Raw genomic sequence first — 255907 nt, forward strand, 5'->3', positions numbered from 1 at the left:
TGTACCAAGGACATTCCGTTACCTCCCTATGGTTTCACTCTCACTAGGGCATGATTCTTTCCTTACCTCCTGCAGGGCTATGGTGACTTCTGGCAGGAGGAGGACTGTGAGAATGGAAACACAAACACTCTGTGAACAAGGCTCCATCTACACTGAGAATCTTTAGCAGTTCTCCTACCATTGCTCTAGCACTGGCATTAACAATGGAAGCACCACCCAAGACCAGATGTGAGTGACTGCCACCAAGCTGTCTAGACCTGCTCTGAGCAGCATCAACCAAAACAGTGGTGAAGGTGAGTGCCCCCAGACGACACTAGCACTTCGTTGCCAGCGCAGTGATGGGGAGAAGTGGTGAATATTCTGAGTGCAGAGCACCTCTAATACAGCTGCATTTTCCAGCTTGTGAAGAGTGTGAATTATACCCAGATGACTAATTAGTTAAAGGCTGCAAAAAATCTTGAGGGCCATATTGTTCCAGCTTCCTGTGCTCTCAGGGGAATAATGTGTATGCATAGCACAGGGCAGGTTAAAAATCTTAGTAGCTGGTTGCTAAGCTCTAGAGTTACCTTGAGCTGGAGAGGTCAGACCTGTGCAAGAAACTTCATCTTAAACTCCTTCCTGTCAAGAAAATGAACTCCAGCCTGGCCCAGAACCCTGGCCCTGAACTCTGCTGAATGCTTTATTTCTTACTCTGTGCACACAAGCCAGTGCTCCTCCCCGATGAAAGTCCAAAGCTTCCATTGCCCTGTGAGTCTAATGAGAGCAGGATTCTATGGCCATCACTTTTTCTTAGCTCCAGCTTTTCCCTTTTTCCCTTTGTCCTTGCCCTTTGTCTTGTCCTCTTTAGGTTTCTTGGCCTTATAGAGGCTGATGTTGTGGCGAACCATTGTGCCTCTCCACCAGGCCTGTAGCTGGAAGCAGGAAAGAGGGAGAGTTAGTTTTCCAAAGCAAGTTAGACACTTCCCTGGTCTTGAGGAAGTCAGCTGCCATCGCGACATGCTGCCCCGTCGGCTCAGTGCTGTGGGAAAAGGGACGGGCTTTTTGGTTGTCTAATATGTTTATGTAAGAACATTACAAGAAAATCCGAATGGTGAACTTGAGAGTGCCAGAGAATACTGCTCTGCGAGACGTTCTGATCTCCAGCCTACTCCAGAGGCACCCCCTAGTACCTGAGCCTGGATCCCACCCCAAGTCTGCTGTCTGCCAGCTTCTCCTAGGCCAGCAGCCTGGTGTCGGCTGCCAGTGTTGTCCTCAGCACAAAGCTATTGGAGTGGGCTCCATATGCACCAACCCTTTGCCTTGGAAACATTCCAAACATAAGTGCTTAGCTATTAAGGTGATGGGTGCTACAGAAAACCCCTCGATAGAGTTCCATGCAGTCTGGATTATAGACTAGCTGCTTTGTACGCTAGCTTACGGGCTGCACCCTGTTCAATTGCTAGCTCAGTGTTTTATTCAAGTAAACGCCTAGAACGGAGGAGACTCCAGTGTGTCCTTCCAGCAAAAGCAGAAAAGGCAAGACTCAGTGTTCCTGATTTTTTCTGCCTTGTATTAGAAATGCTTAAAACCCAAATTGTCCTAAAGAAGCAAACAATCGGTCCAACTCCACTTGCCTTCCTTTTGCAGGTCATCTTTAACTATTCTTCTCTCATTAGCTCTTGGGGCCACATTTTCAAAAAGTCCAATGTGCACATGCAGTTGCCCACCAGTGCTGTGACTGCACATGTAATTGGGACTCCCATCCGCCCCCGCTTCTGACATGCCATACTTGTTCTCAGCAAGTACTTCAATGCTACTTTTCTTAACCACATTAAAAAACCCAGTACCAGTGGCCCTGCAACAAACCCTGTGAAAGGCCAGTGTGGGGCAGCTTGAAAGCAAGAAGGCCGCCAGATACAGTGTAGACTGTGGCACCTGCTGTACAGGGACCAATGTCCTAAGCTATAGCAGGTTGGGCTCCTCCCTTGCACTTCCTGGCCTGTGTAGTCACTAGGTTATGGGATAGTCTGTGTGCTGAGCACATAGAGAGCATTTGTGGGGTGAAGTTCTTGCACTGAGGGCAGGGATTACATTGCAACCCTCCCTCTGTGGCATCATCCTTGCTGCACAGATGGTGTGATGGACAAAAGGCCCTCAAATCTTCACTCTAGGAGCCAAGACTTTTCCCCTTTATTTCCTTCCTCATTCGGTCGGTGGCTATTAACTTTGTGGCTGTTCTACCCAGGGAGGGACTAGAAGGGTGGGGAGAACAAACAGCAGCTTGGACATGCAGCAGACACCTCTCTTTTCCTCACCCAATGGAAGTGCTTGCTAATCCCCGGCCATGCTGGCCAAACCCATTATTACGTGTTGCTGACTGAAAGGAGCCACTTCACATACAGATCATTAATGAGCCATGTCACTGGTAGCACTTTCCCTTTTACCTTCTTGACGCTCTTTAATTCCAATGCATCCTGTTCTACCTTTCTTCTTGCTGCCTCCTTTTCCACCCGATCCTCAATCATGACTTGTTCAAATAACCGGCACTGCAGAAATGCACAGAGACGCTCTAGAACATGCTTCGCTTAGAAATGGACTGAGGGCATCATGATGTCTTTGAATTCTGGAGCTCCCTGTACAAGGCTTGTCCCTCATAGCTACTCCATGGGGGCTGATGTGCAAGCCACGGGCCTTTCTCCCTCGGTTCCTTTCCCTGTGGGCTGTCCCAGCTCTGCAGTGCAAATGGTATGTATAACTGTGTTCCCCATCGTAAAGCAGTAAGTTGCCCCATTAATTGAAACCTATCATTGCCTGAACTTATTGAACCCCCTGATGTTATGCTGCAGAAAGTGTGTCTTGTGCGGCTTCTAGTGGATCAGGTATTGGTAGGAAGTCACCCCAAGCTCATGGGGATGTGGTAGAATGGTTGGAACATAGGGATGACAACTGACCTAAGTTTTACATGCAGAATGGAAGATGAGTTGCTCGATGGGGCAAGGAGTTGAGTGTCCTCTAACTCCACAAGCGGGCGTTTAGAACTCAGTAAACTTAAGCTATGTGCACACTGCCCCGCAGTCCTGACTACCGGGGGGACAAATAGTTTGCACTAGTGTAATCCTCTTCAACAGGACTATGTTAATGTGAACTAGGAACCTTTTTTTTAAACTACTTATTTAGGAAGTTTTTACATGTTTACAAATCCTTGCCATGTAAATATCGGAAACGGAACAATCATTTCAACAGTGAGCTTTTGTTGAGAGAGATTCTCCAGGAATATTGTCATCAGCGCTTTCTGTTTAACAGGGTGTTACCATGCTTCAGAGTGAGCATCATTACAACACCTACAATATGTCATTTCTAGTGATTTGATTAGAACTAGGAACCTTTTAGTTAACGGCCACAGGAGGGAATTACGTGCAGCCCTTCGGTGCCACTGCTATTCATGCCCCCATAATCCAAACTGTAAGGCAGCCAACAATCTCTCAGAGATAGCCCTTAGTCTGCAGCAGCCAGCAGTCGCTGGCAATGAAAGCAAGCATGTTAAAAATCCACAAAGCCCCTCTCCCCTGGACTAGCAATAGCTTGTGTGACCCAAGGTGAGGCACACATTGGGAAGGGAGTTTGTCTTCCCTTGCCCCTCACAATAGCCATTCAATTACTTGCCACTCTCTTACATCCAAAACGGCCCTAGGAAAAACAACAAACAATGGCATTTCGTGACCAAAATCACATGTAGAGAACAGAGGACTTATGCCCCCTGTGGCTCTCTCCTGACACCACTTGCTGTGTTGTTCCTGCCCATTCTATTGAACAGTTCCATGGTTACTCAATCTTTTCTTCCCCATAGTCTTCTTCCCTTGTTCTGGGTGAATGAAAAGAGTGAGGGTGGGAAAGTGCCCAGGGCCCAGCTTTTGGGATGCCGCCTGGACAATGAAATGCTGGTTCACTGAATCCTTTAGTCCACTGCTGATCTCCTACCTGCTTGGCAAGTTCCTGCAGTGCTGCTAAATCATTTGCCTTGGATGCTTTTAGAGTGTTCAGTTCTTGCTGTTTAGATTCCGTGTCCTTTTCATACTTCTCCATCCAGTATTCTAGCTTCTCTTCCAACTTCTGTTTGGGAGACAGACTGACATTTAGCACAGCAGACAGAATGCACCAGGAAGGATTAGTAATGCTACTGAAAACTTTCTATCGTCTGCTCAGTCTGCCGTCTTTCTGTAAGAGTAACATTGATGTTACACAGCACAGCAATTCCTCAGCATACCCCAACCCTTCAAAGAGCCAAAATCCTGGAGCTAGTGATGAGCCATTAGTGGTCTGCAGCATAGGCGCCAATTTCTCCCGGCACTGGTGGGTGCTCCACCCACCCCCTGCCCTGCCCCGCCTCCATTCCAACCCCTTCCCCAGAGTCCCTGCCCCTATTGGACTCCTTCCCCAAATCCCCACCCGTGCCCCATCTCTTCCCTGTGCGCGCCACGTTCCCTCTCTTACCCCTCTCTCCCAGCACTTGCCACCACAAAACAGCTGTTTCTCGGCAGCAAGCACTGGGAGCTAGGGGGAGAAGCGGAGACGCTGCGTGCTTGGGGAGGAGGCAGAGCGGAGGTGAGCTGGGGTGGGGATGGGATGGGGAGCTACCAGTGGCTGCAGCACCCACCAATTTTTCCCCATGGGTGCTCCAGCCCCAGGGGATATTTTGGGGGAAGACGTCTCCAAGTGGTCTCTTTCCCTGTTCTTGGTTTAAAAAGCTTGGTGGTGGCAGCATACTGTTCAAGGAAAAGGCAAAGTTTGTACCTTGGGGAAGTTTTTAACCTAAGCTGGTAAGAATAAGCTTAGGGGGTCTTTCATGTGGGTCCCCATATCTGTTCCCTAGAATTCAGAGTGGGGAAGGAACCCTGACATGGTGGTAGTAGTGGGATCATTTTGAACCAGAGATGATGATCAGCTAAAACCTGAGCATGTGGGCAAGACTCACCAGCCAGACACCCAGGAAAGAATGCTCTGTAGTAACTCAGATCTCACCCTATCTAACATCCCATCACAGGACATTGGGCATATTTACCGCTAATAGTCAAAGATCAATTAATTGCCAAAATTAAGCTATCCCATCATACCATCCCCTCCATAAACTTATGAAGCTTACTCCTGAAGCCAGAGAAGTCTTTTGCCTCTTCTTCTCCCCTTTGAAGGCTAGTCCAGAACTTCACTCCTCTGATGGATAGAAACCTTCGTCTAATTTCAAGTCTAAACTTCCTGATGGCCAGTTTATATCCATTTGTTATTGTGTCCACATTGGTACTGAGCTTAAATACTTCCTCCCCTCACTGGTATTTATCCCTCTGATATATTTATAGAGAGCAATCATATCTCCCCTCAACCTTCTTTTGGTTAGGCTAAACAAACCAAGCTCTTTGAGTCTCCTTTCATAAAGATAAGTTTTCCATTCCTCGGATCATCCTAATAACCCTTCTCTGTACCTTTTCCAGTTTGAATTCATCCTTCTTAAACATGGGAGACCAGAACTGCCCACAATATTCCATACGAGGTCTCACCAGAGCCTTGTATAACTGTACTAACACCTCCTTATCTCTACTGGAAATAAGTCTTCTAAAGACTCTCTACAGCTTAAGGGAAGGGAACAAGGGATGTTAAAATTAAAACCTTACTTAATACCTTATATTTCAAATGCTTTAACTGCTTTTCCTCCTTTTTCTGTATTTTTAATAAAGGTTATAAAGGATTTGAATGGCTTGTTTGCCAATGGTACTAAGCAAGCTGAAGTCTCCATAGAGCAAACCCTGAACCTTATCCAATGCTGTTTAATGTTAAAAAGTTTCAGGGTCGTGTTAACACCTTTGATTCTTTGGGTCCTTTCTTCCATATAAAGTAATACAACAGACATTATGGATTGTGGGCAACCTGAAATAATATAATAGACATTATGGATTGTGTGCTACCTGAGTCTATCAAAAGAGCTGTGAATTGACATTTATCCTACCCAGGCTAGGATAAAGCAAAAACAGATGGATTATTTCTATAATGTCTTTCCTTGTCCCCTGTGTCCTACTTTACACGTGCAATACCAGGGCCTGTGAAGCTGTAGTTATACTGCATGTATTAATGCCAGCGCATGATTCTGCTGGACGTCTGACCTATTTGCAATGAACGTACTTCAACTTAAAGCCCAATCATCTGAACATCTTGTGGTGTGGGGAGAACCCACAGTATTTGGATGAACAAATCTGTCCTCAGTTTTGATTTAAAATAATCCAAAATTCAGGTAACTAGTGTTATGTTTTTTAGGGCAAATGGTAATTCCAACAACAGTCTTGAAGCTAGTTGAGGAATAGATGGACATTAGCTGTTTTCCTTAAGACACTAATTGCTACCATAGGAATAAGCTGATGTGATTTTTTGTAAGTTGCTGCCTTAAGTGTTAATTGAAAACATTTGAGTCACCCACCATCTGTTGCTGCCTGAGGAAATTTTCAATCTCCATGTGGACTCTAATCTCTTCATCAGTTTTGATCCTCAGCTTCTGTGATCAATAAAGACAGAACAGGTCAGAGGCTATCTTGGCAGGCATGTATGCATACCTTGCGATGAGGTGCACCGGTGAGTGACTGCTTGTAATGCTGAATGGACAGCACTTCTGAAAGTGACAGGCTTTTGTGCTGCAGTGTCAATAAAAAGCCAGTTCTATGTAAGAGAGTGAACTCTAGGAACGAATGGGTCGGGGAGCTGCATTAGCAGCATCAAAATGGTGATATGGTATTGGCTGTTGAGGGAAGTGACATGGCGTGGAGATAGGAGCATTGGCCCAGGGCTTCCCCAGCCCTAGAAGTGCACAGATACCTGCACTAAGGCATGTCCAGCATCATGGAAAAGGGGCGCACCTGTACTGTGCGTACATCACAATCAGCCCCCTCTCCTCGGAGCCAGCCCTGGGCTTGTATTGATGCCCTAGGGAAAACACATTTACTAGCCTCCTACACCTGTGATCAACAAGTCAAGTCCTTTTCCCATTGGCTGGTGCAGCCCATCATATTCTTCCCTCACCCTCTACCTTCCATACTGCTCCCCATCCTCCAGCACCTATCGCAGCATCAGTGCTGGGTTCACTAGACTCTCCTTTTCCTAGGAGCTGTGGCCCTGGGGTGGAATTCCCGAATGCCAAATCCCACCGGTGGCATGGGCGGAGCCCAGCACTGCCGGGGCCCAGTAGCACAGCTCACAAGACTCAGCAGCTATAGTGCTGCCAGCTCTGAGGATCTAAGGCTTTGTCTACACTACAGAGCTGACAGCGGCACAGCTATACCACTGCAGCCGTGACGCTGTAAGGTCTCCCATGTAGCCACTCTCTCCCGCCAGCATAATTAAACTACTCCTAATGAGCAGCAGTAGCTATGTTGGCAGGAGGGCATCTCCTGCTGACATAGCGCTGCCCACACCGGCACTTCTGTCAGTCGGGGGGGTGTCTTTTTTCCCCCCCCAACGCTGACCAAAAGAATGTTTTACCAATAAAAGTGCTAGTGTAGACAAAACCTTAGCCACTTGCATCCCTTGATTAGAGACTACCACTGGGAGCCCAGAACTAAGGCTTTGTCTACACTAGCACTTTTGTCAGTCAGCGGTGTGAAAAAACCACCCCTGGACTGACAAACGCCCCAGTGTGAACAGTGTTATGTCAGCGGGAGACTCTCTCCTGCCAACATAGCTACTGCTACTCGTTGGGGGTTGTTTAATTATGCCGGCGGGAGAGCTCTATCCTACCACCATAGAGACCTCCCAGCGGTACAGATATGCCGCTGTAAGGTCTGTAGTGTAGATGTAGCCTGAGTCGGCGCTTCTCCCCATGCACTCTGCGCTGCTGTCTCCTTTGTATTTCGTTGTGGGTGCAGAAAGCCAAAAGCTGAGGGGAGGGAGATGAGGCACCGAGGGGTAAAAATATATATGTATATCGCACTTGACTTGAAGATTTATTATACTGTTAGCTCTCACACCTGAACTGAAGGGGCTGGGTTGCTGTCTCTTCAAGATTCATCCTGAGTGTTCATTAGGCACTGAAGATACTGTTTTTTGTTAACACCTGTTTATCTAAAAAAAGGAGGACTTGTGGCACCTTAGAGACTAAAATTTATTTGAGAATAAGCTTTCGTGAGCTACAGCTCACTTCATCGAATGCACTGAAGGAGCTGTAGCTCACGAAAGCTTATGCTCAAATAAATTTATTAGTCTCTAAGGTGCCACAAGTACTCCTTTTCCTTTTGCGAATACAGACTAACACGGCTGCTACTCGGAAACCAGTCTATCTAAAAACTCCTTCCCTTCTCAAATGCTCAACTTTCATGCTTGCTTTTTGTCGTGTCATCATTTCACTAGTTGTACAGGCACTGTAGAACCTTCCAGCCTAGACAGGACCTGAACATCTCATGTAAAAAAGAATGGAGAAGAAACCCCTTTTATATTTAAAAACCACCCAGACCTCTTATCCATCAGGAGGCAGACAAAGCCAGGAGGCCATTTTTTTTTCCAGTTGCAAGCCACCTGTAATGGAGGAGTGTGTATGGGCATGCCACACGCTGTGTATACATGTGCATATAGGCCCTGCCTGAGGACTCATCCAGAAATCATTAAATCCTTGCAGCAATTCTACTCTGGGTGATCTCTGCAACCTGCAGCCTTGGGATGGGTTCCTGGAATGGGGGATCCTTCCAACCAGACACTTCTTCCTGTGGTAGAGTTCTCCTGTCGGGGGCACACATAGCAGCCACCTACTGGTTATATAACCACCTAATGGTTATAGCCATCCCATCAACCCCATTATTTGCAGTGAGCTTGGTTAAATAATGAGCAGTCTCTGGCCTGTCCCCTCCCTACACAGCTGAAGAGAAGTGACTGGTTGAGGTCATCAACAGTGGAAACCTGCAGCTGACCAGCCTTGTCCTTGTCCTGTAATTGCAGAGACCACCACATGGTTTTAGAGAATAGGAGGAAAACATGACCTAACAATGAGGTAGTACAATCATGACATTGGCAGAGCCATGAGAGTGTGAGGCTGCACTCGGCAGCTCTGCACTGCCCACCGAGTCCCAGTTCTGTCTTATTGTTAACTTCAGGAGTCAAGGTGGTGGGTGAGACGGAGGCGCTTGTGCCACTTGTATGTAAAACACAAACCTCTCTTTGCATGATGAGTTACATGTTGGCTGTTTGATGGCAATGCTATCTGCAGTCAGCCAGCTCTCGCCTTGCTAGCTGGAGATGCTTTATAAACAGGCCTAAAGACGGTGCTTACCTCAATTTCATTGAACAGGTCACTCTCTGCATTGCTGCACTTTTTCTGGGTCTGGTAGACCTGGAGCTCTGTGTCTTTCTTCACATAGCGGCTCTCCATGTCTGTCTTGGCCTTCATCTCTTGAAGCTGATCTTTGAGGTATGCAATCATCTCGTTCCGGTTCTGAGGAATAGGCAGGAGGGAGGGACATATGGGGGGGGGCATAAAAGCAAGCTTCAAAATGCAAATCACCTCCCCATTTCTTGTGCCCACTACTCCAGGCAAACTCACCGGTGTCCCCCCTCACATGTTTCAAAATCATAGGGCTGAAGGCTTCACTCTCCCCCAGAGTGTTGTCCAAGTTCAACATGAGCTTCAAAGAGAAACCTAATTTTTAACCAACCGTATAGAAGGCAGCAAACAAAGAGGGAAGGGTGATTATCTATCTAGAGGTTGCAGTGACAGACAGGTCACCAGGACACCTGGTCTCTAGAGCCCTGATTCAGGAAAATATTAAGCACTTGCATAACTTTCAGTAGTTCCATTGATTTCAATGGTTTAACATGAGGCATATGCTTAAGTAGTTTCCTGAACTGGGGTCTATAGCTGGCTCTGCCACAGACCCACTGCGTGAGCTTGGACAAGTCACAACCTCTGTACCTCAGTTTCCCATCTATTAAAAAAAATGACATCTCGGTTGTGTGGGTGCTACAGTTTAATTCCTTAGTTGCACAGCATATTGGGCTCCTTGCATGGAAGTTTTCGTGTAACCTGAAAAACTAAACAATTGCAAAGCAAATTTAAGAACAGGTGAAAATTGACTCTTGTTCTGTTCATATGTGCCACTACTACTTTGAAAGCTGATCAGGGCGGACAGTATAAATTTTGTTGCAAAGGCACATGCTCTGGGTGAGTAAGGAGTGCTGAGGAAAAGTAGCAGGCTATGTGCTATCATCCCTTCCCTGCGCACTCTCACTACAATGGAGAGCTGAGATTTCCAGCTGCAAGTTGTGTCTGAGCACGTCCCCTGGCAGAAGGGACTCTGGAGTTGAAAGGTACTGAGCTGACGTCTGTGGCTGAGTGCGTTTCAAGATGTTTGAACACACTGGGGAATTGAAGAATGATTCAGTTTAGGATTGGGCTTTTTAGTTTTACTTGGTTTCTCGGAGTAACATATGAAGATTAGAAATGCAGGATCGTAACTAAAGGAGAATTCTCTTTAATATGAAAAGCACAAGACATGCTAAGAATCAAAAGGTCATAACAGACTAGTTTGCAGTTACGTAAGACTGAGCTTAATGCAGGTCTGGTTCTACTTCTTGTGCCATGTGCCTTTGATTACTCAATCATTCATCAGGTGAAGCTGAAACACCGAAGTGCTGGTATTATTTAAGTGATCTGAAGCCCACAGAAAGGCTCCCGTCTTGTCTCTCAAGCACCATCACATTCCTTAACTGTGTAAACAGGGGAAGATCCCCCAGAAAAAAGCCTGCTCCACAGCACTGTGTTTAAAGGCCAGTGCCGCATGAGTCATTTGAAAAGAGTTCCTTTTCAGAAGAGTTTGGAACACTCAAAGGGAAAGTGTGCACACACACATACACTCACACACTCCCATCAGATATAGTGAGGGAAAGCAAACTGTGATACAAGGCTCAGGACAATTAGGGCCCTTGGCTGAGGTTTGTGTGTGTGTTAAAGTCATGCATCCATAATTGTTTTAAGGTTTCTCAGCCTGAAGATCATTTTACAGCCCAGATGCTGTCATATAACTTGAGACAAATGACTTTATAACAAGCAGAGACAGGACCTATTTATGCTCCATAATATACCAAGGTTATCTGGTAATGGCTTGCATTTTCTTCCCTATGAAACAATGCAGCGGGTGGGGGCATTGTTCTGCTTCCAGCAGACAGAAGGGGGAGCTTGTCACATAGCTGCATTATCAGTGGCTTTCAAGCTTTTTTCCTTTTGCGGACCCCTAAAACATTTGGAATGGAGGTCCAGCTCAAACCCTTCCACTGATAGCAACTGAAACAGGATCACACAGAGAGTGGGGTTCATTATGGTAAGCAGGCCCCAAACCATTTTAAGGCCTTATGAATTAAAACCGACACGTTGAATTGAAACATATACTTGCCCCACTGTAATTATATACACATTCTAACTACTCTTTTATAGAACAGGACTATACCAAAAAGGGCTGAAGTTTGAAACATGCCATGGATCAGGCTTTCCTTGCAGATTAGCGTCATGCTATGACTTGAAAGAAACTTGTTTTGATTTACCGAAGAGGCAGCCCTGCGAAAATGGCCAACGCAGCCCAACAAGTCAATAATAGCCTGTCCTTTGACTTAGATGAGCTCTGGACTGGGCCCATGTTGAGCAGGCACAGTGGGAACTTCCCTTAACTCTATGCCGGCATATACTTAGATAGAGGAATACCGTGCTTGTGTGCGTCACTATTTAAATGCACACTTGTTTTAAGGAAATTGCAAACTCCAAAAACGAAGTCAGCAGAGCTTGTGAAGTCTGTAAGACATGTCAGTCTGGATCGTTTCTTTTCCTTTTTAAAAAAGCATTAGGAAATTAAATCCAAGAAATGGTTAAGGTAACATTAAGTCTATAACCACAAGGAATGAGGAGTTGCAGACCAGGAGACAGAGCTTTCTCTGGGTCCAGACCAAGATTGTGGCATGAACTCCCATAGGAATTAAGGACCATCACAAACCTCACCGCCTTCCACTCCAAGTTCGAGGCAAGTTACTGTGACCTGGCTACTCTATAGTAAACACATGGGGATGGGGGTTGTAAAAATTTCTAAAACACAATACTACACTGCACACATTTCTCTTCCCTGCAAGAGGATGAGAGAACAAACATGACAAATGTTGGTCATGCTACTTTGAGCACTTTCTAGTACTGCATTAATATTAAGGTGCTGAGCATGGTATAAGAACCTGTACAGAAAAGAATGAATAAAAGTTAAGTACCCAATCAAAATGTTAACCTACTCTCCTGCACACAAAATATATTATTATTATTTTTCTGCTAAAGGTATGTAGTCTACTATATTACTGATAGTTGCAAAATGTATACCGTAAAATCTACAGGATGTGTAAATAATGCTGCTGGAACTTAAAAGTTTTCATTGCCTGACTTTTTGATACTGATTGTGCAACCTTAAGGTTACATTAGCACAGTTTTTGGCATTAAATAATTAATCATCATAATCTGTATAGAATATCACCACTACATCAATGAAAAATTAAAAAAAAAGCTACAAAATATAAGTGACCACTGCATCAGGTATAGCTAAATGAATAAATCTTATTCCTAGAGCTGAACTAAAGTTATTAATGATGGTGGTGCACAAAGAAAAGGGAAAGAACAAAAAGATCCTTGTTAATTTCAGCTCTATTAGAAATACAGGTGAATGAGGAATCAATGTTTGCCAAAAGGACAAAATCAGTAGGGAAGAATATTTGAGACTCATTACAGAGAATTAGGAGAGAAAAACAGCAAAATAGCCCTGTGAGTTATTAATTAGCGTCTTGTTAAGAGCTAACACAGCTCAAAAGAAGAACATACAAGGAACACACTCAGAACAATGAATTTTGTTTTCTAAATCCATGGTTGTACCCTGCTTGCTTTTGTTTTCTCTTTCACGTTCAGTCTAAAGACTGGAGACTGCCAGGGGGGCTTTAGGCCCTACCTCCATCTATTGTCACTGCTCAAAATGTTCCATAATCAACATGCTTTTTTTGGGGGGGGGGGGGTTAATTGGCAATGTGCCAAATCATTGAAGTCTCAGTAAAGCTGCCTATCAGAAATTCCTTGCTGAAATGAATTGAAATCATTCTCCCAGGAGACCTAATCAGAGCAGGTCATTTTTTTTTTAGCAATGGGAGGAAAGCAGGATTTGAAAGTAGCTTCAGCTTGATTTATCAAGGATCAAGCTATAAGGAAACCCAGGAAGAGGACTTTAAGCTGGAAAGAAAATGACTGCAGGCCACGCTTCGTGAGGCTGATCGCAAAGACGGAAGCGATGTACTCAAAGATCAGAAGGTAAAGACTGAAAAACAGAGGATCATCACCTACAGCCAACGAAAAAAAGTTTAACAAAGCTGAGGCCAAAGAAAGCTCCAGCGGGTGATGCGCTTTTCTTAGTGCTGGAAAGAGCTGTGGAAACTACATTAAAACAGAACAGCATGCGTAAGTTGGGCTTCTAGAGCACTGACTTTGGCACCAGCTCTGCTCCTTATGTTGGTAGAGTGCATGGAGAGCATTACCCGATGGGAGTACTGAATTGGAATGGGAGGAGACGTGCTAAGAAATGGACAAAATATAATCCTTAACTAACTGCCACACTGCCTGAGGCCAAATGAAACAACTAATTTATTTCTTCTAACTGCCAAACAGAGGTCAACAAACTTTTAAGCTGTTCCGTTTTCCCCCTTAGGGCCTGGATATAGGCTTGGGTCCCAGTTTCAGCAGCAGAAAAGAAATATCTATTAAGTCACATATCTCCCTTTTGCAGACTAGTCTCTGACCTCAGATTCCTTTAGACGTAGTGCCAAACTCAAGACACTGAAATCCTCTAGAAAAGTAATCCTCACTCTCTATTTCTCCTGGAAAACCTTTGACCTCCTGTGTCTGTCCTTCCTTGGTTCACTACCTACCTTGTAACCATTTGTTCCTTCAATATTGCCTTCAGTGGTTCCTCCTTTCTACAAGGTTCACCTGGGTTCTTTTTGTCTCCTTCTTTTCTTTCTCCTACACTTACCCCAATTTATTTCATCTGCCCCCATTTGTCTCTTCTAGCATCTCTATGTTGATGACTCTCAAATCTACTTTCCACTTCAACATTTCTTCCTGTCTCATTGATATCACATTTGAAGATTCTGCTGTTTCCTCAAACTGTACACAGTTATATCTGAGCTCCTCGTCTTTCCTCCCAAACCTTCTCTTCTCCAATACCAATACCATCCTTGTCAGACTTGCAACCATGGGGGCATTTTTCAGTGGCTCTTGCTCTTCCATGCGCATCTAGGCTCTCACCAAGTCCTGCTGCTTCTTCCTCTTCAATTTTTATAAAAAGTAGCCCTTCCTCAATGCGCCTTCAACTTTAAATGTTTTTCCACACCCAAGTAATCTCCTGGATCAACTACTGCTAAATCCTCCCCAGTCTGAACTCCCTGTTTTCCATCTCGCTCACCTCTAGTCCATCAAGAATACTGAAGATAAAATGACCCTCATTTGCCACTCAACCAGATCACTCCTTTATACAGATTCTCCGCTGCCTTCTCCTCCTCAGTGTCAGATTCTTGTCCTTGCCTTCAAGGCCCTGCATGGCTCTGCCTCTATCCCTGCTGGTTTCTTTTCGCACACCCCTCACTCCATCAGTGTGCAGCAGCATCACTCCCTTCATTCTCTTCGTGCTTTCTCCCTTATGCCTGGATCAGCCCTTTCTCACTGAATATTATGTCCCCATCATCTTCATTCTTCAGGTATGTTGGCAACAAGAAGAAAGCCAAGGAAAGTGTGGGCCCCTTACTGAATGAGGGAGGCAAGCTAGTGACAGAGGATGTGGAAAAAGCTAATGTACTCAATGCTTTTTTTGCCTCTGTTTTCACTAACAAGGTCAGCTCCCAGACTGCTGTGCTGGGCATCACAAAATGGGGAAGAGATGGCCAGCCCTCTGTAGAGATAGAGGTGGTTAGGGACTATTTAGAAAAGCTGGACGTGCACAAGTCCATGGGGCCGGACGAATTGCATCCGAGAGTGCTGAGGGAATTGGCGGCTGTGATTGCAGAGCCCTTGGCCATTATCTTTGAAAACTCGTGGCGAACGGGGGAAGTCCCGGATGACTGGAAAAAGGCTAATGTAGTGCCCATCTTTAAAAAAGGGAAGAAGGAGGATCCTGGGAACTACAGGCCGGTCAGCCTCACCTCAGTCCCTGGAAAAATCATGGAGCAGGTCCTCAAAGAATCAATCCTGAAGCACTTAGAGGAGAGGAAAGTGATCAGGAACAGTCAGCATGGATTCACCAAGGGAAGGTCATGCCTGACTAATCTAATCGCCTTTTATGATGAGATTACTGGTTCTGTGGATGAAGGGAAAGCAGTGGATGTATTGTTTCTTGACTTTAGCAAAGCTTTTGACACGGTCTCCCACAGCATTCTTGTCAGCAAGTTAAGGAAGTATGGGCTGGATGAATGCACTATAAGGTGGGTAGAAAGCTGGCTAGATTGTCGGGCTCAACGGGTAGTGATCAATGGCTCCATGTCTAGTTGGCAGCCGGTGTCAAGTGGAGTGCCCCAGGGGTCGGTCCTGGGGCCCGTTTTGTTCAATATCTTCATAAATGATCTGGAGGATGGTGTGGATTGCACTCTCAGCAAATTTGCGGATGATACTAAACTGGGAGGAGTGGTAGATACGCTGGAGGGGAGGGATAGGATACAGAAGGACCTAGACAAATTGGAAGATTGGGCCAAAAGAAATCTAATGAGGTTCAATAAGGATAAGTGCAGGGTCCTGCACTTAGGATGGAAGAATCCAATGCACCGCTACAGACTAGGGACCGAATGGCTCGGCAGCAGTTCTGCGGAAAAGGACCTAGGGGTGACAGTGGACGAGAAGCTGGATATGAGTCAGCAGTGTGCCCTTGTTGCCAAGAAGGCCAATGGCATTTTGGGATGTATAAGTAGGGGCATAGCGAGCAGATCGAGGGACGTGATCGTTCCCCTCTATTCGACACTGGTGAGGCCTCATCTGGAGTACTGTGTCCAGTTTTGGGCCCCACACTACAAGAAGGATGTGGATAAATTGGAAAGAGTACAGCGAAGGGCAACAAAAATGATTAGGGGTCTAGAGCACATGACTTATGAGGAGAGGCTGAGGGAGCTGGGATTGCTTAGTCTGCAGAAGAGAAGAATGAGGGGGGATTTGATAGCTGCTTTCAACTACCTGAAAGGGGGTTTCAAAGAGGATGGCTCTAGACTGTTCTCAATGGTAGCAGATGACAGAACGAGGAGTAATGGTCTCAAGTTGCAATGGGGGAGGTTTAGATTGGATATTAGGAAAAACTTTTTCACTAAGAGGGTGGTGAAACACTGGAATGCGTTACCTAGGGAGGTGGTAGAATCTCCTTCCTTAGAGGTTTTTAAGGTCAGGCTTGACAAAGCCCTGGCTAGGATGATTTAACTGGGACTTGGTCCTGCTTTGAGCAGGGGGTTGGACTAATGACCTTCTGGGGTCCCTTCCAACCCTGATATTCTATGATTCTATGATTCTATTAACTCCTTCCTTACAACCTACTTATTCTACTAGGCCTTCAAATACTAATCCCTATGATTATTATGCCATCCCAATTAACACCATCCTCTGGGTTTCCCACTGCATTCAGATCTGATCTGTGTCTCTTTTAGATTGTAAACTCCCTGAGGAAGAGACTATTATAGCTGTACAGCACTGATTGGTGCTTTAACAGTATTTAACTATCATTCAACACCCAGAACACTGGTGATGTAGCTATACTCACTCTTGTTTTGTTTATATTTTTCCCTGCCTGCCCTAAAATGAGAGAATGTTATATGTGTGCTCACACCCTTTCATCAGAGATTGTGAACCTCCCTAGGAAGAAGAGGTCCCAGTCTGGGCGTGCTCAGTAACACATTTCCTCTTTAGCATGCTGCCCATCTCAAATAGTCTCACCTGAAGTTCTAAATCCTTTTCTTTCTTGACATCTTGTAGCTGTTTCTGGAGGGACTTTATCTCCTTCCTTCCTTCCTCCTCCCTGGAGGAAAAAGCAAGAGGGAAAACCTACATTCCTTGAATATAGCACAAGAAAGTAGGGTTAGCTTTCCCCAGGAAGGGAACTTCCTCCCTTCTGATGTAGTGTTGCACCTTACAAAACACAGCCCTGCTCCTTCTGCTTGCCCTGAGAGCTTGTGGTTGGAAAGCTCCCCAGGACTTTGCCTATTTGCCAACCAGCCAAAGAAAGATGGCTCCCCCTATGGTACTGCAATTTTCTGTCCATTTTAAGCTTCAGGGAGGCTATGTATCTGAAAGTCATAAACTGGGATGTGATTGTAGAGCTGATGACGTGGTAAATAAATCCACAGTGCAGTGATGCATGCATAGCTCATGTATCACTGCTGAGCCAGACAGGTGGGACTGATTGGGAGAATGAAGCAAAAAAAATGTAGAATTCTTCCAACAGAAGCCTGTACAGATACCACAAAGACTTGATTTATTTGGTTGAGAGGATGGAGGAAAGAATCTTACTATTTGGGGACAGCTTCTATATTAAAACGCCCACATTTCAATGTAGGATCATGTCCCTAATTACTGCCCATTTCCAGATTATACAGGCTTTAGTTTTTGTATAAGACTATTTTTGTTAAGGGTGAACTGAAAAGTATATATTTAACAAACCAACCTGTTCAAATTCTCAGATCAGTAAGGGGAGATGTATGGACACCAAAATTGACAAATTGTTTACATTTTCAAACAAAATTATGGTAGTCTTTGGTGCAGACATACTTTGTTATTGATGGGCAATTTGAATTTTTTTTATTTGCACAAGCTTTCCACTTTACCTTTACAAAAAAAAGAAAAAAAATAGAATCTGTACCTTAAAATGTATAGCCGGTCGCTTTCCAACTTGTGTTACCATGGCCCATGTCACTACGATTTTTTTCTAAGGTTTTATGCTTATAATCTAATATCCATACAGGACCATGGGTGCATATGGCACTTCATTCATTAAGCAATTTGACAGGTCCATGCCCTGAAGAGCTTACACTCCAACATACATTCCATGAGACTACTTTTAGACTCACACGTTGACAGTTAAAAATCAAACTCTTATTTCTCTCTAGATGTCCAAAAATGAGGGAGGGGGGATTTCAGGGCTTTTGTATATACTGTAATAAATAATCTCTTTGTAATGTTCCCTAGTCCGCTTTAATATAGTACTGTTTCAAACAGCACTACCTTAAAGTGCACTAAAGAACCTTTAGTGTCTACACAGACCAATTAATCCACAACATATTGGTGCACTTTAGAAATCACACCTTTAGTCCACATTATTAAGGGTTTAGACAAACCCATAGATACATGTAACCATTTCTGCGGTTTATTGGTGTTGGGATGTTTTTATCGATTGGACAAAACCAAAAACCAGAAGCCATGTTCTACTGGAAGACATATAGGGATCACTCCAAAAAAGCTCAAAGGAAGGTGAACCCTTAGCACTGATTAGACACATCTGATGGGTGGAAAATAAACTGAGATGCCATTTTCAGGTGGAGTAATTTGTCCATTTTCTGCTTGAAATATCTGATGGTTATTCCACAGACAATCACCACTCATTTTTCTTCTGCCCACTGCATGGGGAAGTAGAACAGATCCCTCTAGTTTTAGATAGTGGGACAACTGTTGTATGCAGCAAGTATCCATTTGAGGAAATTAGACACTTCACACGTAGGCCTCTTCTGCACTGGGGATTTGCCTTGATCACAGCTGTTGGTGGACACCACTGTAGCTGCTTAAAACCACGGTGTGCACTACTGGTGTTTACATTTGCTTGAAATCAAGGTAAGCTTCACCCATGCAAAGTGCAGCATTGCCTCCTGTTTGCTACACAGAGCAAAGTGGCCTTAAAACAGTGGAAAATGCTGGTGGTGAATTCCCATCATGTGAGAGCTGCCATCTTGGCTGATACACCTGGGATTGAACTGAGGACCTCCAGAGCCAAAAAGCACGACCTACAGCTTGAGCTAAAGCTCTGTCACTTGAGGCTGTAATAGACTCCTATTTGCTGCAGATCACTACAGAGGGAACCTGTAACACTCACCAGTGGATTACACTTATTCATAGATACCAAGATCAGAAGGGACCATTATGATCATCTAGTCTGACCTCCTGCACAACGCAGGCCACAGACCCCACCCACCCACCAACTCCTGCGAAAAACCTCTCACCTATGTCTGAGCTATTGAAGTCCTCAAATTGTGGTTTAAAGAATTCAAGGAGCAGAGTATCCTCCAGCAAGTGACTTGTGCCCCATGTTACAGAAGAAGGCGAAAAACCTCCAGGGCCTCTTCCAATCTGCCCTGGAGGAAAATTCTTTCCTGACCCCAAATATGGTGATCAGCTAAACCCTAAGTATGTGGGCAAGATTCACCAGCCAGATACCCAGGAAAGAATTTTCAGTAGTAACTCAGTAACTTCAGTAGTGGTGGCAATGTCCCACCCCATCTAACATCCCAGCGGGCCTATTTGCCATGAATATTTAAAGATCAATTAATTACCAAAATCATGTTATCCCATCATACCATCTCCTCCATAAACTTATCGAGTTTAATCTTAAAGTTAGATAGGTCTTTTGCCCCCACTCCTTTGAAGGCTATTCCAGAACTTCACTCCTCTGATGGTTAGAAACCTTCGTCTGATTTCAAGTCTAAACTTCCCAATGACCAGTTTATATCCATTTGTTCTTGTGTCCACATTGGTACTGAGCTTAAATAATTCCTCTCCCTCTCCGGTATTTATCCCTCTGATATATTTATAGAAAGCAATCATATCTCCCCTCAACCTTCTTTTAGTTAGGCTAAACAAGCCAAGCTCCTTGAGTCTCCTTTCATAAGACAAAAAGAAAAGTAGTACTTGTGGCACCTTAGAGACTAACAAATTTATTAGAGCATAAGCTTTCGTGAGCTATAGCTCACTTCATCGGATGCATTCGGTGGAAAATACAGTGGGGAGATTGATATACACACACAGAGAACATGAAACAATGGGTTTATCATACACACTGTAAGGAGAGTGATCACTTAAGATGAGCTATTACCAGCAGGAAGGGGAGGGGGGGAAGGAGGAAAACCTTTTTATGGTGATAATCAAGGTGGGCCATTTCCAGCAGTTAACAAGAATATCTGAGGAACAGTGGGGGGTGGGGTGGGGGGGAGAAATAACATGGGGAAATAGTTTTACTTCATGCAAGTAAAACTATTTCCCCATGTTATTTCTCCCCCCCCCCTCCCCCCACTGTTCCTCAGATATTCTTGTTAACTGCTGGAAATGGCCCACCTTGCTTGTCACCATGAAAGGTTTTCCTCCTTTCCCCCCCTGCTGCTGGTGATGGCTCATCTTAAGTGATCACTCTCCTTACAGTGTGTATGATAAACCCATTGTTTCATGTTCTCTGTGTGTGTATATCAATCTCCCCACTGTATTTTCCACCGAATGCATCCGATGAAGTGAGCTGTAGCTCACGAAAGCTTATGCTCTAATAAATTTGTTAGTCTCTAAGGTGCCACAAGTACTCCTTTTCTTTTTGTAATCTCCCTGTTAACCAATTCCTTATCCACCTTTCAATTTTCATATTGATCCCCATCTTTTCCAATTTAACTAATAATTTTCCATGTGGCACAGTATCAAACACCTTACTGAAATCTAGGTAAATTAGATCCACTGCGTTTCCTTTGTCTAAAAAAATCTGTTACTTTCTCAAAGAAGGAGATCAGGTTGGTCTGGCACGATATACCTTTTGTGAAACCATGTTGTATTTTGTCTCATTTACCATTGACTTTAATGTCCTTAACTACTTTCTCCTTCAAAATTTTTTCCAACACCTTGCATACTACAGATGTAACTACAGGCCTGTTAGTTTGACCTGGATCACTTTTTTTCCTTTCTTAAAAATAGGAATTATGTGAGCAATTCTCCAATCATACGGTACAACCCCTGAGTTTACAGATTTATTAAAAATTCTTGCTAATGGGCTTGCAATTTCGTGTGCCAATTCCTTGTCTAAGGTAACTCTCTGATCATAGAATCATAGAATATCAGGGTTGGAAGGGACCCCAGAAGGTCATCTAGTCCAACCCCCTGCTCAAAGCAGGACCAAGTCCCAGTTAAATCATCCCAGCTAGGGCTTTGTCAAGCCTGACCTTAAAAACCTCTAAGGAAGGAGATTCTACCACCTCCCTAGGTAACGCATTCCAGTGTTTCACCACCCTCTTAGTGAAAAAGTTTTTCCTAATATCCAATCTAAACCTCCCCCATTGCAACTTGAGACCATTACTCCTCGTTCTGTCATCTGCTACCATTGAGAACAGTCTAGAGCCATCCTCTTTGAAACCCCCTTTCAGGTAGTTGAAAGCAGCTATCAAATCCCCCCTCATTCTTCTCTTCTGCAGACTAAACAATCCCAGCTCCCTCAGCCTCTCCTCATAAGTCATGTGCTCTAGACCCCTAATCATTTTCGTTGCCCTTCGTTGTACTCTTTCCAATTTATCCACATCCTTCCTGTAGTGTGGGGCCCAAAACTGGACACAGTACTCCAGATGAGGCCTCACCAGTGTCGAATAGAGGGGAACGATCACGTCCCTCGATCTGCTCGCTATGCCCCTACTTATACAACCCAAAATGCCATTGGCCTTCTTGGCAACAAGGGCACACTGCTGACTCATATCCAGCTTCTCGTCCACTGTCACCCCTAGGTCCTTTTCCGCAGAACTGCTGCCGAGCCATTCGGTCCCTAGTCTGTAGCGGTGCATTGGATTCTTCCATCCTAAGTGCAGGACCCTGCATTTATCCTTATTGAACCTCATTAGATTTCTTTTGGCCCAATCCTCCAATTTGTCTAGGTCCTTCTGTATCCTATCCCTCCCCTCCAGCGTATCTACCACTCCTCCCAGTTTAGTATCATCCGCAAATTTGCTGAGAGTGCAATCCACACCATCCTCCAGATCATTTATGAAGATATTGAACAAAACGGGCCCCAGGACCGACCCCTGGGGCACTCCACTTGACACCGGCTGCCAACTAGACATGGAGCCATTGATCACTACCCGTTGAGCCCGACAATCTAGCCAGCTTTCTACCCACCTTATAGTGCATTCATCCAGCCCATACTTCCTTAACTTGCTGACAAGAATGCTGTGGGAGACCGTGTCAAAAGCTTTGGTAAAGTCAAGAAACAATACATCCACTGCTTTCCCTTCATCCACAGAACCAGTAATCTCATCATAAAAGGCGATTAGATTAGTCAGGCATGACCTTCCCTTGGTGAATCCATGCTGACTGTTCCTGATCACTTTCCTCTCCTCTAAGTGCTTCAGGATTGATTCTTTGAGGACCTGCTCCATGATTTTTCCAGGGACTGAGGTGAGGCTGACCGGCCTGTAGTTCCCAGGATCCTCCTTCTTCCCTTTTTTAAAGATGGGCACTACATTAGCCTTTTTCCAGTCATCCGGGACTTCCCCCGTTCGCCACGAGTTTTCAAAGATAATGGCCAAGGGCTCTGCAATCACAGCCGCCAATTCCTTCAGCACTCTCGGATGCAATTCGTCCGGCCCCATGGACTTGTGCACGTCCAGCTTTTCTAAATAGTCCCTAACCACCTCTATCTCTACAGAGGGCTGGCCATCTCTTCCCCATTTTGTGTTGCCCAGCACAGCAGTCTGGGAGCTGACCTTGTTAGTGAAAACAGAGGCAAAAAAAGCATTGAGTACATTAGCTTTTTCCACATCCTCTGTCACTAGCTTGCCTCCCTCATTCAGTAAGGGGCCCACACTTTCCTTGGCTTTCTTCTTGTTGCCAACATACCTGAAGAAACCCTTCTTGTTACTCTTGACATCTCTTGCTAGCTGCAGCTCCAGGTGCGATTTGGCCCTCCTGATATCTTTCCTACATGCCCGAGCAATATTTTTATACTCTTCCCTGGTCATATGTCCAAGCTTCCACTTCTTGTAAGCTTCTTTTTTATGTTTAAGATCCGCTAGGATTTCACCATTAAGCCAAGCTGGTCGCCTGCCATATTTACTATTCTTTCGACTCATCGGGATGGTTTGTCCCTGTAACCTCAACAGGGATTCCTTGAAATACAGCCAGCTCTCCTGGACTCCCTTCCCTTTCATGTTAGTCCCCCAGGGGATCCTGGCCATCTGTTCCCTGAGGGAGTCAAAGTCTGCTTTCCTGAAGTCCAGGGTCCGTATCCTGCTGCTTACCTTTCTTCCCTGCGTCAGGATCCTGAACTCAACCAACTCATGGTCACTGCCTCCCAGATTCCCATCCACTTTTGCTTCCCCCACTAATTCTACCCGGTTTGTGAGCAGCAGGTCAAGAAAAGCGCTCCCCCTAGTTGGCTCCCCTAGCACTTGCACCAGGAAATTGTCCCCTACGCTTTCCAAAAACTTCCTGGATTGTCTATGCACCGCTGTATTGCTCTCCCAGCAGATATCAGGAAAATTAAAGTCACCCATGAGAATCAGGGCATGCGATCTAGTAGCTTCCGTGAGTTGCCGGAAGAAAGCCTCATCCACCTCATCCCCCTGGTCCGGTGGTCTATAGCAGACTCCCACCATGACATCACTCTTGTTGCACACACTTCTAAACTTAATCCAGAGACACTCAGGTTTTTCCACAGTTTCGTACCGGAGCTCTGAGCAGTCATACTGCTCCCTTACATACAGTGCTACTCCCCCACCTTTTCTGCCCTGCCTGTCCTTCCTGAACAGTTTATAACCATCCATGACTGTACTCCAGTCATGTGAGTTATCCCACCAAGTCTCTGTTATTCCAATCACGTCATAATTCCTTGACATCACCACGACCTCCAGTTCTCCCTGCTTGTTTCCAAGGCTTTGTGCATTTGTATATAAGCACTTGAGATAACCTGTTGATCGCCCCTCATTCCCAGTATGAGGCAGGAGCCCTCCCCTCACAGACCTTCCTGCCTGTGCTTCCTCCCGGTATCCCGCTTTCCCACTTACCTCAGGGCTTTGGTCTCCTTCCCCCGGTGAACCTAGTTTAAAGCCCTCCTCACTAGGTTAGCCAGCCTGCTGGCAAAGATGTTCTTCCCTCTCTTCGTAAGATGGAGCCCGTCTCTGCCCATCTGATGATGGAGGCAGATGACGTCCGTCTGATGATGGAGGCAGCTCTGCCATCCCTGTGCTCCCAGTTCCCAGCAGCATAAGGGGAGGCAGGAGGCATGTCAGTAGCATTCTGGTGGCAGGACATGGGCAGGAGGGGGCATTCCCACTGTAGACAGGTCAGTAGGCCCAGAAGTGACTTTTCTCCCTAATTATAATGTAGTAAATGTTTACAAAGTACACAGCAATGCTCAGATGGAAGAAGCTGTGTTCTCTTGTATACTGTAAGTGAGAACATTTACTTGGGAGCAGTGGTGACTGAAGCTGGGAAAATGCCTAACACAACCCTAACCTGATGATGGTGGTGTAGAAGTTAGACTTCTTCTCCTGTTCTCTCTGCACAGCTTGCAACAGGCTCTGAAACGTTCCTGAAGTCTGCATTTCCTGCAAAGTGTCTGCAATCACATCGCTCACATACTGCCTGCCGACAAGAACAAGGAGGAATACAACAGCAGCTTAGACAAAGATGTTATTTTCTGGCAATTCAATGCCTGGCTCAAACATACAGGCCCTGTTATTGTTCACTGCTAAAAAAGTTACACTAACAATGTCCTGCTTCTTTTCTGTTCAGGTTCTTACACCAAATCCAAGGCTTTTCGTCGACACTACAAAGTTTTGCTGGCATAGCTATAATAGCTAGGAGTGCGAAAAAAATCATTCCCCTTACCCAAGCCAGCAAAACCTTTGGTGTAGACAGAGTTAGGTTTCCCACTATAACTCCCACTTGTGCATCTGGAGTATTGTGTAGTAGGGTGGAGGAGTTACGTTTATGCCTTAAGAACATACAGTGTGGTTGGGTTATCATTTAACATTTATATTACAGTAGCACCAAGAGGCCCCACTCAAGATGGAAACTCATGGTGCTAGGTGCTGTACAGACATTTACACATTTGGTGCCTGCCCTGAAGAGCTTACAATTTTCCAGCATGTAGAATTTCCTGATGAATATGTGATTACATTCTCAGTGGCAATTTTGCATTCGTTTGGGAATTTTTTTTGCACTGAATTTCCTTGAACTCCTTCATTTGACTTTGCTGCTTAATTATACAGGCCAAGATTTTCTAATATATGCGCCTACTGTTAGACTCCTTAAATCAATGAGCTGCTATGTGCTCAGCACTCTTTAAATTCAAGCCATCTAAGTAGGAGCCTAAAATATAGGCTAACATCACTTTCCCTTTTTTAAGAAAATCTTGGGCTTGGTGTTCATTAGCTGTTCTGTAAAGCAGGATGGAGTGCACAGCAGTAACAGTGCTACAGTGACATCATATGAGACATTAATTGACTGAGTTCAAGAAACAATGCTCAGCCTGTTAAACTAATTTCACTAATAAACTAATATTTGCTAGAGAAACCTTGATCCCAAACATTCAAACACCAGTACTGGGTACTGGATGGCTCCAGGGATGAATTATTGAAAGGTCATCACTTTGGATTCTATTAAACTGACCAAAAGTCATTAACACTAGGCCATACTTTGCAAACCTTTGAGAAATTAGTTGGTAGTGTCAGTCCATTCCCTAATGGATAGGTATCCTCGTTCCCAAACCACAGTAAATGGCCTCCTTGCTGTCAATCTAAGCAGAAGCCAGGGTCTTGAATGGGTCTTGAAGACTAAACTCCCTATTCCCTCCAGGATAGGGTTGAAATACGTTAGAAAGGAGAAGGGAAGCGTATGCTGCTGCTATCTGTTCTGGAGAGAAATGAAGGACTTCACAGTCTTCAGATCTGTCATCTGGCACCTCTCATTAAAAGCCACAGTCCTCTGTGATCACTCACCTATCAGCTTGAACTTTTCTGAGGTTATCCGAGGACACAGCACTCTGTTTTGCAGCCCTACTAAAAAGATGATTGGCCCTTTTTAGTTCTCCACTTGTCTCCTGCAGCTGCTGCCCCAGTTCTGTGAACGTCAGTGACTCGGAGGGAACTGTTGGTCTGTTCTCTGACTTTGCTGACATGAGCTGTTCAAACTTAACCCCCAACTCCTTCTGGCTCTTGGTGATTTCACTAATTTCTTGGGCATCGATCTACAAGGGAACAAAAGAGATTTATGTGCATAAGGGACAGAAGAGAAATGAAAAACTCTGCAATGTCATGTAACAGAAGAGGAAAAAGTTGATTAAACAGTAAACTAGATTAGAATCATGCCCACAGCCATTGATATAGTGTATTCAATTACACATCAAAGCGACGGGAGTCTGATATCCAAAATAATGCAGTCTTTACTTAGTTATAATGTATGCTTGATTTTGCAAAGACCTTTATCCCTCCTTAACTTTAAACACGGGGGCATAGGCCCATTGAGGTCAATGGGATTATTCAAAGTGTGTAAAATTAAGCATGTGCAAAGGCTGGTGCAGGACAAGGACCAAGGTGAAGACTGAGGAGAGAGGAAGGGTCACCCTATCGTCTATTTCTCATTTAATTGCCACCAGCATCACCTAGAGCTTGCCTGCCTGATTATTTCTATAGCAATCACTGTGTGTTGTGCTGCCTTCTCAACAGAAGTGTAAGTGCTGGGTGAACGTGTTTGTTCAGCTGTTTTGTGTGGTGGAGTAAATACAACAAGAATCAGGAGGGGAAATTCAAAATATTGGCCGCTACCTTCGTAACAAGCTATATGGAAACATTTTGGATATTTTAGGGCAGTCTAAGGTGTGAGTTGTAAAACAAACAGAGATCCTCTGCTGATGTAAATTATCATAGCTCCATTGAGTTAGGACAGTTAACCAGCTGAGGATCTGCCCCAGATGTACTGTGTGTATGTGTGTTTGTGTGAATAGGTATATAAATTGTATACACTAAATGTATACAGACAGGTGCAAATAATAAAAAATTACTTTAACGATATTAAAATAGCTTGAATCTCAATCTCCTAAGTGACTGAACTCCCGAAAAACCTGAGCGTGGTAAAGAAACTGCTTTAATGTAATGTAGTATCTACAGGCACTTTGATAGGTACCTTAAAATCCCTAGGATAGTTCAATTACCAAAGGATGGAGTTTGTAAAGTGCATGAGGTGCCTTTTGTTCAGTCAGCTAGCAGTTTATTTTTGTGGCACAGTGTAGGAGGCAACTGCACTAAATTCAGCAAATGGAAACACACTATTCTTCTGGGGGGGGGGGGGGGCACATGAAATGGAGCAGTGCGCCCTAGTCATTGATTGAGAAAGTTAATGAATCATCAGGTGACACTGTGATTAGTGTTATATAAAATGTCATAACTATGATTGACTTCTACACCTGCAACAGTATGCCTAAGTGCTAGGCAGAAGATAGGGTCCCTTGAAATGAAACTGACAATTTACAATTGAAAAATAGAGGATGGGATACAGTGGCAAAATCACAGAGCAATGGAATTAGCACATAGCTGTTCTCTATATTGGGCATGACTTTCATTGTCATTATCACAAACTGAACATGTGTGTCAGGAGGAGAACACCCCCTAAAATCCTTCGGAATGTGTTTTCTCTGTGGGCATTCACTGCTAACACATCAGAAGCTTTCCACACGCTATTCAGTGAATGAGAGTTCATATCTGGGAGCAGGTGGGTCTAGTCCACAGATCTCTTTTCAGGGAAGGAGTGCCCTCTACTGTATGGCTTAAGCATTAGTGAGGCTCTGAATCTAGTACACACTTCAGATTCTGAGTATTCTCTAAAAAGAAAAGGAGTACTTGTGGCACCTTGGAGACGAACAAATTTATTTGAGCATAAGCTTTCTTGAGCTACAGCTCCTTCAATGCATCCAATGAAGTGAGCTGTAGCTCACGAAAGCTTATGCTCAAATAAATTTGTTCGTCTCTAAGGTGCCACAAGTCCTCCTTTTCTTTTTGCGGATACAGACTAACACGGCTGCTACTCTGAAACCTGAATATTCTCTGTCACCGTATAATAGACTTCTTGTTCTTGAAAACAGATAAGAGACAAAGGACTGCCATACAAAATTAAATTTTACTTTACTCTTCCTCTTTCTTTCTCTGCTGATACTTTAGACATGGTGAGTGGAATAAAATGAAGCAGCATTAGACCAGATAAGCCAAGTTCCAGTAGTTTATGCCACCTCAGTCATGATGCTTCAATTATTTCCAGTTCCTTACTCATAAGGAAAAGTTTCATAACTGCTCAGCCTGGAAATTGGCTGCCGCCTTCAGTAAATGTTCAGATTCTTGAGGTGATAGCAGAGATCAAAACTATTTGCCTCTCAAGACGGTTAGGCCCACTCTTGTGTCCTACCACCTCATTCGCCACTCTACCATCCCCTGCAACTGCCTCCTTCTCCAAAAACATCTCAGCACTTCCACTAGGCTGCCTCTAATGCATGGAACACCCCTCTGAGCTGCCCTCTCTTTCAAATCTCCCCTCAAGACCCACTTATGCTCTGATGCCTAATATGAAATCAGCCAGTTAATGACTCTAGACTGAGGGGCAGTTGGTTAGTTACAGATTTAGGGTGGAATTTTCAAAAATGTTCAGTGTTGGCCCAACTCTGTTCCCCCTGAAGTCAATGGGAGTTTCGTAAGTGACTTCTATGGAAGCAGAATTACATCAGTACTGAGTGTTTTTGAAAATCCTGTTCTTATTTGCTTTTTAAAAAGAGAATGCATAAATGTATACACAACTTAGCTGTGTTTGATCGTTTTCCTTTCCCTACTCCTTTGCATCTTGACTTTTATCTTAGATTGTAAGTTCTTTGGCATAGGAATCATGTCTGTTTATGCTCGTGCAGTGCCTAGCTGAATGGGACCCCAATCCTTATTAAGGCCTCTGGGTGCTACTGCAATACAAAGCATTACAATCAGTCTCCAGCTGAACAACAAGAAGATGCATTTATAATAACAGCCATACTGGGTCAGACCAAAGGTCCATCTAGCCCAGTATCCTGTCTTCCAACAGTGGCCAGTGTCAGGTGCCCAGAGGCAATTAACAGAACAGGCAGTCATCAAGTGATTCATTCCCTGTCGTCCTTTCCCAGCTTCTGGCAAAGAGAATGTTCCTTCTCTCATGTGCTGTGGGACACTTTACAATGAAAATATATCAACATTTATTTTTAAGAGGAGTCAAAAGAAGGTAAGAAGTTGTAGCATAAAGACAGGAAGGAAAATCAGAGAATTTAAAAAAATAGAGGCACCTACATTGCTGATGTCTGTCCTGCCCTCATAGGAAACTGGCATAATATATCCAAGAATAGCAAGCTGATCAAGACAGTCCTCCAGCACAGCACAGATTTGCACAGCTTCCAGAGGGGAGAATATTTCCATCTTTTTATTTGCCATGTTCTTGCTAAAAGGAACAAGCACAGCATGTGACAATGAGAGACAGCGTGGAGTTAGTAACAGCAGTTTAAGTAATACTAGATACTGAAATAGCCTTAAATCTGCAGCCTTTCATCTCTTTTCTAACTTTTTGTATAGCCTGTCTGCACTCATTACCCCAGAAATCATGCTCTCCTAAGGGCTACATTTGAACATAGTGGGAGCCTTAACTCACATTAACAAAATAGTTTCACAGCCACCCTCATCTTAGATATGTTTGGGCAGCCTGAATCCTACAGTGCAATGCTCCAAATTGAGTCAAGTGGCCTGGCTCCCCCAGCTCAGATTGGAGCATTTAGTGCTGAGATTTGTAGACTCCCCATCCATATTCAAAATGAAGGTGCCTGCTAGCTATGTTGAACTCCATAGGCTGCACTTTTGCCAACTTATGCTTTAAACTGTTCCTCATCATTACCTTGAATATTTTTGGATCATCCCATTGACCTCAATACGAGCTGTTGGGAGCTCAGCACTTTTTGAAAATCAGGGCAAGAGCCTACGTATGGACTGAGGAAATTAACTTTCACCTCCTGTTTTTGAAATCTTCAACAAGTTTATTCCAATTCACATGGAAAAAGTATGTTCATATACAAATAAGCATTCCCATGCCACGTTTGCAAATCAAACAACACAGCATTAGACCACACTGAAGCTAAATGGAAATTGACCAGTCTATTTTCTTTGTCCAAGCTGAGCAAAATACATAAGTAAACATCACCATAAACCATGAGAAAGTTAGTAGCTTGAAAAGTAGAGATTTCAGTTTTGACTTTGTCATCTAAACTGTAACATCGGTAAAGACATTTTTATTGTACATACACAGGATTTTTAATCACGTTATCTCTTTTAACAATAAAACAGGAGGAATATATCTTAGATTTAGCTTTTTGCAGCCAGTGGGTTCTTTAAAAGGCAAAATAAACATGATTGTGCTGAGATTCTCATACAATTTAAACTATTAATTTGTGCAGGTTATTTTAAAGAAAAAGGAACAAATGCCAGTCAAGATCTTACACAAACTTTATTTTTGCTTAGTAAGTTTCCAGAATTATTATTTGGTATTTGAATAGAAGCTTCTGGTCCATGTTATAACCCTCTTTCCCATCCCCACAAACAAACCAACAAACCCCCCACCATGTATGCGCACACACACACAAAAGAGATTGTGTTTGTACAGCAACCTAGCACAATAGGACCATGATTCTGATTGGGCCTTCTGGGTATTACAGTAAAGTCTAATAATAGAAGTCCCCACTAGTCCTTCTCTGTCTGCTGTTGGACTTGGGCCATGTTTAAAATCTCTTGAACAAACACTCAAGGTCTGCAGAACATTACAGTCCCAGTCTGCAAGCACACTCTGGAAATGGGTCAGACCTGTGATTAACAGGGTTGAGGCACTGTTATGCTCTATGTATTCTAAAGCGGTTTAGATTCAGCCATACTCTGTATCTGCACTGGAGTTAGAGTGAGTTACTTTCTTCAGCAACTTCCTGACTTGAAGAAACTGTAATAATTTAATATTAGAATGTGAAATTAGTTTCAAATAGGCAGAAGATGAATATAATTTGTTAGCTCAGGCCTACCAGATTTTCAGCATCACAAGAGATGGGGTGCAGTAAAAGGACCCTCTATTTTTAATTTGTCTGTTTCTTGACATTCTGTTTCATGGAGTATGTTCCTTGAAGATATTAATCCTTTCCAGGAGGTTTAACTAGCCCCTGATGGCATCTTCAGTTTGACTCTACAGAATCATAGAACTGCAGGGATAGAAGGGACCTCAAGAGGTCATTTAGTCCATCTCCCTGTATTGATGCAGGACCAACTATATCTACACCAATGGTTCTCAAACTAGGGGCGCCGCTTGTTCAGGGAAAGCCCCTGCCGGGCCACACCGGTTTGTTTACCTGCTGAGTCCGCAGGTTCAGCTGATCGTGGCTCCCACTGGCCGCGTTCGCCATTCCAGGCCAATGGGGGCTGCAGAAGGCGGCTGGCCTGGACATGCTGGCTGCCCTTCCCGCAGGTAAACAAACCGGCGTGGCCCGCCACGGGCTTTCCTTGAACATGTTTCCCTAGTTTGAGAACCACTGATCTAGACCATCCTTGACAGGTGATTGTCCAACATGTTCTTAAAAACCTCCAGTGATGGGTATTCCACGACCTTGCTTGGAAGCCTATTCAGGAGCTTAACTTCCCTTAGAGTTAGAGAGTTGTTCCTAATATCTAACCTAAATATCCCTTGCTGCTCATTAAGCAGATTACTTCTTATCCTACTTTCAGTGGACTTGGAGAACAATTGATCAGAGTTCTCTTTATAACAACTCCTAATGTAGTTGAAGACTTATCAGGTCCCCCTTTGGTCATCTTTTCTCAAGGCTAAACATCCAGTTTTTTTAACCTTTCTGCATAGGTCAGGTTTTCTAAACCTTTAAGCATTTTTGTTACTCTCCTCTTGACTCTCTCTAGTTTTTCAACATCTTTCCTAAATTGTGGTGCCCAGAACTGGACACGCTACTCTAGCTGAAGCCTTACCAATGCCGAGAAGAGTGAAACAATTCTCTCTCATGTCTTATCACACTCCTATTTATACACTTGTAGTAGGCTATACCTTTCTAGCACCCCCTTGGGGAGAGGCTGGGCACTGCCCCTGTCTCTCAGTCCAGGGCACAGGCCTCCAGCTGTGCTGTTCAAGGCACATTGCAGAGGAAAGGGGAGCTAAAGGAATCCAAACAAAAAGTCAGTTTGCTTCCACAGCCCACGGCCTTTGGGAAGTCAAAGGAAAGTACCAGCTCTTCTCCTTTCTGAGAGGACCTGGGAAGCCAACCCATTTCCCCAGTCAGTAACCCCTGCTGCTAGGAAGCTCTGAGTTGTAGTCCTGCTCCTACAGAGTACCACCCTGCACTTTGTCTTTAGTGTTTTGACACAGCAGCCTCCTCATATGCAGCTCTGACCACCACCTTCTTCATTCATTTTTAGCCAAGTTTTGGTTTTTTTAAATATCCTTCTACAGCAAGGCTTTTTTGCACTATTGCATTTCCCTGACATTCTCACTAGTCCCTGTAGGGAAAAATCTTTGATTCTGGGCTGACTCAATTTTTCATCAAGAAACTTTCTTTCTATAGAATATTTTCCACAATGCCATACAACAGTAGTCACCATCCCGTAGATTGCAATCGACTGGTCAATTCTGGAGCCTCTGCCAGTCGATCATGATCTCCGGCCACTAAAAGTTTGGCAGCGTAGCGGGGCTAAGGCAGGCTCCCTGCCTGTCCTGGCCATGTGCTGCTCCCGGAAGAGGTCAGCATGCTCCTGAGGTCCCGAAGGGGTGGGGCAGAGGTCTCCGTGCACTGCTCCTGCCTGCAAGCATTGCCCCCCACAGCTCCCATTGGCTGGGAACGGGGAACTGCAGTTAATGGGAGCTGCAGGGATGGTGTTTGCAGGCAGGAGCAGCACACAGAGCTTCAGGGGCATACATGCTGGTCACTTCTGAGAGTGGCATGGAGCCAGGGCAGGCAGGGAGCCTGCCTTAGCCCCGCTGTGGCGCCGACTGGGAGCTGCCTGAAATAAGTGCTGCCTGGTGGAGCCTGCACCCCAGCCCTAAGCCCCGTCCCAGAGCCAGCACCCCATACCCCCTCCTGTACCCCAATCCCCTGCCCCAGGCTGAACCCAGAGCCCCCTCTCAGACTCTGAACCCCTCGGCCCCAGCCCAGAGCCTGCACCCTCTCCTGAACCTCAACTCCCTGCCACAGCCCCTGAAAGTGAGTGAGTGATGGGGGGGATGGAGTGAGCAGGCCAGGGCTTCGGGGAAGGAATGGGGTAGATCCTGGGTTGCACTTAAATTCAAAAAGCAATCTTGTGCATAAAAAGATTGGAGACCACTGCCATAGAACATCGTCAACAGGTTCTTTGGCTTTGCACACATTACACAGCCCATCTTTATTTCTTTTTAATATGTTTAACTTATTATTCAAGGCACGATGACCTGTTAGCCCTTTAAAAAGGACTATGTCATTTTTCCTAACATGACTGTGAAGCATGGTATTATCTTCACTTTTTATCATACATTCTAAAACCTTAAGTCCTTTTTTTCCTCCTTAGTCCATAGTTCTTGCCATTCCTTCGCAAGCTCCTTTGTTACCACACTTTTGAATTCTTGTCTATTTAAAGGTATCTTAATATCTACCTCCTCATTTTTTCAGAGCTTGTTTTGCTGCTTTGTCAGCCCTCTCATGTCCAGCTATTCCGATGTATACCAGAATCCATGCTATTGTTACACAGATACCTGCTTGCATTATTTCTGTAGTTAGGAACATTATTTCACTTACGTCATTTCTGCTTTCCACATTCTGATTGTCATAATGCCTGACAGGTTCAAGTGCAGGTCAGTCGCACATCTTTTACCCAGGTTAGTGCCAACATTATCCTTATTAGTTCAGCCATCAGTATGGTCACAATTCAACAGTCTTTTAGATTTCTGGATTCCAAAATTAGGAACACAGAAGGCTGTTCCCACTCTACTCATACTGTCATCTTCTGATCCATCTGTATAAACTTTGCAAAGCTGGTCCCATTTTTCATAAATAAATTCAGAAATGTTATTGGTCATAATAAGTGTTTTTTCCTTCCCTTGTTTTTTCATGCAGTTCCAAATCCACAAATGGGGGAATAGCTGTTCAGCTGTGCTGCTGTAGTGCTTCAGGGTAGCCACTTGCTATAGAGACAGGAGAGGTTTTCCCATCACTGTAATAGTTAATCCACCTCCCTGAGACGCTGTAGCTAGGTCGACAGAAGTAGTCTTCCGTCGACCTAGCGCTGTCTACACCAAGGATTAGGTTGAGGGTTAACTACTTTGTGGATTTTTCACACCGCTGAGCAATGTAGCTGGGTCAACTTAACTTTTTAGTGTAGATCTGGCCTAAGAGTTGTTTTTGGGACCGAACCGAAAGCTTGGCATCCAGAGTCTAAAACTTATTTGATCAGTGCTCTGTACAGCATCATCAATACCTTCTTTATCTGCACCCCATTTGTTTCCAGCTACGCTTTTGAGTAAGTTCATCCTACTTTTACACTTTTGTATGATATTGTCTGTGACCTGTACAAGTTAATTTATTATCAAACACTACTCCTAGGACCATAACCTTTTGATCTATCCGAGTTTTTTCACCATAAAGAAGTAAGTTCCAAACTTCCCTAATTTTCTTTCTGGTTAAAGGCATTCCCTTAATTTTTGCAAGTAAGAATTTAAATCCCCGATCATTTCCCCACTTAGAAATTCTCTGGAGTACCTCATTTGTCTTTTCCCATATAATTTAAGTGTATTATGCTTAGTCTATATAGCACAGACATCTGCACGCTTTCTGGGAAGTCATTTATCATAAGGGAAAACAAAACAAGGCTGTAAATACTCTTTGGTGGAGTTCCATTTTTAAGCTTGTAGGTTTTTGATAAAGCTGTTCCCATTTTAACTAAAAAAGTCCCTTATCCATCAAACCATTTCCCCTTTTATTTCAATTTTGGCTAGTGTATATAAGACGTCTTCCCTCTAGTGTGCCATGTGCTTATTCAATGTCCAGGAAGACTGTTATCACAAAGTTCTTAATCCTTATGCTTTTTTAAGCAGTTTCTAGTCTCACGATATGGTCAACTCTGCATCTTCCTTTTCTGAAGACACTTTGTACCTCAGTTAGACAGTAATATCATTTTTCTCCAAGTATTCCACTAGTCTTACATTTATACTTCTCCCCATGTTTTTACCCCACATGGGACGTGCGAACAATAGGTCTATAAGCATCAGGTCTTGTATGTACCTTGCCTGGTTTCTTAACTGGCATCACCAATGCTTGTTCTACTAGCAGCAGTCCTTTTCCCCATATATTATTATCCACCCTACAGTGACCTGGCATCTTCCTTTTTAAAGAACCCGCCCATATCTAGGCTTTGCAAGCCTCACAGATGTACTTGGTTGAAGCTGATTGTGCCCTGAGAAGCTCTTTAATTATTTCCTGATGGGGGTGAGGATCTGTCTCACCACAACATCCCAGAATTATATTAACCTTTTTTATAAGTGCAGCACATTGTTGGCTCATATTCAACTAGTGATTCACTAAAACCCCCAGATTATTTACTGCCTAGCTAGTAATTTCCCATTTTGTATCTGTGCATTTGATATTTCCTTCCAAAGTAAAGTACTTTGCACTTGTCTTTATTGAATTTCAGCTTCTTGGATTCAAACCAATTCACCAGTTTGTCAAGGTAGTTTTAAATTCTAATCCTGTTCTCCAAAGTACTTGCAACCCCTCACAGTTTGGTGTCATCTGCAAATTATATATGCACACTCTCCACTCCATTATCCAAGTCATTAATGAAAACATTGATTAGTAAGAGACCCAGGGCTGACCCCTTTAGGACTCCACTAGATACGCCCTCCCAGTTTGACAGTGTACCATTGATTACTCTTTGATCACAGCCTTTGAACCAGTTGTGCACTCACCTTATAGTAATTTCCTCTAGACCAGTGGTTCTCAAAGCCAGTCTGCCACTTTTTCAGGGAAAGCTCCTGGCAGGCCGGGCTGGTTTTTTCCTTCCTGCCGCATCCACGGGTTTGGCCGATTGTGGCTCCCACTGGCCGCGGTTCGCCGCTCCAGGCCAATGGGGGCTGCAGAAAGCAGTGCGGGCCAAGGGACGTGCTGACTGCCCTTCCAGCAGACCCCATTGGCCTGGAGCGGCGAACCGCGGCCAGTGGGAGCCGCGATCAGCCGAACCTGCGAACACGGCAGGTAAACAAACCGGCCAGCCCGCCAGAGGCTTTCCCTGAACAAGCGGCAGACCGGCTTTGAGAACTACTGCTCTAGACCAGTGGTTCCCAAACTGGGGTTTGTGAAATGTTACAGGGGGTTCTTGGGGAAAAAATTCCCTAATGGGAGACAGCGCTGTCCCTAGGAACCCTGGGCAGTACGGGGCCAGCAGCCTGGAGCCCCTGGACCTCCAAGAGCTAAGCAGATCAAAGCAAGCATATCTATCACACTGAGGAGATTTAAACTTCAAGACTCCTTATAAGAAATAGAAAGGGAGGTGGATATGTTTTGTTGTTTTTAAAATTAAATAGGCAGCTAGTGTTGTTTTTAAAATTATGATGAAGAACAAGTTTAAGCTTTGTTGTAATGTGCGTTGTTTGCCTGGACTGCTCAAGACCTGAACGCTTGTGTAGGAGAAACTCTGAGTTGGCTTCTTAAATACCTTCATGCTGTTTCACATCTGATACTCCTTGATGAAACATAGGAGCCTTGTCTTATAACAGACTTATTCAAAGCGATACAAGCTATGAAAGTGAGATCTTGGAAGAATATTGCCGTTTTCATAATGTAATAAAAATACTGTAATGATAAACAATAATAAATAGTGTATAATAAGGATGTCATAAAAACAAATTTTATATTTCCAAGATCAATGCTTTTGTAATTTATATTCAGGTAAATGAGAAAATCCCTGGAGCTATTCGTTTTTAGGAGGGGATTTGTGAGACTTGACATTTTAGTGAAAGGGGTTCACAGGTTTTTAAAGTTTGGAAACCACTGCTCTAGACCATATTCCTCTAGTATGCTTATGAGAATATCATGTGGGATGTGTCAACAGCCTTACTAAAATCAAGGTATGTCATGTCTACTGTTTACCCCCATCCACTAGGCCAGTAACCCTATCCAAGAATGAAATTAGGTTGGTTTGGCATTTGGCTATTATTTATTATCCTATTATTCTCTAGGTGCTTACAAACAGATTGTTTAATAATTTGTTCCAGCATCTTTCCAAGTATCAAAGTTAGGCTAACTACTATATAATTCCCCAGGTCCTCTTTGTTCCCCTCTCTAAAGACCGGCACTGTGTTTGCCCTTCTCCAATCCTCTGTACCTCATCCATCCTCCAGGAGATCTCAAAGATAATCACTAACGGTTCCAAAATTGTTTCAGCTATGTCTCTTAAATGAACACTGTCAAAAGAAATCACATTTTAAAAAATGCCTTTACAACTGTTACTGATATGACCTAGATTGTTAAAACAAAAAATGTCAAAATACCTCCTACTTGTCATCATTAATGATGTTTGCTTATTCTTTTCACTTAACTCTGACAGTGAAATTAGTCTAGTAAATCAAGTTAGTAAAAAAAAACCACTTAATTTTTTCTTATACTCAGAAACTAGTAATCCAAGGAAGAAGTGGAAAATACAAGTCCCTCCAACTGAATTTTGCTTGTTATAAATGCCTTAGATAGTTTCCCTTTGGGTTAACGTGCACTAGTACAATGTTGTGGTAGAGATATGTTTTAAATTAAAAATGAGTTTTATTCATATTGACATTTTTTAAACAACCGAAATTTTGGGTCTAAACTATATGAGACGAGTCCCTTTGCATCTGGTTTATATAAAGTGTGCAGCCACAAAGATGACAATATGGTTCAAAAGATACTCTGTGAAAGAGCTGTGACAGATTATTATGCCAGCACTTTTAAAAGAAGAATAAAATAGTTGAAGGTTCTTGTAGGAAAAACTGACTTCTTTTGATACAGAGGCAGAATTTAATAGCTTCACCTCCTCCCCATCATTAACTTCTATCCAGGAGATAATTAATTCAAGATATTAATGCCTTTTAAGAAAACTTAAATCTGGAAAGTAATGTTTCTCTAAAGCCTAATGTTGTCTTAGTTCCTCCTGTATATTTCCTCTTATATCCATATACTCAGCAGATGTTGGTGCCAAACCCGTAAGCTCTGCTAGGGTTTATGTTCTATTATAGATGTAGAGGAAACCACTGTCTGGTGTTCTGAGAAATATTACAAATAAGGAGCTCCTCTAGTTGAAGTCTACTTTTAAAGCTATACACACAGAAAAGACAATCCTGATTCAGTCACTGGCATCAACACTAATTATTGTACTCAACCCAACTCCTTGATCAAATCTTAATTACAAGAAAAGACAAGGTATGTGAAGAGACTCAGAGCTTCCCCCAAGATTTTGGGGTGATGAGCAAACTATCATATGCTCTCCCTTCTGTCCTAAAGGGAGGGGAAGTTTGGAAATAACTTTAAAAAACAGTAAAAATGGTTTGGCCCGGTACCCCTTTGGGTATTACAGCCCACACTCTGCTAGGTGAGAGCCTTGTAGTCATGTCTTTCTCCATCCTGCCGCCTGGTGGATTGAAACAGCTGCAGGGGTGGGAAACTCAGGAAACACCTTGCATCACTCTGAAATGCTCCTTTCAGCCAATTAAGAAGTGATGATAATCATGGGTACCAGTGAGGAAATTCAAAGCAGAGGCTGCCACTTGACCCCTTATTCACTGTGTTTTGCCAGCATATTGGCAGAGACAGACTGGTGAGTTCACATAGCAGCTAAGGCTTAAATAAGAAAAGCCCTTGCTTTTATTGGACAATGGCTGTACAGAACCCTGACTAGCAGTACAAATGTCAGAAAGCAAATTGCTGATTTTAAAAAATAAATATTGATACATGGCTGGAGGGGATGAGAACCTAGTGGAATTGAGTGGGGGGAGCATGGAAGAGCCCCCTTTGCAGAAGCTCCTACATAGAGTTTAGCCTGCATAGCATGGGTGAAGACAGGACTTTGGGGACATCCACTCTCTGTGGCACCAACCCCCTTGGAAACCTGTGGGATTTTTCAGGTAAGTTAAGTTTGTCAAGGCAGGGATCACATCCTTTGGCTGTACAGAGAGGAATCTAGCATGCTTTTTGGTGCTGTTAAAATAAGAATAATTAATAAAAATTCCTTCAGCATTAACTTCCTTGCTCCATTTCCAATGTAGAACCCTGTGAGGGGAATCCAGGATCAGCAGCTGACCTGGAGTTCAGTGGCTGTGAACTCTTGCAGGAATCATATTATCAGGGCATGCTAGCACACAGGCAAGCATTTTCAGCATAGTGGACCTCACCACACTGGATCCTCTCCAAGATCCAGTGGTTCTAGGGCTCAACCCACTGATGCTGACAAAATAAGTAGGATTTGGCAAAGGGAACATCACTGATTTTCATGTTCCCTATGTGGGAGCAGCTGTGAACACAGTCAAAGCTGGCAAATGTGCTCTACAATACATCACATTATCAGATGCCTGAAACAGTTCCTCCAGAGCTTTTTTTAAAAATGTCATTAATAGTGCTAGATCTTGCAAGGTGCTGAGTGTGTTTAAGTACTTTACTGCATCAGTGCCAGAGGGCTCAGCACCTTCACAGATTGAACCCTCAGCCTCCAGGAGTGAGGGCTCTATCAGAGTTGGTTAACATTTTCAAAGCATGTGAGCTACTTGCGAGCCTAAATCAAATTTTCAGAAGTGACTTAGTCACTTAGGAGCCTAACTTTCAGCAAAAGTCACTTCTGAAAATGGAGTTTAGGCTGCTAAATCACTTTTGGCACTTTTCAAAATTTTACACTAATTCATAATTTTACACTAATACAATAGCATTAGCTGCTGGGGAAAATGATAGACAGCAGAGACAAGGCCCTGATTCAAGAAAACAGCTAAGCACATGCTTAAGTCCATTCCTATTCAGGAAACCACTTAAGAATGTGCTTTTGTTCCAATGAATCCCAAATCCTCAATCCAGATCTAAATGAAGGATTAAAAGTAAATTTTAAAGTTACTTACTATTACAGTAGCATTGAAGAAGCACCAGGGGCTGTCCTGGTGCATAGGAAGACACAGTCTCTTCTCCAAAGCGCTCACCGCCTAAAAAAAAAGACCAAACACAGAGGAAGGGCTGTGGGTACAACACACAAGCAGAGTGATTAGTGTGATGGCTCATGCACATCTTATTGCACTTGTTTGTATTACACCCCCCAGCTGCCCCTCAACCCAGCCATTGTTAGTTGCTTCTCTTTGCTGGGTTAAAGGCCCCTTTTTAGAAACCGCTAGTTGGGGTTTAATCCTCCGCGGTTGCCCGTTTGTCCATCGTAACCGTGGCCTGCCCGCGGCTGGGACTGCCTCGGCTCGGCTGCACTTTGCCCCTTTCTAGTTCATTCCATTACTGGTGCCTGGTTTATTTACGTTTTTAACCCAGCCCCGAGTTTCCAGGCTGTGTTTAACGGCGGGGGGTGGGGGGTGGGAGTTGCACCCCCCATGGCCTTGGCATGGGCAGCCCCTGGGCAGGGGAGAAACGACTGCCCGCGTGGGCCCTCAACAGGAGGGGTCGGCTTGGCTGTTCTGAGCATGAGGTCTACAGGCCTTTGTGCTCCCTGGGGCCAGGGGCAGCATGGGGGACCCCATGGGGCAACCCCCGCAAGGGGCTTCGACGTGCTCCCGGTGGGCTGCCTGCTCCCTAGCTCCAGGGGCCCCACTGCCCTCCACCCGGGGGGCCCTGCACGGGGGTCATCTCTCTCCCCTCCCCCCACTGGGGGTCTATGATCAGCGACAATCAGGAGAGACTCACACAGAGGCCTCAGGCTGGACAGAGCTGGTCTCCATAGCAACCACCAAACTCCGGGGGCCTATCCTCCAGATTGGTTTTCAGCACGTGCCTGTCAGACATAGCCACTCAACCACGCCCTCGCAGGGTTTTTGCCTATGGAGAAAGGGGCAAAGAGGGATGGAGGGGCCGTCGCTGGATTTTATTCACCCTTCCACGGGGCGTTTTCTAGTCAGGCAGTAATTGGGGTCGCCTAAAGGGTCCTTGCGGTTTCATATCCCGGCGTGCTTTGCGGCCGCTCTCCCTTTCGCCGCCATCTTGGGTCGGAGGCGCGGGGGTGAGTCCGGGAGCGGAGGTCCCGCGGCTGGTTAAGCGGGTTTCTCCCTCCTCCGTGGGGCGGGGGCAGGTGCGGCGGGGGCCGGGCTGTGGGGCGGGGGGCGCGTGGAGCGGGCGGGCGGCGGGATGAAGCCGATGCGGGGCGGATGGTGCTAGGCCCTGGGCTGAGCCGGCTCCGAGCCCGGCGCCTCCCGGTTCTGGCTCGCCCGAGAGGGGCCCGGCCCGGCCCGGGCGGGGCTTGACTGGACATCGCGGGGCTGCTGCCCTGATACGGCCCGCGGGGTGGGGGCCTGGCCTGGCTAACGTAGCCGGCCGGTGCAGAGCTGGGTTCCCCCCTCAACTAGCTGGGGGCCCCTGGTGCTGCTCCCTCTCCAGCCGCCTAGAGTGTGTGTGTGGGGGGGGGTCGCCTGGGATCCCCTGGGACGTGCCGGCCGCCGCGGGGGGGTGGGGGTGTCATACAGCCACTTGGTGCTAAATTCCCGAGAGTGGCGGCTAAAGTCTTTTTGTGCTTCTCAGGCCTGCTGGGAGCAGGACTTCAGGACGACGCCATGTCTGGGAGGTGAGCGATGGCCTCTGAAAACTCCCTTTATCCTTTACTGTCGCTGGACATGTGTCACTGGCTGGGGGGGCTTCATACATCACACACGCATTTCCGCTCCGTGGCACCATCTCGGCTGTAGAACGCGTTGTGTTAAACATAACTAAGCTCACACCCTCCGTTGTGATGCGGTTGTCATGACCGACACTATTCTTCCCGTCCCAAACATCTGTCGGCTAGAAAATCTTGCCCTGCCTGTTACACTGCACAGTTGTGTCTGGATCAGCACGTTCTTGGACATCTAGACTCCTATCCCATGCTGCTGCACTTCGCAGAGTGCTCTGCACAGACAAAGGAAGTAGGACTGGATAATTAGGTCCCACAGACATAGTAACTGGTCCTGTCCATGCCTCAAGAGTTGTTAGAATCTGATTGCAACTTACTGGTTTGTGTTACAGTTGGAAACTACTTGTCTTGTTCATGGATGCAAACTGCATATGCAATTTCCTATGTTACAGTTTGGTTATGGAGTTAAGTGTAGCCTGGAGAGATCTCTACTGTAAAAGTTACTATGTTAAGAAACTCCTTTATAGTATAATTGCTTAAACATGTTTTTTCAACATAAAACCGACCATACTGGATCAGACCAATGGTCTGTCTAGCCCAGTATTCTGTCTTTTGACAGTGGCTGATACCAAGGGCTTCAGAAGGAATGAACAGAACAGGTAATCATCAAGTGATCCATCCTGTGTCTCCCATTCCCAGCTTATGGCAAACAGACTGGACACTTCAGAGCATGGTTTTGCATCCTTGCCCATCTTGGCTAATAGCCATTGATGGACCTATTCTCCATCAACTTAGGTAGTTCTTTTTTGCGAGCCTGTTATAAATCTTGGCCTTTACAACATTCTCTGGCAAAGAGTTCCACAGGTTGGGTAAAGAAACACTTCCTTTTCTTTGTTTTAAACTTGCTACCTATTAATTTCATTTGGTGACCCCTAGCTCTTGTGTTAGGAGGAGGAGTAAATAACACTTCCTTATTTACTTTTTCCACACCAATCACAATTTTATAGACTTGTATAATATCCCCCTTAGTCATCTCTTTTCCAAGCTGAAAAATCCTGTTTTGTTAATCTCTCCTCATATGGAAGCTGTTCCATTCCCCAATCATTTTTGTTGCCTTTTTCTGTACATTTTCCAATTCCAATATATGTATCTTTTGAGATGGGGTGACCAGATCTGCAGTGTTCAAGATGTGGGCTTATCATGGTTTTATATAGAGGAAATGTGATATTTTCTTTCTTACTATCTGTCCCTTTCCTAATGATTCCCAACATTTTGTTAGCTTTTTTTGACTGCTGCTGCACATTGAGTGGATATTTTCAGAAAACTATCCACAATGACTCCAAGATCTATTCCTTGAGTGGGAACAGCAAATTTTGACCCCATCTTATATGTATAGTTGGACTTATGTTTTCCAATGTGTATTATTGCATTTATCAACATTGAAAACCTTAAACGTATTTTAAGTGTCCTGAATTGTGCTAAAGACTTGGACTGGTTACAGCGGACATGATTATGTTCTCTCCCACCCATTGACACTGGGATGCAGTTATGATTTAACAATGTTGAGAGAGAACATTTTAACTAGGTTGTTTGACATGGTGTCTTTTATGGGATAGCAGGCCCCAAGTTCTTAATCTATTTCACCATGTATGGAATATACTGTCTATCCCTTTGGGATGTTGCAACAAGTGTTTGTGTGTTTAAAAAAATGAAAATAACATTTTTTTAGAAATGGTTCTATTACAAAAATGGAAGAGAAGGCGGCGGCTAGTGCAAGATTTTTATAATTGATGTCTTGTGCTAAAGAAGCTGCACTTTGTGAATGTGGGGGTATTTGCTCAACTGTTCCTTTTTCCCCTGTATGCTTTCTACTAGCATGTTATCTAATTATTTCAGAAAGTTTTGTTCAGAAAACTTATTCACGTGCAATACGCTTTAGTGGTTGGCGATTCATTAATATGCTCAATATTTCCTAGACTGTGGTCCAAAGCCATTTTTGCTGGCTATAAGCGTGGCCTCCGAAACCAGAGGGAGCACACTGCCCTTCTGAAAATTGATGGAGTTTATGCCCGTGATGAGACTGAATTCTACTTGGGCAAGAGATGCGCATATGTATACAAAGCTAAAAAGTAAGTAGTACCTTGTTGTTATGCTAAATAGGCCTAATAAATTTGTCGTAAAAATTGATCAGGCCACAATAAATGTATTTGCATACCTATTGCCATGATGATGGTGAAACAAACAAAATGGCCAAGTAGAATTGTGCAAGACTGGGTTCAATTTTGGGATTTAGTTTTCACTTTCACAGTTCTAGGTACCAAATTAATTAAGTTATTAAATGATAATGTGTTAAACATCAGTATGATTGCTCTTGTAGAAATGCTGGATTAGAAAACTAATGGTTCTGGTAAGAGTGATGGGTTGGACATGAGTCTTCTCGCCTCCACGATACTGATGTGAACTGAAGTCAAGTCAGTAATGGACTGGACTGAAGTGTCCTTCACTGTTGTACTTCAGTGCTTTAAGTGACAGAATTAATATCATCCCCTTCAGTGAGGGTTTGCTTTGTAACCTGAAGGGATTTAATAAATCCTCATCAGCTTCTGGGAGTGCATATAACTGATCGCCATCGCTGCTGCTATTACTATGCTGATGTATGCCCCAGAAGTACTGTAGGTTTGATACATTTGGGGTTATTCCCTTCTCTACTTGCATAGCAAGTTGAATTTTTCTATTGATGTGGACCTTGGTGCAGATACCTGTGCCTTTGTTACCTCCTGATTAGATTACTTTAAGGCAGTGATTTTCAGCCTGTGCTCGGACCCCTGAGGGTCCACAGACTACGTTTGAGGGGTCCGCAAAAAGGTGTTACCATAGAACTGTGGTTTTCAATCTGTGGTCCCACAGACCCCTGGGAGTCCAAAGGGGTCTGCATCTCCATTTGCAATTATTTAGGGGGGTCCACAAATGAAAAAAGGTTGAAACCACTGGTTTAGGGTACAGCTAGTGCAGAATGTGGTTTCCCATTTAGAATGTTTCATACAGCGAGTGCTTTTTCCCTGTGCTCCAGAGACCATTCTGGTTTTTATTATGTTTCTGGTACGCAATTCAAGGTTCTGATTTGGACCTGGACATCTAAAGTCACAGGAGTCACTCAAATGGATAACTTCTAGATTAATGCATCTAAAAGGGTTGAGGGAATCAGGACATGCTTAGTGGGAAGCCCTCTTCTCCCCTTTGATAATTTGCCAGACACAGAGAGCAAAGTGTCTCTTCTTGTGTTTTAACAGAAGTGGGTTGGACTGTGTGAGGGTTTTGATTTGTCTTGCAGGTTTGTCTAAAAACCTTTAGAGGGGGGAAAAAACCTTTTGTAGTGATAATCAAGAATTCTAATGTGTAATGTTTGCGTGAATATATAGTATAGTTATTTGCAAATCATCCGGTAAATCACTAGGCAGAATGCTTTCCCCAGTTAGTACCAGTACTGGAAATAGATACAGTGTTTGGAATGCATCAGAGGGGAGTGATTGAAGCCTGCAAATCCCAGACATAGCAGTTCTGAAAGGTAAATCTAAGATAGGAGGCTAATCTACACACAAAATTTGCACTGGTGTAACTAATTGATTTAGTTTAAACTGGTGCAAATCTCTGTGTGGACACAACTCAACAAGTTTGCCAACTGGCTTATATCTATTTAGTTTGATTTAATTCTGTAAATTACTGAATTAATATAAACCAGGTAGAATACTGTTGCTTGAAGGATGTTTTGTAAAGGGACATTGTTGGGTCCACCCACAACTTGATGGGGCAAATGTACAGACATGTTTTCGTGCTTTTATATTTGGGTTTAAACCCATTGCCCTACTGTATTTGCAATCCAAACATCACAACCTCATGCTAATGAGATCACCAAAAAAATCTCTTCACAATATGCATTTCTCCCAGCTTGGATGAAAGCAAATCTGCATTATGAGTGACCAAATAAATGTTTCTAAACTTTGTTTGACTATTCCAAGGGAGCCATGACAATAGAGGGAATGAAACTTTTTTTTAAAAGATGATGTTTTTAACCTGTCACTGTTGCTTTAAGTAGACAGTCACTTGGTTAGGAGTGGAATGCCCAGGAGTTAACAGTCTTCTGTTTGTTAGCAACACCGTAACTCCTGGTGGGAAGCCCAACAGAACACGAGTGATCTGGGGGAAAGTAACGCGTGCCCATGGAAACAGTGGCATGGTTCGTGCTAAGTTCCGGTCCAACCTTCCTGCCAAGGCCATTGGGCACAGAATCAGAGTGGTGAGTACAGTGCTCTAGTACTGAGTTGTTTTTCCTAACAGCTTAGAACCTATAGTGATGATTTTATTTTAACCAAATTATACCTTTTGGGATATAAGATTTTCAAAGAACACTGAGAAAATGTTACATTGGTGGAGGGGAAATGTACAAAAATTCCCTTTCCCCTGTTTCCAGTGTGCATCTTCCACAGGGCCTGTCATAGGTGCATGTTGGGACCTGTACTCTGGCAATGGGAAAGGTTTAACTTCACTGTAGTCACCCCTCAAAGATATTTACTCTTGCTTTATTTTCCCTTTCCCTCAAACTTTGTACATCTAATTCTTTCTTTTCCTCTCTCCCCGAGTCTCCGGGTCTGGTCTCCCTTTTATTTGGGTCAGGGTATTCTGGGATCTTTATTTTTCTTTCCCCTATCTTCCCCCAATGCCCTGACCGTATCAGCCCTGCTTCTGGCTGAGGACTAAATTAATCTCTCCCAAGTCCAGTCATGGACCCAAAACTCGTGTGTGCTTTACCCATGCACCTCCAGGATCACCTTCTCCTTGGCTGGCTGGCTGTCACCACTCAAACTGTTGCTCCTGTACACACTGTCATCCTAGTGATATTGTCAAGAACAGTATCAGAGTGAGAGGTGACCCTGCTCAGCTTTTGTTATCCTGTAGAAAAACCACTGTAGGAGGAGCACAAGTACTATCCTTCATTGCAGCTGGGCAAAAGAGAGCAGTTATCCTCTCATTCCCCTAGCTAGGTTCAAAGATGGTGCACGGGCTACCCCTGCAAAGAGCACTTCCCAAAGACTGAGCCATATTCTGTGCTCTTCGATTCTTCCATGTAGAACAGGAGTGGGAAAACTACAGCCCGCGGGCCAGATCCGGCCCGCCAGCCATTTTAATTCAGCTCCCACTGGGCAGCAGGGTCTGGGGCTTGCCCCGCTCCGGCACTCCAGCCAGGGAGCAGGGTCAGAGGCCGCTCCACACGGCTCCCGGAAGCAGCAGCATGGCCTACCTCCGGCCCCTACCCTTAGAGACAGTAGGGGCCTGCACGCTGCCCCCACCACAAGCACCGCCCCTGCAGTTCCCATTGTCCAGGAACCGCAGCCAATGGGAGCTGCAGGGGTGGTGCCTGCGGATGGGGCAGCACGCAGAGCTGCCTGGTTGCGCTTCCACCTAGAAGTCAGAGAAGGGACATGCCGCCGCTTCCTGGAATGGCTTGAGATAAGCACTGCTCGGAGTCTGCGCCCCTGAGCCACTCCCCAGCCTTGATCCCCCTCCGGAGCACCCTCCTGCACCCAAAACCCCTCATCCCCAGCCCACCGCTCTGGAGCTTGCACCCCCAGCTGGAGCCTGCACCCCACTCCGCCTCCCCAGCTCAGAGCACCCTCCTACACCCTGAACTCCTCATTTCTGGCCCCACCCCAGAGCCCGCACCCCCAACCAGAGCCCTCACCCCAGCCCCAATTTCGTGAGCAATCATGGCCCGCCATAAAATTTTTATTCCCAGATGTTGCCCTCGGGCCAAAACGTTTGCCCACCCCGATCTAGAATCATCACTACTTCAGGAAATGAAGGGCTGGAAGGAATCTTGAGAGGTCATCTAGTCCAGCCCTCTGCTCTGGCAGAACCAAGAGAATCTAGACGGTTGCTAAAAGGTGTTTGGCTAACCTGTTCTTAAAAACCTCCAATGGTGCGGCTTCCATATCCTGCCTTGTAAGACTATTCCGGAGCTTATTTACCATTATAGTTAGAAATTGGAGTCACCTGCAAATTATATAAGCATATTTATTTGGGTAGTCTATTGTCCAAATCATTAATGAAAATATTGACTAGTACCAGGCCCCTGCGTGACCCCACCCCCAAATACCACCTCCCTGTTTGATAATGAACCATTGGTAACTACTTTCTGGGAACGGTCTTTCAGCCAGTTGTGCACCTAGCTTAAAGTAGTTTTGTATAGACCGCATTTTCCTCGTTTGCTAAAGAGAATGTCAGGTGGCACCGTATCAAAAGCCTTACTAAAATCAAGATATATCACCTACCGCTTCCCTCCATCCACTAGACCAGTAATAAGAAAAGGAGTACTTGTGGCACCTTAGAGACTAACAAATTTATTAGAGCATAAGCTTTCGTGAGCTACAGCTCACTTCATCGGATGCATTTGGTGGAAAAAACAGAGGAGAGATTTATATACACACACACAGAGAACATGAAACAATGGGTTTATCATACACACTGTAAGGAGAGTGATCACTTAAGATAAGCCATCACCAACAGCAGGGGGGGGAAAGGAGGAAAACCTTTCATGGTGACAAGCAAGGTAGGCTAATTCCAGCAGTTAACAAGAATATCAGAGGAACAGTGGGGGATGGGGTGGGGGGGAGAAATACCATGGGGAAATAGTTTTACTTTGTGTAATGACTCATCCATTCCCAGTCTCTATTCAAGCCTAAGTTAATTGTATCCAGTTTGCAAATTAATTCCAATTCAGCAGTCTCTCGTTGGAGTCTGTTTTTGAAGCTTTTTTGTTGAAGGATAGCCACTCTTAGGTCTGTGATCGAGTGACCAGAGAGATTGAAGTGTTCTCCAACTGGTTATTGAAAGTTATAATTCTTGACGTCTGATTTGTGTCCATTCATTCTTTTACGTAGAGACTGTCCAGTTTGGCCAATGTACATGGCAGAGGGGCATTGCTGGCACATGATGGCATATATCACATTGGTAGATGCGCAGGTGAACGAGCCTCTGATAGTGTGGCTGATGTGATTAGGCCCTATGATGGTATCCCCTGAATAGATATGTGGACAGAGTTGGCAACGGGCTTTGTTGCAAGGATAGGTTCCTGGGTTAGTGGTTCTGTTGTGTGGTGTGTGGTTGCTGGTGAGTATTTGCTTCAGATTGGGGGGCTGTCTGTAAGCAAGGACTGGTCTGTCTCCCAAGATCTGAGAGAGCGATGGCTCGTCCTTCAGGATAGGTTGTAGATCCTTGATGATGCGTTGGAGAGGTTTTAGTTGGGGGCTGAAGGTGATGGCTAGTGGCGTTCTGTTGTTTTCTTTGTTAGGCCTGTCCTGTAGTAGGTGACTTCTGGGTACTCTTCTGGCTCTGTCAATCTGGTTCTTCACTTCAGCAGGTGGGTATTGTAGTTGTAGGAATGCATGATAGAGATCTTGTAGGTGTTTGTCTCTGTCTGAGGGGTTGGAGCAAATGCGGTTATATCGTAGCGCTTGGCTGTAGACAATGGATCGAGTGGTATGATCTGGATGAAAGCTAGAGGCATGTAGGTAGGAATAGCGGTCAGTAGGTTTCCGATATAGGGTGGTGTTTATGTGACCGTCGCTTATTAGCACCGTAGTGTCCAGGAAGTGGATCTCTTTTGTGTGGACTGGTCCAGGCTGAGGTTGATGGTGGGATGGAAATTATTGAAATCATGGTGGAATTCCTCAAGAGCTTCTTTTCCATGGGTCCAGATGATGAAGATAAATTTGTTAGTCTCTAAGGTGCCACAAGTACTCCTTTTCTTTTTGCAAATACAGACTAACACGGCTGCTACTCTGAAACCTGTGATTAGACCAGTAATCTGTCAAAGAATGCTCTGTGCAAACTCCTAGCTATCTGCATGGGTATTCAGAGAATGATTAATTAAAAATGTGTGTTAACATTTTAGTTTAGTAACAAGATCTAACCTGATTTTTGTTTTTGTTTTACAGATGCTGTATCCATCTAGGATCTAAATTTTTACTAAAAATAAAATTCAGAAATTGTTCCTTTTTGTATATTTTGTTTTTAATGATTTCTTATGACCTTCATTTGGTGTGGGGGATAACTAGTTCACTTTCAGTTGTTTCTACAAGTGTTACATAATCCACAAAACCAGACAATGATCTAGTAATAGTAGATGATAAAGGGAAGAATTGGATTTGTCACTGACCAAAGCATCAAAAGAGAAAATTACTTCTTAAATGAAAATAAATCACAATGAATGGTTGTTACCTATTTGTGGCTTTTTTCCTGTCACTCCCATCATGGTATCTAAGTGCTCTTCAATAAAAGTTTAATATCTCAAAATTGTGCATGTAAACTGAAAACAAATGCAACTTGCATACAGTATTTGAAAAACATTTTGCCTGCTTACTAAAATGAAAGCTCAAAGCTTTTTCTCTTGCAATAGTTGATTCTTCTGACAAATCGATGTAGATCATACAGTTCTGTACAGTTTGTCATTTCAGGTGTAATACAGAACTCAATTTATTTGCCAAGATGCAGATTGGTTCAACTCACATTTAAAGATGTAGTGGCTTCTTGAGATACTCACGAAGAACGGGACTTTAGAACCCCTGAACAATCCTCTTTGGTTCTCACCTACCTCTTAACTCACTTCCACTTTATGTAGTTTAGTTACACACCTGCCACCTGTTTGACATCCCTTCATTCTCCATCACCACAATGTACGTTTCCTCTGCACAAGTCTTGACTTGGTGTTTTCCAGGATTGTTAGATATTGGTTATCTGCTAGACTTTTAACAAGAAAAAAATTCTTTCTTACTTACTGGGTCAGACCAAAGGTCCATCTAGCTCAGTATCCTGTTTTCCGACAGTGGCCAATGCCAGATACTTCAGAGGGAATGAACAGAACAGGTAATCAAGTGATTCATCCCCCCCTTTCGCCCATTCCCAGCTTCTGGCAAAAGCAAGGCTAGGGACACCATCCCTGCCCATCCTGGCGAATAGCCATTGATGGATCTATCCATGAATTTATCTGGTTCTGTTTTTTAACCCTGTTGTTGTCTTGGCCTTCACAACATCCTTTGGCAAGGAGTTCCACAGGTAGACTGTGTTGTGTGAAGAAATACTTTTTGTTTGTTTGTTAAACTTGCTGCCTATTAATTTCATTTGTTGACTGTTAGTTCTTGTGTTAGGAGAAGGAGTAAATAACACTTCCTTATTTACCTTCTCCACACCAGTCATGATTTTGTAGACCTCTGTCATATCCCCCCCTTAGTCGTCTCTTTTCCAAACAGAAAAGTCCCCGTCTTTTTAATCTCCCCTCATCTGAAAGCTGTTCCATCCCCCTAATCATTTTTGTTGCCCTTTTCTGTACATTTTCCAATTCCACTATTGAGATGGGGCGACCACATCTGCACACAGTATTTAAGGTATGGGTATACTATGGATTTTTCTGTTTTATTATCCATCCCTTTCTTGATGATTCCCAACATCATTGGCGTTTTTGACTGCCACTGCACATTAAAAAGGAGGACTTGTAGCACCTTAGAGACTAACATTTATTTGAGCATAAGCTTTTGTGAGCTACAGCTTACTTCATCAGAGGCATGCAGTGGAAAATACAGTGGGGAGATTTTATATACACAGAGAACATGAAACAGTGGGTGTTACCATACACACCATAATGTGTATCCACAATGACTCCAAGATCTTTCTTGAGTGGTAACAGATAATTTAGACCCCATCATTTTATATGTATAGTTGAGATGTTTTCTGGTGTGTATTACTTTGCATTTATCAACATTGAATTTAGTCTGCTATCTTGTTGCCCAGTCACCCTGTTCCGTGAGATCCCTTCGTAGCTCTTTGCAGTCTGCATTGGACTTAACTATCTTGAGTAGTTTTGTATCATCTGCAAATTTTGCCACCTCACTGTTTACCCCTTTTTCCAGATCGTTTATGAATATGTTGAATAGGACTTGTCTCAGTACAGACCCCTGGGAGACACCACTATTTACCTCTCTCCCTTCCTAAAACTGGCTTAAAATCAATATACTGCATTTTCTTTTCTTCATGTACGTTTTGGACTGGGTTTGTTAAACATGCAGGGAAGAAAACCAATTATAAGTTCTTTGGGGCAGAAGCTGTCACTGTAAAGTGCCTAGCACAATAGGGCCCCGAGTCAGGACCACTAGGCATTAACCATAATACAGATGTTAAATAATTTAAGTTTGATTTCAAGACTAACAGGTCAATTTGGGAAAGGGTGGGATTGTGACATCAGAGATAATCTGGCCAATCCACATAACAGTTGAGCAGCGAATTTGCCTACTGCAAACAGTTTGATTGCAAGACTATTAGAAAAAGCTTTCCTCTCTGAAACCTCTCTAGATGGTATCAGGTAAATTACCTTAGAACTGGCCTTCGGTAACAGGTACGTTAATCCTGATTAAGATGTTGAAAATTGATACTCAGTCACATTGTGTTAGTGAAATGTAGCCCTCTGTTCATGCTTATGGAATCAGGAACTTTTTAATCTGACAGTTGAATTGTTGCTAATCTATTAAATATCGATTATATGTCCTTTTCCTGGTGAGTGACACAATGTGTATAATTCACCTTCTGGTCTATTTCTGGTGTGAGAAGTATGAGTTTGTGTCTCCCAACCTCCCTTGTTAGGGGAAAGTCTTTCATATTATCTCCCCTCCTTTGCCAGTGGAGGCAGGGTAGCACAGTGTATACAATAGCCAGTTTTCACCTTGTCTGAGGCCCTGAAGCAAGAACTTCTGGGCTCTTCATTGCGTCTCACACTATTTAAATGTAATCTCTCTTTTAAAAGATACAGCAGAAATTAAAGCTGGTCAGAGGTGACAAATCATGTTTAGATGTGTGGCCTGTGAGGGGAGAGTGAGAAGTTTAAGATCTTTATAGAGGCAACAAAGAGGAGGAGGGGACGTAGACATGCAGAGAAGGTAAAATCTGCTCTCCCTGGTGGGCCTCTCTTACTCTGAGAACATGGGGACGCTTAAGCTGAAAGGCAACAATTTTAAAACTGATTGTGTTTTGCTTAAAAGAAAAACTACCTGTGCAATTCTCTCCCACAAGATATCAGAGTCCAAGAGCTCACCAGGATTTGATATATGGATGACATGAGCAAGCTCCATTAGATGGGGGCGGGGATGGGAAAGAGGTATTGTTATGCTTCTAGCCATAAGCCATCCTCCACCTGAAGAAGTTGGTAAGAAACTTCCCAGTGGTTGAGTTATTCCATATTTTCATATCATCTGGATTCTAGCCCATTCTGCTCCAGCATTTGTTCCTGGACGCTGTTGGTGATCACATACTGTGCTGGATGAACTGTCTGAATTGGACTGGCAATTCCTCTTTCTTCTGCCTCCCAGGGAGGGTGTGTATACAGTAGAAAATCCATGCATCGCACTTCCAATGGCCTGGGTCGCTTACAGCAAAAATGGCCAATGATACCGATTTTGGATCTTCCTGTAGTGAAAGGTCCCATTTGTTCTTATTTTTCCTCTTCGCTTTGCAAGAATTCTGATCCCTTGTCGAATAAACCCACAATATCTAATCTGCTTCTTTGTGAGCAGTTCATGTCTACACTGCAGCTGAGAGCAAGTCTCCCAGCCCACGTAAAGAGACTCAGGCTACTTCAAGCAGAGCTAGCATGCTAAAAATCACTCTAGATGTTGTGGCTTGGGCTAACTGGGCAGGCTTGGACTAGGGCAGCTAGCCCATGCTGTAATGTTCACACTGCTGTTTTTATGTGCTCACTCTGCTTGAATTAGGGTGGGCTAGGACCCACAGAGCCTAAGCTGTTCTCTGCACACACTTTCCACTCCCACAGAAACATTGGCATAGGCTTCCCTTAGACTCCCTGTAACAAGCCACTTGCCATTCTAGTGACGCTGTAGTCTAGGAGGAAGATATGGAGTCGGAGCTGCTAGGGGAGATGCCTGTGTGCTCCCCAGCTGAGCCAGTGCACTGGCAGTTCCTTACTCTGCTGGACACTGTGGGCAGGCGGAATGGACAGGTGCTAGTGATGGAGATGGACGATGTACATGAGGCAGCCCCGCTTGTGCAGATGGACTTTGCCCAGGAGCTCTTCAGAGGGATCGACCTAAAGGCCAAACTCCACCGGAAGGAGGAAATCAAGGAGGAAGAGCAGGAGATGCAACCACAGCTGGTCTTCATGCTCTGGCAATCAGCCACGCTGAGGCAGCTCATGCAGTGGGAACACCTGGATGAAACACTCTGGAACTTAAGGAATCTCTTTCCCTGCATGCCAGCTGCTCTGGTACTGGTGATGATCCAGCCAGACCTGCAGCACCAGCAGGTGGAACCAGAACGGGCAGCAGGGGCGCTAAGGAGAATGCAGTGCTTGCTAGATGGTGGCTTCCAGGAACTGGTGGTTGAAGCAGCTGTTTATAGCCCAAGCCAGCCAGATGGGACCCTGGAGGTCAAGAGAGCTGCCTGCAGAGCCCTGAGAGAAGTTCTGAAGGGCCAAGAAGGTACTGGAGGGGTCAGAGGTCACACAGGGCTAGGCATCATGTGAAGGGGGACTTAAGAGCAGGTCTTGCTGGAGAGGGGGGACGAAGAGCTAGGTGGGTGAAAGGAAATGTAGAAGCATGAGCTGGGTGCAAAGGGGAAGCGGAGTTAGGAGTGAGGCACACACCAGAGACATGAAAATCAGGGATGTGGGGATCCAGGGTGGAGCTGAGCAAGGGAGTATTTGGGAGGCTGGGATAGGCATGGGGAGCACAAGCTGGAAATTAGAATGGGGAAAGGGGAACAGCCGTATCCCTTTCAGCAAGCCATGGTGCTTCAGGCCCTGAGGAGGGCCTTCAAGAAAGTGCATCAGGAGCTGCTCTTTCAAGCTGTGTGGCTCAGAGCCCTGTAGATTTGCTGCTCCTTGTTGCTAACTGATAGGAGGAAGCAGCTCTGGGAAGCTGAGCTCATGTGCTAGACGGAGCTTGAGTAGGAGATGGGAGAGGAGGCATCTTGCATATGTGTGAGAGCTCTGAGGAGAAAGTCTTGGTTCAGGGGCCATCCAGTAGGTGTCCGTGGGTCTTTGGGGAGCTATGTGGTGGTGTCAATAAATGTCTGGGCCTTTTACCATAGGGGCAACCTACCCCAGTCACCTCAGTCCACCAACCCTACTTGGTGTGAGGGCAGAGGGCATGTTAAATCAGTGCCGAGGAGGATTGTAGGTTGGGCTCTGTTTGGGTAGGGTTTGGGGGGATGTTCAGTCATTGCCCAGCAGGTCGGAGAGAGCTGGGTGCTGTCATAAACTGGGACGTAGGCGGTCAGAGCTGGCAATCGTGAGCCAGAAAGCGGAGGTCAGAGACGGGGACAGAATGGGGAGTCAAGCCAAGGGTCAGAGCTAGAGTCAGGAATCAAGCTAGGGGTGGGGGTGGGGGTGTCGCAGCAGGGATCAGGAACGAGGCTAGAGGACAGGAGCGAGGCAGGGCTCCGAAGTTAGTGGAGAAGGCAGGGTCCTGTTGCATGCCAGGGATTCACCTAGTTGCTTGGACAACTTTCTGTGCTGCCTCCTGCCTTAAATAGTGAGTCTGAGCCAAGCTCAGAGGCTGAATGTCTCATACCGTTGGGAGATTTGTGGGTGGGGCCTATAGTGAGCGAGGGTCCACCAGCCTAAACTCTGGGACCAGCAAGCTGCTGGGTGCAGGTCGCCGTCTGCGGATTGCCTGGGGACCTGGGTTTGAGACCTGAGAGTCCTCACATAGGTGCCGGCGAGTCCCTTCTGATCCCTTAGCCTGGCTGGATCCCCTCTGTAGTCCACTTGAGAAGCTGGGATTGCTAGCACTGGGAGGAAGAACAGGTGGGAGGGGCTGCACTGTGGTGTGGCTCTTCTGCAAAGGAGTGTCGCAGGCTCCTCTGCTCAGTGGTTCATGCTCAGCACCTTGCGGCTGATGCTCCCCCAAGTCAGCTGCATTTACACTGTGTTCCTCCCCTTCAGAAATGACTCCCCAGGATCCAGTTACCATCCGACTCAGCTTGGGGGTGTGCAACACAGGATATGAAAGACGGTATGAAGACAGGTTCCCTTAGGCCGCATTGCAATGTGCCTGGAAGGTGGGTGCATCTCAGCCCGTCCCTTCATAGCAACATCCACCTGCTGCTACTGCACGAGCAAACCCGTTTTGCCAGCTGCTCCTAGCATACTTGTTGGAGGAGTGCTCCCAGGCAGGCCAACTCCTGCAGATACTTTTGCCTGAGATGCCTTCCCCACTCCCACAACTCTCCCCTGGCAGGAGTTTGGAAATTCCCTTTCCTCCCAGCCTGGGACTGCAAGCAGGCAGTGCTGGGCTGGGGGAAGGAGGATGGGGAGAGCAGTGGGGGCGGGGGGGCTTAGATACTGTGGTAATGATGCTATAGAAAACCCTAGGCCAGACAGATCTTTATAGGACACCCCCTTTCTCCCCAGGCCACGTGCACAGTCCTGCAATGCTGCGCAAATCCCTGGGGTGCCATACATGATCCTTTCGATGAGATAACAGGACTCATGCTAGCAGCTAGATTCTGAGCATGCATAAACCATCTGTCATCAGCAGGGAGAGCTGCTGCTACAGTAACCCAGCGACAGTCCCTTTCTTCCCTTTAGTTCACCTTACAGTATTTCTGTTGCCGTTAACCCTTGGCAGGGTGGCATTTACCAGGCTGTCCTCCACAACAATGCTCAGGGCCACTGGTAGACGACAACAAGCCTAGCCCTGTTTGCTACACTGCATGCTAGGGGCCTGATCCGACCCCCTCTGAAATCAATGGCAAGTCCTCTGGGGACTTTAGAGGACTTTGCATCAGCTTCCTAGGCCCCCTCCATCCCTGTGCATTGGCAGAATTTTGATTTGCATGGTGCAGCTGCTGTGAGAAGTCAGGTGGGAGGTAGAGCTCTGAAAAGCTGTGGCAAAGTAGCAGCATAAACGGTTAGGTTCCTACTAAATTCACCACCATGAAAAACACATTACGGACTGTGAAATCTGATCGCCCCCAGGAAGTCTGACTATTGTAGAGGAGACTAGATTTCACAGAGCTGGTCAGCCGAAGAGCAGTGGCTGCTGGCCAGGAGGGAGCCCACCTCTGAGGGCAGCATCACTGCCAGCAGCAGCGCGGAAGTGAGGGTGGCATGGTATGGGGGGGTTGTCAACTTGGGGGGCAGGGAGGGAGGGCCAGCCTTACGGGGGGCAAGTGGGCAGCGGCCCAGGACCCCATGGTCACAGCTAGCCCAAGGCCCCTTTAACACCCACATGTAGCCAGTCAGCCAGGGGCACTTTTAACTCCTGAGCACTGGGCCTGGAGTCGGGGAGAAGCAGAGCTGGGGGCTGCGACTGTGCACTGAGCTCCATCTGCTAGTCCTGGACAGGCGGGGGAGGGACAGGACTCTCTCTTCCACTGCACAGGTCACTCCCAGGTCCCAGTCAGACCCACCTCAGGGATCCTCCCCTGGCTTCAGGAAGCTCCATGGATGTTGGCCAGGCGCCCAGCTCTGAAGGGAGCAGCAGAAGGGTAGGGGTGGCAAGACTGCAACGCTCCTACGATAGCCTTGTGACACACACCCCCCCACGGTTGGGACCCCATGGTTACAACACTGTGAAATTTCAGATTTAAATATCCGAAACCATGAAATTTACGATTTTAAAAATCCCATGACCAAAATGGACCTGAGTTTGGTACGGCTCTATATATGGTGATTGGGTGTCCTAGCTGGTCTAGAGAGATCTTGATATGTGGCTTTGTTCGAATCAGTTTTGCGAGGTTCCTATGTAACATGGAGTACCTACAGTGCAGGTTTATGAACTCCCTGTTCCAAGTAAAATGGACTGTGTTTAGTACATTCAAGTATACACTACCTCCTCTGTGGAGTTTATCTCCATAGAAATAAACTGATTTCACCATGTGAACAATGATCATGTTAAATAGACACTAGGAGTGATGCAACCTGCCTACGGTTTGGTACAATCTGATGGAGAATGTCCCTGGGAGGTATTTAGATTTTTTTTTTTTTTGCAGGGGGAGGGAAGAGGCACTGTGGGAGGTAGATGATTTGAATCTAATACCAAATAACCCCATTGAATAGTTGCATCCTCACTGGTGTATTATAGAGGTTATGATTAATGCTGGCTGGGAAACTTTTCCTTTCCCCATAAAATGTTGAGATTCCAGAAATTTTCCTATTCTGCACGGGGACAAAACTGAGACCTTTTGAAAGTTTTCACACACAAAAAGAGGGAGGGGGAAAAACCTACACAAACACCCATCCCCACCCCAAAATAGCCAGTAGTAGTTTGAGGTTTGGGGCACTCACTGGGGTGGGGAACTCATGTTCCAGTCTTTGCTCTGAATTAGATAGAACAGGGACCTGTATCTGGGTTCCCCAGTTTCAGCTGAGTGCCCCAACCCCAGCCTACTGGCTGTTCTGGGATCTCAGGGTGGGGTTTTTTTGTGAAAACTTTCAAAAAAAAAATTAATTGAAAAATTCCCAACCAGCTCTAATTATGATTAATTGATTAACTTGACAATAGTTGGACTGCTGGTGGACTGACACCACCGCCTATCATGCTGACTAATAGTATCTCACTGTTTCCTTGTCTCCCCTTTCTGTCTGTGTCCATCTGTCCTCTCTGTTTTATACTTATCCCTTTGGGGGCAGGGAGAGTCTGATTGTTCATTGTTTGTACATCACCTAGCTCAATGGGATCCAGGCCCATCCCTGGGTTCCTAGGTGCTGCAGTTATACAAATGTTGTTACAAATTATGCATTTTTGCATTAGAGACTTAATGTTTGTGTGTGTGTCTCTCTCTCTCTCTCCTTTTTTTTTTTTTTTTTACAGCTCCTGTATCCAGCTAAGATCTGAAGTGCCACCAAAATAAAAAACAAAAAAACTACACACATTAAAATTTGGAGTTTATTCTCTGTTTGCATGCCTGTGTGTTTGTATAAACTTCAAACCATTTATCACTTACAGCAGGGCAGACAAAATGCCCTGGGACAGTTTTCATGTGAGGAATTATGTAATGACAGTGGACTCTTCTTTAAAATAAATATTTAAGCAGCTGTAAATATAAACCCTTAACATCAAACATTAAATATTTTTTGAAATATTTCACAGCCAAAAAACGTGATTTCTTGTTTAGTTGTATCATTCTCTGGGTTTATTTTAAACTCATGAACTCTTCAGTCTGGAATCTATGTCTACACAGCAAAAACAAACCAATGGGAGCGAGTCTGAGAGCCTGGATCAGCTGACTCGGGCTTGAACTACGGAGCTAAAAATAGCAGTGTAGACATTTCTGTTCGGGCTGAAGCCCAGGCTCTGAGACCCTCCCCACTTTCCAAGTTGCAAAGCCCAGCTCAGGCGGAGTGTCCACACAGCTGTATTTAGCTCCAGAGCACAAGCCGGAGTCAGCTGATCTAGGCTCTAAGACTTGCTGCTGTGGGGTGGTTTTTTTTTTGTTTTTTTTTCCCCAATGTAGACGTACCCCTGCGTATTTTGTAATGCACTTAGCACAGTTCTGGGAGTCGCACAAAAGCAGCCCTGATTATTCTGAAGGAAACTCTCTGGTCTGAAGTGGCGTATCTTGTAATTTGTTTCCCAGGTTTCATAGATTCATAGATACTAAGGTCAGAAGGGACCATTCTGATCATCTAGTCCGACCTCCTGCACAGCGCAGGCCACAGAATCTCACCCACCCACTCCTACGAAAAACCTCACCTATGTCTGAGCTATTGAAGTCCTCAAATCGTGGTTTAAAGGCTTCAAGGAGCTGAGAAGCCTCCCTCAAGTGACCCGTGCCCCGTGCTACAGAGGAAGGTGAAAAACCTCCAGGGCCTCTCCAATCTGCCCTGGAGGAAAATTCCTTCCCAACCCCAAATATGGCGATCAGCTAAACCCTGAGCATATGGGCAAGATTCATTTCTTATGGTTGGTTTGAATTTTAAAGGAATTGAATCAGCATCTTTAGGTATGGGAGGGTGTTGAGTGCCAGCTAATATCACCAGCTCTAAGCATTCATAACTCACAAGTCAAGCTCCAAACAATCATGAGATTTTAAAAAACAGGAACTGCTGTCCAAGGTCACCCTTCAGGCCAGTGACAGAGAAAGGTCACCCTTCACCTTGTCCTGGGCTTCATGGTATGAGTTCAGCTCAGTTCCTTGAGTAGCACCGCAGAAGTGGGTTTGAAAGAGGGTTTTAAATCCAGAGAGGAGGAGGTCACAGAGGCTGGACTACGCGCAGGGGGCAGTGTGGAAGAAGGCACAGAGATGTTTGAGAGAAACTGACACGTGTGGGCGGATGATGGTGGCGTTGCTGCCAGAGCAGAGGTGGCAATGGTGATGGGCCAGGTAAGCAGGGTGGGGCAGAGTTCTGCCGAGCTTTGCAGGCGGTGAGGAGAAGCTTGAATATGATGTGGTAGCAGAGGGGGAGCCAGGGGAGGGGTTCAAACAGTAGCAGCATTTTGTGTGAACCAGTGGGGGGCATGTGCGTGTCTGGGAGGCCGGAGAGAAGGGGGGTGCAGCTGGTGATGGACTAGAGGAGAGCTAATAGGGCTCTTCCTTCTAACTTTTAGGACTTCTTCAAAGCACAATTTCCTGAACGCTGGGATCAGGCTGCTCCGCCCTCTCAATGCACCCTGGCAAAGGCTGCACTGTCCCAAGGGAACAGGAGGGCTCGCTGCTCCGTTCAGGCACAATCACAGGCTGGGAGACTGCCCGAGGGCTAAAGCCTTCCTGCTAGGTTTCGCTGCCCTGTTAACCTCCAAACGTGGATCAAAAAGGGGCCTGTGCCCAGGACTCTAAGCAGCCCCAGCTTTATCTGCCTCCAAACAAAACCTTGCCAAATCCCTCTCCCCATCGATCCAGCACTGTGTACTGAAACGACGGGGCAAGGTCCAGTCACCCCCTAGCCTTTTCATATAGTGCCCCAGACAGGAATGTTTCCAGGGAGTTCTCTCAGCCTTGTTCCTATTGACGGTGCCAGTGCTGGGCTGCTCCCACATCCTGTATGGCTAAGGAGTCTGCGTTCTTTAAGGTGAACAGCTTCCTGTTCTGACAGCCTGGAGTTCTGGCTTTCTCCACAGGCCAGAGGCAATGCAAGTACAAGTGGGACAGGGGCACTATTTGGTCACAGCCAAATGGTCAAACTCCATCACAGCTTATCTCATTCACCAGGGATGGGTTCAGTGGGAGTCAGTGATGGAGACTGCAGACCAATCAGATTCTCCAGGAAGACAGCAGCAGGCTCCTTGTAGGTGCTTGGGGATGGGAGTAGTTGCATTTAGCACTGATGTAACACATCCGCCGGTTTAAAGCCTCTGTTGGAGGAGGCAGAGAGACACTAGTCTCCTCCATCAAATACCCAGATAAGCTATGGGGAAGTTCCCTGAACTGGGGAGGCCATAGCCATGAGTTCAGATCTCACCTCTGCTGACTGGTTTGTGTTCCCTTCTACCCTTATTAATCAAGGCCAGGCATCCAAGTATGAGCTACAGTTCCATTTCACAGTTAACAGAATGATTACACGGCAAGCGCCGTTGGGAATAAGAACCCAGGCTCATGGTAACATAAGAGATCCAATTCTTAGCTGCGCCATCACACTGCCTTTCAGGTAGGATAACAAAAGCATGTTCTGCCTCTAACCAATAAGCTACCCTCTTCTCCCCAAACCAAGGCTATGTGTGGGGTTGTATTTTCTCCCCAAACCAGGATTCCTGATGTCCGTGGTGATCCTGACATCTAGCACAGTTGTATCACCCTCTGAGCAGTGTGTTGAGTCCTCCTTTAGTTGCTGAACTCAGGAGGCCTAAGCTAGGGGTCTGATAGGCCAGGCTTCAAATCTTGCTGTCAAGGATATTGGTTTAAGTCTCTTATTCACAGTACCATGAATCTCACCATAAAGTTGCAAGTGTTGACAACTCTGTCAACACCCATGAGGTGAAAGGCCTACATTTAAGTGAAGGGAGCCAATACTCTGAAACCCCTGCATGACCCTAATAAAAGTAAGGCTTTGCCCTGTGAGGACACCTGAGTTTATTACTCAACTGTTCAGCTGTAAAATTAATTCCCCTCACATGTCGGGTTATGGCCTGCTTCTCAGGGCATTAGCAGCAGTACCATGATTCTGGGGTAAGACATGGTCATGGGTGAAGAATCATGGCCACACACAGAACAAAAGAGAAGCCATTGTACAGCATGTTGCTGTGTTACAAATAAAACACCCAAGGGGAGAGAGAGCTCTATGCTGTGGGGTTTGGCTGCTGTGCAGAAATGACCAGCCCTTTTGGAAGCAGCCTGGCTGGTCCAGAACCTCTGATATGGACTAAGACTATGAGTTTAGCATGATTTTTCCAGGGCCTTGTATCGCTCTAACTGAAATGGATTTCTTACATTGAATGTGATTGCGTCCAGTGAGCGCAGATGGTGTGGGCTACGTGGCTGGTATCTAGTGGGAAGGAGAGGAGCTCATTAGGGGCTAAAGTCATTGGTGCCTGGTGACTTTCAGAATATCCACTAGTTTTTGATAGCTAACCCCTGGCAACCCGTAATCTGTCTAGATCCCATCTGTGGCCCCTGAAGGACATTCTGAGCTGGGTAGGTATAACATGATCTTGGAGTACAGACTGGTATGAAGGACGCTATAAAAGTTAGTCCTTCAGTAAGGGGGGAGAGAACATCTGAAGCCTTTCTGCTGTGTTTGCACTAAATTACATACAAGGTGCACAGTCTAAGCTAGTGACAGTGGGTTGGTTTCCATTTCGGTAGCAGGGTGATGGGCCCTTGCTACCACCAGCTGATGAGGGCATTGTGTGGTGTTGTGTTTTTAGATTTTTACAGCAGGCACCTCTGCAGTATAAAATAAAATCTCTCCTTGCAGAATTCCATCCCTGGAGTAAAATTGACATCAAAGTCCTTTTCACAATGCTCTGCCTAGCATATGGATTCTTCTATGTGGGCTTCTTCTTCTGGATCTGATCCCCGTGTGCCTCCCTCAATCCCACATGGGTTTCTCTCTTTCTGTTTCATGTTTTGATGTTACATTTTCTCATTCATGCTCAGCATGCCTGCAACAGCTGCATGCATATCCTGTGTTCTCCAAGGGAACAAACTGTTTCCACAACTCATTGAGTTTTTGCAGCCTATGAGACTGCAGGATTTAGGGGATTTTGTGCTGTGGGTAGTGATATACAAAGTGGGTTTGGGCACAATAAACAGCTGTGGAATCCAACAACACATAGCACTAGGATCTGATTAATCACAGGATCCTTTTTATTTTAAGAATTCAATTTGTTCCATTTTTGTGACTACGTGGTCCCCTCTTTCTCTCTGCTTGCGGACATAGGGCATAGTCCCAGCTCATTCCTCTTGATCGGATTTTCACCTTGATAAAGACTTTACTCTTCTTCAGTAGCAAAACAAAGGTGACAAGGAATATCAGACTTTCAATCGGCTCCACATGGAATGTCAGGGCTCTGTTCAGCTTTCGGAATCCTATTGTACAAATGGAGAGTCACGCAGTCGCTGTGATTTTCTTAGAACCTGTGTATTAGCTTGTTTGAAGAAGGAATAATAGCAGAGTCATTAGGACCAGATTCTGTGTCCAGCGACAGTCATGGAAAGACTGTCCATTGAGATCAATGGGACTGAATCAAGTCCACAGCCAGATATGCCAAGACCATGCCTTTGTTAATTGTTAGTCTAACTGCTGAAAAGTAGGTAAAGGTTTATGAATTGTTACAATGACCTTTGATATAAAGGTTTAAAAAAGATAGGAGAAGGAGATAGACCGATTGAATTAATTTAAACAGAAATGGTCTTCTGATCCCATGGAAGGATTGTGTTAAGGTCATGACTGGTGAACAAGAGGAGCAGAGAATTGGAAATCAACGAACCAAAATCGGTGTGATGGAAATTAGGCCTGCTTGGTGGACAAAATAATGAATGGATGGATTATTCCACCCATTGCCTCTTTGGGGGCCCTTAAAGGGACTTTAGAGGAGAGAATAAACCTTACTGACATCACCGCAGCTGCAGTGGAAGGATTGTTGCCTGATACCACACACTGATACTCCAGTAGGGACAGTTGACCATCAGTGCTGCAAAAGTGAGGACCTCAAACTGGTACATGTGAGATCCTGCTCTGTCTTCCCCTCCCTTGTGTACTCCTGTTTGCCCCCCTATCTTCCTCCTGTGTTATCTCTCTCAGCTTTTCACCTGATCCTGAAATCAACTGTACTGCCCGGCACCAGGTTGGTGAGACGAGACAGCCCATCCAGCACTGCCCAGCCTGAGAAGGACCAGTGAATGAGAGGGACTGAGCAGCCCAACCAGATGATGTCCCTGTCCCAGGAGGTGAGCCAGGGTCCAGAGCAACAGCTGTCATGGCCAACCTGCCAGCATCCATCTGTGCCTGACCAGCCACTCTGTATCCCAAGAACATCAATGAAAGCTGAATTTCCCCCAGCTTTACTCTCCTATGTCTTCTCTCCCTGTCTGTGTCCCCGATTTCTCTAAAACAGGAAAGTAATGATTATTCCCTATTCAGAATTGAACAACAGCACTAACCCTTTTTTCTCACCAAGAAGCACTGTTTGACTGACTGAATAAGAGACTTTAACCAATATCTACTGTCTCCAAAAAGGGTCTTTACTAGGTTTTGATTGTTTGTTTTGCATAAACTATCAATTTCAATGGCAGTGCTCTTTACCTCCTTTGGATTATTTTCCTTTTGTGTGTTTCAATCAATAAACTTCTGCCCTTTGGCATGAATTGAATTATGTATTTGCCATGGCACTTAGCAGGCTGAGTTCTCTGCATACCAAACAGTGGACCTTGTTTAACACTGTTTAAATATTGGACAGTGATTGGGTGTTAACACCTTTAGTCCATATATTCCATCTAATTTAATACAGCAGGACCTAGGAGGAGAACTAACAAATCTACTTTCATATGGTCCATAAACCTGAACTGGAACCAAGGACTTCTTGGTCAGATTACCTTTCCCTGTTCAGGAGAGATCCAGGATGGGAATAACAGTGCAGATCATATCTCTTTAGTTCAGAGTCTAGCTTTAGTCAGGACCTCACTTCCAATTGCTAACAAGTTGGGAAAAGACCAGTGTTGTCTACAACTTCCTGGCTTCAGAAGCACCCTTGATATGGTTGCTTGGGTCCTACCACTGAAAAGATTTAGTTTGAGCTACATGGAAGTCACTTGCAATGTACCACTAAATCGGTACCTGTTTTAAACTCTGTTTGTTAGGAGCTAGTTCTGTCTCTTTAAAAACAATGAGTAGGAAGAGAAAACTGCATTGGCAATTAGAGCTTACCTTTGTTAATGAATAAAGAAATGTAAACACAGTTGTTTGGATAGGGTGGATTATGTTTACATTTCCTATGAACATAGTGACAATGGAACATTTAAACAAAATAAATTGTGGAATTACAGCGGAGCATAAAAAAAGAACTGGATCTTTACAGACACTTTCATTTTGAAAAGTGGTTGGTTTTTTATTCAGAAAAACCGGGTATCTGTTGCCAAGCAAAAATAATCAGTGATGCTCATCCAATTTAAGTATGGATTCTTTTGCCTTTTATGTCTAGGATGTACCTACATTAACCATAGAGCTTCCAACTGGAGGAGTTATTGTCCAAGAACAGGTCAGGGTTTGGATGCTACTCATTGAAAAGCTGCATAGGAGCTAGGTATTATTGTTCATACTCCAGATAAGGATTATTCTTTTAGCTTCATGTGATAGGACTCGAAAGGCACAGGAAACTATTTTGCATACTCAAGAACAATTTAAACACCTTTGTGTGGTGAGGGGTTTTGTCATCAATAAACATAAATAATGTCCTGCCCCTTTAAGGCCCAAACATCAATAGAGAAGGGCTTTATCAGTCAAAGTCCAAAGCAAAATAGTAAAGCATGGCTCACTCCTGCCAGGACTGGGGAGCAAAGAAGAAGACCCTACCTCTGGTTCTCTTCTCAGCAACAGGGCTCTTTCTAGAGATCTTTCCTTCCTGACTCACTGCTGGAATAAGTTCCCAGCTTCCCACAGCACCTCCCTTGGTGCTATGGAGTGGGGGAGTGGAGGGAAAGAATACATTTCCCCCAGCTTCATCCCTAAATAGAGTCGATCTCCTTCCCGCCCCATTATCTGCTTCAGCCAAAGGAAAACTATAATAAATTAGGTATTGGGTATGGAGTTCCTAGAATCTAGCAATAAGAAGTGAAATCCAGGGGGCACCAGCTATGTGGCTGTTCCCTATGATCGGTCCCTTTTGTTTTAAAAGTCTATAGTATTAGATACAGAATGTACTGTATCTACACCAGATTAGATAAAGGGTGATTGGCAAGACTTGAAATAAATGAAAACAAATCCTTACACAAACTCTAACTAAAGGCCATTCCTGTCTATTAGATTGTATCTGATTTTATAGCTTTAGTACATGGCCCATTCTTTTTAGAAGTGGGTTACCCTGCTGTCAATGAAGTAGGTCAACATATGGTCTTATGACAGCAGAATGTGATCCCTAGTTAAGATTCTCCCCTCTTTATCAGTGCTTGTCAATTATTAAGTTACTTTCACCAGTCACTTGCCTATGACTCACCTGGGCTAAGCCAGCTCTTTCTGGTCTAACTCAGGGGTCAAGCCCCTGTGGAAGAAAGTATGCGTGGAGCTGGGTTGTGATGGTGCAAAGTACTCATTTGATGTTGCACCCCATAATGCTTTATAGAAATATGCTTATGAGTGTAAATAGGACATAACTGGAATATGTTTTATGCTAGATATGCCATTTAACATATCTCTGCAAAGGTTATGTTTTTCTGCATGTATTCATCCTATTCGTATGCATGTATGATTTTTATATCTGAAGTTATGAGCATTGGCTCTATGCTTGTATTTAAAGTGTTTCCTGTAGAAAACACCTAAGGCAGAGGTGGTCAACATTGTGTGAAGGGGTTATTCAAGTAATTGGGAGTACTTGGTTAACAATGGACTTTGATAGGTACCAATCCACATCTGAGCTTTCCTGGGAACATCCTGCAGAAAATGGAGTCATGCATGGACATGTGACTTGCCCAAGTGACTCCAAAACTCCATTTTGTAGCTGGATTCTACACCGGGGAGAGAGGGGTTTCTACCCACAAGAGAGAAACTATATAAGCTCCTGGGAAAACCCTCCATTTTGTCTTCAGCTGGCTCAAGAGGTAGCCTCTCCATCCCCAAAGGATATGTAAAAGAAACTGGAACAAGGACAGTAACTCCAGGGCTGTGAGTGATTTCTGGACCCAGACTAGAAGGAGGCTAATTTGTAAAAGAAGCTTATTGGAACATCTCTGAGGGTGAGATTTCATCTGTAATCACTGTCTTACTGTATTGGGCTTAGACTTGTGTGTTTTATTTTATTTTGCTTGGTAATTTACTTGTTCTGTCTGTTATTATTTGGAACCACTTAAATCCTACTTTTTGTATTTAATAAAATCACTTTTTACTAAATAACCCAGAGTATGTATTAATACTGGGGGTGGGGCAAACAGCTGTGTATCTCTATCAGCGTTCTAGAGGGTGAACAATTTATGAGTTTACCCTGTATAAGCTTTATACAGGGTAAAATGAATTTGTTTGGGATTTGGACCCCACTGGGAGTTGGGTATCTGAGTGCTAGAGACAGGAACACTTCTTAAGCTGTCTTCAGTTAAGTCTGCAGTTTGTGGGGGACATGGTTCAGACTTGGGTCTGTGTTTGTAGCAGGCAAGCATATCTGGCTTAAACCAGACAAGGAACTGAAGTCCCAAGCTGGCATGGAAAACAGGCTTAGAGGTAGTCTAGGCACATCAGGTGGTAGTTTCCAAGGGGGTTTCTGTGATCCAACCTGTCACAGCTCACAACCCTTGTTTTAGCAGGGACACTACAGTCAGCATGCTTGCAAACTGACATAGTGCTGGTCAGGGTGCACAAGCAGCCATAAATGTTACAGCCCTTCTTTTGTTGTAAATGTCATGGAACTCCATTGGAGGAAGGAAGGGGTGATGTCATTGCCAGATCCCTAAACTGGTGATTCCTGTGACCTGAGAGCTTTCATGCCTAATGTTTAAACCACTGATTCTTTCACATCTTGGACAGGCCTTTGACGTGGAACAGTACCTTATAAAGTTTGGGACTTTGCCAGCCTGGTGTTAGGAATGTATGTATTTTTTTTATTATTCTCAGAGTGCAAAGCACCATAAAGTCACATCACAGTGAACATAACCCAGGGGAGTCATTGGCCAGCGATCTTTCTCCGTGTTTTGCTGTCTTCACGCAGCCTAGAGAAGGGTGACACCACATCCCGTCCAGTTAGCCACATCATGAAACCACACTCGCTGTGGGCTTCCTGGCACTAGTCATTGATAGGGAGAGAATGTAACCTAGTCCCCTAACTGAATGGTTCTCAACCTCTTCCCTAGCATGACTTCCTTGTCTATACTGGGACATCCTCCGCCCCATTTTCCCATTTAGCAACAGGGAACGGCAGGGTGGTTGGGACCTTCATCCCCAGCTTGAGCACTCCTGTCCTGACTCATCCTCTTAGTTTGTCTGTGTCTGGCTGGACTATCACTGTGGAGTGAAAGTAAATGCTCCACCCTCCCATTATTTCCTGTCCCTTTAATGTTAAAGAGGACTGCACACAGCCACTGGTGGCTAAATAGATTCCAAATTCTTTGCAAATCAGATGTGGCTCATTAAACATACAGTGCTGGGTGTCACAATAACTCCCATTAGCTGGAAGCCCTGTAAATGATTCGCACTGCACCTTCTGCCGGGGCTCGGGGCTGTCTTTGGACTGTGAGTGGCCCTGTTTATCAAGGAAAAGCAGCATGAGAATCCCATCAGCTGTGATGCTGATCCATGCAACTTCTCAGCCTAGCTGACACACATTTGTCCATTTTGCAAACTTCAGGGTATGTTCTACCCTGGCTGTGTGTCACTTGATGCCCATTCATGTGAATAGGGCTTCTTTGTATGCTTAGTGATTAGAGTGAGCATGTCCCTGCAACCATCACAGCCAAATTCCATTACAGTTCTTTCACTGTTCACAACTGGGGCTTTATATTTGGTAACACAAAACCTTCACTTAAATGTGGTGCTTCTCCCTCTTCCCCCCCCCCCATGCTTAGTGTGTGCACCTGAGTTAGTACTGAACATTTGCTAATGCTGCTGACCCTGAGTAAGGGTTTGCATTCTGCAGAAGGGGGATTAATGTGTTGTGTGTTTATGGTACTGTTGGAAATGCCTTGTGAGGAGGCTACATAGTCTGTCAGTGTTTGTGGACCTAAGCTGTGTGGGTGGTACAGGACAGTTAGGTCTCCTGTAACTTGGCAAGTCATTGCTTTTAAGGCTTTTGGCTAGGAGAACGTCCCCCTCACCCAATCTTAATTCCTTTCAAACAAAGGTTGTGGTACGGACTATATATGTGTACTATATATTACAGTACCAACTGGATGAACTAATGCACTTCGCCTTTCTTCTGTCAGGATGTACCTCTTTGCCCTCCAGTCCCATCACACCCACACCCAGGAGTCTTTCTCCTGCACCTTGTCAGGTTGTATCAGTCGCACACCACCTTCAAATCCCTCAGAACTCCCCTTTGCTGTGAGGCCAGGAGGCCTACAAAAATTTTTTGACAGCAGTTAGGCTGCTGGTGTGTTGTGACCACTGCCTATCTCCTTCTGTTGCCCCATTTGCCTGAATCCATCCTTTATACTTGATTGCAGGCTCCTTGGGGCAGGGACTATCTTTGCTTTCTGAGTTGGTACAGCGCCTGGTACAATGGGGTCCTGATCTGTGACTGAAGCTTCTAGCAGCTTTACTATAATAATACTAACAAACCCTGGGGGTCGCTCGGTTATCAGGGCAGGATTCACAGCAGGAAGAGGGTTGATATACTGTGTGCCGTTAGTTGTGCTGTTCATTTCTCATTCTCTCTCCCTCCTTCCAGTGTCTGAGGGACTCACGATTCCAGAGCAAGAGAACTTTTCTCTATTGTCAGCTGGCTTCTGATTCCCAAAGCAGAATTTTTCTTCCACTCTTTTTCACGCTGTGCACAATTAACCTATGGAACTCCTCGCCAGGGGATGGTGTGATTGCCAAAAGTACAACTGGGTTAAAAACAGAATGAGATAAATTAATTGAGGAGTGGAAGGTTAGCCAAGGGAGTGACCATGCTCAGAGTGACCCTCCTAAACCTCTGCCGGGAGGAGGAGGGGGGGGGAATTCCGCTAACTACCCAGTTCTGCACACTCCCCCTGAAGCTCTGGTACTGGCCATTACTGGAGACAGCAGAGGGGGCTAGATGGACTATAACTCAGCCCCCCCAGCGGCATCTCTTATTCTCTGGATTTTTCTTTTACCCTGGTGTGGCTGTTGCTGCAATGGGAAGACTACAACCAGGGCAGGCCTGACCCCCGGCAGCGCCCCTTGGTTCCAGCTTATCCTAGAAGCCTTGGGCTGGCGCGGGGGGGGGGGAATCTTTTGCCCCCACAAGCGGGGGGGGGGTCATGGACGTTCTAGGCCCCTGTGTCCCCGCCCCCCACGTGGCGCTAGGAGCAGGAGCCGAGGGGGAAGAAGCCTGAAGCGGCGAGGGGCGGGCTGTGCCGGGATCCCGGGGCGGGGCAGGGAAGGCGCTGAACCCCGGCCCCGCGGCGGCGCTGCAGAGGGAGACGGGGAGCGCCCGGAGGGCCATGGAGGGGGAGCCCCCGGGCCGCGGGGAGCAGGCGCTGCAGGAGCTCCAGGCCCTGGTGGAGCTGATCGGGGGGAAGCGAGAGGTGCTGCTGGTCGGGGAGGTGCAGGAAGGGGGGGAGACCCGGGCGCTGCTGGGGGCTTTTGCCCAGGAGCTCTTCGGGGAGCAGCCCGGGCCCGCGGCGGGCAGCGGGGAGCCGCCCCGGGGGAAGCCGGCTCCCCAGGTCCGGGTGTGCCTCGGCCCTGGCGGCGCGGCCGGCCGGGAGATCCGCTCCCCGCTCATCTTCCTGCTGTGCTGGGCCGGCTCCCTGCAGCCGCGGCGGGCCCGGGCCCGGCTGCGGGAGATCGCGCGGGACCTGCGGAGCCGCCTGCCCCGGGGCCCGCCCGCCGCCCTGGTGGGGGTGATCGTGCCGCCCGGCCCCGGCCAGGAGGCGGCGCAGCAGCTGCTGGAGACGCTGCTCCGCGAGGTCTTCCAGGGAGGGCGGCGGCGCGGGGCCGGGCTGCAGGACACGGTGCAAGCGGCCGCCTACAGCCCCGGCCGCCTGGGCGGGACGCTGGAGGTCCGGAGAGCCGCCTGCCGAGCCCTGCGAGCGGCCCTGCAGCACCGAGCAGGTACGGGGAGGGGTGCGCGGGGGCCGGGGCCTGGCGGGAGCGGGGAGAGATCGGGCCGGGGGCGTCGGTTTCTTTCTTGCTTCCGATGAAGGGCTCACGAAAGCTGATGCTCAGATAAATTTCAGAGGAGCAGCCGTGCTAGTCTGTATTCGCAAAAAGGAAAGGAGGACTTGTGGCACCTTAGAGACTAACAAATTTATTAGAGCATAAGCTTTCGTGAGCTACAGCTCACTTCATCGGATGCATTTGGTGGAAAAAACAGAGGAGAGATTTATCACACACAAGGTTAGTCTCTAAGGCGCCCCAGGTCCTCCTGTTCTTGCTTCTGGTTGCCATTGCACCTCCTGGCTAGCTGAGCTGCTGCCCCTGTCTGTGTCAGCGCCGGCTGGCATCCAGGAGCTCTGACCCTGCCTGTCCCCGCCAGCTCTCAGCCCAGAGGCTCTTACAAATGACTCAAGGGGGCAGGCAGCTGGGGCTGGAAGGCGCTGGCTCTGGCTGGACACTCAGCCGTGCCTGGGTGGGGTAGTGGAATCAAAAGGCCCTGGGATTTGCAAGGGGAACGTGGTTCCCTGAGTTGGGATGGGCAAGCGCTCCAGAGCCAACCCCCCTCCCCCACGCTCCTTCAGTGAAGGCCCTGGGAATGGCAATGATCCCACACCAGTAGCACAGATTTCCTTGCTGGGGCATGGGTTCAGAAGAAACAGTGCCACCTGCATAGTCCCAGGTGCCCCTGTGGGTTTCCCAGCCCGGGACTGACCCATCCTGACTGCTCAGTTCATTAGGTCTGATGGGATCACGGCACAAGACTGGACGGCAGGTATAAATGTATTATAATAATTCATAGCTGTAAGGAACACCACTGGTTACAGCTGATTGGTGCCATGGTCTTGAACCCATTTCTGTCTCAGCAACACTATCTTGGGGCTTGGCACAAGTTGTACTGGGTTTACTATACCGGTATAATTAAAGAGGTACAAGTGTGTATGCAGGTCATGTCTACAATGGGAGCCTTACCAGTATAGGTGTATTGCTATGTTATACCAGCAGGGCGCTTTTATTGTAGATGCGGTTTATACTGGTGTGTAACGATGCTGCTTTTGGTGGGACACAACTGAGAGTATCAGTTCAGGACAAATTGCTTAGAGCAGTGCAGTTACTGCCCAAAGCTGGGTGTCCTTTATTATTAAGGCACGCCAAAACCACCAAACAGAGAAGACTTTGGTTTTACCCCACTGGCTAATCATAAGTCTCAACAAGCAATTTCCTTAGATGCTCCAGTTTCCCAGTATTGCCACTAGCACCACTCCTTATGGGCATGACTCAGTATGAAAACTGATACCCCAGTAAAAGAATAAAAGTTCTCCTGATGCCAAAGGACCAAGCCCCAGACCCAGATCAAATGAAAACTTAGATCTTACCCAAAATATGCGCTTATAGCAAATTCTTATTAACTGAACTAAAATTTATTAAAAAAGAAAAGAGAGAGAGAGAGTTGGTTGAAAGATCAATATACATACAGACTTGAGTTCAGTTTCTTGAGGTCCAGATGCATAGCAGAGATGGTGAGTATTTAGTTGCCAAAAGTTCTTTTAGAAATAGTCCATAGGTTATAGTCCAATGTCCATATTCAGGGTGACTCCAGTCAATGACTGGGGATCTCAATTCTTATGGCTTAGGGTTTCCCCTTCTTGAAACCCAAAGCAGATCCGAGCTGAAGAAGGATTGTGTCCCAGGGTTTTTATATATTTCCAGCAACCTCTTGGCCTGAGAAAACAACAGGCTTAACTTTGTCTCCCAAACATCATGGCAATTAGCATAGAGTAATTTATCCATTAAACAGTTCAGATACAGATTACCCCAAACTTCAAAGAGACATATAGACAATAACACTATTTCACACAAGTGTTTTCCTAAATGTTAATATACTTTTTTGATCTTTGAATCAAAGCCATAATAATAGACAAGATTTGTTTGCTTACCTCACAAGACCTGAGCAAACACCTACCCTTCTATCTCTAACAATGCAGCCTAACCCCTCCCCGCTCCCTCCTGCTGGTAATAACTCACCTTAAGTGAAAAGAAAAGGAGTACTTGTGGCACCTTAGAGACTAACAAATTTATTTGAGCATAAGCTTTCGTGAGCTACAGCTCACTTCATCGGATGATGCCACAAGTACTCCTTTTTTTTTTTTTTTTTTTTTTTGCGAATATAGACTAACATGGCTGCTACTCTGAAACCTGTCACCTTAAGTGATCACTCTGGTTACACTGTATATGGTAATATCCATTGTTTCATGTTCTCTGTGTATATAAATCTCCCCACTGTATTTTCCATTGAATGCATCTGATGAAGTGAGCTGTGGCTCACGAAAGCTTATGCTCAAATAAATTTGTTAGTCTCTAAGGTGCCACAAGTCCTCCTTTTCTTTTTGCGAATACAGACTAACAGGGCTGCTACTCTGAAACCTGTCAATGCAGGCTTGCATTTCAAAGCTCTGTTTATTTACATATCTTCCTAACAAGACTTTAAAGTTCGGGCCATGGGTTATGTCAGTCTGCGAGTTAATTAACTCTCTCTGCCCCTGTGTCTCACATGGCGTAACTGTGCTTTTCCTGGTACAGCGTATTCCAGCTGCTCACACTCTGGTTCTCCTGGAGCAGAACAAGCAGCATGCTCAGAAGCATGGTGTTGCCAATATAACTGCATCTACTCTAGGGGCTTTTGCCTGCACAGCTGCATCGGTCACAAATGATGTCTTATCACACCCTTGACCAATGTAGCTATGCTGGCCGAAGTCTGTAGTGTACATGTAGCCACGTTTACATGAGTATAAAGATACCGGTATAGTTTATGCCTGTGAGGAGAATAAGCTTTACACCTATAACTACGTCCCTATTAGGGGCGATACTGGTATAAACACTTTGTTAGATTATCATACCCCTAACCGGTGTAGGTATACTAGTAGCTCATCTGCATATTTATGTGCAAACAAATGGCGGTTCAACCCTGCCTCCGCACCCCTGCAGCTCATGTCCCTTTTTGAAAGTAGTTGTCTCAGTCTGTCCTGTTTTCTCTCTTTTCCCCCCTCACTTTCACGGCTTTCCCCACATGCTTGGATCCCATCCAAAGGCTCCTCCCTGCCCCTCTTGCCCTAAGGGGTCCCTCCAGCCATAGGTGCTGTAACTAGGAGTGCTGTTGGACCCCCCAGCTTGAAGTGGCTTCCATCATATCCAGGGTTTACAGTTTGGTTCAATGGCTCTCAGCACCCCCGCTATACTAACTGTTCCAGCGTCTCTGCCTGCAGCTGTCCTCAAATGCATTTTCCTCAGACCCTCTCTAGATCCATAGGCTCTCAGCCAGGATTCATAGGCTCCCCAGAGGCGGCAGCCCCAGTAGTCCCCTCTCAGAGGACACCCCTCTTCACCCTCCCCTTGCCCTTAGTGCTTTTATTTTTCCCTTTGGCCCAGTTGGCTCCTTCCCATGGAGAAACCTGTAGAGGTGGGGCAGAGGGGCAGAAAAGCTCCCTTGCTGAGTTTCAGGACAAGGCCTCTCATCTTCCCTGGGTCAGGAGCCAGCTGCATGGCTAGTGCCATGGGGCAAGGGAGACATTTGCAGGGTTTGGGGTTGGGTTGTGTGGTGTTTGCCTTTCACCCCCCTGTCCCCCACTTCAGTGCATACAGGAGGAGACACTGACTCAGTGACATCCCTGTTCCTGGGTGTTTCCTGCCCACACCTCAGATCTCTGCTCCATGATGTTATTTCTTGCCTTCTCCTCATTTTCCTGTTGTTTGCCCTCCTGGTCTTGTCTTCAGTTTTTCTCCCGCTGGTGGAGCCGCCGGGCCTTCCCCCCCCGTGCTGGCTCTTTCATTAGCTATAGGCACAACAGCTCAGACCCAGCTCGCTGACACGGGACCTCTGCCCCCGTAAGCCTTGGGACAACTGGCCTGTCTGCTCCCCTTCTGCGCGCCACTGAACCATATTGGGCTGACGTCGTGTGTCTTCTGTCAAAAGGGGCCTGACCCTCATCCCTATGTTCCCCTTTGCCCCGGTCGCTCCACATAACTGGTCTCACACAGTTGCAGGTGAAACCTCTGTTAGGTTTGTACCCAGACTGGGATGTTGGATCCCACAGGCCAGGAACCTGGGGTGTAATAGAGATCCAGCAGTGAGATTTGGAGCCGGATCTGAAATTCGCGACTTGGGCCTGTCTCTATCCAGATGACAGGTTTCAGAGTAGCAGCCGTGTTAGTCTGTATTCGCAAAAAGAAAAAGAGTACTTGTGGCACCTTAGAGACTAATAAATTTATTTGAGCATAAGCTTTCGTGAGCTACATCTGGATCCTTTTGGTCCCAACATCCCACTAGAACAGCAGCAGGGATGGAAAAACATATCCGTCTGCGCGTTACCATGTTGCCTTAGCAGCTTTGCTTTGATGCTAGGGAAACTGGTGCTTGTGGATTCTCACAAATATCGATAGACCCCCCCTCTTGCTCTTAATTCTGGCGGTGGTGGGAATAACCTGGCAGGTAGCAAAGAAGAGAGCAGCATCTCTAGGAGCCTTCAGTGGGTGCTTCAGAAGGCCTGTTTGCTTAGGGCCCCATACGCTCACGTTTTAGGTGTCAGGAGGATGCTTGTCACTGTAGTTGGCCTGGGGGGATGGTAGTTTTAAACTGGTGCATGTGATAACAACCCATACCCATGCTAGAAGCCCTAGTGAACTTACTCGTGTGCATGAGGAGAATTCACAGGAGTCAGGACTTCAGGGGTTGGCCTTAATTGCTTTCACCACTAATGCACTGGGGAATAGTATTTTTAAACTTGTGCGAGGGATGAACAGCAGTGATTTGAGCCTGTTGCAGTGTTATGAGGGCGTGCCATGTCTATCTGGGAAAGTTACTGTTATAAATAAGGTGTGACTTTAAACTGCTGGAGTTATCCTGGTATAACTCCCAGTATGGGCGGGGGGATGCTTATTCTGGACTAAGTGTGCTTTATTCTTGGTTTGGTTTGTCACTGGGGAAGAGGTGTAAGCTACACTGAAAAAAGCCACTCTTATGCAAGAGTGTAACTATATTGGTATTACTAGTACAACTTTTCTGTGTCGACAAGCCTTTGCCTTTCCCCTTTCATCTCAGTTTTGCTCTGCAGCTCTCTGCTATTCGAGCCATGTCACCACCCAGCTCCTCACAGTGCTGACCTGAACTTCAGCACGCCTTTGTTGTTCTGGTCCCACACCACTCTTGAACTTAGGGTCTGTAGTGCAGATGTAACTTATGTCAGCACGGCCCCCTAGTGTAGATGTAGCATATGCTGATAGAAGGAGTTTTCTTGATCACTCGATAATTGCCCTGTTCTGTTCATTCCCTCTGAAGCATCTGGCATTGGCCACTGTTGGATGACAAGATACTGGGATAGGTGGACCATTGGTCAGACCCAGTATGGGTGTTCTTATGTTCCTGCTGATGTAGGAAAACCCCCCTCCCCCCCAAAAAAAATCCCCTTCCCCAACAACCTGACATTAGCTATGCTGACAGAAGCACTCTGCACTGGTGGTTTTGTTGGCGTAGGTGTGTTGGTCACACCCCGACCAATGCAACAACATTGGTAACAGTTTTAAGTGCAGACCCAGCCAGATGTGGATGGAGACAATGGATATCCACTTACACTTATGGCCTTAACTAGATCGGGCACCCAAGCGCTAAGAGGAGAAATGCTAGTGTGCTAACCTATTTTCCCTGAGCATGACATTCATCCATGGTCACTAGGGACTAAAAGGGGGGAACAATCGTGTAAAAATTATTTTATTGGGGGATTTGTTTTGTTGGTCAAGAGGAAATATTGATCACTTTGTGCAGCTTAACGTTGCATAAGATTGATTGCCTTAGTAAGGAGAGTCACTGCTAAGCGGCTGATAACTTATATTTCTAGGAGATAAGGTTTGATTGGTGGATGAGATATTGCATATCCTAGGATTTGGGGATACTCGACTGCTGCAATAAGCTGCTTGTCACGTGAGGCCGTGTGGAATAAAATTACCCTTGTCTATTATCCTAGTATTTTACAAAAACAATGAGAAGTCCTTGTGGCACCTTTGAGACTAACAAATTTATTTGGGCATAAGCTTTTGTGGGCTATAACCCACTTCATCAGATATGCATGGAGTGGAAAATACAGTAGGCAGGTATAAATATACAGCACACGAAAAGATGGGCCTTGCCTTACCAGGTGGGGGGTCAGTGCTAACGAGGCCATTTCCAACAGTTGACAAGAAGGGGCTCTGATACCCAGAAGACACCTACTACAGGACAGGCCCAACAAAGAAAGTAACAGAATGGCACTAGCCATCACCTACAGCTCCCAACTAAAACCTCTCCAGTGCATCATCAAGGAGCTACAACCTATCCTGAAGGACGATCCCTCACTCTCGCTTACAGACAACCCCCCAACAGTCTTGACTCCTGTGAATTAGCCCACGAAGCTTATGCTCAAATAAATTTGTTAGTCTCTAAGGTCCCACAAGGACTCCTTGTTGTTTTTGCTGATACAGACCAACGCAGCTACCCCTAGTATTTTACAGTAATGGCTCAAGACCTAATAGTAACTCACCTTGCGCTGCAATGTTCTTTTCCTTGTGCAGATTCTACGGCATTGTTAAGTACAATCCAAATATCTCTATTTCCAGCAGGTCTCCCTGGGAGAGGAGAACTAGTCAGTCAATAGGGAGCAATAATACAAGTGTCTGGGACTGAGGCCCAGATGAAGGCTGTGAGGTTTCTGCCTGCCTTCTCTCTTCATTTCTCTTTTAGTTCTCACAGCTGCTTTGTGTGTTCACGAGCAAATCTGTGCCAGCTTCCTTGCTGTGCCGCCTGAGGCTGCCGACCGTCCTCTCATTGAAGCAAACACAAAACCCATCCAAACCCAACAGTTAGTGAAAATCATTAAGGAAATTCTTGGCAGCAGGAAAGCGTGGACAGATAGTTAGTCCTTATTCTGAATGTGTCCAGACTAGGTAAGAATTTTCACCAGGGGAGAAATGGATTGCTGGGTACCGTTTAATGATTTCACATGGTGAATTCTATATAGAGGCCCAAATTTCCAACACACCAAGGTTGAGGAGCGTGGGGTACCTCTGTCTGCCAGCAGGGAACAGCCATACTGTACATGACTCAGAATAAGCCAGGTCCCCCTATTGCCAGCACGGACTTGAGAAAGCCCTGTCTCTTGCTGATAACATTCTGAACTCCCCGTGCTCTTTTATTTCCAAGGTGGGGAGGAGAGAGAGAAGCGGAGATTCCCCTCCCTCCTGCAGTGTGTCCCCTGGGGCAGGAGGAGCCAGAGAAGAGGCCATTCGGCTAAAGCTGCCAACAACCTTCATGAGGGTATGCTCAGCGTCCTGGAGGTGCTTGTGTTCACCACACGTCCAGCAGTGGGCTCCTAGCATGACAGATGTATCTTATGATGTGTGGCAACCGTGTTTTTTTTCCCCGGCAGCATTCCCAGATCTTTCCAGTGTAAGGAATGGTCGATCGGGAGAAGACTTGGAACCTGAATCTCCCCTATGATGATGCCGAGTGCTCCCACTAAGCCACAAGGTCTGGCCTATGGTCCTTTTCTAGTGAAACCCCAGCAGGCTCAGATTCCCAAGCCTAATGTTGGCTGGCTTCCTTAGGGAGAACATCATCTCCGTATATACCGGCTGATGCATCAGTACTAAATGCCCCTGGAATCTATCCTCTGGCTCTGGTGGCAGCACATATAATACCATAGGCACAGCCATCCCCACAACATCCAAATGCTGAGAGACAATCCCTGAAGCATGCTGGCTGGGATGTTTCTCTTAGTGTTGTCTTGCCGGGATATTTTATGAGCACATTGCTGGGTCCCTCTATCTGCCTGTGCTCACTGCAGTGGTTGCAGTGGCCTGCGCGCAGTGTTGGTTGTAATGTGGCAGTGGATTTGTCAGAAAATGTCTGAACTACCAATCACTAACTGGGCCGCAGCAATTAGTATCTTCAAAGCGCTGTCTGGCAGCTACGTGCACCGCACCAAGGCAGGCAGCCCCTGCTATATGTGCATCTGTACTCTCCCGGTCTTCTAAACTCACATCCCCCACTGTTCTGACCACCCGCTTTCTTCAGTCTCCCACCATCTCACCACCATGAATGTTCCAGTTCTCTCTCGCCCTGCTCATTACCTCTCCCATCCCTTGTCTTTATTGCAGTAGCAGAGGACCCTGTGTTGGTAGGTGCTTTGCCAGCATCTTTTAGGTGTTTTATCTGGTCCAATAAAAACACAGTGGGCCCAGTTCTCTCTCTATTTACACATGCAGTGTCACTGAAAGTCAGTGGACTTCTATGGGTGTCACTGAAACTTTGGGTTTGGCTACACTTGCAAGTTAGAGTGCATTAAAGCAGCCTCAGGCACCCTAACTCATGACCCGTCCACACTGGCAAGGCAGGTAGAGTGCCTGGACTCTGCAGACTGGAGCGCTCCTGGTAATCCACCTCCACAAGAAGCATAATGCTTGCTGTGCCTTGGCTGAAACGCGCCAGCTTCAGTGCGAACAAGATGTTGCATTACTGCACTTTGATCAGCCTCCGGAAACGTCCCATAATCTCCTTAAGCCAAGTGGCCACTATTGTCATTGTTTGGAATTGGCTGTAGGAATGCGGATATGTCCTTTCAAAGCTCCGTTTCTGACAGCCAGCATGCTTATCTGCTCTGGGACAAAGCAAGCCATTAGTTGGGATGCTGCTGTTGAAGGTGTGTGAGAGAGAGGTAGACAGGAGGGGGGTCTGCTGCTGTCTGATCTTACAAGACAGCATGCTGACATGCTCTCTGCCCCTCCCAAACCTCACTCTCTTTCCCCCCACATAAACACAACACACTCCCTGTCACACTCCACCCAACCCCCTCCTTTGAAAAGCACGTTGCAGCCACTTGCATACTGGGATAGCTACCACAATGCACTGCTCTTTGTGGCATTGCAAGAGCTGCTAATGTGGCCATGCCAGTGCGCTTGAATCTGACAGTGTGAACAAGCCGCAGCACTTTCACTACTGCGCTTTCTGAGGGCTGGTTTCACTCCCAGCGCTCTACATCTGCAAGTGTAGCCATGTCCTTGGTCTACACTTAAGTTTTGCTGGCAAAGTGATGTCATTTAAGAGTGTAAAAAAATTCACACCTCTAACTGACATAACTGTTTTAGCAAAAGCCCCAGTGTAGATGCAGGTTTCAGAGTAGCAGCCGTGTTAGTCTGTATTCGCAAAAAGAAAAGGAGTACTTGTGGCACCTTAGAGACTAACAAATTTATTAGAGCATAAGCTTTCGTGAGCTACAGCTCAGCATCCGATGAAGTGAGCTGTAGCTCACGAAAGCTTATGCTCTAGTGTAGATGCAGTTACACTGCCAAAGGGGTCCTTTCGCTGGTATAGATTATTTATTTCGTTCACCGAACTGGTGTAAGCTATACCAGCCAAAGAACTCTTTTGCTGGTATAAGTTGCATCTCCACTAGGAAGGCTTGCTGGTATAACTATGCCACTGTCTAGTATAGACAAGGCCGGACACAGAACTTAACCCTGTTTCTAAATAATGACTTAGAGCCCTACTCCAGAATCACTCTTGAGAGTCTTTGGAAATGCAGGTTCAAATCCTGTTCCCACAATTCTTGCATTTCCCATCAATGATCCCTTTTCTGCAGGGGCACCATTGGCCAGAGGCTACAGACTCCTTCAGGAGGAGTCCTGAATAATACCTTTATTCATAATCAATGTATCTTTTTGCTAATTTCCAAACTGATCCATGACCAATGGTGAGGAGGACACCCCACGTGGAGAACCCTCTTGTTATAATAATTGGTTAGGTGACAATGGTGCAACTGGGGGCTTCAGATTAAATGGGAGCCTACGTGGGTGAAGCACTGAAATGCCCAGTTTGTGAAACATTAATATTTGGTACAGAAAGGGCATTTTCTCCATTGAAAATTGTGGTGGCAAGAAAAGCCAGTCCAATAAACCTTCAAGCCCTGATCCTGCAATCGGTTTCAGGCAGATGGATGGAAGATGATGAGGCACCACATGGGAATAGGGGTTGTCTGTGTGGATCAGATTCCAGGAGTGGGACCCAGAACTCCTTACTCACAAGCGGGCGAAGTGAGTCACCTTCTGGTGTTAGTTTAAAATCCTATACGCTGCCAGAATGCCCAAAATTGGAGCCGATTATGACAAGCCTCCAATTTATGGTTAATTTATTGCTTAAACCTTGATCCTTAATTAAAAATGTGAGTCACAATTTGCATAAAATGAGAGTGCTGAAAACTGGGACCCCTGTGTGCATCTTCCTTAGTGACCTTGGTGTGTCTCCCTTTCCCTGCTCCTTGTAGGTGGCCTGCAGGACCCCGAGGAGGGAGTGGCTCTGACAGGCATGTCGCTTAATGGAAAGTGTGAAGAAGCAGGCAGAGGCACAGGTGCTTAAAGCTCCTGGATGGTGTCCAGGAACCACCCTTGCTGATGTCCTCTTATAGCATGAGGATGCCGGGCTGAGTTCACCCAGCTGATCTCCTGGAAAGGGGACATGGAAGCCATCACGCAGCTCTTGGGAAAAGCTGCTACCTTCTGTGTCCGAACCAGATACCCTTCCTGCTCCCACCCCGCCATTGCTGCAGCAAAACTCGGAGGAGGGTCATGTTCTACTACTCGGTAGAGTTAATTTGTGGATCTAAAATGGACTGTGGGCCTTTAAGAAATCCCGTTGGATGCATTTCACTAGGGGTGGGGGGGTGTGACAGCACATTTTATACCTGGGATTCCTACACTCAGCTGCTAAAAGAGAGGGTTGCTCATTTGAACAATGAAATTCCTCTCCAAGAGGCCTTCAGGGTTTTTTTGCTGATGGGACCAATCTTCTGCCTTGCCCTCATGCTTTATTGCTGTTCTAAAGCTCCACATAATGGCCTCAATAGAACTTCCATTTTCTGTTTGCCTCCCTGTTAGGAAACAACAGGCAAGTGGGGTGGGAGGGAGGGGGATAGAGCTGCAGGGAGGTCACGGTGGGATGGCTCATCTCCATGTACAGGCCTTGGGACATACTGGCGAGTTGAAGAGGATTAAATGCAATAATCTAATGTGAAGAAAGGCAATTGCTACTGTCATGCCGTACAACTCACGTGCACAATGCAGAAGTCACCGATGATCACGTCGATAGGAGCATGGTCTGAGAGAGCAGTTCATTCTATACGGCTAATCCTGGTGCTAAGTGAGCGATTTACAGGTTGCTCTGGGGGCAGAGCAACTGACAGTGCTTATAGCATTTCCAAATTCTCATGGGGGGGGACAGATGTCCAGCCACCCCACCCTCCAATTCCTTAACAGTGGGGTGCCAAGAACTACATGGCTTTCAGGCCCCGAAGACCACCCCATACATTCATCTCTCTTAAAGATGTGACTTAATATGTTGTTTTTAGGAAATACAATCTATATATTTAATAGTTTTCAAAGGTATTTTTTTAACCTGTCTGGCAATCAGTTGTTTTAATTAGGCTTTTATTTACATGGGATATTAATGGGACACTGGGTATGTCCAGCTAAAACATAAAATACGTTTGAGTTTGGCTTGGTTTTCCTTGCTCTCTGTTACAAGTTTTCATCTGGATCAGGCTTTTGGCAGGACTGTGTCTCCTCAATTATGTCCCATCTCATTGTCCTCCAGGCTTGCTGGGATGCTCTTTTATTTGGGTCAGCCCATCTACAATCGTTTTGTCTTCCTTTGTTCTTTGGTTGGCAGAGAAGCAGCTAATAAGTGAGCACTGTGTAATCCTAGCCAGTCCACCTCCTGATCTGCTGAAAATTGATCATGTTCCTCCTGAGAGCAGTGTGCCTTAGGCAATCATTTTCTATTGTGTAGAGTAGGGGGTGGGCAGTCAGGGTTCTTTACCCAGCTCTGACCAAGGACAAATAACCTAATTTCTCTGTGCTTCAATTTCCTCAACTGTAAAATGGGGATTTTGATATTTACGTACCTCACACAGGAGCTGCAAGGCCTCATTAATCTCTGACAAGCGCTGTGAGATCCTTGGAGGTGCCAGAGAAGGGCAAAGGGCAACGGGAGAATAAGAGCATACTATAGTCTGCATGTTCATGGATTTCCCTTCTGGGGTCTCCCAGTGGTGCTATAGTGATGCTTCTGCTGTATGAAAGCAGCTCGCTGCATCTGTGGTGATTCAGTGGCTGCTGAGCAGTGGAAAAGAGCATTAGGTGTCAGGGTGAGGGGGAGTGGGAGTGACAGAGTAGCTGGGTAAATGGGGAAACATTTTCTCTGATCCTCCAGTGGTGTTTGGTGGAATTTTATGTTGTAATTCAGGTCACTTGAGAACTTGGCTGCTGGGAGTCTTTGTGGCTCATGACATAAGCCTTGTGTGTTCGTTGAGTATAACCTAAGGTGAGAATTTAATCCCAGTGTAACTCTCTCTGTGGACTCTCTTATTCTGGTATGAGAGTGCCTTTTATTTAAATTTAGCTTATCTCACTTGGGAAGGGGTTTAAGCTAAACTGAAAAAAGCCATTTTTATTTTAGTATGTGTGTCCATGCCGGGAGTTATACCCGTGTAAAACTTCCCTGTGTAGACAAGGCTTTAGACAGAACCTAGAAGGCAGATAGTACAGTAGAACCTCAGAGTTACGAACTGATCAGTCAACCGCACACCACATTTGGAACCAGAATTACACAATCAGGCAGCAGCAGAGACATAAAAACCCAAATACAGTACTGTGTTAAAAGTAAATTACTAAAAAAATAAAGGGGAAGTTTTAAAAAAAAGATTTGATGAGGTAAAGAAACTTTTTCTGTGCTAGTTTCATTTAAATTAAGATGGTTAAAAGCAGCATTTTTCTTCTGTGTAGTAAAGTTTCAAAGCTGTATTAAATCAATACTCAGTTGTAAACTTTTGAAAGTACCATAACGTTTTGTTCAGAGTTGCGGATATTTCAGAGTTACGAACAACCTCCATTCCCAAGGTTTTTGTAACTCTGAGGTCCTCCTGTAATGTCACAGCATGTATGAGTCTATATAGAGGGGACCAACACCACCCTGCTTCCAGATCATGGGGTATTCTGTACATTAAATTTGCTTTGAGGGAACATGGTTACAAGCAAATTGAAAATACAAATACAATAATGTGATTTAGTAAAGTCATTTATTGTGGGTGGCTGCATATGTGATGCTGAATTTCAGCACTGAGTGGGAAACAGCTGATAGTTCAGTTACTAGAAGTGAATCTTAGCTAATGCGCTATCTTCTAGCAGAGCTCATTTGGGGAGCTGTGCAGGAAGATAGAGGGCATATCTACACTACAATATTAAGTTGACTTATGTTAAGTTGACCTCCAGCCGCTGCAGTAATTAAAGCAGTGGTTCACATCCACACTTGCTTCTTCTGTCAGTGGTGCGCGTCCTCACCAGGAGTGCTTCCACCGACTGAAGTGGGGCATTGTGAGACACTGACAGCTGGAGCCTGGTAGTCCTGGGGTTCACAGCTGTGCCCACTCCCCCCTGGCCCCGCTGACAGCCAGAGCTGTCAGCCATGCACGGACTCACAGTCAAAAGGCAATGTAAGTAACAGTGTCTACACAGACACTTCATCACCCTAATTACATCAACATATGCGCTATGCCTCTCGTAGAGTAATTATGTTGGTGTAGACGGCCACTTCGGCAGAAGTAGCATTCTAGTGTACACGCTGACATAATTAGGTCGATGTAAGCTGCCTTAGGTCGACCATAACTGTAATGTAAACCAGGCCTGACTCTTATATATTTACATCTCTCTTTGTTCGTCTCTAAATTAAGAGCAGGTCACTTATTCAAACTCTGTATACTAATTTAAATGTTTACTCCCATAACAATGGTGACAGTGTTATGCAAATCTTTGTAATCTGTTACGGCCTGATGAATTAACCATTTAAAATATCCCTGTAGAGACCAACACAATGTATGTGAACTTGGGGCCAAATTCTGCTCCAGATTTACACGTTTAGTGACTTTGATTCCATTAACTTCAATATTCTAGATTTATCTGGAAGTAAACGGGTGCGGAGCTGGCCCCATGTATCTTCCACTGGACATTAATCTTCAAGAAGGAAAGTGACTTGGATGATTTTTTTTTTTATTTTTAAACAGGTTAACTGGCCTTTTATAGGTGAAGCAGATGTTTTATGTATTATTTAATTGGGGGACTAATTTTGGGACATTGTTACTTTAAATACTTGATCTGAGAAATAAATAAACAGATTTAAATCCTATATTGTAGATTGCTTCTGAAGTTTTATTGATGTCTACCAGAATGTTCCCCCCCAATACCACGGATATGTGGCTTACTTTGACTTTCAATTGATTTGATTTAAGCTAAGCTGGGGGAGATGGAAGTCGATATATAACCCTTTGAGCACTGAAGGGAATAGTGAAACCTGTCTTTGGTGGCAATCCACAGTGCACAGGTGGGCTTTAATTAGTGACCGAACAATTGATACCTGGGGATGCTCACTGAGAAGAGGGCCCACTGTGCTGCCTTTTCAGACATGACCATTATAATTCCAATGCCAGGGTTTGATTGTGTAGGATGCTGAGCACGTTCAACTATATTGACTTAGTGGGTTCTGAGACACTCCGCATATAACACTTTTCCTACTAGGTCAGAATCTGCAGAAATTGACGGTGCTAGAGAAGGGTCAGAACTTTTTGTTCCAGATCAAACTTTGTAAAACTTCAATTTTCTGTTTAGCCCAACTTTCCTCTCCTCCAAGTTTCCTGACCTGAATGTCAGATCTATCCAAACTAGACCCAGAGCGTGAGTCTACAAGTCTAAACACTGTGCTGATAACCAGGGCACTACATGAAAAACAGAGGGGGCATTTGAACCTTGCACTGTTGTGTCAGCAAACAGTGCTAGGCTGTGGTGGAGAGGGATTTGATAACGTTTTGTAAGAGGCAGATAGCTGGACTGGATGCTTTTCTGGGCAGGTTTCCCTTTTTTCTCAGCTCGTGAACTTGGATAAGATGGGAGAAAACCCACCTTAAGGGCTCTTCCTTGCTGTATCTCCTGGCCTTGCCCTGTGATTCCTGCAGGTTTGTGGTAAAAAAAAAAACCCACCTTCCTCCCCAGCCCCAACTTCTGGGAGAAGCTGGGAGCACCTCTCACTGGGTAGGCTCTTCAGGGCGGCACCCATCTTTTTGTTATGTCTGTACAGCACGTAGCCCAATGCAGCTTGGGCCATGACTGGACAGTTGTTCTGCTAGGAGTGCTTATAGCAGCAAAGCTTGTTTCAGTGAAGAGCTGGGGGTAAACAAGCCCTTAGGAAGTTCCCCTGATGGTCAGCCTAAGCTTTCCCATTCTTAACATCACACGCTCGCTCAGTGTTCCTTTTCTCCTCCACGTTTCATGGCTCCTGGTAGGGTGCCAACTTTCTACCCATACAAAACTGAACACCCTTGCCCCGACCCTAGCCCCACCCCTCCTGAGGTCCCACCCCCACTCACTCCATCCCCCCCCCCCGTTGCTTGCTCTCCCCACACTCGCTCATTTTCACCAGGTTGGCTTGGGGGGTTGGGGTGCGAGAGGGAGTGAGGGCTCCAGCTGTGGGTGTGGGCTCCAGGGTGGGGCCAGAAATGAGGCATTCAGGGTGAGGGAGGCGGCTCTGGGCTGAGGCAGTGGGTTGGGATGTGAGAGAGGGGGAGGGCTCCAGTTGGGGGTACAGGCTCTGAGGTGGGGCTAGGGATGAAGGGTTTGGGGTGCAGAAGGGGGCTCCAGGCTGGGGGTTGGTTCAGAGTATGGGAGTGGGCTGCAGACTGAGGCAGGGAGTTAGGGTCTGGGGACGGGTATGGGCTCTGGGCTGGGGGTGCAGGTTCAGGGGCCAGAAATGAGGGGTTCAGGGTGTGGGGGGGCTCTGGGTTGGGGTGCAGGGGTGGTAAGGGCTCTGGCTGGGGGTGTGGGCTCTGGTGTGAGGCCAGGAATGAAGGATTTGGGGTGCAGGAGGGGGCTCTGGGCTAGGGCTGAGGGATTTGGAGGGCAGGAGAGGGATCAGGGCTGGGGCAGGGGGTTAGGGCCTGGGAGGGAGTTGGGTGCAGGCTCTGGGCAGTGCTTACCTCAAGCAGCTCCAGGAAGCAGCGGCATGTCCTCCCTCCGGCTCCTACACGGAGGTGCTGCCAGGTGTCTCTGCGCGCTGCCCACAGGTGCCGCCCCTGCAGCTCCCATTGGCCTCAAGTCCTGGCAAATGGGAGCTGCAGAGCTGGGGCTTGGGGTGGGGGCAATGGGCGGACCCCCCTGGCTGCCCCTACACATAGAGCCGGAGAGGGGACATGCTGCTGCTTCCGACCAGAGCTGCCAGGGTCCCTTTTTGACCAGGCATTCCCGTCAAAAACTGAATACTTGGCAACCCTAGCTCCTGGTCTACAGTGACACTGATGGGCTGGGTGCCAGGGACGTGCAGAGATGACAGGATCTTGGAGGAATTGTGCCTCAGGCATGTTGTGCGCAGCAAGGGCATCGTTTCAGATTTTTTGGGGGAGGGGGAAGTTGTATCAGTCCAAAACCCCCCTATCTCAGGGTAGTCACTAGGTGAAGCACAGACAGATGCTTTTGAAAAAAGAAAAGGAGTACTTGTGGCACCTTAGAGACTAACAAATTTATTTATTTGTCTCTAAGGTGCCACAAGTACTCCTGTTCTTTTTGTGGATACAGACTAACATGGCTGCTACTCGGAAAGATGCTTTTGAATGGACCCTGAAGTCTTTTTATTTACTTACCATTTTTTAAAATTATTATTTCTTTTGGAAGCTGGAGCTTGCCTATATCTTGACCATGACATTTAGATCTTGACCAAAAATAACTGATTACTCTTCACCTATGTGATTATAGTGCATCCTCCAAAGTCGGAGGTGGAGCCAGACCCATGAAAAGTCTTGGGGGGCAACAGCCCCCCCCGCCCCAAGGCAAATGACACCCCTACTGCAATGCAAAGGGGTCTAGGCACGTGGGGGGGGATCTGCCTGCCCCCGCTGTAGCTGGTATGGGGGCCGGGCTGGGGCCGTGCATAGGAACCGGCCCCGGTAGGGCAAAGGGGCTGATCGGTCCCCCGGGCCGGGGGCTGCCTGCCCCATGCTCCCCTGGCGGAGCCCACGCCGCGCGGGGGGGAGGAGTCGTCCTGCTCCTGCCTGACACTTTTACCGGGCTCATGCCCGCAGGACGGGGGCCGACTCGGCCCATGCCCCTCCTCCCCGCGCTCCCGGGCTGAGCCCCGCATTTTCCTAACGGCGCCGTCGGTGCTTTGTGATCGGGCAGCTGCCAGGGCAGCCCCCTGGCCGGGGGCCTGTGGGGTCCTTTGACGACACATCCGGGCCGGAAGGAGGCGACGGCGGCAGTGCTGGTCACGGCACGGACCCGAGCACCGGCAGCGGCGGCCCCCGAGCCCCCAACCCCCTACCGCGGAGCAGCGAGCAGCCCGGGCCGGGCCAGGCCAAGCGGCAGCATGATCACCTCGGCCGGTGAGCGCTGGCCGGGGCCGCCCGCCCGGGATTTAGCTGAGTCAGGGCCGGTGACTGGGCAGAGCCGGAGCCGCCGCGCCGCCCCGGCCTCTGGGGACCGATCCCTCCCCTCCAGGGGGCGCCCCGGGCGGGGACACCCGGCTCTCCACCGTGGGGGCATCCCCGTGTCACCGCCGCTGCCTCCCCCCTGGGCTCACCCCTGGCGGCCGTGGTGGGGGGGGCTGGTCAGGCAAACTCGGACTCCTGGTTTCCATTCCTGTCTCTGCCCCCTCCCTGCTTGGGACAGGTCCCTTCCCGCCTCCATGGGCCTCCGTTTCCCCATATAGAGCAGAGACCGCACTGATTTCTTTCAGTGATCTGCAGGGGCTTGGCCGATGTTCCCCAAGGGCTTTAAGCTCTGGGAGGAGCCTGGCTAGAGAAGGGAAACGCGTTGTGTGTCTTTTCTGGGAGGCAGCTCTTTCCCTTCACTTTGTCACAGCGGTAAAGACCAGCATGGGAAGCACATAGTGTCAGGAACTGAGTTTAAAGGCTCTGACTTGCAGCTGGGCACCTTCAGAAGAGGTTACCCTCTTTGGATCTTGCTCTCTGCATCATCAGATCAACTCCAGGTTTAGCAATATTCGTCTCGACACGTTTATTTGTCTACACAGTTTAGTAACTTGATTTGATTTTGTGCTTTTTCTTTTAACTTCCTGTAGTTAATGTCAGGTTTCAGAGTAGCAGCCGTGTTAGTCTGTATTCGCAAAAAGAAAAGGAGTACTTGTGGCACCTTAGAGACTAACAAATTTATTAGAGCATAAGCTTTCGTGAGCTACAGCCACAAGTGCTCCTTTTCTTTTTGTAGATAATGTGACTCACTGCCTGAGTGATAGACATTTTAGGGACTAGTTACAGTAATCACAAATTTCAGAGTAGCAGCCATGTTAGTCTGTATTTGCAAAAAGAAAAGGAGTACTTGTGGCACCTTAGAGACGAACAAATTTATTTGAGCATAAGCTTTCGTGAGCTACAGCTCACTTCATCAGATGCATTCAGTGGAAAATACAGTGAGGAGATTTATATACATAGAGAACATGAAACAATGGGTGTTACCATACACGCTGTAACCAGAGTGATGACTTAAGGTGAGCTATTACCAGCGGTGGGGCAACCTTTTCTAGTGATAGTCAAGGTGGGCCATTTCCAGGAGTTCACAAGAACGTATGAGGAACGGGCAGGGGGGGATAAACAAGGAGAAATAGTTTTACTTTGTGAAATGACCCATCCACTCCCAGTCTCTATTCCAGCCTAAGTTAATTGTATCCAGTTTGCAAATTAATTCCAATTCAGCAGTCTCTCGCTGGAGTCTGTTTTTGAAGTTTTTTTTGTTGAAGAATTGCAACTTTTAGGTCTGTAATCGAGTGACCGGAGAGATTGAAGTGTTCTCCGACTGGTTTTTGAATGTTATAATTCTTGACGTCTGGTTTGTGTCCATTTATTCTTTTATGTAGAGACTGTCCAGTTTGGCCAATGTACATGGCAGAGGGGCATTGCTGGCACATGATGGCATATATCACATTGGTAGATGCGCAGGTGAACGAGCCTCTGATAGTGTGGCTGATGTGATTAGGCCCTATGATGATGTCCCCTGAATAGATATGTGGACAGAGTTGGCAACGGGATTTGTTGCAAGGATAGGTTCCTGGGTTAGTTAGAGCAATAAATGACGCCATATCTCCTCTGTGGCATGGGAGAGATAGAATCAGAACTGCTTGTTCCTGGGTAAGTGAAGAGCTGTCTAGTGGGAGAGGTGCTAATCCCTTTCATCTGACTGCTCCAGTCACTTGAAGCTCCAGGGCTGCTGCTCAGCCTTTGCAAAGTGTCACTGAAATGAATAGTGCACTTGTGCTTTGCATCTGAATGGGGCTTGGCACAGTAAGAATAATACTATTGGTAAGATCCTGTAGAATAACAGTGTAGTTTTTGGCTTACTCTTTTATAGCAACGGTTATTTAACTTTATTTATTTTAAATTGTATAGTACGATCATTGTCCACTGCATGCAAGTGACTGTGCCAAACCAGTAACAGATCACTGTCCCATGGAGGTTATAGTGTAGAGACATGAGGCTATTGTCCAGAATAAACATGGGTGTTTGGATGTTGTAGCTGAAAACTGAATAGATGAGTTTTTATAGCTTTCTTGAAAGCAGTGAGGGTGGTGAGCTGCGTGCTAGGTGTACAGTGACTGGGAGCCTGTTTCAGATCTATGGAAGAGGCGTGATAACAGATCTGAAGTCTGGAGTGGGTGAAAGAGATGAAAGGTGAGGTTAGCAATTAGCAGACTATAGGGCTCATCAGGAAGTATAGGAGGAGAGGAAGGCAGAGAGAGAGGCAGGTGCAGAGTTAGGGAGAGCTTTGAAGTCAACGAGAACTTTGAATATATGGAAGAGGAGAAGCCAATGTAAAGATTCTAGAATGTGGGAGACCTGGGCAAAGCCAGCAAGAAAGGAAAAAAATAATGATTGAACCTGGTTTTTGCTATTGAGGTATTTGTTGCCTGAACACTTCTCTGGAGAGAGAAAAAGAGTTCAGGGAAAAAAATAATGGTTATTCTTTCTTAGTCTGCAATCATGATTTCCTGTCTCTGATAGTTAAAAGCTCAGTTCTCAGTCTCAATCCCACTTACGTTTGGGATCATGTTTTGAATGACCCGTTTATTTTAAGAATAAAAAATTGGTAAGTGTTGGAGGGAGATAGCATAGGCTTGCTTCCTGGCTGCTATTTCTGGTAAATCAATAAGGTATTGAAATTTACAAGAATCCTTTATGTGGAGTAGGATTGTATAAGATTCATTCCCCTACCTGGTCTCCCCTCCAGGAAGGGCATGGGCAGGCTGTATAGTGCATTATAGTGCATACATCAATGATAAAGGATCCATTGTCAAGTGTCATAGTGATTTAATATTTTGATCAAGAGGCTTATACACACTTATATGCTGTTTTAAAGGATACATTTGCTTTACGTTTGCAGTCAGTCTTTAAGTCTTTACCTAATAACTAAAACCATAAGCTAGAACCATACTTTTTCTTTCCACAATATTGTTTTGGGACCAAGTTACGTTTTCTGTTGCAATGCGTAAAAGTTCATCCCGGATAACAAGCTTCTTGTTTTGCAGCTGGAATTATTTCTCTTCTGGATGAAGAAGAGCCACAGCTCAAGGTAAGCTTGAAAATGCTGATTAGACACGAGAGCAACAAACCAAAGTTGAAACTTTGTACCTGTTTTTTTTACAATAGAAACAGACAGATTCTAGCAACCATAATAGCTAGAAAAGAACAGGTAGCATTCAAGCTGCATCCAGTCAAAAGGATTCATTGCCAGAAGCCTGAGATGCACAGGCAATTCATGTGAAATGCAGCTAACTGCAACCAACCTCTTCTTTTAATGCCCAGGATGTCTGCAGGTTCCAACATGGATCATGCTGGAATCTCTAGTTTCTGGAGGCTCTGCCTCTTTGATGATGGCAGGGGTTTGTAGGCTGCATATGGTCCAGGGGTTGCACTTTGGATGTTCTTTTACTCTGTATTTTACTGTTTGAGTCAGAGTTAATCTCTTCTCGCATGTCTCTAACATAATTTGGGAGAGATAGAAACCAAAATAATCTAACCTCCATATAGTCTTCTAAAAATGTTTAGTAACCCTAGTGGAGGGAAAAGAAAATAACCATGGAGACCTTACAGTTTATGAAATATGCATATAGACTAAAAAGCAACAGAGGCCATCTGAACCCAACAAACAACCCAAATCAGCAGAACAAAGAGGCAGTTGGCAGGTTGATTGCATCACCTTGCTCACAGGTTGTAATCAGGGTGGCCTGTATTCCCTATGGGATATGTTTTCCAAAATAGGCTGCTTTAGCCAACCTGCAAGAAAACAGGGACAAAGACAGCTGCGAGTCAGTTCTGAAGACTCCAAGCATTTTAAGGAATCTCAGTAAAAAATCAGTTTGGCCCAGTGCTGCTCCCAGTGAAGTTGGGGGGAAGCAGATCAGGGTTCCATAGCCCCACCTATAAAATGGGGATAAAGAACCCTACATGTCCCCCAGGGGAGTCATAAGAATAAATTATGTTTGTGAGGATTGCTCTGTAAGCAGTGGTGTTGGCGGCTTTGAGATCTTATTGTAGGATGCAGTCATAAGGAGAAAAATAGAATGAATGCAACTCTTTAACAATTAAACTTCTATTACTTTCCATAGGAGTTCGCTCTTCACAAACTGAATGCTGTTGTCAATGACTTTTGGGCAGAAATCTCTGAGTCAGTGGATAAAATGTAAGAGAAGAATTAATCTATTTTTGGAAGGGTGGGTGCTCAAACGGAACATGGAATGTAATGCAGCTGCCTTTCCTCTGGCTGCTTGATCCCGGTTAATGTAGCAGTTATCTCCCCATTTTCCAAAGTGTTAATTTTAGCTGGATTTGGTTTGAGAATCTATCCTCCCAAAGTTGCTGGTGAGGTTGAAAATTTCAGTTGGCCTATGCCTTTGGGGGGAGCTTTGCATGCCCAATTGATTGTCTTTTCTCTGACCTTTTCAGTGAAGTTCTCTATGAAGATGAGGGTTTCCGGAGTCGCCAGTTTGCTGCCTTGGTAGCTTCCAAAGTGTTTTATCACCTGGGAGCCTTTGAGGAGTCTCTGAACTATGCCTTGGGAGCAGGCGATCTCTTCAATGTGAATGACAATTCAGAATATGTGGAGACTATCATTGGTAATTGACAGTGGCTCTAAATAGAAAGCCCACTAGTTGGTAAATCTTCTATAACTTGAGATCCCACTTGCCTTTACTGCTGTCCTCCAAATTCCCCGATCTCTGTGTAGAGTTAGTTAACCAGATGCTGCAGCTGCTTTTTCCAGCTTAGTATTTCTTGACTTTCTCTGTTTATAATTTTGTCTAGATTGAAGAACTGGCTTACCTAGGTGCTGTGATAATACAAATAAATATTGTGCGTCTGGGAAGTCTCCTGCTGTTGTACCCTCACCCAGAATCTCCTGTTTGAAACAGTCATGTAAAACATGTATGTGCCTTCAGCACTGAAGTTAAGACTTTGGGGCAAATAAGTCTTCCCCCACTAAACAGAACTAGTGACCACCCAAGTGATTTCCATGTCCCTTGCTACTTGTGTTCCCGTGTGTAACTAAGGGAACTATTAAATAGGTTGATAGTGGGGTGTAAATGACTTGATAATTTAACCCTAGATTGTGGTCATGCAGTGGGTCAAGTAACTTTAATTTAATGGATTTAGACAAGGCAAATGTGATGTTAAATGCCTGTATGTGTAGCCATGCATCTTCTTGGAGGGTGCTTATTTTTCTCCCCAAACCCAGGTAGTCAGATTTTCAACTGTCTTGTACTACTTTTAAAGCTGTGTGTGTCTAGGAAGCTGAAGGTGATTGTTCTTTATGTTCCATCTCAGCAAAATGTATTGACCACTACACCAAGCAGTGTGTGGAGAATGCAGAACTGGCCGAAGTGGAGAAGAAACCTGTCGACGAAAGGCTGGAAGGGATTGTTAACAAGATGTTCCAGCGGTGTTTGGATGATCACAAGTACAAGCAGGCCATTGGGATTGCACTGGAGACCCGCAGGCTGGATGTCTTTGAGAAAACCATACTGGAATCGGTAGGTTGAGGATTCACATGTAGGGTTTAACTTTCCCCTTCAGGGTTTGGATCAAGAAAAGGGAGGTTCAAGTGACTGTAAAACTACAGATTTTGTTGGGGCAAAATAAGAGTGAAGCTCATTGGGAAAATATGTTTGGTGAAACCCAGTGATTCAACTTGAATGATGATTTTTACCTTGTCATGTCTTGTCTATTTTCTCTGTTGCCCCCTTTTTAATATTTAAAGGGGCACTTAATGTACTGTGGTGGATAAGCATCATACAGATGCATTTCAGTTCTAGTGAACTTTTAATTTCAAAAATAATTTGAAACTTTTTTCGTGAACAAATCTGAGGAATGAAGTGTGGGCAATAATTAAATCACCTCTTCCCAAAAAAGTTGTTCACCAGGAAGTACAAGAGCCTCTCTTTGTTTAAAGCTATGTATAACTTACCTATTGTAACCGTGGACATTTTGATTATCCACATAAATGGCCCATCCTTTTTTGAATCTTGCTAAGCTCTTGAACTCCTTGTTGTCATGCAGGAGTGGGATTCATAGGTTGATTATGCATTATTCAAAAAAAGTATTTCCTTTTATCTACTTTAAATTTGTAGCCTTTCCATTTCAGTGAATGTACCCTAGTTTTTGAAATATGAGAGAAAGTAGCTAGAAGTGCCCAAATTACCTTCTCTCTTCCATTTGTTGTTCTGTATACTTCTGTCATGTCCCATCTTATTAATCTCCTTCTCTTAAGCTAAATGATCCTGATATTTTCAGTCCTCATATAGAAGTTTTTTTCACATATATTGGAGCTGAATAGACCTTTCTCTTCTTAATCTCCTGCATGAAATATGTGTATAAGAGGAATTCTTTGGCTGGATGGTCCATTTTGTTAACATTTCTATGTTGAACACCTGCATTTCCCTGGGTTGAGTACCTGATGGTCAGGGAAAAGTTTGTGGGACAGAAAATTTAAGTATTGAGCTCTTAAGGGACATTTGTGCTTATGTTTGAGGTTTTAATTTGGAGTGAATTTGCGTCTTTCCATGAGTGTTGTTCCTTGGTGGTGGAGTATGCTTGTTTTGGTTATAAATGGTCTTCTCTTTGGGTCACGTTTGTATGCATATGGTCTTTGAGTTTTTATGAAAGAGAAAAATAAGAGATCAGATGTCAAGCATAAAAGAAATTACGTGTAAATGGTTTTATTCCTTAACCTTGTTTTTTAACAAAGTCTGTTACAAAATCTGGACTGTGTCTTTTCCTTCAATTTCAGAATGATGTTCCTGGAATGCTAGCATACAGCTTAAAGCTCTGCATGTCTCTGATGCAGAATAAGCAGTTCCGTAATAAAGTGCTGAGAGTTCTGGTTAAAATCTACATGAACCTGGAGAAACCAGACTTCATCAACGTGTGCCAGGTAATGCTGTGTAGCTCTGCTCTTCATGAACTCTTTGCTTAATAAAAATTACTGTCTTCTAGGTGTATCTAACTCAATACCCACATGGGCTTTGATCATATTTAGTTAAACAAATGAAATTCAGTTTCCTGGGGGGGAAATGGGGGGTGCTAAATATGTATTGAGTGGAGGTCAATATTAAAGATGGACTCTGATATTTCATACTTGGTCATCCTCATTCTTTTGAAATGAAGCTTGGTCTAAAACAAGCCTTTTAGCAAAATGGTACATGTTCATTTGGTAAAACCTTTTAATCTTGTGCTAGTATTAGTATGAGATTACACCATCATTTCAAGTAATGAAGTGAATGTACTGTAGGTTATGCCCATACATCTTCAGAAGATGCTGTTATACATTCTTAAGAAGGTTCTCTGACAGTAATTGTGTTTAAAATGAGACTAAGGAAAATATTAAGTCTACTTACAATTACTATTGTAAGATTATTAGTATCTGCCCTGGGTGGGGGAGACGTCTGTCCCAGGGAAACAGTACAGAAATTAGTATGGGGAATTGATGCCTGTTCTTTCATTTTGCAGTGTTTTCTACCTGGTGGATTTATCTTTATTTTATTTTTTTTCAGTGCCTGATTTTCCTGGATGACCCCCAGGCTGTAAGTGACATCTTGGAAAAGCTGGTGAAGGAAGACAACCTTCTCATGGCTTATCAGATCTGCTTTGATCTGTATGAAAGTGCCAGCCAGCAGTTCTTGTCTTCTGTGATCCAGAATCTTCACACTGTTGGAACCCCTATTGCCTCTGTGCCTGGATCAACCAACACTGGGACTGTCCCTGGATCTGAGAAAGACAGGTGGGGATGTTGGCTTGAGTAGAAATATAATTGTCACGTTCAGTTAGAATACAATTGTATTTTGGTAAATTAAATGACGCAGGAACATTGGAAGAGCATGCGTCAATATTCTTAGACTTTGGGGAATATATGGCCCAGGGACTAGTAATATGTAAGTCCCTTAGTTTTCAGTTTTTCTTTTGTTTACAATTTCCTGGGAATTTAGTGGCATTTATTACAAAATTTTTAAAAGGTGAAAATTGCTGAAAACAAATTAATGAGACCGTTTTCTGGGTAAATATTGGGGGGTAAATATATTAATACTGAGGGATGGGAGAACAGAAAAAAGCAACAGACAAAAGCCAAGAGTATTAAAGTAAAAGCAGTTTAATGCTGTGGTAGTTTATTTCATGAACAGTATTTAGTTGCATAATATGTAGTTCTATTGGATGGTACCTGAACCTATTGGAGCCCAGAGGTACTTTAACAGAGAGAATTTAATTACACTTAGACTAATTGTTTATTGACATAAACACATCTTACCTAATGTGCTATATTGGATTTTCTTAGCATAATCAGTATTTTCGTGTAATTCACTGGTCTACAGTTTGGGGGAAAATTGGTCAAAACTGAATAATAACTTCTGTGAAACCTGGGAAATTTTCAGTAAAAACCAGAAATGAAGGGTCTTATTATTACTGATATGATTCAAAGCCTTCACCTCTTGGACAAAGCTCACTAGTTCAAATCCAGCCTCGAACTCTGTTACCAGAAGATTACGACCATCTGGGGACTGTTCAGCAATCTGGATCACACGAGCTTAGTGGCCAGATATCCACATTATACAAGGCACCCTCTCAATTGGTGCTAATTGGTCGCCTCATTTCATCTCCTCCTCATCTACCCTCACAAGTAGTCCGCATGGCACAAAGAATGAACTACCCTCTCGTTCCTAGAGGTGGACTTCTCTAGGTTAAGATGGAGACATGTGGATACAGCCTTGTGGGGGAAGCTTGTAGCACTGCTGTTCTTGCTGTGCCTGTTCTTTAGCCTCTGGAGCTGCCAGACAAGCACCCACATCTAATTAAATAGCATTTAATGGGGACTGTAGTCCAAACCAAGCCTACCAAAATGCAAGGGCCTATGGAAATGTAGGAAACTGATTCCAAACACCTTTGTTTCTTCAGTCAAGAGTGCGTATGTAGCAGGTAGATGTTCCCCTGTTGTGATGCTCTACAGTAAGAGGGAATATGTACCCACAAAGCAATTTATAAATCAGCCTGTGCAATGTCTGACCTTAGTTAGTCCTCTTTGAGCAGTGCCCCTGAAGATTGCATTGTAGGGGACAGCGGCCCTCTCCCTTGAGCACTGGAAATTCAGTTTTTGATCATTCGGAGAAACCTGGACAGATTCCTCTCCCCACATCTTGTTGTAGCATTGGCAGAGCCTTATGCTTCTGTAGGTGCTGTTGTTTGGATGAGATGTGAAATAATTATCCCCTCCAACTTGCTTATACTGCCCATCCAGTCGTGTCAGTGAGAGAGATGGATGATGCCTGAAGTGTTCTGGCTGGCATGGCACTCCCCAGGAGAGACTGGAAAACTGCCTGTGTTTATTTTAAAATGTCAGGCAGAGGGAATCTGTACAGTATATTTGGCTATAGCAATAAATGGAACGTTTCCATCCACTACACAAGTCTTTCAGGACCTTGTGTCAGTGCCAGCTTAATGACTTGGGTTGCTTTCCCATTCATCACTACGTCCATCCTTACTGACAGTGGTGGCCCCTAGGCTTTTGAGGATGGAGGTAATTCTCTTGCTATGTCTCACTCCCAAACACGTTTCCACCAGTGGTTTTCCCTCGCGTCTCCCCTGCCTGTCAGTCCATACAAGCTTCTCTAGTCGCTGCACTTTCCAACCAGCGTGGGGGCCAGGATTCTCTGTCTTTTATCCCTAACTCCCCTCTGACTCAGATTGCAGAGGGGGCTACTATACCTGTGTGCGTCAGCCCTGGGCCGTGCCCAAGGTCTCTTATCCCCGGAGCTTACCTTCACACCCCAATCTCCTGTGACGGGGCGCAACATGCAGCTGTTGCCAGAGCATTTGGCAGTCATGAGATGTAAACTAGTTTGTATTTTTTGTTTAATTTCAGTGACACTATGGAAACAGAAGAGAAGCCAAGTAGCACTTGTGCTGCGAAGTCTGCAGAATCTGTGAGTGCCACTCTGTGAAATCAAATGTGCTGTGTTTAGCTCTCCATACGCGTTTTGCTTAGATCCCTTCCTCTTCTTCCCTGTCACAAGGTGATCCTCTAAGGGAGTTGGACGTACCCCTATCTGAGACTAAATTGGCTTCCTCCTAAGTCGGGGTGGGCAAACTATGGCCCGAGGGTCGCATCCGGCCCATCAGACGTTTTAATCCGGTCCTTGAGCTCCTGCCAGGAAGCGGGGTCAGGGGCTTGCTTCATGCAGCTCCTGGGAAGCAGTGGCACGTCCCCGCTTCAGCTCCTTTGCATAGGGGCAGCCAGGGGGCTCTGCACACTGCCCCTGCCCCAAGTGCCACCCCTGCAACTCTTTTTGGCCAGCAAACAGGGCCAATGGGAGATGCAGGGACAGCGCCTGCAAACAGGGCAGCTCGCAGAGCTGCTTGGCCACACCTCCATGTAGGAGCCAGAGGTGGGACATGCCACTGCTTCCGGGAGCTGGTTGAAGTAAACATTGCCTGGAGCCTGCACCCTGACTCTTTCCCATGCCCCAACCCCTTGCCCCAGCCCTGATCCCCCTCCTGCCCTCCATACCCCTCGGTCCCACCTTTCTGCATGCCAGAGCCCACCCCACAGCTGGAGCCCTCACTCCCCCACCTGCACCTCAACTCCCTGTCCCAGCCTGGATGCCCCTTCCGCACCCTGACCTCACTTCTGGCCCCACCCCAGAGCCTGCACCCCAAGCCAGAGCCCTCACACCCTCCTGCACCCCAATCCCCAATTTTGTGAGCATTCATGGCCCACCATACAATTTCCTTACCCAGATGTGACCCTCAGGCCAAAAAATTTGCCTACCTCTGTCCTAAGTGATAGGTTTGAAGCTAGGGGTCAGATGATGGTCTGCAGATAAAAGGCCAGTAAGCAGCTGAGAGAGAGAAAATTGTAGGGAGCAGGTAGGCTTCTGCAGGAGACTCTGGGTCAGGAGAAGGGGCCAGTAGAAGGACCTGGTTTATCGGTTTGATTTGGACTGTATTAGTATTGAGGAAATTAACTCCTCCCCAAAGAAAAGCACTGAAATTCTGCTGCTGTTGGGCACTTCATTCTGATGCACTGCCTGGTGGATTGGCCCACTGCCCCACAAGTCGTTCAGTAACAATTTTCCTGACTGGGAGAGCTAGGCCATTGCTTCTGGAGTGCCAGAAGGAGTTGCTAGAGTAATACAAGGCGCTCGCGTTTTCCTGGGGGCCGTACCCTTTGCCTCTGCAGTGCTTACAGCCCATAGTGAAGGACAGAGCTTGGTGCTTGAGTTCTGATCCTGGCTTGGGAATAGTGCACATTATGCTTTTTGCTGCGCTACTTGGCTTGCCCATTAGGTTTTCTGTTGTGCAAAGCTTACTCTCTCTCTCAAGTAAGTTAGAAGTAAATATGCACTCACCCTAAGCAGCAAATGGAGCAGCATGCTGTGTATCTTCTGGGGCTGGTGAACGGAAATAAATAAAATGCTATCCAAAGGTAATGCACACGTAAACTAGTCATGGGAATCGTTGAGATTTTCTTGTAGATAGCTGAAAGGGAGAAATTTTGTTCTTTCAAATGTAAGTAGAGATATTTGCTGAAACTAGGTTCAGGCAAAGAAACAGCAGGGTGGAAGTCCTTACCTTGTCAAGAGCCTGTGAGCAGTGCACTCCGGGGGCAGGGTGTCTTGAATTAGTTTCTGTTACAGGAACACCATTGGGTGTGACAAGGGGAAAGCATGCATAAGCAGTCTTTGTGGCCTGAAGCATTCCTGAGTTTAATCTGCCCCAGATCAGAAAAGAAATAATCGAGGAGATTAGTTGAAGGGCTAACCTAGCTGTACTCGGTGGGTCTCTTTAACATAAAGCTGCTACAAAGAGATCTGGATGTACTTTCCACCCTCTGCGGCAGAGCGCCAAGCAGAGACTTACCTGGCAGAAGTTACCTAGGGCTGTGGGGACGGGTTATTTTGGCAGAGCACTGGAAACACGCAGGCAGTGGAAATACAGCAGTGAATGGTAGATTGTTTCAAAAGTCATAACACTGGGTTCTCCCTCCCCAGCCATTGTAAATCAGAGCAGGGTGGCTTTAGCACATCTGCTTGCATTGACCTTCTGCATTGAATTAAGGTGTGTTCTGATTTCCTGAGCAGTTCTAGCAACATCATGAGGCGCAGCCTGTGATGCCCAAAGTATTGCTGCTTTGAGTCCTTCCCCAGTATAATATCCAAGGAAATATAAGCACAATGTGAATATAGGTGACTGCCTCTTGGGGGAGATTCTTTTCTCATCTGTTGAAGGTATAAGAGACCAAACAAAGCAACATGTTGAGCCTTTTTGGCATTTGATAGCAGTCTCCTCGCAATACCTTCTATTCAGTTCAGTGGCTGCATTTAATCTTAGGGGGTCTGTCCCCTACTCCCCTACATAGAGGCACTCCCCTTAAAGTTTCTGGGAGCTGGGTTATATGCATTGAGGGAAGAATCAATGCCCTTTTCTCTTCCCAGAGGTGTTGGTCTCTGAAGTGCGGGACGGGGCGTGAACTGTTAAATATGCCCATCTTTTAGCTCTCTCGTGGGCCAGTGTTTTAGCAGAGCTTGAATCTGGGGGAATGCAGGGATTCTGATGACCTGTTTTTTTTTTGTTTTTGTTTTTGTTTTTTTTTTTCTTGTTTGTATGTAAAGAACCCAGAGCCTAAGGACCAGATTTCAAAAATGATTAAAATTTTAAGTGGTGAAATGGCTATTGAGTTACACCTGCAGTTTTTAATACGAAACAACAATACAGACCTGATGATTCTCAAAAACACAAAGGTAAGAGACCTTGGATTGTCTTTTTCTTTCTGGAATCATCACAGATTTTCTGGTGACTGTGTTTCATTACTGAACATAGTCTCCTCCTTGAAGCAGTAGGCTTTAGCAAGGCCTGTATGTCTCTTGGAGGAATCTGTTTATTGTGTCTCTCTCTTTCCAAGGATTTAGTTTAGTGTATTGGTCAGACCAGATTGATTTTAAAACTTGAAACTCCAAGGCTAAAGGAGGCTGCTTGTTCCCACCGTCTGGCCCAAAGCCATCAGCCCCTAGAGTGTGGCCCAGGAAATCTTGAGGTGTGGCTTGCAGGCACCTTTCGCTGTATCTGTGGGTTGAAGATAAAACTGCTCAATTGCAGTATTTTAGTGCAGGGAGTAAACTGAATGTATTGGGGAACTCGCATAATTTCTATTCCACTAGGGAAGATACTAATGAGAGAGAGAGAGTGCACATAAATTTTCTCTCACTCACACACACACACACACACACATACACACACACACACACACAAAGTAGGTGCAGCCCTTGGGTTCATAGCAAGCTTTGTCCCTTCTGTCCTTTAAACTAAGAGATTATTGTAAATCCCAACAGAGAGATTATTTGAATCTGAAATGTAACCTCTGTTCTCAGCAGGAGGTGCTGTGAAACCTTTGCTATAAGCAGGTACACATCTGTTGGGGAGGTTCCATTTTAAATGCACTGGAAATGCATAAAACTCTTTTGGGTAGTGATTCAGCATAACCTTCTAGGAAAGTCTTGAAATTGCTGTCACAGCACTTACGGTGTAGCAATAGGTTCCTGGAGTTCCTGGCTATTTAAGAGGGTTCTCTTCTCATTTTGTGCTGTTGCTTTATTCCAGAAGTTTACAGAAAGGACTTGTCTGCACTAGAAGAATTGGGTTGAGATTAGATAGGTGTGTATTAACAAGCAATACATCCCCATCAGGAAAAAGATCATGGTTAGGTTGGGGTTAGTTAATACAACTCTAATTGTGACTTATTTTTCTAATACAAGTGCAGAGTGAGCAGAGCTTTGCGTCTTAGTTGTGAATCTTCTTTGCTGCAACCTGGTGTCTGTCTCTTGCATCTTGGTGATACTTGCCTATTTTGCTCTTCCAGGATGCAGTGCGGAACTCTGTATGCCACACAGCAACGGTTATAGCAAACTCTTTTATGCACTGTGGGACAACCAGTGACCAGTTCCTTAGGTAAATACATTGCAAAGAAGTCCAGTTAGTATTCTAGCTCTCTGAATGCTATGTTCAGTATGATTCACCATGTCTCCGAAAAGACACTGCAGAACTAGAGGAAGATCAGCAAAGTGATGATAATGATCAGGGGCTTGGAAAAGCTGTCAGATGAAGAGTGTTTCCCTTAGAAAGGAGATGGATAAGCAGAGAGGTGATAAAAGTGTATGAGATAACGAAGGTCTAAAGAAGGGAGATTGGGAGCTTCTGATCTCCTGTCTCATAACTGCAAGAGAAAGGGGACATTCAATTAATTTAAAAGGTGGGAAATTCAAAACCAATAGAAGGAAATATCTTTTCCTACTTCACGTAATTAGACTGTGGAACTCACTGCCACAGAAAATCATTGCGGCTAAGAACTTAGCAAGATTCAAAAAGGCATTGGATATTTACATGGATATCTAGACTATCCAGAGTTTCTATACATAATTTATAATTTTGACAGTGATATTAAACCTTGTGCTTTATGGTTTAAACCAGTCTCTGACTATTGGAGATCAAGATGAGACCAAGTGTGATGATCAGATTATCCCACATCAGCCTCTTTGTGGAATTCTTACACCTCTGAAGCATCTGGGTCTGGCCACTGTCAGAGATGGAATTCTGCTCTAGATGGACACTAGTCTAATCTAGTCTGGCAGTTCCTGTTTTCCTGTGAATAGAAGTTGGCGTACTGATGAGCTAGTGACATTTGTGAGGTCAAAGGTGGGGACTCATCCCACTGCGGGAGGTGAAGAAAGAAAATGACTGATCAAATCCCTGCAGCTGATCTGGGAACAGTGCTGATGGGCTGCATGGTGAGCAATATCCAGTTCTCTGGAGGATTGCTCAGCCTGCAGCCAGGTCTTTGAATATGTTGAAGTAGTAGATTTATGTAGTTCTGTGTTGTCACTTAATGCTGCTGTTCAGGACGGTGATTTCCAATGTTCAGCGGCTGAGCTGGGACCAGCCAGAAATCAGGGCAGCTCTAGGCAGTGAAGCATGGAAGCAGCCCCTCCCGTCTCCAACAGGTGCTGGTTTTGACAGCAGTTTTTCCTGATGAAATATGTCGTTGGGTGTTATAGAAACTATATTTAACCCCTGACTTTCCTCCTTCCAGAGATAATTTGGAATGGCTGGCCAGAGCCACTAATTGGGCTAAGTTTACTGCTACTGCCAGCCTGGGTGTCATACATAAGGTAATGCTGCCTTCATTCCTGTGTGCCTAAATGTAAACTCTTGCCATGCCTATGCTGAGACTGTTTGTTTGTTTGTTTCTTTTGGAATCGAGTGGGGATTCTGGGTTATACACTAAGGTCCTGGTTGTGCTCCAACTCATAACCAAGTTTGTAACCAGTCCTTGATAAGGTTGACTTAAATGTGATTTGTCTCCTTGCATGGCCCAGTTATAACTTGGCTGGAACCAAAGCAGCTAATGATACCTGACCCACGCCAGATCCTTGGCTGGTCTCTGGTTGTCCTTCTGTGAACGGCTTGGTCCTTTTTTTTTTATTTGCAGTGCAATCCAGACACTTTAACCATGTTGATGTAATCGGTTTGGTTGAACCTTAGGTCATCTCGGAGTGCATTGTCCCACGTGCTGCCGGTGCCACCTTTTGTGTATGTTCTCCAGGCACTTGATTCCTACGAAGGCACTGCACCATAGAAGAACTGCCTAGACTTTTTTCAGATATACTGGTACAAACATAGCTAGGGAACTTGTGGACATGCAAACGTGTCTCTGATGGCAGAACAGTTGCTGTGTGGACACAAACTGCACAGTGTTACCTATAACCAATCTAGGTGATTTGGCCTCTAGCTGGTTACAAAACCACTCTTAAAACTTGTGCTGTGGACAGGGCCGTATGTTTTAACAGGTATCTCCAAATATCATAAACTGGACATCTAATTTTTAAGAAACATCAAATACACATGTCAGCTTCTTAATCATAGAGATGTGCAAAGACTCGGCTGATTTCCAGTTATTTTTTTTATGAATGTACACATGCATATAGCAGAACATGCATTGGGCTCAACAAGGGCATGTAGTGTAATTGAGGTCAGAAAAGTGGTGAAGAAATATGGCTTAAAGGGAAGAACCTTCACTGACTTACCAAAATCTAAGTGCACAGAAGAAGAATATAGTGAATGAATAGATGATTTAAAGTATTTACGAGGACCATTTGGATGGAAGGGACCTGTGAATACTAAACCTGTGAGGTGGATTTAATTCTCTAATCCATTTCTGATAGGTCACATCTAGCCTTGAATATGTGCAGTGAAGCTGGGATCTAGACAATTGTTTGTCCAGCTTAATTAAAATGGAGGGCTCTCTTTTTGCTACTGTACAGTCAGAGAGACCACTTTTCTCCCCTCCTTTGCATCAGTTGGATGGTGGCTTCCATTTACCTAAATTAAATGTCTGTGGTTTTATCACTTTATTTTGTGGCTTCATGATGTTACTGAGCTTCGTACGATGATACGTTCCGAAGGAGCATTGATGATGGCTGACCTTGCCAATTCAGTGCTGGGAAAGGAGGGTTAAAGCCAGTCAAAAATAGTGGCAAATCATTGTAATTGCTTTGTGGGGCTAGAACTTTTAATTAAAGCATCCTGATTATTTGGGCAAATATGGTTCCTGGGCCAAAGTTGTTTGCATAGGCTTTGGATAGCAATCATGTGACCAGAGTGTAGTCACATGTCTGTGTGAATAAGTAGCTCAGAAGTGCAGAGAACACAGCATTAAAATATTGAACATGTTGTGGTTCTGTTAGATCACAGCATGGAAATTGGTGGCTAAAGCAGATGTTTCCTACTGAGTGTTTAATTATGAACACATTGTTACAATATTTTAAGCACTGTTTTCTTCTCTCATTTTCCCCCTTTCCCCAACCCCTTGGGGCAATGAACTTGCAGGGTCATGAGAAGGAAGCTCTACAATTAATGGCAACATACTTACCCAAAGACACCTCTCCGGGCTCGGCCTATCAGGAGGGCGGAGGTCTCTATGCATTGGGTCTGATTCATGCTAATCACGGTGGTGACATCATTGACTATCTGCTGAACCAGTTGAAGAATGCCAGCAATGATGTGCGTACTAGATTTAACAATGAACCTAGTTGTGTTCTCTTGTACCCAACAGTGCGCTAGGTGCTTCACACAAACCAGGTCTTTGAGCGCTTACACTTTAAAACAGATATGATACAACAACTGATGATCATAAACAGCCTGATAACAGGAGAAGGGCATGACTAAGACAATGGCTACAGCAAATAACCCTAATGCCCTTCTTGTTAGTAATACAAGTGGGATTTTAGGATGGACTTGTATACTTGTTTCAAAATAAATGTCATCTACAGCATGACTTTATACCCATCCCTCCTTTGTTTTACGGTTAATTTACTGTATTATGCTGTGGTTTTGGCTCCAATTTCCTACCAAAGGAATAAATTGCTGAAGCAACTGTGCTGCAAACTATCTTATGTGTAAACAGAACTTCAGCAAGGGTTTGCTCCTGACCACTCCTGGGGTTCTGCAACACTAACCCTTCTGTTTGGAACAACCTCCTAATTAATGTTTGCCCAGCACCCTTCCTCCCTTTCTCCTAAGATAGATAATAAAACCAAAAGTATCATAATGCCACTTTATAAATTCATGGTTCACCCATGTCTTGCATACTGTGTACATACTAGTTGCCTCACGTCAAAAAAGATGTAGTAGAATTGGAAAAGGTCCAGAGAACGGCAACAGAAATGATTAGGGTATGGAACAAATTCCATATGAGGAGAGATTAAAAGACTGGGACTGTTCAGGTTGGGAAAGAGATGACTATAGTGGGGGGGATATGATATCATGACTGGTGCGGAGAAAGTGAATAAGGAAGTGTTGTTTACCCCTTCACATAATACAAGATCGGGGTCACCCAATGAAATTAATAGGCAGCAAGTTTAAAACAAACAAAAGGATTTACTTCTTCACACAACATACAGTTAATCTGTGGAACTGATTTCCACATGATGTAGTGAATGGCAAAAGTATAACTGGTTCAGAAAAGAATTATATTAGTTTGTGGAGAATAGGTCTAACAATGGCTATTAGCCAAGATGGTCAGGGATCAAACCCCATGCCCTGGGTGTCCCAAAACCTCTGACTGCCAGATGCTGGGATTGGACAACAGGATCACTTGATAATTGCCCTGTGCTTTTCATTCCCTTTGAAGTATCTGGCATTGGCCACTGTTAGAAGACAGGATACTGGGTTAGATAGACCATTGGTGTTGCCCAGTATGACCATTCTCGTGTTCTTTGAGGGTGTCTCCCAAGTTTCCCACTAGGTCTGTGAATCATTCTAGCTGGAAAGATCACACTCATTTTGGGCTTTATTTTATATGGTATTGCTCCTGCCTTCAGAGAATTCAAGGTGATGAGGGCCTCAGGAATATCTGTATAAATTTCATTCAGGGTCTATTGGTGCAACACATTTTGCCCATTACATATCTCTGTAGAATTGTGGCCCTATTTAAATAAGTCCTTGGGAAGAGTGCTAAAAATAAAGCATCAGAAAATCTGTTGTAGTGGGCTTGTAGCACCCCTTACTGAGCAGATCTATGGGCTGGCTATGGGAACATAGCTGTTGTCTTGATCAGAGAAAGCGATTGGCTGGGGCTGGCTTGAAAGGTAAAATTGGGATTCGTAACTAGGGGGCAACAGTTCATTTGAGTTTTTTGGGGATAGGGCCATACACTAATAGTTTCCAGCTTAAAGCTCTGGCTTCTTCAGCTGAAGTAGACACCTTCCCATTGTAATACATTGAGCAGTAAGGAAAATGGTTGTGCTTTTTTGTAGATTGTCCGACATGGTGGTAGCCTGGGTCTGGGTCTGGCTGCTATGGGGACTGCACGCCAGGATGTGTATGATTTGCTGAAAACAAACCTCTACCAGGACGATGCAGTGACAGGTAAAGATGCTGCTTCTAAAACAACCATTTGAGACCTTGCTAGTATTATAGACTATTTCCATGTTGTGTTTGCGTCCCGTGCAACTCTACCCTGGCCTTTCCATGACCTACGAGTGTCTTTTATTTTGTTGCAGTAATACTTGTGGGCCTGGTTGTATTGGAGGTTGTACAGACACCTAGCAAGAGACAGGCACTGCCATAAAAAGATTAGCCTAAGAATTGCAGGGGACTGTGATTCAGTGGGCTGATGCTTCTTTTTAGGGGGTCCTTATTTCACTCAGCAAAGAAACTCTTCTCCCCCTACACTTTTTTTTAACCTGTTTTGACCCCACATTCCTGCCAGATCTCATGATGACCTCTTTGGCTAAGAGAGGCTGAGTGGAGGGACTCATGAAGGCCACTACTGTATTGACTCAGGTTCACAGAAGAGCTTATGAGATGAACTGCATGTGTTCTAGCATGAGAAACACATTGAACCTGGGAGGGCATAGCACTAACCCCAGGGCTCATGGGCTGGTGTCTAGTAACATGATACGGGCATACAATCCAATACATCTTCCATAGTGAGTCATTAAAATGAAGACGCTGCTGCATTAACAATCTATCTTTTAAGTAGCTTTATAGTATTTCCCAGGAAGTGATTTTATTATACTGCTATCTATTTGAGACTTCTGCTATTGCGGCTCTGTGTAAACATCATAGGTATGCATTCACAATTTTCCTTTAGAAGTGTCGTTCCTTCCTCCCTGTAGCTTTCATGAGTGAGCAAACACCATGCTGAGCAGCAGGTCTGCTGGGCACAGTGTCTGGAAACTTTGTTTTGGCCTGTATCTCAGTAGGATGAGGGGCTGCTGGGTATTGTGTTTACACAGGCATTGATATATTAGTCTGTTTTAGGAGCTCTGCATACTTTACTGATTCCCTTTTGCTGCTGTTCAGGTGAAGCAGCTGGTCTGGCATTGGGTCTGGTAATGCTGGGATCTAAAAATGCTCAGGCTATTGAGGACATGGTTGGCTACGCACAGGAAACGCAGCATGAAAAGATCTTGCGGGGTCTGGCTGTTGGTATTGCTCTGGTGATGTATGGGAGGATGGAGGAAGCAGATGCCCTCATAGAGAGTCTCTGCAGAGATAAGGTAAGTGTGCCTGTGTTTTGATACCATCATGGTCTGTTTCAGAGATTTCCCCCTGCTCCCTTCTGAAATCTCCAGTTTGATTAGGGTGACTGCTTTCACCAGAAAAGTTTTTCCAAACAACTGAATGTGTCGATGTACCTGTTGGGTGATGTGTGGCAATGGTCAGTAAAGTTATTCTAAAAGGGTTGGACAGTTCACAGCTCATGATACTTTTTGCCTCTAGGTCATTAGTGCCAAGTGGCATTCCAACCTGATGGCTGTTCTGCGACGTGTCCCATGCCTAGTAGATAGGTGCCCATAGCCCGTTGTCACCCTTGTTGGCAGCTTCAGAGCCCAGGAATTGAGGAGACTTGGAAACTGAACTTCTGAGTCCTAGCTGTGTCCATAGAAATATAAATATTGAAGCGCTCTCTGTGTCTTCCAGGATCCAATCCTCCGTCGTTCAGGAATGTATACTGTAGCTATGGCTTACTGCGGCTCAGGGAACAACAAGGCAATCAGACGTCTGCTGCATGTTGCTGTAAGTTCTGGAGAGTCTGGGGCAGGTAACGGGATAGCCTGCATGGTTGCAGCAAATACATGGTCCATTGACAGAACTCAGTAGCTGTAATGCTAATATTCTAATCTAAAACAGTGATGTAAAGGGAATGAGTGGCCTCTCTTTGCTTAATGGAAACACGAGGATTAGAAGTTGTAGGGTTTGCAAACATTAAAGCTAAGAGACACTCGGCAAGAAAATAAACAAACTCCAATATTGCTTAAAGCAACACTATGCTAAAAAGTAGAACACAGCCCCAGAGTACTTGCTAGCTGGGCCTAAGAGTTTCTTATCTGCTCCAGATAACCTTCATAATAATTTATTGTGCTGAGCAGAAACAGGGTAGCCTCTAAAATATGGAGGCCATCAGTTCTTTCTGACTAATAGGTCTGTGATTTAAAAAAAAAAAATAGAACTTAAAACATGTCAGAGTGTGGGAATGACAGGTTTCAGAATAGCAGCCGTGTTAGTCTGTATTCGCAAAAAGAAAAGGAGTACTTGTGGCACCTTAGAGACTAACATTTATTAGAGCATAAGCTTTCGTGAGCTACAGCTCACTTCATCGGATGCATTTGGTGGAAAATACAGAGGGGAGATTGATATACACACACAGAGAACATGAAACAATGGGTTTTATCATACACACTGTAAGGAGAGGTTTCAGAGTAGCAGCTGTGTTAGTCTGTATTCGCAAAAAGAAAAGGAGTACTTCTGGCACCTTAGAGACTAACAAATTTATTAGAGCATAAGCTTTCGTGAGCTACAGCTCACGTAGCTCATGAAAGCTTATGCTCTAATAAATTTGTTAGTCTCTAAGGTGCCACAAGTACTCCTTTTCTTAGTGTGGGAATGGTAGTTCTTTGTGAGTCTATTTCAGCCAAGGATAAATTGCCTCTCTGAATGTAACTGTTAATTTTTTGATCTCTGTAATCCCAGGCCTATATCCCAGATCAAATCAAATGCATGAGCACTGACGCGAAAGGTTGGGGGTTTGAACCATTCTCTTAACATCTTGTTTCCTCTTTAATAGGTGAGTGATGTCAATGATGATGTGAGGCGGGCAGCGGTTGAGTCACTTGGATTCATTCTGTTCAGGTACAATTTCTAACTGCATCAGTTCTTCAATTTGACTTGTCTGGGAGATTTTTTGAAATCATGTGTGCTTCATCTCACTAACTGAATCAGTTGCTAACTAAATGGAAGCTGGAAATGCATAGAATACAGGGAGAATGAAATCTGGGTCAGAAGCAGAATCCATCTCCTGTGCATTTCACGGACCAGTGGATGTATTGGTATGTACTGGGATGAGCTATAAATAGAAGGAAAAAGAGTCGTGCAACCTTGCATTGTGAGTGGTAGTGTGGTCCCTTGTGAGAAGTAATCTGAAACTGCACAGTGCCCTGTTATGGTGAATCTACACATGCGAAATGACATTTTGGAGCAAAATGTCTACTTTGAACACATCTGTTTAGTCAAAACCTTTGACTGATGTAGTAGTATTTTGTATTTCCTCTAAGTGGATTTGTCTGAGCTGACTTTTGATTACCCTCCACACACTCCACAGACCTATTAGTCAGTTGCTTCTCTAGAACTAACTTTGAAGGTAGGAGATTGTTTGTTTGTTTTGAAAATAAGCCTTTGTTAAAAATAGCCTCTACATTTGAAAATCACCTTTTACTTATGCAGGCTGTAATGCCAAAATGGGACATGTACTTTCGAGTAAGTCTTTCATCTTCTGAAATTAGTAGGAGCAAATATTTTTTGGCCGTCTTCTCCTAATGTCAAATCACTCTCTCACCGATTCTGTGGGTAGCACTTTACAATGCCATAGGCATGTGTATTTATTTGTCAACTTGGGAAGATGGAAACTTGACTTGAAATTTTCATTCATATATTGACATGGGAGGCCAAGTTTCAGACTTGGACTGTCATTCTTGTATATTGGTACTGGTATCCCATTCTAGGCACCTAAATCCCACCTTTGCATGCCCAAGTCTAGAGAGTGGGTCTGCAGTCTGCACAACACATGGGATAATTCTGGGTGAGTAAATAAAATTGTATTACTACTTTACTCTTCTGTGATGCCTTTTGTCTGGCGATCTCAAAGTACTTAATGAATTTAGACTAGAACTCTGTGAGTTAGGTAGGTGCCAACCTAATTTTACAGTGGAGGAAACTGAGGCACAAGGGGTGATGTGACTTGACCAAGACCATACAGCAAATCTATGAAAGAGCTGAATCTGCTGCTCACAGTCCTGTGCTTTGCCATAAACCCTTGTATTCCCTTGTGTCAGGTTTTTTAAAAGAAAATACAAAAAAAAAAAAAAAACGCTCACACTAATAGGATAAGGTGTTGGGGATAGTGAGTGAAAACCATCTTTGCTTATTCATGAATAAACCAGAGAGAGAGGATGATTGCCCAGTTACTAAGCTTGCTGGTAGCATCACCATCCTAGGCACAATTGTGATGTGAGCTAATTTCCCAATAGCAAAAGTATCTAAATAAATGAATAAAAAGCTTTTCATGTCAGCCTTTGTATGGAAGTACTCCCGTTGCTTCCCTCCCAGGGCAACCTATCTCTGGTGCTTTATGGGACTCCCTGTTTCCTTACCCACACTTCCACATTGGCACAGCTATTTTTCTGGCTGAGGAGAGCTGCTTCTCTATGGGCAGTAGTCATCTTTGCAACAGCAACATAGAACACTTGCTGTCCCCAGAGCTGAGCGTGGTGTCTCTGCTTTGCTCCAAGCTCTAAAGAGTCAACTCCTGGGAAGGCAGAACTTTAATTAAGGGTCTCCCATGTGGCTGTAGAAGAAGCTCTTTGTGGAGGAACACCGTTTCAGGGTTATCCGCCCCTTTAACACACCCCACCCTTAACCTCCTCGTGGGCACTCTCTTAAGGTTTCAGGTGTCCTAGCAGACACCCCTATCAGGCAGAGACTGGTGTCTCTCTACGTTCAGATCGGGGTGGAGGTTAGACTTAGTCTCTCTGCATCTGACTGTGATTTCCCCAACAGGTCAGACTGGGGTCCAGCACCTATATTTTACTCTTTTTGTAGGGGCTACACAAGCTATCACCCAGCCTTCACAAAGCAGATTACGTTGACTCTTAGGGCAAAAGCATCACAGGGAAAACCTCTAAAAACAATGCAGGGATTTACATGCTTACTAAACATACTCCATAGTTGCTGATCAGCCCTTGGGGTCCTGGTAGGCCAAAGGCCTTCCAACCCTTCAGTAAGAGTTGGGGGGCCCCCGAGGACCAAAAGTCCTATCCATTTGCTGAATCAAACAGAAGCCCCTGAATCTGTTTATACTCAGTGTCTTATAATAAAGACTTGCTTTGACTCCCAGCATCTTGAAAATAGGTAAATCAGTCCTTTCTTTTATCTGACGGGTAGTCAGACTTCAAAGCCAGCCTTGGGATTTTGCTCTATTCCCCCTGTGATTCCAGGAATATACAAATACACATGATTTGTATTGTCTGAAAAGAGCTATAAATATTGTATAACTCGTACTGTCTGGCCTATCTCTATATAATGGCGTTTTGAGGTTTTAAGTGGAAGAGACAATATGAAAGATATTGCAACTACATGCAGTATACGTTCGCAAGAAATGTTATCTGTGATTTCACACGCGTTGATATGAATCCAGAAGACGCTAAATCGCTGTTAGATGCCTCGGCTCTGTGACTTTGTAGCCTTCACATGTTAGCGCAAAGATCCACTTACCGGGAGGATGTCCTTGGTATTTAAAAGTCTTCATTGGGCAGTTCGCAGGTACTTCCTGGGAAATTAGTGGCAAAAATGCAGGCAAGAATAGAGGTTTGCGAAAGGAGGATAAGCATTTGCTTCAAATGATACAAATAGCACATGGGTTGGCTTGGTGACATGCTGCCAGGGTATGTCTACACATCATCTAGGTGCCTGTGGCTGGCGTGTGCTAGCTGACTTAGGCTCACAGGGCTCAGGCTTCAGGGCTGTGTCACTGTTGTGTAGACATCTGGGCTTGGGCAGGAGCCTGGGCTCTAGGCTCCTGCAAGGCGGGAGGATATGAGAGCTCGGGCCCAAGCCCAGATTCTATACAGCAGTGAAACAGCCCCGCAGCCCAAGCCCTGCGAGTCCAAGTTGCCTGGCTGTGTAGATAGACTCCCCCTCCCCCCAGAGGTTTGGGTACAGTAAAGTTCCCAATTCCACTCTAGTTCATTCACTCATTCTGTTAGAGGCAGCGTGGCCAGTCCTACGGGGAGAGGGCCACACCTGCTTTCTGAACAGCAACCACATCCTCTCATTAACAGCAAGTATTTCAATAAAAACTCTTTAAAAGTCACTGCTTCCGCATGGACTGTTCAAGAGAGTTACTATCCAGACTGTTGGTTAGTATTGTAGGCCTTGGTTTGAATGACAGCATTATCTTCTAGTGGCTAAAAGGACTTGGAAGTTGTTTGGGTTCTACTTCCTGCACTGCCATTGACTTATAGGTGTGGCTTTGGCTGTCTTGGTGCATGTGCCCTGTTTTTAAAATGGGGTAATTATATTTGCTTTCATAAAGTCCTGTGAGAAGTGGAGGTGAAAAATATTATCATGTGAAGTATTTCTTTATTGGCTATTTTAAGCAGAAAAATACCTGCTGCATTGTTGTTTAACACTTATTGCAGTGTGTAAAAGGCCGTAACCAGGTTGGGCCCCATTGTGCTAGAGGCTGTTCAAACCTATCACAAATGTCAGGCCATGCCCCAAAGAGTGGACCGGTTTTAAGACAAAGACATAACAGGTGGAGAAGACAAACAAGGAAGCTGGGGTAGGGTCTAGGAGACAGGATAACAAATATAACAGGACACACACACAACTCTTAGCTGGTCAGTAGAATGATTGCAGCTTTTCTCTGCCTTGCAGTTGTCAGGTTGCTGTTTACCCAAACACACTATGGAAGAAGTGAATTTTGAGGAGGGACTTGGAGGAGAACAAGGTGATAGCTTTTTGGATTTTGACTGGGAGCTTTCACCGCTTGTAAGGGGTGATGTGGGTGAAAACATAGAAGTGCTTATCAGAAAATTGGGCAATGGAGGCTGGTTTCATTGATGGAGCAAAGGCCGGAATTGACCTTGCAATAAGCTGATGGGGCATACAGGTAGGGTGGGGTTAAAACGTGGAGGGCTTTGTCAGAAAAGACTAGAGGTTTGTGTTGATGCAGTGGATTAGGGAGAGCCAGTGCAGGGACTTAAAAAAAAAAAAAAGGGATGATGTGCTCAGAGCAATGAGCCAAGAGGAGTTTAGCCGTGGCATTTTGAATAGATAAGAAGAGGGTGAGTAGACATGCAGTATGTTGTCAGGTTTAATTATGTGGTTTTTTTTTCATTTTAGGAATTTACCATTTAAGACCTTTGTTTACAGAATGTCAGTAAGTCAAAGAAGAATGAATTCACACTTTCTGAAAATTAGGCCTCTTAGAAGTGTCTAAAACTGGGTGCCCAAAAATGGGGTTACCACAAATCACTAGTCACTTGACAGTCTTGATCACAAATTGTCCTATTCATCGTCTGAAAACTACTCAGTTTGATTCTCTTGAGTGTGATCCAAGACTTCAGCACATATTGGTTGTCATAATGAACTCTGTTTATAAATATTCTGAATTCCCTGCATGGGCAGCAGGTGTCTCCCGAGAGCTGTTCTACTATTCACGTGGGCACAACCCGTTCTTCACCACACAGGGAGCTAGCTACTCCAGAGGTCAACTGGTACTGTTTAAGTGATCTCTGTATGTCTGTAAACAAAAGGAAAATTCCATACGCTCCTTCCATTCTTGCAGGGATCTTTCATCCAAACAGGTTCTGGCACAACATTTTTGTTCTTTGATCTCCCTGTCACTTTCCCCTCTCCGCCAACACAAAGCATAATTGGTCATTGATAACTTCCTGCTACAAGGAGAGGCTTTCAGGGCTCCGATTTAAACCGTTTACTGTATCCTGACATCTCTGTGGGGCACTAGATACCAGTCTGCTTCTGTAGGTATGTTTTTATTTTCTGTTGCTGTGCCTTTCCCTAAATTTGACATGTAACCTGGCATCTCTACCTCCACAACACCCCCAGTGAGTAGTGAGAATAGGACCTGCACAAGGCATATGGCATCTCTTTAAACTAAGCTACAGATCTTGTGCATGCTAAAATATAGCCAGAAAGTCCTTAACTTGTCCTTATGCCCATTCCTGTCCTTAATCCTTTCCCTGGCTACAGCATTTCCTCTGACGCTGAACAACCAATATGAGAGTGAGGAGCTTTAAATACTAGGCTACCAGGCAGGGTCTGACCTGGCCTCTGTACTGCCAAGGATTGGATGCAGTCCTTAGATGCTTAGCAGAGGAATCTTGAGTAGGAGCAGAAGTTATTTTACCTCTCCACTTGGCACTTGTGCGACCGCTGATGGGATACTGTGTTCAGTTCTGGTGACTACAATTCAAGAAGGAAGTTGATAAATTTGAAGAGGGTTCAGAGAAGAGCCATAAGAATGATTAAAGGATTAGAAACCATGCCTTGCAGTGAGATTCAAGGAGCTCAATCTATTTAGCTTAATGAGGTGAAGCTTAAGGGCTGACTTGATCAGTCTGTGAGTATCTACATGAAGAACAAATATTCAGTCATAGGCTCTTCTGTCTAGCAGAGAAAGGTATAGCAAAATCCAATGACTGGTAGTTGAAACTAGACAAAATCAGACTGGAAATAAGGTGTACGTTTTGACAATGAGGGTAACTAACCATTGGAACGATATACAAGGGTTGTGGTGGATTCTCCATCACTGACCACTTTTAAATCAAAATTGGGTGTTTTTCTAAAAGTTCTGCTCTAGGAATTATTGTAGGGCAGTTCTCTGGCCTGTGCTACGCAGGCGGTCAGACTAGATGATCACAATAGTCTCTTCTGTCGTTGGAATCTAGGAAAACCTCGTGAGCTAGAGATGAGGAATTGAATAGTGTCTTGCATGCCCATGCGTGCACCCTGAAACCACTATGAGTCCACGCTGGAGGATTAAAGACCAACGTATTCTTGCATGGTGATAAACATTTATTTATAAACTATGGCTTCTCTTGTCTTAGAAAGCAATGGCTTGAATTGGCCTGCTTATCAACTCCAGTACTGTGGGTGCTCAGCCCCTCTGAAAATCAGGAATCAAAGCCTTTGCGTGTTTATGGCTTACATCTGTTTTGTACTCAGTGGACATGAGCGAACTGTCTGCAGAGAACATTTGAAGTAGCTGGACTGCAGCATGGGAAGGAGGTCAGTCTTTAAATTGCTAAAACTGTGCTTGCCCTTTATACACACGGGTACTGAGGCACCCAGGTCAGGAACTGGTTACTGTGGCATGCCCTCGGGCTCGTTATGGGAAGGAGGAAACAGTGACCATGTTTGTGGCAATTTTTAAGATACCTTTTTACGTAGTGCTGTACGCGCTTCATAGCCCTGTTTCATGAGCTGAGGCGCCTTGCCGTTCCAGAAGCTGACATCTGTTAGAAAGGCAGCATCAGTCTCCTCTTTGGTTTGTCAGGAAAGGAAGGGCTGATCTCACACTGGCTTTTGGAGGTATTTACGCCCTAGCCCAGTCTCGTGCCGAGCCCCCTGATTTAGCAGTTTTTTTTTTTTTTTTTTAAATGGTAACAAGACAGCCGCTGTGTTCTGTCAGTTTATTGCCTTTCCCCTTTTTCGAAAATACCATCAGCTTCCTACTAACTCTGTTCTGTGGCCCTTGCAGCATCTTCCATGTGCAGATGTTTCCTAAACCTGTGCAAGTTCAGATCTAAAGTAACATCCATGGGTTGCTGGAGCCTATTTGGATGTGCTTGCCTTGGAGAGCCAATAGAGTAGTGGGCACCAACTCCTAGCAAGTTCAGTGAACTGCTGGTCCTCTGATGTTTCACATGCAGTTGGGCGTTGTTACTCTTTTTTGCAAGTTACTTCTTTATGGGAGTTGTCCCGTTTGACTTGAAAAAGCCTTACATTTTTATTAGACCTAATCTTTGAGCACAGTGGGTCAAGCCCCAAGCTAGATAAGACATTTTAAGTGCTGGAGTATGATCAAGGCTTCCACCGGAAGAGGACATATTGAACTCTGTGCAAATGGTTCTGATGTGACAGATGTGGAGATGATCTCAAAATAGGAGATTGGATTTGCTTAATGATTTATGTTTTCCCTAGACAATTAGTGCTGCTGCTGTAGAACAATTATTGTTAATGGTCCCATCACACGCTATTAAACATATTTTCCCCTTGGGCGACAAATAAATCTGTAAACAAGTCCTATAGCATAATCTTAACAAAGATAAAAACAGCTTGACTTTTCTTTTTCAAGTATATGATACTGTGTTTGGCTATTGGATCTGAAATTGCTTCACAGTTAAGAGTTGGCCTGATGCCAAAAAAAAATTAATGAGCAAATGAAAGTTTTAATACATAATCAGTATGCAGCAGAGAATTGTGGTTCTCAGATTAGTCCATGTGCCATGTATTCCTAATTGTTAATTATTTTGTCAGTGCTTGAAAGGTGGTTGATTTAATAAATTAACTTTCCTTGAGATCACAACCCTTTGGTCAGATGGATACTTCTGTTGCATATTTTATACCTAGGAAAGGCTGGGAGTGTACAGTAGCATGCATATAGAACAAATCCCTGAAAATTATTGTTCATGGAGCTAACTCTGCCACAGGTCTGGGTAGGTGTCTGCATGTATTTGGCCTTTATGCGGGTGACACTGACATGGCCACAGTGAAATAGATTAAAATGTATAGCTGACATTAGATTTTTTTTGAAAGCATCAACCTTTACAGCTCTAACTCAAAGTGATTAACAGGTTGGGTTTTTTTTTTTTTTTTTTTTTTTAAAGCATGAACTTGTGATCTGGGAAACTTTTAATAGCAAGGGTAATTAGCTTCTGGAACAATCTATGAAAGAAGGTGGTACATTCTCTATCATTGGAAATCTTTACATCAGGATTGGGCGTCTCTCTCTAAAAGAGATGCCCTGGTTCAGCCACAAGTTATTAGGCTTGATGCAGAAATTACAGGGTGAAATTTATGGCCTGTTAGGCAGAAGGTCACATTAAATGATTACAGTGGTCCCTTCTATCCTTGAAAATATATGATCCCTTTTCTCCCATTTGTAGTGAGTTTTAAGACTTTTGTTATGCGTTACAACATAAATTCAGACGGGTGGAATTATCTTAACAAATATTTCTGCACAAAAAACAACCTTGCTCCGGGGTAGGGAGAAACTCGGTGCCTTAAGCCAGAAATAAGGTAATGGTTATCAGAAAAGGTGGCATCACCATTAGCGAGAGTGCTAAAATCTTGCTCTGATTTCAAGATGACCTGCGACATTGTAAAGTGCATGTTGTAAATAATTTGTTTAAGTAGTGAAAATTTTAAAAAATTGCATTAGCAGCCAAAGCTGAGAGAAGCCTTGCTCCAGTTTTATACAATCTCCCCTCTGTTTTTTCCACCAAATGCATCCGATGAAGTGAGCTGTAGCTCACGAAAGCTTATGCTCAAATAAATTTGTTAGTCTCTAAGGTGCCACAAGTACTCCTTTTTCTTTTTGCGAATACAGACTAACACGGCTGCTACTCTGAAACCTGGCAGTAGCTTTAGTCACTGTAATAAATGACCATTGTTCATGCACTGTAAGGAAAAGTGCCTCCTAGTTTTTTATTTTAAGGATTTCTTGGGTTTTTGCTAAGGAGTTAGATAGGGAGTTGCATTTAGAGCAAGAGGAGTGAATGTGATGTGAAAGAACTCCCTTGTTATGGTTCACTTTTTTAAATCAGAATGCAGTACTGTAGTACTTCTTACCTTTGTGTCTCATATAACTATAGGCATGGTAAATCATCTCTTGATCATAGTGTTCAGAAATTTTCTTCCAAAACTGCACTCCAAAGTGTTTCTTCGTTGCTTGGAGGGATGGAGAAAGATCACAGTCAAGTCTTCATTTCTGTAGCAAGAGGGCTAGTCTTTGCTCAGCAAGTCCCTTATATCAGGTTGAGTAGTGCAAGGAGTGCACCACTGTGTGTGAAATCAGGTTGTGGGGAGAGATGCTCCTATGAGAGTAGAGAGCAAGACGTAGGGTCTCAGGAAAGTTGTGGGTTATCATGGTGTTATATACTTGGAACATAGCAGTAGCAGCTTTGCTACTTGGAACATACAAAAAGAGACTGGGCAAAGTACTGGAGAGTACAGTATAGGGCCCAATCCTGCAGTGGCCGAGCTGACGGGAGAGACTGTATAACTTGATATGGCTTTTCTTCAACTTAGAGCCTCAGAAAGATGGGGCAATTAATTAAATCTTTTTCTCAAGGGTTTCATGTTACTGGATAAATTCTCAAAGTAAACTGTATACTGGGAAATCTTTCTCTCAGGGTAATAAGCATCTGTAGCTAGTAAAGCCAAAAATGGCATTGGCTTGAAAGTTTTGGATTTTTGGCTTCATTTTTAAATGCATGAATCCTTAAGGAAGGCTTTGTCAAAGTAAAATATTATTGTAAAGCAGCACAGAAGCATGAATAAAGCTCGAAATGTTTGAAGGTCAGGGACTGGATTGCAGGGTAGCACAGAAAGCAAGTAAAAGGCTCAGTGGTGTGTTTACTTTGATGCTGTAGTGTATCTGTCTGCTTTCCCCTCATCCTGCTCATTTTGCTGATGATCATGGACTACAAATCCTCTCTCCTTGCTGATGTTTATGCGCTACATATATCAAAAGCGATTTTTAAAATATTATTGTAGCACGGGGGAAAACAGCATTTACATTTATGATTTCTGACCTTTTTTCATTTAAGAGGGACTGTCAAAATAAAAATCATTTTAAATTTCATTTCCTGCATTACCACCACACTAACTGGTAAGAATTCTTACAATCTCTTTATTTTTCACGACCTCTCGTTCACTCTGCTCTTCGCTCAGCTTAGGAATGGCCTGTATAGTCAATTTCATTTTTACGTTCTCATACTTTAGAACAGGTCTCAACCTTTCCAGACTATTGTACCCCTTTGAATCTGATTTGTCTCATGTACCCCACCCTCACTTAAAATACTTGCTTATAAAATCAGACATAAAAATACAAAAAAAGTATCGCAGCACACTATTACTGAAAATTGGTTGCTTACTTTTTTCATTTTTACCATATAGTTAAAAAAATAAAACAATTGGAATATAAATATTGTATTTACATTTCAGTGTGATTCAGCCTGTTTTTTTTTGTCTGAAGCCCAAACCCCAGGCAGGGGGCTGAATAATATAACTTAGCTTCATGGGGCACCGAGCAGTTGCTTTGCTTGCTGCCCCCTAGTACTGGCCCTGCACTTGTGGCCCCCCTAAACCCGTCCTGTGACACCCCCAGGTTGAGAAACACTAATCTAGATGAGTTGAGTACCCCCTGGAAGACCTCTGCATATCCTCAGGGGTACCCTGGTTGAGAGCCACTGCATTAGAACATGCTGTGGCATTTGAAAATACTTCAGGAGAATTATGAAATGCAAAAAAGATCTATAAATGTAACAGTTGTAGTTAGGTGGTCTGAATCTGGACTTCAAGTGCCTAAAAGTATGATTCTAAGTGAACAACTCCTTTAGTTGGCAGCTGTAGTAGACTTTTATTTTCTTGTGGAAACCACTAGAGGGGGCAAAGACTCACACTCTGTTCTGTGTATTACAAAGCATACAGTAAAACCTCAGTTGCGAACCTCTCGGGAATGGACATTGTTCGTATCTCTGAACAAAATGTGATGGTGGTTCTTTCAAAAGTTCACAACTGAACATTGACTTAATACAGCTTTGAAACTTTACTATGCTGAAGAAAAATGCTGCTTTTACCATCTTAATTAAATGAAACCTTTACTATTTTTTTAGTAGTTTGCGTTTAACATGCTATTGTATGTATTGCTTTTTTTGGTCTTTGTTGCTTCCTGATTGAGTGCTTACAGTTTCAAATGAGGTGTGTGGTTGACTGGTCAGTTCGTAACTCTGAGGTTCTATTGTACTTCTAATAATAAGTTTAGAAATATGGGCCTAAATTACCTGACAAATATATTTTCAGCTAGTGGAATGCTGTAGCTTATACTAAACTCATCCTAGTCGGGACGTATTAATGAGATAGCATGAATGATTTCTTAGGTTTGGTATTTTTTTTTTATAAAGACCCTCACATCTTGGCAATTGAGGGCTGATTTCAAATAAAAAACAAAAACGAAACCCAAACACTTGATTTTCTCCCTCAAGATTTAGAAAATCTTTTCTAAGACTCACGTAGCCTTCTTTTGTGCAAAAGGCAGATGGCAACTTTTCTGGCTAATTGAATACAGACCTAAGTGACATTCTCTCATGATCTGAACCTGTTATGTTCTTGACATGTTAATCAGAAAGGGGAAATGTTTGGAGAAGCTAATTTATCCAATTGTTTAATCTTGCACAGAAAAGGTTAAAAGGATTTTATTTACCCTTCCACCTATTTTATCTTATTTGCCTGTTAAAGGGTCCTCTTTTTCTTAAAAACAAAAGCTTAATAGCAACAGAAATGCCTTCATGACTTAGGGGAAAAAAGTAATTAAAACTGTTGGATTTAAAAATTCAGTGAGTGTTTGCAACCCTCGCCTTATGCTGGTACAGGAGAACCCAAAGCTGAAAATTATTAGAAACTAGTTGAAACTGACTAGTCTATTTTCATTAACCAGAGCAGAGTGTCTTACAGAAAGTAAACAGCATTCATCATGAAAGTGATCTAGTTTACAAATTTGTCAGTTTTAATAATCAGAGTTTAATAATCAGTGTAACGCAAGGAAACTTTTCCAAAAAATTGGATTTTAAGACAATGGGTAAAATTTTCAGAAGTGTCTATGTGATTTAGGAGTGTGACCCTCATTGAAAGTCAGTGGATTTAGGTTCCTAAATAGAGCTGGGTGAAATTTTTCAACTGAATTTTTTGGGAAAAAAAGGCAGATTCAGGTCAACTGAAACATTTCCCAAATTTGTGTCGTTTTGGTGAATTGTTTTAGTTGAAAACCACTTAAAAAAAAATTTCATATTTACATTTTCAAAATGAAACTTTTGACTCTCATTTCTAAATCACGTTTTATTTAGTAAAAAAATAGGGAAAGAAAGATGAAAACAAAACATTTCAGGTCAAATTAAGCATTTCATTCAACTCAAAATATATATATTTCTTTACTTTTTGATTCACCAGAAATTTTGAAAAAAATCTGTTTGGGTCAACTCGCATCTAATTCTTTCCTTGATTTTTTTTTTTTTTTTTTTTTTTTTTTTTTTTTTTTTTTTTGGAATTGTCTGCAAACTGAAAAATTTGTCACTTGCATAGCTGTTCTCACAAGTGCTTAAGGTCTGAGCTACATTTGCAAGTTCTTTCAATAAACCCGTTTCAGTTAACGATAAGGTGCGTGGTGGTGGTGGTACACCCTAGGTGTGGATGCATTAGCTTATACTAATAGCACTTATTCATCTTTCCGTACAGGAGTGAACTATACTGGTATAAGCAATTTTATTTTGGGATAACTGAATCCACACTGGGGACATTTTGATGGGTAGACAAGACCTTTGCAAATGGGACTTAAGCTCCTAAATCTCTTATGGGCTTTTGAAAATTTTGTGTCTTCAAGTCCTAATGGAGGGTGGAATGCTAAGACTGCAAAGTGGACAGATGTGTTGGGTTTAAACCGGAGCTAGGTGGCTCAGCAGTCTATACCTGTTTTTAAATCCACTGAGACTTGAACCTGTTTCTTCATGGAGTACACACTCTCCTTTATATTTTTAGAGCCTAAAATATTCTCTCCAGTAGGAGTCATTCCATGTCTTATAAATCTTTTAGAATTGCTAAATCCCTAGCAGCATAATGGGAGGGGAGAAACACACAATCATTTCTGTTATGCTTTTTTAAAAAAAAAAAATCCAGCAAGTGTTCCGAATTTGTGCAACACCTTATGTAAGATTGTAAATATGTAATTTTCATTACTCAAGGACATAACAAAATGAGAGGGAATGGATTTGTTTATAATGCATGGAATTAGCGGAGGGTTTTCTAATTGGATAATTTAAAAATGGACTGTTCAGAAAAGGAAGTTTCATGGTAATGTCAGGAGAAAATACTGAGATACGTGAACTATGAAATGAAATTTGTTTGAAGAATGAATTTTTATGTAGAGAAACTTACTGTTGGATATTACTAGAGAATATTATACCTGCGTATTTGCAAAATAAGTCGTTTGTTATGCACTGTTTAGCGACTTTATGAGAAATGAACCTCGCTCTTGTAAAATAAAAGAATCACCGTATTTCTAGAAGCGTGGTTTATGTAAACGTGATTCCTTATAGGACAAAGAGCTTTCCATTTAAAGGGACACTGTTCTTTTTGTTTCTAAATATCTGGGAAGGATTCACATATAAAGATGTTGGGGGGCCTTAAAAATTTCTAGATAGATGGGGCTTGCAATTTAGTCAATTAAAAAAATAAAATAAAAGTAGATAGTTCCTGTGATTAGTTTCCTATTTTTAAAACAATGTCTGTCTGCCTTGCTGCTGTTCGGAAGACCCTTGCAAACTGAGGAGAAACTGAATATAGAGAGAAAAGGAGTACTTGTGGCACCTTAGAGACTAACAAATTTATTAGAGCATAAGCTTTCGTGAGCTACAGCTCACTTCATCGGATGCATTTGGTGGAAAAAACAGAGAAAAAAAACGCTGTTTTTCCCACCAAATGCATCCGATGAAGTGAGCTGTAGCTCACGAAAGCTTATGCTCAAATAAATTTGTTAGTCTCTGAGGTGCCACAAGTACTCCTTTTTCTTTTTGCGAATACAGACTAACACGGCTGCTACTCTGAAACCTGTGAATTATAGAGAAACTTCAAAAGTGGCTATCTAGAGAAGTGCTGTCAAATGCAAAAGTAAATACTATAAAGGAGAGTTTTTCTACATTCAGGTTAATCCGTGTTGGTTAGTTGTATAACAGTAGCAGTTTAAAAAATTCAGACAGAAGAAGTATGTTTTAATCAGAATGATAAAGAAGTTATACCGTAAGGTCATTTATGGTGGAATTAAATACACGTCTTAGGTATCAGTCAGAATGTTGGTACTTCTGTGTCCTTTTCGCATGGCAAAGATCAGGTGCTCCTATAGCAATTTCTGATGGACAGAGAGATGCCTTCTGCAGTTTTCATGTTGCAAGTTTCCACATTGTTCAAAGTTCCATCAAAAAAAATTTGCTGCCCTTGGATTATATTACTTTCATTGTTGATGTTACATACGATATAAATCATAAAAAGAAATTTTGTAAACCACTACCAACTTCTGCTGACTTACATTTTTATGTACAAGCTCCTGAAGTTGACTTTTCCATTGTAGTAAGGAAATAGTTTAAAAAAATATTGCCTCCCCTGATAAACTCCATGGAAAACATGTCAGTTTTGCTAACATACAGAGTTGTATTAACAGCTCTAAAGCTAGCTTTCTAATACGCAGAATGTTGTATGTTTCATGTTTTAAACAAATCTTTAATACGTTTTTATGTGGAATTTTTTTATTTTGGAACCTTTTGGAAGTTGAAACTAATGCAGAATGCTGTAGCCCACTTAAGTGGAGTTCATAGTGGGAGCGCACTAGACTTGGGCTCTGTGAACTTCACTGGCTGCCAGTAAGCTTCAGAACAGAATTCAGGATATTGAGTTCTAACCTATGAAGCCCTAAATGGCATGGCACCTGGTTGCCCGAGACAACCTCTTTCCTCATAATATACTGCCACAAGTGAGGTCAGCAGAGCTGCTGGGAGGGCATTCTCTATTGTTGGGGGTAGAGGGTGTTCCCTGAGTTAGAACCTGCTCCCCCCACTTGGTCTACAAGATCCCAGATATGTTAACTGCTGAGCATGCTGCAAAGCTCATAATTTCCCTCCCCCTTTGTTAAGGCTGGTAAGGAGGGTGTGAGTGGACGTGGATATTTTTTATGAGTAAGCCTTTGTCTCTGTTATGTTGTAATTTTTGACTTATGGGATATGCAGCCGGAGTAGTAGATAAGCATCTGTAGATATATTTTAAAAATTTGAAGAAATAAACAACAGTATGATCAAGCGTAACAGTTCTGAAGGAACCGTTCTGTCCCATCTCAGTGTGTATTTTAAGGCGTTTTCATCTTTCGTCTTGTAACTTAAAAAGACAATTAAACTACCAAATCTGAGTTTCTGTAACAAATTAAAAATCAAGCAACTGGGAATTGCATAACTTAATATTGCATTTTGTACCTGGTACGTGTATAGGAGTTTCCAGCTGGTTGATTTAGCACAGCATGGGCTATATTCTCTAAGAATTAAGAGAGCTGCAGCCCAAATACGGGTTATTTTTTTTTTTGTTTGGTACTTGTGTAGATTTCAGACCTTAAGGGTTAAATGGATTTTTTTTTACCATTTTTATTAAACAGAGTGTAGCTTCATCCAAAAAAAGGGCTTGAGTTTTGCTGGTGAATGATTAACTGCATTATAAACATTTATAAATCATGTTTGTTATGCAGATACCTATATGTACTAGAAGTTGAGAATTGCAAAGCTTTCTCACTTGTAAAGTGTAGCTAAAAGGAAATGTGCAACAACAGCAAAAGGATTATTTTCCAAACAAGTTTATTCTACTTCACGCTGATGCTAGCAGCTGGAACGTCTATCCATCTAACTTTTCTGCGCCCTGCACAGTGTAATATTTAGTGTTGTTAACAAATTGCTTACTCCCTCCAACAATACTTGTAGCAGTTCCTTCCTATCAGAGTGCCCTGACTAATGGAGGTAATTTGTTTTAGGTTCTTCTGTAGTCTTGTGATATTGTTGCTAAAGTGAGAACTCTTCTGCCCTATATATGACTTTTTTTTTTTTTTATTCCCTGCCCCATCTTCCTCTTCATATCCTTTCTCCCCGCTCATAACTGCACTCTTTGGGTATGTCTACCTGCAACTAGACACCTGCAGCTGGCCCATGCCAGCGACTCGGGCTTGTGGGCGTGGCTAAAGGGATGTTTAATTGCAGTGTAGATATTCAGGCTTGGGCTGCAGCCCATGCTCTGGGACCTCCACACCTCGCACAATCCTAGAGTCTGGGCTCCGGCCCAAGACCAAATCTCTGTACCACAATGAAAACAGCCCCTTAGCCCAAGCCCAAGTCCAGCTAGCATGGCCAGCCATGGGGTTTTTAATTGCAGTGAAGACATATCCTATTGTGAATTGTCCTATCACCAAGATGTTTGTCTCTACATAGAATCATGCTCTTCTCTGACTAGCCTGTTTTTCCTTTCTGGATTTTGAGGTTAAAATCTAGTCTTACACAATCTCTTCCTGGATGTGGATTGTGACATGGCTGAGGTTTCCTTGCTCAATGTCTAAATTGGGTAACTGGGACAGGCTGATAGGCGTTTCTATTGATGTACATAAACCTTGGCAATGAAATTTCGATCACTGCTTGCTGGGTGAAAGAAGATTTGGTGAAATACATGTTTGGTTGAATAAGGTAGTTGCTCATGAAAGCCTGTTCAGGGGTTATTTTCTTCTGTTACTCTCACAGAAATCATCCTCTGGGACACACTAAGGGCTTGTCTACATTACCCGCTGGATTGACGGGCAGAGATCGATCTAGCGGGGGTTGATTTATTGTGTTTAGTCTAGATGCGATAAATCGAGCGCTCTCCCGTTGACTCCAGTACTCCACCAAGGCGAGAGGTGCAGGCAGAATCGATGGGAGAGCGCCAGCTGTCGACTTACCACAGCGAAGACACTGCGGTAAGTAGTTCTAAGTACGTCGGTTTCAGCTACGTTATTCACATAGCTGAAGTTGCGTAACTTAGATTGACCCCCTCCCCCCCGCTAGTGTAGACCAGGCCTATGACTAGGACACAAACTGGAGTTTGACTTGGGATTCTTATTACAGACTGTCAGCTCTACCAAAATTGTGGCGGAGACAGCAGATGAGCTAAATTACCTTTCGCTCCTTCAGGGTGCTCCATCCTAGGCCATAGTTGAGGTGGTTGGTGGAGTGAGAGGAGAAACTTCTGTTACTGCTGCCTGTGCTTTTGCTGTATCCTTTCATTTCCAGTACTGCTTTTCCTTCCCAAGATAGGGTCTATGTGACTAAATAAACCACTTGCTTTGCTTAGGCATCCAGTAGCTTTCATCAGAAGCACATTAGAGAACTTTTTTTTTTGTTTTTGTTTTTTTTAAAATCTCGAACGGTTCCTGAAGAAGGGTGAGGAACTTTACCTGTTACGCACGTTCAGCATGAGGATGGAGGCAATTGTCTGCCATCTGACCGTTTTTTTACAACTTGCTAATTTGTATGAACCCATGCCCTGCTCCTCAAAAACTTAGTCTCTTGGCACTATTATGGTGCTAGACAATCCAAAGTGAACTGCGTGCTGGATTAATTTGTTGTCTTAAATATTCCCCCTTCAGGAAGGTTGATATTTCTTTGATTGCAAATCGTTCTAGTGCATTTACTTGTCTGCTGTGATCAGACCACCTATGAATTTGACCCAAAGAGGAGCTCTGACTACCTTGAAAGCGGTCTCTTTCACCAGCAGAAGGTGGTCCAATAAAAGACATTACCTCACTCATCTTGTGTCTCTAAAATCCTGCGACCAGCACAACTACCAGAACACTGCAAATATGAATTTGAACACACTTATGCTCCAGTGTGATTTCAGAGCATCCTCCTTATAAGATGAGTGATAATGTGCAGTATTTTCCATTAGGTATATACCTGAAGTTGGTTGAATATTTTTGTTACCCTTAAACTAAATTTTTCTTCTAAAAATATTTTGAAGATAATGCAGATCGAATTGGGGCTTTTGATTATCAGCTTTTTCTCCCTTAAAGTTTGGCTGCTATTCACAGCTGTAACAACCAATTACTAGTGGGCTTTATGATGACAGAGGTATCAAGCAGAAATTTAGACTAGTAGAAAAGGATTCCAATGTTTTATTTTTTTTTTATTTTTTTTAATGCTTAATGAGGTGCGGGGCGGGGGAGGAAAATGTAATATAACTACCAATGAAACACGTTTTTAATCCCTTTCCTGGAATTCTCTGGCATTGTTACTTCAGGTTCTCTTTTATGCAAAATGTATTTGGAAGGATGTTATCTTTAGTGCTTTCCATTCTGTAGATAAACAAATAATTTTGCTGCATAGGCTTTATTAGCTTAAAAAAGAAGCGTTAAAAGCTTAAAGAAGGGGAGTGGGGGGGAAGCTCTGTGCTGAAGCTGATACAGATTATAAATGAAAACTGTGAAAAGATGAGAGTGACTGCAGACTGTAAGAATTAAAATAGCTTTGGGAAATATGATTTCCTTCCCAAGAAGAAAGTGATGTAATCATCTGGAACTGTCAAAGTTTTTGAGCCCCCGGATCTGCAGTAGCCATTGCGTTAGGTTTTTACAGCTTGTTGGGAGAGATAAAGGGACTCCCTTTCCTTTAGCAGCACATATTTGTAGATTTATGCCATAGTTGACTCTATTGCAAGGGCTGCAGAAAGTTGTTAGATGTAAATTCTTTCTGATTCTTTAATTCTAATTAAGAATCTGTAATTCTTTCTAATTCAGTTGAGGTGCATTAATGTACTGGTCTAGCCAATGTGGAAATGTTCTAGTAGGTCCTTTGCTGGTACCGGCTTTGGGAGCCATAGTATAGTTAGGTTTCAGAGTAGCAGCCGTGTTAGTCTGTATTTGCAAAAAGAAAAGGAGTATTTGTGGCACCGTAGAGACGAACAAATTTATTTGAGCATAAGCTTTCGTGAGCTACAGCTCAATGCATCCGATGAAGTGAGCTGTAGCTCACGAAAGCTTATGCTCAAATAAATTTGTTAGTCTGTAAGGTTCCATAGTGTAGTTAGGCTACTGACTGCTGACACCATTTTAAACTCCATGTTATCTGAACCTGATCAGAACAGCATCACCTTGGTAAGATCCAAGGGGCCTGTTCCTGCACCCATTGAAGTTGATGGCAACACTTCCACTGGCTTGAAAGGGTGTAGGAATGAACCCTAAAACACCAAGTTGTCCAATTTCATTAGCGCTCCCAGTGTTACCTACTCCGAAGGAGCTAAACTGGCATTATGCCCAAAAAAAAAATCCTACCATTGCTATCTTCCCTTTTCTAGGAGAAGCTCGGTCATTCAAGCAGGATGCTGAAATTCAGGAGGGTTTGGTTGGTTTTTTTTGTTTTTTTTTATATTCTGCCACTGACTCACTCTATTCTGAAGAAAGTCGCATGCTCTTAGCTCCCTAATTTCCTCCTCTTAAGAAAGTGACTTCATCCCTATTTTAAAGGGTGTTGCCATCCTCTGATTAGAGTTGCTGTTTAAATACAAAGTAACGTTATTGTTCTCTCCTTCTGATAAATTAAGGCATTAAAGGCCTAAGTGCCTTGAATTTCACCCTGCTTTATTTCCCTGGTAATACATTTTCATATGTTTGTGAATGCATTATCGTCATTAATGCACACTGGTGTACCCTGGGGTATGAGGCTGGAAGCAATAACTGCTTCAAAGCTGAAGGAAGAGGCTGTGCTTAGATCACGTTCCAGAGGGAGTAAAGACCGCTTTACTAGTTTTAGGTTTCATAGTTCCCTATACCTGTTTGAGCTTAATTTTAAGAATGCCTCTTCCTCCTGCTCTTTAAAATAAAACAAAAACAAAAAAAACAGGATAGAATCTGAAGATACCTGTAGCTGGTCAGGGCACAAGTTATCAACATTACTAATTACTCTTAGTTTGGTTACCAATTAATTAATATTAATTAATAGTTAATATTATCTGCTGTCTTAGTACAAACTATTTTAAAACATGCTTGCTTAGCAGACCACAGTTTCACAAACTTTATCTGAGGAGGTGAAGGCTGAAGCCACCAAAATACTGAATTTTCAGGAAACCCTAACTATTTTTAGACAGTTGGTAAATCTTGTTTTTATGTCAATATTGTAAAATATTTACATAAAATATGAGTGCCAGAGTTACAAATGAGCTTACATAACTTGTTTAACATTCTGAAAATATTTTAGGTGTTCTGTGAGAGTGGGAAAGCATAAGTGTTCAGGATAGATGGCCAGGTATGTGTTGAATCTTTGGATTCCACCCCTCTTCTCCGCCCATTGAAAAGAACCCTGCCTGACCTAGTAGTTGGAACTGATCAATGTTGTTTTCAATTATATCGTTTGATATTCACTTGTCCCAAGGTCATCTGACACCAGTTAAGGCAATGAAATTCCTGATGGCCAAATTTTAGCAAAAATCTAGAATCCGTTTGGTATATCTTGTGTATTCAGACTGAAATCTTGACTCCATGAAGCCAGTGGCAGATCTCCATCAACTTCATGGAGGCTAGGATTTCATGCATAGGGTTTAAAAGGATCCCCATCAGCACACATTCCAGTGTATGTGGCAAAAGGCTTTTCTATTTTTTCATTTAGTGACTGTGTAAATATTGGGCCAAGGAATGGGATTTAATTTATTAACAGGGAGCCAATACGAGAATTTGACCTATTAGATCAGCTATAACTGACGTAACTGTAAGAGGCATTCTCAGATTCTTGTCCTCCCATTGCACACACAAAGTAGAAAAGTGTCATGTCATCCTTCTTCCTAAAATAAATGCCTCAGCTTTTCTTCCGATTAAAATAAACTAACAGCTCAATGTTCATGAGTAATCTGAAAATAACAAACCCATGTGTGAGTGCCGCAGAGGGGAAAAATAATTCAATAAGGTAAGAGATTTTCCCTTGTGCAGAAAACACATGGGGACGATTTCAGCATGTAGAATTTCCATCTCATTATACTGGCAAGTACAGGGTTTGCTCCCTGCAGAATGGGCAAGGGAAAATTTCTCTCTGATACCAGTGGATTTTCCTATGGCACCCTTTCCCCACAGCACAGTAGGAGTGAGTAGGAAACCAAATGTGGGTTACTGCTGTTGGAACAGTGTTACCTCATAGTTTGATACACAGAATCAGAGTATCCAATAAAAAGCTGTACTGATCCCTTGTGTGGTATCATAAAGTCATATGTTGTGTATGCTCGACACATGTTTAAATCAGAACTCTGGCATTTCAACAAGCCTGTGTGCACTTGGTTGTTTCATCCCTTCTATCTTGGGCAGAATACCAGCCTATATGAGTCCTATCTGCTTTAAGCATAAGATCAAGGAGAGCATTAAAGTAGTGTTTTATATATATGTGTGTGTGTGTGTGTGTGTGTGTCTGTCTTCATAGAAATGTACTCTGAAAAGGCTGGAGATAATGGAAAACTAAAGTCATACACACAAGAATTGCCTTAGCTTCTTTTATTTATGCCCCTCCGCTTCTAAACTACAATGCTCTGATATTCACTATAACTGAATGAAATTGCTATTACTTCAGTGGGATATTTGTGTTTAAATTGGTAAAGTAGAGGGGATCCTAGATAAAGGAACCACAGTTTTAGAGGTGATGAATTAATATAATATAGCTTCCGTAAGATTTTGCTTGTTATAAATAACAGAAGACAATAATATTTATATCCTCATATAGCATATTTACGTACAATATGTAGTCGTATAATTAGTTGTGGACATAGTTTTCATTCCATTATACATAGCTCACTTGTTCTTCTGTTTTATCAACTTCATTCTCTGTGAGCAGCAATGTGTCCAGTAGAATGGCTGACGATGACTGGATTGGTGAGCTATGAAGCCTCATTGGGCTCTGGTACATAACAGGACTAATTCCATTTCGCGTCCCATGCATCACAAAGAGTTTGGAGTTTTCTGCCATTGAGTTTCTGAAGGAGATCCTGCTGGAGCATTTCCGAAGGGCCTTCATTGGCTTTCCGGTCCGATAATTGCAGGTGATGTACCTGCCGAATGCCTGCCTGAATGTCTTGTTGAAGAGCGTGTAGACCAGAGGGTTCACCCCTGAGGATACATATCCTATCCAAACAAATATTTCCATGAGCCTTTGAATAACTTCCTGGCTACAGGAGTCACACAGAACAGAAGTTATGTTTGTTATAAAGAATGGGCACCACATCAACAAGAAAAGAAAAAATACAATCCCCAGGACTTTTGAGGCCCTTTGTTCATTGCTGATGGTCTGCACAGACTTTTTTCCAGCAGTGGACATTCTGCGTATGAACATCTCTTCGTTTGTGCTGGGCAAAACCTTATCCTTTCTGGAGCCATCTAACATCGCCACCTTTTCAGGCGATGAGCCGGGTGTTCCATCCCGTTGGAATACTGTAGACACGGTAGACCAAGTTAGGCGCTGAGGTGGCTTGTTGATCAAGTAGGCCTTCTTACGTAGCACTTGTATGGTCAGAAAGTAAGTGACTATCATAATTGCAAGCGGAACAAAGAATGCAGCTAGCGACCCATATAGGATGAAGTCACGAAAACGTTCGGGTGTCAGGACACATGTGATGTTTGTGGACGTGCCGTCTCCATCCTCTATACCTCTGATCGGGATTGGAATGGCAATGCCTACAGAAGAAAAACGGAAATAGTTCAGCTTAGTATCCTCTTCAATCTCTCACTTGGTTTTGCAGCTTCAGAGTGTCCTAAGGGAGCATGATTTGAGAGCTCTATACTGAGCAAGTGAGCACAGCAGTATCTGTAGTTAAGACTATTAGCTGGAGATTTGGGTAAATACAACTTTAATAAATTCAGGAAGGTTGGTATTAAGAGCTTGCCTTGTTTAACCCCAACACTTAAACAATTCAGGAATCAGGGTAGACCTTAATATTAATTTAAACTCTGGAGCAATTGCAATACTGAAGTAACATTTTTTTCCTACTATCTCCTACCCTTCCTGAATGTAATTTTTGGGGTTTCTGAAGACCTGATCCACAAAATAGATACAATTTGACTCTATTTAATCTTGTAGCGTATCAAGTGCTAAGACTCAGTCAGCCAGCAGCCTTTCACTTGAGCTGACTCTCTTGAATATACAAGTGGTTAAAGAGATGCCATGTGTGCTCAGTATAGATTTGTTGTTTAAAGTCTCTTGGCTATTTAGAGTCTTTAAATGAAGCTTTGTTGTTTTAACAGTTTTTTAAAAAAATACCTCAGAGGGCTAGACTTAAATGAATTTTCTCTAACGGAAATTACAGACAGTATTTCTATTGGTAAAGATCTATCTGACGATAAAAACAGGTTCCTGTCTGATGAAGGTTGTTCGTGCTACTTTCTACAACACCTTTCAGTAAGATCTAGGGATTTACTGTACTTCTGCATTCCCCAGCATTCTTAGTGGTGTCGGTTGAAAGCTGTGAAATGACCTAGCCTTCAATCACTTGATCCCTTCCTTAATAACAGATTTCAGAGTAGCAGCCGTGTTAGTCTGTATTGGCAAAAAGAAAAGGAGTACTTGTGGCACCTTAGAGACTAACAAATTTATTTGAGCATAAGCTTTCATGAGCTACAGCTCACTTCATTGGATGCATTTTCTCCAGTCAAAGTACTCCTCAATGTATTCATATTGGGAGTTCTGTTGTTAGGGATACATACATACATAAATGCATCCGATGAAGTGAGCTGTAGCTCACGAAAGCTTATGCTCAAATAAATTTGTTAGTCTCTAAAGTGCCACAAGTACTCCTTAATAACAGACACACCTTTGGAAACAGCAAAGATTTAAAACAAAGACAATCAAATTAACCTTTGAGTCAAGAAGCTAGGGCTCAGCCGTTGAGTACTTTTTATGATAGATAAGAAGAAAGGAAAAAGTACAGTGCTGATTAATGCAAGTAAATCAGATATTAAAAGGTCAGCTTCTAAGTGTCTTGCCTCCACTGGAATTTCCTTTGTCCTGTTAAAATAGAGAGAGATCTTTTCTCCAGTCAAAGTACTCCTCAATGTATTCATATTGGGAGTTCTGTTGTTAGGGATGCATGCATACATACATACATCCAATGAAGTGAGCTGTAGCTCACGGAAGCTTATGCTCAAATAAACTTGTTAGTCTCTAAGGTGCCACAAGTCCTCCTTTTCTTTATACATAGGTCAAGAGCATAGTTATAAATTCTTTTCACCTATGCTGTATCAGTAGCCTAAGTTACCCAGAGAAAACAGTTTACGTTCCTGGCAGGGTGTTGCTCACTCTGTATGGCATTATTTGCTTTTCTAGCACCGCTTCTGTATCTGACTGTCATTGCAAATGAGTTATCTGAACTGAATGCTTTAGCTTCTCTGATCTCCGAAACTGATGTCTGACGTTTCGTTTTGTGCACAAACGTATTTAAGATGGGCAATATGACATATACAAAGAGTTCAGAAAACACTTAGAAGTGTATATAAACCAGGGGTTCTCAACCTTTTACTTTCTGAGGCCCCTCTGACATGCTATAAAAACTCCACAGCCCACCTGTGCCACAACATCTGGATTGCTGCATATAAAAGCCAGGGCTGGGATTAAGGGGTAGCAAGCAGGGCAATTGCCCGGGCCCTCAAACCACAGAGGGCACTGAGAAGCTAAGTTTCTTAAGCGTCTGCTTCAGCCCCGGCTAGCAGAGCTCAGGGTTTTGGGCTCATGCTGTGGGGCTTCAGCTTTCTGCGCTGGGCCCCAGCGAGTCTAACGCTGGTCCTGTTTGGCGGCCCCCTGAAACCTGCTTGCGGCCCCCCAGGGGCCCCGGACCCCTGGTTGAGAACCACTGATATAAACCATTACATTTTGGATTTCACTTATAAATAGATTTTTTTTTTAAACACTTAAGCTTTGACTTTTTATATTTTGACAGCACACCTTAATTTCTGAAATGAATGTTACTGGCAGCTCACTTATTTGAATCCATGATTGAAAGATGAAATTTTTACATAGTTATCCCTCTTTCTGGACAGCTTTAAAACAAAATTCTCAACCCTATTGTCAAGTTTTTTCTCCTGGGATAGTTTTAAATGAGGCAGCAGTTTCAACAGCAACAGTTTCAGGGCTTAAAATCAAATCTGTTACTGACAGACATCAGATTGCTGGCACTGGAACCTAAAGTCTCGCATCCCTAAAAAAGATACAACATAAGCTGCTGCAATGCAATCCACCCCATGCTGCCCCTTTGTGTGTTGCATCCTTTTGTGGGTGGAAAAAAAATCTTTGAACTTCGTTCCTATTCAGTCCTTGACCTCTCCAATAAGCCTGCCAGCTAGTACCTGTTAAATGGATTTTGTAACCTAGCCACCTGCTCTCTAGGAAATGGACCGAGATCAGCTCAGTTGATATAGGCTGCCATCTGCTAGTAAAAAGAAAAGGAGTACTTGTGGCACCTTAGAGACTAACAAGTTTATTTGAGCATAAGCTTTCGTGAACTACAGCTTAGTACTTTGCCATTTGTAGTCTTGCCCCAGTTTTGAACTAATGATTTAGTAGTGAAAGGGTTTCTCTCCCCTTTCCAGTCTCAAAACCCCCACTTACCTATTGAAATGAGCCACACCACAGTTATTTTGATGAGAGCTGTAGCCCGAGAGTTGTATTGACTGGCCTGGATTGGCTTTTTTATGGCAATATAACGGTCCAGTGAGATGGCGCAGAGATGCATAATGGATGCTGTGGAAAAGAGGACATCAAGAAATAGCCAGACAGGGCACAAGTCAGGTGGAAGCGGCCATGCATTATCTGAAAGAGAACAGGAAAGCTATTAGGTTCATTTCTAATGTCCTATGAGTGTTCAGTGTGTATTTTCTCCTTCATACATGTCATAGAAGCCTCTTAATAAACTCTTTGGAACCATACCTTACTCCATATCTGCCCTCAGACTTTTCTCTCCTCTCCTTTTTTCCTTCCCTTGTTTTTCTCTTTAGCTAATCCTTCATATGATTCCCCCCCATCCCCAAATTCCCTTGCCGAAAATGGTAGAACTAATGCTTGCTGCCATCACAGTGATGTCTTGTATATTATTTCCCTTTCTCTTTGTCTGTCTGTCTTGTAAACTCTTCGTGGCAGGGACTGTCTACAACTTTGTACAGTGCCTAGCCCAATAGGGTGCCCTGATCTTGGTTGGTCCCCAGACACTACTGTAATAAGCATGATTAATAACAAACCATGTTGATTGTATTTCACGGTTATTATCTCCATAAAGTCCACTGGATTAGAGATATATTTAACAATAGAGAAAATAAGTAGTGACTTGTCTGTCATAGCGATGCAGAGACATGGCTTAAGTTCCAGGGTTGGGGATGTCTTGAACCGTCTTTCTAGTGCATACAGTTTTATAATGAGGGTTTGCTGTGTCACTGCATCACGTCTGTGGCAGCTCAACAGGACTCTGCCATCAGTGAGTGGATACCTATTTTTATTCAAAAGAAATTGACTAATTCCCCTTCACATCATTTTCAAGAGCAATAGCTCAGGCTTCTACACACAGTCTTAAAAGTTGTATTTTTGACTAGGGCTAATCTGGTTTAATGTTATCTGTGTAACAAGTAAAATAGTCCATCAGCTGCTTTCTGTTCAGGATTGGGACGTTCACTTTGTATTTTCACCTTCCAAAGGGTTGGTATTTGATAGCTGTGTCTTCCCCAGTGAAGATCTCATAAATATTTTCTCCGCTGAACATCAGCGGATGGACATTAATGAAGCTCTTTTGAGGTTTTTTTTATAAACTAATTGATCTCACTTACAAGTGGTTTGTGTCACAAGCCGCTGCTGCTGGGTGGCTGTTGAGTTTAAAAGCTGCGTTAGTGTTTTGTATGTACATGAACATACTGATCCGTAGGTGCAATTAACGTATTGCCAGAAAATTATCAGCTCTTTGTAGAATGATGGGTTAACATATTTAGTTTTGAACTCCCTGCTGTGAATAAACAAGGACTGACTGTCCTGAGAATGTTAAATGAACTCGTGTAGTAACTGAGTCCGTTATTTTATCAACAGTATAATGTTGCAGCAGTTTAAGATTTGAAGCTTGATTTTGCGCTGAGATTATTGTGAAATGACATGGTGGTGCAGTGGCTTTGAGTTTCAAGCAAAGGAGAATGGGAAAATTGCATTGAAACAGGCTAAATTATGCTGGTCTGCCCTGATGTATATGTTGAGCCATCTGGACAAGGAAAGAAATGGATGGAGACTGAGAATATTACTGCACCTCTCCTAAAGCAAAAAGAAAAGGAGTACTTGTGGCACCTTAGAGACTAACAAATTTATTAGAGCATAAGCTTTCGTGAGCTACAGCTCACTTCATCGGATGCCTAAAGCAGTGAGCTCCAGGTGAGATTGCAATAGGAGGTCAGGCATAATGGAAAAAGATTAACTACTTTTGAATAAACTAACCACAAGTCTTGATATTCAGTTGCATGATTCCTGAGTATCAGGCAGAACGGAAACTTAGTTACAGAAAATAATTTAAAGTTGATTAATAAAGTAGGTTGCAGATATATGGAAAAATACATTATTAGAGCATTCAACACACATTCACTTTTACCTTTCTGTGCACAATTTCATTAGGACATAAGATGTATCTATTTTTTTTTTTTTTTTTTTGAACCTCAAAGGTCTGTCGTGCAGTCATTCAGCCAACTATGTAAGTCAGCATGCCAGAAAAAATAAATAGTTAAAAGAACCAGTTAATTTGGTATGTTTGCAATGCTGAGCTTCTCTCTAAAAAGGCAAGAATGCTTCTATGGCTTAAATAACTGAAGTTAGCACAGTTTTGAGGATGAGGCGTGAACTGCAAACGTGTACATTTTGCATACTAAAGGATGTTCAGTTGGCATTAATAGCTGAATTTCAAATGAATGATTCAGTGTTTCCTATCAAAAGTCCTTATACAGTACTCCTCAGATGGTATCTCTTAAATGGTAGCCTTGCAGAGAGGGGACATGTGCATTGCAGTAAAATGGATTTTCTTCATTTTCAGTTAACCTGTTCCTTACAAAAGGCATCCTTTAATGCTTGGTAATGGAGCTGTCCTTTCCTTGTTCTGAACTCAAGTTTTTTGTATGCAATGAAGCCTTGAAAATTTTTACAAAATCTGCAAAGCTTTTAGTAATTGCTGACCACAATGTAAATGTCGAAACCTTTTTCTGTTTATATTTTTCTATGATAGAGGGAGGAGAGGAGTAGCAGCTTCTCATATTATGAACTTGTATAAGATACGGGTTTTCCACCAAAAATTACTCCAGAGTTTTTGAATACAGTAGTTGATGAGAAACGAGGGATATAGTCATCCTAAATCTTTGTTTGAAACAAAATTACAATTTTAACACTGTCATTTCTGTAGTTCTATATTAAGAATTGCTCAATATGATCATGATTCTCAACCTTTCCAGATTACTGAACCTCTTTCATGAATCTGATTTTTGTCTTGAATACCCCAAGTTTCACCTCTCTCAAAAACTGTTTACTTACAAAATCAGACATAGAAATACAGAAGTGTTACAGCACACTACTGAAATATTGCTTATTTTCTCATTTTGTCTGTATGAAATTTTAGTTTGTACTGTCTTCACTAGTGTTTTTTATTTAGACTGTTGTAAAACTAGGCAATTATCTAGATGAGTTGGTGTACCCCTTGGAAGATTTCTACATACCCCCGGGGTAAGTGTTGCCCTGATTGAGAACCACTTTGCTAGGTTAATAACGTGGCATCTCTTGCTGTATTCCTTAATCTTGTTGACTTATTTGCAAATACTTGTGATAAAAGATGAATGCTCTGAAATGACAAAAGAATGAGGAGTACTTGTGGCATCTAAGAGACTAACAAATTTATTTGAGCATAAGCTTTTGTGGCTAAAAACCCACTTCATCGGAGTGTTTGAGGACCATTTTTGGCTATGCTCTTTGCTTTGCTGGTCTTGTTACCCTGGGTGCTAATGTTTGCTTCCCAGTCTGGCACTGCTAACAGGGCCCTTTCAGGTACCTGATCTTGCCATCACTTAAATCAGTGGGCATGGATTCTCTCCTCTGTATCCTGTAATATTAGGTACATACAAACAATCCTAGTATATAAAACAAAAAACAAACCCCTACGTGATTCTCTACCATTTTGGGGCAAATTGCCCTTTATAGAATCCTGACCAAGACTGGCAGACATGTAAGAAGATCTTGAAGAAAAATATTTGTTAAAAATAAATCTCTGCCTTTTCTATCTGTGAATTGTCATTTCAGATATTTCTGAAACTTGAGGATTTGGAGGGGAAACATAGTATTGACAGCCTTCCTCAAATACTTGTAGAACAGTTTTCGATCCTTGAGCATTATAGCAACCTGTTGGACAAATGTATTATCCCTGTGTGTAAATATTCATAAACTCTGGTTTGAAAGTAAAACTCGAATAAAATGAAATCATGGAGCAGGGAGGTAAAGTTTTTAACAGATCTGGTTTAGTTTGGGATTTTAGAAATAGTGATTTCTCCCATCACAAATGTCTGTCTTGTCTGGGGCAAATAATTAGCTGCGTGTTTAAAACTTATTCTGTAATGCTGCCTCTTGGTAATAGGAATGTTGGGTTTGCTTTTTTTTTTAAAGGTATGTAGATTTTTAAATGTCCCAACTACTTGTGTTTTTCTTAATAAAATATTCCTGATTTTGGAGCTCCAATGTTGGTTTTTTTGGTTTGTCTTGAGTAAACGATGGGTTTTTACAGACAATTTCTGGCTTTGATTTACTGAAATGAGGAGGAAAGCTTTATAAGGAATATGGGGTTTTCAAGGTAATCCTTAAAACTAGATACAGTATAGAGGAGCTGCTCCTGATTTAAGCCCTTGAAAGATTCTTTGAATGCTTATGATTTAGATGGCACTAATTATGTATTCATGTAAGTGAGATAAAGTAAGTCTTTCACATAAGTGTTGGAAATTATTATTTTCATCTTTGTTGTAATATGCGCTATAGTCTATTGAAATTTGTTGCCTGTAAGGGATTTCATTGTGAGTCATTTTGCTGATGTAAGGTTTTTTATTGAGGTGGAAATTTGACTTTTTTTTTCCATGTCGATGTAAGCTCAGGCTTTATTTTACAAGTTACTGCGTGTGTAGCCTCTCAAGTACGGTTTATCCTGATGACAATACTTGATGGCGGGGCCTTCATTGGCTTTGGCTTCCCAGCTGCTTTTCTTGCTTTTGTATTCAGCTTTCATTATTACATTAAATTTTCTTGATCAATACAACTAAAATTGTAGTCGGGGAGAAGTTATTTACCAAAGTACCTTTATTTAATAGTTGACTAAAGATGCTTTTTATTAAAATTGTCCTGAAACTTTTTTAGTTTCCTTCAGTCTTGCAGATTTTGAAAATAGTCAGCCATCCATGAAGTTGGCCTGATCTCTTCTGGTGACATTTCTAGAGTCTTTTCACAATTGTTTACTTTCTATCTTCACTATATTCCCATAAATGAAGGAAAGGTGAATGATTTGCAATGTAACCTAACAATAACTGGCATGAGAGTGCTTGAGATTCCCAGTTTTCTTGGGTGATGGACATTATGATAGTTTACTGCTCAGAAAATCGACATGTTCTTTTATTTAAAGGATATTTTTGTGCCTTTGAAATATATCAACGCTAGGAATACTGATTTTAGTTAAGGGACAATCACTACATACTCTCAACTAGCTCTCTCCCTAAAATCTCAGGTTTCAGAGTAGCAGCCGTGTTAGTCTGTATTCGCAAAAAGAAAAGGAGGACTTGTGGCACCTTAGAGACTAACAAATTTATTAGAGCATAAGCTTTCGTGAGCTACAGCTCACTTCATCGGATGCATTCAGTGGAAAATACAGTGGGGAGATTGATATACACACACAGAGAACATGAAACAATGGGTTTTATCATACACACTGTAAGGAGAGTGATCACTTAAGATGAGCCATCACCAGCAGGAAGGGGGGGGAGGAGGAAAACCTTTTTATGGTGATAATCAAGGTGGGCCATTTCCAGCAGTTAACAAGAACGTCTGAGGAACAGTGGGGGTGGGGTGGGGGGAGAAATAACATGGGGAAATAGTTTTACTTTGTTCCACTGTTCCTCAGACGTTCTTGTTAACTGTTGGAAATGGCCCACCTTGATTATCACCATAAAAGGTTTTCCTCCTCCTCCTCCCCCCCCCCCCCCGCTGGTAATAGCTCATCTTAAGTGATCACTTTCCTTACAGTGTGTATGATAAAACCCATTGTTTCATGTTCTCTGTGTGTGTATATCAATCTCCCCACTGTATTTTCCTCCGAATGCATCCAATGAAGTGAGCTGTAGCTCACGAAAGCTTATGCTCAAATAAATTTTAGTCTCTAAGGTGCCACAAGTACTCCTTTTCTTTTTGCAAATACAGACTAACACGGCTGCTACTCTGAAACCTGTCATAGAAAAGAGAAGGATCTTTACACAACAAATCCTGCATCTTGCCAGGGGTTAGATTAGATGACACTCGTAGTTTCTTGCAACCTTATGATTCTCCTGTCCCCCCTCCCACAAGTACTTGTTGATTGTATTTGCAGATCAGTAACAAAATCTTTGTTAAAACAATGAGAAGTCCTTATGGCACCTTGGAGACTAACACATTTATTAGGGCATAAGCTTTCGTGGGCTATAGCCAGTGGTTTCAATTATTATTAATGGAGACAACAGAGCATACTTCCATTTACTAACATGCTAACCTGATAATGAAAGCAGTGCAAACAATTTAGCAGTTCAATAAAAAACAATGAACAGTTCACACATTTTAAAGTTTTTTTTTTTTAAATTAAAGCCACCATATGTATTCCATCAGCATTGAAATATGGTTCCATCACTCACTCTGAAGTTTATATTATTTCATTTAAGAACACCACTATAGTAGTGAAGTTGTTCAAGGTCAAATGTGGAAAATGAGCCTCTATTACTGGAACAATTTAAGTTTATTAGTGTTAACTTTTGTAAGTATTCGCTGGGTGGAGTCAGTCTCTGTAGTGGATCTTATGTTTAAACATACTTTTGCACGTTACCAGCAAAGATTAAAGTGATTGCTGCTGCATTTTAAATAGTTCACACCTTTCCCCACATATCTGCCATATAATTAGATACAAGTGAAAAATCAGAGACAAAATATTTGTATTCTGTATCAATAGCTGGCACATGCTTATTTCACTATTATGAAAATGTTCTTGTCTGAAAACATGTTTCAGAGTAGCAGCCGTGTTAGTCTGTATTCGCAAAAAGAAAAGGAGTACCCGTGGCACCTTAGAGACTAACAAATTTATTAGAGCATAAGCTTTCGTGAGCTACAGCTCACTTCATCAAATGCATCCGATGAAGTGAGCTGTAGCTCACGAAAGCTTATGCTCTAATAAATTTGTTAGTCTCTAAGGTGCCACGGGTACTCCTTTTCTTTCTGAAAACATGGGAAGGGTAGATTTTAATTGGCTGCCTCTGTCAGTGATTATTCTCTGTTTGTTCAAATAGTTATCTGGTTAATAATCCTTAGATATTGTAGTCTTGTTATGTGCTTAACCATCTTGTTCCAGTCCAACAACCCCTAACGTTTTGCTCCTGGTCTGAACTTTCTATAAACACCTCAGCATCTTCCACCAGCTGCTGAGGCAGCAAAATGCTTTTCTATTTGGCTGCCAAGGAGACATCTTATAGAAGTAATTTCAGTGTTTAGCATTGGTCAGTTATGCGAAGTGCCTGCCATGCTACACCCATTTAATTATTTTTAATTTTATTTTTCTTTAAAACATCCTGCAACACGAAAGATGCTTTTGTTGAATTCTAAATTAAGATTCCTAGCATGTTTTAACCTTGGTTACAACGGCTTTAACTCCGGATTAATTGAGAGATTAAGTAGCAGTAAAAGAAAAAGTAGGAAAATTTAGGCAAAATTGGTTATTGGGAGACTAGTGAAATTCAGAAAGATCAGGTTTAGCTTCGCATTGTATTGGCTGCTATTCGGATTTGGCTTATTATTTATGATGATTTATTAATAATTTTCTGATGCTTTAAGGTGTCCTCTTTCAACCTGTATTTCTTACACTGTCTTTTGTTCTGTAAATGAGATATTGGGAAAGGGGATTAGTCTTATTTGAACTTTTTTTAAAGAAAAACTATGAAAATTTTGTATTAAGATCTCAAAGTTTGTGTGCATTTTGAAACAGATTTTTTTCTTTCCAGTTGGAAAACTGTATCCTAGTTATGCATAGTCATTTTCTAGAAACTGTTGCATGTTCTTTTCAAGCCCCTTATCTTTACTGTGTTGATTGTTCTGTAATCAGTTTGACATCTCCATATATTGAGTAACACTTTATATAGAGAAACTAACTGAGGCATTTTTATGACTTACAAGAAATTGTCACCAAATTGACAGCAGTCGTTTGTGGAGAGGTAGGTATGCTGATTACCTCTATGCATTTAATACTTTAAATTTGTGTCTGCTGTCCCAAGGGCAACCCTTAGAGATTTAATACACAGAACTTATAATGTCTGTCATTAGTTATGGGTCAGTGGTACACTTTACTTCAAAGGTTTGGTTACCAGCATGGGGATATTGCATGGAGTTTACTTGAAAAGATAGACTCAATATCACTGTAGCTGTATACATCTGAATATATGCCAAATAGATGATGATAAAAAAAAATTACAACTAAAAAAAATTTTTAAGCAGCTTTAAACAACAACAACAAAAGAGAAACCATTCAGAAAATTTCCCATAAAATTGTTACCAAATTAGGTATAAATACAACATTTTAAATATTAGGTCCCTGAAAATATGAATGTTTTTGTTAGTCACTACGGAATAAACAAGAAAATGTCAAACTCCAGTGTATAAGCTCATCAAAATCTGTTTTATTCCTCATGAGTCAGGGTAAATGGCAACCTGGATCTCTTGCATCATGTGCACAGATGGCCTGATATTGGACTAACTGGACAGATGGACCATCTCTCTTTTGGAGTGCATTATGAATTTTGCCATTTCCCTCGGGCAGTTGAAAAATCAGTTTTCCTGCAAGTGACACCTTAGAATTGTTGCCATCAGTGATCCCAGAGATTGTGTGAAACATGCACCTGGGTTATATAAATGATCCCGAAAATTGTTCTCATTGAGTGGTACCAACTCCTTGTGATGTGGTGAAAAGCTATTCAGTCCAATGAAACTATCCCAAACTGCTTAGCACTTCCGAAAGAGAAAATTTATATTATGAGTATAATATCTAACGAGAGTGATGTTCAACATTGCACTGCCAATAATCACTCTACCCTATACCTTTTTTCCAGTGTTGGTATCTGTAGTTGCTCCTCAGAGGTAAAATTCTCTGGAGTTGTTAGCTTCTCCGATAAAGGGGTGAGAGGTAGGGAAGGATATTTGTAGTAGATTGTTTAAGCTTGGTCTTGAGAAAATGCATCTTATAATCAAGGTAGGGGGAATTGAGAAGTGTTTAAAACCAGATGTGTTCACAGAAAATAACATTATCACAATTAAGCGGGATAATAAACAAGCATTTTCCTATTTAAAGTATATTTAGCATATATGCGCACTTAGGGAAGCTTGATGGCAGGAACAACTTGAAATACTTACCAAACAGTATGATGATAAGGGCAATCGGCATCACAAACAATCCAACCAGCAAGTCTGCCACCGCCAAGGACATAAGGAAATAATTTGTGGCATATTGCAACTTTTTCTCCAGGGACACAGCCAGTATAACAAGTATATTTCCCCCAATGGTGGGGATTATAACCATTAGGATCAGCAGAGCTGCCCACCGTGGTCTATTCCCCTGTTCGTCATTCAAGTAGTTCTGTTTGAATTCCCCTGTTACTGAGAGCTGTGTCAAAGATCCATTGCCAGATCCATACCCGATTAAGGGATAGGACATCTTTGTGCCCAGCAGGATGTATTCAGGAATTGTGTTTTGCTCAGACATTTTGTAAGATATAGCAGCTGGCTGTTCCTCTCTGGTCCAGTACGATCCGGAAGAAAGGCCAGCATGGTCAGTAAGGTAAACCGGTCATCTGATGCTGTGATATGCTGCACCCATGCCAGAGCGTTGGATCTAAACTTGTATTCCGTTCCTTACTGCATGCACGTTCCTCTTAAAAATGAAAGCATTGACTCTGGCTGGCAGGATCCAGTGGTCTGATTACTCTTCTAAGAAGCTTAGGTTCAGAAGGGTTTATGAGAGAATTCAATGGCTGGCTGTGAGAAGTCGACGTTTTAGTTTCTTTTGTCTTCCTACAGCAGGAATATGCTGTGTGAAAACTTGCATGCTGAAAGCTTCCCCCTACATACAAATATTGTAGATTGCATCATTTTTTATTACAAAGTGCAAAAACCTGATGCTTATGCTGTGTATGTACAACTCCTCCTCTGAGTGTCTAATCTATATAGCATCATGTAGGCAGAGTCACAGTACCTATATTTCCCCTGCTAAGAATCCTGTTTCCCCAAAGAGCGATCATCCCCCAGAGCATGGTGCGAATGAATATAGAAGATTTTCTTTAATGGCTACAGTCCCTCGTTTATGCAGATGAAGGTCAGAGAGCAGCTAACAGTAAAACACTGGTGTCTACATCTCAGAGAGTTGTAGACAATTTATGGAACTTGAACATCTTAAAGTTGCTCATTATTTAATGGGAGGGACACGTAAAATCCTCACTGTTTGGAGCTCCTTTCTTTAAGGCTTGAGCAAGACTTTTTAAACACAGCCTCCCCGAGCTCTACACTCTGCTGAAGTCTTAACGCTTGTTTTTCCCTCTTACAAGCAGACACTTTAAATAGCCATGTTTAAATATTTCTAGATTTGGTTTGTTGCAGGTTTTCTGTGAAGAAAGCCTTACCTTAGATTTCTCTTGGATTTTGTTTCCCTGAGGGTTCGAGAGGGTTAATTTCTTCTGCAGTTTGATCTTCTTTTTCATCACATGCTGGATTTCAGCACATAATGTTTTAACATCACTTCTAGAAGACAAGTTTTTCATTCCTCTTGGAATCTGCTTAAAACAAAAACCTTTGTCCATACCTTCCCATTTGTTTTAAACGTCAGATTGAATTTCTTCTGTTTTTAAAGTCAAGTTCTCATGTGTATTTTCTCCAACTGGTATTGAATGGAGGGGAAAAATAATTCTTGCCACATTGTGGTTTTTTTTTTTTTTGTTTTTTTTTTTTTTAAACACTAAGTTCTTGGTTTTCTGCTTCTCCTGGTCTTTTGGAGATCTTACTTACATGCTTAATGCATGTCTCTTGAGTGTTTCACAGCTCTTCTTCTGCCTCTCATTCTATGTGCAGTTTTCTCTGCGTTCGTTAGCAAAACTTGCCGTCTGCTGCTATCGTTGTTTGACTCATTCCAGTGCATCCAGCTCCAGTGATTGAAAACAAGGAAATAAATGAGTGGGTTTTTTTACAGCTGGAAAAGAGCCAAGGAAGGTTATTTCCTTTTTATTTATTCAGTGCTCCAGACCTATAGTGTACATTCCTTGTCCCTCTGTCTGGATGTGCAGATGCAGTGTATGACCACACTTCACAGTACAGTATACAACTGTATTCAAAGTAGTTCTCGTTGGCGCGCTCGCTCGCGCGCGCGCTCTCTCTCTCTCTCTCTCTCTCTCTCTCTCAACGTGAGCACAGTTAACCCTGGAAAGTTCAGAGTTGGTGTAAACTCTTCTGTTAGTTTGTTAGGCTTTAAAGTGTTTTGTTTAAGAAAAGTGTGTTCTAACGTATCCTTTTAAATGCATGCACTGTGTCACTTTAAGCCTTCCTAGATACAGCTTCTTTTTATTACTTAAGAGTATTTTCTATTCTTACCTTCCAACACAGTTGAAGGTGCTAACTTGATCGTACGTCCCATCTATAAAACAGAAATTGAATTTACTTCTGAGGACAGCCACATGGCAAGTGTGTAATAATCAGACATAGGTGAGGTCATAGATTTCTACAGTTTAAGGCTGAAGGGACCATTAGATCATTTAGACCAACTTGTATATCACAGGCCATTAAATTTAGTGAATTGCTTATACTCTTTGTGCTCTGTCAGGACCAGGTCCCCAGTGAATCATGATTCATTCTGTATTAATTTTTAAAAATTGCATGCGCTTCCTGGAATCCACATAAGTGAAGAGAAAAATCTGCTGTAAATAAATTATGGAAATAATTTAATATATGACATTTTTTTGGACCTGAACAGCAACCTCTTAAGATTAACAGTGCACATTACAGATAAAGTAGTTTAGGATTTCTTTATGTCAGAGAAGTTTTTTTGTTTCTCTCCTCCCCCCTCTTTTCTCCCCCCCCAATTTAATACTTGCTGGTTAATAGGAGAAAAAATAAATATGCATACTTGTATTTTAACCATTTCATGATCCTATCACTCAGTTCATAGAATCTGTTTGTAGTATATTCTTTCCACCATGTTAATTCTGTACATTCATATTGTATTACAGTGATTGTTATATAGTACTAATATGCTCCTATTTTGTACTAATTTCACATGGAGAATTAAATTACATTGATAACATGATAGTTTGTTCCTCCCACTTGGAACCAGATTAGGCCTGGACAAGTAATATGTGAATGGTTAAAGAGATGATCGTATCAGTACTTGCATCTATTTATACTGCTTTAAAAAAACACTCTGTTCCCACTTTGCTCTGTAAGCTTTAAATTTAACATGGAATTGTTTCCTATTGTGAGCTGTCAATATCTTTTTCAGCTACGGTGAACAATTTATCTTAAGGATCCTCTATTTCCCTGCCGAGCAGATGGGATGGAGAGTCACAAATGACATCCAGAATTCCAATGCCTTAATACAGTTGCCTATGTTATGAAAAATAAATGCTAGAGAATTACATCCATTTTTTCTGACACATCTACATGGCACCCACATACCTTTATATCTGTATAATAGAAGGTGGAATAGAATTTCCAGCAAAATCTATGCCCCTTATTTTATATAAGGGAACTAGGACAGAAGATCTCCTGTAATCTCAATCCCTAAGGGTCTCATAAGGTCAGAGACATTTTATCTTCTCAAAAAAAAATTATTTTAGGAAATGAAAAGTCCAGGTGCAGTAACCGCCATCTCCATCTAACCATCATGTTCCCTCTTGAAGTATCAGAAAAATAAACAATATCATGCACATGAAAATAAAACTGAAATTAATACAAGGAGATGAAAATATCACTCTAGTGACCATTTTTATCCAGTTTTCTCAAGGCTTCAACTAGGTCTTCGATTTTATGCCTGCATGTAACTGCAGGTATGATTTTTATAGTGAAAATAATCATGGGAGCAGTTTTTAGTCCACAGATCTCTCCCTGATTTGCAGGCCTCATCAAGTGGTTGTATAAGTAGGAGCATTGCCAGTAAATTGAGGAAAGTGATCATTCCCCTCTATTCGTCATTGATGAGGCCTCATCTGGAGTACTGTCTAGTTTGGGGACCCACACTACAAGAAGGATGTGGAAAAATTGGAAAGAGTCCAGCGGAGGGCAACAAAAATGATTAGGGGGCTGGAGCACATGACTTATGAGGAGAGGCTGAGGGAACTGGGATTATTTAGTCTGCAGAAGAGAAGAATGAGGGGGATTTGATAGCTGCTTCGACTACCTGAAAGGGGGTTCCAAAGAGGATGGATCTAGACTGTCCTCAGTGGTACCAGATGATAGAACAAGGAGTAATGGTTGCAGTGGGGGAGGTTTAGATTGGATATTAGGAAAAACTTTTTCACTAGGAGGCTGGTGAAGCACTGGAATGCGTTACCTAGGGAGGTGGTGGGATCTCCTTCCTTAAAGGGTTTTTAAGGTCAGGCTTGACAAAACCCTGGCTGGGATGATTTAGTTGGGGATTAGGTCCTGCTTTGAGCAGGGGGGTTGGACTAGATGACCTCCTGAGGTCCCTTCAAACCTGATATTGTATGATTGTAAGTGGAGATTAAGTGCTATGAAATGCACCTGCATTTATTTGTAGGCACAAAATGGAAGCGGTTTCTGAAAATCCAGACCTATTTGTTAATTTATTCCAATTTGTTGAGCTACTTGAGGGTTAAGAGTAGCTAGAGAAAGTGAGAGAGAGTGAGAGAAATGAAGGAAGAGAGGATGAAAAGTAGAAGACACTTCCGTGTGCTAAAGCCAAATTGTGCTGTGCTAACACTAGCAAACTTCATAGCCATAAATCACCACCTTGAGAGGAGCTGGATGAGTGATCCAAATGAATGAGTCTTGTCTACCCTACAGCTTCAATTCCATCATTGCTAGCTTCAGTGGAGCTCTTCTGAGGTGACTCATGGCTATGATATGTACTAGTATAGACAAAGCCATGCTGTAGGCAAGGAATACATCACGTAGGATGTAGATTGGTGTCCTTTTGTAGACAGGAAAAATAATTTTTTGGTGGCCCAGTCACAATGTCTTTTCTCTCCCTGCTGGCTTTTCTGATGTACATATCTGGATTGAGGTCACCCACACCTTTTATATTGACCACCAGACAGTAGGTGTTAAAGCATTTTGCTTGCCACTGACCGGGGCTTAATTCAAACCAGTGACATCACTTGTATATACTCCTTTGTGACTCTTATTCAGCAATACAAGGTACTCCCCCCATCTGTTCCAAGACCTCATTACATCAGCTTGTTATCTCCATCTTCCAAGCCCTTGCTTAGCTTTTACTTTATTTTTTTTAATTTTGAAAAAATCTTTGGTGTAATCCTGGCCCTGTTGAAGCCATGCCCAAGCTCCCATTGATTTCAGTGGTGCCAGGCTTACACCTATTGTGAAAATGTAGATAAGTCTTGTGTTCCTCTATGGTTGAGACTTGACTCAACTATTTTTTTTTCCTTTGCAAGAGAGTTTGGGAATATGACAATATGATGATGAAATGGTTGCTAGTGTCTGAATCATTAACACTCCCCCCTCCCCCCCCAAAATCCAGAAAAGTACCCAAGTACATTAAAAGCTACCTCAGGGATTAAATTAATCCCATTGACTTCAGTGTGACTACTTGTGTGGGTATAGGAAGTCGAGGACTTGGTTCTCACATGTTCAAATTCAAGAAACAGAAGTAAAACCTCTGGAGAAAAATACACACTAGCGCTCTTAAAAATTGTGGATGTAGTCACGTAAGTTATTGATATAGGCCTATATTGGATCTGCATCATTATTTTCAAAGGGGTTTATTATTTTTCACGTGTCACATTTCTAAATTTTCTCTTTCACAGCATGTTAGGAACTAACCTTAAACCATTTCAAGGGGGAAAATGAGCGATAAAAGTGTAACTCTGTCAACCTAAATTCTCTGTTTCCTCTTGTGAAGGGACTCACTGTCTCCAGCTGATTTTTAAATAAATCACTTGTTCTAGAAATTTCCATTATGAATCCTACATGTCTGAGAAACATCTATTTTGACTTGTGCAGTGAGGGCTGTTTCTTGCTGAAGTGAAAATTAAGTGTTTGTACTCTTTTGGAGGGCCTCGCATGTGATTATATTCTGGCATTGTACCATACAATTGGCTCTTGCTGCCTAGCTGTGAGAATGGGCTCTCTTGAGAGCCTGCTGAGACATGTTTTTCTTCAATCCTGTGTTGTGATGCTAGCTATTTTGCATGAAAAAACGTGCCTTAAGGAAGTAAAGGTAACTACTGTCCATTGTGATTGGCTGTGTGTGTCTCTCTCTCTCTCTTTCTTTCTCTCACTCACAGTGAAAAGGAGTGCTTTTTACACACAGCCTACGGGAAAATAAGCTTTCCTTGGTCGGCCCATTGGTACAAAAAGTGTTAATATAGTGGTATTGAGGCCTGGCATAGGGGTTTTTCTTAATAGTCTGTGGATCTCTGATTCCAGTTAGCTAGAAAGCTGAATTCCTTGTGTGATGGTGTTCGGATTTGTACCTGCCCAGGTCTGAATGGCTGTCCAGGAAGCATTTCCTTCTGCAAGTTCCATTAGGCAGCAGCAGAGACTCACTAACTGAATACTTGCTACTTTTGGCTAGCCTTCCTTCCCTGGTAGTTTGCCCCAGTTTGGTGCCTAACTCTTTCTCTTAAAACTTTAATTCACATTTGCTCAGGGAGAGGGGAAACCTATGTTACAATATATACATTTTTTTTAAAAGAAACTGCTATCATTTCTACAGCCCCGTAGCTATGCTTGATGATTACAACCATAAAGTTAAGCTAAGGGCATAATTCTAGAAGGTTCTGAGTGCCTCAATTTCTGTTGAGGCCTTCGGTGATTGAGGGCACTCTGAACTCTGGAGATTCCAGCCATTAGATCTAGCATAGTATAGGATAGCAAAGAAAGCCAGGAGATAAGGGAAGGACCAAGGGGAGAAGTGAAATATCCTGAGATACTATGCTTTAGCTGTGTACAATCTTATATTTTTCATTTTTGTCCTTTAGATCTAGTCATTTTCCAATCTTTAAAATATAACTGACAATTTGAGGGACTAACAGAACAGGAGTGATTCTGTGTTAATTTCATCTACTTGCATACTTCTCCCTTATCTAGTCTTGCCTGATCGTACTCATGTTCCTCACAGCCTTCTCTAGAATTAACTCTCCTAATTTAATATCTACAAACTTTTCCACCTCATTGTTCACTCTTTTCGAGATCATTGATACTATTTTATTGAATTATTCCATCTCCACATTAGATAAACTTGCACAGGTGAAATACAGCTATACCATCAAACTGGTGCCAACCTCTAATGTAGATGTGATGCAGTAATGTAAAGAAGAGCTTCCCCTGAGGGTGACCAATTGCTAAATCTCCCGGAAGTTCCCTCTGTCTAGCTGGTACTGCATATACAACTGGAAGTATTTTAGAGAAAGCTACTGCAGGGAATGAAGTTGGATTGGGCACAGCTTGGATTGGGTAATTCCAGGCATGGGAATGGATTGACAAAAGTTTTGAGTTTCTCGAGAGAGGAGCTGATGAGCAGAATTAGAAAATGCCTGCCAAACATAACCAAACTGCGTAACATCGTGTTGCATTCTCTCTTCCTCCTTCCCCGTAGTCTGTTTTTTCTTCAGTTGCATGCTCTTTGAGGTAGAGACTGTCTTGCCTTGTCTTGTCTTGTCTGTAAAGAGCCATTGATACTTCTCTCTGTAGAAATGACTCCAGATCTTGTAATTAGATGTCAATTTTTCCGCTTTGTGAAGTCATTATTGCTGAAGTAATTATAACTTTTTCTGTGTCATCTGTCATGGCAGTATCAGCATGCCAGATATTCCCTGTATGGAAATAGCTTCATATTGTATGATTTATTAAGGTCCAATAGTTGGGGAAAGTCATAAATATTTGGAACTTTCTGAAAAATATGCAGGGAGAATTTAATTAAGAAGTTCTTAAAAGTATATTTGGCATTGTTCTTTAATTTTCAGGCGTCTTATTTTTCTCTAAATTGTAAAATCCTTAAATATTTAGAGTCTTAAAAAAAATAAATGCTTGCATAACTTCAGTGATGGTTCAAACACTTCCATTTTTAGTTCTTACCGCACACATGATGTGATGGTTTACTTTCAGGAGCCTTATGTACATATTGCTTATCTTCTATGTATATTAATGGTTTATTAATTAAGTGTTGCTGAAATGTACAGAGGAAGTGAAGTCAATCCCTGTCCTGAAGAGTGCACAGTGTACAAAACAGACACAGAAAACGGGAGGCACTGAAATGCTGTTACCCTGGAAAATGAGCATGATATAAGAACCTAAGCAGACACTGGGAGACCCCAGCAGAGGAGCTAAGTTTGTTTTAATATACTGCTTGTATACTTTCTTCAAGAAGGGAGTTTAAAGGAGGAATGTGAATGAGAAGAGGGTGCATAAACCAAAGAATGTCTCAATGAGATCCTTCTAGACAAAATCCACTAAGCTGCATTCTGCAGTAGTTGGGACTGTAAGTGATCTTCAAGGGAAACCCCAAATAAAATGCCTTAAAATTTCCCAGCATACATGTTACGAAAAATTGGGTCGCAGGGGCAAGGGAAGGAAACGTCTGATAACTTTGGAGCTCAGGGGAAGCCATGCATGACTACCACTGAAACATGACCATCCATGGTCAAGATGTTTTTGTACTCAGACCACCCTGTGTTCTGACTGGTTGAATCCTCTGCGAGGACTTTATTACAATCTTACCGTATATGATTTCTGCTTTTACTGTATGAAGTTTTGCATTGTGGATTTAGGAAAAGCTCCCTTCCCACTCTCATCCCTGGGAGCGGTGAGGAATCCCACATTTTTGCTCCTCTGAATAATGTTTTTGGGAACATTTAATGCTATGCTTAGTTGCTAATTGATTTATCTGTTTCCAGGAGACTAGCATCTCTAAGAACTACTGAGATAATAGTTCAAATGGACCAGGTTCTTTTGGATGATAAAGTTAGAGGCTGTTCTGTGCTATTTCTGTTCTGGCCCCATGTTTCAGTAAAGTTTCAAAATCCTTAGCTGCATGAACTGTTTTTTTTTTTTTTTCTTTAGAGGTTTTCAGAGGAACTATCTGGTGAGTAAAACTAATAAAATATCAAATTTTATTCTGTTGGGAATCTCTTTTTTTTTTTTTTTTGTGGTCCTGGTAGACTCTTAAATTTTTTTTTTTAAAGGTTTTTTGTTTGTTGCTCGTAACGTGAGCCAGTTTGAGACGTGGAGACTGAAGTCTTTTATCCACAGAATAGATACCAAAGCAGTAAAATCTTTCCTAACCATGTCTTCTGGAAATTGTCTCCACCCTATCCTAGTGGGGTCAGCTGCTGGACTGGGCCCATTCGGTCTCTGGCCTTTCTACTGAGATAGTCAACTAAGAGGCACCAGTTGTGTTGGTGTGTTTTGGGATGTGAATACTGGTTCACCAAGATCTGAGCTTCATTTTCCACATAGGAGCCATTGAGCAGCCATCAGATGGTAATAAGCCCAAGCCATATATTCATAACTGGTGTGCTAGAGCTGGAAGGTTCTGTACTGCAGTACTTGTTCTTTGAGTCCACTTGGCAGGTGACACAGGAACAATTTTCAACTATCTGCCAGGACCCAAATAAGATTTCAGTGATTTTCCTTTTTACTAATGGTGTCAAGCAGTATAAGGATTTCTCTTGTAGGAGAAATGCTAAACTCTGGATTTAGGCCTAGAGAGGTAAAGAGCTTTTCAGTTCACTTTAAAATACTAGTGTAATTTTTTCCTATTGGGAACTGGTAGGGATAGAGACTGAAGTCTTTGGGAAAGTTTGTGATGTGCAGTGCTTAATTTGTGCCAGGGCTTGCCAGGCTTGGCAGTTCATAGCCTCGGCACCTTTGGGCTTGGCTAGCCGTTCATAGCCCAGGCACCTCTGGGCTTGCCATGTCAGCTGTGAAATTTTAAAAAAAAAAAAAAAAAAAAAGCTTGATTCCCAACATCTTTCATTACAAATTAAGCGCTGGGGGTGTGGCTACATATGAAAATATAAGTTGCTGGCATTGAAAGCTGTCTTGTGTTCAGTTCATGGGGGGAACTTCATAAGAAAACTGTATCAGATGTTGACAGATATGCTAGCATGGCCAGATTCTGTACTGATGAAGTGAAAAGCTTTGGACTGTAGAAGAAACTTAGAAGATCAGGGTTGGAAGGGACCTCAGGAGATCATCTAGTCCAACCCCCTGCTCAAAGCAGGATCAAGCCCCAATTTTTGCCCCAGATCCCTAAATGGCCCCCCTCAAGGATTGAACTCACAACCCTGGGTTTAGCAGGCCAATGCTTGAACCACTGAGCTATTCCTCCCCCCTTAAACTAAGACTTCAGTGCAGCATGCATTTAACGGATGTGTCCTTGGGTAAGCATGCATTTAAGAGGGCTCCATGGTTTTATTACATGGCGTTACTTGATACGGTATGTATTAATCCAGCAGTGGGCAAGGATGTGGCTTCCTTTCGGATGTTTATTCTTTTAACTGGTTTGTTAGAGCAACATCTGCTAGTGATGTTAAAATGGCAATATTTTTAAGTGGTCAGGCTATATAAGACAAAACTTTAATTTATTTCAAAAAAGATTTCTGACATTTGCTTGTGCAAAAGCCATGTTCATATTGTTAGAAACAAAAGGAGGGAACCCAGATAATTCAATTTAAGAATAAATATTTTATGTCTTTCTAAAATATATGTTCTAGTTTAATCACACATTAAGGGGCTCAGTGCCGGAATTACTGGGTGAAATTCAGTGTATGGCCTGTGTTGTGCTGGAGAACAGATCATATGATCATAATGGTCCCTTCTGGCCTTAAAATCTATCAAGTATATCTGTTTTCACATTTTTCCCCTCTAAAAGCTGTAGTGCAAAATTGAATCCTCATTGAGATTCCTATCCAGTGAATCTCAAAATGTTATCCTGGTGTATCATGTTTACTTCCATGTGTAAGATTTAGACTTGATACAAGTCTGGTTGTTACTGTTAGTCTTTTTTTAGATTTTCATCTGATCACTTTGCAAAATGGCATTGTGTTTTGTAAATGGCACTAAACTATGGCCACCATTTTGTCTCAAATCAAAAAGGTCCTGAGTCTTTGATAAATCTTAGAACAGGGGTCTCCAAGCTTTTTACATTGCACCCCCTCTTACCCCTGTCCACACCCCCATCCCCGGAGCTGGGGCTGGCAGTGGGCCCGTGGCTCCGGGAGGGGAGGGAAACGGGCAGGGGTCAAGGGGCTGAGGCTGGGGCCATAGCTGGGGGTGGCAGTGAGAATAGAGCCTTGGCCGGGGGCCTCAGTCAGCATCTGGGGCCAGGAGCAGAGTTGGGTGGTGGTTCGTCCCTGCCCGCTGTGGGGGCTGGGCCAGGCCCCAGACATGCCTCCTGAACATACATCCATGCCCCCCTAGTGGGGCATGCTCCACAGTTTGGGGACCTCTGCCTTCGACTGTTGTAAGCCTGTTACCCACAGAGAGACTGGCAAGTGTTACTCATTAAGCATTGATGCTAAAATCTGTCCTCCAACATCACTGTGCTCTTCTTTTGTCAAAGCAGTTTTATAGAATCTTGTTTCATAGTTTAGCTCATCAGCTCATCCTCCTGTCTCCTGGCTTCCACCTTTTAGCTCTTCAGAGGGTGGAAAAACATATATGATAGAGACTCTACTGTGGAGCAAACTGGGGTTATTGAGAAGAAATGGGATTCCCCAAATGGTTAACCTCAATACATCCACAATACAGTCAAGTCTTTCTAGGCTTAGCTGCCTGGTGGTCAGCAGAGTAGATATGCATGCAAATAATTCACAATTTGATTCTGTGAGAAAGCTGGTCTGTATTGAGAGCTCCAGTTACTAAGAGAGAATGCTTTCCTCCGGCATGTCTAGTGATGAGATTCAGTTTATCCAAAGAGTAAATATTTATATCAGTTTAATGGCTAATATTTTTTCCTTACTCAGACAGGTACATTAGCTTTGCACGTTTCAAGTGTCTGGAAGATATCATCAGACTTCATTACTGACTGTTTCACGTTTTGTTTTCCAAAAGTGGGTCTACATAAGACCACCCATGAGATAGCATTTCACTACTTTAATGATGGGCTATAGATAAAAGCATTCCAAACAATTGTCAGAAATCCTCTTGATTGTTGTAGCTCTGTCTGAGAATTCTATAATAAATTGGTTTAAAGTAATCCCAAATTTTTAGTAGCAGGCTATCCTAGCTCTGAGGCATTTGTCATTAAACTCAGGTTCAGAAACCTAGGTTTCACAGCATGATTAATTCATGTGGCTATTGATGCTAGCAAAACGTATAATCCTATCTTTGCCCAAAGATGTTTTTCTATACTTTGGCTTGCGGTCTGCCTGTTCAACAAAAGTTCAAGTAAAACAAACACAAAGGTGTTAAGAACCTTAGTACACCAGCCTAAACGTTCTGCACAGCTGAATGCTTAGGCTCATTTATTAAAGGATTTGTCATTCCCTGTCTCCACAATAGCTCGTTTTTTAAAGACACTGTCAGTGTTTGAGCTGTTGTTTGAGCTTAGGAGATAAATCATTTTGTGTGTTCTTATAATTTATATAGTCCTCATGCCTACTGCTAGCTTGCAAGGTAGGATCCAGCGCTGTTCGCTTAACGGACCCTGAGCTCTTCCTCCTTCTATTTACATTCTTAGTCAAGGCTGCATCTTGGAGACAGCGAGCTCCCAGCCTGGCTTGACAGAAACAAATTTGAGTCATTCCCCTTTTGTTGGCTTTTCTTCTCAACTGGTGTCATTGCTTTTCCGAAAGAGCTGGACTGGATGATCTCTGTGCTGTCTATAGGTTTCAGCGCGGGAGTCTTGGAAGCAGAATGGTATATGCTGGAAGGGGAAGTGATATATGTGGCTAGGTAGAGGGATTGTGCACTTGCTCAGAATTCATGGCTTTCCCTCTGAATTATGAGAGCCAACCATCTTATCCCCATACAACCACTTGCTGCCATTACTGTTGGATGGTTGAGAGGCCTTTCGAGATGAACTGGTTCAGCAGCATTAAAAGCAGAAATGTTAGCTGGCAGTGGGAGGCAATGGTGGGGGTGGAGGGTTGTATAGCCGAGTTTCAATGAAGATAGCAATGAGAGCTATTGGGAGAATTTGTGAGGGGAAGGTTAGCAAGCACAGAATAGTGGAGTAGAAGCTCTTTGGGTGTCTGTAGACAGTGGATTTGGGACCTGGTCATGTAGTTGTTTAAGTATGGTCAGTGAAGTCAGTCCTGTATAGAACAGAGGAAGACACGGTCACCACTCCCAGATGTTAGGTGTACATACAAATAAAAAACCAAATGTTGAATTGTAAATTGTCCTTTTGTTCTGGTGACTCGCCTGGCTCATTGTTTGACCTGAATGTCTTGATGGAATGCTGACCTTTTAATTACTCTAGATGTTCTGTATTACTTGTGTGCAAACATTAATCCTCACAAATCCCCCGTGAGAGAGTTTTCTATTCCCATTTTTCCAGAGAGGAAGCTGTTGCAGAGAGATGAAGTGAGTAGCCCAAGGTCACACACTGAGTCAGAACCAAAAACTTAGAACCCAGGAGTTCCTGGTTCACCTCCTGGTCAAATTGTTAGTTACAGCTGCCTCTTAATATAAACTGGGTTAAATTGTGTGGTGTTAAATCTGGGTTTAAAATTACAGGCATCCATACAAGAGCAGTCTAGAATGGAAGGTATTGTGAGATGTGCCTCAATAATACAGTGATGGGTACTATAGAAATACCTAGATGGCTGCAGTGACTGAACGATGACCCAAAGTTTCCCTTCCCTCTTTTTCAGGAACACGTATGTGCTAAGTGCTCTCAATATATTGCCGTTGTCAGTAGCGTTGTCAAGCAGGCTATACTTAAAAGATTAGCCTTGACAAGTGTGAGTGCAGTTTGTAGTGCTCGTGAGTTATGAATTTTGATTGTGAAGAGAACGCTGGCTCATTTTGAATGGGGAGAGTTCACTTCGGTAGGCTCACTTTGAAGATCTTCTGCTTTTCTACATCTGAAATGTTAAAACAGGCTGTTCACATTAGTTTGAAGAGTTATATATGTCTCTCAGATTAATTGAATGATAAAATAGGATCCGTAAATACAGGGGAGAAATGAATGTCCCCACAAATGTTAGTGGGTTGTGTGCTGCTTCGCAGGTATTAAATGTTCACAGTCCTTTCATTGCCACAGGCTCTGGGTTAGAAATTCCACTACTGTAGTGAATTGACAGGCCTAGCCGACTGCTGGCATATTTGAAATGGGCTGGGTCTGTACCATTTTTAGTCTATAGGTGTCAGCTGACTGAGACAAAGTACTGAATGGATTATGGATTTTGCACCTCTCCTGCTTAGAAGCAATCTTGTGCTGCTATTGCCACTGGTGTGTGGGTTTGAGGGACAAAGAGAACTTCTGTCTTCACAGCTATGTCCCCTAATCCCAGCACTCTAATCATTTTAAAGTAACACTATCTGTTATCTATAAACCTTTACCAATGGGACTTGTGTATGTCATCTGCTGTGCACAATAGAGCACTTTACAAAGGGAAGTTCACAGGGCATGCCTGTCCTTATCTAGCATGGTAGTGTAGCTTAATCAAAAAGGCAAGGTGTGCAAATTATGTGGAAGGAGGATACATTTTTTTCAATATAGTCAAGAAGTAAAACCTCTAAGTTCTCAAATGATAAAATAATCTGAGCTATTCTTTTTCTCTTTCCCTAGGACTCCTGAACAGTGTCCCAGTGTAGTTTCTTTGCTGTCAGAAAGCTACAACCCACATGTGCGTTACGGGGCTGCCATGGCTCTGGGTATCTGCTGTGCTGGCACAGGAAATAAGGTAAGGACAAAAAGCCAATGATAGCTACTCCAAGGCTCTTTCTGCTATATTTCCTTCTACAGATAACGTTTATGACAAGTATCACAGAAATAGTTATTTCACACACACGGTCTTCCAGCCAGTTGGAGTGTATCAGCATTTCCTCAGATTCTGTGCTTTATTGCATTGAGTGAACCAGTCTTTTTTTCTGGTTGTAGGAAGAGCAAGTAGATGAAGCAGAACAAAATGCATTTGTTCACAATTTCCAGCCTCTTAGAGTTTGTCTATAGTAAAAGGTTTTTTAACTGTAGTCAATTGCCAATTAACTTGTTGGGTTGCATGTTTGTACATGTCTGGATATGGCTCAAACGTTTGTTCCAAGACGCAAACATTTGTGGTTTACCCCAGAGTTTGACTTTTTTTGGCTTACATTTTTTATTGTTTTAGCACTGAGGGGAAAAAACGAAATCGTGTATTATCCTGACACTTTCTTTTTCATAATCGGCATGATAGCCACATAGCAAAGTCAAATAGCAAAAATGAAGCTTCATCTAACATTTTGCACTTTAATTTGCTTGTATGTTGAGGGTTCTTTTTCTTAGGGGAGTGAGCACTATGTATAGTGTTTAGCTGTCATGGTAGGTAGGGAATAGTTAGGAAATATAATTTTATTTACTGCTACAAGGAGGACTAAATTTTAACTGATCGGACTAGCAGATTTCAGTCTGATGTGGTACAAGGTTTTTCAATAACTTCATCTGTGGTTTCCAGTTTTATCCCTATCTCCCCACCACCACTCCTCCCCCCGCTTCCTAGCCTTTATTAAAAATCCATTTCTAGAGTCTTATGTTCCTGCACACTCATGAATACACCTATTTGAAGTGCATATAGTTACGACATTTTCTGTCTGCACTCATAAACTGACTTGCATGTAGCCTGAAAGCAAATTGGAAGCCATATTTTCTTTTCTTTTCAAATGGAATGTGGCACTGAGGAACTAATGTTCATTGACATGCTGCATCTGACAATTTTAATTTAATGAAAATGCTCATAGTGATACAATCCACATCTGTTTTATTTCCAGATAATTTGTATGATCAAGATATTAGAACCTGTCTGGCTGAGGTTCTGTGCTTTATTTTTATTTCTTAAATAAAGATCTGAAGCATCTGTTTATGTTCGAATGTGTCTTCTGGGGCTTATATCAGCCTGTTTTAAAGGCTAAGTTAATACGTCGTAACTTGAGAGACTGGAAATGAAGTTAAGCTTTTTGTTAGGCTGAAGGGCACTTCCATCATGCATATTCTATAAATAGTATTGAACACGTACAATGTTACTGTGAGGCACAAATGAATACATGTAAGAAGAAAGAGCACAGAAAGTTCACATGGCAAAAAGTAGATCTGATGTCGCAATGTAATACCTAGAAATGGTTCTTGGCATAGTATTCTGGTTAAAGTCGAGTTGCTTTTGTGAGTTTTTCTGATGTATTCCTAGGAAATTACAACATTGGTGAGGACATTGCCAGTATGGAAGCCCTGCACAAGAGAGAGTTAAAACAGGATGAAATCCAGTTTACAATCAAAAGATTGTAGTGCAGTAATTAACTTGTAATGTAATTTGATGTTTACCCTAAAGCAGGGTGGAGTCCTAGGAATTTTTATGAACAAAGTAGGTATTACTAACTGCTATTTGCGTTCTGTGTTTCTGCATTCACCTGGATGAATTCCTTTCAGAAAGACACCCCCAAAATATTGCAGAATGCCCCTTAGATGCCTCTGTGACATCTACCCTTGGAGACCTATGGACGTACAAGTAGTTATGACACCTTTTTTCTGTTTAGTTTTACTCTTGCTCTTGAAGAGCCCTATTGAAAATATAATTTTGATTTGTAGTAACTGTTTTTAGTAAGCAATTAGAAGAGCATCTTAAAGGATGACTTGGAAAGTGGCTGCACTCCTGTGGATAGAGATTGCTCAGTTTGCCAACATATCAAATTGACACCTACTTTACAGAAAGGGACAAAAGCACTGGGTATCCATAAGCAGCATGCATACAATAAACTCTCTTCTGGACAGTTCTTGATTCTTTACATAATCAATGTGCGATGCTGAAATACCTGTTGATATATGCTTTAGAAATGCTTACTGATGCATCTGTTGTATGTCATGTTGACTTTATTCTTGTAACTGTCAAAGAATTTTCTGACCTCAAACCATGGAATCTAAAGAAAGCAATCCTAAGTTCTGAAGCAACATATTGGTTTTCAAAACAGATTCCCTATATGTGTATATCTGTGGAGATAGCACCACTTGTATTTGAAGCGAAATATGTTCTTAGAATTGGAAGCTTTGTCTAGTGGATAAAGCACAGGACTGGGAGTTAGGAGACCTATGTTGTATTACTCTGCTATTGACTCACTGTATAACCTTGGGCAAATCATTTGACACCTCTATGCTTCTTACACGTTGGGTAAAATGAAGGCAACATTTACTTACCTTTGTGCTCACTAGAAAGGGAAGCAGTGTATAAGTGAGGCAAGAGCAAGATATAAAAGTATAAAGTATGATATTTTTATCATTATTATCAATAATTCTAACCTGCCAAATACTTTTCACATTTCTGCTTGCAATAAATGCAGATTTTAGTCATTCTGGCATTGTTTTGTTCAGCAAATTCCTCTAACTCCTCTAGCTTCGAGCAAAAGTCCACTAGCATAAGTGCACATTTCTGTAAAATTTGCCCAGATATCACAGTGGTGGGCAAAATATAAATATAGTAAACTATACCTCATTGCCACCTTGCTGATGGGCCTAATTCAATAACCCTTTATTAGACTGACTGAAACCTGTTGTTTGAAAAGTAATAAGCTTAATTTGTGTATTTTGTTTTTTAGGAAGCAATTAATTTGCTTGAGCCAATGACAAATGATCCTGTGAACTATGTGCGTCAAGGAGCTCTGATTGCATCTGCCCTTATCATGATTCAGCAGACTGAGATCACCTGTCCAAAGGTGAGCCATAGGTTATGCATCAGCTTGTATGGTGAGAAATGGCCTTGGGTAATGATGATGATTCAGGGACCAGGTGTGCTAGGTGCTGTATGTACACGTAGTAAGAGAGGGGGTCTGTACCTTGAAGAGCTCATGATTGTAAGAGCGAAATTTAGAATAGTGCAAACTCTTGGCACAGTAGAGCATGCACTTTTGAATGGGAGATGGACACTGACTGGCACAGGTCAAGTAAACTGTCACTGTTTTAACTGTTGGTGTTATATAAGTAAATATACATTTTCCCCCCAAAATTGGAAACCCTGGATAAGAGGATGAAAGCGAGATTGGAATTGCTAACAGGCACTTAAACTTATGCATGCGTAGCATGTGTGAACATATTTTCTTCTCTTCTTTACTAAAGAGATTCTTGTTATGTTCGATTTAGTCCTGGGCAACGTTTGATGTACCTGTTATCAGGGGAAGTCCTGTTACGTTGCATAACTGTAACTCTGCTTCTGCTGTGGCTTGTCCTTCAGTTTCACTTAGGACAATTTTGCTGTCCTAAGAAGTTGCAGCAACTAACGAGTGAACTCCATTTCTTCAAAAATGAGTTTTGTCACTGTGAAGGCAAATGGGTTAATATGCACTATTAGTTTTTAAAACTAGATTGCCTGTGAATACGACAGGTAGTAATGCACAGACTGCTGCATAGACTAAAAAGTTCCACATTAGCAGAATCAGACACTGACAACTTGGAGCTCCCACATTTGATCAGCCCAGAGAGGTATTGATGCAGCAAGCCTTTGCTGGTTATACTGTATACTGCTAAAACAGCACTGCCTTGTGCATGGTAACTTTTAATGGCATTGTTTTGTAGTGTAGTTTAACTTTTGAAAAAAATCATCCTTTTATTGCCCCCCACCCTCCCACTTTTTTTTTTTTTTTTTTTTTAAATTGCACTTAGTTGCTGAGACAGCAGAAAGCTTTTTCCGGTAGAAACACACGTTTAATGGTGGGGTCAGGGAGAATAACTAGTTCCAAGGGAAATTCCACAGACAAGGAGTTTTTTTAAAATATTTTCAAGCACTTCTGTGTTAGTCTGCTGGGGATTGTGTAGATTTTGCTGTTGGATATCACTAGTGTCCTAACACTATTATAAAAAACACTTGGATTTCATTTGGAAGAGACGTGTATCTCTGAATGTGCCTAATATCACTATTATAATTTTGCTAGATTATGCAGTGAAAAATAAAGTTCTAGTAAATCCCCATATCCTCGGAGACCAAATTATATTAAGTAAACTACTATGGAAATAAATTCAAGAAAGGAAAAGTTTAGATATGATAAAGCAATCTTTAACTTTTGTGGAAGAATGGTCCAGAGGTCAGGATTCTAGCTTGGGACTTAAGAGACCTAGGTTCAATTCTGTGCTCTGCCATAGACTTCTTGTGTGATCTTGGGCAAATCACAGCCTCAGTTCCCCACCTGAGGATAATAAAGCTTTCCTACTTCACAGAATATTGTGAGGCTAAATACATTAAAGATTGTGCAGCACTCAGATATTGTGATTATAGGGGCCAGATAATTGCCTCAGAATGATTCTGCATATGAGCTACCTACCTAGTCCATTTGTAATGCTAGCTGGTTTTGAGCAGTGTTATGCAAAAGACTTTGGTGATTATCCAGAGAAAAGTGCAGCCAGGGAAATAACTTGCAAAATTAGATGTTTTTTAGGGTTGATGAAAATTGGGAGACTTCTTTACCAAAATGGGACTGAAAACTCAGACTGTAGAGATGTACACCTGGATGCTCTTCCCAAGGTTAACAAACACAGTTGGCCAGGCAGATGTAGGATGAGAGGCATAAAATTGGGGTTGAGTGGTTTATAAAACAAGCCGGGGTACCGTGTGACAACTATATTTTTAAAAAGTGAAGTTCTGTTTACAAGCTGCCATTTTATGAATTTTTGGTTACTTACTTTAGATGTAGATGGTGATTGAATTGACCATGCATAGAGGGGTAGGGGATACAAGCAGGATCAAGACATTTGAAAATAGCAAGTGCTCCCTGAAATAATCAGCTAATTTATAAACAAAACCCAGAGTGGATCAGTTTCTCCTTCAAGGAAGAAGTTCAGCCAAAGGTTTCTTGTTCAGCCCTTGCTGCTGATCAGACAACTATTCTAGGAGAGCAACCAAAGTTGGCCTTCATAAAAGATTAAGGTGGTTTCTCCTTATGAAAGCACTGAATGACATTTAAAGGAACATTTCCTCACAGATGTAATAAATTGTGGAACGGCCTCCTAAAGGAAATGAGTGAAAGTCTTATGTATTACAGGAAACTATCCTGCATTGCCAGGGAGGTGGACTAGATATCCTAGTTTTTCATATCTCTAATTTTTTTGGTTCTAGGGTAATGGGAATAAGAATTCTCTGTACTTTATCCGGATGCACTGGGGTTACATTGTCAATTAAGAATTATTATCCTTGGAAAACTTCTTCAATGCTTCTTCAAGGTTTATAGAGCTGTAGCTCACGAAAGCTTATGCTCTAATAAATTTGTTAGTCTCTAAGGTGCCACAAGTACTCCTTTTCTTTTAGTCTGAAGAGAGATTCTTTTAATCAGGAGTAATGAAAGTGAATGTTGGCTTTAGCTTTGCTAGACTCTAGAGCCAGGGTAACTTGCAGCATGGAAAAACTACTCTTATAATAGCTTTCTGAAAATAAGGTGTTGGTTGCTCCTAAAGGCAATGAAATTCAAGGATGGGAAGGAGCCGAGAGACACAGGTCTGGGCTTGAAATTTTTTTTAATTTGTGTAGTTAATTCCCAGAGCTTCTGAAGTCCTGGGAGGAGAAAGACACTGCTGTATTGTTGGGCTATCAGGGTGCTCCCATAGGACATAAGGGCAGGGCAGCTGTGATCAGTTCACTCTTACTGCTTATGGCAGCAAGACGGAACATGGCAAGCATCTGACCCGCTAGTTCTTACCTCATTCTAAACTTTTTCAAAATCTTCCAGTCTTCCAAACCACTTCTGATCTATGACCTCCATGAACTGATCCAACCTGTCTGGGCCAAACTCTATTGGTTAGACCCTGCCCGCACCCTGTTTCTTTATACAGGGCTCCTTGTGTCAGACTGAAAATCTGTGGGCTTCAAGCTTAGTCCACTGCAGAATGGACAGATCCCCCTGAAGAGACACAGTATGTGTGTATCTTGCCAGGGGAAATTGCATATTCCAATCAAATGCTTGGTATGCTTGTCCTCTACTGGAATGCATGAGATGCAAAGCTGACACTCCATCTTCTAGGTCAGTCCTTGAAGGTTTTGTCAGACCCAAGGAAATGGACTCCACAATCCTACTAGTGGACAAACCAGGGTTGCTCGGTGTCTTGTCAAGCAGATAGGCAATGCCTAAAATTAGCATGGAGAAAAGATCTGGCACAGACGTTGGCTCCAGCATTGAAACCAGCACCGACACCTCTGGTATGGAAATCACGCCCCAGGAGGGGCTGCTCTGACCACCAGTGCAGAAGCTCGAGAAAGATATCCGTGTCTTTCCATAAGGGCAAACACTGCAGAACCTTCAGAAAGGAGTACAGCAAGCCCTGCACAGTGTTGAGAATTGGTGAGAGGGGGCCAGTGTGGACCAACCATTATCAGTACAGAGTTCTACACTTTGGACTCTCCACAGCACAAAGCATGTTCACAAAATGCCTGGCAGCAGTGGCACCAGATTTAAGAAGACAAGGAATTCACATCTACCTATACCTAGCTGAACATGCCTGCCATGCAGGAGACTGTGACAGCCTTTCAATGCATCCTTTTCCTGTTCTCTCAGCTAGTCTTCTGGTGAACTATGAAAAAACATTTCCTCACATTATCACAGATGATAAAGTTCACAATAGCTTTAATCAACTAAAGATCTGCAAGAATCTACCTGCCAGATGACAGTCCCTCCAGTCAGTGGTAAAAGACCTGTTGGCTAGTCCAACAACAGTAAGTATGTGCCTGTGATTTTTAGGCCACATGTTGGCATGCACATACATGATGCTGCTTGCCAGACTTCACCTACAACCCTTACAACTGTGGCTCCCCTTACAGATGTCTCATGAACAGGAGGATCAGTCTTGCCTCAAGTCCCACAAGAGCTCGCTTGGTGGCTAGACTCGGTAATTGTGAGAAAGAGGTACCATTCTCTGTTCTCTTCACAACAATGACTCTTATCACAGATGCATCAAGAAGAGGCTGGGGCACCCACCTGACCCATCTTCAGATACAAGGCACATGGTCTTGAGACAACCTGGAACTTCACAAGTACATCCTGGAGCCAAGGACTATCAGACTACCCTGTGTAACATTCCTACTGTTCCACACTAAGGTGCTCTCAGGATTCCACCTAAGCCAATTGATTATTTTAACAGTCTTCTTTCTGAAGCTGCGCTCACTGGGAGGAAAGCAGGTTTTGACATCTCCAACGTTTTGTTCTATTAGTTCAACAGAAAGAAGCTTTCAGGCTGTCTCCCTGCCTCTCTGTGGCCACATCATGGACCTCAAGAGGTCAGGCTATCTTGTTACAGAGACTCTCACTGCGTGATCCACTTACCATTTCTACCTGCTATTTTTTGGCTGGTGAGTCTCTCCCTGTGAAATCAAGGCACACTTTACCAGTGCACTAGCAGCATCTTCCGCCTGTTTCAGAAATGTGCCAGTCTCTGAGAGCCTCAAGGCAGCCATGTGGAGCAGACCACTTCTTTTGTTAAACATTATGCACTTGACATGGCAGCCTGGTTAGATATCCAACTTGGGAGAGCAGTACTTCAGTCACTGTTTAACACAGCTAAAACTCCTCACTCTGGCTGTCCAGGGAGGACACCTACAGTCAGATCCACCATGACACATACTTGAAGAAGAAAGAATGGTTACTTAACTTGCAGTAGGTTCCACACGGATTACAGCCTCTCAAACAACCCCATTTACTGTAGGGTAACCATTCTCGATTAAAAAAAATACATTTCCAGCATCAGCCCTGGGTAAAATGGACTTTGAGAATGAATGGTTCTGGAAGTGGTTGCTGTAAACTACTAAGCAGAGTCTTGTTTGAATGGCATCATGATTATTTCACAAGCCTTGTTTGTTAAATGAGTTCATCTGACTGGTTAATTATCCCCTGTTGTTTGGAACTTGGTGATTTTGTTATAAATTCTATTTTCCCTCATCTCCCTCCGAGCGGTGCTTACAAACAATATTTTGTTATGTTGATGGATTAACACTTCAAGACAATCTCAAAAGCAATCATCTTTTTGCCCTCGTAGTAGAATGGGGCAAATCTGTTTTTTTTTTTTTTTTAAGCAAAAATTCTAGGGTGTGTATCAGAACAGTAGAGAGCTCCACTTCTGTTTGTTGTATCATTGCATGAAACCCACCTTTTCACTTACCCATGAGATTAGATTAAATTCTGTTTTGGAGGTTGAGAGTGCTATAGTTTATAGCCATATGCACAATTTGTAGTTTGTCTCCTTTAATGTATGATGTGCTGTTAATTTTATGACCCATTCCATCTCTTGGGGAGGAAGCAAATCTATCACCTAAACACATGCATAAAGCTGTCTCTAACCCCAACAACAAACTCTTAGATGATCACTGTTTCTATCTCTGCATGGGACAGAGTCCTCTTTGAGTGGGAGGGGAGGCCTTGTAATGGAATTATAAATTATGAAAGCATCATGTGCTATCTTCTGGCAAGTGGACTTCAGTAGTTCAAACAAAGCCAAGATTTTATTTATACTTCTCTGGAAGTTACAAATGGTGTAGCAAAGATTTGTGCAAAACTGAGAAGGTTTCTTTGGAATCAAAACTTTAATTTTTCCTCCTCACTGGGTGCCGTGCTGGGAGAATATCCAACATGCTTTTTTAAACTTCTGCTGTTACGTGTAAGTGTATAGAACCAAACTAGCTATGTACCAGCACAGCACAGAACTCCACTTCTCTGTTTGTCTTGCATGAAATCCACCTTCTTGCTTAACCAGGAAGGCAGCAGGAATGGCTTACTTTGTGAAACACAACCTTACACTATAGATACAATGAGAATATTGCAATACAAATATGTGACAACTTCATTATATGTGTTAGTAACCTGCAAATCTGGTTAGGAAAGCAAAGGGAGAGAAACATTACCTGTCTGACATGTTAAATCTGATTTATTTGAGTTAGCTTTGATATCTTCACAGAATCAAACAGGACAGAGTTCAGGAGAAATCGAGAGCTCCAACTTTGGCTTGTTGCATCTTATTCTGACCACACCTAGCCCTGCTACCAGAACTTCCAGTCCTAGTGCTGGTGTTTCAGATCTGTCTGAGGACCAGTGCTGGGCTCTTCCTCTAGATCCAAAATCTCTGAGCCTTGAAGTCTCATGTTGGCATTTTGTTGAACTCTGACTTGAACATATATATGATGCAGAAAATCCTTCTGGGGAGGCGTAATTAATAATAATAAACCCCCCAGCATGGAAAACCTGTGCTTAAAGTAAAAACTTTCCATTGTAGGTCTCTCGCAAGAGCATTATTCAGGAACCCAAGTCCTCCAATCCTGGACTGCTACCCTGGCCCCTGTTATGGACCATTTGGCAATCAGATCTGCTTACCAGCCTCTAACAGAAGGATCTTCAGTGTTTGCACAGTCTATTGTGAAGACATTTTTGAAAGCACTAAATATGTATTTTCCCCTATTTGTGAATTGCCGCTTTGCTGTGACTTAAATCCTAATACTCACGACATTAATAAAATCGCCATTTGAACCTTTGAGAGGATGCTCTCAGTATCCTCTATCCCTCAGATCCGTGTTCTGTGCAGTGATGGCCTCAGCCAGAAGAGTCTGTGAGATCCAAGTCTTGAGGGCTAGCCCTCATTTATACAGAGAGTCATAAGGGGAAGGTGGCTTTATGCAGCATCCCAAATAGCTGACTAAAGCGATTTCTAATTTCCATTTTAACCAATCCATTAATCTCCAAATAGTCTTGCCTAAACTTCACTTAGCACCAGAAGAGGCTAGGTTGAATAGCTTAGATGTTACGCTCTTAGCTTTTATTTAGATAGGGCAAAGTCCATATGAAAATTGCCTAGATTAAATTTAGCTTGTGTGGATAAATCTGAGGGGGATGGAAAGCAGTGGCATAATGTCTCTGATCAGGGATTTTTTGACGGATAAAACTTTGTGTGCTGTCTTATCTATTAGGCATTTGCAAAGCACTAATTACCGTTGGACTGTATCTAGGTTCTTCATCATACGCAAGGATTACGATCACCTACTTTGCAGGTGTCCCTGTCTGAAAGTCTGTCTGAAAGGTGTCTGAAAGTCTTAAAACACATACTTCACCTTGTCTAAAGCAACTTCCCTAAAAAGTCTCTGATGAATAGTTACAGAGAGATGGATTTCCACTACCTGGTATTCTATTTGTATTCTACTTTATGAAGTGTTCCTCTAGATTTGACAGCTAGGTCTGATTCCCCAATGCTGGAGAACAATTAACTAGCATTAACAAATCTGTAAAGGAGGGAAGTACAAGAATAACGAATGAATCTCCCTAGCTGTGGGCTCTGTAGTGACACTACTCAAAGGAGAAAGGTGTACATACACAGTAACTTCAGCTCTTCTAACAATAAATTTGTATTGATCCACCCATTCCCCATTTTCAAAACCTTACTCTTTTCTAAGTCTGATACGGATTATGACTACGTGGAAAGGAACTGAGGTGGGCTGGAGCCACAGCTCCCTAAATAATCTTAACCTTGAATGTTTGGTTCTGTGAGGGGGATTGTGTACATTGCACCAATTGGCTACAGCTGTCTTCAGTGTACTGCTGCTGCTCAATGACTAAGCACTCCCTCCTTCATAGTAAACAGTCTTTCAAAATCTGCATATTATGTATGATGATCATTAAGTATGGGGGTGGAGAAGTTGATTTTCACTCATTTTAAAAAAAAATTATTTACCAGAAAATTAGTTGCAAATGAACCATTTCGTCTAGTTTTGCATCAAACAAAATATCAGAGTTCTGTGTTTGTTCTTGTGTTCGAAGCATTTGTCCTCAGGTATGTGAGCCTGGGTTATTTCCTCAGCATTTCAGATATTGCTTGTTGATAGTTTAGCTTTCAGTGAAATGATGGCCTATAGTTTTGGCCTTTAATTATCAAGATGGTAAAACTTTGTATATTATTACCAGAGATCAAATGAGTCACTGCTCAAATGTTTTGGGTTACTTCCAGGAGAACACAAAATAAATTTTGAGCTGACCTTTCTAAATGCTGTAAAACTTGAAAGTGCCGAGAAATATTACGGGGGTGGGAAACAAAGCTCCTTGGGCTTCATACCACAGTTTAGAAAAACTATTTAAGAACTGTCATGTGCTGCTCATTGTGACATCTGAGAACATGATTTGAATTGAAAACAAGGAACAGATTAAAGTAAATTGCCCTCAATAGCCAGCACCTACCTTCCTCACTGTACTGCTTCATGAGAGAAACCTCACCAGCAGTAGTTGGTCAGTCCTTGACCAAACAGATGTATCTTGCGCTGCACTGTGAATGTCAGCCAACACTTGCCCTTCTAGATCTACAGCTGGGAACCTCTGACTGAGAACACCCTGATGGAGTCCTACTGTCATGTGTTCGTATCTAGGAACTGCCAGCAAAAGCGCTTCAACCCAAATACTACTGAGGATGACCCTGCACATAAACTGTCAGATCAGCTCTTAGATAAATAATTTGGGTAAATATCACCCATAGAATTTACCCAAGACCAGAATGGCTCTTGTAGTGGTAGTCAATGTCTTGCATTTCAGATAGTAAACAGCATAACAACTTGATCTGAAATAGTTTCATTCTAGCTATTAGACATTAATTTATTAACAGCTGCTCTGTGCCCATTGCACACAGGCCGTATTGTTTCATATGGAGCTCTGGTATGAGTGGCCTGATAAAGTTAGTGACAGCAAGATGACTTTTATTCTAGTTTGGTTCCTTGCACTCCTCATGCCATGGCTAACCCTGCTGGACCTGCACTGCTCCTGTGATGACATTGCTCACAGGTTCTTGGTTCAGGGTTGGTGCTAATACATTTGATTTGTATGTTCTAGTTCATTAAAAGAAATGTATTTAATGTGCGTGAGTGTCAGCAGCATAAACCATCTACAGATACTTTGCGACTAAGGTTTGCTGGGCTTTGATGCACAGACGGAAGTGAATAACTTCCTGCCCCAAGATCTGCCTCTCATTTCCCAAAGAGGCCTTTCTGGCCTATGCACAGAGGCACTTCATTGTCAGACTTCAGATGCCAGTGTGAACATTAGCAGTTCTGCTGAATGTCTCTTGCTTCATCCAGGATCCGTTTCTCTGAAGATTTGATTACTGTGTAAATTCCAGATTACGGCCCACGTGGCTAGCAATTTTGCCGAGCTTTGTAGCAGCTGTCAGTTTTTATAAATAATCTGAACCCAAAAAACAGGGCCCAGAGCCACAGGAATGAGGTGACAATATTTCATACGAAAGGCAATCTAATACTCAAACTAGTCTCTTCAACATACTGTTCTACTCCATCTTCTATAGTTTTGTATATGTCCCTGTTTGTTTGAGATAGCACTGACAGAGGCCACAACCAGTGCTTGCGGCTTCCTTTTCAAAACGTTTGTCCCATTGAATGCCATGGAAGCCATAGTTTTTATAATTGAAAACCCAGGTAGATTCCAAAGTTGTTAAGACACACACTATCTCAGATCCTGTGACTAGGAAGAGCAATTAGAAATATTACACTAAATGCAAACGGATGTCTCTTTGCAGGGCACGAGATCTGGCATGATAAACATGAGTAAAAACGTTTATATTAAATAAATAAATAAAAGATTTCTAAGCCCTGGTACAAGATTTTACATTTATAAAACTCATGATAGCATAACATAAAATAGAGGGGATTTTTTGGTACAAGATATTTAAAATACTGAGAGTACATTGTGTGTATGTTTAATGTATATATAAAATTTTAAATTGCTTCCTTGTTTTAGCATTCACAGCCTTAAGGAAACTTGGGTCCTTTCATTTAAAAAAACAAAAACAATTCTCAGAATGAAGGGGAATTGGACGAGGAAGAATCTTATTAACAAGAACTTGGCTTGATTTACTGTTCTCTTGGAAAGAGTGAATAACGAGTAATTGCATCCTACTGAAGTCTATATCTTCTATCCTTGTTGAGAAATGTTTTGTTGTTCAGCTGCATTGTCCTTTGTTTAAAGATGGCTGATCTGTCACTCCTCGGTTACAAGTGTAATGTGCATGGAGAACAAAAAAAAAAGGTAGCAATCACTGTTACATCTGTGTTTAACAAATGGTGGTTACTGATATGAATGGGTGTGTCCTTCACGATGATGATGGTCTAGAGCAGGGGTTCTCAACCTTTTTCTTTCTGAGGTCTACCTAACATGCTATAAAACCTTCACAGCCCACCTGTGCCACAATAACTGGTTTTCTGCATATAAAAGCCAGGGCTGGCGTTAGGGGGTAACAAGCTGGGTAATTGCCTGGGGCCCCATGCCACAGGGCATCCTGCAAAGCTACATTGCTTAGGCTTTGACTTCAGCCCCAGGCTGCAACCCCATGTGGTGGGGCTTCAGCTTTCTGCCTTGGGCCCAAGTGAGTCTAATGCTGGTCCTCCTTGGCAGACCCCCTGAAACCTTCTTAAAGAAAAAGAGTACTTGGGGCACCTTAGAGACTGACAAATTTATTTATTTGTCTCTAAGGTGCCACAAGTCCTCCTTTTTCTTTTTGCAGATACAGACTAACACGGCTGCTACTCTGAAACCTTGTTGTAGCCCCCTAGGGGGCCCCAGACCCTTGGTTGAGAACCACTGGTCTAGAGCAGTGGTTCTCACGTGGGGTACACAGAGATCTTCCAGGGGGTATATCAAATGATCCAGATATTTGCCAGTTTGTACAACAAGCTACATAAAAAGCACTACTGAAGTCAGTACAAACTAAAATTTAATACAAACACTTGTTTATACTGCTGTATATACTACACACTGAAATGTAAGTACAATATTTATATTCCAGTTGATTTATTTTATAATTAGATGGTAAAAATGAGCAAGTAAGCAAATTTTTTCAGGAATAGTGTGCTGTGACACTTTTTTTTGTATTTTCATGTCTGATTTTGTAAGCAAGCAGTTTTTAAGTGAGGTGAAACTTGCAGGGGATGGGAGTATGCAAGACAAATCAGACTCCTGAAAGGGGTACAGTAGCCTGGAAAGGATGAGTCACTGGTCTGGAGCGCCTCTAGATTAAATGTGGTGACTTCTAAAGGAACTGATTGCTATTATAACCAGAATTAATTGTCAGAAGGGCAAGGAAAGAGGATGGAGTACAGTGCACTTTTCCTTTAAGGCAGCTGTGATTCAGCCAGCATAGTGCATTTTTTCTGTCTGAGGAAAAACCTTTTTGTATGGAACACTACACTGGCTAAAGGACAGTTTCTAAACCAAAGCTTGACCCATCCACAGTCATTGACTAAACTGTCTTTTAAAATGAGCTGGCCTGAACCAATTTTAAAACTAGATCAGGTAACACCGATTTAGTTCCAAAACAGTAACTGAAAGAAAATAAATATTTGTTTGGCTAGGATCCCATTTCCTTTGTAAGTATCAATGAATCAGCAGTGTTGAGAGACAGCATGTCATGTTTGGAAAGAAACCATTGTTCTCCAACTATAAATTTTCCAACAGCTTCTTAATACCTCCAGTCCAGAATTTGCGTCATGAAGTGTAGCGGAGAAATCGTTTGCTATCAGTTTGGAACAAGAGATTGATTCTTTTAGCTCTGAAGTGTGGTGTTTCCAGTTTCACAGGATGTTTTGAGCCTCCCGTAAACATTTTTACTATAGAGTCTAGCAATATTTTATAGTAAAATATCTCTTGGATTCTAGTCTTCTCCTGATCTTCACTCACTATGATTGTTTTCTTCCAACCTTGTTGAATCTTGGTCTCATAAAATGTAATTCCTAACACGGTTTTCTGGTTTGTTGACTTCAAGACTTGGCAGATTAGATGATCATGATGGTCCCTTCTGACCTTAAAGTCCTATGAGTCATGTTAATGGTCTTTCTATTGATGAAACAATCTTTCTTTGGATATTTTTTTCTTATGGGGTGCTGGTGGGGAATCTAATAGTCTGAACTCAGTAATAGGAGTCAGGACCTCCTGAATTATAATCCTACTTCTGGCACTTCATATTTTGGTCTTCACTAGACAAGGTAATAGAGATATTGATTGCAACAATAACTCTTGTCCTTGCACCATTCAGTATATCCATTCTTTTGATGCATTCCTGCCCTATACACCTTCTTCCCATGGTTGCACTAACATATAATGGGTCTCCTGAAGAACTGTTGCTGGGAGCAAGGACATTTAATAATTTCAAAACAAGAAGCAGTGCATTGTGGGATGGAGTGAGGAGGGACCGGTTGAACTAGTACAGTTCCAGTGCTTGAGCTCTCCTGTACACGGTGGGTAGAAACTACGATTGTACATTATTCCCCAGTCAGGCACACCTGAGCTGAAATCCTTGTTCCAAGTTTTACCAACAATTTGTTATAGTAATTGTCAGTTATAAAATACCTGAGAAGGCAGCTGTGGGTGGAAGATGAGCTGTTGAATGTCGTAATTTCCATGACACGGGACATTGTGAAAAACGCGTTCCATTTCAAAAGGAAGAAAAATAGAAATTTCAAAAATTTCTGCAGAATGGAGATCTGAAAAAAGTAATTTTAAATGCTCATTGTTCTGTTTCCAAAATTCCAAGCTCTCAGGGTCCCAGTTCCCCATGAGCCCTGTCCCAGCCAGGGAACCTGAAACCTCTGAGAGCCCCCAGGCTTTCCAGGCTCATGGTTCCGAGCAAGGAGTATGGAAGACCTGGGATCTCCAGCCCTGTAGCAGTCCTCATGGTAGGGTTGCCACAGAGCCAGGGGTCCTGGAAGCCTGGGCTCCCCAGCAGCCTGCCAGTTGTGTTGGCAGAAAGCAAGGCCAGGTTTTGTCAGAACACTGTCTGTGTTTATAGGAAGTTCATTGAAACAAATTTTTGTGGAACATTTTGGTTTCAACAAACCAGCATTTTCCATCAAATACTGGTTTTGCTGGAAAACTCCTGACCTACTCCAACCACAGTATGTCTTACAAGCATGCTCAAGGCATTCCAAGCAATTGCATGCTGCTCAGCCTTTTCGCTTACATGTGGGCATGAATACTGTGTGTCAGCAGAAATACGAGGGTCTCTTTCAAAATCTCATCAGTGGGGGCAAAGTCACTGATTGTCTGGACTGTTCTCTGGAGAAGAAGGTCCTCTGGGAAAATGTTTAATAGGTTTTGGGAAGTATGTTATGGCAGGAAGTGAGCATCAGCTCTTGATAGAGTTTTAAAACTGCATTTAGAACGTTGGAAATCTCGCTGTGGATCAGCTGTTGTTTCCGAGTGCTTCCACAGTAGCTTTACTGCCTTAGCAGATATATCTGCCCACTTACCTGCAGCTGAAGTGAGTACCTGGAAAGAGGACTTGGGGATTACCAACAGCAAAAGGGACCATAGGGGAAGAAGCCTGCTCAAACCACCTTCTAGCTATGCCTGGGAATGGCGGGAGTCTTTTTGATGGGCCTTTTTCAGTTCCTAGGGGTGGTGGGCATAGATATAGTTTGGGAGGGCTTATTGCAGAAACAGGAAATGAAGGGAAACTGGTGCTACCATCAGATGTCCTGTCTACTCTGGAGATACATAAAAGAATCCTAGTTGTTTGACTTGCCTCTTTCTACTGTGATTGAATGTGATTGAACCCTTACAGAGAAAGAACTCCCTGTTTTCTGTGGCTAGCTTTTCTGTTACTGGTGTGAATCAATATTTTACCTCAGGTTTTCTTTCTCCTCTTACAGGTCAGCCAGTTCAGACAGCTCTATTCCAAAGTCATTAATGATAAGCATGACGATGTTATGGCCAAGTTTGGAGCAATCCTGGCCCAGGGCATCTTGGATGCAGGTAACCTTCCTTAATATTAAAGTAGTAAAAAGTTCTAAGACTTTGATCAGGCCTCCGGAAGTGTTCTAGGTCTCTTGAAGCCAATGGTGAAAAGGATTTGGAAGCCTGGAGCTCTGACTAACCTAGAGCTATACATCATTACATGGGAGTTTCACAGACGGAGGATTATCACAAAAGGTATGATAGTTACAGGGGTATCAGAGCTTCCATAAACCCCTCGTTTTCAGGGGGTTTCATCTGACTGCAAAAATAAAACCTCTTCAACACAGTTTCTGTGTAAAACTGTTCCAAACTTTAAAGGTAATCCTTTTCCAGATTTCTGCCCAAAGTGTCATTTTCCTTTGACAGGTTTCAGAGTAGCAGCTGTGTTAGTCTGTATTCACAAACTTATGCTCAAATAAATTTGTTAGTCTCTAAGGTGCCGCAAGTACTTCTTTTCATTTTCCTTTGAATCCATTTGTCATCCAGAGCCTTGATTTACAGTACATAAGTGGTGTTTATATGTTGCTTCCTTTCTATGGAAAGTAGTTTCTTCACAAGTCAGTGTGGAAACCTTGTGGTATTTGTCTTTCAACTTTCTTTGGGATCTGTGTTAAATTATTTTTTTAACTCCATTAGTGAGCATGTTTCCTCATTGTTGGGGAAAAGGTTCAGAGAAGGAAGCACAATTAATTGTATCAGTATTATTGCAGAAAAGCCAAAGCTATTGTCATCAAAGGGCATCTGCTTATGTCTGTAGCTTGCCAGTTTGGAGAATTTCGTTACACAACTGCTAGTGACTAAGTGTTACACCATGGATTTAAACTATTAAAGACTTTATAACCCCCGGTGCTGATCAACAAGACCTATTAAGGAGAGATTCCATGGAGAAAAGGAAAACAAATTAAAAGATGTGCCCTTTCTTTCCTTTCTCAAGAGCTCACTCTTGCAGGGCTCTTAATTTAGTGATATCAGATGTTCCTATTCTTCTTCCAGTGCTTGCTCACGTCATTTCCATTCCAGGTGTGCATGCCCCCACGTGCATAGTCGTCGGACACTTTTGCCTTAGTGGTATCCGTAGGGTCAGCTGTGGCACCCTCTGGAGTGCTGCGCTCATGCCTCGGTATATCAGGCACCACTGGCCCGATGCGCTCTCAGTTCCTTCTTACTGCCCGGTGAAAGTCAGGGGGAGGGATAGCTCAGTAGATTGAGCATTGGCCTGCTAAACCCAGGGTTGTGAGTTCAATCCTTGAGGGGCCATTTAGGGCTTGGGGCAAAAATTGGGGATTGGTCCTGCTTTGAGCAGGGGGTTGGACTAGATGACCTCCTGAGGTCCCTTCTAACCCTGAGATTCTATGAACACCTCTTTCCCTTGCTTCACAAGTGGTCAGTGGGGTTTTTTCTCTAGCTTGAGCTCTGTGCTTTAGCTGTAAATAGCTTGTAGTAGTTTAGTTAGTAAGTAAGCAGTCAGTCAGTCAGTTAGGGACCCGGAGGGGACTTTGCCCAAGGCGGGGCATGCCCTGGTCTCAGGGATTTAAGCCCGGCTCTGACTGCAACAGGACTATGCCTGTTAGTGACCCGCACAGCAGCTGTTTGTAGTGCCTGGGGAAATCCCGTAAAAAGAGAAGTGTCACATCTGTAAAAACTTGCATCCCAGGACACAGAATGTGACATTTGCTTGAAGGCCCTCCTCACGGAGGCTGCTCTTCTCCCAGACTTGGAGCTGGTATGGCTGGGCACAGCACACAGCCCTTTGACTTCAGTGCCCCCTTTGCTGGCGCCCAAGAAGAGGGACCTGGCACCAAGCAAGCCAGATCAAGGGGCATTGGGTATAGGACCCTGCTCGGGCCACCCGCCCACACCGGACCTGCAAGGGGGCTCTGCCGCAGGGAGTACTACCCCCCTAAGAACTCACCACCAACTCCAGGGAGCAGTAGGGGAACCAGGCTGATGGCACAGTCAGCGCCCTCTTGGTACCCGGAGAGCAACAAGGATGGACCCAGCTAAGGCTCCCCATGAGGGCAAGCTGGCCGTGAAGGCCTCCCAGAAGGCAAGCAAGCACTGCCGGTCTCCAGAGTCAAGGCAGAGCCCTGTGTCGTCATGCCATTGGTCTTCTCTTCAGCCCAGGTCGCCAGTTTGCCACAACAGGTCACTGGTACTGCAATCCCGGTCTCTGCCTTCGCGCCAGGGCTCGCCTAGAGAGATGCCAATCATCTTACAGTCAACACCAGTCGTCTTCATGGCGACGGCCACCGACGCCTTGGGGACGCTCCCAGCTCAGTGCCACTCTCCCTACTTCTGCCACCAGTCTGACTATTTCAGGCACCGGTTACCTGTGGCGACGGTTAGCCGGCAGACCCAGGCCTCGACGGCCCCGCCTTGGTCTCCAGGGGAAGAGAACTTCTCCGGCATGGAGATGGGGCTCAGTCCCTCGTCTAGACAGCAACGCGACTGGGTTCTGGAAGGTGCATCCACTGTGGCGATGCCGACCTGGCAACAGGGCCAGTGACTGACCTAATGGCCCTAGTGAAACACCTGGTGTATGCCCGTTATGCCAATGCCCCTGTCCCACCAGTCCTTGGTCGCCGTATCGGACAAACCTCACTTGGCATCGACAGCAACAGGCTTGGTGCAGGACACGCCGGTGGGCGTTGCGGTGTAGGAGCAGTGCAGCCTCATGCCATGACTTGGGCTTATTAGTGAATGAAAAGAAGTCAACCCTAGTTCCAGTGCAGTGGATAGAGTTCATTAGAGCAGTTCTCGACGCCATGCGGGCAAGGACATTTCTTTTGGAGTCCTACTTCATGTCAAACGTAATCTCCTGGGTGGGGGATAATCCGCTCACCACTACCCACACCTGCTGACAGTTGTTAGGTCATATGACATCCTGCACCTACCTGGTCCACCATGCCCAGCTCCATCTCTGCCCACTGCAGGCATGGTTAGTGTCATTCTACATCCCCAACAGGCATGACCTGGACCTGGTAGTCAAGATGCTGGACCACTCAGTGTACCTCCCTGGAACCAGGAATGTTTTGGTGGATCGCCTCAGCAGAACCTTCTCCTCTCGCCTCGAGTGGTCTCTCCACCCTGATGTGGTTGACCAGATCTTCTGAAGACGGGGGTTTCCCCAGGTAGACTTGTTTGCGACTCGCCACAACAGGAAGTGCCACCTGTTCTGCTTGTTCCGGAGGATCGACAGGGACTTCCTTTCGGATGCCTTTCTGTTCCCGCGGTCGGGATATCTGATGTACGCTTTCCCGACAGTGCTGTTGCTCCACAAGGTCCTCATGAAGGTCAAGCAGGACAAGGCCAAAAGTCATCCTGATTGCCCTGGCTTGGCCTCCTCAGCACTGGTTCAGCACGCTTATGGACTTGTCGGTGTTGGCCCCGATGCTGCTGCCCTACTGGCTGGATCTCCTGTCGCAGAATCACGGCCGGCTCCTGCACCCAAACCAGGCAGCTCTGCACCTCACAGCTTGGTTGCTCCATGGTTGACTGCTGAAGAGCAGGAGTGCTCGGTGTGAGTCCAGGTCCTACTGGGAAGCAGACAGCCCTCCACTAGAGCCACCCATCTGGGTAAATGGAAACGCTTCACGTGCTGGACTTCGGCCCAAGGGGTTGGGCCTGAGCAGGCCTTGCTGCAGCTGATCCTGGATTACCTTGTACATCTCCAGTTCCAAGGGTTGTCCCTTTCATCCATTTCAGGGCAGATCAGTCTTAGTGCATGGCATGACGGTCCGGTTCTTAAAAGGTCTGGAGCAGTTCTACCCTCAAGTCTGGGATCCTGTCCCTCCCTGGGAGCCTAATCTGGTACTCACATGGCTCATGAAAGTGCCCTTCGAGCCCTTTGCATCCTGTTCTCTTCTTCTGCTCTCCTGGAAAGTGTCATTCCTGGTGACGATAACTTCTGCCCAAAGGGTTTCCGAGATTAGGGCACTCATCCTGGAACCACCTTATACGGTGTCCTTCAAGGACAAGGTCCAGCTGCGACTGCATCTGGCTTCCTGCCCAAGGTGGTTTTGCAGTTTCATACGAGCCACGACATATTCTTGCAGTCTTCTTTCCAAAGCCTTATAAGTCTGAGGAGAAACATAGATTGCACTCCCTGGACATCAGGAGAGCTCTACCCTTCTACATAGACAGGACCAAACCGTTTCGCAAGTCGACTCAGTTATTTGTCGCGGTAGCAAGTAGGATGAAAGGTCATCCTGTGTTTGCCCAGAGGATTTCATCTTGCATCACCGTCTGCATCAGTTTCTACTATGATCAGGCGAAGGTGCCTCCGCCGGCAGTTGTCACCGTGCACTCAACTAGAACGCAGGCCTCAGTGGTGGCCTTCCTGGCCCAAGTGCCCATTCAGGATATCTGCAGAGCTGCTCACTGGTCATCTGTTCACGTTCATATCTCACTATGTGCTTACCCAATAAGCTCGAGATGATGCTGGCTTTGGTAGAGCAGTGCTGGAAGATGCATGACTGTGAACTCCGAGCCCACCTCCAGGGATATTGCTTGTGAGTCACCAAGAATGGAATTGACATGAGCAAGCAGTCGAAGAAAAAACGGTTACCCACCTTTCATAGCTGTTATTTGAGATGTGTTGCTCATATCCATTCCATGACCCACCTTTCTGCCCCTCTGTCGGAGTTGCCGGCAAGCAAAAACTGAGAGGGCATAGGGCCGGTGGTGCCTGATATACCAACTCATGAGCGTGGCGCTCTAGAGGGTGCCACGGCCGACCCTGTGGATACCGCTAAGGCAAAAGTCTCTGATGACTGTGCACGTGTGTGTGCATGCACCTAGAATGGAATGGACGTGAGCAAGGCATCTCAAAGAACAAAGTTACCTTACGAAAGGAAGGTAACCTTTTTTTCTTCCCACAATCAAATGCGACTTCCACCTCCTGTCCTGTTGTACTATGGGCCATTTCCCCCCTTGAATCCTCTCATCCTACATTTGAGAGCTCCATTCACAGCACACTTGCTGCAGCTTGGTCAGAGGACAGACACTGACCTTTGTTTTAGGACCGTGGCTGGTAGGAGACACTGGCATCACTACAGTCATCTTCCTTCCTCTGACATCACCCCTCCCCCTTATCAAACCTGAGCTCCAGGAGCCTGGTTGACACAAGACTCAAGGCTACTCCCAAACCATAGTCTCCTGTAGTGTAGCATGTGCCATGAAGCCTCAGGCCAGCTGGGTCATAGATTTTTTTCATAGATGTGAACCTGTTTTGAACTTTATCTCTGACAGGATCAAGTTAAAAAAATCAGGTAAAATCTTGTTCCTATCTTATTCATTTATCATACAGCAGCTTGGAAGAGAGAGAGAGAGAGGTAGGGTGTGTGTCTGTGGGGGGGGGGGGGGAAGACTGGGAAAGTGTATGAAGTAATTATAGGACTGGAAGGGACCTCGAGAGGTCATCCAGTCCAGTCCCCTGCACTCAGGGCAGGACTATGTATTATCTAGACCATCCCTGACGGGTGTTTGTCCAACCTGCTCTTAAAAATCTCCAATGATGGAGATTCCACAACCTCCCTAGGCAGTTTATTCCAGTGCTTAACCACTGTGACGGACATTAGGAAAAACTTCCTGACTAACCTAAACCGTTCTTGCTGCAATTTAAGCCCATTGCTTCTTGTCCTATCCTCAGAAGTTAAGAAAAACAATTTTTCTCCCTCCTCCTTGTAACAACCTTTTATGTACTTCAGAACTGTTCTCATGTTCCCCCTCAGTCTTCTCTTCTCCAGACTGAACGAACCCATTTTTTTCAATCTTCCCTCAGAGGACATCTTTCTTGAAATGTGGCATCCAGAACTGGAGACAATACTCCAGTTGAGGCCTAATCAGCGCGGAGTAGAGCGGAAGAATTACTTCTTGTGTCTTCCTTTAAAACACTCCTGCTCATAAATCCAGAATTATGATTGGGTTTTTTTTTTTTTTTTTTTTTGCAACAGTGTTATACTGATTACTCATATTTAGATTATGATCCACCATGACCTCCAGAGCCATATCATCCTCCCCCAGTAGCATAACAACAGTTCTCTCTAGCTGTATAGCTTCCTCAGTCTTGGATGTCTCCATCTGAATACTCTCAATGTGTGTGTGAATTCAAAGAAAGCCATGGACTAAAATTTTCATAACCTGCTACCTCATTCACCGGAGACTCTTCAAAAAGAACATGCATTAATCCCTGAATTCCCTTGATCTTCGCTGCTCCACTAGAAATGCTTCTCTGAGGCAGGGAGCGGCAGAGGCTGAAACTTGAATCACTGTTACAGGCAGAGAGGCGTAGTGTCATCTGCCGTAGCTGGTGCAGTTGAACTTGTAATACTTCATGGGAGGGAAAAGGGGAGCAATTCTATCCCAGCGACAGGGCTTTAACACAGAGGGCAGCATTTTCAGAGAGTTGGGGAGAGCTGTCATGTTTTTTTGCTCCCACAATGAAGTAGACATTAGACTTGTGGTGTCGCATGAGGGGAGTGCTGTTGAAGTGGAAATAAAAAACTTGGTCAGTGTTTAATTGTTAGGTCTAAACAGCTGCATTTTGCTAGAGGCTTGCCTTGTTAGGTAGTTTCAGTGTACAGGGTTTTTTTAAATGCTAACTAGGTTTTCTCCCCAAACCCCTAAACTTGTGTAGTCTTTTCCTCTCTTGTGCTTAGCTGACAAGGGTTCTTTCTCTGTCCCTTCCCAAATTAACATACAGTATCTGAAAAAATATATATTAGTAGGTTCAAGCTCTAGGAGTGAACTTGTGATCTCTTTTAGACCTCACAGTTTAACCTGCTTTAAGAGATCCTCTGTGCACTAAGTATCTATTCTAGTTTTAAATCTTCCCCTCGCTACAAGTGAGAAGGAAACACCAGCCAAGGTCGATAAGCCAGCATTTATGTAGTGCCTCCAAAATGCATTTTCTGCTCCAGTGGTTGGCTCATGAGCAGCTGCTAACTAAATTGCTCCCGAGTTAAAATTGACAGCACTGATAATCCTGAGGCTGTGATAACATAACCAAGTTAATTTCAGTTTCTACTAAAGAAACAAAAAACACATCTGTGTTAACTAAATGCAAAGGGAGAAAAATACAGTTGCATTCTAACAGAAAAATACAAACAGAAGTAAAGTACCGATACTTTAAACAAGTCAAGTGCAGGACAGTGCACTGCCCCTTGCAGGGCCCTGTTTTAGTGTGAATTATCTTCCCTCTCAGTCAAGAGTGTGGTGGAGGTGGGTGGATAAGGAGTGCGCCAAAGATAGTTGAATGGGTCCTTTTGACTTTTGAATTGTGAGCTCCTTGCACCAGGTACCATCTTGGTTTTATGTCCTATACTGTGTAGCTGTGAAGCTTAACTAATAATGAATGGCTAAGAAGAAGTTAAGATCCACAGGAGTAAGGGCAGGTGGGACCGAGCCATCAGGGATTTTTGGTGTGGTTGTGATGCTAGGAAGACCTCTCAGGAGGGTGAGGTGAGAAGTTTCCTTCCAAATTACTTAGGGAAGAGCTCACTTTGGATTTGTGCTTGTAAGTCCATCTCAGTATTGTTACCCCAGTAAGCATAGATCTGCCAGGAAATGTTTTTCCTGTTTCAAATCCTAAACTCTTTTGATTTCTTGCAAGAATATATTCAGCTGCACAGAGGGGTTCCCTCATATACCTCCAATTCAGTGTTGCTTTCAACTCCTATGAGACACGGAAAAAGCACTACTCCTTTCTCCTGTCCTTGCCCACCTCTGTTTACAGAGTCCCAATTTAAAATCAGACCTTCCATCAGTAACTCTAGCTATTAGAAACATAAGCCATTATGTACATTAATACTTTTGCCTACTAGATGAGTGCTGTCTTTTGTGTTCTATTGCATATGTGAATCACCTCGCTGACACAAGTTGACATTGACTCTGCTAGAGGCTTGGTGGTTTATTGGATGAAATATTGACCTTTCTGCTCTGGAAATATAGCACAGGTGGTCTTCATGCTGTCCTAGGTGAAGTAAGCTATGTGCCTCTGCTGATTTAAAAAATAATCAGCATGGTAGTGTTGGGGGAGCCTTTGGGCATTTTTTTCCAGGGGCTGTGAACCATCTCATTGTTGTACGTTGATGTGACCCAGTGATGATGAGCTGAACACCATCGTGTTGCCCTGGGCCATGCTCTGAGTGTCTTCAGCAAGGGATTTGTCCCATCAGACAGACTTACAACTGGGTGGGAGGAAATCATGGAAGTTAGACCTTGTCTATGCTAAAGGGAAAAGTCGATCTAAGCTACGCAATTAGTTACATGAAAAGCGTAACTCAAATTGACATAGCTTAGATCTACTTACCGTGTGGTCCACACTACACATGTTGATGGGAGAGCATTTATCATCAACTCCCCTTACTCTTCTTGATCCTGGAGTCGATAGGAGAGCAATCAATGGTCGATTTAGCGGGTCAGGACCCGCTAAATTGACTGCTGATGCATCAGTCGCCTCCGGTAACTGTAGACAAGCCCTTAGATGCTTGCAGCACAGCCACTTAAGGAGTGAATTCACTGGGATATATAACAGCATAACCTAGTTTGTGTTCTTTGCTGTTATGAGTCCATATAAAATCTAGCATAGCAGATCCTGGTAACTTTAGGGTTATAAACTGTAGGTCCAATAGACTTTGTGTCAGTAGCAATATAGGTGTGGGAGTGAATCTGAAGATCCTCCATGTTTAATCTCCTTTAAGACCTCATTAGAAGCATCTTCTCTGGCCTGTAATGTATCTCTTCTAAGCCTGTTGGTGCTGCTGCTTAATGATTAAGGCAATAACTGTCATGCAACACAAGGTCCTTCCATCTTTCCTGCTCCCCCACAAAACTGTGGATGTTAATGTTGAGTGTGCATTTATGGAGAGCAGAGAAAATGGCATGAACATATCTTTGAGATCTGTCACTCAGCCAGGAAATTCCAAGGAGTGGATAATATAATTCTGAAGGTTAAAAATAAAAGGTTGGAAAATAAAATTCCAGTAGTTAAAATAAAACAAGATTAAAGTTGCTTCAGCAATGTGCAGGTGGTTTTTTTTCATAGTCTATCTTATGATCATATAGATAGTAACACAGTAAAGTAAAAGCTTAAACGTACAAAGGGAGAAAAGGCTAGAAACCATGAACGTGCAATGTCTTTATTTGCAGGGAGTATGTTTGTGTGCTTGTACAGTGCCTACCGCAGTGGGGTCCTGATCTCTGAACAGAGTGTCTAGCGGCTACTGCAGTACAAATAATTGATAACAATAAACCAAAAAAAGGGGAACTGCAAGAGAGTAGTGGGTGGAGCACATAGGAGATATTTGTAAGATGAGATGGTGTTCTTCTCTTTCCTCAATAAGAAAACAGTACCGCATTGTCTTCTTTCAGAAGGCAAAGGAATGAGTGTGAAATCTTGTGGTGACAACAGGCAAGCCCCAGAGAAAGTGGGTGTGCAGAGCATTGGGATGGCACAGTGCAAGAATCCTTTTCCTTTCTTTGTGTGTGTGTTTTAAACAATGGTTTTCCCAGCTTGATCACAAGCAGCAGATCTGATCTTAATCAGCTAGCATATTAGCAAAAATTGATCTCATTATCCTTTGTTTCTCGGTGCATCTCCCAAACTCTGGCAGCAGCAGCACTGAGCAGCCCCACTATGGGTGGCTACTTATACAGGGCAAAGGAATGCTGATCTGGGTCTGGGAATCTGTTATAAATTGCACTGCACTCAGAACGAGTGCTTGATTGTATTTTAACACAATTAGCCTCTCTGCACCTGGCCTCGTCAGCGGTAATGGACTTGCCTGTTGACCTCTTCAACTCACTCTGCTAAACCCATCAGAGGACTGAAAATCAGATTAACACTTTCACTCTCTGCCTGCAGCCCTAGCCTTCAAGTTCAGTTTCTAGCTGAATGTTTCTGCACTGCATCAACATGTTGAGTTGTTTTGGTCTCTGCTTTGCAAGTAGAAAGCTAAAGATTTTGTTTTCTGACAGAGATTTAATTCTATTGCAAAGCTTGCACAAGCTTGTCTCTTTGCTGCTTAGATTGATAACCTCTAGAAATTACTGTCGAAGTTGCTGCTGTTTACATTTTTTTTTCTACTGGGACGAATAAAAGCATAGGCGTATTTCATCTGTAGGACAATAGCAGTTCAGGGCATAAGCCTTAGCATTGTAAGAACAGTCCTATTAAATGAATATCATAGAAAACCAGACGCACAATCTGTGTTTCCTGTGATCTGTCAGTGATTTGCATGGTGAAATTGCCTGTACCACAGGTCTGACTGTTTGTTTGCTCATGTGCTGACCCTTCCGCTGTCCATACCACAATTGAAGTGTTATTGTCTTGATGCTCTCTTGACAAAATTCATTTGCCGGGGGCAGGGAGGAGTTGTCTCTCTACTGGTTCCATGTTGGGACAATAACTAGCTGCCCAAAGCACCGCTGTAAATTATATTGCCACAGGCGGTGGTTCATAACCTGAGACCAGAAGCTGAAATAATAGGGGAACTGCATCCCAGAGGGTTTGCTCTTCAAGTTGAGTGTTGAGGACACTGTGGTTTAGTTTCTCTATAGCTGTCTTCCTGGCAGTTGTTTCAGAGGCAGCTCATTCAAGTGTCTGTGTTAAGCAGCACTAAGAAGCGGACTGGCAGCCCTCTCCTAACTGACTCTGTCTGTGATTCTCCCTTTCTCCTCAGGTGGCCATAATGTAACTATCTCGCTGCAGTCAAGGACAGGACATACTCACATGCCTTCAGTGGTGGGGGTACTGGTCTTCACTCAGTTCTGGTTCTGGTTCCCCCTCTCACACTTCTTGTCATTGGCTTACACCCCAACCTGTGTGATTGGCCTTAACAAGGACCTTAAGGTATGTGCTTCCATGGTTGATACAGTAGTCTGATGAGAGATTAAATAGCTGGATGACAACTGCTTGCAGTTCCATGATGATTTCCATCATAACCACCAATCATTAGTTTTCTGCAAGTTTGTTCATGAAGGGAATCTTACTACAAACAGAACAAGAATCATGTGTTCTGCATGGTGCTGAAGAGTATCAATAGCTGAATGTTTATAATGAGTTGCTGGCACAAAGAGAGCAACGCCTTTCCTAACCATGTTCTTTTCATCACCAAGGGAATGCAGTCTGTAAGATTTAATTTCCTGGGGTCCTTATGTTGCACCAGTACCATTGTGTCTGGCCTCTGCATTAGCTTTCTGGTTTACCCCCTTTTCATTCTGAATGCTATCAGCTCATCTGCAGAGAATCTGTGGAGGTCAGCCTGGCAGAGCTTTGGGCACCATCCAAATTTGGGAACTCTTTTTAAACTCTGTTCCCGTTGAACCAGCTTCTAACAGTTTGCCTGGCCATCATGTCCTAGCTGCTTATTATATAACCTTGCCTTCTTTGGAGGAGATAGAGAAATCATGGCTGTTACAGTGTGGGGGGGGGGGATATGAATACAGCCCCTATCGTAAATCTCTGAAGGAGTCCAGTTGTTTGAGGAAAGAGTTCCAAAGATGCATTGACTGCACTGTGCCCATTGAAACACTATACTGTGCCTTGGTAATGGTGCATTAAGACACCTTCATAGGCTGTAATATAGGATAGGATAGGAGATGGTTTTAGAACATATTTTGACCTTATCCACCGTAGCTAGCTAAGGTGTGCTAGAAACTGTAGCTGGAAGATTGTGAAAAGCTAATTAATCGTAGTGCCTCAATTTTGTTTGAGCCTTAGCATAGATAGGGCTGATATTACCGTGGGTGACTGGTGGGATTTGAATCATTCAGTCCCTGTGGGTAGAGATCTGAGTATTAAAGATTGTATTATATAAGCCCTTCAAAAGGTTACACTTTAAAGCTTCCCATTACAGAAAGCCTAGTGCCTCCTGGCTAAGGATGTGATACTTCACTCTCTGAGTTTGAAAAATATGCCTAAAACGTGGAATGAGAGGAGCCAGTATTTCACTCTGAAAGTCACTGGTAAATCGGCAGTTTGAGTTTGAGTCAGAATCTAGAGTGACGGAAGCCTGAATGTTTTGCAGTTTGTGCTGCAGTCTCCCTCTTTGTGCTGGAAAAGCTCGATCGTGTACAGCAATCTTTCCCAGGCTTATTTATGTGCATTGGCGCATTGTATGCGTTATCTGGTTTTCTTTCCTGCACCGTGTACATTTCACTGCAGGAGATGAAACCTTGCAATTTCAGAGTCTCTCATCAAATGGCACTCACTTCATTAAAATATTGGTAGATTCTAAACCCACCAAACTGTCAAACTATGCCCATGAGGATTCGGGAGTGAGGCTAGAAATAGGAGACACAGTCTGGATTCCTAGGTATAAAAGTAGGGAAAGGACCAATTGGTCAGCTAATTCCTCTCCCTACATTGTAGCACTTCGAGGGCTATCTTCCCCTCAGCATGCCAAGTATTTATTTGATCCTTCCGTTAACATTGAAGGGATTGGGGAACATGCTTGTTACACTGCTGATATAGGTTTCAGAGTAGCAGCCGTGTTAGTCTGTATTCGCAAAAAGAAAAGGAGTACTTGTGGCACCTTAGAGACTAACAAATTTATTAGAGCATAAGCTTTTGTGAGCTACAGCTCACTTCATCGGATGCATTTGGTGGAAAAAACCGAGGAGAGATTTATATACACACACACAGAGAACATGAAACAATGGGTTTATCATACACACTGTAAGGAGAGTGATCACTTAAGATAAGCCATCACCAACAGCAGGGGGGGGAAAGGAGGAAAACCTTTCATGGTGACAAGCAGGTAGGCTAATTCCAGCAGTTAACAAGAATATCAGAGGAACAGTGGGGGGTGGGGTGGGAGGGAGAAATACCATGGGGAAATAGTTTTACTTTGTGTAATGACTCATCCATTCCCAGTCTCTATTCAAGCCTAAATTAATTGTATCCAGTTTGCAAATTAATTCCAATTCAGCAGTCTCTCGTTGGAGTCTGTTTTTGAAGCTTTTTTGTTGAAGTATAGCCACTCTTAGGTGTGTGATCGAGTGACCAGAGAGATTGAAGTGTTCTCCAACTGGTTTTTGAATGTTATAATTCTTGACGTCTGATTTGTGTCCATTCATTCTTTTACGTAGAGACTGTCCAGTTTGGCCAATGTACATGGCAGAGGGGCATTGCTGGCACATGATGGCATATATCACATTGGTAGATGCGCAGGTGAACGAGCCTCTGATAGTGTGGCTGATGTGATTAGGCCCTATGATGGTATCCCCTGAATAGATATGTGGACAGAGTTGGCAACGGGCTTTGTTGCAAGGATAGGTTCCTGGGTTAGTGGTTCTGTTGTGTGGTGTGTGGTTGCTGGTGAGTATTTGCTTCAGATTGGGGGGCTGTCTGTAAGCAAGGACTGGCCTGTCTCCCAAGATCTGAGAGAGCGATGGCTCGTCCTTCAGGATAGGTTGTAGATCCTTGATGATGCGTTGGAGAGGTTTTAGTTGGGGGCTGAAGGTGATGGCTAGTGGCGTTCTGTTGTTTTCTTTGTTGGGCCTGTCCTGTAGTAGGTGACTTCTGGGTACTCTTCTGGCTCTGTCAATCTGTTTCTTCACTTCAGCAGGTGGGTATTGTAGTTGTAGGAATGCATGATAGAGATCTTGTAGGTGTTTGTCTCTGTCTGAGGGGTTGGAGCAAATGCGGTTATATCGTAGCGCTTGGCTGTAAACAATGGATCGAGTGGTATGATCTGGATGAAAGCTAGAGGCATGTAGGTAGGAATAGCGGTCAGTAGGTTTCCGATATAGGGTGGTGTTTATGTGACCATCTCTTATTAGCACCGTAGTGTCCAGGAAGTGGATCTCTTGTGTGGACTGGTCCAGGCTGAGGTTGATGGTGGGATGGAAATTGTTGAAATCATGGTGGAATTCCTCAAGAGCTTCTTTTCCATGGGTCCAGATGATGAAGATGTCATCAATGTAGCGCAAGTAGAGTAGGGGCATTAGGGGACGAGAGCTGAGGAAGCGTTGTTCTAAGTCAGCCATAAAAATGTTGGCATACTGTGGGGCCATGCGGGTACCCATCGCAGTGCCGCTGATTTGAAGGTATACATTGTCACCAAATGTGAAATAGTTATGGGTCAGGACAAAGTCACAAAGTTCTGCCACCAGGTTAGCCGTGACAGTATCGGGGATACTGTTCCTGACGGCTTGTAGTCCATCTTTGTGTGGAATGTTGGTGTAGAGGGCTTCTACATCCATAGTGGCTAGGATGGTGTTTTTTAGGAAGATCACCAATCACCACGAAAGCTTATGCTCTAATAAATTTTAGTCTCTAAGGTGCCACAAGTACTCCTTTTCTTACTGCTGATATAGTAACAGTGCCCAAGTCCTGTAGTTCTTGTTTGTTGTTACAGCGAAAATTGTGTTAAGACCTTGATTTAAATTCAGCTAGAATTGTCTGGAGCCCAGCTCTGGTAATATTTTCATGGCTCTGGGGGGCCATGAGCCAGTTCCAGGATGTCTGTGGGGCTGCACAGGGCTGGAGTCACGGCACCGCTCCTGTGTGGGAGAGAAGCCCCTAGCCCCACCATAGGGCAGAAGCCCCAAGCGCCACTCCTTCCCCACCCTGGTCTGGTAGGCGGAAAATGGAGAGGGCATGGGGGGCTTCAGAAAATACTTCAAGAGAATTTAAGCCCTGGCTAAGACCCCACATTTATGAAGGACCAGCTCCAGGTATCACCAAGTATTTTCCGCTGTTAATTAACTACATCTCCAACTCAACTAGATATCACCCTATCATTCTTCCCCGATCATACCCAGAGACTCATGAGGGGCTCCTGGTCTTCAGCCTCCAGAACCCTCACTAGGGAGTCCCACATGGATCCACTTTCTCCCCCATCCTGTTCCACACTTACGTAAAATCACCAGAGGAGATTGTGGAACAGCATAGACTGGAACGCCAGCAATGCCCAGACTGAACCCAGTTCCGTCCACTTCACTCACCCATACAGTGCGTATCCCAGCTGTGCTGGGACCTGGCTGAGATCAGCAACTTCCTCTGGGAACAGCTGAGGTGACTTTGGCGGGGAGAGAGAGAAGCACTTTGAAGAATTCACTGCCTCCATGGCATCCTTCTCCATCAAGGGCCTCCGAGCGTCAGAGCAGCCATCGGCCATGGTGAGCTCTGGACTTCTCACCACATCTGGATTCCAAATAGCTACAGTCATGGGAAGTTCCCTTTCTGTCTACTCTGCCCCCTCCTGTGTGGATCAGACTTAGCCTCAGTGACCCCTGTATCCATCCCCCTGGGTTGGCTAATGTAACTCCCTCCGCCAAAGAATGAAACCAGCAGTTGGTTTTTGTTTTTTTGTTTTTGTTTTTTTTAAGGTTCCAAATAAAGCAGTACAGGGCTCTGAGAAGCTGTCACCGCCCTGCTCTGCTATCTGCACTGGCTCCCTGTGTAATATGGGTTAAATTCAGGATTACAGTTCTTACCTTCAAAGCAGTCAGCAGGACTGGTCCAAGTTACAGGGCTACAGCTGTTTGCCATCACCCGGCATAACGTCGGAGCAGAGCTGTCAGTGCCAAGGGACTGCGACTCCAGAATGCTCTCCCGTTCCGTGTATGTTAGTGTTAAATGATGGCACCCTTCTGTGTGCAGCTAACAAGTGACGTCTCAGTTAGTCTGAAAGGAGCTTGGTTCAAAAGGCCATTTCTGTGTAAGCTCCCCATTACCGTTGTGACTGGTTGGATCACAGAAAACTCCTTGGGAACTACCACCTGATGTGCTGGAACTACCCCTTAGCCCGTTTCCCCTGGCAGCTTGTGACTTCAGAGTCCTGCCTGGTTTGAGCCAGACACACCAGCCTGCTGCAAACCCAGACCCTGGTCTGAACCACGTCCCCCAAACGCTGCTGGCTTAACTGAAACCAGCTTAAGAAGTGTTCCTGTCTCCAGCACTCAAATACCCAACTCCCAATGGGATCCAAACCCCAAATAAATCCATTTTACCCCATATAAAGCTTATACAGGGTAAATTCATAAATTGTTCACCCTCTATAACACTGATAGAGAGAGATGCACAGCTGTTTGCCCCTCCTCCCCCCAGTATTAATACATACTCTGGGTTAATTAATAAGTAAAAAGTGATTTTATTAAATACAAAAAGTAGGATTTAAGTGGTTCCAAAAGTAACAGACAGAACAAAGTGAATTACCAAACAAAATAAAATAAAACACGCAAGTCTATGCCTAATACAGTAGAAAAGCTGAATACAGATAAAATCTCACCCTCAGAGATGTTTCAATAAGCATCTATCACAGACTGGACGCCTTCCTAGTCTGGGCACAATTCTTTCCCCTGGTACAGCCTTTGTTCCAGCTCAGATGATAACTAGGGGATTTCTCATGCCTGCAGCCTCTTTTGTTCTGTTCCACCACCTTATATAGCTTTGGCACAAGGCGGGACTCTTTTGTGTCTCTGGGTTCCCCCTCCCCCCTCTTCTAAATGGAAAAGTACCAGGTTAAAGATGGATTCCAATTCAGGTGACACGATCACATGTCACTGTAAGACCTCAAGCCCTCATTCCTCCCAGGCTGACTCACAGGAAGGCCTGCCTGCAAACAGAGCCATCCACAGTCAATTGTCCTGGATGATGGGAGCCATCAAGATTCCAAACCACCATTAATGGCCCACACATTGCATAACTACAATAGGACCTCAGAGTTGTATTTCATATTTCTAGTTTCAGGTACAAGAGTGATACATTTATACAAATAGGATGACCACGCTCAGTAGATTATAAGCTTTGTAATGATACCTTACAAGAGACCTTTTCCATGAAGCATATTCCAGTTACATTATATTCATTAGCATATTTTCATAAAATCATATAGCGTGCAATGTCACAGCTGTAGTATCAGAGCACCTCTCAAATACTAACAGAGGGCGCCCAGGGAATTGGTGACAGTACTAGGATTTGATCCCAGATCTCTTGAATCCACATCCAATGCCACAACCACACAGCCATTGTTCCTCCCTTGGCTTTCTGGGGCTCTCAGCTCTAATTGTGCTCTAATTCCTTGTGATGATTTTTTAAGGTGCACAACATTTTTCATGTAAGTTGAGCAACTCAATTTTACTGGCTAAAACCTTGTAGGTCATATAGCTTTCAACGCTCATTCATTTGGCCTCTTCCAACTCTTACCTGTTCTGGCACTGAAGAGGTGTGTTGGGAAGTAAAAGCAGCTTAGATACAGTGGTGGTGAGTGCAGTATAAATATTTGGATGGATAGATAGGAGGGCAGTTGAAGAAAGCTGTCTGGCCGTATCCGACTGGGGGAGTGTAATATAATGTGAAACCAGTGAAACTTGTACTGGAAAAAGTGAATGGCGGAAGATGCGTGGTCTAGTCTGCCGTGCACAGATAAAGCTGATCCTGTTTTAGGTCTTAAGGCCAGTTTTGTGCAAAAGTCAGCCATAGCTAAACCATGACCGCATCGTAACAATGAAGAAACAGTTGGATGTACATAGTGTGCAGTAAGCTGGAGAAGGAGAAAATGTCGTACCAGAGTTGAATTATATCATAATTGAATAACGATGTTACAGCTGAACATTTGCCACGGATGGCAGCTTCTCAGCTTCCGGAGGGGGAAAAGGGAAGCTTTTGTACTTTAGATGATTTGTGTTTATCTTTGTAAGGAGGAAAAGGCAACCAAGGCAGCTATTCTGCTGTTTGGTTCTTTCCCTTTACTTTCCTGTAACAACTCTTTCAAAAGTCTGTATTTTTTTTTAGATGCCAAAAGTCCAGTACAAATCCAACTGCAAGCCCTCTACGTTTGCATATCCTGCCCCTCTGGAGGTACCAAAGGAAAAGGAGAAGGAAAAGGTTGGTAAACTGATTGATTGGCTGACTTTTCTACACTCTGTGGACTCACCCACTGTGAACATTAACCTTCCCGGCATTAGCCCATGGCAACGTGTTCCTTTAGGGATGAAGAAAAGATTGTCAGTTGCTAGTATCTCTGAGAGTAAATATTACGTAACTCTGACCGTGTAGCAGCATTCTTTTCCTCACTGACTTCTTTCCTTTGTAATGGCAGTTGCACTCAACATACCTGGATGCTTTCTTATTGCCCACAAGAGCTTTGTGAAATGGGTGAGAGTGGCCATAAAGATTGGCCCATTGATTTTAATTCACTGAGTTCACCACCTTTCTGTCTCTCTCATTGCTGAGACTGGAATTCACTGTCACTTGTAATCTCTGTGCTGGGATTTGACTGGCACCTTCCTTGACTAGCTGGATGAGCAGGAGAGCTGTTAAAGGAGTATTTACCATGTACATATTGCTCCTTTGCGCATAGCATCTTTTTTGTTCTGTATTCATACAGCACCGAGCACAGTGAGTTTATGACTCGGGTTCCTAGGTGCAATGAATAACAATTCTTGAGGGCAGGAGTCCAAAGTGTCCCATAAGCTAACGCAACTCATTAAGCATTCATGGGTAGAGTCTGTGGGCCTGTGTGCTGCAAAAAGGTAAATGTAGAAATGGTAACATCCAGGTAAGAAAATTGAGCCTCAGGTGGTCGTCTTTGGCATGATAGGTGTCCTCACACAAAGAAGGGCAGCTCATGTGCCCATAGAACTTGATCATCACCATCTGTGGCTTGACTGCAGCAGGCGGAGCAGACCTACCAGCCGCTAGAGAGAGGCAGCAGAGGTGTGTACTCAGGCATGTCTTGCTAATGTGTGTGGCATCTGGTGAAAACTGCTAAGCAGTTTAAGAAAACCAAACACTAGAAATGAGGGGTTCTCGGATTAGAGAACAGAAGCTTGTAGAAATTAGCCCAAATGAGGGCAATAGACTACTACCAAGCAGCTGGTTTTTGCCTTGGGATTGGACCAGATTGTGCACAAAGGCAAGTAATATAAGAAATTTCACAGTGGCAGGTACTTCTGGACATATCCCTCCCTTTCCAAAATTCAAACCCCGTGGCTGATTCTGGCCCACCCTTAGAATACCTTGATATGGCACCCTAAGACGCCACCAAAATCTTAGAGGAATGGATAATCTTTCCAGGAGCAGGAACAGATGGGCAGGCTGACACGGGGCTGCCTGCTGACCCTGTGGTGGTGGTGGTGTTGTTTAACACTGATTGTTGAGGAAAATCTGTGGACACTCAGAGAAGATCAGCACAATTGTTTCTTCCTCGGATGAAACTATTCGCATCCTGGGCTGTTGCAGTGTGTCTGCCATTGTGTGCCAGTGACCCATAACAGCTGTGGATTACAGTAGTGCCGGGGTGGAGGAGTGGTGTAAAGGATTACGACATTGTCAAGAATCTCTCTTCTGGCTTGATGTTGCCTTGCCACTGAAACCATGGGAGCAAACTTCCCCATGGTAAGAATTCCCTGTCACTGTTCAAATTTAAAGAAATCCCTTAGTAGGGAAAACAAAACAGCATTGAGTAATCTCCCCTCTCTTCACTTACAGAAACTAACCAGATCTGATTGGGTAACACCCTTTTCCACTCCTGTTTGCCATTTCATCTTCTGCGTGCCACTCTGTTTGTGCTGCTTATAAGGTAGTGGGGGGTAGTGAAATTGAAAATTGGCACAGTGCTGACTCTCCTTTTGGTCTGCTTGCCTGGCTGGGAGATGAGCCCTGGGTATGGTGTTGAAGCCATTCTGAAAGCCTTTGTTGAAATGTCCAGGTTTCTACTGCTGTGTTGTCCATCACCGCAAAAGCCAAGAAGAAGGAAAAGGAGAAGGAGAAAGAGAAAAAGGAAGAGGAGAAAATGGAAGTGGTGGGTATAAGCCATAAATATCTAAATGTCTTCCATCGAGTTTTGTTTGGGGGGCTGCGTATCACATGAACACTGGCTCCTATACACATCTCTGTTCCCATCATCACCTGCATTACCGTAGTTTCTCAGAACAGTGTTATCATGATTCAGTATATTGAGTAACTTATCCAGACACGAGGTTCTTGTGGGACTGTGGAAGAAATGTAATAAAATTCCTGTTCTTTGGTGCACCACTGGTGACTTTTTAACAATCTTTCTTATAGCAGTTGCTTGGAGGTGACTGCTATAGGTAACAGAGTAGCAGCCATGTTAGTCTGTATCTGCAAAAAGAAAAGGTGTACTTGTGGCACCTTAAATTTGTTGGTCTCTAAGGTGCCACAAGTACTCCTTTTCTTTTTGCTATAGGTAAGGTTCCCAAGCTAGTTAAATTCTAACCCACTGTTTTCACACCCCCATTACATTCTGAAAATATTTCTTTCTCCATTCTAAACCATTGTTGAACTTTATTTCTGCAGTGTGCAACCCCCCCACTTCCCCCATATCCTCCAACAATAGCTGAATTTTGCAGGCGAGGTCCTCAGCTGGTGTAGATTACCATAGCTACAGTCACTTCCATGGAGCTCTGCTGACTTACCATCAGTTGACAGTTTGGCCTGAGAACTTGAAACTTTATATGCAAGTAGGATTCACTGAGGAGTATCTTCAGGAGCAAGTTTGGGGGAAAGGGGATGGAATTAGCTGGATTATAAGTGATTGATTGATGGAATTGATTCTGAGATGACGCAGGCAGCTAAGATTCTTAACGTAGCTTAATGAAGAACCGTTACTTTTGTGATATCCCAACATGCAGTTGTTGCTGCTGGAACAGTTTGTGAGTGAGAAACTGTCATTGAAAGTCAGCAAAAACCTCCCCAAAATCTGCTTTAACATCAGGGGTGTGGAAAGATCGCAGGTATGGGGGAGAATTGCAGATTCTGGATTTGTAGGGTGATACCATCGCTTTAGCAGCATTTCCCAAAGTTGTGTAAATTCTGTACTCTTCAAATTCCTTGTTTTTTTCATTTCCAAATACCTCCCCTCACCCAGCACTATATAAATAATAGATGTTCAGTTAACCCATCTTTGCAGAAAACTCCTTTCAGGTAAACAGTAGCAGCTGCTGAGGTTGGGTTTCATTTTGCCTCATTCACCTTAATAAGGTGTTTATGTCAAAGCCTACTTGGGCCTTGCTGAGGTTATGAATTAGGGGCAGCTTCTTGATTCTGTCCAATTGAAAACAAAATGGCATGTGGAAAAACAGCAGTGTACCATCAAGGTGGCACACTTAAAATAACATGTGCCTATAGCAACGTGAGCATGACCACATTGCGTGCACACAATATACGGTACAACTTCTAACATGTTACTAGTACTACACAGCCTGAAAAGTGAATAGAAGTTATCTATGTGCAACATAGTTGCACATGAGTTAAAGCAGCTGTTGGGATCTTTAACTTCTGTGTTTCTTGACCCTTCTACAGCACAACTGTAACATTAACATAGTCTTTGCATTGTATTATTCACACAGCACTATACACTAAGCAAAATGTGCCAGGAAAATGACCCTTCCTCCAAACAGCTCTGTGGTCTAAAATCATGTGAAAGTGAAGAAAGGCTACAGTGAGTCAGAAGGGCTGTGTGTGTGTCAGCTGTGTGGAAAGCTGACCTAGACACACTGAATTGTCTGAGAAGGAAAAGCAGCGAGATAAAGAGAGACTGCTGCCCCCTGTTGTGTTTGAGCTTACAGAGGGTCCTGGCTGCATCTCTGCTTTCCCATTTTCTTGTACAGTTCATATGAGATTTGCTGGAGTCCTGTGAAATTTGCTGCTGTTAGTGAATCTGATACCTGAGAGGGTGCCTTCTGCTGTAGCAAGAGGTGTCTGCTCTGAACCTTACATTTGGTGCCTATCACACAGCTGCTTTCTATAAGTACCTGGTTAGTCTCTGACCTCCTCCCCTCTTGTCAAACTGTCACCAGCAGAAGGGAAAAGGTAACCCACATTCTGAAATGTTTTCTTGAGGCTGCATAAATGCTTCTGTCTCAAATTGCAGCCTTTGCTGAGCTCGGGACTGAGCAGAATTGTACCTGGAACCGTCTGTAGAGAGTCACCTGGATGGAGTCATTTTGGTCAAGTTGCCATGACTGCCAATGACGTAAGATGTCAGTGACAGCTTTATAGCTAGGAAAATCCCACCTGCATTTGGCACTGTTTGTGTGCTGGGTTGTAACATGCAGCATGAAAAGTCCTGGGCTTTATTGAGTGGCTATTGAAAGTGGAAGTTTTCTGGGCCACTACAATCTCTTTAACTCTTGTGCCCCTGGAATCTGGATTGCTCTTACAATAAGGTTCTGCTCTGGGGGAATTCAGATGCCTTGGGTTTATATAAGTATTCACTGTGCTTTGTGGTGGAGAATTAGATTGACTCCTTTATCTTAAGAGAATGTCTCTTAAACAGGTTTCAGAGTAGCAGCCGTGTTAGTCTGTATTCACAAAAAGAAAAGGAGTACTTGTGGCACCTTAGAGACTAACAAATTTATTTGAGCATAAGCTTTCATGAGCTACAGCTCACTTCATCGGATGCATCCGATGAAGTGAGCTGTAGCTCACGAAAGCTTATGCTCAAATAAATTTGTTAGTCTCTAAGGTGCCACAAGTACTCCTTTTCTTTTTCTCTTAAACAGGTTTTTGAGTTACTGCTCATGCTGTGTGGATCAAGTAGCAAGTTTGACCCCAGCCTCAAATGTGAGAGGATTGAAGGCTGCAGTTAAACCATTGTGGCCTTGTGTTTTGTAGGATGAGACTGAGAAGAAGGAAGAGAAAGAGAAGAAAAAGGAGCCCGAACCCAACTTCCAGCTGCTGGATAACCCAGCCAGAGTCATGCCTGCTCAGCTGAAAGTCCTCACCATGACAGAGAGCTGTCGATATCAGCCTTTTAAACCAGTGAGTGCAACCTACCTTATGCAAACCTATCATCCTGTTCTCACACTTGGAGAGTTCCCAGCGGACGTGCTTTGCGCTGGGATCTCGCATGTAGACATCACGGCTCTGTGTGTTTCTGAGAACTAAAACCATAACAGCTGATGGCTGTACTGTATTTTAGAGGCCACATGATATATCCCCATGTCTCATTTTTACTTCCTTATGTCCCTCTTCTCCATTGCTTTCACACATTTGTAGTTATTGGAAGGCAGAGCTACTCTAGGCCCATATAATGCCCTAATGCTGCTACTTTACATTCTCTTACCCTATGATCTCTTCAGAGATCCTGACCCAGAAACTGATGATATGCCCATTGACATCTAATAAAAACCTCATGGGGGACTGGGGAATTGAACCATCATAAGACTGTGTAACGATTTGCAATAACTGCAAACTGAAGCCTGGATCTGTAGCTTGTAGGATCACCAGAGACTTAGGGTTAGCTAACAGTTACTCTCTCTGTGTCTTGCACTCCTCCATAGGTGCTAAGGTGAAAGGACAGATGGACTGGACAGCGTTCCAGTGTAAGCAATAAAGATAAAAGGTTTGGGGATGAAGATTTGTGCCGAATGTTTCCGAGAAGCAGGCATGTTCAGTCTAGAATGGTCTGCAGATTTGAAACGTATGGTATAAACAGCGAGTAGGGGTCGGTTTATTCTCCTTAAGTAAGGAAAAACAGCCAGTCAAGGGTTCTACGCTGCAGCAGGGAAAATTTTAACTTTCACTGAAAAAAGCTGCCCTGGGGAGCTATGGAATTTCCACCAGTGGAGCTATTGGAGAACAGCCTACAGCCCCATATATCAGGGATGGCTCGGGAATAATGAAATCTGCCAGCCACGATGCACAGCGGACTAGAGGCAGATGGACAGGAGGTTACGTCAGTCCAGTTGATTCTTTGTAGTGGTGGGAAATGGCCGCTCATTATGATTAAGGATGGCAGTGAAAAACCTCATTTGGAGTGTAGCGTAGGGCCTCGCAACACTCACGCCCCTTCTCCAGGAGCTGATGTTTCAAGAGTGGATGGTATGTTTCCCTTCCTCTTGTCTCCCCCAAAGCTGCTGCTGTCATTCATGGCTGGGCCTGCAAGGGCCACTTTCCCAGTGCTAGCGGCCTGTATTTCGCCTAGAACAGAGGGCAGTGGTCTCCATTCCAAGCCGGCGTCCCTGAGATCAGAGCTGGGAGAACTGCTATCCCACTGGCGGGCTGCAGCAGTCATGTTTTTTAAGGTTCTCAGATATGTTTAAGGGACTTGAAGCTCAGCCTAGTACATCGTGCTCACTGAGGTTTAGATCTTAATATAGCTCTGAAATGTCTTCTAGATTTGGTGTCAATGCTGTGAAATTCATTATCACTTGTGCTGTGTTTTTATTACTATGCAGTGGGTTATGTGCATAGATGGTGTTTTTACTAAATAGAACAGGTGAACTTGTGGCACCTTAGAGATTAACAAATTTATTAGAGCATAAGTTTTCGTGGGTTACAGCCCTCATCATCGGATGCATAGAATGGAACATGTATACATACAGATAAGTTGGAAGTTACCATACAAACTGTGAGAGGCTAATTAGTTAAGATGAGCTATTATCAGCAGGAGAAAAAAACTTTTGTAGTGATAATCAAGGTGGCCCATTTAGGCAGTTGACAAGAAGGTGTGAGGATACTTAACGTGGAAATAGATTCAATATATGTAATGACCTAGCCACTCCCAGTCTCTATTCAAACCCAAGTTATTGGTATCTAGTTTGCATATTAATTCAAACTCAGCAGTTTCTCGTTGGAGTCTGTTTTTGAAGCTTTTCTGTTGCAAAATTGCCACCCGTATATCTTACTTGAGTGGCCAGAGAGGTTGAAGTGTTCTCCTACCGGTTTTTGAATGTTATGATTCCTGATGTCAGATTTTTGTCCATTTATTCTTTTGCGTAGAGACTGTCCAGTTTGACCAATGTACATATTAGAGGGGCATTGCTGGCACATGATGGCATATATCACATTAGTAGATGTGCAGGTGAACGAGTCCCTGATGGCATGGCTAATGTGATTAGGTCCTATGATGGTGTCACTTGAATAAATATGTGGACAGAGTTGGCATCGGGCTTTGTTGCAAGGATAGGTTCCTGGGTTAGTGTTTTTGTTGTGTGGTTGCTGGTGAGTATTTGCTTCAGGTTGGGGGGCTGTCAGTAAGTGAGGACTGGTCTGTCTCCCAAGATCTGTGAGAGTGAGGGATCGTTTTTCAGGATAGGTTGTAAATCTTTGATGATGCGTTGGAGAGGTTTTAGTTGGGGGCTGAAGGTGATGGCTAGTGGCGTTCTGTTATTTTCTTTGTTGGGCCTGTCCTGTAGTAGGTGACTTCTGGGTACTCTTCTGGCTCTGTCAATCTGTTTTTTCACTTCAGCAGGTGGGTATTGTAGTTGTAAGAATGCTTGATAGAGATCTTGTAGGTATTTCTCTGACTGAGGGATTGGAGCAAATGCGGTTGTATCTTAGAGCTTGGCTGTAGACAATGGATCAAGTGGTGTGTCCTGGGTGGAAGCTGGAGGCATGTAGGTAAGTATAGCTGTCAGTAGGTTACCGGTATAGGGTGGTGGTTATGTGACCATTGCTTATTAGCACAGTTGTGTCGAGGAAATGGACCACTTGTGAGGATAGATTTGTTACTATTTATTATTATTTACTGAATAGATTTATTATTCCACTGCACCTGACCTCAAAAAAGTCCTGGTCTCTTGTTAACATGCAGAGGGAATGGCATCAGATCATGGAAATGGGAGATGGAAAAGACGTTTTACTAATAACCCATTGGTTGGCCAACTAGTCTGTGAAACGCTGTGGTACACTGGAAGGCTAATGAACACATTGTCAGGCTGCAAATGGACTGAGTCAAATTCTGCTGGCTTTTGTTATTGTGCAAAAGATGGATGAACATGGGGCCTACTCTGTTTTGTAATTGTGTGTGAGAGCGTGCACCCTCGCAATGAATACCCTGCCCAGAAAATCAGTTCTTGTTTTTAATACACTTGCTTTCACTGGTATTTCATCAGCACGTGGAAGCTTTGAGAACAGCTTCTTTCACAGAGCTGGGAAGGGGTGGTTCTGTCCCAGATCTCTAAGATGAGGAGGTGGCCCAATTGACCTCCCAGTCTGGACGGAGCTGCTGCCCAGCCCAGTACAAGCTCAGTTCTGCACCTGAAATGTTTGTGTGCGCACAGTCATTAGCCCTAAACTCAGCTGACACATGTGCAGTTGTGTGTTTTGTCTGCTCCTGGGGAAGAGAAGTCCTGGGCCTGACGCAGCGTGGGAGTGAAGACATGGCTGCCCTTCAGAAGGGAAATGTGTGGGAAGAATCACTGCAGCCTGGCTAGAGGCAACGCAGTGCCTCAGTCAGAGAGTGGTGGAGCCCTGAGGACAGCAGTGGCCCGAAGCCTCACTGGGGAGCCAAGCCACCCCCAGTACAAAGCCAGTCAGTGAGTGGAGTATCTGCTCTGTCTACGAGTGGTTTCCTGAAAGAACATAGCAGTGTGTGTCTTGCCATGATGGAACGGTGGGACCAAGGTGGCTTCCCAGCATCGACACAGAGTGCTGGTTTTTAATGTTTCTGTTGGTGGGGCACCATCATAAAAGATCACTTTGAGATGCTGATTATACCCTGGAATTCAAATGTGGGGAAGGCTCTAATTCCAGCCAGGCCCCGAAACAGTGTCCATGTTTCCGTACCTCCACAGGCAGTCACTGGCTTTGGTGAGTTGTATGTTTTGTGCTTCATTCTTCTTTTGTCTTATGAGGTTCTGCTAATGGAATTCTCAGTCAATGGAAGCCGATGATCAGATTTGGCTCTGCTTCGAGAGCCTCTGGGGAGGAGTTGCGCCAAGATCTGACTCTGTTTTGTCTTGCAAAGACTGAATCTCTTGAAACAGTTGGTGTGTTTTTGATTTTTAAAGCCGTATGGAAAGTGCCAGATTATAGTCACTGCATAAATCCACAGATCCAGATGTCGCCTTTCAGCGAGCTGAGAGATAGATAATGGAAGAGCAGAGGTAGCCTAGTATGGCCGTTTATTTCATTAACGTACAGTGCAGCCAACCGGGTGGCACCTAGATACAATAAACTCCCAGTTATAACTCAGACATCAGAGAAAAAGACGGTGTTTCCAGAGAGAGTCTTTCAGCGAAGGTTTGGCTGGCAGGGACATTTGCACCATGCTCTGATGGTCAGCAAATTCTGGCTCTTATAGAGGGTGCAAGTGCTGAAAGAACAGAGTAGTGTGTCTGGGAGCCTTTGCCAGAAAGTCCTCAATCCTCAGGTGCAAATCTAGGAACCCTTATCCAGAGCACCTCCAGTGACCTCCATCATTGTGTTAGTACCTAGAAAGTGAGGCACTCCAAGGTAGCAAAGTCCCAAACCACAGAGGGGTTTCTAGACACAACACCATGACATTATCCAGAAGCATATGCTATATACATGTCTATAGATCCATAGTCACGGTTATTCCATTCCCCTTGTTATGAGGCTAGAATGTGAATGACTGGATGCCTCTATTCAAAGTGTTTCAGTAACACTCATAAACACACTGGCCCTAAAGCCTACTAGCTTCCAATTTGGTTCATAAATATTTGAGACAATCTAAAGCTTCCAAGTGCTGCATTTTAATAAATCTGTATTCAACCTTTCCCTCCTATCCCTTTACATTTTGTCTGTCCCTGGTGGTGTGACACTGGTATGTACAATGGGAGAATACTTCGCTTTCATTGCAACAGACCACGGAAAGCTGTTTTCACCCCTTGTTTTGAGTGGAGCATTCACATTGATGGGGTGATTGTAACCCAGGGGACTTGGGGTCCAGTTTCTGTTCTTGGTCAAGGACAATCCTACACGAGACAGAGGTGTTTTTGAATGTCTCTAGGCACTGACGTTCTCTGCACTTGGCTTCTAGCTTTCCATTGGTGGCATCATCATTCTGAAGGACACCAGTGTGGATATGGAGGAGCTGGTGGAACCAGTGGCAGCCCATGGCCCAAAGATTGAGGAAGAGGAACAAGAACCTGAACCACCAGAGCCTTTTGAGTACATCGATGACTAGGATCCTGAGGTATGGGTGCAGTTCTCTAGCTCCTCCATTAATGAGTAGAGTAAAAACTCCATCCATCAAAGGACCCAGTGTTTAAATGTTTTTTCTTTTTTTTTTTTTTAAGGGGTCGTGTGCTTTTGTGTTGATATAAGTACATTGTGCCGATTTTTTCACAATGGCAGTTTTAGTTGAAAGGGAAAGGCTCCCTCTCTCCAACCTTAGTCGTCTTGTCCCAGCAGTACAGGCTTGTGCACAGAGAGGGACACGAGCCACAGTCTCGGCTTCTGTGACCGTATACCTGAGCTAAACGGAGTGAGCCAAAGTCCACCTACTCCAGGCATTACATTATCTAACTTCAGGCTCCTTCATAAATAGCATGGGGCGTGTGTGACTGAGCTGACATGCTGGTTTGTTGATGAAAATCCGAATCCAGTTGCCTTGTTTCTGATTGTAGGGTTAAAAATGCGCATGGATTAGTGGTCAGTCAGGATACCTCGTTTCTTGCCAACAACTGGGTGCGTCACGAACGCTGGAGCTTCAGTACCAGACCCAGAGGATCTTAGCTGCTTATAGGAGCATACAAATGTGGGCTCTTTTGGGACTGGGCAGAAGATGGCCTCAGCTAATGTTTTTACCTTTCTGGTCTCCGTCTCCAGGACCAGCTCTGCTAAAGAAGATGCTTTGTCTGATATTGGAAACACATGAGGAAATTCCTACGGAGACCTGCCATTCAATGCATGCAGCATCACCTCTGCGCTGACCTGATGCTGAATGTCTGTGGTTTGAATGCAGAAGAGAGATATGCCGTTTAGTGTACTCTTTCACAAAACTTTGTTTTCAAATGAATATATTAAAACCTCTTGATGGAAACTTGCTTTTGTTTTGACGTCCCAGTTTATCTAAAGGAAGGGAAGATTCATCAGCCTCCCAGCACTTGAATGTACAGGCTCTGAGTCATCCTCTGACTCCCTCTTCTTCCTATATTAGGTGGGTTTCCCCTTATAGGTGTGCCCAGCTGTATCCAGTGCTGCTGGCAGGCCTTAACCTCTGGTAGAACAATAAGGATGCCTTTTAAAAATGACCCATGCACATTGCTCCTTTTTTTTATGCTTGTTTATGCCAAGGGATGCCAGTAAATCCAGTTGATTCAGCCCTGGCGCTAATCTGACAGACTGATTTTGTTTGTTTGCCCTGCTCCCCAGCATCTGCCCAGAGGCATTTGCAAAGCTGACCCTCATTGATTTAAGAACAGCAGTAATCTTTACACTGGTCATCCAGGTACAGGGCTAGATCTCTGCTGGTCTCCTTGGTGTGCTACAAAGATGCTGAGCACCCGTGTTGGAAAAAGAAAATTAGTAGCTTCAAAATGCACTTTTCGTTTACACCCCAGCAAATTACCCCTTGTTTTGTGTGCCTTGATTCTTTTCTCCCAATATGGAAATGTAGCTGGTTTAGTCAGTAGGCTAAAAGTGCATTCTGGAATTAAACAGGGTGAATCCAGACATGCAAGCTCCTACGCTGAAAAGTGAATCATTGGCCAAGGACAAATTTGTGGCTGGGAGCATGGCATTTGCCTCCATCAGAAAGAATGAATGCAACTCTTCCATTCACTGTCTAAATTGCTAGGGCTTCACCTCTTGTGCCCTAGCAGTGATGCTTTGGGTTGCGTTACACTCAAGCCAAAGAATCTCAGATGTGGCCAACTGTAAAACAGCCTCTTGTCTAAGGTGCGTCACTTTGAAACAACCAGCCCTTAAACCTGACAAGTTTTTAATTAAGTGTATCACATCCAAGAAAGGATGTTGTCCCAAGTGAATTTAATGAAAAAATCATTTGCATCATAGCTAGGTCTGTAAAATATTCAAGACCAATCTTTCATGTATCTAGTTTATTCCAGCAAGATGTTTATTAATTTCTACATTAATAGACCAGTCGGCCCAATTTTCTCTGCTGAATGTACGTGTCCGTTCGGTAGAGGCATGTAAAATGTACCTTACAAGGTGTTGAGCAGAAAAGTAGCATCTGTCCATGCAAGACTTTAATCAGGATTCACCAAAGCTAAAAGCATCATTCCTTAAATCTGTGCTGGTCCTGACCCAGTGTTCTTTTAAGAACGTGACTCAGATACATTATTTTCATGGAGTAGAATTGGGGATAAGCATGAAGGGGCTTTTTACAGTCTATGTCAGGGTGGTGAAGAGGTGGCTGCAGGCCAAATCTGGACTGTCAGATGCTTTTGAACAAACCCAGAAATCTTTTTATTTACTTCTTCTTATTATTTTATTTTTATTTATTTATTTATCATCATCATCATCATTGTTTTTTATTATTTTCTCTGGAGTATGGAGCTTGACTATACTTTGACCAAGAAATTTGGACCTTGACACAAAATAGACTATCCTTGGTCTATGGAAAACATTATTGTACATAAAAGAATAGAATCAAAGGGATAGCCCCTGCACAAACTATTAGAATCCAAAGCCCAGCACAGGTGTAATAGTACAAGAAATAAAGGGAGAGATTAACACTGTGAATGATTGAATGAGTAATGGAGAGGCTGGCACAGTGTAAACAGCAAAATGAGGCTTTTCAGAGCTCAGCGGAGAGACAGCCTATGAAAAGGTACCGTTTTTTATTACTGTATATTTTTTATTAGACTTCTCAGCGTAGTATCTGAAGCAGCTCACAAATAACACTTTTCATCTTTAGATCTCAAAGTGCTTTACAAAGGAGATCAGTATCAGTATCCCTGTTATACAGATGGGGAAACTGAGGCACAGAGCAGGGGAAGTTACTTCCCCAAGGTCACCCTGCAGGCCAGTGACAGAACTAGGAATTGAATTCAGGTCTCCTGAAGCCCTATGCACTAGACTATATTGCCTCCCTTTATGGCTTTAGCCTCACAGTGAGCCTCACCCATGTGAGATAGGGAAGTGGTGTCTCCATTTTACAGATACAAAAATTAAGGCACCAGAAGGAAAAGTTTCAGAGTAGCAGCCGTGTTAGTCTGTATTCACAAAAAGAAAAGGAGTACTTGTGGCACCTTAGAGACTAACAAATTTATATGCATAAGCTTTCGTGAGCTGCATCCGAAGAAGTGAGCTGTAGCTCACGAAGGCTTATGCTCAAATAAATTTGTTAGTCTCTAAGGTGCCACAAGTCCTCCTTTTCTTTTTAGAAGGAAAAGTGACTTTCCTAAGGTCACTCACGATGTATGTGGCAGATCAGGAAGAGAGCCCAATATCCTGATTTCCAGTCCTTTAGCCATAAATAAGGCTACATTTTATGTCTTGGAGGGTCATGGAATCCGTGACTTCCAGAGACCTCTGTGACATTCTCTGTTTCTGCCCCAGGGGCTGCAGGACTCTGGAGCTGGCAACCAGCGGGACCCTGACAGGGTTCCGGCAACAGGGGGCCCCCCTGAAAGATTCTAGTGACAGGTGACAGACTCTTGAGGGGGCCCTCCTCAGGGTTCCAGCAAGGGGCCACAGCCTTGTGCCGGGGGAGAGAGACGCCTCGGGTGAGCGGCTGGTGTGTCCCACTTTCTCTTTGGGAAATATGGTCACCCTGTAGCTCCCAGCCGCCCTGGGCAAAGGGGGGCCCCACTGCAGCTTCCAGCTGCTGTGCATGGACTGGGATCCCCACAGCTCCCAGCTACCACGGTGGTGGGGAAACCACAGAGCCGCAGCAGTAAAAGTCACAGACAAGTCACGTCTTCTGTGAATTTTTTGCTGATTTCCTGTGACCTGTCAATGGCTTTTATTAAACATAACCATGACAAAATCTTAGCCTTAGCCATAAGACCATCCTTCTTCTCCATATCAGCAACTTCACACAGTCAGTATTGCCTGTGTTTTAGGCAATCTTTCCATCCATCCATCATCTAGTTTGCGAAATGGAAAGATGAGTTATTCTTTGGCAATTATGTGAGGCAGATGTGGTTTGGAAGAAGGTATGAGAGGAGGCAGAGAAAAATACCATGCTGATAAGCACATTAGGAGAAGTATGAATTTCTCAGAAGGCAGCTTATAGAACTGAAGAATTATTCACTGCCGCATCTCTATTCTTTGCCCTTAGCAGGGCTTTGCATTTACTGGTTTAAATCCTCTACTGCAGGCAATGTTCATGCAAAATCAGGTGTCCATCTAACATGCTATAGTCTCAAAGTTTCTTTGGGCTTGTCTATGTGACCAATTAGTCTGTGACAAGCTGGGGTGTCAATCTATTTGGCACTACCTGCTGCAGACTAACTGTCTGTGTGGACCCTGCTGACACACGTTACCAGTTTAATGCACTTCGATCAAGTCCTGTTTCAAAGAGGACTGGATCAAAGAACTGTTAAGTTGCGTCAGCAGGATCCACACAACAGTTAGTCTGTAGCAGGCTCCTGTGGGGTAGTCTCACATCCCAGCTTGCTGGGAAGTAAATGTTTGTGTAGACAAGCTCTTTGTTGCACTGTTACCTATAGCTGCAACCACTCCAGACGATGGTGGGGCTGGAAGCTGCTGCAAACTCTTGCCTTTGCCTGACCAGACTTCTAGACTTTCCAAGAAGAAAGGAATGATTGTGAAGGTGTTAGTTTTGCTGTTCTGGGTTCACCATGTCCAGGACCCAAAGAGGAGGAGATGAGGGAAATGGTATCAGTCACAACCAGCCAGAAGGTAGCATGTAGGTAACAGCACCACACAATGGTGACCCATGGTAGGTGCTTTTGGAGAGTGCATATTGGTAGGTGATCTGAAAGACCTTGCTGATGCTTTATAGGGACAAATGGTCCCCATCGTATCCACTAGCTTGGCCTGAAGCTCTTTAACTGAGAAACCGAGTAGAGGAATGTCGTATTAACTTCCCTGCTCGTTCCCCAGGAGTTGATTCTCAGTCTAGCTCCGGATTGAATCTGCACAAGCAAAGCAGTTCACAATGAGCTACTTTGCACACCGGTTTCCCCTCGAGAATCCTTCAGGTTGACTTTTGTGTAGGGCGCAGTCAAGATGAGCCGATTACACTTCACAGAGCTCTCAGTACAAATGTTATTCCTTCCTCTTCCCTTGACCTCACTCCTCCCTTAGACAATGTTATCTTCTGGCATTTCCCTTGACACATGCAACATGTAAAAGCCTCAGATGATCTCATGCTTGGGACTGATAGGAGGCTTGAAGGTGGAGTTCTAACAGCCTCCTATTCCAAGAGGTTACAGGAATGAGTAATTAGATTCCTCTCCAATTAGTTGCTTAAAGCTCTTCAGTTGGAGCCTTCAGTAGCAGTTGTCAGACTCCTGATTGGAAAGGAAGTCTATTCTTTGAGTTCAGCAAAGCTTTTGAGACTGTCTCCCACAGTATTCTTGCCAGCAAGTTAAAGAAGTATGGGCTGGATGAATGGACTGTCAGGTGGATAGAAACCTGGCTAGATCATTGGGCTCAACGTGTAGTGATCAATGGCTCCATGTCTAGTTGGCAGCCAGTATCAACCGGAGTGTCCCAAGGGTCGGTCCTGGGGCCGGTTTTGTTCAACATCTTCATTAATCTGGAGGGTGGCGTGGATTGCACCCTCAGCAAGTTTGCAGATGACACTAAACTGGGAGAAGTGGTAGATATACTGGAGGGTAGGGATAGGATACAGAGGGACCTAGACAAATTAGAGGATTGGGCCAAAAGAAATCTGATGAGGTTCAACAAGGACAAGTGCGGAGTCCTGCACTTAGGACGGAAGAATCCCATGCACCGCTACAGACTAGGGACCAAACGGCTAGGCAGCAGTTCTGCAGAAAAGGACATAGGGGTTACAGTGTACAAGAAGCTGGATATGAGTCAACAGTATGCCCTTGTTGCCAAGAAGGCTAATGGCATTTGGGGCTGTATAAATTGGAGCATTGCCAGCAGATTGAGGGAAGTGATCATTTCCCTCTACTCAGCATTGGTGAGGCCTCATCTGGAGTACTGTGTCCAGTTTTGGGCCTCACACTACAGGAAGGATATGGAAAAATTGGAAAGAGTCCAGTGAAGGGCAACAAAAATGATTAGGGGGCTGAAGCACATGATTTATGGGGAGAGGCTGAGGGAACTGGGATTATTTAGTCTGTGGAAGAGAGGAATGAGGGGGGATTTGATAGCTGCTTTCAAGTACCAGAAAGGGGGTTCCAAAGAGGATGGATCTAAACTGTTCTCAGTGGTACCAGATGACAGAACAAGGAGCAATGGTCTCAAGTTGCAGTGGGGGAGGTTTAGATTGGATATGAGGAAAAACTTTTTCATTAGGAGGGTGGTGAAGCACTGGAATGCGTTACCTAGGGAGGTGGTAGAATCTCCTTCCTTAGAGGTTTTTAAGGTCAGGCTTAACAAAGTCCTGGCTGGGACGATTTAGTTGGGGATTAGGTCCTGCTTTGAGCAGGGGGTTGGCCTAGATGACCTCCTGAAGTCCCTTCCAACCCTAATATTCTATGATTCTATGAAGAGTCTTTATGAATGGGACCTCTTATGTCAATATAAGCATTAAGATTTAGCACTCGTCTGGTTCTTTGTATTATCAGTACGCTGAGCAAGCATCGGTGGGAATCACGCTCTTCAAACAGTGAAGCAAAAAGTGGTGCATGCAGAAAAATGTTTCCTAGCCACTGGCTATTCTCTTCATGATGTGCAGCTTTTTCAGAGGCAGAAAAGAGACACTAATTAAAAGACAATCATAGAATCGTAGGACTGGAAGGGACCTCAAGAGGTCATCTAGGCCAGTCCCCTGCACTCAAGGCAGGGTTAAGTATTATCTAACCTGCTCTTAAAAATCTCCAACAATGGAGATTCCACAACCTCCCTAGGAAATTTATTCCAGGGTTTAACCACCCTGACAGGAAGATTTTCCTAATGTCCAACCTAAACCACCTTTGCTGCAATTTAATCCCATTGTTTCTTCAAGAACAATTAAAGAGAACAATGTTTCTTCCTCCTCCTTGTAACAAGCTTTTATGTACTTGAAAACTGTTCTCATGTCCCCTGTCTTGTCTTCTCCTGACTAAAAAAACCCAATTTTTTTCAATCTTCCCTCGTAGGTCATGTTTTCTAGACCTTTAATCTTGTTTGTTCCTTGAGGGAAATCTGGGAAGGGTGGAGAGGAGATGGAGAAACACTGGACAAGGTAAGGAGAAAGGCACTGTTTTCAGGAAGAAACGAATGGGCACTGGTCAGCAATGTATGCTGGCTGGATATTATGTATTATCTGCACCCTATATACATCAGTATGCATTAAGCACAACTAGTATAGCAGTTATGTAGCCTAAATTGGCCTACACCTTTACTATAATCCTGTAAACTTATGCTAAGTATCCCATAACCACTTGCATTAGCTGAAGTAAGACTTGGCTTAAATTGAAAAGAAAGCTGTCACAATAAGGACATATGAGTATTTTACCGTAGCAAAAGGTGGGGAGTTACTCTTACAGGCCAGGACTGGAATGTCCCAAAGGAAGAGGACAAGACATAATGATTGTTCTACCCTGGTACAAAGTTACCTTCATGGACCAGTACCTGGAATGCTAGTATCTAAAACAAAGATAAGGAAAGGAACAGAGCAACACATAAAGGAACTGGGACAGACTGATGGGTTTATTTTAGTGACATATAAAGAAATGTGTAACTTGTCAAATTATCCAGTAAATACTACCAGCTGAAATGTAACTTGGGGAACACACCTGTATAAAGTAAATGTAAAAATGCTACACAAAACAGCTTTCCAGAGACTGGTATCATCTAGAATTTTCCTTTTATTCTGTTGTTGGCTCAGAGAAATAAACCTGACTGACCTTGGTTATTTGGTCTCTTGAATATATTTCATAACAGCATCACTAACCTCGAGTCTGAATAAAAACAGAAGGATAAAGAGTAAACTCTCTCCCTTTCAGAGAAGAGGCACCAGACTCATGGTGTGCTTCATATAAGAAGTGAATGACCACACTGGGGGTCTGGTTGGGTAGAGGTGAGATGAGGGATCTGTGAAATGGATGATCTAGAGAAGGCAAAGCTGAGCTTCTCATTTACCCGTTTCAGGCATTCGAGCATGGTGCTCTGGCAAGTGAAAGGTGACACATTTGAAAGAGAGAAAATGAAATTTGTTAGTCTCTAAGGTGCCACAAGTACTCCTTTTCTTTTTGAAATACTAGTGTAACTGATTGATTAACCGGTGGAACTACCTGTCACAGGATGTTGGCACAAATAGCTGTAAGAGTCAAAGCAAGATTAGTTTCTTATTTCAATAGGAAGCGCATTTGTATCCATGTGAGGTAGGATAGAAAGATAAGGGCCATCAATCCCCCTGTACCAGGGACCAGTGATCATGAAAATGCTTTCCTCATGTACTGCATACTACATTAGGTGTGTTCCGGATGTACAGCACTCCATATTAATTTGCTGTATTCTGGAGGTTTTGAACTTCATTTGAAGCATGGCCCATTGGTCTGTTAAAGATGGCAGTCCCATCATTTTTCTCTGTAGAATTTACGTGCTTCTGTTTCTTGGTAGGCTGAGTTCTCATTTCTGTTGTTCTCCTCCCGCCCTCCCGCCCAATTAATTGCTGCTGCTTTGCAAATTGCATTTGACAGTGGCACATCGACTAGCTTAGGTAATAATGACCAGATCTGAGACGGGTCAGGGATGTTCATGAAGGATGTTCAGTTCCACCCAGTTGCTCTGACTTTGGAGAATAAAGATAGTCTGGTTGCTTTTTGAGATGCTGCCGTCATGTTGGTTCCATGGGGGCAAATTTCATGTCAGTTTCATACAGGTTCAAGGTGCTGATAAAGGTTCCTGTGGACCAGCAAAATTCTTAAGCTTAGCAGGCCCCACGCACCCTGCTGTATGTAGGTGGCATTGGAAGAAATCGGAGAGGCTGGTTCCTGCTGGTCCAAGATATTAGATCTTTGAAAGGGAAATACTGAAAACTAAACTCTCAAATGTCCACCTTAAAAGAGTTGAGCCAAGGGGTCTCCTGACCAGTTGTGGCTGAACACTGAAAAGAATCTCGAAGGAGTTACACACTTCTGTTGCTCCTGTCCTGCTGGAGGAAGGGTGGACATAAGCTGAACATCCAACCAGCAAGTTGTAAGGACTTAGCTAGAGATTGATCTAGCACTCCATCTGCAAGGAGGCTACATCTCTTTGGGATTTGCCATGATGATGATACCCTACTAAAGGATCCTAAGGTGCTTTCCCAGCTATAGATACACAGTGCTGGTGAAATGTAGTCCTCTTTGAGCTAGAAAATCAGGGCTAGGCAGATCCCTTGCAGGCAGCCTGCTGGGCAAAGGCAAGGTGAGGGCATGAACTTGAGTTTGACAGCACAATTGAATAAAAATGGTTATTAGCTCCAGTTCTGTAACGCTGTCTCCTAGCTCTACTCTCCTCCGTCCCATGTCCTTTCCCATCTTGATATAATTATGATGGTGTCTACCTGCTCTGTTTCCCCTTGTTGCTTTTGCATGCCCACATAGTTTTCTCTGCTCCTGTAAAAATGATCGTTTTTTTTTACTGTTTAGTGTTCTGACTCTGTCAGAATGTGCGTTTTCTGCAATAAGTCTTAATTTCCAGCTCCTCGGCTCGGTGCGCTAATGGGACAATCAGAGTCCAGATACTCTTGGGGGACACAGAAGGTTTAGGCCCCCAAAATGAGTAGTTGAACCAACTGATTGCATGCTGTATTGTGCTATGGAAGTATACTGAGTAAGATCTTTCATGAGTTTGTAATATTCTGTAGCTGATTGTCATCATGTGATATGTTGTCGATGATCCCCAGAGGTCGAGGATGATCTCTTCCACAAGTTTCATTTTGTATGGGTATTTTGGTGGCTAAGGAGTCTGATCCTTGAGCCACAAACTTGTTGGCAGACATTTCAGGTGGTGATGGAAGGCAGGGTCCGGCCACAATTGCTGCATGACGGTCGTCTGTCCTTTCTTTTCTGGCATGTTTCTGTGGCCAGGGCAAAGCGATTTTCCTTAGGAGTGATTGTCCCTTCTCAGACCAGTCTTCGCCAGTTTGCCCTATTCTGGGCTGCTGTGTCCCAGTGTGTGGTGTCGATGCCACATCTCTTGATGTTTATCTTGAGGGTATCTTTGAGGCGTTTCTTTTGGACTCTGCGTTTCCTTTCTTCTTTGTTGAGTTGGGCAGACCGAAATTGTTTTGATAGGCATGTGTCAGGCATGCGTACACCGTGCCCGCTCCATCTCAGCGGTAGACAGACCATGGTTATAAATGTGTGTGAGGGGATATAGAGAAAAATGTAAATAGTAACTTGTGGCACAACTTTAGCAATGCCTCCCAATGGGGTGATGAAGCAATCAAGCTGGAAGTGGCTGCTTCCCAAACCAGTTGTCTGTACAAAATCAGCTTCAAGTACCCATCCATTCACCAGCCCAGGAAAAGACAACGGAGGGCCATCAAAATGGAAAGACATTGAGACAAGTTGGAATTCCCCCACTTTGAATCGTTAGATTGACTGAAGGGAAGAAAAACTACACTGCAAACCCTTTTAGAACGGAAGAGGTTTAAAGTAAAATCCATCCAGAAACTGAGGCCAGGTCTACACTACAAACTTATATCAATATAATGATGCTTCTCAGGGGTGTGAAAAAGCCATACCCCATGAGCAATGTGGTTATACCTACCTCACCACCCCGTGTAGACAGCACTATGTTGACGGGAGAGCTTCTCCCGCTGACATAGCTACTGCCTCTTGGGGAGGTGGATTACCAACGCTGATGGGAGAAGCGCAGTTGCACCGGTATACCTGTAGACAAGCCCTGAGGGACAGCCTCTAAGCAGGAAGGGGTCTGTGAAATGCTGGATTCTCCCCTACAGTTAGGGAGTACACTGGGAACCTGTTCAAAGGCAATAGGTAAAATTCCTTTTTTGATACGCGTTATCTAATATGGAAGTGTAAAGCCTAACATTGCGTCTTTGTTTATTTACTGTGTAACTTTGTATATGTTTGCTTTACTCTTACTACATAAGAACAGCCAGACTGGGACAGACCAATGGTCCATCTAGTCCAGGATCCTGTCTTCTCACAGTGGCTGGTGCCAGATGTTTGAAGGGGACTAAACGGAAAGGGAAGTTAGAGTGATCCATCCCCTTTCATCCAGTGCCAGCTTCTGGCAACTTCCTCTTTGAATCTGTGATTTTTCTATTCAATAAACCTTTTTGTTTGTTTTTTACCCCAAGCAGGTCTCTGTTGTGCAAGCTGTGGGGAGTATGTGTGCCAGAGCAAATGGATGACTAGGGGCGGGTTTCGTACCTTCGGGAGTGACAAACCAGAGGGAGGAAATCCAAATGTCCAGTGGTTAAGAACTCGGAGAGGATGGAATCGGGGAGACTCAGGACAGGAAGGGCTGGTGGTGTCACGCTGGAAGGGTAACTAGGCAAGTGGGAGCCTGGTGAGAGCTTGTGCTGGTGGACAGGCTCCTGGTGCTATAGCAGTACAGCATTAGGGCACCCCAGGTTACAGGACAGGTGGTGACAGAACCTCTTATTCACCTGGGTGACCCCCAAAACATCACAACTAGATACCACTACCTGGCACTCTTGTTCGCTTGGCTCTAAGATCCTGAACAGAGGCGAAGACTCTTAGAGGTCTCTCTTCCAAAAATGGGACAGTCCAGGCAAATTTGGACCTGGTCTCGACAACGAGACAAAAGCCTCAGAACATCCAAAGAGCTTGATTCCTTCCCTTAGCCCCTTCCAAGTAAATGAAAGTTTGCCTGATGTCGTCTTAGCCAGCTTGGCTATTGGCCAGTGACTGTGGAGTGCAGCAAGTCAGTCACTCAGAAAAAAGCCCACTAGTTTCCTCTAGTAGTAGTTGAGGGCCAGTTCTTTGGACTCGTTAAGCTGGACTGATACATCCAAGGAAGAAGCAGGAGTCTGAACTCAGCTCATCAGTGGGTAGGTGAGCTCAGGCTGCTCAGGAGTCAATGAAAAGGCAACAGAGATGATTGAGGGAATGGAACGGTTTCCATAGGAGGAGGGAGACACAAGATTAGGGCTGCTCATCTTAGACAAGAGATGACTCGGGGGGTTGGATAGAGGTCTATAAACTCATGAATGTTATGGAAAAAGTGAGTAGAGAAATGCATTTACCCTTTCCAACAATACAAAATCCACGGGTCGCCCAATGAAATGAATAGGCAGCAGGTTTAATACAAGTAGGACTTCTTCACACAACACACAGTCAACCTGGGGTGCTTGTTGCCATGGGATATTGTGATGGCTGAAAGTATAACTGGGCTCCAAAAAAGAACTAGATAAGTTCGTGGAGGACAGGTCCATCAATGGCTGTCAGCCATGATGGTCAGGGACACAACCCTATGCTCGGGCCAACCCTAAACTTTTGACTGTCAGAAGCCAGGAGTGGAAGACGGGTGAATCTCTCCAAAATTGCCCCATTTTGTACACTCCCCCTGAAGCTCTGGTTCTGGCCACTGTGGGAGACAGGATACTGGACTAGTTGGACCATTGGTCTGACCCACTGTGGTCATTCTTACGTTTTTATGAAAACCAAAGGTTTCAACAACTCCGCCATCGTGCTATCCTGGTAGAGCCTCGGCGCCCCAATTGTGACGAGCCAGGACCCCATTGTCCCTGGTGCTGTTCAGACACATTGCTGCAAGCCCAGGAGGAGCAGCCTGTTTTCTGTGGCATGAGCTGGTGTGAATAATTCTGTGTGAACTGACCCATCTGTAGCGGTTAGCGAAAGGGGTGTTCAGACCGTTGCTGAGTGGGGCAATTTTCCTTCAGATTTGAGCTGCTGTAATAAAACAAAGCAAAGCCTCTGAACAGCCTGGATCTCTTACACCACCCAGCTCTATCACTCAATGGAGCGAACTGGTCTGTTCTGAGTTTCTCTTTCCGGCCACTGGCCAGACCACTGCTCCCCTTTTCTCTTCCCAGTAGTTGGCCGACTCCTCTTTCTTCTCACCTCCAGAAATCTCCTAGTTCTGACCTGCTCCTGCACTGGGCAGCGAAGATGTCCTACCTAATAACACTGTGGTTGGTTGAATGATCCTTTCTGCCTATTGCTGCAGAAAGGTCTAAACACTGACACCACCCCTGTGACCCTAAAGGGTCTATTAACCTTGCCCTGAAATTCAAGATGGTGACACTGGAGAAGCGGCGGCAGCAAACTTTGTGGTTTCTCTTGGCATCTCTGGTATTTAAGGTCTTCATGATGCTCTGCCTATGACACCCCTTTGTTGGTTTCAGCCCATTTATACCCCCTTTGGATCACTCGGAATATTTCCCCTCCCTGGATATTAGACAGTTATGTCTCCTGCCCTCCTATGCCATCGCTTAGCCAAACTGTACAAGTTAATTATTTTACTCCATTGTAATTTGCTTCTTCCAGCCTCTTAATGGTTTTCCTGGCTTTGTTCTGAACTCCCCCAATGTGTTGGAGGACAGAACTGCCCAGTATTCCAGGAGCAGTCTCACCAAACGGGGCCGTTCCCGCCCAGATTGTGACCTGCCTTTGCCTACGTAGTCTCACACTGCGCTGGCTGGGTTTGCTGACACCTCTGCACCCTCATTTCCCCCTCTCCATAGCAGTGGCAGAGGCAAAAAGTGCCACACGCACATGCACTTGGGTCCAGTTTATCTTCATCAACTGCTGGAATGTATCTGTTTCCAGACAGGGTCTGTGTTGTCCTGTCCAGGTTGGTCTTTTTTCTCTTTTTAAAGGAGACTTTTTCAAAACAGAAGTAATAGACTCCATTACATTTTATAACCAAGCATACCCACAGGGATCAGGCTTTCTCATGCTGTGCAGGTACCTGTTGTTGCTTTGGCCCTGGGCAGTTTTCTGCTTTCCTTTACTCAGTGTTTTCCAAATCTTTGGTGATTTATTTTACATAAAAATCCATTTGAGAAACCAAACTTGACTGTTCCTGGGCACTGCCCAGCCGCAGCTCTTGGCAGGGTGTTGCGGTGATTTGGATGGAGATTTAAAGCTTTTGAAATATGGCTTGGGGGTCATGCTTTAAGTACACTCCACTGTTCCGTGTCATCTGGCTGTCTCGGGGTGAGTGAATCAAGGTTTTGACATGATCATCTGGTTTTGAAATGGATCGTGGCCTTTATTGATGCTAACAACGAGCCATCGTCCCTACCCTTGATAAGAAAGCTTTGAATGTTTTTCAGTCATTCCATTTTCACTCCCCATTTAGAATAACCTCTTGGGAGCTTGAAACCAAGATCTGTCTTGTCAGGAAATGTTGCATGTGCACTGACAAACGGGCTGCATGTATTGATCGGTTTGTTGTAGGGCTGGGACGTGCTGTCTCTGCAGTCCATGCTTCCCCATTATTTTTATATACTATTTGTACTGAAGAAGGCTGCAGTTGTGGCTACAGGGTTCCATTGTGCTTGACACTGCACATACACAGAACCAAGAAATGGTACATGTGCAAAAGACTGTGTAATGAATGCCGTGGCGTTGTAGCTGTGTTGGTCCCAGGATATTAGAGAGAGAAGGTGGGTGAGGTAATATCTTTTACTGGACTAATGTCTGTTGGTGAAAGAGACAGCTTGTGAACTTACAGAGCTCTGCTTCAGGCCTGGCATGAAGATCTGAAGAAGAGGTCTGTGTAAGCTCACAAGCTTGTCTCTCTCACAACAGAGGTTTAAAGATGAAGACAGCCATGGACTGTGTTATAGTGCTAGAGGACCCTTTGCTTAGTGAGTGGAAAGGTGTCCACCGAGAGGCTACTCTCCAGTCTGCAAACTCCTGAGCCAAGTGCACCAGCTACAAATGGGGTCTCGGAGGACAGATCCCTATGGGTGGACCAAATTACCTCTGACTTGCTGTCAGACAGGAGCAGCTGCTGCCTCAGGGCAGATGGGGTGTGGAATCTCCCATAGAACCAGCTCTGGAGCAATGGTGTTTGCATAGTGAGGGAAAGGTTACAGCTCCCTACAGCTAGTTGGAAAGGTTTTGGTAACTTTCTCAGGGGGGAAAATTGGCTTTTTTTTTTTTTTTTTTTTTAGACCAAAGGGTGGTTGTTAATTATTACTATCATTATTTTTGCAAACAATAGAGTTTGACTTTCATTGAAAAATTGGAACTCTGGAAAATGAATTTTTAATGTTTCACTTTTAAACTGAAACAATTCCATTGTTTTGATGAAAATTCACAATCTTTCACGGAAAGCTGAACTTAATTGAAAAAGAAAAAAAAAACATTCATTTTGTTTAAATTTTCCACAGTGGAAAAATAAATTCACAACTAGATCTACAGTTAAGCCAAAGTCCAGAGGAGAGTTTATTATTTTTGTGAGCTCTTAAAATATAGCTGTAGAGTACGGACACTGTTACTACTGCAGTTTGCAACTGCCTCCTGTTTTTCCAATTCATCCATGAGAGAGCCTGCTTCTCCTTATCGTTGCTGCCGGTAGTGCTAAGGGACTTGAATATGCTTGGTTTTGTGAACATTTTTTAAACCATGTCACATGCACACAACATTTAAACCTGACCTTTTGCTGCTTAAAGAGGAAATTGGAGGGGTTATCTTTGATCTCTCTTCATGGCCATTCAATTCTGGAGGTGATCCTTTGTTCAGCTCTATGTCTACATTCCCTGACTGCAGATGAGTCGTTTCTTCTTCTCTCTGTTTGTGGTGTGGGTGTGTGATGTGGTGTTCTTCAATCAGACCCTTAATTTCTGTAATATTGGGTGGTCTTTCTCAAGTGTTAGCTTTTCTTTTGAATACACAACATGCATGATGTCTCAAAAAACTGACAGGCCAGCTAGTGAGCTCAGGATACTGCTGTGGAAAGGCTTATTTGTCTCTGTTAACAACAGTCTGACAGGTTTTACTAGGGTTTAAAAACATGCTTGTATCATTGGTACCCCAGCTTTCCTCTTCATCCCCATTCTGGGTGTCATTTCCTCCATCTCTTTGGCTTAGACCAAGATTGTCAGTGCTTTGGGGCAGGAACTGTGTCTCTGTGTCTATACAAAGTCTGGCACAATGGGGCTGTGACTTAGCCAGGCATCCAGGTGCCAGTATAATACAAATAGCAGGCCTGTTAGTCTGCCCTGAACAAAGTTAATTCGGGCCCCATGCCTTCCCAATCCAGTATTCTCCCCTTCTGCGGACGTTTACTCTGTGGTTCCGTTTAAAAGGGGCCCCAGCCCATCACCAAATCCTTCTTAATAAATGTGTCAATCTGTCTTGCTGAAGCATTAAGAGAAGGCGAGTGCTCAGCGCTATAAACTCCAACACACACTCTCATTGTTCAGTTCTCCCCTACCTTTCCCTCCGTGTTCTCATTGGCATCAGTGGCTTCCTCCACGCCTGTCTCCGAGGGAGGCATTTTGTGCGGTTTGGCTGTCCCACACAATCTGCTGTCGCTGCAGATTCGTAGCCGCCTCTCGCCAGCCAGCCGCACCTGTTGCCAAGGAAAGTGAACCGTGCCTGTGAGCCTGGGTGTGAGGAAAGGGGAGGATGTGCCAGCAGATTTGACAGGTCCCGAGCACTGACTGACAACTGCCGCGAGTCGAGGGGTTTTTGCAAGCTCAGCCGTTCATGCAGTGGCCGTCTGCAAGCTGGATCCTTGCAGCGCAGTACCAGCTGCCCAGAGGCGTGTGATTCGTTTCAGTCAGTGAGCGCTTGCTACTTCACAACATGCCCATCCACCGCGCAGGCGCCAGCATGGCCTCGCCCCGCTGAGTGCAGCTTTCCTGCTGCGGCCTCTTCTGGGCCAGCTAGCCCGTGTCTGTGCTAGGAGATGGGCCACGCTAGGAGTACATCTGGCATCCCCCGCTTTAGGGCTTTGCCCGTTCTTTTCGGGGGGGGCCCGCTCCTTCCCTCATCCAAGCCATCTCTCTCTGTCGGGGATTTGTCCTGGTTGCCTATGTTTTCCTTTTCTTAAAGCTCTCAGGCTGCCCCTTCCAGTCAGGACCTTCCTCACCCTGGACAATTTTCTCTCTTTCCTCGGTGCTTAGCATCTTTCCACCTGCTCAGGCAAATGGCTGCCATGGCCCAAAGCAGAGAATGGCCCTGTGCCCTCAGCCATGGCGCTAGCGGGTTTCCAGGCAGGTCATGCTAACCCCAAGAACGCCGTTTCCCTGGAGTGGTTTCGAAGTGGCAAACGGGCAGCGTTCAGGCTATTCTCCCCCCCCCAACTGCTGCCTCCTTCTGGCCACTAGCTCTGGACAAGGGAGGTTTGTGCCATTCAGATTCTCTGTAACCGTCAGTTTGAGGGTGTCCTCTGTCAGCTGTGAAGGAGCTGAAATCCCTCTCTGGCTGTCGAGTCGGGGTGGCTTGTCCTGAACATCGGCTGGATTGCACCATGAATACACCTCAGCGCTTGAGCACAGCTGCAATCCTGGCTCCTGCTGGGAGTGCTTATTGCTTTGTGTGTCTCCCTCACAGCCCCTTGTATCCGTTCGCTCTCCGTGCAGCTGTTGGGCACTCTCCCAGCCAACACTGCTGCTAAAAGGCCCAGATTCCACAAATGCAGAGCCCCCTCCGGGAGCTTGCGGCCAAGCAACAACGTGTCTTGCAAGGGGACGGGCGCCTGTAGCTGCAATGCCTCATCATCGAAGCTGAGTTCAACCATGGCAAACATCCGCTGCCTTCCTCATCTGCTAACCGGGATCCACCGGCATGTGGTAATTTCCCCTCCGAGTGCTTGTGACTGTGTGCATGGAGAACACCAGCTGATAGCTCTTTCCCAGCAACATCTCCAAAGCTCCCCTTCCCTCCAGGCTGTCTCATCTGCCTTGGGAACAAGGGTGCTTCTCAGCTGGGCCTTGCCAGCAAGCCCAGCTGCTGTCGCCTATGTCACTCTTCAGGGCTACAGCTTCTTCCGTGCAGCTTTGTCACTGTCAGACAAACCTGAGTGCTTCAAAAAGCTTGTGACAGGGACACACAGCCCCAGGATTCAAGCGTTAAACCCTGTCATCACCACGTGAGAGAGGATTTATCCCCATTTTAAAGACCCAAGAGCTTGACTTGTCCAAAGGGACCCAGTGAGTCCGAGACACAACAGGGAATGGAACCCAGGAGTCCTGGCTCCCTGTTTCCCCTGCCTCTTCTGATTTAACCCTCCTCCCTCATTTGAAGCCCAGACGCCTGCTGCTCCTGGTAAAGATCGAGTGCTGGCTTGGCAGAGGGTGTATTTTGCCATTCGGTCAGCTTGTATCTCCCACTAAGATGGGGAACATGATACAGTCTGAGCTCTGGCCTGTTCAGGTGGCAGGTGTTTAGGTGGCAGCTCATAAGGAAACATCCAACTGCCTCGTCACCAACCACATTTACAGGCTGCAGTACCAGCCAGGGTGTGTCTACACTGCAATTAGACACTGGTGCCTGGCCCGAGCCAGCTCACTCGGACTTGCGGGGCTTGAGCTAAGAGACTGCAGCCTGAGCTGTGGGACCCTCCCACCTCGCAGGGTCATTGAGTCTGGGTTCCAGCCTGAACCTGACGTCAACAGGGGAATTCAACAGCCCCTTACCCATGTCAGCTGGCCCGGGCCGGCCGTGGGTTTGGAATTGCAGTGTAGACATACAGTCAGGGGCAGGATGTGTGTTGTGATATTTTCAGCCTGACTGGACATTTAAACGCAATCTCGTGACACAGTTTCCTTGTATGAGGTTTACAGGTAAGAGGAAAATCTTATTATTGTTTCATTGGACTGGGACTCGGCAGCTCTGCCACAGACTTCCTCTCTGACCTGGGCAAGTCACTTAAACTCTCTGGGCCTCAATTTCCCATCTGAAAAATGGGGATAATAACCCTTTCTTTCTCGCACTGCCTGTCTTGTCTATTCTGATTGCAAGATCTTCAGGGCAGGGTCTGTGCCAAATGGGGCCCCAATCTCTGTTGAAGCCTCTAGGCATGACTACGATTTAAGTAAGATTTTTCCGGCCTGGTGTAAAGGGGTGAGAGAATCCCCTAAACTCTTTGAGTGTTTATCTGAACTAAATCTTGGAACATTTTCAGGTTCTCCTCCACTTGCTGTATCCAGCTGGCCTAGTTCTCTGATGCATTCTCCTGGGCTCAGCTGCATAGCAAGGGGCCACACGTCTGTCCTCAGGCAAAAAAGCTTTGCTCCCAACATCACGTAATAGGGATGAGTCAGACATTGGCCAGCTAGCCATGTTTATGCCACAGCCGCCACCTCCATCATCACCAGTAGAGGGCTGTACACTTGCACGTTCTCATTACAGAGGTGGTGACTGAGGCAGTTAGCAAGTAGCTACCTAATCACTGCCATAGAATGCCGGCTGTGGCAGGTGAGACCCCTGTGGGAATCTCTCCCCAGCACTATTGGGAGACCCCCACTGAGCCCTTGCCTGGAAGCATGGCAAATACTTGCAGGGTGATGATGAAATGCATAGGACAGAAAGTGCAAAGCCGTGAGAGCTGGGTCAGGTGGTGCTACCACAGAACTTGGCACCGCAGAGTGCGGCTGGTAGTCAAGCAGGAGCAGCCACGCCGAGTGACCGGCGACAGAGTGGACAGCGCCAGCCTGTGCAGAGGTGTCGGCAGCGGCTGTGAGGGGGGCACAGTGGAGGGAGAGGGGAGTGCTGTGCTAACGGGAGAGCCGTTTGTCAGACTTTCATGCTGCAAGGTGGGAAACTGAGGCAAATGACACTGCCCAACACACTGTGGGGTCGGGTTGGCTTACGATCGCGCTGTTTTACATATGGTTGGGGTGTTTTCCCAAACTAATGCTGGGTTCCCATTCCCTTTTAATAAATGTTCTTGTCTGTTATACCGACTCAGTGCTTGCGAGTGGGGAAGTAGTGCCTTTTAGACGTACTGACGGGTGGTAAGTTTTCCCCACACTATTGGGTAGGGGCTTGAGCCGGTTCTGTTTTATAGTGTTAAGAGGAATCCCTAAATTTTGAATCCGGCCCTTGTTACTGCCAGTGTCTCTTGGCAGAAGGGTTACAATGAAAAATGGATTGAACAGAAAGTAAAAAGCCAAGGGCCAGCTAGCTACCAAGAGAAAATGTTGTCTTTAGCCTGGTATTTGTCATGACCAGTTCCCTGCCTCAGTAGTGTTGCCACATGGGGTGTCTATTACTTCTGTCCGTTGGATTGTTTGCTTCTGAAGGCTGGTCTCCATATGGGGGGGAATCGATCTAAGTTACGCCACTTCAGCTACATGAATAATGTAGCTGAAGTTGACATACTTAGATCTACTCACCACAGTGTCTTCACTGTGGTGTGTCGACTGGAGACGCTCTCCCATCGATTCCCCTTGCACTTCTTGTTGAGGTGGAGTACTGGAGTCGTCGCTAGAGCAATCGGCAGTCGATTTATCGCGTCTATACTAGACACGATAAATCGACCCCCATTGGATCGATCGCTGCCCCTCAATCCGGCCGGTAGTGTAGACAAGCCCTGTCCGGGTTCCTTCCCCAGTCTGGGGTACAGATGTGGGGACCCGCATGAAAGACCCTCTAAGCTTATTCTTACCAGCTGAGGTTAAAACTTCCCCAAGGCACAGATTTCCTTCTTGCCTTGGGATCGCTGCCACCACCAAGTGATTTAACAAACAATCAGGGAAAGGACCACTTGAAGTCCTATTCCCCCAAAATATTCCCCCAAGTCTATACACCCCCTTTCCTGGGGAGGCTTGAGAATAATATCCTAACCAATTGGTTACAAAATGATCAAAGACCAAAACCCCTGGGTCTTGGAACAATGAAAAAATCAGTCAGATTCTTAAAAAGGATTTTATTTAAGAGAAAAGGTAAAAGAATCACCTCTGTAAACTTAGGCTGGTAGTTAACCTTACAGAGTAGCAGAAAATTCAGAGCACAGAGGAACCCCCTCTAGCCTTAGTTTCAAAGTTGCAACAAAACAGAGATAAATCTCCCTCTAGCAAAGGGAAAATTCACAAGTTGAGAAAACAAAAGGTAAACTAATACGCCTTGCCTGACTGTTACTTACAAGTTTGAAATATGAGAGACTTGTTCAGAAAGATTTGGAGAACATGGATTGATGTCCGATCCCTCTTAGTCCCAAGAGCGAACGGCCCACAGAAAACAAACAAACCCAAAACAAAATCTCTCCCCTCACCGAGATTTGAAAGTATCTTTTGTCCCCATTGGTTCCTTTGGTCAGGTGCCAACAAGGTTACTTGAGCTTCTTAACCCCTTACAGGTAAGGATGAATTTAGGCTACCCCTATGGTTATGACGAGCCCTGAGAGTCTTCTTCTGTGACAGACAGGAAGAGATGAACACAAGCCTTTAGTGACATTTCTTATACGGGAAGAGTCTGTGCACACATATAATGGTCTGTTATAGTCTCCCCGCCACACACAGGACTTTTGTGCCTAATTCCCACTGGAGTTCGTGGGAATAAGCCCCTATATTCTCAGTCACCAATGGGAGAGAAGACTCGCTGCAAGCCAGGATCATGTTGCAAGGGCACTGAGCTGTGCTGGCAGGTAATGGTAGGGGGAAATGCACTTGAATCTAGCTGTCCAGGTATTTATATTGACCCATCACCATAGCATCTGAACACCTACCCACCCGTTTGCTGGCTGTGTTGGTCAGGAGACTAGAGGTGATGACACTCAAGCGAAACCATCAGTGTTGCACGCTGGAAGGTCGGGCAAAAGTATCTGCTGACTTATGAACGCTTGGGCAGGGAGAAGGGAATTATGCAACAAGTAGCAGCAGGTACGTCCATCCAGACTAACTGAACGGCACCAGCTGTTGTAGGGTGTTTCTAGCGATGAGCTTCCTTCAGACATGATGTAAGCTTCAGAGTTACGTTTTCTACCAAGCTGACCCCAGGACGATTATTCCGTTTGGTGGCAACATTTGAGGGTTCGACACTTGTTTCCGTTCCTTATTAGAACAAAACCACCATCATTGGAACGTTTTCCCAAAAACGGAACTGTGGGCGGGGAGGGGGCTGGTCATTTCAGTGCGTGTGCCTGGGCCACAGAGTGTGAGACGCTCTCTCAAACGTTGGTTGATACCAGTACATTGCCGGGAAATGTTTCGATTTCAATGAAACGGGATATTTTGGTGAAATCCATTGGCAATGTTCCATCCCATTCACCCCTTTGCTGCAAGTATGTGGATGACATTGAGGAGTTCTATGCATTTTTAACCACAATTTTGCAATGCTGCTGCATTCATTTTCTGAGGTGAGTTTCAATACCAATGGGGAAGGTCAGACTGACAGCTCTGGAAACGGAAGGCCCCAGAACAGGTACGTCATGGACAACAGCTCCTTCCACACTGCTCTGGAGATGGACCTCAACCTTGCCCCTATATTGGACTGCCTCTATAGGGCACGAAGGGGTATGGAGTCTCCATGGCCTAGTCAGTCCTTGGTTTCTCTGCTATAACCTGTCCTCTGGGCTCTGAACTGAGAACATCAAATTATTTTACGTGGGTCACTCAATGGCCAACAGAGAATTTTCACGCATTGCTAATCTGGTCAGAACTCAAACCAGTGACCTAGAGGCGAAAAATCTACATCTCATTGACCCCTGTGCCACCAGGTGCCCTTCACATAGTGCTTTTAAGATAACCCACACTTTATAGATTTCACCTTCCAGAAACTTTCAAATTCCTTCACTGAGGGAGTAGAACTGGATTCTTGCATTACGTTGCTTGGCAGTGTCTTTAGCATAGGCTGGAATAAATCACCTTTGATCAGCAATGTAAAGTGGTTTGATGCCTCAGCTGCTCTGGGGCAGATGTATAAGCAGGTCCCTGTGTGCTTTGCGGCTGTTTAGAGACTTCATGGCTGCAGCATTGTTGGTTAATAATTCCAGACAAGTTGCAGATGGGTCAAAACTCTTCTGATTGGTTGCCTCAGGTTTGTTAATGATCAGACAGGTGAGCTCTTTGGAACCCCAGTAAGGGTGGCTGATAGATCCACTCACTGACTCATTTCATTCATTTAGGTGTCGGCAGCTAGAATAACAATAGGGGACAGATAGTGCCGAAATGATGGTGGGGAAACCCGGGGAAGGTGCAGCATTATTGCCTGGGCTAATTAGCCCACAACAGAGCACCCATCTATTACTCTTGACACTGGCAGGTGGCTGGAGAGGGCAAATCTCTGGGGTTTTTCATCATTTATAGAATCATAGAATATCAGGGTTGGAAGGGACCTCAGGAGGTCATCTAGTCCAACCCCCTGCTCAAAACAGGACCAATCCCCAATTTTTGCCCCAGATCCCTAAATGGTCCCCTCAAGAATTGAACTCACAACCCTGGGTTTAGCAGGCCAATGCTCAAATCACTGAGCTATTCCTCCCCCCAAAATGTTGAAGGTGCCCTGGAGCCCTGCGAGGGACAAGAAAGGAGATCCATGGCAGAGGCTACTAGCTGGGAGGCCAGTGAGTGCTAATTGCGGTGATGGTCTTTGGGAACAGGACAGCTGCTTCTCTCAAATTGCTCTTGCCCTGCCCATGGCTCTGTCCAGGGCCAGCCCCTGCCCCCGCAGAAAGGAGCTGACTGAAGCAGATGTCCTTAGGCTCGCTGTCTACACAGTGGGGATGTCGGGGCTCGGGGAGGACAGCCCCTGGCAGGAACATCCTGAGCCCTGCCTTTTGGGTGCAGGTAAGGAGCCCTGCCGGGGCCGTTCCATAAGCACCCTTGCCCCTAGTGCAGATCAGCAAAGCAACATGACTAAATAGAGTAACCCCGAACAGGGGCTCTCCAGTTCCGGGGGCATCTGCACTGATGTATCAGATTAAGCCCTGGGCTGGACCAACTGCTGTCTCCCCTTCAGCTGTGCATGCTGTAACCCATCCTGGAGACTGGGTGCTCCAAGCCCGAGCCTCGGTGCTGAGAGAAGCCCAAGCTGCGTAGTTGGTTAGTGTGCGTGGAAGGGAATAGGAGGCTGGTAGCAGCCATGCATGGGGAGGCCTGGCACTGAGGCAGGGACAGCACCAATTGCGAAAGCCTGAAGCAGTGGTCCCTGGTAGATGCACCTGTGGGTGGGACCCTGGAGCTAGCATATGGCTGGGGGATGTTGCATGGGCTGGGGGCGGTGTCCTGGGGCTTCAAGAGAGGCCCTGCCATCTCTGCACACACCGGAGGAAGGTAAATTGCAAGCTGTTGGGTCCCTAGCTATTGCCGGCTTTGGGGGGGACGTGTGGAGACCTTGGAACAAGTCTCTCCTCTTTAAAAACCGGAGCTGATATTTAGCCAGTGTGACTCATTAGTGCTAGTTCCTTAGGAAACTTCATCCTCTCAGGTCTGGGCTGAGCTGCTGGAGAGGAACCCATCACTGGCTTGTGTGCAAGCTGCTCATTAGGGCTGAATGCCACTGGAGGCGGGGCAGAGCCAGCGGCTGGAAGAATGTTACTGTCCCTGCTCTCTTATGATTCATGGGCACTGTCCCTACTGAACCCTGGCTTCCTCTGCTGGGGAGAAATCAGCCTCCTGCTCAGGTTGACGTACATGGCGCTCGCCATCTCTGCCACATCCCTCAGCATTGGCCCTGCATCTGGCCCCATCTACCCCTTTCCTTGCTCGAGTCGGGACAATGGATGCCAAATGTGCTGCTTGGGAGCACAGCACCATACTCGGGGGACAAGAGCGAGAAGATGCACAGGGCGAGCCCAGGGCAGGGTGCCAGCGGGCCGGGTTAGATAAGGAGAGTCAGGAGAGGAGCACTGGACTGGAGCGGCAGACGGTAGGGCCTGGCGGGCAGGGACTGTTTCCGTATCCCCTTGGACGTAGTTTTCTGGTCTTGTGCCTAGGAATCTCCCGGTATCCTCCCCTCTGTGTCTCTTTCCTTCCTTGGAGGGTTAGGCAAAGCTTTTCCTCGCTGCTGTTCCATGCAAAGTCTTATCGCAGCTGATAACGGGAAGATTATTTGTTTTACCTTCCTCCTATCCCAGCTGCTGGAGCAGACAGCATCTCTCTCTCTCTCTTTCAATTTCTTCACCCTCTGCTAATTAGTTATTTTGCTCCCAAGCTGCACTGTGCTTTGTGGGTCCAGTTTTCCACGGCTGGTTTATGGTCACTGGCTCTGGTTCTGGGTCAAGATTGCCTGAGCTGTGTGCTGTGTTTGGGGTGAGGTGGTTTGGAAGCGTCAAAGCTCCACGCAGGAATTTGCAACAGGCCGGCTGTGATCTTATGAAGCATTTACGGGATGGAGGCCCTCATTGGTTGGGTCTGATCTGTTCCTCCTAGTGACTCGTGTCTTGATGGGTGTTTTGCATCAGTGTATTAGGCTCTTTTCAGTCAGACATATGGTGATATGCTCCTCCTGTAAAGAGATTAACATTGTTGAGATTCTTGCCTTGCAGTACTGGGTTTACAATGGTGCCTTGGTGCTGGGTCCACACGCAGAGGGGCCCCAGCTCCCAGACCGTGACCCTGCCCCTTGCTCCACTCTGAGGCTCCGCCTGCCACTTGCTCCTCTCCGTACCCCCTCCCCTTGTCCTCTGCTTGCTCCTCTCCACCCTCTTCCCCCCGCACTGCAAGCAGTGGGTGGGACCTCGGGGGAAGAGGCCAAGCGGGGGCAGGGCATTGAGGTGGGGAGCAGGGCCATGGGCCCACAAAAGATTAATCTGTCCCTTTTGCCTTGGATTTGGAAGATCCAGGTTCAGTTCCCTGCCTTGGGCCCAGATCCCACAAGGTATTTAGGTGGCTAATGCCTGTTGATTTCAGTGGGAGTTCAGAGCTTTCAGGCCTTTGCCTTTCTAGGTCTCAGTTCCCCACCTGTACAATGGGGACAATAGCACTACCCTCCCTCAGAGGGACGTATGTTAAAGGCCATGCAGTGTGCAGATTCTGTGGGAAGGAGGCCAAGTAGGTAGTTGAGACCGAGGGGAAACAGCACATAGGAGTGGATTTCATTTTTGCTTTGAGCTCGTAGTTGATCCATTTAGCTTATTGGCAAGGGGGCTGTTTGCTGCTTTGGTAGAGGTGGCACCAGAAGAGCTTGTTCTTTTCCAGATGTTGTCTATGAGGCGGAATTGTCGTCCTTCTGCTCAGTAGAGCCTGTCGCCGGAGTTTCTGCTCAAGATTGGCTGAATGCTGCTCCCCAAATCCCACCGCAGCTGGCTACATACTACTGGATTGCAGAGCCCCAGGGGCAGGGTTTGCTGCGGTTGGCTGTTGAAGGAAGACCTCAGCTTTTGCTTCAAAAATATGGTGTGCACTTATATATGTCATGGACCAGGATGCAGGCAGTCATATCTAGTGGTTAGAGCAGCGGTGGTCAGACCTAGTTGGCCACAGCAGAAGTGGGAGCCGGGAAGTGGAGATGGGAGTCTGAGTTGAGGGTGAGGCAGTGTAGAAGCAGGGATCTGGACCAAGGCAGGGACAGGATAGGACGGCAGGATCTGATATTGCAGGCACTCAGGGATTCACCTAATTGCTCAGACCTTCCTGTGCTCCTGATCAGGAGCTCTGTGGGTGGAGTCTCCCTCTGGTGAACTAGGAGCCACCAGCCCACACACCCTGCTGGTCCCAGTGGCTGCGGTCCGAGTACTGCTTGGAACCCCACAGACCCATGTTGGAGAGCTGCCATTCCCTCCCATCAGCCATAGCTCTCAATGTGCTTTATGGAGGGGGATGAACATTGTCGCTCTCATTTTACAAACTCATAACTTAGACTCACAGGGTGAAATCCTGGCCCCATTTCTATTGTTTGAAACTTTGCCATGGACTTCAGTGGGGCAGGGTTCCACCCCGAGAGGTTAAGTGGCAGGGCCATGGTCACATGGTGAGTCAGTAGCAGAGCTGGGAATAGAAACCCAGGTCTCCTGCCTCTCATCCCTCAGTCTAGTAGCCCACAGCTGCCCTGTCTATGCATGTGTATATCAGTAATGTGTCAGTATATATTTTTTTCTTTGTGTTGGCAGAGACCATGCTGAAAATGGACAGTGCTGGGTCTATAATGTAACGCTTGAAGAGAGCAGGAGAGGGGGAGAGATGGTGTGTGTACAATAGAGAGAAGCAGAGTTTTGCGCCCAGGGCTGCGTTATTCTGAATCATCTGTTGCTACGATTCTTGCTGGGATCTAGATGAGGCGTTCAGGGAATAATTCCATCATGTAACATTTCTGTGGTTTCTGGGTTTCTCACAGATCATGACATATATAAGTGCACACACAGCTATTCGCACAGTGTCCGAGAGGATGACAGAACGGAGCTGTCCGAGCTGTGCAAAGCCCTGGGGCTTGGTGCTGTGGGACCTGGGGGCTGAGCTCCACCATTCCTTTTGGGGGCAGATCTGGGTTTCGGAGCTGGGCACGTGGCTTTTGCTCAGACAGTGGGTGTGAGTGCACTCATTAAACGGCAACCAGCTTTCCTGGCTAACAGGATAAATAGCTGGTTCAGTGACCTTGAGGGGAGCTGCTAAACAAACAGGGTTCTAAGAGGTTAATTATTTGTATGAATTATGGGTGCATTGTTCCTCTAAAGGTGACCTGCAAAGGAAAAAAAATATGAGTTAGTGTTATTTTTTGCTTCCTTACAATGGCCTGAAATATTAAGGGGCTTTTTGTTTTGGGTTTTTGAGGGATTTTTGGCTTGGATTTATACATACGTATCAATGAGAGCTTTAGTTCTTTTCCTCCCCTAGCAGATTCCATGGCTGACTGGAGAACTTTGTAGCTGGAGAAATAGAAATGGGGAATGCCTGGAAAGCAGAGCTGTAATCCTGTGCTTGGTTAGTCCGGGAGGCTAGATTGCTTGTAAAACAAGGGGAGAAAATATCCATCTTGCAATATGGCGATGAAGGAATGACCTGGGACACAATAGGTCCTGGGAGATTGTTTGCTGATTGCTACCTTTGTTCAGCCAATACAAAAGTAGCCAATCAGGATCATTTCTCTCCATAGAGAGAAAAAGGTTAATTTAAAACAAAAATAAAAGCAGACTGAGATTAGCCATGACACTGGGCCTGTGGCAGTATACTCCTCCGGAGAGTCAGAAAGGCGGGGAGAGATGGCACAGCTGCTCTGTACGGCAGGAGCTACAGAGGAGAAGGCTCTTGTAACTACAGAACTGGAACTGTGGGGAGGGATAGAGAGGTGGCTGAATAGAGATAGCAGGGTGGGCAGAAAGAAGACATTGTCAATGAGGTCAGCTGGATCTACAATAAATTGCCTAGCTCATCCCTAACCAACAGTCACCACGATTTATTAGCCCTTCTTATCCCCACCTATTGTAGTGCTCTGTAGTCGTGACAAGCTGGTTACTACAGGGCTGGACAAAATCTAGCTTTTTAAAATGTACCCAGAGATCATATTGTTTAGTCTATTCCCTCCGCCTAGGCATGACCTCAGTGACGAAGGGTTGACTAGGGAGAAGGTGCTGAGTGGAAACTTCCATGTCAGAGCTCAAGGTGATATGACTGCAAATGGAATTATCTGATGATGGAGCTGCCAGTGGTAGCAGGGCCTGGACACAACGACCCAGGAGATCCCTTCCAGGCCTATGTTCCTATGCAGCCATTCATGCCAAATTAATTAGGGAACCAAATGACAACAGGTGGCTCTCAGTCTGTGTATCTGGCCAGAATCTGTCACGGATCCAGGGGGGTTGCCATTCACAGGTGGTCTGACTGCCACCTGTGTCTCATGGATTGATAGACGTTAAGGTTGGAAGGGACCATCATGCTTAGGGCTCTACCAATTTCACGGCCATGAAGAACATGTCACAGACCATGAAATAAGCCCTTTCCCATGAAACCTGATCTCCATGAAATCAGCTGGGCTGGGGACGGACAGGACTTGTCCTTGTCCCCTGCACTGCTGTTATCGGAAGGAGATCATACCCACCTCCACAGGCAGCGCAGAAGTGAGGTGTATGCAAAAGATGGAAAGATCAGAGAAAGGCTGGTTATTGGGTTAACAAATAAAAATCTTTCACAGTAGCTACAATTGAAGAGAGATTTAATCCGAGCCACAGCTATACAGAGAGCAAAGCAGTCAATTAGTCAAACAGCAGAGCAAAAGGCAGGAGCAACCTGAAAAACCTGAGACTAGCTTAGAAGCTATAAATAGACACTTGAGTGTTAAAAGTCATTATCATAAATCCCCTGAGGTAAGGAGTGAGAACTCCCAGGCTGAGAGGCACAAATTCCAGTCTATGGGCACAAGCTGTGGGAAAAGTCATATCCCAAGAGATTCTTACATCTCCCGCCAGAGATGCATGGTGTAATAAATGCATGAAATATTGACATTTTGCTGCTGTTTGCCACACCAAAGCAGTCAGGGAATTGACTCGTATTGCAGATAATCAAGAGCCATTGTTTCTGGGATCTGTCACTTGTGATGACATAGAGCCTGTCTGGAGCATGACAATGAATATTCATGGCAAGACTATTGACTTTGTAAGTCTTTCTGAGATGACTGTGTCAATTTTAATCACCTTCAACCCCTCCCAGAGCTGAAGTCACCTGACACAGCTCTGACTAGCCCTGGAGGTATTCTGAACTGCAGGGGCCAGTTCATCACAAAAACAACTTAAAAGACTAGAGCTATGCATTCAGAATGCATGTGATCGAAGGATCACAGACCAACAACCTTATCAGCTGCAGCATGGCAGCCACATTGGGCATAGTGAGAAAGGAGGAAGAACTCAGTGGAGAATTTGATGGTATTGGACTTTTGAAAGGAGACCCAGTACAAATCAACTTAAGAGACAATGCTGGATCATGCTGTCTACAAACATTTCTATCAGAGACACCTTGGAAGAGACTAGCTGCAGATTTATGCAGATTCAGAGGACATCATTATCTGGTTGTCGTGGACTATTTTTCCAGGTATATAGACATAACATATTGCAGTGTTGTTGAGAAACTGAAGTGCACTTTTGTTCACTGTGGTATTCCTGTAGCCTGATCTATAGATTATGTATTAATTATATTGATTACTTAAGAATTCCCAGTTATTACTTTGAGGGTTGATGAGTTCTTGTCCCAAGATCAGGCCCACTATTATTAAAATTACTATATAGTTGGGAACCCCGATGTGCACGGTTGCAACACTCACACTATAGAAATGCATCTATATTTACAACAATTTATTAATACATTTAGCTCGGTCAATAACCCTCCAACTCATTAAGGTAGATAGAGATACTATAGAACGTACATCTAAACATCCATATACTCACACCATTCCTTGCAGAATGACTTGAAATGTGAGACATCTTTTTCATCACCAGTGGCCATCATTCTGGCATCTCCCCAGGGCGACATCTCTCTCTCCTACTGCCCACAGGCTGGGATGCAACTATATATTATACTGATGATGCTATGTCTAATGCATATTCAGTAGGGGTTTCTCCCCTCTTCCTTATTTGTATTTCCTCGCCCTACTAATGTCGATGTGTCCTTCTATAGTTTAGTATATTAATATGTGTAACTATCATTTCAACTCATGATCCTACCCGTCACCTCTTGTTAAGCAGATTTGGCATTATTACTTCCATGTTCCTTGCGGTCGCACTTACTGTAACTTTCTAACTTCTACCATTGAGAAACTCTTCTTAGTTCCCAAAATCTAAAGGTAACCGTTAATCTATGCTAAGGATATGCTACTTAACAATACTTATGCTAATTTATGCTTTAGCTAATATCTTACAGGATATAGGCCTGGAGGTTTCTTGTGTTACTGTTGAAAATAATGAAAGCAGCTAGATATAATGAAGGCAAGCCAGTGAATATAATGGGCAAGCTTGCCTTATGGGCTATATTCCAGAACAAGTGATGGATAATGGACCACAATTCACTGCTGCAGAATTTGACTCCAAACAAAATATGGTTTTAATCATATTGCCAGCAGCCCACGTTACCAACAAGTGCATGGAGAGTCTGAGAGAACTGTACAGATAGCCAAGAAAATTCTACAGCAGGAAAATCCTGTGACGTTACACCCCATATTCTTCATAGAAATATGGCCTAACTAAGATATATTTTATGCAAGATGGGTCCTGTAAGATATCATTGGAAAGGTTATGATCTACTGAATGTGTATATCCAATTTGTATGCATGTATCATTTCTGTATCTGAAGTTAAGAATATTGACTTTGTGACAATTACAACTGTGTGCGTATTTGAGGGGAACGTCCACCAGACAGTAGGCAATCACACGGAATGAGCCATTTAAGAAGGACAATAGAATTTTGGAGATACTAATCTCCCACCATCCTGAGAAGCTTCCTGGGATATTTCCTTGACACCACAGGGCTAACTGATGATGTCACCAGGTATTGAGTCGCACCTTGGACACTGCTGATATTTTTCACTGGAAACAAAAGATTCCCGCTTTATGTAAATTCTATTTAAGGCTGGGAAGTAAGGCAATCAGGACTTTTCTCCATTGCCTGCCCGCCCAAGAAAAGAGACTGCTAAAAACACCTGAAGGAAAAGGCAAGGGGTGAGTCCAGACTGCGACAGGGGTCCAATCTGTAAAGAGAAATAACTGGAACTCTAATCTAGAGAAACTCTGCAACCTGCCTAAAATAACATTTAGGGCAAGAAATTACATTTTGTAACCTGTTTTTAAGTATATTAAGCTTAGCGCGCATATTTTGTTTTATTTGCTCAGTAATCTGCTTTGTTCTGTTTGCTATCCCTTATAATCACTTAAAATACCTTTTTATGGTTAATAAACTTATTTCTTATTGATAACATAACCCAGTTTGTGCAATTCATATCTGGGGGTGGGGTGGGGGGCAAGAAGTTGTGCATATCTCTCTTCACATTGAGGGAGAGGGTGAATTTTTATGAGCTTGCGCTGTGCAGATCTTTCTGTACAGTGCAAGACAATATACCTTTGGGTCTACACTCCAAGGGAGGTGGGCACCTGAGTGCTGGGGCAAGTCCCTTAAACTGAGTCTTCCCAGAGCTGATCTTAGTGTCTGTCTCTTTCTGCAGCTGCGTGTGGCCCTGCCTGTGTGTGTGCTAGAGGAGGCTTAACAGCCTGGCTCAGCAAGACAGGGTAAAGGGGGCCCAGGCTGGTGGAACAGACAGGCTTAGTGGTATCCCAGTTCATCAGGTGGCACCTTAAAGATCCATTCCTTGCTCTTTTGAATTACAGATTGGCACAAATAGCAGTTACTGGTTAAAGTCCAGCGCAACTCCTGTTGGGAAGACAGCTATCTCCAATGTGGCCAGACGTGAAGCCAGTAGCCAAATCAGATAAAAAGGCAAGAAGAGCCTACAAACACTTTGATAATAGATGACACTCAGAGAACTATCGGGTCTGTGTTTATGTCAGATTGGGTGGAGAAAAAAGAGGCACAACTCCAGCTGTCCTAAAGGAAAATCCTGATGATCAAGACTGACAGTGGAGAGTTCAACAGAAACCTTTGACAGCTACAGTTTATTTCTCAGAAGGAACACTCAACAGAGCAAACTCCACAGATGGCAGCTGCAGAACAAGAAGACTTGGAGATTCCAAACTGACCAACCAGCCAGCCATTGCAGGGCAGTTCTCTCAGCACTGGCAGGGGCAGAGGGACTACAATCTACTTATTTCTCTCTCTCATCAGTTCAGCCATGCCTCCAGGTACTATTGCCATGCAAATCATAATAGTTACAGAAAATCTCTGAAAAAAGAAAACACATTTACTTTGTGTAATGACCCATCCACTCCCAGTCTCTATTCAAGCCTAAGACTGCTGAATTGGAATTAATTTGCAAACTGGATACAATTAACTTAGGCTTGAATAGAGACTGGGAATGGATGAGTCATTACACAAAGTAAAACTATTTCCCCATGGTATTTCTCCCCCACCCCACCCCACCCCCCACTGTTCCTCTGATATTCTTGTTAACTGCTGGAATTAGCCTACCTTGCTTGTCACCATGAAAGGTTTTCCTCCTTTCCCCCCCTGCTGCTGGTGATGGCTTATCTTAAGTGATCACTCTCCTTACAGTGTGTATGATAAGCCCATTGTTTCATGTTCTCTGTGTGTGTGTATATAAATCTCTCCTCTGTTTTTTCCACCAAATGCATCCGATGAAGTGAGCTGTAGCTCACGAAAGCTTATGCTCTAATAAATTTGTTAGTCTCTAAGGTGCCACAAGTACTCCTTTTCTTTTTGCGAATACAGACTAGCACGGCTGCTACTCTGAAAGAAAATCTCTGGATGATCTGTGGGCTGACATCTATAAAATGGCCACTTGTTTTGGGTGACGCCATCTTTGGGTGCCCAGTCCAAGACATCTAATAAAATCACCCCATCAAAACAACCACTGTATTCCCGGCCACCACTTCAACCTGTGCCTGGAGAAATAAAGGTATGTCTACACAGAAAAGAAAAACCTGTGGCTGACTTGTGCCAGCTGACTTGGTTTTGCTAGGACTGTTTCATTGCTGTGTAGATTTCCACAGTTGGGCTGCAGCTTGGGCTCTGGGACCCTCTCACCCCACAGCTGATCACAGTGGTCCCTTGAGACCTTGGAATCCATGAAGACGTATGGAAGTTCTGGGTGAGTGTTGGCTGGAAAATGCTGTATAAACACCAGGGGTAGGGACGGAGCTAGTGGGAGGGTCTTCCTGGGTCAGAGCTTCATCTCAATTTTTTGTGGGGCCTCTCTTGCTCCCCCTTCTCTGCCACCCCCACCCTGATCTCCTGCCACTTGTGGAATGCAAACCTTGCCGTAAGTCCAAGCCAAGCCCTCCCCTGAATCTGTATCTGCCTTGGGCTGGGACTGCCTGTGCTAGCTCCATGTTCCATTTCTGCTATGAGCACGTGGCAAAGGGTGCTCTGTTTTTTGGGCCGGGGGGCACTGGGTGTCCATTATTCCCTCCTATGGGGGGCAGAAGCAAAGCCACCCTTGTGTGTAGGTGGGAGGGGAGAACAGACCAGCCTTTTCTTGTCTTTCCTGGATCAAATGCAGGAAACAGAATGACCTTTGTGCTGGGAATTACAGAATTACCCGGAACTGAGCATCAGGAGCGTTTGCCCTGGACCCCGCAATACGCATCTCCATGGACCTACCCCTCTCGCCTCCACTCCTCCTCCTCCTCCTCCTCCTCCTTTCTCCTGCCTTATTTGGCCCAGTCAACCCAGACCCAGGACAGAGTGTGCAAGAAGCGAAGGCCTCAGGAGACGCACGCTGGGGCACGATTTCAGGGTGCGGCGTCCCTCTGCTCTGGCTGGAAAGCAGGCACCTGCTGCTGACTCTGTCTATCACCTTCCCTAGCTCACGCTCCCCCATTAATGCTCCCATGGCAGTGGGGATATGGGTGAATTTAGACAGGATCCCCCTCAGGCAGCATCTGGTCCCAGGGAGATGACACGGTTCCTTCCCTGGGACTGGGATTTGTTTCCCTTGGTTGTGGTTTCACAGCCGTACAGCTGTCTTTTTAGACTCAGCGCTTCCTTGTTTGTTTGCCTGATGCCAGGGGCTCAGGTTTGGCTATTTCCAGGTGCTGAGTCCTGTGAATTTAAACCAGGTGTTAATCGATTCTGGGCTCTGGCTGCTGCCGGCTGCAGGGTGTGACACACCTGGGCACTGGAGTGGAGTCCAGGCCTTCGCTTTGCTCACAAGTACAAGATTGGTTCCGTGGCTTCTGAAAGCACCAGGGGCAGGAGATGGGAACAGAGGGGCTGGGATAGTGGAAGGGACCGGGAAGATGTGGCTATTTCAGGAGCAGAAAAGCCCCTTCCAGACCCTACTGGGTATGTCTACACTGCATACTGAACCCAGGCTGTGACTTGGGTTTGAGCCAAAGCCTCTCTTCTGTCCATATGCAACTCAGTCTGACTCAGTCCAGCAAGCGCAGAGGATCTGAGCATCTCAGGACCCTGCTGTAGGCCTTGCAGCTCGTTGGGTATGGACCACTTCCGGTATGCACCCAGGGAATGTTATTTTCACAGCTGAATTTCCTGTGGTGATAAAACTGGGGTAAGGGTAGGCGCAGGCTTGCTCCCCACCCCACCCCGTGGGGTCTTTGCACTTTTGGTTTTGGAAGGGTGGAGGGGGCCTCGGGTTCAGATTTTGTAACGGGCCCCCAAAAACTTCTGTGCAACCCTGACCCTAGAGGGACTCAACCTCCTGTGTTCAAGGCTATTGCCTGTGAGATATATGGTAATAAACTTAGTCTTCATTTGGCTTTTTAGGGAATAGAAGAAATAATATGAGGGTTTAGTGGAATGCACTTTGGACCACTTGGTACCCATCACCCAGCTCCTATCCAAACAAAATAACGAGGCAAACACTGCCATTGCAAAAACAATTAACCCATTCTTGGCCACTTCAGAAGAAGTAAACCTTCATCCTCAAGTTCAGACATTGTTTGCTTTTAATGGCTGTACAATTAGTAACCACCATTGTAGTCCTGGGAGTGTGGTGCTTGGTAATCAGCCTTAAAAAAACAAGCAGACATAATTGTCTAAAATAAAAAGACTGCTGTGGTAAAAAAGAAAAAGAAAAAAGGAGTGGAAATGTAAGCTTTGCAGGCACAGTGCAAGCAGAAGTAAGGAAGAGAGATGTCAGGAAACTGAGGTTAACAATGGAAAAAGCATAAACTCACAAGGGGTCTTGTAAGTAATGTGTAGTTAGTAGCTAAAGAAATAAGAAGACTGATGTGTGCTGAGCTTGCAGCTTTGGTTACTGGCATACTTTGCAGCTCATGGACAGTTCATGCTCTGTACAGGGATTGGTTACAAAAGTTAGTTTGGTTACACCAGTCATACAGTGCGTGATACGGTATATTAACCAATAGCATTCAGTGCAAGTGTGTATATAAGCTGATTCATGATCGTGTATATTGGATGTGTGGAATGCTCTGGACCAACTCCCCACACTTAAGCCTGATCAAGGCAAGTGTAGGTTGCTTGTATGCCAATCAACTTCAGTGGTGAGTTTGGAGTTGAGCTGAGTTCTTGGGAACCGAGTGGGTAAGGTCTCAGAGCTACCCCCAAACACCTGCATGCAGCGGAGGCGGGGGTGGGTCAGAGCCTGAGTCCTGCTGTGACTGGGATCCAAACCCTGTCATTTTGCATGTCCCAGGTTAGACAGTCCGCATCATGCAGTGTGGACGTGTTAGCATGACCGGGAGACCCAGGACCCACAATTGTAAGCTGAGGTTGACAATGCAGTATGGACACTCAAGCATGGGCTGGGAACCACTAAGGCCACAAGCCTGTCTTTCAGAGTCCCAGCTTTACAATGCAGTGTAGACATCCCAACTGAGGCCCTTGGGCTGGGCTCTGCCTCTCAGCCCCTACCTAATTCTGGGGATGGGGGCCACCTGTCTCACCCTACTGACCCTGGGAGAAGGAAGCACGTCACAGAACCCAAACTCCAGGTGGGGGCCTGACTCCATGCAGTTCCCATCCCATACCTTATGGATCCCCAAGAGACATCCTACTGAACACCAGCAGGGCTTTACTGGGAGGGGGGCAAAGGGGTTTGTCCCAGGCCCCCCATTTGAAAGGGGTCCCCAACTGAGTGGCATTGCGATCTGGTGTATGGGGTCACAGTGCCATTCGGGTTCGGCACTCTGATCCCCATGTGCTCGGTCACAACGTCTAGAGTGTGTGTGTGTGGGGGGGGGGGGGAGCCCAGGCCCTGCTGCTCGCCTCCCCTCAGTGTTTTTGCAACCTTAGTTTTTTTGGAAGGGAGGGGGCCCTCAATTCCAGATTTTGCAGCAGAGGAGCAGTGTTTGGAGTGCAGGGGGGGGAAGGGGAGAAGCGAGCAGCAATGCCAGCTCCTCCTTGCATCCAGGTCAGTTTCCCCACGTGGGCGTAGGAGAGGGGTGCAGGGGCTAGGAGCGAAGGGGGCACAGTGCAGGGGCAATGGGGGGGCACCACGCCCACATGAGCCTGGGCACCATTTTCCCTAAGGCTGTCCCTGTGGGTGGGACTGAACTGGTTCCTCCGGACAAACAGAGCAGGGTAAGCATGTGGCAGGGTAAGGAATGGCCCCTTGGGAAAGCAGCTCCTGAGCTCGGAGGTGTTTATACCATGACACAATTAATAGCTTCATTGAGTCCAAGGCTGGAAGGAACCATTGTAATCGTCTAGTGTGACCTCCTGTGTAACACAGGCCAGAGAACTCCTCCAAAACAATCCCTAAAGAAGGCTATCGTAGTGCCCATCTTTAAAAAAGGGAAGAAGGAGGTTCTGGGGAACTACAGGCCAGTCAGCTTCACCTCAGTCCCTGGAAAAATCATGGAGCAGGTCCTCAAGGCATCAATTCTGAAGCACTTAGAGGAGAGGAAAGTGATCAGGAACCATCAGCATGGATTCATCAAGGGCAAGTCATGCCTGACTTATCTAATTGCCTTCTATGATGAGATAACTGGCTCTGTGGATGAGGGGAAAGCAGTGGACGTGTTGTTCCTTGACTTTAGCAAAGCTTTTGACATGGTCTCCCACAGTATTCTTGCCAGCAAGTTAAAGAAGTATGGGTTAGATGAATGGACTATAAGGTGGATAGAAAGCTGGCTAGATTGTCAGGCTCAACGGGTAGTGATCAATGGCTCCATGTGTAGTTGGTAGCCGGTATCAAGTGGAGTGCCCCTGTCATAAATTTAAAAGGAAGGGTAAACACCTTTAAATCCCTCCTTGCCAGAGGAAAAACTTTCACTTGTAAAGGGTTAAGAAGCTAAGCAATTGACCAAAATGACCAATGAGGAGACAAGATACTTTCAAAGCTGGAGGGGGGGGGTAGAAACAAAGGTTCTCTCTTCTGTGAGATGATTTTTTGCCAGGAACAGAAAACAAATGGAGTCTTAGAACTTAGTAAGTAATCTAGCTAGATGTGTGTTAGATTCTGTTTTGTTTAAATGGCTGATAGAATAAGTTGTGGTGAATGGAATGTATATTCCTGTTTTTGTGTCTTTTTGTAACTTAAGATTTTGCTTAGAGGGATTCTCTATGTTTTGAATCTGATTACCCTGTAAGGTATTTACCATCCTGATTTTACAGAGGTGATTCTTTTACTTTTTCTTCAATTAAAATTCTTTTAAGAACCTGATTGCTTTTTCATTGTTCTTAAGATCCAAGGGCTTGGGTCTGTGTTCACCTATGCAACTTAGTGAGGATTTTTATCAAGCCTTCCTCAGAAAAGAGGGTGTAGGGTTTGGGAAGGATTTTGGCGGAAAAGATGTTTCCAAGCGGGTTCTTTCCCTGTTATATATTTGTTAGATGCTTGGTGGTGGCAGCAATAAAGTCCAAGGGCAAAAGGTAAAATAGTTGTACCTTGGGGAAATTTTAACCTAAGCTGGTAAAAATAATCTTAGGGTTTTTTTATGCAGGTCCCCACATCTGTACCCTAGAGTTCAGAGTGGGGAAGGAACCTTGACAGCCCCAAGGGTCGGTCCTCCGGCTGGTTTTGTTCAATATCTTCATTAGTGATCTGGAGGATGGTGTGGATTGCACCCTAAGCAAGTTTGCAGATGACACTAAACTTGGAGGAGAGGTAGATACGCTGGAGGGTAGGGATAGGATACAGAGGGACCTAGAAAAATTAGAGAATTGGGCCAAAAGAAATCTGAGGTTCAACGAGGACAAGTGCAGAGTCCTGCACTTAAGGCGGTAGAATCCCATGCACGCTACAGACTAGGGACCGAATGGGTAGGCAGCAGTTCTGCAGAAAAGGACCTAGAGGTTACAGTGGATGAGAAGCTGGATATGAGTCAACAGTGTGCCCTTGTTGCCAAGAAGGCCAATGGCATTTTGGGATGTATAAGTAGGGGCATAGCCAGCAGATTGAGGGACGTGATCGTTCCCCTCTATTCGGTGAGGCCTCATCTGGAGTACTGTGTCCAGTTTTGGGCCCCACACTACAGGAAGGATGTGGAAAAATTGGAAAATGTCCAGCGGAGGGCAACAAAAATGATTAGGGGACTGGAACACATGACTTATGAGGAGAGGCTGAGAGAACTGGGTTGTTTAGTCTGTGGAAGAGAGGAATGAGGGGGGATTTGATAGCTGCTTTCAACTACCTGAAAGGGGGTTCCAAAGAGATGGATCTCGGCTGTTCTCAGTGGTGGCAGAGGACAGAACAAGGAGCAATGGTCTCAAGTTGCAGTGGGGGAGGTTTAGGTTGGATATTAGGAATAACTTTTTCACTAGGAGGGTGGTGAAGCACTGGAATGCATTACCTAGGGAAGTGGTGGAATCTCCTTCCTTTGAAGTTTTTAAGGTCAGGTTTGACAAAGCCCTGGCTGGGATGATTTAGTTGGGGATTGGTCCTGCTTTGAGCAGGGGGTTGGACTAGATGACTTCCTGAGGTCCCGTCCAACCCTGATATTCTGATTCTATGATCCTTTGGAATTGCCAGGAATGGAGAAAAGAAAAGGAGTACTTGTGGCACCTTAGAGACTAACAAATTTATTTGAGCATAAGCTTTCGTGAGCTACAGCTCACTTCATCGGATGCATTCAGTGGAAAATACAGTGGGGAGATTTATATACATAGAGAACATGAAACAATGTGTGTTACCATACACACTGTAAGGAGAGTGATCACTTAAGATGAGCTATTACCAGCAGGAGAGTGGGGGGAGGGCAGGGGGAACCTTTTGTAGTGATAATCAAGGTAGGCCCTTTCCAGCAGTTGACAAAACTGTCTGAGGAACAGTGGGGGGTGGGGGGAATAAACATGGGGAAATAGTTTTACTCTGTCTAATGACCCATCCATTCCCAGTCTTTATTCAAGCCTAAGTTAATTGTATCCAGTTTGCAAATTAATTCCAATTCAGCAGTCTCTCGTTGGAGTCTGTTTTTGAAGCTTTTTGTTGAAGAATTGCCACTTTTAGGTCTGTAATTGAGTGACCAAAGAGATTGAAGTGTTCTCCGACTGGTTTTTGAATGTTATAATTCTTGACGTCTGATTTGTGTCCATTCATTCTTTTACGTAGACTGTCCAGTGTGACCAATGTACATGGCAGAGGGGCATTGCTGGCACATGATGGCATATATCACATTGGTAGATGTGCAGGTGAACGAGCCTCTGATAGTGTGGCTGATGTGATTAGGCCCTATGATGGTGTCCCCTGAATAGATATGTGGACAGAGTTGGCAACGGGCTTTGTTGCAAGGATAGGTTCCTGGGTTCGTGGTTCTGTTGTGTGGTATGTGGAATGGAGAATCCACCACGCTTACTGGTAAAGTACCTGCCCTGCTGGTAGCCAGACATGGCTGTGGGGTCGCCAGTGTCCAAAAGAGCTGGAGCCTACCCCAGCAGCCTGAGGATCACCCAGCACAGCCTAGGCAACTCCTCCCATGAGTGGCATTTAGGAGAGGAGTTTGAAACTGTTAGGTTATGATCCCAAGGATGGGCCTTGCTCCCATTCACCATCGCGGGGCTCCAGCCCGTGTGACAGTTGGTCTCACCCCATAAGCCAGCTTGCCATGGCAGGCCCTGATGACCGCTGTCAGACACCTCTGGTCTACAGCAGCCACCTGCAACCCTGGAGGACCACCTCAGCTAGAGAGCGGCTTTCAATGCTAGACAGAGCCAGTGGCCAGCTTGCTGGGTCCCATATACTGTATCTTAACCCCCTAATTCCACCCCTGTGGGGGAGCCCTGCATTTTGAAGAGCGTATGAGTCTCTTCCCATACTTCCCGTGCTGGTCCATTAGCTCTGAATTAAGGGATCATGTTGCCCTAGGGTCTGCAGTGGGGTCCAGTGTAGGGGGCACAGATCTGGGTGTTGCAACGCCGAGTTCTCTGCTGGGTCAGATTTGCAGCAGGTGTGAATCAGCACAGTTTCCTTGTGGAGTCATAGCCCAGTAATTTAACTTCTGTGCCCCACTGTTAGCACTTGGACGCCTCGGTGCCGGGATTGTTCGCTGCTCTGTGGTCAGGGTTACAACCAAGTTTCTGTTTAAAGCGGAACTTTTGTAATCCTGGCTCTAGATTCCACAGTTGGAGCTTGAAATTTGCTGGGGCGGATGTGGTGGAGGAAATTTCAAACCAGTGGATAAAGCGGTTCCCACAGCAGATCCGCCCCCAAAACTATGTTTGCAATATTTCAGAGATCTTCTAACACTTTTTTGCCCTTGTTGAGGGCCTGGAACCAAAACCAAACTATAGCATTTGAAACAGAAAATGTGATTAGCCCTTACTTCTGGAACTATCAAAGGATGGGCTGCAATGGTGGTGATCTCGTAATAAACCACCAAGACTGTGCGTAGATTCTTGGTGAGCAATCTGGTGTATGATTGCATGCAGACTCCTGCCAGAAGCTGTCAAATGTCTGTTGGTTCTTATGTAGCCCCCATTAGCTCGCCTCACAATCTTTAACACAGTTATTTTCACAACCCCCTTGTGCTGCATTTTACAGATGGAAAACTGAGGCAGAGACACTTCAGATACAGAGAGACACTTCGGGTCTGTCTACACTGCAACTGGGAGAGCGCCTCCTGGCCTGGGTAGACAGCTGTGCGCTAGCTCTGCTCCAAGCTAGGACGCTCAATGGAGCAGCATTTGATGTTGCCGCTCAGACGAGCTGTCCTCTGACAAGCCTGCCTGGCCCACCTGGGGCCACACTTGGGTGGGTAGCTTGTGCTGCAACACCCACACTGCTCTTTTTAGTGCACTAGCTCGAGCCTGTTTCCTCAGGCTGGCTTGCGCCCAGCTGTAGTGTAGCCAGACCTGAAGTGACTTGTCCAGCGTGACATAGGTGAAGCAGGAAACTGAACCTAGCTCTCCAGAGGCCACAGCAAGTGCCCTAACCGCTGGGCCATCCTTCCTCGCAGTGAAGAGAGCTGCAATCAGACGTACGGTCCATCCTGTGCACTGAAAGAGGCAGGCTCTTATAGAACAAATAGCATGTGACCATGTAATTAAACCTTGCCTCATAATGCATGCGCACGAGGTGGCTGCTACCTCATTCTGCCATACCCTAACTTCTGAGTGCTGGATTTGCAATAATGCCTGTTAATAATGTTCTTTTAATGCAAGGATTGAGTTGAAGGTGGGGTTTTTTTGGTTTGTAATGCAATATACATATAGTGTACACACACACACACAGTGGGTCATAAAGCATTGCTGGATCCTTCTGGATAGAAGATGCTTTGTAAATATTGTCCCAAATGCCCATTTGAACAGAGAAGAGAAATTCTAACTCTTTCAGTCATTTTCGGCCTGGCTTGCAGATAAAGACAACTGCTTCCAAACTCATTTCCGAAGTGGCTGCACCAGAGGTTTGGCTTGACTTAGAGAAAAGCAAGATATTGGGCAATAGCTTAGCAAGCTGTGGCAGGTTTGGAGTGTGCAGTGAGGTATGAGACAGATGTGCTAACAATATACACAGCATGGAACAACCCGGCCTGTTTCCTTGCGGTTACTTTGGGATCATACAGCCCAGCTCTGCTGTGCATCAAGGTTACAACAATATCAGTCTCTGAAGTGCAGGAGGGAGCTGAATTACCTAAGGCTGGTTTAGAAAAGCATTGAGCAGCTCCAGACTTGGCCCAAAGTCCACCTTCCAACACTTTTCATCCTTTGTGGTGGCATCCCCTGTGCCCTGTTTTTTCTTGGAGCCCTGAAACTGATCCTCAAGGGATGGTTTTTGTTGTTTGTTTGAGGAAGCCAAATGTTTGGAAATGAGGATTATTGGGGATTGGATGGCTCAGGGAGCTGGTGATGGGCCAAGGAACCTTTGGCCCCTAGCTCGCCAGTGTCTGGGGACCCCAGGCTGGGGCAAGAATGACTGATGGCTGTTACCATCTGATGCCTATTTGGGGGCCCCTTTGTCAAGTGGGCTAGTGGTTTTCAGTCCAGTGCCTAGTGATCACGTGTCGCCATGACCAAACCCACCATCGCAGCTGATCCCCTTCTTGGCAGTGGAAGAAGCCAAGAACTCTGCAGGATGCTGACACCAGAAGCAGTCGCTCCAGATCAGGGATGGGGTGATCTGGCATTGAAGCTAAGTCCTGTGCTTCCAGCTGAAGCAAGGGGGTGTGTGTGAGTGGGGGGAAACCGGGGGGGTCTGGGTAGGACTGCAGCATCCTGCTGGGCTGGAACATTCAGACTCCCGGAGGGGCCAGCGGCAAGCCCTCCCTGCAGCGCTGGCAAGTACTGGCAGTGAGCAACTGGGATGAAGGCAGCAAGTTCATCATCTCTACTCAGCCTCGTGGCAGGACATCTGCATTGGCTTCGATTAATGGAAGAAGGCCAGAGCTGGCAGAATAGAGGCCAGGGGCTGGTACTTGGCTCCAGAGAATAAATGTCAGTGCAATTGCACAGACCCACATCGGTCCCCCAGTGAAGAGAACAGACTCCAGAGCCTGGGCCATGGATTCCTGCAAGCCGGGCGGGGGGGAAGCGTGACATGGCCTGGCACTTTTTTTTTGGCATTCCTTTCAGGAGCAGCGGGTGCCGAGGGGCCCTCCTGTGGCAGGCAGCCCTGGGTGTGTGTGCTGCCAGCTGAGTGGGGTCCAGGCGCCAAAGCTATCTTCGCTGCCCAGCCATTAGCAGCTGGGTTTTGTGGGCTGCCCGTGTTGATTGATTCCTCTCCTCAGACTGCAATGCCTGGAGACACCAAGCTGGTTTCTTGACACTGGTGTCAGGTCACTGTGGTGTCTCCAGGGCTGCAGCCTGGTAGAACTGGGGGCAGGCTTGGGAGGGGCAGATAAGAAAGAATGTATTCAGCTCAATGAAGCCGACATGCCTTCTATCTCCTGGAGCCGCGGGCTGCGGGCCAAGGAGGAGGAGATAGGCCGCCAGCTCGGCAGACGCTTCTATTCTCCGTGACTGGAAGTGGGGCTCTGAGGCAGGCACCCAGCTGGAGAGAAAGGAGCCATTCTCTGCTGCTTCTATAAACATCCGGGCCCCTAGGCTACCTCCGTCTAGACTGTGAACTCTGGCGGGCATCGCCCATGGGTCAGCCGCCCTTGGCTGAGAAACAAATAGCTCCTCCCGTCGCAGAGTGCCCTCCTGCCCTTTCATCTTCTGTGTTTAGATAGGCTCCCGGCCAAGGGCATCGAGGGCTCAGGGCTTGATTGGAATGTGTCCCACACATGAGGCCAGCGAGTCTCGGGGACTCCGGGGAGGGGCCCTGAGCCCGCCCAGCGTGAGCTTCCTTGGCACAGAGTCTGCGAAGGAGCTGCTTGTGCACAGCGTTCCCCCACGGGAGACACTGCTGCTGCCCTTTCAAAAATAATCTCCAAAGGCAGTGCCTGTGCTGGTATTGGAGGGGATGAGGGGGGATTCTCCCACTATTACACAAGCCCCAGGGCAGTTCCACGGGTGGTCGCCAGCGTGGGAACGCTAGCACGGCAGCATTGGCACCAATCTTGTCTAGGGCTGCCCTGAGCCAGGCGTTTGATCACGCTGGTGCTAAAAACACCCAAGCCCTGTCTAGTGCTCCCACCGCAGCTGTGTCTGGCCGAGCTGCACCGGGGCTAGTGCCACAGTGGGATTTCTCGGAAGTTGCCAGTGTAGGGTGAGGTTTTTATACTCAGACAAGGGAGAAGAAGAGGAGGATCCTCTCCAGTCTGAACAGGGCTGGGCCTGGGGGTTGTTGTATGAGACCCACAAGGGAACAGCCAGGTGCTGCAGGAAGTGGTGTTAATGGCCCAGGCAGGTGTGTGGCCTATTCCCTCCAAGTCCTGAGTTAACATCCCATGGTGGTGTAGGGGCCACTGTGCCGTCCCCAACCCCAGGTTCCCTGGCCTTACTGTGGCTACTACAGATCCATGGCACTCTTTTGTCAGGTGTCAGGCTATAACCCCAGTGTTGGCTATATTCCAATCCGGGGATGTAGTCTACAAAGCACATTCCTGCAGTTGTGTTCTCCTCCTGTCTGACGTGGTGCTCAATGCTGTGAAGCCCTAGAGGTGACAGGATAAAGCAATCACTCTGCGCGGCAGGTAAAGTGCCTTGCGATGACATGTGCTATCTAAATGTGGGATATTATTTAATACCAGTGGGAAGATCAAACCAAGGGAGCTCCTGAAAAAATGCAGGGTTTGAGCTGTGCTGTAGAACAGGGCACAGGGCAGCTCGGGGCTGGGAGCTCCGGCTCAGGCTGTGTTCTGTGCGGTACCCTACCAAGTAGACGCTCTCACTTTCCATGGCGCAGGCTTCAGGGCCTCCTGCTGCTCCCTCTCCATGTGACAACAGGGTAGAGATCCAAGTGTGTGTCTCGCTTGGGGGGGAAAGGGGGTGTTTTTCTTCTTCAGCTCTTTGGGGAAGGGTGGGGGCGCTTTGTGTATTGATCAGCTTGTCTTAGCTCTCCTCTGTCCTTGGCCTTTCATTGCGCTTTGCTCTTTGTCTTGGTCTGTTCTTGGCCACCTTCACATCTTGAAAATGCTGTTGGATCTTGCAGAGAACTGGGTCTTTCTTGCTCCCATCCTTGGTGTGTCCTGGACCCCGTAGAACGGAATCAAAGTCTCCGTTGTGCCATGGCTTTCTGCTTATTTTCTGCAAGCCAAAGCCCTGAGCCTGAAACAGAGACCCTATTGCAGAGCAGGAAGGCTTTTCTTCATGCCCACACGCCGCTGACTTCTGTGTTCTCTGGGCTAGACACAAGGACGGGTGTGTTGGGAGGGGCGGCGGTGGTGGTGGTGGGAACAGCATGTGCAGCATCCCAGACAACATTTGCTGTGGCCAGATGGTGTCCAGATTCCACCCAGCCAGAGCGTGCACTCGCTGGAGTTGGGTGGATGTCAGTGAAGCGTCCTCTCCCCTCTCGGCACATCTGCTTATCCTTCCCCCCGCCCCTCCCAGGTGGTGACAGCTAAGGGCAGGAATATGACTATTTTCCCTGGAAGCAAAGATTTTTATCCAATGATGATTATATTTTTGAATGGCCGTTTATCTGGCCAGCTATTTCAGTTCTGGAAAGACTGCAAAGGAGTCTAGGTATAAATAGCTTGGCGTGGTGCTGCCTGCGTGCTTGTGCGGTGAGGGAGGGACAGGCGGGATTCACAGCTTGGCAACGGCTAATCCGCACTGGTCCAGCGTGGACAGAACAGATTTATGCAGCATGGAACCAAGAAAATCACAGAGATGTTCAGCAGGTTTGCTGCCTCAGCTTCCCCCATGGGGATGCTGGGGAAATACTGCTGTAGCCTGGAGCATAACTCTTTACATCAGTGTGGCTTCAGCTTTGCTGATGGCGGAAAGCATCCTTGGCAGCTTCCCACCCGTCCAAGTGTAATCCTTGGTTTAGCCTGTATGAACATGTCTCCCCCAGTGGCTAGTCCCAGTTAGAGCTGGTTGGGAAATGTTTTTTGTTCTTGCCAAAAACTGTGAGAACAAAACTATAAAGACATTGCTTTTGTCTAAACTTTGCTTCAAAAGTTTTAATCGGAAATCTGAAAAGCAAAAGTGTTTTGGTTTTTGACAACCGAAAACTGAGAAATTTCAGCCGAAAACCAAATTTGGTTTTAAAAATGTTTGGGTTTGGGCCAAAATGGTCTGGATTTGGGTTGGGTTTTTAGTTGTTGACAAAAACCCAGAAAATGTCATCAAAATGGGACATTTCCTGCAGAAATTTCCACGTTGACAGAAAAGCTGCTTTGTGTAGAAAAAAGGTTAAGCAAAAAAATCTCAACCGACTCTAATCCCAGTGACTGCAGCAGCCTGCTGCAGCATTGCAGCTAGAGGAGTTTTTGTGCTTTTAGCTCAAATGGCAGAGGCTTGTGGTTCTGGCTCTAAAGGTCCCCGATTTAATCCGCCTTATATGGATGCATCCATGGTTCATTATACAAGAGCTGCAGCTACGTGGAGCAGATTGCAGCCGCTCTGTACAAGTCCCAGCATGCCATGCTCCCTCTTGATTCATTTGACTTTTTGATTTGATTCATGTGACTGTCTGTAGCAGAAAGGTCTGGTGACCAGCTGGCTCAGTGGTCAGCTCATGGCCTCACAGTTTCTGCCAGTCTAGTTGTCCCAGAAGGAGTCCTCATTCCCCTCAGAGCTCAGTCATACAAAGCAGTGGGAGGGGCAAGCTAGGGCCCCCCGGACCCTGCCACTTCACCAGTCCCGACCCAGAGATCTAGGGTCTTCTCAGTGTTCAGCGCAGTTACTGAGCTGCCCCACATTGTTACCCCCAGGTCACTTCCTACCAGCCTGGAGCTCCTCTGTTTGAGGTGCGGTTGCTGATATAACAGACTCTCCTCATGTGTCCAGTTCAGTCAGTCAGTCAGTCTCTCTCTTTGCTAGAGCAGCCTTCGCAGGACTGTTGCCACTCCCTGCACAGCTCTCAGCATCTGCTTCTCTGCTCCGTGACATGGGTATTAGGCTGGTAACTACACTGAACCCAAGGGGTCAAATCCTTAGCCCCATTGAAGTCAATGGATCAATGTAGAAGTCAAAGGAGTTACGCTGCATAAAACCTGGGTGATGGAGTGGAGAACCAGGCCCACTGGGTCTGGGGATATTTGACCCTTTCAGGATTTTGACCTAACTGATTCACCTCTCCTGACTGTGCTTTGCTATCTTCCCCCTGGGACTCCAGTCTGAGGCCATCCTGGCTGTGACCCAAAGCAGTCAGCAGCTGCTTGGGCACCTCTAATCCATCTGCCCCTTCTGGTCCCAAAAGCCCATCCAGCAAGAAAGGAGGCTCCATGCTCAGGCAGTGTTGAGCACCGGGTCAAACTCACAGAATGGGTCTGTTATCGGTGACTTGCCAGACTGGCCATTGTGATCCTTGGTTTCCCTATATACAATCTGGGGGGGGGAGGGTTGATTTTCTCCTTTTACTGAGATGCCATCCAGACAACCCCCACCCCTGCCAGCTTCTTGGAGATGTCCAAGTAGAACTGCAGACTTGGGATAAGTCTCCCCAGGTTTTGCATTTAACTGGCTTTGTGCCAGAGGTTTGCTGGAAGCTTGATGGGAGCATCTGGCCAGCTGACAGCATGCTGGGAGGGTGACTTCTCTGGTCAAGTGCTATGGAAATGGAGCAGGGTGCATGACATGTGGGGTTCAAATGCCGACCCCGTGTATAGAAACAGGAAGGTGGCTTCTGGTACAGAAGGAGGGAGTAGACAGAGGGGGGAAAATACAGTCCAAGGGGAATTGGGGGAAGGTACTGTATTGGAGGACTATCCTCACTGCAAAAAAAAGCAGAACCCAGGTTCAAGTTTATACCCTTAGCTGTGCCAGTTAACCTGGATTTAAAGCACCACTACACCTGGGTCAGAAGATTTTGATTGTGTGTGTGTGTGGGCGGGGATGGGGGAGGTTCAGGGCAGCCCCTCTGTTAGAGCCCAGGTTAACTCTGCAGTGAAGACATGCTGTAAGATGTCCCCCAATGCTAACCCAGGAACCTATCCTTGCAACAAAGCCCGTTGCCAACTGTGTCCACATATCTATTCAGGGGACATCATCATAGGGCCTAATCATATCAGCCACACTATCAGAGGCTCGTTCACCTGCACATCTACCAATGTGATATATGCCATCATGTGCCAGCAATGCCCCTCTGCCATGTACATTGGTCAAACTTGACAGTCTCTACGTAAAAGAATAAATGGACACAAATCAGACGTCAAAAATTCTAACATTCAAAAACCAGTCGGAGAACACTTCAATCTCTTTGGTCACTCGATTACAGACCTAAAAGTGGCAATTCTTCAACAAAAAAACTTCAAAAACAAACTCCAACGAATTGGAATTAATTTGCAAACTGGATACAATTAACTTAGGCTTGAATAAAGACTGGGAATGGATGAGTCATTACACAAAGTAAAACTATTTCCCCATGTTTATTCCCCCCCTCCCTCACCCTCCACTGTTCCTCAGATGTTCCTGTTAACTTCTGGAAATGGCCCACCTTGATTATCACTACAAAAGGTTTTTTCCCCCCTGCTCTCCTGCTGGTAAAAGCTCACCTTAAGTGATCACTCTTGTTACAGTGTGTATGGTAACACCCATTGTTTCATGTTCTCTGTGTATATAAAATCTCCCCCCTGTGTTTTCCACTGAATGCATCCGATGAAGTGAGCTGTAGCTCACGAAAGCTTATGCTCAAATAAATTTGTTAGTCTCTAAGGTGCCACAAGTCCTCCTGTTCTTTTTGCGGATACAGACTAACACGGCTGCTACTTTGAAACCCAATCCTAGTGTTGCTCTAAAGACAGCAAAAATAATAGGAAATGTTCAGAGAAACATAGAAAAGGGTTCAATCATATACCATATAGGAGTGAACCATTGGTTAGAGAGAGACAGAATGATCCTTCCCTTCTCCTGAAATGACTATCTGACTGTGGATTCAAGAAGAAGCTTGGGCAGGGTGGGAGTTATTTACATCCCGACAGGGAAGAGAAATTCCAGCTCATCTCTCCAGTAACATCCCTCCTTGAGCTTCAGTTGGCTCCAGAAATGGATTTCACTCAGGTTTAGCTGCTCCAGTGCATCTCTGGGATATGGCCAGACAGAAATCATGTCAAACTGGAGACAGAGGGAGGAGAAAACCAGCAGATAAAACCCGCCCCTCAATTCTGTTGGCACTTTCGGATCGCTGTGAAAGCTAAACAAACCCAAGAAAAGGAACATACGGAATATTATGGCAACATTAAAAATAATGAGGGCAGCTGCAGCTTGTCCTGTCCAAAGGCTTTGAGTCAAGGAGTAAAAGGGCCATTTATGTCTTTGACTTTAAAAAAAGGCTGCAGTAAATTAGAGGGGGGAAGATCACAAATAGGAGGCAGAGAGTGCCTGTATTTTGGGTATTACTGAAAATCTGCTTGGGTGATCAAAGCCCGTTTGTAGCACTTGGTGTGCAGTTGCCTTCCTTTGGCTGGAGGCAGATGAGGCTTGTAGGTCTATAAATACAGCGTGGTGAGATATTTATAAATGGCCAGGGCCCTGTGCAGTGTTTTCTTTCTTGCTGGGAGGGCAGCAGCAACCTTCCACTGCGGGCTGCCGAGCTGGGCTTCTACACCATAGCGACTGCTAGGGTAACACTTCTTCAGTCACAGGCTATGAGGCATCCAGGGACTAACGATCTGAGTTGGTGCTGTTAGCTCCGGAGCAGGGCACAGGATGGCATCGCTGCCAGGCTAATGCAAGTATCCCCAGTGCCATCGGGAGAATCAATGCTGGGAAGTGGAATTTCCTTCTCTTGATGGATGTTCATGAATTCTGTTTTTTTCTCCTGTCCCTTGAAGCATTCACATGCTAAGGGAGGTAGTATGGAAGGACAATAGCAGTGCTTTACCATACACGTTTTCTGATGATCTGACGGGATGGTTGCTAATCTTCTGATATTTGCTTGCCCTGCTACACCCCCTCTGCGTGTGAGATGCATCCATTTTGCTCACCCACTGCATCCCGGATCACTTCAGGTTGTTTTATCATCTACACCTGTTTTACACCCAGGTTACACCTCATCTGGATACTCCCTCAGTCAATCCAAAATGCTGTGGCCTAAATCAATCTTTTTTGCCGATCCGCATGACCCCATCACCTCCATCTTTAAACACCTCCATTTGTGATAGGAAGTATCAGGTCCAAGCTCCTTGTCCTTGCATTCAAGGCCCTACATCACACAGTCCTAGCTGTATCTTTGACCTTGTCTCTTGTTCCCCCGACCCCTCTGTTCTACTAACAAAACCTACTTTGACATCCTTTTGTTTCCTTCTCCCATTCCTGGCCTCATTATCTCCTACTGTCTCTGCCTAGATCCTGCTCACCATGCCCCTTCCCTCTTCTCATTGCAATCCCTCAACACTGCCAATAACTCCAATGGAAAGAAATGTTCACCATGCCTGTGGTTTATTTCCTCTTTGCCTTTCACTAGGACAGTGAAACCCGCTCCCTTTCATGTCCATTTCACTTCCTGGTGCTGGTGGAGAATGCTGATGATGTCTCTGGGTTTTCTACATGGCTTTGCCAACTCTCACGATTGTCTTGCGAGTCTCATTATATTTCCTGGCTTTTTTTAGAGCCTCCGGCTCCTGGAACTCAAGTGACTGTGAGAATCTCAGCTTTCCACATTTTTTAAGAAAATGTTTTTGTCCTCAAAGCTGGGCAGAAAAACCTGAATATGGAATCCCCTAAGGGCTCAGACCTAATAACCTCACTAAATGTATTATTTTAATTTGTAATTTATAATTCTATTAATAATAATTTAATAATTGTCATTATTTTGAAATGCTTAGGGTTGGCAGGACTGTGCTAGAGTGCAGGAGAATGCTTAAATCCCAAATTTATTTTTACTGACAGAAAGAAAGAAAAACAAATCCATACAAACACTTTTATTCACTTTAGGTTTTGTAACTTTCCCCATGTTATACTCTTTTTCCCACCCCTGCCCCCTTGCAAACATAAATACTAAATGTTGACTCTAAACCAGGAGGACACTGTCCCTTTAAAAACACAGTTTGTCATTTGTATGTTATAATAATAATTCCTAGCTCTTGTCATCAGCAGATCTCAAAATACATTACAAAGGAAGTTGGTATTTCCCCCCATTTTAGAGTTGGGGAAACTGAGGCACAGGGAAGGCCA

General features: G+C 44.4%; 6 protein-coding genes across 13 annotated transcripts; 4 read left to right on the top strand and 2 right to left on the bottom strand.

The window, feature by feature from the left end:
• Positions 1 to 661: 661 nt before the first annotated feature.
• IQCG (IQ motif containing G) lies at positions 662 to 41073 on the bottom strand. Of its 3 annotated transcripts, XM_038417000.2 has the most exons (11): positions 40935 to 41073; positions 40154 to 40265; positions 29326 to 29473; positions 25972 to 26219; positions 24485 to 24613; positions 16964 to 17045; positions 9272 to 9433; positions 6440 to 6514; positions 3958 to 4089; positions 2424 to 2525; positions 662 to 911 (listed from the first exon to the last, which is right to left on the bottom strand). In XM_038417000.2, the coding sequence occupies exons 3-11, from the start codon at positions 29464 to 29466 to the stop codon at positions 780 to 782; spliced, it is 1203 nt and encodes a 400-aa protein (XP_038272928.1). In that variant the 5' UTR covers positions 29467 to 29473; positions 40154 to 40265; positions 40935 to 41073; the 3' UTR covers positions 662 to 779. The 3 variants fall into 3 exon arrangements, with proteins under 3 accessions (XP_038272928.1, XP_043348693.1, XP_038272929.1); XM_043492758.1 differs by lacking the exon at positions 6440 to 6514; XM_038417001.2 differs by lacking the exon at positions 2424 to 2525.
• Positions 41074 to 41134: 61 nt separating this feature from the next.
• Positions 41135 to 49897, top strand: RPL35A (ribosomal protein L35a). Of its 2 annotated transcripts, none has more exons than XM_038417004.2 (5): positions 41135 to 41247; positions 41763 to 41805; positions 43827 to 43979; positions 46000 to 46144; positions 49842 to 49897. In XM_038417004.2, exons 2-5 carry the CDS (start codon positions 41795 to 41797, stop codon positions 49863 to 49865), a joined length of 333 nt encoding a protein of 110 aa, XP_038272932.1. In that variant the 5' UTR covers positions 41135 to 41247; positions 41763 to 41794; the 3' UTR covers positions 49866 to 49897. The 2 variants fall into 2 exon arrangements, with proteins under 2 accessions (XP_038272932.1, XP_038272933.1); XM_038417005.2 differs by having other exon boundaries at positions 41205 to 41316.
• A 3879-nt stretch (positions 49898 to 53776) lies between these two features.
• Positions 53777 to 59488, top strand: LOC119861941. 2 transcript variants are annotated; one of them, XM_043492223.1, is made up of 2 exons: positions 53777 to 54383; positions 58722 to 59488. In XM_043492223.1, exons 1-2 carry the CDS (start codon positions 53801 to 53803, stop codon positions 58736 to 58738), a joined length of 600 nt encoding a protein of 199 aa, XP_043348158.1. In that variant the 5' UTR covers positions 53777 to 53800; the 3' UTR covers positions 58739 to 59488. The 2 variants fall into 2 exon arrangements, with proteins under 2 accessions (XP_043348158.1, XP_038273688.1); XM_038417760.2 differs by lacking the exon at positions 58722 to 59488 and adding an exon at positions 55850 to 56068.
• Positions 59489 to 70541: 11053 nt separating this feature from the next.
• Positions 70542 to 85517, top strand: C9H2orf72 (chromosome 9 C2orf72 homolog). 2 transcript variants are annotated; one of them, XM_043492550.1, is made up of 4 exons: positions 70542 to 71221; positions 78489 to 78602; positions 78715 to 78815; positions 81607 to 81738. In XM_043492550.1, the coding sequence occupies exons 1-3, from the start codon at positions 70612 to 70614 to the stop codon at positions 78783 to 78785; spliced, it is 795 nt and encodes a 264-aa protein (XP_043348485.1). In that variant the 5' UTR covers positions 70542 to 70611; the 3' UTR covers positions 78786 to 78815; positions 81607 to 81738. The 2 variants fall into 2 exon arrangements, with proteins under 2 accessions (XP_043348485.1, XP_038272534.1); XM_038416606.2 differs by lacking the exon at positions 78715 to 78815 and having other exon boundaries at positions 81607 to 85517.
• Positions 85518 to 88307: 2790 nt separating this feature from the next.
• Positions 88308 to 205415, top strand: PSMD1 (proteasome 26S subunit, non-ATPase 1). Of its 3 annotated transcripts, XM_038415537.2 has the most exons (25): positions 88308 to 88755; positions 91911 to 91954; positions 92991 to 93064; positions 93328 to 93497; positions 94204 to 94409; positions 95666 to 95809; positions 96429 to 96655; positions 98786 to 98846; positions 101535 to 101663; positions 102779 to 102867; positions 104006 to 104084; positions 105802 to 105975; positions 107730 to 107841; positions 108781 to 108977; positions 109402 to 109497; positions 110546 to 110610; positions 159577 to 159691; positions 162567 to 162683; positions 176621 to 176723; positions 187388 to 187557; positions 194449 to 194541; positions 196367 to 196459; positions 199294 to 199440; positions 204407 to 204562; positions 205198 to 205415. In XM_038415537.2, the coding sequence occupies exons 1-24, from the start codon at positions 88740 to 88742 to the stop codon at positions 204551 to 204553; spliced, it is 2868 nt and encodes a 955-aa protein (XP_038271465.1). In that variant the 5' UTR covers positions 88308 to 88739; the 3' UTR covers positions 204554 to 204562; positions 205198 to 205415. The 3 variants fall into 3 exon arrangements, 2 of the variants coding, with proteins under 2 accessions (XP_038271465.1, XP_043347509.1); XM_043491574.1 differs by lacking the exons at positions 187388 to 187557; positions 204407 to 204562; positions 205198 to 205415 and having other exon boundaries at positions 88596 to 88755; positions 199294 to 199322; XR_006273982.1 differs by lacking the exons at positions 196367 to 196459; positions 199294 to 199440; positions 204407 to 204562; positions 205198 to 205415 and having other exon boundaries at positions 88596 to 88755; positions 187388 to 189180; positions 191028 to 194535.
• On the bottom strand, positions 131840 to 147037 carry HTR2B (5-hydroxytryptamine receptor 2B). The gene is made up of 4 exons (XM_038415538.2): positions 146273 to 147037; positions 145011 to 145716; positions 135951 to 136151; positions 131840 to 133027 (listed from the first exon to the last, which is right to left on the bottom strand). Exons 2-4 carry the CDS (start codon positions 145357 to 145359, stop codon positions 132138 to 132140), a joined length of 1440 nt encoding a protein of 479 aa, XP_038271466.1. The 5' UTR covers positions 145360 to 145716; positions 146273 to 147037; the 3' UTR covers positions 131840 to 132137.
• Positions 205416 to 255907: the final 50492 nt, after the last annotated feature.

Source organism: Dermochelys coriacea, chromosome 9, assembly GCF_009764565.3.
Source record: "Dermochelys coriacea isolate rDerCor1 chromosome 9, rDerCor1.pri.v4, whole genome shotgun sequence".
In the NCBI taxonomy this organism is placed as follows: Eukaryota; Metazoa; Chordata; order Testudines; family Dermochelyidae; genus Dermochelys; species Dermochelys coriacea.

What these genes read in the sequence shown, in the direction of transcription:
- LOC119861941 (XM_038417760.2), top strand. Translation starts at nt 53,801, where the DNA reads ATGGAGTCGGAGCTGCTAGGGGAGATGCCTGTGTGCTCCCCAGCTGAG. An exon ending in AGTTCTGAAGGGCCAAGAAG is followed by an intron (nt 54,384 to 55,849) that starts GTACTGGAGGGG and finishes CCTCCCCTTCAG; the next exon opens with AAATGACTCCCCAGGATCCA.
- IQCG (XM_038417000.2), bottom strand. Translation starts at nt 29,466, where the DNA reads ATGGCAAATAAAAAGATGGAAATATTCTCCCCTCTGGAAGCTGTGCAA. An exon ending in TGCAGGAACTTGCCAAGCAG is followed by an intron (nt 2,526 to 3,957) that starts GTAGGAGATCAG and finishes GCATTTCTGCAG; the next exon opens with TGCCGGTTATTTGAACAAGT. An exon ending in AATTAAAGAGCGTCAAGAAG is followed by an intron (nt 912 to 2,423) that starts GTAAAAGGGAAA and finishes TCCTGCTTCCAG; the next exon opens with CTACAGGCCTGGTGGAGAGG.
- C9H2orf72 (XM_038416606.2), top strand. Translation starts at nt 70,612, where the DNA reads ATGGAGGGGGAGCCCCCGGGCCGCGGGGAGCAGGCGCTGCAGGAGCTC. An exon ending in GGCCCTGCAGCACCGAGCAG is followed by an intron (nt 71,222 to 78,488) that starts GTACGGGGAGGG and finishes TTTATTTCCAAG; the next exon opens with GTGGGGAGGAGAGAGAGAAG. An exon ending in TGCCAACAACCTTCATGAGG is followed by an intron (nt 78,603 to 81,606) that starts GTATGCTCAGCG and finishes TGCTCCTTGTAG; the next exon opens with GTGGCCTGCAGGACCCCGAG.
- RPL35A (XM_038417004.2), top strand. An exon ending in TATGTATACAAAGCTAAAAA is followed by an intron (nt 43,980 to 45,999) that starts GTAAGTAGTACC and finishes TCTGTTTGTTAG; the next exon opens with CAACACCGTAACTCCTGGTG. An exon ending in TTGGGCACAGAATCAGAGTG is followed by an intron (nt 46,145 to 49,841) that starts GTGAGTACAGTG and finishes TTTGTTTTACAG; the next exon opens with ATGCTGTATCCATCTAGGAT.
- HTR2B (XM_038415538.2), bottom strand. Translation starts at nt 145,359, where the DNA reads ATGTCTGAGCAAAACACAATTCCTGAATACATCCTGCTGGGCACAAAG. An exon ending in CCTTATCATCATACTGTTTG is followed by an intron (nt 136,152 to 145,010) that starts GTAAGTATTTCA and finishes GTTCTCTTTCAG; the next exon opens with ATAATGCATGGCCGCTTCCA. An exon ending in GGTGTGGCTCATTTCAATAG is followed by an intron (nt 133,028 to 135,950) that starts GTAAGTGGGGGT and finishes TTTCTTCTGTAG; the next exon opens with GCATTGCCATTCCAATCCCG.
- PSMD1 (XM_038415537.2), top strand. An exon ending in CCAGGACGATGCAGTGACAG is followed by an intron (nt 107,842 to 108,780) that starts GTAAAGATGCTG and finishes GCTGCTGTTCAG; the next exon opens with GTGAAGCAGCTGGTCTGGCA. An exon ending in CCAGGGCATCTTGGATGCAG is followed by an intron (nt 176,724 to 187,387) that starts GTAACCTTCCTT and finishes CTTTCTCCTCAG; the next exon opens with GTGGCCATAATGTAACTATC.